Source organism: Eptatretus burgeri, chromosome 14 (assembly GCF_056783735.1).
Source record: "Eptatretus burgeri isolate ZD-2024b chromosome 14, Ebu_testis_v1, whole genome shotgun sequence".
Lineage (NCBI taxonomy): Eukaryota > Metazoa > Chordata > Myxini > Myxiniformes > Myxinidae > Eptatretus > Eptatretus burgeri.
In genome coordinates this window covers 24,128,632-24,416,989 of record NC_140974.1, presented here as the reverse complement: position 1 = coordinate 24,416,989, position 288,358 = coordinate 24,128,632, and the positions used below count along the sequence as shown (strand labels likewise).

Sequence of the window (288,358 nt, the reverse complement as noted above, 5' to 3'; positions counted from 1 at the left end):
ACCTCCCCCCCCCCTTTCGTTTGGCCATCCACACGTAAGGTATCATGCAAAGTAGTGTAACCATGCCAGATTGGCAGTACCATTTGGCACTCAGTTGCTTAGCAACCTGCCAGAGCACAAAGTTATTCGTGCCTGGTGGCCTCAGGACTGGGTGGTCGAGAGGAACTCGAGCGCTTCCCCTCGTGGCGAAACTCGAACCCCGGATCCGTAATAATATCGATCTGAAGTATTACGACACAGCAGCTTCAGTACACTTGGAAGTCGATGCATCACAGAAAGGGCTAAGGGCAGCATTACGACAGCAACATCACTCTGTTGCATTTGTCCCCAAGACACTGACTGACTGCCAAGTGTCACAGAGTAATGTATGGTACATGGTGGCCAACAGTATCACACCTATCTCTGTATGGCAGACCATTTACCGTGGTCACCAACCACAAACCATCAGTGAGAATCTGCTTTAAAAAATCTGCACACTGCTCCACCAAGACATCAGCGCATGTTGCGGAAGATCCAGGGCTTTCAGTATCCAATGCAGTACCACCCTGGAGAAATGATGGTCTTGGCAGACACTCTTAGCAGACTACCAAACCCTGAGAACAACACAGAAGTTGACATGGGTGTCCCAGATGATGGGTTGGCACACAAGGAAGAGGATCCAGGACATGAAACCATAGCCATTGTCAAATTTCCGGTTGATAACAGCAACAGCTGAGACATGAAACCGAGAGGCCCTATCTTAAATACTCAAATAAATAATTCACCAGGGATGCCTGGAAAGCATCAAACCCATGAACTGATACGACATGATACTGACACCCCATGAACTGCTACTATATGACACTGATACCCTATGAACTGATACTGTGTGATACTGATACCCCATGAACCAATACTGTATGACACTGATACCGCATGAACTGCTACTGTGTAAAATTGATACCCCATGAACCGATACTGTACAATACTGATACCCCGTGAACTGGTAGTTTATGGAACTGATACCATATTGGTCATTTTGAGATGAGGTAGCCTTAGAGGCCAGTGTCTGCTTCAGTGGTTGTCAAGGACTAATGCCACAGTCCATGCAGAAGAACATTCTTAGGGAGCTATATGACTGCCATAAAGGGACAGAGAAGACTCACAGCCTGGCGGGCGAATGTGTCTACTGGGTGAACACGGATAAGGCCATATAGCACATTTGCAAAGTCTGTGATGTGTACCAGCAATACCAAGAGGCAAACAAAAGGGAAACCTTTTTGCCACATCATATTCTGGCAAGGCTGTGACAACACACATGACATTTTCCAAATAGATAACCACTAATACCTTCTCATCATAAACAGGTTTAGCAAATTTCCACTGATAAAGGAGATGCAACAATCTGTTACCAGTCAGGTGGTAGCTGAATAGATGAAGAGGTATTGCAGACTCTTCGGTTACCCACGTAAAATACTCACTGACATAGGAGTCGAAAACCAGGGGAGGCCTTTCAGAGAATTCTAGACTCCTGGGGGTATCAAACACATCACAGGTTCTCCACACTATGCTAGGAGCAATGGTTTTGCTGAAAAATATGTGCAAGTGTTGAAGGCAGTGTTGACAAGAGCTGTAACAAATGGGGAAGATGTACAACCAGCACTCCACATCATGCATTCAACACCTGTGGAGTCAAAACCTCCATCTCCAGGTGAGTTGCTACTAGTGAGTTGGATCATGATGCTCATCCCACAAGGTGGTGAGCCCAGGCCATCAGACCAGTGGGATTGCAGAAGGAATGCAAGGTCAAGATGAAGCTCCTTCATGACCAATCCAAGAGCAAAGACCTCCCACTGTTACAGGGACCAGAACGTTTGCATTATTGATTGAGCTAACAAGATCTGCTGCCCTGGCACTATGATTGAGAAGTACTCTGAGCCAGGAAGCTATATCGTTGACACCAAATGGCAGCAAAATAATATGAAACTGGAGCCACCTGTACAACCTGGTTGGCCAACCAAGAGATAAAGTTATGGGGTTCGCTGATGAGGATCATAGTCATCCAAAATGGCCGACTGAAGCACCTTTCGACCAGCTATTACCTGACTGGCCATATGAACCTCCAAGAGGAAAGGAAACAGAACGGAACACCAACCCGGGACTGCAGCACCTCAGACTAAAGGAGCGATCTGCACTAGATCAGGATGTCTTGTGAAGTGTCCAGTATAGTACGAGTGAACATCTCTCCAGTCACACCATTTCACAGCACATGTGCAGAATAAACTCTCGAGTGGAAGGGCAGTCAACACCAATGATCGCTCTATCGTTTCATTGCAGTGTGATGGACAAACGTCTTGTTGTGAAATCGGAGGTATTCAATACTTTGCTTCACATGACTAGGCCATATAGCACTGCCTGTCCAAAGCCACGTTGTTGCTAACCAGGAAAGGACCATGTCATTAAGAGGAGTGTCTGTATAACAAAGAAGTAAGCATGTTCAAGGCTAACCAATCGAGCAATCATGCCCCAATCCTCCCTCTAGGAAAGTTTCCAAAGGTCACGCAAGGGTCTAGATAGAGAATCCCATCGTGGAAATGCAAATTGCAGGTAGAGATGGATGTTTACAAAAACGCAAAAGCAATTTGTGCTGCTGGCTAAATCGTTTAAAGATGAACAACTCGAAAATCCCAGTTTAATTTTTCGGCCTGGTCGGGGCACAGTATGGAAACAATTCTGTAAAAACTTTCCTTAAATGGACCGCATCGGACTGCGCGGGACCTCGACCTTTTCGAGATCGGGGTCCACGGCATGAACTCTTGTCCTGATGTTATCATCGTTTGGTCTTAAGAGCTGAAGATGGCTGTTTACACGTGGCGTGTGAACACCTGGGACCTGCTGCTCATCTGCGATGGTAGATTGGTAGGTATTACCTGTGTCATGGAGCATGCCTGATAAGTAAGACTTGTATAGTACTTGCTGTTTTAGGCAGGAATTAGTAATTTATTCAGGGTGCCTCTTTTTAAAAGACCGAAGTCTTTAACGTTAACCACCAACAACCAATGCCAGCAGTAAGGACATCCAGCTGAGCATCAATTCGAGGGACGGCACACCATGTGATGCAGCGGAAGCCTGCAACGCACTAATCCTATAAGTTTGTTGTCGGGTTGGGAATCGAACCTCGACTTGACCGCTCAAAGGTAAGTATATGATCTCGTCTGAGTTTGGACCGTCTCTTCCAATATTTTTTTGAGGAAGAGTTCACTCAATGGCACCACCTATGTGTGCACTGTCACCTGTCCTTGTCAGGTTGTCCCGATATTAGTGGGCTGTAGGAGTGTTGTTGGCAGCAATGCATGGCTTGGTATCGAACTCCATATTCACCTGTAAACTGCACTGCTTGGTATCGAGCTCCATATCCACCTGTAAGCTACACGGCTTGGTATCGAGCTCCGTATCCACCTGTAAGCGGTATCAAGTTCCGTCTACACCTTTAAGCTGCACGGCTTGGTATCGAGCTCCGTATCTACCTGTAAGCAGTATCAAGTTCCGTCTCCACCTTTAAGCTGCACGGCTTGGTATCGAGCTCCGTATCCACCTGGAAGCTGCATGGCTTGGTATCGAGCTCCGTCCCCAGCTGTAAACTGCAAGGCTTGGTATCAAGTTCCGTATCCACCTGAAAGCGGTATTGAGCTTCGTCTCCACCTGGAAGCTGCATGGCTTGGTATCGAGCTCCATATTCACCTGGAAGCTGCACGGCTTGGTATCGAGCTCCGTCTCCACCTGGAAGCTGCACGGCTTGTTATCGAGCTCCGTATCCAACTGGAAGCTACACAGCTTGGTATCAAGCTCCGTCTCCAGCTGTAAACTGCATGGCTTGGTATCGAGCTCCATATCCACCTGTAAGCTATTTGAATTTGAGCTCCATATCCACCTGTAAGTGGTATTGAGCTCCATATCCACCTGTAAGTGGTACTGAGCTCCGTCTCCACCTGTAAGTGGAATTGAGTTCTGTATCCACCTGAAGTGATAATGAGCTCTGTATCCACCTGTAAGTGGTATTGAGCTCCATATCCACCGGTAAGTGGTATTGAGCTCCGTCTCCACCTGTAAGTGGTATTGAGCTCCGTATCCACCTGTAAGCTACACGGCTTGATATCGAGATCCGTATCCACCTGTGAGCTGCACAGCTTGGTATTGAGCTCCGTATCCACCTATAAGTGGAATTGTGCTCAGTCTTCACCTGTAAGTGAGCTCCGTCTCCACCTGTAAGTGGTATTGAGCTCCGTATCCACCTGTAAATGGTATTGAGCTCCATCTCCACCTGTAAGCGACATGGCTTGATATTGAGATCCGTATCCACCTGTGAGCTGCACAGCTTGGTATTGAGCTCCGTATCCACCTATAAGTGGAATTGTGCTCCGTCTTCACCTGTAAGTGAGCTCCGTATCCACCTATAAGTGGAATTGTGCTCCGTCTTCACCTGTAAGTGAGCTCCGTCTCCACCTGTAAGTGGTATTGAGCTCCGTATCCACCTGTAAATGGTATTGAGCTCCGTCTCCACCTGTAAGTGACATGGCTTGATATTGAGATCCGTCTCCACCTGTAATTTGCACGGTTTGGAATCGAGATCCGTATCCACCTGTGAGCTGCACAGCTTGTTATTGATCTCCGTATCCACCTGTAAACTGCACGGCTTGGGATCAAGCTCCGTATCCACCTGTAAGCTACACGGCTTGGTATGAAGTTCCGTATCCACCTGTAAGCGGTATCAAGTTCCGTCTCCACCTTTAAGCTGCACGGCTTGGTATCGCGCTCCATATCCACCTGGAAGCTGCATGGCTTGGTTTCGAGCTCCGTATCCACCTGTAAGCTACACGCCTTGATATTGAGCTCCGTCTCCAGCTGCAAACTGCAAGGCTTGGTATCAAGTTCCGTATCCACCTGTAAGCGGTATCGAGCTCTCTCTCCACCTGGAAGCTGCATGGCTTGGTATCGAGCTCCATATTAGTAGGGTGAATATACTGATTCTGGCTCACTTTTCCCCATGTAAGTGAATGGGGGATTTTCATTGATTCATATTTTTTTTCCCTATAAAGTAAACCCCCTTTTTATCCCAAGGTATATTTATTTGTCTCCCCTTTTAACCTAGGGGCATTCTTTTCAAATAACCAATGCAATAAGATAAAGATTTGTTCAAGGTGATTCTAAAGAAATATCTGAAACATGTAAGCCGAGGGACACTCCTTTTCAAATAACCAATGCATATTGTTTAGCTCACTCATTCAACCTATAAAGATTTGTTCATTCTCAAATTCCTTCAATAGTTTAATTTTCTTTGCACAATAATCCCCATCTAAAATATTTAAAAATAAAACATTTGAATCTTTATATTTTTTAAGATACCCCTTTTGTGCCATTACGAAATGATAAACTTCTCTTCATGCTCTTGTTTGACCACCTCCTGAGCCACATATCATTTTGAGATTAAAGTAAATTGTTTTTCCATTGTTCAATTGATAACCATCAAAGTTTTCAGTCCATTCAAGGATATTTTTTTCTTTACATCCTCTAACTTACTAGTTTTTAAATTGATTCGCTTATTTGTTTTATTTACCTTTGTTTTAGTTATTTTTCAATAAGACTTATTTGATATTTTTCACATTCATTATGTTTTCCATTTATATACCAAGACTGAGATTTGCTCCACTCTTTAGTTTGATTAATACTTGGTTTGACCATTTATATATTGTGAAAAAACGTGGCGGTAGCCCTTAAAAACCCTAACCCATTTTCCCATCGTTAAAACACAATCTATTCTGTATCGTACAATATCCTTATGGAACACAATCTATTCCATTATCTAAAATAAATCTCTTATCATCAAAGACTCCTAATGCCTTTTTATTTGCTTCTTCACTATATATCTTATGTTTATAACTTCTTATTGTATTCATTTTCCTATATTCTTCTTTCTTATTCATCAAACAATTATAATAATTGATAAAAGTTCTTGATTTCCTTATTACATATTTCTTTATTCCCTTTAACCTCTTATCAATCTGATCACATACTTACAAGCATATGCCTTTGCTCTCAATCCAATAAACTCACTCATTACTTTTCCACCCAACTCATCCTTAAACTTACCAATAACCTTTTCATTCTTTTTGGAAAATAACTCACTCTTCTTACTAAAATTACTTGTATCATATACTCCAATATTTTTCTTCATATCTTTCTAAACATCATCAGTTTTTATATCTAGGATAAAACTATCAGTGTCCATATACAACAATGAAACATTTTCACCATACTCTTTCTTTAAGCCATTATACAAATAATCAAACATCAATATCTTTGATAAATCAAGAACTGCTGTTCCAATATAAATTGGTTTATCCATTGCAATACTTTCCTTTTCCAAATGAATAGCAGAAAAGTTCTCTGAAAAAACCTCTTCTCTCTTAAAACTTGGTTTATTTATCAATCTAGAAGCTTCTTTCCAAGATGTTGCAAATCTAATGTTTTGCCTGTTTCTAACATTCTCCATTGTCTTTCCAAAGACAGCATTATTCATCAATTTATAGAATTCCCCTTCAAATTTTACTTTTGTATTTGTTCTCATATCTGTATTGAATTTAATATACTTTTTCATCCAAGGACTTTGTTTAAATTTTAAAACTCTATGCATTTTAGGTACTCTCAATCCTCTCAAAAACTGATTCAAGCTTCTCTGATGCAAAACATATCCCTCTTTATCATAGAATCTTGTTTATAACTTTTCTGTTGATTTGCCTTTAATATTAAAACTTTTATCATAATCACTTAACCATTCTTTCTTTGGGGTTTCTTTCTCACATGCAAAAGGAAGGTCTTTATGCTTATTATGAAGATCACTCAGGTACCTCAAATCAACTTCAAAATAATAACCTTCTTCTCCCTCATTCAATTTCTCTTGAGAACAAATAACAATATTCATCAAAGCCTTTTCATAATCCTTTTCTTCCACCCACTCTAATTTTCCAAAAGGCAGAGATTGAGACATTGCCCATCCATACAAATTATTAGCATCAAAATACATCAAATAATTACTGTCTTTTTCACGATCATAATTTGGAAGATATTTATTATTTGCTTTAGCATATCTTTTTGAACATACTTGTGATATTCCACCTCTCTTAGACTTCTCAATCATCAAATGCATATCTACATCACTGCTAAAATCTATATCTTGTTTTGTCATTTTCAAGATTGCACTCCAAGCTAAACCAGGAGCTGTGAAATAGTGGGCAGGATCGAATCCATAACAATTTTTATTATGACAGAGTGATCTAAAAGCTTCAAACACATCAGCTAACAATAAAACATCTGTTTTTAGATACAAATCATGATATTCTCCAAGGTTCTTTATCTTAAATATTTTCCAAATTTCTTGTGCATGTTTATATTCCTTATCATTTATCTCTTCTTCATAAATGTTATAATAGAAACTTTCTTTTGAAGCAAGTTTTGTTTCTTTAAATATCATAAATGAATCCATATAATCATAAGGATAAATTCCCTCACTTGTAAGAATTTTCTCTTTACTTTGAATTTCATTCCTTGTTTGAATTTCCTCTCTCGTTAGAATTCCCTCTTTAATCAGAATTTCATCTTTAATCAGAATTTCCTCTTTAGAAAGAATTTCATTCATTGTTTGAATTTTCTTTATAATTAGAATTTCATCTTCAGTTAGAATTTCTTCATTAATTTCCTCATTAATTAGAATTTCCTCTTTACTTTGAATTCTCTCTTTAATCTGAATTTCCTCTTTAGTTAGAATTTCCTCTTTTGGAAAGAATGAATTAAGATTTGGAAAAGACCCCATGGAGCTTAGATTTGATGCTAGGTAGGCTAGTGGTGTTCCCATAAACTTGTAAGAATACAGAAACCTAATACGAGTTCAAGGTTTTGTGAATATCATTTTTGTAAATGAAATTTACTTTTGACTTGTATTTGTTGTGGCAGAAATATTCCCTGGTGTTTTTGAAAGTTCATTTATAAATAGATGTGTATCATAGTTGGCGCTGTTGTGAAGAAAGACTGGAATAAAAGAAGGCAATTTATAATTAAGATTACAACAGGAATGAGCGGGACCTCTATATTTACCAGTAAGATGACAATGATCCCTAACTTTAGATTCCTCAATTTCCTCCTCACAAATATGACAGATATTGTTCTTTCTAAATTCTAATTTTTCTTCTTCGGTTAATTTCATCGGTTCATTTGTTTCTTTCATTAATTTAGTTAGTCTTATACAATCCTTTTCTAATCATTTTACAAACTCTTGTGAATCTTTTTTCCACTATAATGTTCAAGTTTATTATACTTTTCTCCAACAGATCATTTGATATAATAACAGAAACCACAAGGAATATGTTTTTGATATTTATTTGTATGTGATTCTTTTGGATTAGGAGAAGCAGTATTTATCTTTTTTAGGATACATTCAAAATCAGCGTATATCATAAATGGGTGCATGATAGATTTATTATAATCTTCAAAAGAAATCTTTTCATCAGGTTTAGGCATTGTAATTACAGCTGATTTATGATTACCACAATATTTTGAATGTTGTTCTAATCGTTTTTTGTATGAAATGAATTAAGACATCGCTTACAAGGATATATTTTGTTTGCTGTTCTGAATACCTGAGAAGAGATTAATCTTGATAAATTATTGATGTATGTATAATGTGAATTCTTTCCAACACTAAAATATAAAAAAAAATTATATTTGAACTTTGTTTGTATCAGTTAATCCATATACATTAATAGAAAAATTATTCTTTTTCTCAAATTTAGGAATATCTGTTAGTGGCATTGGAAATTTAAAATCTTTAATGTACAAGGTATTCTCATATTTAATATATTGTTTTACTCTTTCTGAATTACAATTTGGTGGATGTAAGTGAGCAAGAACAGACCAGAGAAAACATTTATTATCATTGTTCTTAATATTAACAACTGCCTTCTTTAGTTTTATTTCTTTTGGTAATGCAATATAAGAAGAAGCTTTAAGAGGGTTTGATTTTAGAATGTGTATATCTAAAAAGATGATTTTTAAAATATTAAATCCACTTCCTACCACTGTATTATCATCATCCTCCTCTTGTCTTGATAGTTCTTCATAAACCCCACTATTCAAAAAAATCTTGAAATGATGTTATAAAATGAAGATCTGTTCTCATATAAGGAGTTTGTTCTTCATTTTGTCTTTTCATATTCATTTTCACTCCCATATAAAACTTTAAAGTTTTCATTTCTTTTAATGTCTTTTTAATAACTTTTTCAACATCAGGTTTCACTATTTCAATTGATTCAGCTATTGATGATGGACCGGGTTCTCCAAATTGAAAAATCCTTATTTTTATATGCCCTTTAAATGCCCCATCAGTGTTTTCAATATAATAGTCTCCCTTTACTTTAAACTCATTTTTCTTGTGTTTTTGTGATTGAAGATGTCTATTATAACTTCTCTTCAAAACATCCTTTGAGCAGATATCACAATGTTTTCTTTCCAACTCAAGAGGAGATATTTGATGAAATAGATTAAATGTATGTTTGTTGGTTTGAAGGTGTTTTTTTTATTATATTTAGATTCATGATTACAAACATCGCAGTACGTTGTATTCACCATATTTATATAATAAAACTTTGCTTACCCAGTTGCATGCCAATAGAGCCGGGAGAAGAAGACGTGAACGGAGGAGAAGGAACTGGGTCAGACCATGGATCGGGAGGCGACGCCATTTCGGCATATATGACCAGCTCATGGTGGAACTCCGGAACGAGGACCATGCATCCTTCATCAACTTCCTGCGAATGCCCCCAGCGATGTTCGATGAGCTGCTAGCCAGAGTGGGTCCAAGGATAACCAAGCAGTACACCTTCGACAGGGATCCGCCTGAGCCTGGCATGAGGCTGGCACTGAGCCTGCTGCTGTTGTTGCCGTGACTGCAGTGCTGTGGAAGCGATTTAACTTGTTCAATGAAAACGATTTCAATTGCCGAGCACCATCGTCCAAAAACAATAGGCGAGTGACAGCCATTTATTTAAATCGTTCAGTGTAAATCATTTCAATAGTCGAGTGGAAGCGATTTAACTCGTTCAATGGAAACGATTTCAATTGCCGAGCACCAGCGTCCAAAAACAATAGGCGAGTGACAGGCATTTATTAAAAGTGAAGTTGCAGCCTATGAATAGAAAGCCTCACGTAATCGTCGACGATACGCTGCAACGCTATGCATACGTTAGACTATCGATGGGCAGAGGTTGTGGACGCCTAAAACACGCTAATCAATCGTTGGTATAACTTATCTATAAGTTATCGAAGCGTTCTGTGTTCATCACTAGTACATTATGCATTTGTCCAAGTCGTTTTGAATACTTTAAAAACTGAAACAAAAAAAAGTTCATCGTGGGAATGAGAAAAAAAAAATAGCTGAAAAGAACATCGAACAATGGTGTAAAGTAGTCTCCTATTCGTGGACGCAACGAGGATCCATCATCACCCACACCCTCCCTATCACGCTCACCCACTACTACTGACATGGACCTACTCCTACTACTACTACTACTGACATGCTCACCAAATACTACTACTACTGATACTACTGACATTGACATCTACTAAACATGGAGTCTGGAACACTGACGGGTTCCTCTTGTGAAGCCCATTTGTATATACCAATTACCCTAAACGCTGCCAAATCGCCATTATACAGTAGATGTAAGTTAGAAACACGTTCTCTAAGTTCTGTGGTCATCCGGAAGACGTCAATCAAATTCTACTACATACGACAATGTGCGTTTGAGATACGTTACACATAGGTTCAAAGCACGCGACTTATAGGTTCAAAGCACGTTACTCATAGGTCAAAAATTAAGTTTCGGGTATGCTAAACATTACCTCGACATGTTTCGACTTATGAGTAACTTACAAGTGACGTGTGTCCGACATGTGTCAACGATCGCGGAGCGTGCCGAGAACTTATGCCAGCGTATGCGGAACTTGTGAGCCATACGTCGAGTACGTCGTAAAATTTTCAGCATGCTTGAAATTTCACGACGTACTAGACGTACCACGGAATATGACAGCGTACTTCATTGTTTTTCAGCGTGCTCCTAACGTATACACAACTTACCCATACCGTATTCGACGTGTGCCAGCGTTTTAGACACATTTTTCATAGGTCGGCATATGCTGGCTAAATCGTCAAGGTGTGACTGCGATGTTGACACTTCCAATTTTCAGGCGGTTATGATTTAAATCGGCGTGCGGCAGCTTTTTAACAGAGAACGCCACGAGTTTGTCGGCGATACGTGCAGCGCGCTATGCCTAAGTTAAACTATCGTTGGGCATAGGTTGTGAACGCCAACAAAAGGCTAAGCATTCGTTGGTATAAGTTATCTATAAGACAACGAAACGTTCTGTGCCCGTCACTAATATGTTATGCATAGGACCAACACGTTATGAGTATGACTAAAACTTAAAAAAAAAACTCAAAACTTCAGTGTACGCCAACGTTTTACATACATTTTTATACGTTGCCATTGCTGGCTAAAACGTCAAGGTGTGACAGCGCCTTTACAAGGGAAGAAACTGAACGTATTAGAGAAATGTTCAAAGGATTGTTGTTTTTATTATTCTTGGATGTGATTTTCAGGAAAATATCAACACAAGATATTGTATAAATAAAATAATGGATTATCTTGAAATTAAACCCGAACTTAGGATAAAATATCGAGTTTCTAAAAAAGCCAATAATAAATTAAATAACCTGTTTTCCAAATATATAAATGAATGATTTTTTACCCATTTGGGAAAATAAGATAAAATTTAACAATCATAAAAATCTTCCAAATTCATTAAGATGTCTCATAGTTGGTTCAAGCGGATGTGGAAAAACCTGCTTACTTTTGAAGATGCTCCTGATAGTCCGGGAGCCAACCTGTGTACGAGGCTGTTTTAGGGTTGGACCTTACAGCCTCTGCTATAAAATTTTACACCCCCAGGATGTTTAGATATATGTTTGCAGTTCATGAAAACCAATGTTGGCAATTCATAAGCTCTTGCGAAAAATTTTGGCGGCCGTTTTTGTTTGAGGAAGATTTGAAAAATTTGATAAAACAGCAATTGTCAATAAAATTTCTAAAAAAATTAAAAAATCACATTCATGAAAAATAAATGTGAACTAAATGTAAGAATTCAATCAGTGCATTGTAAAATGACAAAAAAAAATTGCCTTTGTGAAAGTAAACCTCGTAAAAGTACATAATTTTGTGAAAAATGCCTTAAAAATAACGTTTTTTGAAGATGGCCTTTAGAACTTTTCTTATCATAGGCAGATGCTGCATTAGAATACTAATTTCTCTTAATGTGATATGAACATGGCATCCATGGCTAATTAAAACAGCAAATTTGATTGAGTTCTATCAATTTTTAAAGAGAAAATTAACATTTTTGTCAACCAAAGTTACCCCTACCCCCAAAATCCTCTTACTCTATTGAACACAGTTCGGTTAAGGTTTGCTGGATCCAGGTTGGGTACTTCACAGTTCACTCTTCCAAAGGAAAATTCAATGGTGTTTGGAGTGACATGGCCCTGGAGCAGACATACAACAATGAAGGGAAGACATCTCTGTTCAAACGCATATCTCAGGCACCAGCTGCTCGAGATAAATATGTGAAAACAGCACCATTTCTCACAGCTGTATCAGAGAACATAAAGTCTATGGCTAATCTAGGCCAACAGGAATCTACTCATCATGGAGAAACACAGAAGCAGGCAACAGAAGAACATATGCATGTTGAGGAGATCAAGAAAGTGATATGCCAGCAGATGATAAACCCATTCCAGTGTAACAACCAAGTGGTTCTGCTCAATAGAGCAACTAGTGAGAAGGCTACCACAAAAGTTTTGGTCCATGCTCAAGCTAAGGGCATGGAAGCCATTATGAAAGCAGAAGAGGTGGTCTCTATTAAGATTGAACCACTGAAGCTGGTAACTTTCTCCTCACAGAAGAAATCAAAACCATCAAGGAAACAGAGTTTAATCAGGATCTATCAAGATGAGACTGCAACTACACGTGTGCTGTGTTTCTATCGAGATGCCGACCCAGTCACAAGACAGATTGCATTTTCCCATGAGTGGACAGACTATCCATCATCCCTGTTTGAGGTTGATCCACGCTTAGCACAGGGGGTTGTAATGCGCAAAGGCAACGAGTCTGATTTCGTGGCAGTGCTAATTGCTGAAGCTGAGCAGGATGTTGTTTTACAGCTGCCATCATTACCACAGAGTGACCTATACACAGTTTATCTGGTAGACACAATGGCATTTGTAAATAAATACCAAAAAATGGGTGCGAAAACATTTGGTGAACTTCCCCAGCTGTATCTTCGCAAGCAGGTGTATCCTGCAGTTGAAACCTGAAATGTGCAACTGTGTCAACATCATTGGTGATCAGTATGATTTTGATGATAGCCATACTTTGAAGGGTGATGAGCAGCAGAGGAGAAACCAGACAGACCAGGCAAGACAATTCTCACCATCCAAGAGTCTAGAAATTCCGGACTGGAATTTATTCATGAAGAATCCAAGAAATAAAGGAAATCTTCAGAACTTCATTGGCACTTCCCTTTGTGAGAGTCATGAAGCTATTCCGGATGGAGTGACCATCATTCTTGGTAGTATGATGGAAAACAAAGGTCACACTCTTTCCATCACATCAGCATCAAGTTCAGTTCTGGACTTACCTTGTGAAGAACATGAAGAGGCAGACACAAGGATTATTGCTCATCTTGCGTATTGTGTGGAATATCTTGATCACCATCGAGCTGTTGTGCATGCAACAGATACAGACATAATTATGCTGTGTATATATCACTTCTGCTGCTTGAACACATTGCAAGAACTCTGGATACAACGGCAGAATCAATACCTACCTATTCATGAGCTGGTAGAAGTGTTGAGCAAGAAGTACCAGAAAATCCTCTTGATGTCGCAGCTACACTTCTGTGCACATATGTGTTGTGTGGATGTGACACAGTGAGCTACCCATTCAGAAGGGGAAAAGAAGAGGTCAGGTCAGGTATGGGAGCATGTGCCAGAACAGCGCGTCGCTGCGTCCACTTTCCGCCGGTACTCCAGGGGCCTCCGTCTGGCCATCCCCCAGGCAGATGCCAGGCCCATCCCCATCTCCTTGAGATGATGGTCAACCTGCTGCAACCATGAGGCACGTGGTCGGCCCACTGGCCTCCCACTCATGAGACTCCCTCGCTGAGAGAATCTGGTGAGCAGGATCAGCGTCAGGAAAACGAGCCACATGTCCATACAGCCGCAGCTGACGCTCACGGACTATGCAAGTAACAAATCTCATCCGAGTCTCTCTCAGCAACCGCTCGTTGGACACAAAATCCGACCAGCGATAGCCAAGGATTCTCCGAAGAGACCTGGTACCAAAGGAATTAAGTCTCCGTCTCAGATCCTTGGTCAAAGTCCAAGTCTCGCACCCATAGAGCAAGACTGGAAGTACCAAGGACCTGAAGACTCAGACTTTCGTCCTCCCGCACAGGTACCGGCAGCGCCACACCCCATGATCCAGTGAATCCATGACTCCCCAGGCCCGACCCAGACGTCTATTGACCTCCGGCTCACAACCTGCGGAGACATGAATATCACTGCCAAGGTAAGTGAATCTCTCCACGACCTCAACATCCTCACCACAAACAGACACAGACAGGACAGCAGCATCCAAGATGTCACCGAAAGCCTGGATCTTAGTTTTGACCCAAGAAATCCGTAATCCCAACGGCTCCGACTCCTCATTCAGCACCTCGAGGGCCCCCAAGAGGATGTCTAAAGTCTCCGCAAAGATGACTGCATCATCTGCAAAATCAAGGTCTGAGATCTTGACATTGCCAAACGATGCACCGCAACTTGATCTCTCCGACATCCTCCCTAGAATCCAGTCCATACAAGTGCTGAAAAGTGTGGGGGCAAGTACACATCCCTGACGAACTCCAGTAACAACTGGAAATAAGTCAGAGATGGTACCACCACACTTCACAGCACTCTCAGTACCAGAGTAGAGTTCAGACATCAGATCGATCAGTTTCGGTGGCACCCCACGAAGACCAAGAATCCTCCAGAGGACATCCCGATTCACTGAATCGAACGCTTTACAGAGATCAACATAGGCTGCAAGCAGCCCCTGCCGAAACTCTCGTCTGTGTTCGGTGAGGACACGAAGTGCAAGGATACGGTCAATCGTTGACCTCTTTGGTGTAAAGCCTGACTGCTCTGGACGCTGGTGCTCAAGCAGATGGTGGCAAACCCTATCAAGAATTATCCGAGCAAAGACCTTGCCCGGCACTGAGAGCAGCGTCACCCCTCGGTAGTTTTTGCAGTCTTGGCGATCACCCTTCCCTTTCCAGAGAGGGACAACAAGGCCCCTCTTCCAGTCAGTTGGGATGATGCCTGTGTTCCTGTGAAAAGAAGAGCGGCACAGGTTTCTCTGGGACTGATAGGAAACCTTCCCCACCTTGTTGATTTTGGAAGAGATAGTGAAATGGCAGCAACAGAATGTGTCATTGATGAGGCCAGAGTATACTGGACTGCTCTGCATGGCCAAAAAGGGTTCAGCTGTTTGGATACCCTCAGGCAGCATATGTTTGTCTCTTCAAAATTAGACCTTAGGTCACTGCCAGCAACAGAAGATGCGTTTTACTTCCTTGTTTTAAGAGCATTGTATCAATTGCTTCTGTATAGACGTGCACATCTCAGTGACCGAGCACTTCCCCCAGCCACAACATTTGGCAGAACCCTTATCAATGGAAAACTGGTCCCAATTCTCATGTCTAAGCCAGCCAAGCCAAACATAGACAAAACGGTGTCTTGCATGTGCAAATTATCCAAATGTCTGAAACGATGTTCATGCAAAAAGGCTGCTGTGCCTTGCTGAGTGACATGCATATGCCTTGGTCAGAGAGGTTCATGTGGTGGAGTTGTTTCAGAGAGTGACTCTTCCTCTGAAGAGGATGTTTCATGTCACAATATTGTGTTAATCCATTTCTAATTTTATCTTCCTTAAAACCATGGCATGTAAAAGTATGTTCTTGTTCCTGACCCCATTGATAGTCAAGCATTTCTGAGTTACATAAATCTTTTGTTGTTTGACATATAACCTTGTCAATTGAAGGTAGGTTAAATCTACACCAATTGTGATATAGGAAATGAACTCCTCTTTAATATGAGGGGTCATTTGTGTATATAGGTTTAGTGGTTATGATTTTAGGACAATATGAATTACCCCTACCCCCATCCTACATCTTCGCTTTTGCCAACATTTTGTTATCAGAGGGGGCTCGCAAAAGTGTTGACTGTGTTGTTGCGCAAGAGTTTCACCATTGCCAACATTGGTTTTCATATACTCAAAGGGTGTCTCTTTATGAAAATCAACACAAAAATTTTATAGCAGACCGGGCAATTTTTTTTTAATTTTGATCGGTTGGCTCCCGGACTATGACTCCCAACTTTTTAGATGATGATAATTTAATAATTTTCACAAAGTCGAGTTTTCAACCAGAGTATCAACTTCTCTCACAAGGTTTTAATGCTGGTCTTCAAAAAGAAGATATAATCGGTTTATTTAAACTTAAAAAAAACCTTAATGATTATAACATTGAAGATATAATACAACTATTTTGTGATACACAGAGATGTGAAAAGAAATCAAAACCGATAACTTGTATTCTTAGTGATAATACGGATGATATACCGTCTCCCTAAGATTTGGATAAATCAAAAAAGAACATCTTTATCTTTGATGATTGTGTTAATGAGAGAAACCAAACGGTAATAGACAGCTACTACACAAGAGGGAGACATTCTTCTTGGAATTGTATTTATCATAGTCAATCGTACTTTCAACTTCCTCGTCGTTCCATAAGAAACAATGCTAATACTTTTATTTTATTCAAGTTAGATTCAATAGATATAAATAATTTTTGGAGAGATAATTGTTCTACATTATGCAGTGAAAAAGAATTTGCAGATTACATGAAGCACACGACTGAAAAATATAAATATGTTGTTGTGAAACAAGATGACAGATTAAATGATATTTTCCAATAAATAAATGGATGCGAACGAAAGAGCAAGAAGATTTAAAGAACATCAAGAGTTGGTTTCAAAAGTTGTAAAACAACAGGAAGACATAAAGAAGAAACGCAGACAGAAACTAACGGGTGAAGAAGCATTTGAAAGAAAACAAGAGAAAATTTTCAAACCACTTTTAAAAACTTCCAAAGAAAAAAATTATAGATGTTTCCACAGTTCCCACAATAGAATGTACTCCTAAAAATTTTCAAATGATAAAAGATTTCAGTCAAATGACGGAGGAAGAATTAGAGCATTTAGGAGAATTAGAATATGATGATGAAGGATTATTTCAACAACTGGAAGAGATTAATCACCCCCCTGCTTATATTGTGAATGCTCTTCAAAACAATGAATATTCAGCGGAATCAAAAACCAAAGCAGGACTCATTCCAACAGAACAACCAGCAATATTTCATCTTGTTCAAGAAAAGGTATTGATATTTCATGATGAATTAAAGTTCTTGGGGTCTGCTCAACCCCCTGTTAAACTAACCCCCAGATTAATGTTTCTTCTCACAAAAGATGGAAGACAAGCTTCAACTGTGAGGAATGAATCAAAGTATTTTGATAAACCATTGGATAAGGAAAATAATGATGATAGAGTATATATTGCTCTGCTGAACTCTGTTGATTAAAGGGTTAGTCTTTCTGGTAAACGTAGCAATAATGAGAAGGAGAAACACATTATTCAGGCTTTAAGTATCCTTGGTTCAGGTATTAGTTTTCTTCCAAATGACCCATCACAATTAGTTAATAGACTGTTATTGTTGTGAGGTAGTAAGAAGGCTGGAAATAACAATTGTTTTAATGAAGCATCAGCCATTTTAGACCAGTTGATGAACATGAAAAGAATTAATAAATCTCAATATAAAGACATTTTATCTCATATTAAATAAGATGAGAAGCACAATCCTGAGTTTTAATTTCACAACAAGCGACCACACATCGTCATTCCCATACCCACTACAACTTGACCCAACAAAAGAATATGAGGCATCTTTATTGTCCATGGAAACTTATAATACCTTATTTAATATAACTGAGAAAAATGACAAGTTTAGTTATAATCCAGGAAGTGGATACAAAACGATAAGTCTCACCCGGAGCATATGAGATTTCTCAAATATCTTCCGAAATTGCTCGTCTTATGAAAGAACAGGGTGATGAATCAAAAAATATTGTTATAGACATTCAAAAACATACTTCAAAATCAACGATTAAACTTAAAAATAACTACAAGGTTGATTTCACAATAGATAATTCATTTAGAGAGTTATTGGGTTTCTCAAAAAAGATTGAAATTAAGGGGACGTTTTACAGTGATAATATCATTCAAATATCCTCAGGAATAAATTCGGTATTAATTCACTGTGATTTGATTGATGGTGCTTATAATGATGGAATAAAAACAAATACAATATTTTCATTCAGCGCAGACTCAACCCCAATTGGTTATAAATTCAATATGGAACCCAAAAATCTGGTTTATCTCCCTGTGTCAGGAAAAACCATACACAGAGTAAATTTTAGGATAACCGACCAAGATAATCGTATGATTTCTTTTAATGGAGAAGTTATATCCATCAGAATTCACCTACGTGAAGTTTTCCAAAAAATAAATATGATGGTTATTGTGAGGAAACACGAGTTGGGAAAATATAAAATAATTACGGGGATGGGATGTTCCTTTCCCCATATTACAAGGGTGAAGGTATGTATCTTGGTAGAGGATACTATAAACCTAAGAGAAAAAGGGGTGTCGGACATCAATTTAGAAGAGATGGGATAATTGATACTCTAATGGGTATCGGCTCAACTATTCTTAAACATCAAGACCTAATTGGTTCAACTGCCTCTGCTGTGGGAAATGTAGCAGGTGCTGTAAAGAGCATAAAAGATGCTCAAAAGGAATCTCATAAATTACAAGCAATTAAAGAAATTAAGAAAGGCAAAACTCAGTTGTTCCCTCAAGAACGACAGAAAATAATTCAAATACTTGGGTCAGGGTTTCAAAAGTTTTAACATCTTTTTTCCTAAATAAATACATGTATGGAAGCAATTGATAGTATCTATGATTTGGATGATACTATTATCATCTCAAACTCCACTAAAAAAGAAGATTACTTCAAGGTAAATGCAATAACTGGAACAGACTGGAATGCAAATAGTACAAAAAGTTTTGAAATAAATAATCAACAAACTTATTTGAATCCATCCAAAAGTTTCTTGTTGTGTAAATTTACATTCACTAAGGCTGGGAATAACACAAACGCTACACTTGTAAATGATTTTTTCTGGAAAATGTTTGATAGTGTTCGTTTTTTAAGGCCCGGTCACACCTTGACGTTTTAGCCAACGTATGCCGATTTTTGAATTTTTTTTCTAAAACGCTGGCACACGTTGAATACGTTATGGGTAAGTTTTGATAACATTGAGAGCATGCTGAAAGACACTGCCATACGTCGTTGTACGCTGGCTTTAAACGTTGTACTTTTTGGTTGTCCTCAAAATTTTTCATGCTTGAAATTTCACGACGTATGCCGGCGTATGACTCACACGTTCCGCTACGCTGGCCACAAGTTGTATGCACGGTCTGCGATCGTTGACAGACGTCAACACATGCTACTTGTAAGTTAATCATAAGTTGAGACATGCCGAGGTAATGTTTAGCGTACCCGAAACTTATTTCTAACCTATGATTAACGTGTTGTTGGCATGTTACGCGATCGTTGCCACACATCGACAGACGTTACTTTTAAGTTACTCATAGGCTGAAAAACGTCGGTATAATGGATCGTCCTTGCGTCAGCGTCCACGGCCACGGCCAGGACACTTATTTGCAGCATTCTTCAAACTTTTCTTCGGCATGACGAGGATGTTCACACTTCGATGTCTAGCTTGGCTATGATTCCAATTGTCCATCGGCAGCGTCTATTTAAAATAGTCGAGTTTAAGCGTTTTAACACGTTCAGAAGAAACGCTTCAAATTTCCAAACCCCAGCGTCAAAAAACAAAGGCGAGTGACAGCAATTTAAATCGTTCATTGTAAACAATGAAAATAGCTGAGTGGTACCGTTTAAAAGTCGTTGAGTGTAAAAAAAAATCCAATTGTTGAGCGCAAGCGTCTACTTTCAATAGTGGAGATGCAGCCATTTAAATCGTTGAGTGGCAGCCTATGAATAGCAAACCCTACGTCACCGGCAAAGATAAACTGCCGCACGATATTGATAAGTTAGGCTATCGTTGGGCATAGTTTGTGAACGCCGGCTTCACGATAATTATTCGTTGGTATATCGTATCTATAAGTAATCAAAGCGCTCTATGCACATTATTAGTTCATTTGTGCATTTGTCCAACCCGTTATGAATAGACCTAAATCGTAAAAACAAGCTATAGCTCATTGTTGAAAAGGCCCCATAAAAAATTAGCCGCGAAGAACTTCGAACAATGGTGAAAAGATGTCTCCTACCCGTGGACACGCGGACGCAAGGAGGATCCATCATAACCCACACCCTCCCCCTCACACTCGCCTACTACTGCCAACATGAACAAACTACTACTAATACTAATACTGATACTGTTACTGCTGACATGGACATCGACTCAAAAAGGACTCAAACACTGTTGGGTTCCCCTTTTATGAGCAGCATTTTTATATACAAATTCCCAAAACCGCTGGGAACACGTCTTTATATGGCAGTTGTAAGCTAGAAACACGTTCATTTATTTTTTTTTGTCGACCGGAAGACGTCATTGGAATACGTCTACATACGTCGATGTGTGTTGGGACTACGTAAAGAATTGGTTCAAAGCACGTCAAACATAAGTTTGAAATAAGTTTTGCGTAAAAAAGACATTACGGCGACGTGTTTCGACTTATGAGTGGCTTATAAGTAGCGTTTGTGGACGTGTGTAAGCGTCCACATATCGTGTGTAAAACTTATCCCCATCGCATGCAGAACGTGTGTCATACGCCGAGTACGTCCAAAAATTTTGAACATGTTTAAAATTTCTTGACGTACTCTACTTACTATGACGTATGATAGCGTACTTTAGCATTCTACTCACGTATACCAAACTTACCCATACCGTATTTGACGTGCCCCAACGTTTTAGACACATTTTTCTTAAGGCCCGGTCACACCTTGACGTTTTAGCCAACGTATGCCGATTTTTAATTTTTTTTTTCTAAAACGCTGGCACACGTTGAATACGTTATGGGTAAGTTTTGATAACATTGAGAGCACGCTGAAAAACACTGCCATACGTCGTTGTACGTTGGCTTTAAACGTTGTACTTTTTGGTTGTCCTCAAATTTTTTCATGCTTGAAATTTCACGACGTATGCTGGCGTATGACTCACACATTCCGCTACACTGGCCACAAGTTGTATGCACGGTCTGCGATCGTTGACAGACGTCAACACATGCTACTTGTAAGTTAATCATAAGTTGAGACACGCCGAGGTAATGTTTAGCGTACCCGAAACTTATTTCTAACCTATGATTAATGTGTTGTTGGCACGTTACGCGATCGTTGCCACACGTCGACAGACGTTACTTTTAAGTTACCCATAGGCTGAAAGACGTCGGTATAATGGATCGTCCTTGCGTCAGCATCCACGGCCACGGCCAGGACACTTATTTGCAGCATTCTTCAAACTTTTCTTCGGCATGACGAGGATGTTCACACTTCGATGTCTGGCTTGGCCATGATTCCAATTGTCCATCGGCAGCGTCTATTTAAAATAGTCGAGTTTGAGCGTTTTAACACGTTCAGAAGAAACGCTTCAAATTTCCAAACCCCAGTGTCAAAAAACAAAGGCGAGTGACAGCAATTTAAATCGTTCATTGTAAACAATGAAAATAGTTGAGTGGTACCGTTTAAAAGTCTTTGAGTGTAAAAAAAATCCAATTGTTGAGCGCAAGCGTCTACTTTCAATAGTGGAGTTTGAGCAATTTAGCACGTTCAATAGAAACGATTAAAATTTCTGAACGCCAGCGTCAAAAAACAAAGGCGAGTGACAGCAATTTAAATCGTTCATTGTAAACAATGAAAATAGCTGAGTGGTACCGTTTAAAAGTCGTTGAGTGTAAAAAAAATCCAATTGTTGAGCACAAGCGTCTACTTTGAATAGTGGAGATGCAGCCATTTAAATCTTTGAGTGGCAGCCTATGATTAGCAAACCCCACGTCACCGGCAAAGATAAACTGCCGCACGATATGGATAAGTTAGGCTATCGTTGGGCATAGTTTGTGAACACCGGCTTCACAATAATTATTCGTTGGTATATCGTGTCTATAAGTAATCAAAGCGCTCTATGCACATTATTAGTTCATTTTGCATTTGTCCAACCCGTTATGAATAGACCTAAATCGTAAAAACAAGCTATAGCTCATTGTTGAAAAAGCCCCATAAAAAATTAGCCGCGAAGAACTTCGAACAATGGTGAAAAGATGTCTCCTACCCGTGGACACGCGGACGCAAGGACGATCCATCATAACCCACACCCTCCCCCTCACACTCACCTACTACTGCCAACATGAACAAACTACTACTAATACTAATACTAATACTAATACTGATACTGATACTGATACTGTTACTGCTGACATGGACATCGACTCAAAAAGGACTCGAAAACACTGTTGGGTTCCCCTTTTATGAGCAGCATTTTTATATACCAATTCCCAAAACCGCTGGGAACACGTCTTTATATGGCAGTTGTAAGCTAGAAACACGTTAATTTTTTTTTTTGTCGACCGGAAGACGTCATTGGAATACGTCTACATACGTCGATGTGTGTTGGGACTACGTACAGAATTGGTTCAAAGCATGTCAAACATAAGTTAGAAATAAGTTTCGCGTAAAAAAGACATTACCGCGACGTGTTTTGACTTATGAGTAACTTATAAGTAGCCTTTGTGGACGTGTGTAAGCATCCACATAACGTGTGTAAAACTTATCCCCATCGCATGCGGAACGTGTGTCATACGCCGAGTACGTCGTAAAATTTTGAACATGTTTAAAATTTCTTGACGTACTCTACTTACTACGACGTATGATAGCGTACTTTAGCGTTCTACTCACGTATACCAAACTTACTCATACCGTATTTGACGTGCCCCAACGTTTTAGACACATTTTTCTTAGGTCGGCATACGCTGGCAAGATCGCCAAGGTGTGACCGCGATGTTGACACTTCCATTTCTACGGCAGTTATGATTCGAATCGTTGTGCATCAGCCTTTTAATAGGCTACATCACGACATTGTCGGCGATGCGTGCAACGCGCTATGCCTAAGTTAGACTATCGTTGGGCATCGGTTGTGTAGGCCGACAACAGGTTCAGCATTCGTTGGTATAAGTTATCTATAACACAACGAAACGTTCTGTGTCCGTTACCAATGTGTTATACATAAGACCAAGTCGCTATGAATACGTCCGAATCTTTAAAAAAAAAACATCAAAAGTTCAACGTAAGCCAGCGTTTTACATACATTTTAATACGTTGCCATCGCTGGCTAAAACGTCAAGGTGTGACCGGGCCTTTAGGTCGGCATACGCTGGCAAGATCGCCAAGGTGTGACTGCGATGTTGTCACTTCCATTTCTACGGCAGTTATGATTCGAATCGTTGTGCGTCAGCCTTTTAATATGCTACGTCACGACATCGTCGGCGATGCGTGCAATGCGCTATGCCTAAGTTAGACTATTGTTGGGCATCGGTTGTGTAGGCTGACAACAGGTTCAGCATTCGTTGGTATAAGTTATCTATAACACAACGAAACGTTCTGTGTCCGTTACCAATGCGTTATACATAAGACCAAGTCGCTATGAATACATCCGAATCTTTAAAAAAAAACATCAAAAGTTCAACGTAAGCCAGCGTTTTACATAAATTTTAATGCGTTGCCATCGCTGGCTAAAACGTCAAGGTGTGACCGGGCCTTTACATTGGAACACAGAAGTTAAAGCGGTTGATTATGTCTCTGCTGTATCTGAAATGATGAAATTTACACTGTATACATTCAGTGATAGAATGGGAAAGGGGGCTGTCGAAGGATTTATTTCTGATATGTCAACGGCAACAACCACAGACCCTGGATATACTCAAAGGAAAGGAACGCATACTGATGATACAAAAGCAGTCAACAGTTCTACTGTGGCAGTTCCTCTTAAGGGTATATTTGGATTTTGTGATCATGATAAAGTTCTGTATGGCCTTAAAATTAGATTTCAACTACAAAGGAATGATAAGGAAAATAGATTACTTTTTGGTGTTGCTTGTGCTTTTGGTGATCAGAATAAATTTGTAATTGATGAAATGAGTTTATTGGTATATTAGTGAATATACTCCTAATCTTAAAACAGAAGAGATGTTGAATAGAAGGCTTCACTCAAAGAAACCACTCAGTGTATCATACCTCAAAAGAAGATGTCAACACGTTAAACTTAACCAAACCACTTACACATGGAATTTGGGTGTTCTGGAAGGAAAGCCACAATATCTGTGGATCATTTTTAAAAAAAACTAGATGGCGATACTGCTACTGATAAGAATAATGCATTGAGTGATAATGCTCCGGTGAAACAACTTCGCGTTTCTCCAGATGGAACATTTTATCCACGAAATAGATTGGAAATTAATTGGGAAAAAATGATTTTGCTGAAGCATACAAGTCTTACCAAAAGGTGTGTGAAAGTAATGGAAATAAAGAACCTATTTTGGATATGACAGCATTTAAATGTTTGTATACAATCGATGCGTTTTAGTCCGGTAAAGCAACGACTTTTTTTGGCAAAGATTGGAAAAAAATAGGGGAGTGATGAAACTTGGTGGGAATCTTCTTTGGACCTTATAGAATGACATACTAACAGTCCCCGCATGTCACATGTGAGCTAACGTCACTATACCGGAAATGACGTCATTACTGTAAAATGCACTTTGAGAGACTTTTTCATACTTAATCTAATTGTTCTCGGTCACAAACACTTGCAGTAAATCTCACAGGATCAACAAAGGTATCAGTTTTCGGCAGAAGGCATCACTGCTTATTGTTTACATGCTTAGTTTTCTCTTTCGCTCCGCCTTGGTCGACGTTGAGGCTGTAGGTTCATCCGAATAAACATCCGAACGAGCAAGATCGTCCTCTTGTAGACCTGTGTCATCTTCATCATATTCATCGTCAGAACTATTGTCAGACTGCACAAGCTCACTGGATTCTTCACATTGGACCTCACGGCTTGGCTCATCGTCTACTTCTTCATCATTGTTTGGTTTTTCAGAATTGCTGCAACCACCACCGCGACACTGACCACATAGCGGTGAACACTGAATGCCAGCTTTCCTGCATCCGCATCGTTGCTCACATTCAGTCTTGCAGTTGCATGAAATCAAATTTTAAAGAGTGTCGGGCTGGACGCTTGCGCGTAACAGTTGGATACAGCTGTCCATCGACTAAATCCCAACCCCATTCTGTCGGTGGTATATCACAACCTAACCATTGTTGTACCTGATGATAAACATGCATGGAATGTTATTTTGCTGCTGCAGACGTAGGTGGTAGGGACGCGAGCTGGAGTTTGTTATGAATTGGACACTTTGCAACTGCTTTCATAAAACAGTGATATCTGTGCTTGTTCAGGGAAGATGTTGTCCTCGGAGCTCCATAAAGCGCTAGTAGGAACTCTTCTCCAGCAGATGTAACGGAGCATTCTGATGATGAGGGGTTATTGAAGACTTCCACGCACGTATTTAGATCTGGACGCTTCAGTAGTAGCTTGAATGCTTTCTTATTCCCTTGTCTATAGAGAGCCGAATTGGTATCGCAACCAGTCATTGCATGCAGAAAAAACAGATTGTGGGAGAATCCCTCTGGTAGATGACGATGGACACGTCTGATATTAAATACCTTGTTAGGGATTGTTCCGCTCCCGGGTTTAAAGAAGCAGATGCAATTGTCTGGTTGAGAAAGTTGAGTCAGCAAAATTAGTAAATCGCTATCTGTGCCTACAACTACTACGTCCTTATCATGTGACAGTTCTATTGCAGTGCGAACAATCATCGTATCGGCATCTGCCTCCGCATTTGTTACTCGTATCCCCGCTTGTTCCAGCTGTACTTTCAAACCCTCAATTAGCCTGGTCTTGTTCCTTCCATTTGTCAAGAATCGATCTTGTCGAATGGTAATAGGCATGTCATCAGTGAACAATATCTCTGCGGATTCGACCCTTTTATCTCTTCAATTGTGTTCAACGGTCTTTGTGCTACATACATCACCGGAGCCGTCAAATATGACATAACTGGTTGTACCATAGTGTCTTTGTACATAGGATACGTATGTGCTGTACACGTCACTGTATGTCCCAAGTTGTGGCCATACCACCCATCGCAGTAGATAACCTCCGTCTACAATGCACATGCTATCCTTGGGATAAGTTTGTTCACTTGCAGCGTATGATTCTATCACACGGTATAGGACGGCCTTCTCTGTCTTTCTCATGGATATGTCATCGAACAATGACAAGGAGCGAGGGGCTAACTCATATTCTAGGCATGAAGCGAAGTCCTCATCTGATTTTATCACGCAGATAATCCTGTTGAACAGTTGCATGGTATTCACGGGTATGATTTCGTCGCGCACTTTCACAGAGTTGCCGACAGTTGCCAATGGAAGGACCCTATCTTTCCGATGTAACTGAACATCACCGAAAGTCTTGCCCATTAATTTCTTAATTGCTTCTGTACCAATCTCTACTGCGGAATCACAGTTGATGCTATCGTTGCCGACAACACCGGAACCTATTTACATCAATTCATGACTTTGTGGCAAAGGTGAATGGACTGTTAGCCACGCAAAGATTTTTTCTACATCCTGGTTATCCCGAAATTGGTGAGATTTGAATGTTCCTCAGAAGTAGTGAAACTGACACCACAGAACTCTTCAAAACGATGATTTAGTTCTGTACAGCCAGGCATACCGAGCACCCACCGGTTCAAAACACTGTCAGTCATGCCTCGGCCACGTGTCAGGCCTCCAGACGTTTTTATTGCGCGCATCAAAACTTGTTCTATTGTCATGTCAGTCCAGACTCCCGCCCACATTTTATCACTATGTCGGATTGTGAAGTTACCCATGGACGAAAACTTCTGGAACTCTGCTGGTGTCATCTTGGCATCCAACTTGGACATTTGCTGAAGATACAAGTAAGCATATTTTGCATAAGCCAAGTGTCCGGCTGCATGGAAATGTGGAATCATTCCGCGAATCGTTTCGAGATGCAATTGCCAATCACCACATCGCTCGGCACGTACAAATTCGCGCATCAGTGTTACCTGATTGAAATACTGAACCCAAAGTTTGGCTGTTCGGCTAGTATTCGCGGCCTGGAGTTTGACAGCCTCCAGCTTTTCAATGACCATGTTCAAAACAGTACTGTTGGTGATATCTTCCATAAGTTGGTATTCATTTGTGACAGTTTAATTAAGGGAACCAAGTTGTGCACAAGAGTCCTCGTCGATTTCAATTTCACTCAAGAAAAAGACCGCTAATGCTGCCTGGGTGAGGTAATGCGTGCACAATGCCCGAGAATATGCATGACCTGTCAACATCTTATCAACTGAGTCAGTTGCGTAAATAAGCGACCACAACTCTTTGAGTCCACTTTCACTCATTATGTATCCAACAGTGCCCATGAATGAGATGAGTAGATGGAATCCACCTCGTCTTACCACAGGTATTAAGTGGTTTTATTATGGTATGACGTCACTTTTGTGTAGCAACGTTAGCTCACACGTGACACTCGGGGACTTTTAGTATGTTGTTTCTGATAATCACATGAAGGTACCTGCCAAGTTTCATTTCTCCCCTATTTTTTCCAATCAAAAGTCGTTGGTTTACTGGACTATTTGACCTGAGTGCTCAAAAGGAAACTATAAAGTCTAATCGAGTGGATGCTTCCCTCTGCATTGAAAGAGGAGAGAGTGAAGAAGTTGATACATATTGTTTGCTTTTGGAAGAAACAGAATTGCAGATTAATACAGATAATGGTGTTATGATTAGTCTCACATAATTTTTTGTTAAAAAATGAGTGGCAAAGTACTAGTATATGTTAATCAAATCAATCTTCATAAACTATCATCTTGTGTTCAAAATTAAAAGCCTTGTACAATTAACATTAATACAATTCAGAGAAAAGGAGCAGTAAGAATTGATGTTTTGCTCACAAGAGAACAGGTTAAAATCTTGAACGATACTGGCTTACTTAAAATTAAAATGACAAAACCAATGTTGGAAAAATATTCAATAAGAGAGATGAGTGGAGGATTTCTCCCATTTCTAATTCCTTTATTTGCTGGTTTAAGTGCGGTTGGAGCATTGACGGGTGGTATTTCAACAGCGGTGAAAACTGCTAACGAAAGGAAGGCTCAACTTCGGGCTCAAAAAGAATTGGAAAGACATAACAAAGAGTTGGAGAAACAAATTAGTGGAAGTGGTGTAATTGTAGATTTTTCTGAAAAACTTGAAGGTCTGCCTGATAAAGCGAGATTGTTTGTTGGAGATATGCTTTCTTCTATCGCACAAGCAGGTGTAAAATTAACTAAAACAGGTGATGGATTATATCTTTCTAATAAATAAATGAGCATTGATGAGTGGTTTAAAGAATTTGGAAAGAATACAACTTCAAATTTACAAGTTGTTAAATATTGTAAGAAATTAAAAATTCATAATGTGGTTATTTGTATGAGAGATGAATTAACAAACGTGCCTAAACATACAAAGAATATTATTATGAACTTAGAAGATAATAATGGGAACGGTTCTCATTGGGTTTGTATTTTTAATAGTCAAGACAAATATTATTTTGATAGTTTTGGTCTTCCACCACCGTCCTGTTGAAGTCATAAAATTCTTACAGAATGGTGTTTATCAAACATTTCAAGTCCAAGAATTAAATTCCAAGTGTTGTGGTCAATTATGTCCATATGTGTTATTTCAACTCGACAAAAATAAAAATTTTTACGACATTATTTTTAATCTAATATAAATGACTTATGTTGGTAAAGATGGTTCTATCTTTGGTGTATCCCGAGAACTGGATATTGATTTATCAAATTATTACACAAGGGCACAGGCTGAACGACATAAATATAGTATAACAAAAAATATTAATATGAAAAATGCTTATAAATTAAAAAATTATCCAAGCCCGACTGACACGAATGACTTGGTGAGATTAAGCGATTTATCACAATATATATCCTTAAATAAAACGGCCGTGTATTCCAAAGATACAGAAGTGTTGATTTTATCTCCAGGTCATACATAATTCACAGTTCGAATTAAAATAAATTTTTATAAAGAAGGGCGTATCGTTTTTTATGAGAATAGAACAATGTATGAGAATAGAACAACTCCTAAAAAATTGTGGACTGATGAGGGTGGAGAGTTTTGGTTTGTATGATATGAATGATTTAGAGGATAATTGGTCATTTAAAATTGACCTAGAAGACCTGGAACAATTAAATCAGTCTCGTAAGGAAGAATATTATCCACTTGGTATAGAGAATGAGTTTTGTGGGAGCACGATTCGTAAACAACAAATAAAAGAATTTAATAAGGGTAAATATAACAATGGTTTTGCCCTAGTTTATATCATGAAAACAGAAAATAAACAGGATTATATATAATAAGTTAGGAAATACAAAATGATTTAACTATGGGAAGATGGGCAGGTGTTTCGTGTCATGATATTATTCTAACATATATTTCGAATACATAAATGACAGCAAGAAGACTTCAAGAAAATTATCATTTCTGTGTCCAAGCATACCTTCAAGAAAAGGGTATTCGGTATTTTAATAAATATGTTCTACAAAATAAGAATGAGGTATTTTCAATAAAAGATTGGCATATGCTGATGTTGATAAACCAACAACTTTGGATTTAATTAGAATGTTAAATAATTAAAAAATTATAAAGTTAAGAAAACATAAGGCTCTTTTAGAAATTCAAAAAAAAAAATTTTTGCTTTCCTGTTGTAAAAAAAAATTATTTTGGATACAGGAATAACAAGAAATCCTGATGAATATATGTATGATATTCTATGGGGTGTAAGTGATTCAAGGATTGTAAGGGATGAGGAAGACAAGGAGGAGAGAGAAGGAGGAAAAAGAGAAGAGAGAGAAGAAGGAGAGGGAGGAAAGAGAGAGAAGGAGAGAGAGAAGGAGGAGAGAGAGAAGAGAGAGAAGGAGGAGAGGGAGGAGAGGGAGGAAAGAGCGAGAATGAATAAATATCAAAATATGGAAACCGGTGAGATTAAAAAAAGATTGGAGGTATTACAGAAAATAACTCAACCCACCGAGGAGGAAAACAAAGAATTGACAAGTCTATTTGCAATATTTTCAATAAGACTATTGTCATCGGCAAGATATTGCTTTTAATTCAAGTTTTTCCTTTTTTTCGTAAATAAATGGAGGAGAGAGTGAAGGCATTTCGAAGGATTCTTTATGTTTTAAAAATTAAGATTCAAATGTGCATCTTGGAAACTAAAAAGGTTTTCGCACTCTGTAGGAATTTTTCTCATAAATGTAAAAAGAAAACTAATACTAAATAAAATTCATATTTTAAAAGTAAAAATAACAGCATGATACAAAAAGATATATGTTCGGTGTGTGGTTCAAAAAAAAATCAATTTATCTCCAAACACAAACTCGGAGGAGATATACAAAAGTTTTTATCAGGAAGTAAATTTACAACTACTGGAATACCAGGGGAATTACATCTACCAGGGTATTCTTTCTGTGGTCCAGGCACAAACTTGGATAAAAGATTAGATGAGGCAGACAATCCTAAATCATGGAGTAAGCCCATCAATAGGGTTGATGAAGTGTGCATGAGGCACGATATTGATTATGGGAATATCACAACTTTGGAAGAAAAACATGAAGCCGATAAAGAAATGTTATATAATTTGTCTCGGATAAAAATCCAACCTTGAGAGAAAAAGTTGATAGGTTCATCGTGAAGAAGATGATCAGTGCTAAATTGAAACTTGGACTTGGAAATTCAAAAAATCTATAGGCTCTAATGATGCCATTAAGACTGAAGAGCAATTAGCTGATGAATTACATAAACCAAAGTTTCGTAGAAGGAAGGTTTATTCCAAGGAAGTTGATTATATCTGGTCTGCTGATTTGATTGAACTCAATAATGATAAGGGGTACAAGTATGCTTTAACCGTTATTGATTTGAGGAGTAGATACGCATGGGTTGTCCCTTTAAAAAACAAAACAGGTAATACTCTTATGATAGCCTTTCAACAGATATTTAATAAAAGTAAGAGAAAACCTAAAACATTGTGGACTGATGAGGGTGGAGAGATTCATAACAAGACATTTTCTAAATTTATGAATTTTCTAAAATTTTCTAAATTTATGAATTTTCTAAAAAATATCAGTATTACATTATACAGCACCTTTAATGAAGGAAAGGCCGTTGTTGTTGAATGTTTTAATCGTACCTTAAAAGAGAGACTATATAAAAATTCACACAACTCTGTTCACAACAATGGTCATCTTTTATTCAGGATATTGTGGATAAGTATAATGACACGATTCACATGTCAACGAATAGGAAACCATCAGAAACATTTACAAAATTAAAATATGAAAAAGAGATTAATGTCAGAAAACCTAAGTTCAAAGTTGGTGATATCGTAAGAATATATAGGTGGAAATCTCATTTTGAAAAAGGTTATATTAAACGATGGATGAACGAAGTTTTTAAAGTTGTTGATGTAATAGATACGGTTCCTTGGACTTATAAGATATATGATTTAGAAGGGGAAGAGATTTTATGTGCATTTTATTCACAGGAATTACAAAAGACAAAACTAAGCAGATAATACCCATGGGATCAATGGGTTGGCCCTTCACTCCCTCCTACTATACACCTTTGTGGACACTTGAGGGCCATGACCGAGGTATATTACAGTATATAATGTGTGTCAAAGGGGGACTTTCACAGAATCCTCAACTGAATAGTCAAGGCTTAAGTTATGTTTGTTGATGTGTGTGTGTGTGCGCAATGGGCAATGTGTGCGCAATGGGAGCAATGGGTTGGCGCTTCACTCCCTCCTACTATATACCGTTGTGTACACACGAGGGCCAAGTCCGAGGTGTATAACAGTATATAATGTGTGTGCAATGGGAGCAATGGGTTGGCCCTTCACTCCCTCCTTCTATACACCATTGTGGACACTTGAGGGCCAAGTCCGAGGTGTATTGCAGTATATAATGTGTGTCAAGGGGGGACGTTCTTAGATCTGTGAACCCAAAACACAGAATCCTCAACTGAATAGTCAAGGCTTAACTTTTGTTTGTTGATGTGTGTGTGTGTGTTTGTGTGTGTGTGTGTGTGTGTGTGTGTGTGTGTGTGTGTGTGTGTGTGTGTGTGTGTGTGTGTGTGTGTGTGTGTGTGTGTGTGTGTGTGTGTGTGTGTGTCCCAACCCTCACATTCAAAATCTCAACCCCAACCCTCACATTCAAAATCTCAACTCCAACCCTCACATTCAAAATCTCAACCCCCCACCCCAACCCTCGCCCAACACAATGTCTTTTTCAAAATGAGATTTCCACCTATATATATTTTTAACATTTTTTTTTCTCTTCTTCCAATTCTGTCTTTTAAGGCTTTCAGGTTTGATGACGTAGAAAGGGGTAGTAAGCCTGCACTTTCTTCCCAGAACTAACAATATATATTTTTTATGTTTTTTTTCTCTTCCAATTCTGTCTTTTAAGGCTTTCAGGTTTGATGAAGTAGAAAGGGGGAGTAAGCCTGCACTTTCTTCCCAGAACTTTCTTGATCTTGCTCCCATCAAGCACCATCCAACAAAGAACTACATCGATAGGTTTAGATCCCAAAGAGTGACAGCATTTCAAGTCTCCAAAATAAACCCAACTTTCCAAGTCTTCAAGGTATAACCACATTCCTGTTGAGTTGCCAAGATATGTATCACATTGTGAGTTATCAAGCCAGAACCCACATTTCAAGTCTCCAAAATAAAACCAACTTACAAAGTCTCCAAGGGATAACTCATTTCGTGATTTTTTTCAAAATTTGTGAGTCTCCAAGGTAGGCTCCATATTTGGAACCATCTTGGCAGAACCCTTTTCCCGAGTCTCCAAGGTAGTTATTTAAACCATCAAGGCAGAACTCATTTTCTGATTTTTTTCAAAATTTGTGAGTCTCCAAGGTAAAACTTGTATTCTGGCTCATCAAGGTCGAGCTCGTTCTGTGGGTCTTGGTCGCTCAGAAGGTCTTCAACCAAGCCAACAATTTCGCCCCAAGTTGTAGCAAAAGCAGTATTTTCATTTCGTATTTCAGATACAATTTCCTGTGAGAGAAAATAATAATGTATTAATTAAGTTATTTAATTATTAAATGAGTCTATGCTTAAATCAAACTGAAAATAGGAAAATAAAATCTTACCTCAACAGATAAGAGGTTTGAATCCAGTTCATCAACTTGAAGGTTTAGTTCCATACAAGTAGTAAAACTCCAAGGAACGCCAAAATCGTCCCACTCAAGCTCGTTCTGTGGGTCTTGGTCGCTCACAAGGTCTTCAACCAAGCCAACAATTTCACCCCAAGTTGTGGCAAAATCGGTATTTTCAGATACAATTTCCTGTGAGAGAAAATAATAATGTATTAATTAAGTGATTTAATTGCTAAATGAGTCTATGCTTCAATCAAACTTTGAAAATAGGAAAATAAAATCTTACCTCAACAGATAAGAGGTTTGAATCCAGTTCATCAACTTGAAGGTTTAGTTCCATCCAAGGAGTAGAGCTCCAAGCAAATACACAGCACACCATTGCCAGCAAAAAAAAATGTTTAAAATGGAGCCTGGGCTTGAGGCTTTTATCGAGCCTTTATCTTTATAACAAGAGCATTAAGAGAGACTGGTGGGTGTGGTTTCCTTTGGAAATTCCCTGGGCAAGCCCAGGCAAGCCTTCGTTGGGAAATTTTTCAAAACTATAACATTCTAGAATTTTCAAGTGATTTCTTTGTGAGTCAGAGATGAACTGGAAATGATGTAAGAGTAGGCAGGGCTTAGCAAAAGTGGGCGGGGCTTAGGAAAAGTGGCCATGGCTTATGGAAATACTTCATGAAAAGTGGGCGGGGCTGAGGGAAAGTGGGCGTGGCTTATGAAAATACCTCATGAAAAGTGAGCGGGGCTTATGAAAAAGTGGGCGGGGCTTACGAAAGTGGGCGTGGCTTAGCAAAAAATAATCTGAGGTTCAGGAGGTGGTCAAACAAGAGCATTAAGAGAAGTTTATCATTTCATAATGGCACAAAAGGGGTATCTTTAAAAATATAAAGATTCAAAAGATTATTTTAAAATATTTTAGATGGGGATTATTGTGCAAAGTAAATTAAACAATTGAAGGAATTTGAGAATGAACAAATCTTTATAGGTTCAATGAGTGAGCTAAACAATATGCATTGGTTATTTGAAAAAGAGTGTCCCTAGGCTTGCATGTTTCAGATATTTCTTTTGAATCACCTTTAACAAATCACATTACTACTTTACTAATTGAACAAATCTTTATCTTATTGCATTGGTTATTTGAAAAGAGTGTCCCGAGGTTAAAAGGGGAGACAAATAAATATACCTTGGGATAAAAAGGGGGTTTACTTTTTAGGGGAAAAAAAATGAATCGCTGAAAATCCCCCATTCACTTACATGGAGAAAAGTGAGCCAGAATCAGTATATTCACCCTACTCATATTCACCTGTAAGCTGCACGGCTTGGTATCGAGCTCCGTCTCCACCTGGAAGCTGCATGGCTTGGTATTGAGCTCCGTATCCACCTGTAAGCTACACGGCTTGATATCGAGCTCCGTCTCCACCTGTAATCTGCACAGCTTAGGATCAAGCTCCTTATTCACCTGTAAGCTGCACAGCTTGGTATCGAGCTCCGTATTCACCTGTAAGTGGTATTGAGCTCCATATACACCTGTAAGTGATATTGAGCTCCGTATCCACCTGTAAGTGGTATTGAGTTCCGTATCCACCTGTAAGTGGTACTGAGCTCCGTCTCCACCTGTAAGCGGTCTTGAGTTCTGTATCCACCTGAAGTGACAATGAGCTCTGTATCCACCTGTAAGTGGTATTGAGCTCCGTATCCACCGGTAAGTGGTATTGAGCTCCGTATCCACCTGTAAGCTACACGTCTTGATATTGAGATCCGTATCCAGCTGTGAGCTGCACAGCTTGGTATTGAGCTCCATCTCCACTTGTAATCTGCATGGTTTGGAATCGAGATCCGCATCCATCTGTGAGCTGCACAGCTTGGTATTGAGCTCCGTATCCACCTGTAAACTGCACGGCTTGGTATCAAGTTCCATATCCACCTTGTAAGCGGTTTCAAGTTCCGTCTCCACCTTTAAGTGGTATTGAGCTCCGTATCCACCTGTAAGTGGTATCGAGCTCTGTGTCCACCTGTAAGTGGTATTGAGCTCTGTGTCCACCTGTAAGTGGTATTGAGCTCCGTCTCCACCTGTAAGTGGTATTGAGCTCCGTCTCCACCTGTAAGCTGCACTGCTTGGAATCGAGCTCCCTCTCCACCTGTAAGCTGCAAGGCTTGGTATCGAGCTCCGTCTCCACCTGTAAGTGGTATTGAGCTCCGTCTCCACCTGTAAGCTGCACTGCTTGGAATCGAGCTCCCTCTCCACCTGTAAGCTGCAAGGCTTGGTATTGAGCTCCGTCTCCACCTGTAAGCTGCACTGCTTGGAATCGAGCTCCCTCTCCACCTGTAAGCTGCAAGGCTTGGTATCGAGCTCCGTCTCCACCTGTAAGCTGCACGGCTTGGTATCGAGCTCCCTCTCCACCTCTAAGCTGTACGGCTCGGTATCGAGCTCCGTATTCACCTGTAACCTACACGGTTTAGCATCGTGCTCTGTCTCCACCTGTAAGCTTAACGGCTTGGTGTCGAGTTCCGTCTCCACATGTAAGCCACGCCGTAAGCTCTCGGGTTTGTTCAGGATGCGATGGCATCCACTGAGTGCTCTTTGGAGAACTTCAACTTGAACCATTCAATATGTTCTCCGGTGACGTGACGGCGTCATCACGTACGTCAGTGCAATAAACCCAACAGTGGACGCGCAGTTTGGAATTCCGTGATGACGTTATGTTTTTAACGAAAACGAACAAGCCAGTGCATACGGGCAGCATATTCCGCCTCTGCACAGTGCTGAGTTTTCCATCATGGCAGAACTCAACCATGGAGAGTAACCAAAACACATCTGTGGTTTCGCACAGTTGAAGAACCAGGAGCTGTCCGAGGTCCTGAACGCCACACCACATCGAGGAAACGGTTTTCAAAAAGAACGTCATCACTGAAACACTATTCCACTGGTAAATCCATATTCGAGCCGAGCACCCCGATGACCAGACTGAGGCTTGCACAGCACCATAAGAAGCCAAACAAGCCGGAAGGCGACATGGGTGGTCGCTACATAATTGCATTCGAGTCATACAGTTTTTGACGGATCGGGCTGAAATTTTTTGACAAACAGGTTGATTATAGTGCGCATAAAAGCGCGGAAGCCGATTTTTGATTTTCGAAAAAAAAGACCGTATATAAAAATATTTTTCGGAATTTTTCAAAAATTTCAAAGTCCCGTTGCTTGGCAACGGTGGCGTCCACAGCAACGGTGCTCAAAAGCATACAACTAGATCCTGGTATGAACCTACCAGTCAAGTTTCATCAAAATCGGTTGACTCCTCTGGCCTCCAGAGCTGTCCATTACATACATACAGACAGACGGAAAACCTGAGAATAACGGTCGTCTAGCGACCACCCAATAGCTGAATCCTCCAAAATGCGCATATGGAAGTGCTCTCACACGGTAAGAACGTTACAGTGAAAGCGGCGGTGAAACATGAGCGGTGTACTCATCAAATGAACTGACGTCATCCGAGATAATTCATCACCATGATGACGAGTCATGGTTAAGACAATGGAGGAGTCGTTTAGTAAAAGGAAATGACCATTTAAAAGATGGACCAACTCGTTTTTCCGATCATGTTTTTTCACGGCGTCGCCTCAAACAGAAATTGACGGTGAATGATAACACGAGGGCTGTTGATGAATTCATAATCAAAGTCGTTACGTCATAAACGGGTAAGGGAAGGGTCATCGGGAGTGTGTTCCATGACCAATAATCTTGCTATCGCTTGCCAAACCACCGTTCCTTATCAACTGTGTCGATGGAGTGCTTTCTTGAGTGCTTGAGCCACTTGATGAGCACTCTAAATGCTTACACTAACAACCTCTACCACTGAATGTTTTCACCCCTCTTTGTCTCTGTCTGTCTGTCTGTCTGTCTGAACAGGATATCTTAAAAAGTTATGGACTGATTCGGACAAAATTCGGTGGACAGGATGGGTGCGTCACATGTGACCATTAATGTAATGTATAGAGGGTTTTCAGAGCTATCCAATAATGCAGTGCCGTGCCACCGTGTTGGTTGTACTGTATTCGCTTCCCAGGTAACGATAGCATCAGTAGCTCTTCCACGATAGCATCTCTACAACGTTCATCTCGTTATTCTGACACTGCAATGGAAGGTTTCGCGAATGATTTGGCCTTGTTAGGTCTTGTTTACCTTTTCTCACCTGTTTGCCTTGCCAACCAATATGGCGCCCGAGCACTGCATCATGGATACTGAAACCCCTTCATTAAATACTTGTGTCATTAAATAAAGGGTGCATTAAAGAAAGTAGTCATTGATTGATGCGTTATGTGTCAGCACCGCAACTCTACCCCAACTCCCTGTAACATTCCATAAGGTTTGGACATACACCCTCTAAGTCTAAGCATTACATCATCTTTGAATGGCTCTTGGGGACCTAAAACACTTCTCTACATCCACGAAGGAATGGGGTCGGGGATCATTAATATCACCTTTCACATAGCCATGAAGGTTTAGGCACTTTTTGCGCGATTAAAATAAATAAATAAATAAATAAAATCCAAAAACATCCAACTTTCTTTTCGGAAATTTTCATAAAACTTTTTTTTGCCTAAAACACTCCCCAGGACTCAATGATGAACCTCTGAAAGTTTGGCGAGGATCTGTTCGGCCATATCTGAGAAAAATGGCGACGCACACATCTCTGTAATATAGTTATTGATGGAATGTTGTATGCTGACGTAGATATGGCGTCATAAGCAAGGACGGAACTCTTCGCTCATCTAGCGCCTCCTTCTGGTTATTCAGAACCATTGTCACGTATTTCAAACTTGTATCCGGAAAGCCCCCCCCCCTTACCCAACTCCCACTTACTCTGACACCCCAATCCCCTGTTAACTCGTCCTCATGATGTCGCATCATTCCCACGATCTATCCCGCTGAGCTAACCCAGCACCCTGTGCTGTGCTCTGGTAATGGATGGGTCCAAACCGTGGGTTCACCGAACACCCAGGTGAGTACGCGTTGAATCATCGTGAAATTGAGTAATGGCCATGGAATCCCGAAGTGGTTCTCTTTTAGGCTACATGTGAGTGCCGTGACTGTTTTCTTCGCTCAACTTGTCTCCAACCTTCTGGATCCAGTAATGTTTTGGTTCTGAGACGTGCGATTGCAACTGCTGCCGGGGCCGTGTGTCTCCAAAGTGCAGTACTCGGATGGAACAAAAGCCAGATGGAGTGAGTGGCAATGGGATTGAGAGTGGGAGTGGGAGTGGGAATGTGAAAGTGGGTGTTGAAAGCCTGGCAGAGGGATAAGGAATGCTGAACGCCACAGAGACACAGGAGGTGGGTGGACATGGACCCTTGTGGGTATAAGACGTCCTGGAAAGAAATAATGAAACAAAACAGAGGGATCCCAAAAGACCGAAACGAAATCCTCGTCTAAACTGCTGACATGTGAATACAATGCCGTTGATTTGGAATAAATTAGTTTCCCCTTTCCCCGTGGGTTGTATACGCATTGCACGAAAGGCCAAAAGCTTCAGCAAACTTCGTATTGGCTTCAATCTTCAACATCGGCAAAAGATCGACGCGACAACCGCGTTTGGTATCGAGGACGCTGGTTTAGGGTTAGATCGCGGGTAGATGTAATTATAAACTGGGTGGGAGCCATGAAGGGGTTCAAAAGTTCACAAACCTTAAGTCGAACTGCTTACTTTTCAGTCGATTGACTCTGCAAATGTGGCAAGCTGCCCGACTCGGCACCCAATTTTAGCAAAACACGGTTGTATCGCAGGATTTTCCAACATTAGCCCCCTTCCTCTTCAAGCCGAAGAAAGCTGCATAAAGCAGCCAAGAAAAGCTGTACAAGGTAAGCTGCTTGGTGCTTTAAACCCTACCTGGGCTCCTCTACAGTTGATGCAGACAATCACAAGTCGTGAATCCCAAAGTTACACGCCTCCTCAGCTGCTGGACCGGTTTCAATGATTATTGGCTTGTCATCAGCGACAGCATGGACAGAAACGCGCACCACTGAGGTTCCCAAACATGTACCATGTGCAATGCAGACAGCAGTTAACGTACAAATATGAAGAGCTTGGTGGTTCTGTTTCTGCCTACGTGTTGTTTAACATGCATGGTGAGGCATTAATGTGTGTGCCATACATCGGAAGGACGTTCAGCCGGAAAACCCATCTGCCAGCACTGGTCATTGGGTGGACATTAAATATCGCACAGAGTTGGCGACTTGGCAAGGGTGGACATTAAATATCGCACAGAGACTTCCCGACGAGTTGGCTGTTATCCCTGGCATCCTGAACAAATTAAAATTCCGACCCAAATCACCTTTTGTCAAAAGTCAGGCTTGGCCAGCCGGTTCATGAAAGACGCCCTTGGTTTTATTACAAATTACGGGGTCCCTAGATTGTACAGAATGTGATGCATGCGTAATGGGACAATTGTCCTTTTTGTATTTCTGTAAAATGTGAAGCATCTGCCTTCGTGTTTAGACCACATCCAACGATATGCATCAGATGCACCAACTCACTGTGACAACTTCTCCCTGAATGACTCCAAAGATCGTTTCTGACTTTCATGGTGCCTCCATGATGAAGTCCTGTTAATAGAGATGGCGTGGATACATTGCCTACAAGGCCCAACTGCTAAAGAAAGCACTCCTGCAGCTCTTTTCATTGCTGCAAAACGAGTGTTTTGGTTTTGGTTCTGGACAATGTGACTCCCTCCCTCCCTGGACTGACTTGGACCATGGCCACTATGGGAGACATAAGAAACATCTGGTGTCCAGAGCTGTGTGGAGCGTCCAGGGCTCCATAAGCACGCTGTTTGCTTATTTCTACAACAGTGGAAAGAAAAGAAAGTTTGCTCCACAATGCAACCACACCGCAGATCAAACATGATGCAACCCGCTCGGGGTGCTGGGAGAAGAGGGAAGGGGGAGGCGAGGTGAGGTTAGAGGAGAGAGGGTAAGAGTGTATGGATAACACATCGTGGTTGCATACTTGCATATATGGTATCCAAGTAACAAGAAACTCCTATATAACTTTCATTGAGGACACTGGCTGAATCTCATATCACATCGATATCGTCTCGAAACATCAAGTCAGGCGTAGGGTTCATTCAGGACCCTCTCGGACTCCTATATCACATCCACATATCCAGGCCAGCACATCTATCTTTACTGATGTAGAATGAAGAACTAGTCTTGCCAGTGAAAGCCAGTGTCGATATGCGTCGGCGGACAGGTAGAACAATGGATGGCATCAACAGGATGTTGATTGAAGTACACTGACCACGGTGGGATGCAAGAAGCTCTTCTTTTTCTCCGACAAAGGGTTAATGCCTGAAACGTCAGCACCACTTGGGACAAAGGGAATCTCCCAAGTGAGCACCATGACCAAACACTAGTTTTACCGAGGTTAGAAATCAACTTGACTTCCGGTTCTGAGTTTGGAGCGTTGGCAGGTCTCCTTTGGGGCTCCCTGCTGACAATCTCAAAGTTAAGTTTCTGGTCGTTATCTGTCCCGTTTTAACTGTTTATTTTCTCACCTACATGTTACTCTGTGTTCCTAGTTCGGTTTTGTTTCAAAATCGTGCTATTTTGTGAGATTTCGTATAACTTGTCTTACTGGGTGTTTGAGACCTATCCTTGAGGCTTGAGGCCTAACCTTTGTTCCCCTCGGTACGATCGTATTTATTTGTTTTTTTCCCCATTATCTTCAATTTCTATCTTTCCCACTTTCTTAACGTCCTTTAATAAATAAAAAATAAAAAACCGTGACCTTTCTCCGATTCTTCTTCTTCTTCGTTTTCTTCATCCCCTCTTCTTCTTCTTCTTCTTCTTCTTCTTCTTCTTCTTCTTCTTCTTCTTCTTCTTCTTCTTCTTCTTCTTCTTCCTCTTCTTCTTCTTCTCCATCCCCTCTTCTTCTTCCTCTATTTTTTCTACAACACTTACATGACCTAATCTGTTGAAAACTCTCTCAAACATTAATTATAATAACAAAAACTATCTCTTATAATGCTTCATCTTCCTCTTTCACACATGTGGTTCTCAATATTGTATCATAATGCACTACTCTTCTGCTATTTAAACAGACTGCTCTCAATTCGACCTTTCCTTCATACCTTGCCTAAAAAATCCAACTGTTACAGCGTTTCTTCTCTCCATTCTCTGAATTCACCTTTATTGCATCCCTCAAGAAATGTGTTTAATCACATAACTGACCTAAAACTTAAAAAAACCCCAGTTTGCTATGAATGTTCGCTTTCCATCAACCATTCTTTTTTTTCCAACTTCAGTGCCAACTCACCCCTCTCACCCCTCACTCTCAAAGCAACCACCCCACTCTTCTCCCTCCAAGCCTCCCTCTCACCTCTCTCAAAACTCCCCCCTCACCTTTCTCCCACAATTCATCCCCCTCACTCATCCTTCCCAAAGTTGCCCCCTCCCATCCACAAAGCTGCCTCCTTCCACTGCCCTCTCACCTCCATCTCTTCACTCCACCTCTTCAAATCCTCAACTGCCTTCTTCTCCCTCTCTTGTCCCCCCTCTCCCCCGGCAACACAGAGCCTTTTCTCCTCCTCATTCGGCCCCCTCCCCTAGCTATTCAGCAATCCCCCACACTCTTTCAACAACCATCCTTACCTTCCCCCCTCATCCCTTGTCCTCCCCTCCCACCCCCCAACCCCTGCACCCAAAGCCTCCTCCCCTACCTCTTCATTAAAAGTATGGATCTCAAATATCCGGGGCCTTCGCTCAAACCTTTCAGATCTTTCCATACAGGTTGCCACTGACAAACCAGACATAATCTGCCGAACAGAAACTTTCCTCCCCCAAGACATGTCTGACTCCGAAATATCTCTCCCTGGTTACTCCCTCCTCCGGTTTTACAGACCTGAGCCTCGCCCTGGTGGAGGAGTTGCTCTCTTCATCAAAGACTTTATTCCTCACTCTCCATGCACTGCCCTCACTCCACCACACCCCCAGGAATAACTCTGGCTACGGCTTCCCTCCACTCCCACCTCATGTTTTATGTGTACTGCACCGTCCATTGAGGCTCCATGTGTCCATATGACAACAGTGATGACTCCATCTACACCTCACGATCTAAAAACATGGACCAACTTCTATCTTCTCATCCAAACTCTCTCTTCCTCATATGTGGCGACTTCAATTGTCATCATGCCAGTTGGCTAGGTGTGGGTACCTCTCTCACCTGTCATGGCACCTCAGCAAAAGCTTTCTGCGACTCATTGGGACTGACTCAATCGGTCAAATTCCCGACCCGGATCTCAACCAAAGGTACTCCTCCTCTTCTGGATCTGATTTTGACAAATTTCCCTGACAATATCTGCTGTTCTTTCTCCGCTCCAATCGGTTCTTCTGACCACGTCCTTGTCAAAGTGGACATCTCTCTGGCTATTATCAGAGAACCACCTCACCGCCGTCGAGTCTGGCATTTCACTCAAGCCGACTGGCAGGGTCTCCAAGCAGCCCTCAAACTTATAGACTGGTCTCCTATCGCAACTTTCTCCAACCTCAACTCATCCTGGGAATTCTTTCAAAGAAACTTGCTCTCCCTCATGCACAGATTTATCCCCTCTCGTCTTCAGTTGTCCTACTATTCCTCCCGCCCTTGGTTCACTGAAGCTTACAGTGAGGCAGTTGTCCTGAAACAACTTGCCTTTGCCTCATGGAAAGCAAACCCAACTGAGGGCAATCTCAGTTCCTTCCACAAAGCTCGGAACAAGTGTGTATCTACCCTCAGGAGAGCCAGAAAACAACATCTTTCTCATGACAAGTCTTATCTCTCAAACCTCTCTCCCTCCTCAAAATCCTGGTGGCATCTAATCAAATTTGTTTCTGGTGTATGTTCCCCCTCCATCCCCTCCCTGACCTCAAATGGCCGCACTGCTGATATCGCACATGAAAAAGCTGAATGCCTAAACTTGGTGTTTACAGCTAAATCTTGTGTCCAAAACCCATCACCTTCTCGACCCACCTTAGCCAGTCACACCCAACTGTCCCTGGACTCTGTGTCCTTTTCTCCTGACAAGGTGGAGAGCTTGCTATCAAACCTCGACTCAGATTCTGCAACCGGTCCAGACGGCATCAGCCCACGTTTCCTCAAAGCCTGCTCTTCTGCTCTTGCTCACCCTCTCTCTGTTCTATTCACCCTCTCATTTGCTCAAGTTCATCTGCCATCTGCTTGGAAATCAGCAAACATCACTGCCCTGCACAAAAAGGTGCAAAAACAGATCCCTGCAACTACAGACCAATCAGCCTTCTCCCAATCATCAGCAAGGTGATGGAATCCATCATCGCTTCAGACATCAAATCCTTCCTCTTCTCCAATGGCTTGATTTCTGATCATCAATTTGGTTTCAGACCAGGTCACTCTACCCTGGATATGCTGCTTCTGCTCTCCCAACAATGGATGGAAGCCCTCAATTCCAGACAGGCAATCCGAGCCGTATCCCTGGACATATCACGTGCTTTTGACACAGTCTGGCACCCTGCCCTGCTCACCAAACTCTCTTCCTGTCGTATCCAAGGCCATCTCCACTCATGGCTCACAGACTTCCTCTCCTGTTGCAGTCACCGTGTGGCCCTAATTGGAGTTCTTTCATTCCCCCCCTTCCTGTCCAGGCTGGAGTTCCTCAAGGTAGCGTTCTGGGCCCTGTTTTTTTTCTGGTTTTCATCACTGATCTCTCGGACTCTCTGGAAAATCCTCTATATCTCTTTGCTGATGACTCCACCCTCTGCCGTGCCATCGGTCATCCCTCAGACCGGCAAGCAGCAGCTTCTTGCTCACTGCTGATCTGGATAAAATCACAAACTGGTCCAACACGTGGAACATGTCTTTCAATCCAGACAAATCTCACACTCTCACTATGTCTCTTCGACAGTACCGTTTAGAAAACACCCCCAGGCTGACATCCACTTTCTCAACAATCCTCTGGAGGAAGTCCTTTCTTTCAAGCTTCTGGGTCTCACTATCTGCCATGACCTTTCCTGGGAAAGCCACCTTTCAAACCTCACCTCCAAAGCCAGTCACCGACTGGGAATCCTCCGTCGTGCAAAGTCCTTCCTCTGCCCACCTGAGCTCCTGACCACTTACAAAGCTTTTGTCCGCAGCCTGATGGAGTACTGCTCTCCCCTCTGGGCTGATGCTCCTGCCTCCCACCTTTCTCAGTTTCATGCTGTAGAAACCAAGGCATTTCGGATCATTGGCATCTCCCGCAAAGTGGCTGAGTCTTTGGGCCTCTCACTCAATCACCGCAGGTTGGTCGGTGGTCTTTCTGTCTTCTACCGTCTCCTCTCCAGCCTCACCCCCCCTGCTCTCTCTGCAATTTGTCCCCACCACATTTCTGCAGGGCACTCAAGGTCCGCCAACAACCCCCTTCTGGTAAAACTACCAAAATCACGAATCACTGCTCACCTTCACTCTTTCATTCCTCTTTTTTCCCGCCTTTGGAATAAACTCCCTCACTATATTCATTCCCATTCTTCCCTCCAGGCCTTCAAAACAGCTGTTCACCACCACCGTTTATCATCCCCCATCCAAATCCTCGACCTTTTATACCCCCGATAATCCACCCAAGCCCACTTCCTTCAAATTCCCTGCTTTCCTTTCTGAAAGTCCCTGTAATGTCCATCTTCTCTTCCTCATGTTCCCCGTCCCATCCCTCTCCCTTCCACAGATCTCCTAATGTCTCTGTTCCCCTCTGTTTTGTCCTTCCCACTCCCTCCCCTCTTGTCTCATGCCCCCCTTGATGTGCGTTGTGTGTTAGCTCTCATACGAGCCTCGACAAGGTATACAAAAAAAAAACAAAAAAAAAACTTTATTCACACCAAGAACAATTAACCGTGCCGAATGAGGACAAACCATGCCCGTTCCTGCTCGATAACCCCATGCTCACTCCGACCCAAGGGTCTACAACACAGGGTGGTGCAGCTTCTCCGGGCTTCCCATGGCTCAATTAATGTCCTGTTGATTTCTTTCATTAATTGCCTTCGCCGACGAGGACGGAGGTTATGTCTTCAACCCTGTCTGTTTGTATGTCTGTGAGCAGGATATCTCAACACATTATATACGATTCGGTCAAAATTTGGTGGAAAAGATGCAGAATGTGTGACAAGGATTTTGGTGAAGATTCGGATCCAGATACGAGAAGTTTTTAATTTTTCGAAGTGATTCTTCACCATTGAGAGATGGGTGCCAAAAACGATATACAGCACCTGTGGACGAGTTTTGACAAAACTTGGTGTATGAGTTAGGTCGGTGACAAGAACAAGCCGATTGGACTTTGGTTCAGGTCTGGATGCAGATTTGGCCCATCAGTGGGATACAAAACGTAAACTGTTCAGCCTGGCGGAGGTGTGTGCTCTACCGAGTACCATTCGAGTTACTTTTATTATTTGAAGCAGCCTTGGAAAAAAATGCCATGAAAACATGCAATGATGCTCAAGCTGCTATCGATACACTTTAACATGGCGTTTTCCCAAGTAAAGGTGGAAAAAAGCAACAAAACATGAGAATTCCTCTGGAACTTTTGCAGTCAAGTCTAAAGAAACATAGGCTAAACAAGTACAAAAATAAGGTGAAGGCCTCTTACTCATAATACACTTAAGTCCTGTGAAGCATTGCTCATTAATATTACCTTCTCCCACCACTACTGGGAGTGGCGCTACATGGTACACGTTTAGTTAGAGAATTTGTTTTGGCCTCACCTTTGAAACCCACCTGAGGGGAGGGGGCAAAACAAGTAGTCTCCACCTTTGTCATATGGCCTTTAGGCCCCCTGGCAAGCTTGGTTGATATCGGATAAGTAACGACCGAATGCATTGGCCACAGACAGACAGGCAGACACCAAAACTGCGTGTTTTAGTATGAGCGATGTCTAACAAGCCTCGGAGTGCAGCCATTTAATGCTGTCGAGCCTCTTGTGTTCCAATCAAAGCCTGGACTCTGATTCTACAGTAACAGTTGCTGATCAGTCGGAAGTAGGATTCTCCATCATTCTTTAAAATATTGCATCGCCTGGTTGTGTCAGATTTGATAGTCATTTTCGTCAAACCCGCATTTGACATTTGAACATCCAACAGATCCTGCCATCAGACTTGAACAATGTGTACCTCGACTCTTCCCTCTGCAAAACGGATTTAGAAATAAATAAAGGCCCAAAGACTACTTGTACTTTATACCATACCATAAAACACCAGGCATTGATGCACTGATGAAAGGTTTGTGTGCAACTTCCGTTTTATACCAGGGAATTGAAGGGTTGACGAGCTGTACTGGTCCTTCCTTCCCTGACAATCCATCATTTCCTGAAGTCTCCACATCATGGACGTTTGACTTGACGAGTCATGTCCGTTTCGTCGAACAATCCATCACACGATTGTCCATCCCCTTTAGGCGATTTTACGATACTTTGTCAAATTGAAGGTCAGGATTGGGCGATCTGTGATCTTCCACTTCACAGGTTCATTTGTTTTCCACGGTTGATTTGGGGGATTGCTAGGACCAGGTACACCGGAGTGGTAGAAGAGGAATGAGGGCAGAATTTGTTTGAGGGTAAAAAACCCCCCACCATATCCTTCCCTTTATTCATTTATGGGAGAAGAAAATATCGGTAGATAAACAGCAAGTTGCAAATTGAATAAGAAACCGAGGCCTCAAATCAAACTAAAAAGCGGTGCAGGAATTACACCTCGATCATGATGCTCACAATCAAAATGGAAGTGTACCAGTCAGCTGTTGCACACCAAATGGTCCTAACAAGTGGAAGCTCCCAGGTGTGTTAAGATTATTTCAATTAATCCTGATAATGAGAATGATCAACCATATCAATTAGTGGCAGTGATACCACACTATTAGTGGTATCATTTCATGATACACAAAGCATCATCGATGTCAGCTGTGGGCTTATCAGGTCGCATCATTCACTGCCAAGAAAGTGTTACAAATTTGGAAGCTTTCTGCACAAAACAGCCAGAGTCCTGATAGCTCAGTTATATCGGTAAGTGTGTGTTTCTAGTTAGGGTCCCGTCCCTAGTCTAATGGGAATTAAATGTACGTGCGCTGCGGAGTTATTTTGATAGATAGGATTTTTACATTTTTCATCACCTACAACAATAACACTCTGCTCGGCGGCATTCTCCGCACGCTCGCTGGCATGCGGGCTTGTCTGGAATTCCATGCCTCAGGCGGTGTGCGTTTCGGTGTGGATTTTGCACCATATATGGTCACAAAGCGTTTCGCTTCAGCTGTGCGCCAAATAAGGGTATGCATCGTTTTCCGCCCAATGGGCGACGAGCAGACCAGAGTCGGGGCGGTCCTTGGCAAGAAGGTGGAGCCATGACATGCCGTCCACCCAATGGGAGCAGGCGACGGGAGCGGACGGGCCCCAAAAGAAAAGTGACAAAGAAGAAGCAACTAATGATTGCGTCCAGTCTGCTCGAGTGCACGTCTCTGTCCGGGTCTGCGGCTGACTGCATCGCGCGGATCCGAGGCGTCTCGTCTGGCGCATTGCTGCGGGTGGTCAACCATCTCCACTCGGGAGATCATCTCGTGTCGCCTGCCCGTGAGCCGGAGGAGCGTGCCAACACCCGATGCTACCCTCCGTACCTGGTGCTTGGAGCGGCCTCGTGTTGCGGGTTCGAGTCCCATTACCCCAAGATCGTCGAGAACCACACGAGGTGGACAGGTCCAAGCTAGCTTCTCTTCCCTCAGCCCGTCTTCCCTCCGAGCTGACGAGGTCCATCTCTTTCTGGGCATTTGTGTGTGCGTGTGTGTGTTCTTGGGCCCCGTTTCTAAGTAACAACTGTGTAAGTGCTTTATTTGCTCATTGTACATTGCATTTCTTATAGTCGTGATAACTCTGCTCTTTGTGTGCTTCCCCTCCCCAATTATAATCACGCACTCGATTCCCTGGTATAAAATTCCCTGGTATAAAACGGAAGTTAAAAAAAAAATGAACAAATAATTATTGTAAAATAAATACCCCTATTGTTGAATGTACCAGCTCGTTTCTGTGCTTCTTTCATTGGCTTAGCACGGAGCGTGTTGGGAAATTGGGAGATCGTAAATTGTGTATTTGGACCGACAGGTCTTGGTAACCATCCGCTCGGGTTACGCACGGTTCGAGCATGGAAATGGGTTGTTCCGCTCGAGGCCTGCCGAGGGTGTGGTTCCCCGGTGGTTGGACTGCGTGGGTATTTAGGTATATTGAAGTTTGGCAATTAACCTTATCCCATGCGGTCAAATTATTGGCGATTCACGGTCCTGTAAGGGACCCGTGCCTTTTCGGAGTTCTCCGAGAAGCACGATATAGATTCCGGGTGTTCGTTGGAGCCAACTCCACTGCTCCACCTAGCGGTCGTGCTCGCTGCCGACACCCGACCCCACAACAATACGTCGGTGTCTTATCACAGTGAAAATTGACTAAATACAGGACAAACTGGAATCGGCAAATCCTTTTGAGGAAATTTTGAGGTCTGCCTCCTGAAGGCTCCAAAAGACTTGCGAGGACAAAATTAATGCCGTTCAAAGGATACGATCCACTTTAGAAACCTATTACACTCTGCTCCTTCAGCAATGTAGTCAGACTTTTTCAGGTCAGGTCAGGTATGGGAGCAATGTGCCAGAGCAGCACATCGCTGCGTCCACTTTCTGCCAGTACTCCAGGGGCCTCCGTTTGGCCATCCCCCAGGCAGATGCCTGGCCCATCCCCATCTCCTTGAGATGCTGATCAACCTGCTGCAACCACGAGGCATGTGGTCGGCCCAATGGCCTCCTCCACTCATGAGACTCCCTCGCTGAGAGAATCTGGTGAGCAGGATCAGCATCGGGAAAATGAGCCACATGTCCATGTAGCCGCAGCTGACGCTCACGGACCATGCAGGTAATAAATCTCAGTTGAGTCTCTCTCAGCAACCGCTTGTTGGACACAAAGTCTGACCAGCAATAGCCAAGGATTCTCCGAAGAGACCTGGTACCAAAGGAATTAAGTCTCCATCTCAGATCCCTGGTCAGAGTCCAAGTTTCACATCCATAGAGCAAGACTGGAAGCACCAAGGACCTGAATACTCGGACTTTCGTCCTCCCGCACAGGTACCGGCAGCCCTACACCCCATGATCCAGTGAATCCATGACTCCCCAGGCCTGATCGAGACATCTATTGACCTCTGGCTCACAAGTAGCAGAGACCTGAATATCAATGCCAAGGTAAGTTAATCTCTCCACGACCTCAACATCCTCACCACAAACAGGTACAGACAGGATAGCAGCATCCAAGATGTCATTGAAAGCCTGGATCTTAGTTTTGGCCTGAGAAACCCATAATCCCAGCGGCTCCGACTCCTCTTTCAGCACCTCGAGTTCACCCAAAGGATATCTTGAGACTCCGCAAAGATGACTGCATCATCTGCGAAATCAAGCCATGATGTTGACATTCCAAAACGATGCACTGCAGATTGATCTCTCTGACATCCTCCGTAGAATCCAATCCATACAAGTGCTGAGAAGTGTGGGGGCCAGTACACCCCCCTGACGAACTCCAGCAACAACTGGAATAAGTCAGAGATGGTACCACCACATCTCACAGCACCCTCAGTACCAAAGTATAGTTCAGACATCAGGTTGATCAATTTTGGTGGCACCCCACGAAGACCAAGAATCCTCCAGAGGGCATCCCCATTCACTGAATCAAACGCTTTACAGAGATCAACATAGGCTGAAAGCAGCCCCTGCCGAAATTCTCGGCTGCGTTTGGTGAGGACATGAAGAGCAAGGATACGGTCAATCGTTGACCCCTTTGGTGTAAAGCCTGATTGCTCTGGACGCTGGTGCTCAAGCAGATCGTGGTGAACCCTATCAAGAATTATCCGAGCAAAGACCTTGCCCGGCACTGAGAGCAGCGTCACCCCTCGGTAGTTGTTGCAGTCTTGGCGCCCACTCTTCCCTTTCCAAAGAGGGACAACAATGCCCCTCTTCCAGTCAGTTGGGATGATGCCTGTGTTCCAGGCAGAGCACAGAACTGCATGCAACAACACGAGTGCAGCATTTCCACCAGCCTTGAGAAGTTCAGCATGGATGCCACAGATCCCAGGAGCTTCACCACATTTCAACCGGTTCACAGTAGCCTGTATTTCCACAAACAAAGGTGGATCACAGTTGATTGAAGGGTCAGCAACAGGGATTGTAACACCCTTGATGTCCAAGTAGACAGCTGGTGGATCAGCCTGGTACAACTGCTCAAAGTAACCGGCACAGTGAGCCTTCAGTTTGGACTCCTCTGTCAAGAGCCCACCACCCTCTGCTCTACCTGTAGTACACCGACGGATGGGCTTGGAGGAACGCAATGCGTGAATTCCCCTGTAAGCAGGATGAGAATCACTTTACTACAGATGATGCTCTACCCCCTCACAGATTCCTCGCACATCGGCCTCCTTGTCCACCCTCAGTGCACGTACAGTTTTATGCCTCAACTCCCTGAACAGCTCTGCTCTGCCATTCAGCCTGGCCCTGCGACTCTGGTGAATGGTATCCAGTGTCCCTTAAGAGACAAAATTCTTCTTTGCCCTGCGGTGAGTTCCAAGACATCCACCAGCAACATCAATGACGGTGGTCTTGAAGGCACTCCACAACTCTTCATGATCTCCCAAAGCACCCAGACACCCCAAATCTCCACTCAGCCTGTTCGCAAACTCCTCAGATACCCTGTCATCCTTGAGCTGGCCAACATCCAGTCGAGGCTGGGATGGTACTATTCTCCTGGATTTAAGGTGCAACTTAACAGGTGCTACAACAAGCCGGTTGTCAGTATTGAGGAACTGAGCACTCCGGTCGACCCTGCAGTTCTGGATCATCCTACAGTGACCATCAAAGAGCACATGGTCAATCTCCTTTGCCACACCGCTAGCGTTGGAATACCAAGTCCAGCCATGAGCTTTTGGGTGCTGAAACCATGAACCAGCCACCCTAAATCCATGACTTCTTGCAAAGTCAAGGAACTTAGTGCTATTCAGGTTCACAGTTCCAGACCCATGGTGACCAAGACACATCTCATAACCATCCCTATCAGTTCCAGTCGATGCATTGAAATCCCCCAAGACTAGAAGTGTATCTCACCTGGGGCACTGATCACCAGACTCGAGCATGGCATCAAATCCGTTCTTCACGGTGAGATCACTCGCCTCAGTCGGAGCATAAACAGAGACCAGGGAAATGACACCTAAGGAGTGACAAATCCTTAGTCTCATAATACGCTCGTTGACCGGTGTTACCTCAATTACACTGAACAACAAAAATTTTTTACTGGAGATGTGTAAAGTGATTTAGACTAATTTGGGTACGCTGATTTCAAAAATCATAACCGTTTTGCTGTATCACGTCAGGATTTTCAGTAACAGAAATATTCCCATTGCCTAGAAGTCAGGATTTCAATGAAATTTACAAAAATTCATTTATTCATTTATTTCATCATGAATGCTTCAAAATTATAGAAATTACAGAAAAACTCCACTAGAATGTAATTAAAAATGCTTTAGGCATTTGGCTTTGCGTTTGTGCTGCTCTGTGTCAGTTTCACGATGCAGGAACCAGCAGAAATCGCCCATCATGTTCGGGTTGTGCCGCCCTTGGTAACGCGTCTCCATGAGTGAAATCTCTTGGTGGAATCGCTCGCCGTGCTCGTCCGAGACTGCTCCCACGTTGCCAGGCAAGAAGTTCAGGTGCTGGTGTAGGAAATGGATTTTCAGGGACATCCTGGAGCCAAGTTTCCTGAAGGACTCCAGCAGCTGCTGCACTATTTCTTCATAGTTGTCCGCGCGCTCGTTCCCCAAGAAGTTGTCCGTCACAGCTTTGAAGCTCCTCCATGCTGCCAGCTCTTTGGGGTTTAGAGTTGTCGGAAAAGTTTCGTCCTTCATAATCTGTCGGATTTGCGGTCCAACAAAGACACCAGCCTTGATCTTGGCCTCCGACAAGGTGTTGCCAAACTTTTCCTTGAGGTCCTTCCTCAAAAACCCACGCCCATTCAGATCCATTGCCCGTACAAAACTTTTCATCAAGCCGAGCTTTATGTGGAGTGGTGGAAGGAAAACCTTGGCTGGGTCGACAAGGGCGACATGCTTCACGTTGTGTCGACCAGGTATATGCTCTTTTCGCTCTTCCCAATCTTTCTTCGTCCAGTGATTCTTGTTGTCTCTGCTATCCCAGAGACAAAGGAAGCACATGTATTTCGTGTAGCCTGACTGCAGCCCTAACAACAGCGCCACCACTTTCAAGTCTCCGCAGATGTGCCAGTTGAAGTCATTGTACTTGATGGAATCAAGCAGCTGCCGCATAGTCTCATAGGTCTCTGTCATGCCGAACGCGTGAGACAGTGGGACTGATGGTTTCTCGTTGCCATTGTGGAGCAAAACAGCCTTCAAGCTGTTCTTCCCCAAGTCGATGAAGAGGTGCCAGTCTGCAGGATCGTGATCACACCCAAGTTCTTTCAACAGACCGTTGATGTCACTGCAGAATGTCATCGTGTCTTCCATCTCAAAGAACTCAGCCATGTCTCTGTGACGTGCTCTGAACAAGGATATCTTGGTGTTAGGTTCAAGTAGATTCCACTGCTGTAGCCTTGATCCAAGCAGCTCTGCCTTCGCCTTTGACAGCGAGAGATCTCTTACAAGATCATTTAAGTCTCCCTGGTTCAGAAGGTGTGATTCTTGAGTGTCGGGTTCAAAAGGTTCATCATCACCATCCTCTTCACCACTGCTTACAGCTATGTTCTGATCAGCTGGAGGTGTTGGAACGGGGTTCTCGTCATCATGAGGCACAGGTTTACGAGCAGAGACGCAGTCAGCGTACTTGATGTGACCTTTATTCTTCTTGTTGAAGCCGGCGATGCTTGTGCAGCAGAAATAACAATCATCATGATGATTCTGCGGCTCACGCCATATCATGGGCACCGCAAATGGCATGCTCGCGCGCTTGCCCACCAACCACTGAGTCAAGGTTGTGTGACAGCTTGTGCAGCAGATGTGGTGCCCAGCTCTGTTCTTGGTCCCCACCTTACACCCGAAGTAGTGAAAGTAGGCGGCCTTCATTTTCACTGCTGTAGATATACTTCGCTGTTGATCTTTTTTGGTATACCGACCACAGACATAACAGAAGTTGTCAGGATGATTGGTACAGGAACGCCTACTCATCTTTATCTGAAAGAAAGAAATATAACACAAGTTAACAACAATTGTACGAAATAGACATGTTAAAGACATATGCAAATTTCATTGAAATCCTGACTTCTAGGCAATGGGAATATTTCTGTTCCTGAAAATCCTGACGTGATACAGCAAAACGGTTATGATTTTTGAAATCAGCGTACCCAAATTAGTCTTAATCACTTTACACATCTCCAGTAAAAAAAAAATTTTGAAATTTGTTGTTCAGTGTTAATCATTGGAATCAGATTATTGGACACAGCTACAGCAACTCCTTGGACATGGTAACCACCAGAGCGACCAGACCAATAGTAGGTGTATCCACCCACCATGATCTCGCCGCAATCCAGTCTCCGAACCTCAGAGAGTGCTGCAATACCGATGTCCAAACGCTTGAGCTCAGATTATAACATTGACTGGTGATCATCCTCTCTTAGGGAGAGGACATTCAAGGCACCCACCCGAAGGGACCACCTCAGGTTAACCCAAGGAGACCGCCGGCTGGTGGACGACACCTCAGCACCACTCCGACACACTCTCCCGCAATCTGACCCAGGAATGTTACCCCATGGTTTCCCTCTGATCATCAAAGATTGGGGGTTCCGAAGGCTTTGCCCCAATCCTGTCATCTGTTGAGCTACCCTTCGAAGGGAATCTGCACAGGAGGTACTCCCACGGAGTTGGTTTTCAGATTTTTTTTGTGCTTCTGGAATGTTTTGCGGAATGAAGGGTTTTAAAGTGGCCGAAGTGCAAATCCTGCCACCAACCTCCTAATAATAAGTAACCCAACTGCAGGGGACGTCCACAGACTAAGTTGGGAACAGATATGGATGGCCATTGGCTCACAAGGAGCTCCTCCGCTCTTTGACAGGTTTTGTTTTTAATCCTGCTATCGAAAGCGTGGCCGTACATGCATCACTCTTGGTGATGTCCATATCTAAACACCCTCCTCACCCGAAAACCTGGTGGGGGAGACGGTTTAGTTGCCAAAAACCCGACGATGGTAAAGGTTAGTACAGGTTTACATGATACCTGAAGCAAGTCACAGATCTGATCTGGCCTGACCTGACAATTTTCAGGTGACCATGTGATAAGGCACTTTCTGCCCCACCCTCCCCCATCCCTCCTGGCAAAAGGCAGGGGGCAAGTGCCCCCCCCCCAGTGTCTGTGCACTCCAGCATCTCAAGCTAGGACCACTGGCACTGTCTTATCCTCATAGAGGTGCCCACTCCAACAACCGATTGTCATTCCTCGTTGGAACCCCATCAACACAATCCTCCTGGACATGATACACAGTTGCCACACTCTTGGTGATAATAATCACGCATATTAGACCCCAGTTCGCTCAGGCAATTCTCATAACAAGAAAGTGGTGTCCCATCACTTTTCACAATCTCCTGTCCATGTACCTAACATTGATCACCTTAGAACCTCCGACCTTCGTTTGTTCTTCAGCTGTAAAGTGAGCACTGAAAAGTCACTGATTCAGTAACTGCAGGGGCACTTGGTAGAGCACATACCTCTTCCACGGAATGCCTGAGCCACGACAACATATCGGGCCCAATACATTTATGAAATATCATGCTATACAGGACTATGTCGTTTTCGGCTCCGCCTCTCAATGGTGAAGAATCACTTTTAAAATTAAATAATTCTCATATCCAGATCCGGATCTTCACCAAAATTGAATCATTTCTTCCTTGTCACACACACAACCTGTCTACCAAATTTCATTCGGATCCGTCCACAACTTTTTGAAATATCCTGCATACAGATAGACAAATAGACAGAAAGGGGTGAAAACATTACCTCCTTCACTTTTGGTGGCCGAGGTAAATAATTGTTCAAGGCAATCACTCTTTTCCCTTTCACTTGGGACCACATACTATACTATGATGGTGACAATGAACTGCACGTTGTAATTATATCCAAATGTCTTCACTCAAATTTGTGATATGTGAGACTTTGATATTTTTTACAAAGTACAGTGAAGTATGATGTCACTGTCACACTCCCCTATAAAGATTATTTTGGTGTCAAGTTGGTCAGCTCTCTCTGTTATTTGTCAGCTTGTATGTTCACACCCCCCAATACCCATGATAATTAACCAATGCATCATTTGGCAAAAGGTGCTTTGTAAATTCTATTATTGTTATTATTATTATTATTATTATTATTATTATTATTATTATTATTAATTGATCTGTCACTTGCACGTGCAGGTGATTGGATGTGGATTGCTTGATATTCCTCAACAAACCTTTACCTCTGAACCATCAGGTCTTCAAAGCCAAAGTTTCATTTTTTGGGAACGACATATGCTGATTGTCTTCAACTTATCCGTGTTGATGCACCCAAATTCATCAGATCATGGAAAATAAGAAAATTCCAGTACAACAAGTGCTTGGATATGAGACCTTCATGGGAGGTTGGGAGAGCTCGGTTGGTTACACGCTCACCTCTGAGCCTTCTGTTCTCTCTTAAAGGAAAATAAATGTAACGAAAAAAAAAAAAACTACCGGTATTATGGACCACACGGCCTCCTCCAGTGTCTTTGTGTGTTGGTATATATTTAATAAATACACCCACTCTCACCCAATGGACCAACTCGTGACCTCTCGCCCCAAGACGCGATTAGTTATATTGTGTTGGTGACTCACTACAGCAACAGTGGGCTGACAGCATATCTCCGAGGTAGTGTACTTGCCTTTGAGCTGTCTAATCTGGGTTAGATTTCTAAGTCGACTGTGAACTGTCATTCTGGTGCTTCGCAGGCAAGGATTTGCATCAATGAGTGTGCCATCTGTCAGATGGGATGTAAAGCTTGAGACCCATCTGCCAGCATTTGCTGCTTGCTGGTCGTTTATCGCAAAGTGTAGGCCATTGTGTCCCGACATCCGAACCAAATTACTGCCATAATCACCCCTTGGAACGTAATAGCAAACTATCCAATGCAATCCTTGCTGTGAGACTGCTTCGGCAACAATAACCCAGAAACCCACTCTTGGGTGGACCACAGAAGAGAGAGACTTGCAACCACTGATGGTTCACGATGCCTGTTGAAGATGCCATATCGGGTTATATTTGGACACGGTTTGGAATCTGTGCTTCAACTGCACTTTTATTGTACAAAAGCTACAAAGAGCTCACGGCATGCAGTTTCTACGGTCGAAGCTGCTGTTGCATCATTTGCAAAGTAAAAATTTTTAGTGGGATAAGAGAGAGCGGGCGAAGGATGGACGAACGGCTTGCTTAGAGATCATTCAAACTGAAACAGCATTACATTTGATTGCTTCCACGACATCACTTTTTTTAATATTTCATTAATTTATTAGATTTATTAGATGATGGACAACACACCTTCATGACTCAACTCTGCTCTGCTCTGCTCTGCTCTCAACCACCACCCCCACCTTATCTCAAACCCTCCAAACTCCCCAAATTCCTGAAGGTCTTCCTTCTATTATTCTTAAAACTAGTCGCCCATTTCTGCAGCACAAGTTGCGTAGCTGTGTAGACTTCAGTAGCATCCATGGTTACTCCGCGAAAGTTCATGTAGAGCATTGTGCAACGTGACATGGATGTAGATTGGAGTACAGAGGGTGCTCATCAGAATTGAACAGCTGTGTTCATGACGACGCAAGAACCCGGCAGGTATGGAGTTGCATTTCAGTGGAATAGCGAGTGCATTTGCCACAAAATGCGATATCTGGATAACTAAACATGCAGAACATGAGAGTCTAACTGGGTCCGGCTTCAATACAGCTTGATGAGCAAACTCTTCCTGTGCTTGGCTGGATGCATAAAATGGGAGAAAGTGGTGTCATACAAGCAAAGTGCGCAGCGTGCGATTCAGTCTGTCCTTGCCATGAGAAGTGTTTGACATCAGCCCGACGTGCTTTGCATGTAGAGGCGCTGTTGTAAGATGTAGTCGATCACCGGTTGGGGAAGCAGCCGAGGAACACTGGCATCGCCACATTGCACCGCACGCCTGCTGGGCAACACATTCAGAGAAGTGTGTCATATATCGGTTTCAATGGCAGATATGGTGCATTGCATGAGCCTAGTTTGAAATAATACTGATTGATGAGGTCTAGGGTGAAGTTAACTTTAATTTAGGCCAGTAGGATAAACACAAGTTTAAGGACTAGGTGTCCCTCCCTATTTGGGGCATGATAACGTACTTTGGGAAAGAATATATCACCAATTATATTCGTGTTTAATCTTGTACATCATAGCATTTGTATATAAGCAACACACACATGAAGACACACAAACATCACAAGGAAACCTGCATCTCAAGTTGTGATCTTCTGCACAGGAGAACCAGCAGACGCAAAGCTTCTTGTGAGTTTGAATGTTTTTCTAATCGAACTTCGCCAACGCCTTCCTCTGTGGAGACGTTGTAATGGTTGCTCATGGATATTAATTGTCCGACGGTCTCTTAACAGTAGGTCATGAGTCGTGTAGCATTTTGGGAGAATTTCAATTCCCATCCCCTCTCCTAATCCTCCCACCCACCATCCCCAAGAGTGGTCATTCCAGATGTGATGCAGGTGGGAAGCAACCCATGATTCTCAGTTGCTGGAATCGTAAAGTAGGCCAGACTTTACATGGGCTAAGGTAATGTGATACTGGCAGTACAGTAAATGAGCAAATGAGGAAAAATGTTCTTTGTGTGACTCGAATGTGAGAACAAACCATCGTAGCTTTGATTTTCCAAGTATGAAAGAGAACCCCGCATCCGCCCCCCCCCAACCCTAAATATATAAATACAATAAAAACTTTGTGCATTATTCCTGATTTTATCCCGGTCTACATGTAAAGAAAACATTAATCTTTCGTGTAAGTATTAACAAGCTGTTTTAAGGCATTTTTGACAGATAGTTTAACTACTTGGTTCCATGAATGGAAATGCCTGGACGTTTTCCAGGCCGCAAGAGTCCAGCTCAGAGGCAAGCAGCTTTGTGCAATATTTTTTGCACAACTTGTGCTCGAACAAAACTTTCACATCAGATCTAAGCCTGGTGTTGGCTTAGTGGTTCAGGTGGCTGGCTTGGGATCTTAGGGTCCTGAGTTTGAACCCCATTGGCTGCTGAATTAACACCAGGTGGGGTTCACTCAGCCTGTAATCCTTCTGAGGTCAGCGAAATGAGTACCAGTGTGCTGGTATAGGGGCACTGCATCAGCGGCACGGTCGTGCCCCCAACAAAATGATAGCTATCCGGCAGCCAAGCTTCCGTACTCCAGAACAAGAAGACAGATCTGACGTTTCAAATGCTCAATGCATATTTATTTTAAAATCTCATTTATAATAAAGATATGTGCCTGGTGTTGGCTTAATATTTAGAGTGGTGGGCTTGGGATCCTCGGGTCCTGAGTTCAAATCCCACTCGGCTGTTGAATTAATACCAGGTGGGGTTGACTCTGCCTGTCATCCTTCCGAGGTCGGCAGAATGAGTGCCAGCTTGCTGGTATCCTATGTCGAAGTGGCGACCCCTCCAGGATTGTGCCCAATAGCCAAGGAGACTGCTTAGGCAGCACCAACGCTCTGCAGAGAGTAGAGTATGGTCCCGATGGATGGATGGATGAAATAAAGATATGAAGTGCCACACACCAATGCTGGAGATAGCAACCAGGCTGAGGTAAGGGTATAATTGAACCACCTTGAAGTTAGCTGGGAGGATGGTGGGAGGGGTGCATGTGGTGAGTGAGCATGTAGAGTGTGGGGCTGTTGGAGCGGGAAGGGTAGGGTGTTGGGTAGGGAAAGTGGGCAAGGGGAATAGTGGAAACAAATGTTCCAGAAGGCACTTAAATAAGTTTGTGAGAGAGTGAGTTAAATAATTGATTTTAAACTGGAAACATGTTCAAGGAAGAAAGGTAAATAAAGCAAATGGGAATAAATAAGCCTGCCCCAGTACTGAAGCAAGCAGGTGAAAGAGTGGATTAAATTGATTAATGATAAGGGGGTTTATGCTTGCGTCAAATTGCCTTTCCTGTGCTCAATTTTCCCTACAATTCCCAGGCATGAGCCGACATTACAAAATCATTAAAATGATTACATACAGCCGTGGCCAAATACTTCTGCCGCCCACACTTGCACAACACCGTCAACCATCATGGCACGTTTCTCCAATAAAATTGATGGTCTTGTGTCAAGACACCCACACTGGTCCAAAGAAGATCCTGTCTAGTCCCTTGCAGAAGCATGGAGTGGTGAAACAAACATTTAGTTATAAATTTAATCCACGAGTTTTAATAGCAAACGATGTTAATTTTCTTTTGACTTCATCAGACGAATGATTTACAAGCAGTTGTGCTCAAACGATAAGCAATTCTATTTGCAGATCTTGGACATTATGTTACATTAATCAGGCTGTGCAGTGGAAAGTGCAGCATCATGTGCAGATGTTATAAACTCTACAACCTGGCCATGTCTTCCTCACGGGAGACGTTTACTTTGAACTAGTTGACCCAAACGATTCGAGTTACTGGGAGCCCCAGGAAGGAGAACCGAATGAACACGGTAGCCTGTCAGTCCCCATCGGTTTTGGAAGGATAGGGCAGCAGGTGGAGTGTAACGGTAGTTGTGAAGAGGGCGAGTAGGGAAGGGGTGAAGCTGCTTAATAGGCGAGCCATGAGGCCCATGAGCCACTGGAACAAAGCCAGGGTCTTTTGTCGGAGGCTGATCTGGGTGAGCCTTCTGGGGTTCTTGACAGCTTGAAACCATAAGTAAGGTGAGCCGGTTAGTTAAACAGGAAACAAAGGTTGCTCTGTGACGTCTCACCGAGCTGGAGCTACAAGGCACTTAGAGGTGTGAGCTTAAGATGAGGATCCAAGGAAACAAGCAAGTTCACTGGAAACAGAAAACGGTTTGCCCAGGTGTCACCATGGGTTGAGAGGATGGCCTAGAGGTATGTACACTTGCCTTGAAGCTGTTTAGCCTGGGTTTGAATCCCGACCCAGCAACAAACTGTCATCCTGGTGTTTCACAGGCAGGGTGATCGATCAATGTGTGTGCCCTCCCTCGGATTGACATTAAACGGGTGGTCGCGTCTGCCAGCATTTGTTGGTGGATGTTAAAGATTCCATGAAGTCCTTCATGAAGAGTAGATGAGCTATTGCTGGCACCACGGTGTTTTAATGGTGCGCCATCAGCCAATGATGCTACCCCACAGCCTTGTGCTGCATATTCATGAAGAAGAACAATATGAAGAAGCTGTAAAATATTTTCACATCTTTCTTTTCAATCCTGTACTTCTATTGAAGTGAGACATCTGTGGTCAAGATCCTCTGTGAGGTGGCCAACTCCACAAACACCCTTACTTTCAACAGTGAAAATAGAATGAATAAGAGCAAAAGTTAATTATTATTGTTATTATTATTATTATTGGTGTGTTCCATTATATTTACCTGTTTACATTCTCTCACAAGTCTTGCACAATGAATGAAAAATACTTCTCTGGATTTTATCCATAACTGCACTTCATCTTATACAACCATCTATCTCTTGCTCTCATCTGCTTGCTTCAGCATGGCAACAGTCTTGATAATTTACACTAGAACCTTTGGTGCAGGAGGAGGCCATTTGGCCCATCGTGCCTGTGCTGCACCAACCCCAGGATCATCACCCATTCACACACAAGCCACCGACAAGTCCTGCCGATATCCTCATAACTGCTCTATCTCCAATGCATCCAGGGAGCTATCTAATTCTCATTGAAACGTATCCACCCCTCCATTGCCACTACCTTTCCGGGGAGATAATTCCATGCATTAACCACTCTCCGAATGAAAAAAGCCCTGCCTTAAAACTGTCCTAACCCTCATCTCTCAGCTATGGTTCCTTGTCCGAACATTGTCCATTCAGCTGAGGTCCACTTCGTTTGTTTTATTCACCTTACTTCCTTGAACATGTTTGTTTCATTTTAAAATCAACTCAACACACTTTCACAATCTCGTTTGGCAGTTTCTATTCCTTTCAGTTCCTTCCAGAACATGTGTTAACACGACTTCCCTCACTGGAATTGGAGAGGGAAGCGAGGAGGGGTGAGGAAGAAGGGAGCTAGGAAGGGGGGGGGGAAAGTAAGGAAGGGGGGGGATGGGGAGAGTGATGCCTCATCAAATGTCACTATACACTTCAGGAAAGGGGGGTGAGAGTGAGGAAGAGGGGGAAGGAAGGGGGAGGTAGAGGGGGTTTGGCAAGATATAAGCATGAGAAGAGGGGGTTCTGGACTTGCGTTAGTAGTGGGACTTGTGGAGAAAGGGGAGGGGGTCGTACAGTATTGAGAGAGAGAGAGAGAGAGAGAGAGAGAGAGAGAGAGAGAGAGAGAGAGAGAGAGAGAGAGAGAGAGAGAGAGAGAGAGAGAGAGAGAGAGAGAGAGAGAGGCAGAGAGAGAGAGAGAGAGAGAGAGAGAGAGAGAGAGAGAGAGAGAGAGAGAGAGAGAGAGAGAGAGAGAGAGAGAGAGAGAGAGAGAGAGAGAGAGAGAGAGAGAGAGAGAGAGAGAGAGAGAGAGAGAGAGAGAGAGAGAGAGAGAGAGAGAGAGAGAGAGAGAGAGAGAGAGAGAGAGAGAGAGAGAGAGAGAGGCAGAGAGAGAGAGAGAGAGAGAGAGAGAGAGAGAGAGGCAGAGAGAGAGAGAGGCAGAGAGAGAGAGAGAGAGGCAGAGAGAGAGAGAGAGAGAGAGAGAGAGAGAGGCAGAGAGAGAGAGAGGCAGAGAGAGAGAGAGAGAGGCAGAGAGAGAGAGGAGAGAGAGAGAGAGAGAGAGGCAGAGAGAGAGAGAGAGAGAGAGAGAGAGAGAGAGAGAGAGAGAGAGAGAGAGAGAGAGAGAGAGAGAGAGAGAGAGAGAGAGAGAGAGAGAGAGAGAGAGAGAGAGAGAGAGAGAGAGAGAGAGAGAGAGAGAGAGAGAGAGAGAGAGAGAGAGAGAGAGAGAGAGAGAGAGAGAGAGAGAGAGAGAGAGAGAGAGAGAGAGAGAGAGAGAGAGAGTGAGAGAGAGAGAGAGAGAGAGAGAGAGAGAGAGAGAGAGAGAGAGAGAGAGAGAGAGAGATGTGGGAGAGAGGTGACTGTTCAAGTCTATCGATATATTCAGTGACAGAGAGTGAATACTTTTGCCGTGTCTGGCTATGGCTTGGGAAGGAACAACCAAGCTTGCCATGTGGCTTAAGCACGCTAGCAAGGACTCCAACAAAATGTTTGATAAGGAATTGCTGTCCTGGCAAGCAATGAGTGATCACCGATCCGTCATAGTAAACCGGAGACGCCCAAAATGACAAATATGTCCGAATTGGACGAATGAACACTTTTTCTAAACAGTCCGAACTGCCGCTAAGTTCCATTCTGGAGTTTAAATTTTGTAATTCGGCTTAGTTTAAGAGGTTCTCAAGTTTATGTCATGTGCAGAAATGAAAAAAAGCCATGAACACTGGTGTCTCTGGACGATTATAAGCATTGCAACGTATGCAGCGATTTGTAGGTATGACGATCAAGCATTCGATAGTATGAGTGAGGAAAGTGAAGAAAAAAAACTTTATCATTAAGAAACCATTGCAATCTGTTCCAGGTCAAGGTATTATTGAGCTGGCCAAAAATAAATGGCGAATTAAGACTCCCCCCCCCCCCCCAGCGAGGGACAGCGAGGTGACCAAGGATAAGCTTTGATAAAGGATAATTAAATAAGGCCATTAATTATCTTCAAAAAAGGGTGTTTAAATTAGCCCAAACACCCAATTTTCACTCATGCACTTCCTTGAAGGAGGAGAGGAGGAGATTGGGACCATACTCTGTGCAGAGTGTTGGTGCTGCTTAAGCAGTCTCCTTGGCTATTGGGCACAATCTTTGACGGGTCGCTACTCCGACACAGTATACCAGCATGCTGGCACTGATTTTGCCAACATTGGAAGGATGACAGGCAGAATCAACCCCACCTGGTATTAATTCAACAGCTGAGCGGAATTTGAACTCAGGACCCGAGGATCCAAAGCCCACTACCATAACCATTAAGCCAACACCAGGCATACTTCCTTGAAGTTTGCTTAGTATGCATGCAAAGTTTGGGGCCACTAGGTTTCATGAGTTTGGAGTTATGGAGGAGATGGTCAGATGGATACACACTGATATTTATTAGTGTGAATATATGTGTGTGTGTATATATATATATATATATATATATATATATATATATATATATATATATATATATATATATATATATATATATATATATATATATATATATATATATATATATATATATATATATATATATATATATATATATATATATATATATATATATATATATATATATATATATATACATATATATATATATATATATATATATATATATATACATATATATATATATATATATATAGAGCCTGGTGTTGGCGCAGTGGTTAGGGCAGCGGCTTGGGATCCAAAAGGTCCTGAGTTCAAGCCCCGTTGGGCCACTGAATTAATACACCAGGGGGTTGACTCAGCCTGTCATCCTTCCGAGGTCGGCGAAATGAGTACCAGTATACTGGGCCGGTGTATACCCCGGTTAAAATAGGTGTACCATATCCCTGTGTCGTAAGAGGCGACCAGGATTGCGTCAGGAAGGGCATCCGGCGTAAAACATGTGCCAAATCACTATGCGGATCATGCGCATGATCCGCTGTGGCGACCCCTAACGGGAGCAGCCGAAAGAATAAGAAGAAGAAATATATATATATATATATATATATATATATATATATATATATATATATATATATATATATATATATATATATATATATATATATATATATATATATATATATATATATATATATATATATATATATATATATATATATATATATATATATATATATATATATATATATATATATATATATATATATATATATATATATATATATATATATATATATATATATATATATACACGTTAGATACACAACCGGTCGTAGTGGCGTGCGCCTGTAATCCGGCTACTCGGAGGCTTGGGTTAGGGGATCGCTTGAGGATGGGAGCTCTGCACTGGGCCGCGCTATGAGAGGGTGTAGGGCAGCCTGGAATCATGGCGAAACCCAATCCTTATCCCTGTTTCGTCAGAGGCGACCAGGGTTGTGTCAGGAAGGGCATCCGGTGCAAAACCTATGCCAAATCAGTATGTGGATCATAACGGATGATCCGCTGTGGCGACCCCTAACGGGAGCAGCCAAAAGACAAACAACAACATATGTTAGATACACACACACACACACACATGCACATGGTGTGTCAATAAAGAGGTTAACCACTTCAAATGACATTTGTACTTTTAGTCATTACCTTAATTTTTTTTGTTGTTTTGCAAGAGTGGTCAATGATCTTTGGAGAAGTCATTCAAGCATAAACAAAGTATTTTACGGAAAAAAAAATGACGTTTTCTACAGAGCAAAGAGGAAACATTGTCAAGTGGTATTTTGAGACCAAATCAATCGATTCCATCCAGATGAGGTTCTGTACTGAGTATGGAGAGCATCCCAGAAACAAGCCAAGCAAGCCAGCCATTTGGAAACTTGTGAAATAGTTCAAAAGTGAAGGGACGATTCTCAAAATTAACAAGGGAAGGTCCAGTCACCTCAGAAGTGTACGGTGTGAATGAAACATGGAATGAGTTTGTGAGTCAGTCATGTAAAGTCCGAAGAAATCGTATCGACAAAGATCGGCTGAACTGGGACTCACTCCCAGCAGTATCAGGAGAATAAAGAAACAAAATTTAAACCTCTTTCCTAACCACATCACAACTTCCCATAAACTTCCCAACTTCCGAATCACTATGTGCGAGATGCTGCAGCAGAAGATGGAGACAAACCCAAACTGGATTCACGTCAATGATGCTGTCAATTCAAACAACAACATTTTCTGGGGAATTCCACACCCAGATGAGGTTGACGAGAAGTCGCTTAAGGGTCAGAAAGTCACCACTTTTGTGGCTATCAGCGAGAGGTGTGTTTAGGCCGTATTGGTTTGAAGAAAAAAACACAAGAATGGTTACCATCAATCAAGAATGATACCGGTGGATTGTCAATGCATTTTACGAAGACTTGAAGCAATCGATGAGCACTGCAGCCCTCCGGCGACAGTGGTTCATGCAAGATGATGCTACCCCGCATACAGCCAACCAAACAATTTCCTTTCTGCATCAAAAATTCTGATGTGCTCACATCAAACACCTCAACCAGAAACGCATTAACACATCATGAGTTTCATTTCTCCATGATTTGGTTTTCATTTTCCGAGTTAATTTTTTGCTTTATTACTCAGTGTTAGGGTTAGTGTTTTTACTTCATTACTTTATTACTCAGTGTTTATCAAGTTTTGAAGTGGTTAACCTTTTATTGACCACCCTGTATGTATGTATATGTGTGTGTATATATATATATATATATATATATATATATATATATATATATATATATATATATATATATATATATATATATATATATATATATATATATATATATACATATATACACATATATATATATATATATATATATATATATATATATATACATATATATATATATATATATATATATATATACATATATATATATATATATATATATATATATATATATATATATACATATATATATATATATATATATATATATATATATATATATATATATATATATATACATACACATACGAGCAAATACAACCCGCCACTTCGCTGACAGGGGGTATTAAGGTGATGGAGTGGGGGGGGGGTTGAGAGAGGAGGGAGGGGAGGGAGAGAGGAAGAGAGGAGAGAGAGGAGGCAGGAAGGAGGGGAAGTGAGGAAGGGGGAAGAGCAAGGAAGGGGGGGTGGGGAGAACTATGCCTCACCAATCATTGCTGTACTGTGGGAGGGAGGGGTATGAGAGAGAGAGAGAGAGAGAGAGAGAGAGAGAGAGAGAGAGAGAGAGAGAGAGAGAGAGAGAGAGAGAGAGAGAGAGAGAGAGAGAGAGAGAGAGAGAGAGAGAGAGAGAGAGAGAGAATAAAAAAAGAGAAAGGTGAGGAGTGGAGGTGTGGTTAGTAAAGACAATGATATGTTTTGTTTCATGACCAAACACACATACAGATGAAAAAACTCATTTCAAAACAGCTATACACACAATGACACAACAGAGTGTTAAGTAATCTGCTGGCACATCGGCAAAAACTTTGATATCCCAGTTCCAGAATATTTGTGGGAACATGAACCAAAAGTAATCTGTGAAAACATGGAAGTACCTACCGCTCACATACGAACTAATGATACCATCAAGCGTGAACATCGAATACAAAGCGTTGTGAGCAGATATCTTACTTAGGTACAAAAAATAGAGAAGAAAGCATTGCTTATTGAGGTGTTAATTGCAGTGATTTTAGATGAAACGATGCAGAAATCAAGAAAATGACCAAACACCAAGACCTCAAGAATGAAGTGAAAAGATCCTGGAAGCTGAAGAATGCCAAAGTTGTACCAGTGATAGTTGGACCTACAGGAATGATGACAAAGAGCCTCACAGAGATATTAAACATGGGGGCAATACTCCTGGGCGCTCACCTGGTAGCGGCTGGATAAGATAACCAGGGAAGCACTAGTTGGCATGGATGACCCACAAAATATATAATGGAGAAGAAAGTAAATACCTATGGATTTTTTTATGTCATGAACAAACCTTGGTACATCACGGGTGGTAAATGTTGTGGTCGTTTCATCGAAATTGTGTGTGTGGCTTTAGACTAGAAAGGAAATATATATTTTGGGGGGCAACCCCTCTCACTTCCTTAGAACCCCTTAGACCCATTTTTTTAAAATGTCGTGAATAAACTTTGTTACATCATGGGTGGTGAAGATGGTGGTCAAGTTTCATCGGTATTGCATGTGGTTTCTGAGAAGAAAGCAAATGCATATTTTAGGGGGCAAACCCCCTCTCCCCAGAGACCTTCCTCGATGCCAATTTTTTTTAATGTCATGAACAAACTTTAGTACATCATGGGTGATGAAGGTTGTGGTCAAATTTCATTGAAATCGTATGTGTAGTTTCTGAGAAGACATTGCAATTATTTGTGTATCGACGGACGGACGACTGCCATCCCATCATAAGCTCCCCGGAACTACTTTACAGGTGAGCTAAAAACCATCCCTGGGAATATTATAACAAACTATCTACAGTTGGAAGCTGTCCAGAGCTCAACGACGATTGTGAAGAGAACCCACGGCACAAAACTTTGAGAACAGAAAACTTCACAGCTTGGTCCATGAATCATGACCCCTTACCAAAATGAAGGAGGATACTTTGAACCCACACTGGGAGGACTCCATTCCACATTCTCAAACCTGCATATGTAGACACCAATCAATAACACGCACACACAGCCTTTAATATATATACACACACACACACACACACACACACACACACACACACACACACACACACACACACACACACACACACACACACACACACACACACACACACACACACACACACACACACACACACACACACACACACACACACACACACACACACACACACACACACACACACACACACACACACACACACACACACACACACACACATAACAAGCCTGGTGTTGGCGCAGTGGTTAGGGCAGCGGCTTGGGATCCAAAAGGTCCTGAGTTCAAGCCCCGTTGGGCCACTGAATTAATACACCAGGGGGTTGACTCAGCCTGTCATCCTTCCGATAGTCAGGAGGCCCAATGCAGAATAGTGTACGACCCTGCTGATTCCGTGTTAGAATAGTGCAACAGGTGTAAATTGACTGTCCAGACACACAGAAACGTGAATCAACTTGTTGCCAACTCTGGATATGGATAGTATGGCCGCCATGACAGTTTACAAAATGGTCGCCATTAAATACACTTTTCGTCATATTTCAGCCGCAAATTGACATGAAATTACAAAATTAGGGTCGATTTCCATGTTTTTGAGCATGCCTGAGCTGATGGGAGTATAGAAAAAAACATTGCTCCATCCATTTTCTAAAAATAATATGACTTGTTTTTCACTATATTATTTTTAAAGAAATGTTCAGGCTCGAATTAGAATGTCTGATTATACAAACCACAATCAATGAATTTTACAACTTTGCTATAAAATGAACCTAAACTACATAACTGTGTGTTTTTCTGTTACCCAGGACTAACTGAAAAATGAAAGCCGCAAGATTTCTCACAGGGGGTTCAAGGGATCGAGAAGAAGAAGAGCATGTAGACTGGAATAAATGCTTTATTTGCCAGGACAGTTCAAAAACTAGCAAGTCAACGCCACTTCGAAAGACTACAATCGTTGGTGTGAAAACTGTAGCTGAATGTTGCAAAGAAAGAGAGAAATATAATGACGCTGAATATGTTGACTCATTCTCAAGAATCAGAAAATATTCTGTACCGGAGCACGTCGAAAAGATTCAATGGCACAAATTCTGCTATAGTGACTTTACTCACGCACAAAAAATAGACAGACTGAAGTCAAGGATTCAGCCACAATCTGTGACTTACGCAGAAGAGATACCCACAACATCAGGTTCCTCAGAGAAATACCATGTCCCAAAGTCACTAAGATCCGCGCACAGTGCTATGGATTGGTCAAAATGCGCTTTCTGCCAGACTGACATTCCTGGAAAAGCTGGTGTCCTGACAAATGTTGAATTTGATCACACATCATCCAGGATGCTTAGTTTGGCCCAATTTGACCCCACCATGCGTCACAGGTTTGCAGGTGTTTCAGACTTAATGGCAGCTGAAGGTAAATATCACCTCAAGTGTTATGTTTCTTTTCGCAGAAAGTATAAAAAGGAGAGTGGAGAGAAAAACCAGTCTCCTGAAAGCATCTGTTTCAGAAATGTGATGAACCAGCTTGAGAAAGAGCTGCAGAAGGGACATGTGTTTACCCTGAAAAACATCTGGGAACACTACAGCATGCTGTTATTGAATGATTTTGGAATTGAGGCTGGAGCCTACAAAAGCTACAATTTCAAGCAGAAAGTGGAGGTTCACTTTGGTAGTGACAAGGTGACATTCGTGCAGCCATTGGATGTCACAAAACTCCCCATAGTTGCGTCCTCAACTGTGACAAAGTTTGCCATGAGAACCGCCGTGAATGATTTATCTGAAGAAGGTGAAAGTTCTGAAGAAGATTAATTGGCCCAGTGCAGTCTGCCTCATCATGAGAACGAAATCCTTAGCTGGATCTTCAGAGTGGGCATAAAGATTTACAGTGACATAAAACACTCTCCAGGGCATAGCATTATCGGTGGACTGAACACAGAAAATGCAGAGCGAATTGTACCTGAAACCCTGTACATGCTTGTAAAGCTTCTTTGTGGTGGTGACAGCACTGACAAGATGGACAATGAAGAAGCGGATGAGACAGATACCAAGAACAAAGTTCTGAGCATCTGCCAAGACATTATTCATGTGGCTTCAGGAGGCAAAAAACTGACCCCCAAACACCTGGGCTGTTTCTGATGTTATCTGTTTCTCAGTCTGACCAAAGCTATTGAGAATCTGCCTCCAACTCGCGATGCTCTGATTCTACACATCAAGCGAGCGCACTACCAGACATATGTGTGGAGAAGAGCCTTGGAATCTGAACCACATCTACCTGCACCTGAGAACTGTGGGTGGGAACAGGTCGTCAAAGATGGCAACGAGACATTTCAGCCGCGACTTATGACTGCACAGCCTATTAATGCTTACTGTGTAGAACTGACGACATGCAAATGCCGTGGGTCATGCTCAACTCGACGGTGCAAATGTACACGGAATGGACTGCCTTCCACGAAAGCATGTGGATGCAAAGCCCTTTGTAGGAACCCGTTCAGTGTACAAGCCGATCAATAGCTCTGAAAATTGTACTTGGGTGTTCTCACAACACTTTTCTCTTCTGCAAAGCAACGTAATTTTGTGTTAGAAAGAATCTGACAGCTGTTGAAATAACCTTTGACTGACTGTAAACCCATCTCCATCAATAGTGCTAAACATTTTCTTTTTCACATTTGTTGCTCGTATGTGCATTTTCAATTTCGTCTTTAAGTTGTCAATTATGTGAAAAGTTGTGATCCAGTACAAAAATAAAGCACAAAATAGTGTTCCTCGTGTCAGATTACATAGTATTTCACAATCATGACAAATTTCTGGCTAGTACAATTTGCAGTAAGAAAAAGACTAAATCTGATGGCGGCCATTTTGATTACTGTCATGGCGGCCATAATATTCAGATGCAGACTTGGCAACAAGTGGAACTACACTTGGTCATGCCTAGACTCTTCAAAAACACAAGTTGCACCATTCTAACATGAAATCAGCAGCGAACCTATTTTCTAGGCTAGCTACAGATTTTGGCTTCTAGACTATGAGGTCGGCGAAATGAGTACCAGTATACTGGGCCGGTGTATACCCCGGTTAAAATAGGTGTACCATATCCCTGTGTCGTAAGAGGCGACGAGGGTTGCGTCAGGAAGGGCATCCGGCGTAAAACATGTGCCAAATCACGATGCTGATCATACGGATGATCCGCTGTGGCGACCCCTAACGGGAGCAGCCGAAAGAAGAAGAAGAAGAAGATATATGTGCAGACCGTACACGGGGAATGACAAAAATACGCATTGTGCAAAATGCAAGTGGTACTATGGAACGCCAAGACTTCCCAAACATTGTCGGCATGTCCGCTAAGTGCCACAGCAATTTCATAGGGATCGTGTGATGGCGAGCCGAGTTTTTAGTGTGCAAGCTTGGTATTATATATATGTATGTTTATATATATATATATATATATATATATATATATATATATATATATATATATATATATATATATATATATTTGAAAGTGTATCTGTCTGTGTGTCTGTGTGTGTGTGTTTCTCTGTGACCTATGCACGCGAAAAGTACTGGACTGATCCTCACCAAACTTCACATGCTGACAGAACATGTACCCGGAGTGTCCCGATGTAAAAGAATTGTACTTCCGACTTCCGGTTTCCGAATTATGACGTCATCACTTGATTTCGTAACGTTAATTTTTCAAGTTCAGCCGATTGACATGGGGCCAATGCCATATACAATATATCTAACATATGATTTTAAGTTTTTGTTTGTCTGTTTGTTTGTTTGTCTGCACGCGCTAATCTCCTGAAAGGTGAAAGATAGGAGCTAACCACTGAAACAAAAAATGTCGGGATGGGCCCCGGGAAGGTTATAGGCTATGTGGCAAGGCCCCTCGGCCGGGGGGGGGGGAAAGGGGGTGTGTTTCCCCCTCACCAACCCCCTTAGCCTATGACTGCCATGGCCCAATAGGGAACTGATACTGTGCTCGCGTCAGACATATGTATAGAAGATTAAATTCATTCAAAAAGAACCCGGGCAGCGCCGGGTGCATTCACCTAAAAAAAAAAATATATATATATATATATATATATATATATATATATATATATATATATATATAAACAAATATATATAAAAACATATATATATATATATATATATATATATATATATATATTATCCCTGTGTCGTAAGAGGCGACCAGGGTTGCGTCAGGAAGGGCATCCGGCGTAAAACATGTGCCAAATCACTATGCGGATCATATGGATGATCCACTGTGACGACCCCTAACAGGAGCTGCCGAAAGAAGAAGATATATATATATATATATATATATATATATATATATATATATATATATATGTATATATATATATATATATATATATATATATATATATATATATATATATATATAAAAACATATATATATGTATATATATATATATATATATATATATATATATATATATATATATATATATATATATATATATATATATATATATATTATCCCTGTGTCGTAAGAGGCGACCAGGGTTGTGTCAGGAAGGGCATCCGGCGTAAAACATGTGCCAAATCACTATGCGGATCATATGGATGATCCGCTGTGGCGACCCCTAACAGGATCAGCCGAAAGAAGAAGAAGAAATATATATATATATATATATATATATATATATATATATATATATATATATATATATATATATATATATATATACATAAACATATATATATATATATAAACATATATATAAACATATATATATATATATATATATATAAACATATATATATATATATATATATATATATATATATATATATATATATATATATATATATATATATATATATATATATATATATATATATATACCGGTCCGGTAGCTGAGGGGCAATATAGCATTGGGATTCTCATGTGTGGACTAATATGTGAACGTCTTTGTAGTTGTTGAGGAACTCTGGGAAGGGTTTGAAACAGCGTTAACACTTACATTGTGTAAGTCTTCTTGGGTTGCTTTATGCAGCGACTTGGGCTGGAGGAGTGTGGGAGGAGTCAATCATTTCTATAATCGTAGCCACCTTGGTGTAGTCAATTAGGTAAGAGCTGATTGGCTATTCCCTCCATTCACAGGTGAGAGATGTGGGTGGATCTGTCTTTATTTATATCTTGACTGCTTTTGATGTTTGCACGTGGTACGTGCTTGAGAGTCTCTTTGGTATGTATTGCTGTCTACGCTATCGCTGATGATTCGCCAACAAGTGATGAAACCGGTCCAGTAGCTGAGGGGGTGTTTAGCGTTGAGATTCTCCTGTATGTACTATGTGTGAATGTCTTTATAGTTGTTGAGAAACTCTGGGAAGGGTTCGAAACAGCGTTAGCACTTACCTTGTGTAAGTCTTCTTCAGTTGGTTTATGTATGTATATATATATATATATATATATATATATATATATATATATATATATATATATATATATATATATATATATCCTTGATTAGATGACCCTTTCTACACAATGATAATGATCCAGATGGTGATTGAAGCAGTCACTCAGCAAGGTGAAGGAATTTTTCATATCTATTTACGATGTGTTCATGCCATCACTGTACACTTTTGTTCTTTGCTAAGAGGGAGACCTGTGCTATGTCGATATTATCGATTTTCTGCGCATCAAGGTTCTCTCCGAATGATCATTGCAAAACTGGGAAACCATACAAACCAGAGTTAGGATGCAGTCATTGCAACACAACAGACTTTACGAAAACATCGAATTACACTTTATGAAAAAGGATGGGCATGGGCAGATTTGTTCAAAATATCATAATCTATAAAAGTGCAGAACATTATTATATTAGGAGGCAGGCAATGACTGATTCGTATTACACAACTGCTGTTGCAGCTCGTGTTGGTTGTTGAGGCATGTTATATGGTGGTCGAAATGGTGGTGTTTGCCGTGTTGGTGGAAATAAGGGAGATAATCACAAAGGTCTTGATATAACTAAAAAATGCTCATAAAAATTGGAACAATCTAATTCTTGTACTGCAGATACTGAAGGAAGAGCAACGGGAAGAAAATTGGTGTGCATTCAGATTTCGCCAAATGTCATGCCGCCCCACCATACCTGCTCTTTGTTGAGCTCACGAAGGATGTTTCCAGGTCTGAATCCATCCTAACAACGATGATATTATGCTGAAAAAAAAACAGCAGTGTGTGCAGGTCATTGAAATGTATCTAAACCTCTTTACGACGAACACCTGCGCAAAAGCAAAGCTTAACAAAATCAATATACTTTGCAGCGTTTTGTTGCTGTGAGCAAAGCTCAAGGAGCTTCTACATCACATGCATGTGAAGGACAGGGACATCAGGACACGATGGATAAAATGAATGTAGTGTGTGGGATTTGAACCTTTTTCCTGTATCACAAGGCACATGCTCAAACACCAGGCACTTCCACCGAGAATAGATTTTCAACTGGGTCTTATCTCCTAATGGGCAACTGCAGCACATTTACAAAAGAATTATCTTGCCGAGTAAAAGCCAAAACGATTGACCTTAAGTGAATTTATGAAGCGGAGCTACATGCAGGTAGCTGGAGATCTCGGGTCAGGCTATCGTACTCTCTCTGGGATAATTTGGATTTGTCAGGCTTCCCACACCAGTCATTTTGCACAAGAACCGGGAAGGTTTTTAAAGGTTTGAGATGAAGAACGGGATTTTTGAGAGCTCTGCCCAATGGGACGATGCAGAAATGCCTTCCTAACAATCCGTGATGTGTCCATCCATCAGGAACCGGGAGACCCGCCTCATCTGGAACACATTTGCCAATCGTGGCCTGCCCGGCGCCGGCTGGGCCTCTGCACTGTAAAACAGTGACGAGAAAACGGGTCTGGAAATTATAAAATCTGTTGTAAAAATCACAACTACGTCACACAGGCAGTTATTGCTGAAACATCCAACCAAAATGGGACAATTGGCAGACAACGACAAAATATGCTTGAAGAAAACTTTAACAATCCCTGTGACCTGACATATTTCAACAAACTTCCACCAATCGAGAGATATCCAATGCTCAATTATCTGATTGAGATCCTGATGCACCGACCTTGCCCACACCCACCTTAGTTATTTGGCTTAGGGATTGGGCATGTGATACTGGGTATTCAAACTACAATAGCAGGCAACATTGGATGATGGAAAAGCTGTAAATCAAAGTTGATGTAATCCAAACACTAGCCCAGAAATCAAAGCAGAATAGAAATACAAAGTGGTAAATAAGGAAATATAAGTTGGACAGTGTTACATATGATGCATCAATGTTACTTGTACAGATAAGGTAAATCAGTGGGATGAAAGAAAAGATGAAGGAAAGAGGTACCTAACATACGTGGGAAGGGGCTACCCTGTGCAAGTGGGAAGGAGGTAGTACCCGGTGCAAGTGGGAAGGAGGGGGGTACCTGGTGCAAGTGGGGTGTGTTGAGTGCCCGGTGCAAATAGAAAGGAAGTATCTAGTGCAAGTGGGAAAGGGGTATGTAGTGCAAGTGGGAATGGGGGTATCTCGTGCCAGTGGGAAGGGGGTATCAAGTGCAAGTGGGAAGGGGGTATCTTGTACAAGTGGGAATGGGAGTATCTTGTGCAAGTGGGAATGGGGGTATCTAGTGCAAGTGGGGAGTTGGTATCGAGTGCAAGAGGCAAGTGGGTATATAGTGCAAGTTGGAAGGGGGTATCCAGCATGGGTGTGAATGGACTATCCGGTGTGCTCTGGAATGGGGGAAGGGGGGGGTGAACCTGATATGGGATAAGCGGGTACACCATGCGAAGGAAGGATGTAAATGGGGCAAAATCACAATGCAAATGAGGACCCTGTATGACAAGCAATCACCACTTGTACCTTGTATTTCAAAAGAAGTGGAGATGCATTGATAATGCAGTTTGGATCTCGGCCTTCACGAGGCACACAAACCACACCAAAATCACCCAGAATGACTTTCAACTGCAACATTAGATAAAAAAAAACAAGAAAAAAATCAGGAACCTAAGCCAAGGTAATAATTGGATTTAGAAATGGTTATTCTTAAATACACAATTTGATTTCAGGTTTCTGTTGAGATAGGAGTTGGCATGAGGATTACACCATTTGCTCAAACAATAAATACTTGCCTTTGTTTAACATCACAAATATCCATTGTTCAAGAGGTCAGCGTGTTGTTTCCTCTCATTCCACATCGTCCACAAATTGATGTCGTTTGTTCCTGGTTTTTAAAAATATTTTTTTACTCAGTAATATAAGGCTCATGGAGGAGCTTGCACATACACAAGACAAAGACATGAGTATAGATCAGTATATTTTTGGATGAATTACAAGGACATTAGTACAATGGACAAACACATATGGGACATGGGATTTAATCTTGAATTCCCCGCATCAAGTGCCAGGGGATCAGATGGGAACACTAATAAACCAACTGTTTCTACAGTCTTTGCAAACAGGCTTTGTTACAAGTTACTTCCTTCAGACTTCTTTTAGATTTTGTTTTTCATTCGGTAATTAAGAAAATATATTAAAAGTAATAGTTACCTGCTGAGTATACTGTTGTTTTTGCGATTTATCGTGACCATATTTCAGGCTTTCTTTGGATCATTGCTCCTTGATGGGCGATGGGGATGCGCAGGGACACTACAAAGTAGTTGGAGTTCATAGAGCTACCTTGGGCAGAAGTTTATGCAGGATGCTGATTATTCACCTATTCTTCATCATAAGTCACCGTGGGATCTTTAACGTCCACCCGCTAATGCTAGAAAGATGGAACAAACCGGCTAAATGTTCATACGAAGGATGATCCAATTATGAATGCAACACCCTGCCTGAGATTATAAAGTACCAATCTGACAGTTTGTGCAGTACCCCTGCACTATCTTGTGAGACACGTCTATAACTTTACTCATAGCTCAGGTGGAATCCTTTAAAATCACAAAGGAAAAAAGAAAACGGTCAAGGAGATTACCCTGCTGACCACATCTTCACTCATTCGTCATCTATTAATTATATATGCAAATTTGGCAGAACCTCTGACCTGGAAGAATTTCAAACATGTATTTTATGGACTCTGGAGAAACTCGCACTTTTTCTTGCTTTAATTAGTCACACAGAAGAAGTGAGAATACATTTTCAAACCGCTGTTATCACAACCTCACAGAGCAGAGTTTGAACGCCTGCGAGAAAACTCCTTTTTGGTCTGCTTATTGTTTCCACAATCAGGACGTCGTCCGCAAGGACTAAGAATCCTTTGCACAGATTTTTCTGGCAGAAAAAACCCGCCAAAACACTTCTCAAAATTTTAGCCTCTGATGCTGCATCTCTGTGTTTGATGTCTTTAATTGTCTGGGAATCGTTAGACCTTACATAACAAGTATCAACCACTAACTCTCAAGCACATGCCGAGGGATTTTTCTTTTGCACAATGACTTACACAAACATATTATCAACATTTTGACTTTCCCCAGTGACCCAGAGAACAATGTTATAATGATTCAAAGATTTGTATAGTCCTCATTTTTGGGGTAACATGATATGGGTAGCCAGAACTGTTGATCAAAAGGCCGCTGCAACTTCGCAGCCAACTGAAGTTGGAGGAGGTGAGGGAAAAAAAGATTGTGTTGACGAGTGTGCAATTTGGATCCAGAAGGAAGCGGTGAAGAATACGCTCAAACAAAATGGAACGAGTGAGCACAAATGTGTTATCACCGGAAATGCAGCTGTTATGATTGAAGAAAAATAAATAAACATTCAATCGTGACTTCTTTAAACACAAAATTTCGACTTAGGAAGAGTGTGAAGGCAGAACTCCTTTTTGAACCAATGGGAAGAATTCATGAAAACAAATACGTTTTTTTTTTGGTTCTATTTGCACACAGCAGTTGGCTCGAAATCCAGAAGAAAATGAAACACCTGTTTCTTTCAAACTCAACCCCTCGCCCCTACAGCACCCCACCCCATTGAAGATATTTCACTTCATTCAAACTTCTTCATGTTTCATTGTTGAACTTGACTTTCATCCAGTGATACAGGGTGTTGTGGGTATGGTGGGGAGGAGGAAAAGGAGGGGTTCACAGCTCACATAATGTCATGTAAGTAATGGAGGGGTCCTTTGGCCAAGCAATATGGGGCGTTGCGGGAAGGGGAAGTGGGGGACGGGAATGGTGGGGATGGGATATTTAGAATTGATGAAAAATGCATTACGTAATATCTGGATGACCCCTTATAAGAACCACCAAAGATAAAAATGATTACAGTTCATTCTCCACAAGCCTCAACTTTCTATACAAATAAAGTAGTTAATTGAGGTACCAGATGAAATTGAGTGAAAACTTTACTATTCGAGATAAATATGCCACAAGACTATCAATATGTGGTGTATAAACACAAATAAATAAATAAAAACTAGAAAGCATCTGAAAATGCAAAGCCCGCTTTGTATTCAGACTTCTTCTGTATGCTAAATGGTACCTTTGACCTTTTGACCAAATTATTAATTTTCTTCTCCATATTCTCATAATAAAACTTTGTTGAAAATTTGATAACAAAAGCTCAAATGGTAAAAAGAAAAGAAAAAAGTGATGGCCTGGACAGACACACGCACAGACAAAAGTGATTGCAAAACCCCGTCTCCCACTGCACTGGGGATGGGCTAATAACACCAATAACACTAATCAAAACCAACATTAAAGGGAATTTAAACTCCGCGGCAACGGACCAAATAATCTGACTTACATCTGGTGCTGCCCAAAGACCCGGGATACAGAACGAGAGTAGTGTGTCACTACCACACAGCAACATCACTCGTATATCTGTCAGAGAAATGTGAGGAATTAAAGAAGGGAGGAGTTGAGGGATCGGGGGGGGGGGGAATAAAAGCATTCAAAATAAAGTAAAACTCTATCAGTTTAAGTAACAATCGCAACACCGTCATGCCAAGACGCCAAAAAGATGTAAAAGGGTGGATTGGAGATGTCACTGTCATGAAACACTAATTGATGACTCAACCCTCAGACAAAAAGAAACACGAAGATTTGTTTGAATTTAACACCAAAAGATGAGAGTAAATTCCAGCCTCAGTTACAGCCCTGCAAGCATGCAACGTAACCGTTAGTCGATAATACAAAAGCTGTTGCTGAGATATTAAAGATATGGATACAAAGAGGTGCTGGAAGGCAAGTCAAGATAAGGCGTAGAAGAAAAACAAAGACATAGGAATGCAAAGAAAGACAGATGTGTAAAGCCATAAGCAGCTCTTCCACTGACATTGATCCCCTCGACTTGACTGCAATGAAAGCTCCATTGTAAAAGCGTACTAGAGCCCTTTGCAAGCTCGAGTCGAGAATAGCACTGAGCAAAGGAAGCCACAAGCATGCAGCCCTTAAAGAATGCCAAATAACGGCTTGTTTTGTTTAAGACACATCATTTGTCTTTTGAAAATACAGACAGTGGAGTATAATGTTAGTGTACAAACTGAAGTTTAAGTGATTTTGGCTCGTGTGCTTGCAATAAGGCGGCCTAGACTCAGGGCAACAGAAAAGCGAATTCGTTTTTCAGGCCCGAGCTCTAATCGTATCTCAAACTGCAGTGTGGTTTCCACATTAAAAGCAAAGTTACTCTGGAAGGGTAGGGGGAAAGAAAAGGCATCTTAATTCCAGATGTTCTGTCCAGAGAATTGCAAGGCCTGGTGCTTGACAGAGACATCTGTGGTTGGAGTTATTATCAGAGAGTTCCTTTGTGCATGGTGCATATGCGCAGATGTTACCGCAACATTCAGGGAAGCCACCTGTAAGTCTTACCTAGTTCCTCATAACGAAAAACCGTTCCCATGTTTGCATTCTCATCTGCAAGGCAGACATCACTGGATCAGAGCCGAGAGCGGACCGCGCCAGGCCACTTGAGGCCTTGCATCGTGGGCGGACAGCCCACACCCCTCTTTGCCTCATTCTTCTGTGCTAGTCCTTTTACAATATATTTTGCTCTCCATTCCCTCTGTGTATCTCATACATCCTATTTTGCTCACAATAAATGGTCTCTTCCTCCCTGGGAAATACTTTACTGCCATACTTATGAGATAATCTTTTATAAAGAGGTTCAAACAAAACTCTGCTCGGCCTACCCTCATGTTGCACTAGAATAAGGTCATACGAGCAATATCATGGTAAGTCTCAAGAAAGAAACACTTATAAGCTATTGAGGCATATGCAGATGCACAATTTAATTTAGGATGTGACACCAAGTTGTCAGCCGAGCAATAACATTTTAACTTGTTCTTGGTCATTCTTGAAGAACACAATCAAAGCAGCCACATGCACACAGCGACTAGCTGAGAAAAGATGATCTCGACCCATCTGGCAATGCCTACAGTGTTTTTGGCACCTCACATGGAATGTTAGACATCACTGTGCCGATGTTGGGATAGGAACAGAGATGTTGTAGCAATAACACAATGAGGATGATTGCAGTCAAGAAGCTCCAGACCATTGCATGTGTGTTGGTCGTTCAGGGTACCTGCAGGCCTAGGTTTGATGTTATGCACCGAATGAGAGGGAAACATTATCACAAAAATGTGTCCAACATTTTCAGTCCCAAGTAGAGAGAAATTGTACACCTATCAATGGATTTTCTCTTTGGGGATGTTATCTAATCTAATCATACAGAGACTTCTTTCATTGAATGGATCGTTTGTCCTCTATGATGTCGGGAATGAATGTTTAGGCTGCAAGAATCAAAGCAATGTTTTATATGCTGTGCGATAACCAATGAAATGTAGATATCATATTGCATGTGGTTATCAGATGGCATGGACATCAAGCCACTGGGAAATGTCATTTGAAGAACTCGACTTGCTCGTGAAGATTCATGTCGATCTGCGTTGGTGGACAGGAGGAACAAGGGATGAAATCAAAAGGATGTCTGGGAAGTGCCCTTGTTTTTTTTTTTCTTCTTTCTTTCTTTCTTTAAGCATTTTTAAAGGACATGTTGTCAAGCTTTGCTTTCTTTGCAATTCCAAAAGCATTTTGCGCACTGCACCATTTTGGTGGTGGCTCATGGCAATTGTGTCTGTAAATACAGGACCTTTTGAGATGCTCACGCAAGCTTTCCATCGGCATTGTTGCAGTATTGTTTAATGGGTAGCAGCTACTGTGATCCAAATTTTCAGACCGGCTAACTACTTTGTTCATACTTCAGCTGGTCTTACCTGGAAACGTCATGTGAACCAATTGTTAGCTCATGGGTCTTATCATTCACATGCTGCTGATTCCATTCCACCGTCTGATGGGTCCTAATCCATCAAGGTGTCCATGACCATGTTCTGACCACCTGTCCCTCTATCTGTGGACCCAGATGTTCAGGGCAGTGACAGTAGCAGCATGTTTCTTCGGTATCGATTGCACCCGTTTTGGTATCTAGTGAGGAACTGTCACCTGTTTCCAATGTCCTGCCAGCGCTGGTCATGTTTGCAGATCAATGTCCACGTGTTTCTTCCAGAAGTGTTGTACGACCTGGATATTTGGGTGACTATGTGACGTAAGAGGGGAGGAGTGTAGTATCGTGTACGGCTGAGTGGGGCTGTTGTTGGCTCGGCAAAGTGAGGCCTACTTTGATGGAATAAATGGTGTTTGATCCTCTCCGTATGTCCTCATCACTGTGCTAAAGACACCAGAAATGTTACATCAGAGGACACACCATCCTGATGGAAAAGAAGGAAACCAGCTTTCACGCACAAGGATAGAAAAATACTCCATGGTATACATTAAAAAGCGTCGACCATTGTGTGTTGGTACCATGACCAAATTTGAAATTCACATTTCTTAGTAATAAAGATACGAGTGATGCTGAAAGAGTGGTTCCTAAGCAGGCATTCATCGGATCACTGAAAGTTCTTCATGTTGAGGTTGAGTGTCCTCTTTGTGGAAAAGTGTTCAGTAATCGTTTCAATGGAGCACCAATGATAACCTCGGTCTGAGTACTAAGCCCATGGATGTCAGCTTCTTCAAGATGCATGTGGTAGCCCAAAAACTTGTCCTCCCAGGAAATAATGAACGACCTTATAAATGGTGGAGACTCTCGAGTCGAAACGCATTTGACAGAGAGTAATTTTCTTCATCAAAACTGCTTGGAAACAAAGCTCTTTCATCTGTATTGACAAAACAAAATATTCTACATCTTGAAAGAACAAAGCAGCTTACATAACTAATTAGTCGACTTACAGGAATATCAGACACTCATATGGAGGCAATCTCTAGCTATCATGGGATGAGCAATAATAACAGTAAGCAGATAATCAGGTCAGAGGGTATGTATAAACAAATATTTTCATAAATTTGCTTCAAGCCACTTTGATTGATTTTAGCTGAAACCCATCAATGAGTGGAGAGAGCATTTGGAGTTATCTGCTGACCACAGATGAGAAGCTAAAATAAAAGGAATTAAACACATGACATGTTGTTCACAAGCTGATTGTCCATATTTTTTTATATATAGGCTCTACGGCTTGTGGAGGAGATGCGACACAAATCAGACACACAAGCAGACTGCTATACAGGGTGTTCCAAAAAGACCTGTACATCTTTGGTTGTTAATATGTTTAGAACCACAAATGATCTGATACCCTTTGTTTTATATGATACAGAAACTCAGAGTTTTCTATTTTTTCAGGTCTGGTGGTTTAATGTAAAAGAAAATGTCTCCTCCACAGGAGAAAGCTCAGTGCATCAAATGATTCAATGAGACAAGATCCTACATGCAAGTTCAGCGTAATTTCTGTACAAGGTATGGAAGGAATCCACCATTGTAGACCAGTATCAGAGAGTGGTACAAGTGGTTTAATGAGACTGCAGGTTGTCAGAAACAGAAAAGTACCATCGACCAAGCACAAGTGCAGCAGACGTTGAATGAGTGCTTGAATCATTTCAACAAAGTCCCAGAAAATCAATTTGATGTGCATCCAGAGAACTGGGACCACCAACCACCGCTGTATACAGGATTTTGCGTAAAAATACTGAAGCTTTATGCCGACAAGGTGCAGATTCTGCAGGAACTCAAACCAAATGACGGACACAAACACAAGGCGTTTCCCTTGGAAATGCTCCGTCACATCGAGGATGATGATTATAATTCATCGAGGATGATGATGAATAGGTAATTACCTGAAATAGGTCATGTCCACAGATGATTTCGTGTATCGGGGAAGGTCAACCGGCACAATGTAAGGATCTGGGGCTCAGAAAACCCCCACGTGACCATTGAACACATACGCGATAGTCCAAAGGTCAAAGTGTGCTGTGACCTTCATGACCGCTTGGTGGGTCCGTTTTTCTTTGCGGAGGATACAGTGACCTCAACAAGTTACATGAACATCTTGGAAGGATTCACCTTCCCACAGATTGAACACCTGTAACCCGACATCATTTTCCGACAGGATGGCGCTCCCCCTCATTGGGCCTTAGTCGTTCGAGCCGTCCTGAATGAAAAAAATTTCAGGTCACTGGATTGGCCGAGATGGAGCAACTGCCTGCCTGGCACCCACAATCACCAGACATCACCCATCTTGATTGTTTTCTGTGGGCGTTTGTCAAAGATGTTGTTGACAACACCGAGTTGGAAAACCTGCAGGATCTTCGTTCTCGGATCACAGCTACATGTGCACTGATGGACGCAAACATGCCGAGTCAAACATGGCAAGAACTCGTGTACCGCCTTGATATCCAGCACGTGAAAAACGGAGCTCACATTGAAGTGTCATGATGGTTTGCTCAAAACTTTATACGTTTCTGTATCATATAAAACAAAGGGTATCGGATCATTTGTGGTTCTAAATATATTAACAAACCAAAGTTGTCCGGAACGTTTTGGAACACCCTGTACGACACAACACCAGACTTTACTTTCACACAAACATAACCGCTGAATTTTTGGAAGTGATGTCACTTTCCAGAGCACTTTGGGTCCCAGCGATGTCATCTTCATGACTGCTTTTTTCTCTGCACTCAGCGGGGCAATCAAGGAGAAATTTCCTCCTCCCCATGGATGCCAACTTATGGGGATAGTCGATACTCGATCCACTTTAATGCTGAGCATCAAGCAAGAAATCAGCACGTACCATTTTAAAAGCCTTTGGCATAACTCTGCCGAGGTTCGAACCACCGACCTCCCAGATTCAGAGCAGACCCCAAAAAATACCCAAGCAACTGATGATCTTGTTACCTACGAAGGTGAATGGTTGCATCCGCGTACGATAGCAGCATATGTGTCCAATATCATCACCAATTTTACTCATTATTTTTCCTGGGGAGGAGGAGGGTGAGTAAAAATTGGAGGAAAAAGAAGGGGGAAGAATGTACCTGCATTAGAGTGGAAGTACAAAAAAAATTTTTGTTAATATGTTTATTATATTAATATTCAAATTCATTTTCTTCGCTTAATGTGATTAGCACAACATCAAATGTCAATCCTATGGTATATTAAACCTGGATGTACATGAACGTTTTTGGGTTAACTAGGAAAGTGAATTGTGTGTCGGTGACCCTTTGGCATTCCCATTTGAGCGCATTGCTTGTGATGCTGGGATCCCATTTTCAAATCCCATAAATCATGTTGATTGGTCTATTAATATCTTGACCTAGGAGCCATCTATTTATAACAGATGTAAATATGATGGAATTTTACCCCCACCCCAGAAGTTATATACCTCTTACCTTTCCCCTCCTTACTGCTACCTCTTCCCCCCCACTTCACTACCATTCTTTCCTTTTTTAACACCCTCCCTTCTATTTTTTCCTCAAATTTAACTTTGTCAAATTATAGCCCTCCACCCCCATTACAAAAATGTAAATAAATAATTATATACTGGCAGTATAGCTTCGGCCTTACACTTAGAGGTATCCAGTTAACGCACATTCCCCTCTCAACTGGCTAGCCTTCATTTGAATCCTGACCCAACTATAAACTGCCATCCTAGTATTTCTCACGCAGGGCGAGGTGTCAATGTGTGTGCAGTCCATCAATAGAACATTAAGCTGGAGGACTCTGTCAGCAATGGTCGTTGATCATTGGTCAAGGACGTTTTCCACGGTGTCTTTTCAAATAGCAGGCAAGTTATCGCCACCTCGTGAACACCTGAACAAATTATAACTTCCAGTAGTAGTAGTAGTAGTAGTCCATTTTCTCTCTCAGACATTGTCGGAAAAAAAAATACACCTACAGTGGCAAATCCAGGGGGGTTTCCTGGTTGCCCGGAACCCCCCCCCCCCCAACAAAAAAATATTTACCATTACAGTGGCAAACCCAGGGGTTCCCTGATCACCCAGAACTCCTTCTAGTATGTCATATAGGCACTACCATCACTCAGGTAGGTCTCACTAGTCATGATATTTAAGATTGAAACTTGAAGTTTATTGAATTCAAGCTATTTTATTTTTAGTTATGCATTTAAATATTAAATTAATGAACTTTTATATCTTTTTGCACAATACATGCATATCAAAGAATATGTGAATGTGCATTTATTTGAAAGCTGCAATAAAGTTTTCATAACGTTCATATGACTTAGATTTTCTGTTATTTGGAAATCCCCCCCCCCTACCCAATTGCTGGATTTGCCCCTGACCTAGCCTGCTTATTTCACAATAATTATCCTCAAATAAAAATCAATAACTATCGGTATCAATAAATATTTTACCGATAACTGTGTCGCTCAGCATGACACTGTGTGCAGAATCGATCAGGAGAGAATTTACTCTTCAGGTTGGCAAGCTGCAGCATTAGCTCCAGTTAATAATCATCACAGGGCTTGTACAAGACAAGACAAAAAGGCAGAACACTTATTATATCCAGAAAATTACACGCTTGATCATGTCTCTTGCCAACAATCACAGCGTAAGACACCACGACACCTCCATATTGTCCAACAATTAGCAGAAGAGCAAACAGAGAAGTCCTTTGCCTTTAACAACCACGTTCTGGGATACCGAGCCCTCGGTTAGTCGTGAAACACCCAATGGAGCTCACTTAGCTCTTCCCAATTCCAGTTGATGATGCAGATGCTGACCACCCTTGTGAACCCGATTTGCAGAATGTGCAGAATAAAGAGTGTAACAAACCAATTTTCAAACTAGCAAACCCAAACTCATCATTATGCTACTCAGACTGCCATCTACCGTCGACTTTTCAAATAAGCTAAAAAATAAAAGTCAGAATGCAATCAAATGTAGTATAATCTATCTACCTGTGTCTGACACGATGGTGCAGGGATAGTACACTGCACTAAACTTTGGGTTGTCTAGCCTGAGTTCGATTTCCGACCTGATTATAAACGGTGAGATTGGTGCTTTGAAGGTATGGCGTATCCCTGAAGTGGAACATGTACTATGTTTTTCTACTCCATCGCAAATGTTTATTGTCTGGCATATGGATGCATTGGTTTGTAAGGATAAACAAGAGTATCAGTGTGCAATGGATTGTGGGAAGGGATTATGGCACAGCCGTGATGGATGACATGGCTGTTTATTTTCGCCCAGCTCATTCTGTTTCTAGGCCAACACTGCTGGTAACTTCGCCGTTTCCTGTGTAACCCATTTTAAAGTGCAAAACTTGCCTATTTTCAGTGACTCTGACTCTGACAGCCTCCGGTCCGGCTTTGCCATTTTTCCAAATTACCAGGTGTTGGCTTGCTGGGAGGCAGGCTGTGCTGAATGGGTAGGGATGGCTGTCGGATAATGCCAGGCTGATAATCAGTCGGAGTTCCTACATCAGAGAAGATGCAACCACTCATTTGCTGGAGAAGAGAGAGAGAGAGAGAGAGAGAGAGAGAGAGAGAGAGAGAGAGAGAGAGAGAGAGAGAGAGAGAGAGAGAGAGAGAGAGAGAGAGAGAGAGAGAGAGAGAGAGAGAGAGAGAGAGAGAGAGAGAGAGAGAGAGAGAGAGAGAGAGAGAGAGAGAGAGAGAGAGAGAGAGAGAGAGAGAGAGAGACAGAAAGGGGGTGGGTGGGGGGCACTTGTGTTGTTATTTAATGCTCATCCACATCTTAATCTCCAAAAAAAACCATAAAATAATCACAATAATTGAAATGCCAACAAGCGGGAAGAACTAAGTTACTGAATTCCAAAGTATTCTTGTTCTTGTTTGTCTGTTTTACCTTAAGCAGAGTGCGATGGTGTTCCAAAACTGCACGGGGGCTCTGGCTGTTTTGTTGCAGACAAGCCCATGGGTCCACTCTGTGAACGTGCACAACGCATGGGTACATAAGCAATGCATATGATCACATGAACGTGATTTTCAAGAGATGATGTGGATTTTCGTGTGATTTTCAAGAGACAAATGGGTTTGACGCTTCGAAAAATTATGCAAGTGCATGGACCTCCAAGGTGCCTTGTTTCGAAGCTATGGAATTTCAAGGGATGCATTAGAGGAGGTTTGCCAATTGCGCTGGGAGGATAGCTCAGAGGTAGTGTACTCACCTTTGACTTGTCTAGGCTGGGCTCGATTCTAACCCGACTTTAAACTGCCAACCTGACTTTTCATAGGCAGGGTGTTTCAACGAGTGCACCATCCTTCAGCTGGACGATAAGGTGGGTATCCCATTAGCTAGCTTTATCTGAAGAACATTAAAGTTCCCACAGTGTCTTTATATAAAGAGCAGGCAGGGCAGTTGTCACCCATACTCTGAAACAATTACAAGCTCTTGCCCCGACGACACATCGGGTCGAGCAATCCAGTCCCCTTCATGAGGTACTTGGTCGACCCAGTGTGTGAACAGGAAAGAAAAGTGGGTGCTTTGTCTGGATAATTGGCTGCCAGTCTGATGATGGACAGAGAGATAGAGAAGGAGTGAGAAGATAGATAGATAGGGAAGGAGAGAGATCAGGAGTGGAAAAGGGAGAGGGGGAGAGGGATAAGCAGGGCGAGGGCAATCGGGATAGAGAGCAATAGGGATGGAGGGTAATAGGGAGAGAGAGAGCGAGGGAGAGAAAGAGAGCATACCCCACTTATAATGTCGATTTGTCCATTGTAACTTTGCTGTCCAATATACAGCAAAGATAGATGAGTAAGATAATGGCCTATCATCAAGGAAGAAATTAAAAGATGTGTATGTTTTGTATCTTCACACATCTCCCTTCCATAATTCGATGCGATTGGTGTAGAGTTCAGCAAGGCTGCATGTTTCAGGCAGGAGTCCACAGGGGAGAATGTGTGTACTTGCCACAGTACCATGTTTACCAGCACTGTCATTGAAGCTCCATTTCTGCATCAGCACCTTGCAGCGGCCACTACCATTTCTCACATGGCTTGTCAGCTTTTTTGTTTGAATTAAAAAGGTAAACATTGTTCAGAAAGAAAAGTTCAGTCACAATGATGAAAATGTTTTTCACTCATTAATTATATCCATGTCAGGATAATCGATAAAAAGTATCTTAATGTATTTCACCGATTTGCCTTTGAGAAGTGGAAACGAAAATGTATGTATGCTCAATAAGTGTAGACACAAAATAAAGAAGTATATAAAGGGGTACATTAAGATTATAAGCAAAGTCGGTTTTGCTGAACATTAATAGAATCCTTGCACAAAATGGCAATTTGAAGGAAAGAAAAAAACAGTTCTTATGAGATGGTGAGAACATGTGACCTTGAAATCTAGCATTTTCATCTTGGCTCAGGTTGTTACTGCGGCATTTGGCGAGCCCACAGAGGGCAGGCATTGAGCCCAAGAAGCAATCCAAAAATTGTGGAATCAAAAGCCATTAATAGAGGTCACCTTTAGAGCAGTGATAGGCTTGTCGGGAAATGGATTGCCATGACCATCATGTCACAGTACTGTGACCATGGATCACAATTTGACATATCCATGGAGACAGGATGCTTCCCTTCGAAGGATAATCCAACTGATTTGATTGGCCACAACGGTTTTTACAATCGTAGATTATTTCGGATAAAAATCGAAGTAGATCATTTCATATTAGATCATTTCAGGTGTACTGCTTTCAAGCATATCTCAACTTCATCAAAAAACTCCTTGACTTATTTTCTCACATCTGAGGAATTTATTTTTTTACCTCTGATGCCGAAGATGGACGGTGGTTATGTTTTCACCCCTGTCTGTTTGTTTGTCTGTAAGCAGGATATCTGAAAAAGTTATGGACGGATTCGGACGAACTTTGGTGGACAGGTTGGGTGTGCGGTAAGGACGAATTCGTTTGATTTTTCTGAAGATCCGGATCCGGATACGAGAATTTTTTAAAGCGGTTCTTCACCATTGAGAGATAGGACCAAAAACAATATGTAGCACGATATCTAGCACAACCACACATATACTATAGGTCAGTTGGAGAGATGACAAGGTTGTTAGTAACTCAAAAGCTTTGACCATCATCGATTCATCCTCATGCATTGCTGGTTGTGGATGGCAACTTGGATATTTGTGTGAATGTCATTGTAGTAAGTTTTTCTGTTTTATAATAGTATTATGGTGCAATGGGTGGAAATCTAGAGAAGACAGAGTGATGGCAGGAAAACGAAAGGGATCAATACTGCATGGAGTACCAACTGGATGTACAGTTTGGCATCATGTGTTGAACACAGTGGAGGTTTAATATCTCTCTCTCTCTCTCTCTCTCTCTCTCTCTCTCTCTCTCTCTCTCTCTCTCTCTCTCTCTCTCTCTCTCTCTCTCTCTCTCTCTCTCTCTCTCTCTCTCTCTCTCTCTCTCTCTCTCTCTCTCTCGTCCTCTCCATTGTGATATCTGAGGGCAGTTTCAAAGCTGCCAAAGCAGTGTCCTGGCATGAATTACACTGGGTGGTTCGCTTTTGCCTTTCCAGCAGTAGTCAGGGCAACAATTCAGGGAAAAGTTCAGGGTGCCGCCGTGCCGGCAATAACTCACATACTCTTTGTGAAAGACACCACGGGATCTTTAATGTCCATCAACTAATGCTAGCAGACTGAACATCCAGCTTCACATCCACCTGAAGGAAGGTACACTTTATGATGCAACTTCCTTCTTGTGAAACATCAATCCAATAATTTATAGTCGGGTCGGGCATCAACCCCAGACTCGATGGCTCAAAGGTAAATACCCCACCTCTGCACCGTCCTGTCGAATCACCTCTTAACTTGTTATCCTTTAAATTGAAAACCTCCTAAAGATGGTTCACCATCAAAAACTTCTGAATCTGACCCAATGATCCCTCGAGAGATTTTTCGCTAATAAGTAGACAGAACTTCACCTCATAATTCACCTTAAATGGTTAATCAAAAGCTGGGGCCCCGAGCAGGAGAATTGTGATATTTGCATTTAGTTGATGGCAGGTCAGTGTTGGAAATGCTCACTTTGGCTAGTCTGTGACACACATCCCTGCAATCATATCGACCTCAACCATCAGAATCTGTGTCACACCCTAGATCAGGCTGACAAACACCATTTCAGTGGAGGCAGGGAGAGCTGATGTCACATTCCATGTTTTTCTTTTTTTCTCCTCAATCCTCGTGGAGAATAAAGATCCTTAAGTGGCTACATTTGACCTGAAGCCAATCGATAAGAATCACATTATGTGATGCAGCGACCTCTAACGCTGAGCAAGATGCTCAAGGATGTGCTATGTACAGTGCTTACTATACGAAACATCTAAAAGCTATTCCACATGAGCAGGACCAAATAACAAATATTTACCATCATGCTAGGAGAACTAGAGGTTGCACAGGATTTTGGGTCCATCGACATATTGCGTATGCAAAATGGCGATGTCCCCCTTCCACACATATCTCGACAATCAACCACCGTGGAACATATACAAACCTTCTGGACATTTCTCATAAACATAATGCGATTTGGTTTGCATGTACATGCATGAGGGACATACCTGATCCACTTGGATGTTCTCACGGCCAAGTGACACATCGTTAGCCTATGATGACTGGACAGAAGAGTCTGTGGTGGGAAAACGTGCAATGTTGGGAGGGGAAAAAAAGGTTCATGAACTTCATTTCACAGTATTCAAATTATACAGTTGGCATTCTTGTTGGAAAATGATGACTTTTTGAGTTTTCCCACTGGAGATTTCAAAAAAAAAAAAAAACCTTCACTACAGAGATGAAATCTTAAGTACGGATATACTTTGACAGAGGATATTTTCCTATTTACCTCCTCCTCTTCCTCTAACACACATCTCCTCCAGTCCACTTTCAACCCCCGGCCCTCCTCCTCCACAATGCAGCTCCACCCCACTGTGACTCAGTTCCACATTGTCCTTCTTTCCCTGACGTTATGTAAGACCTCATTGTTTGCACAAGATTTGTTGAAAGCAAGAATAGATTGACACATGAAAGAAATGACACATTCATATGGTTCAAATGCATTGTGTATTAAAAATGCAGAAAAGATGCTGGAGCACCTCAATGTGTGATTGAAAGACCAACCCAGAGACCTTTCGGTCTTCAATAACATATTGCTATTCGGTTGGCCTTGACCTTCATTGAAAAGCTGTTTTCACATTTGATGATCAGTTTAAAGATCAATTAAGTGGTCAAAGAGGATATTATTCATTGACTCATGACCTTAGAATCTCAGATTTTGGTGCATCTTAGATGCACAGTGTGAACTTCAAAATGAATTTTCTTCAAATAATTAACACCACTTTCAAAGGAATGTGGAATTTCTCATGAGTTGCAACACAAGTCGAATGAGAATTTCATGGAAATTATTTGTAAGGGATGACTTCCAGTCCTAGTGCGAAATTAAAAAAGGTGATCAGCCCAAGGTAACTCAAGGATGATGGCAAGGCCAAGGAGCTCTAAAGGCTTTGATAGAGATTGATCACCAGAAACAAACTGGAGGATTGATCAACTGGCTTGTGGATAAGGAATGAGAGTTTGGGACTCGTCAGTCTGTCTAATCCAGGAAGTTAAGAAGCAAAGACGGCATCAGCTCACGTGTCCTAACAACCTGCTCTGCTGCTCTTGCACATCCTCTCGCTGTCGTTATCATCCTGTCATTTGTGCTAGGTCATCTTCCATCTGCTTGGAAATCAGACATCATCACCACACTGCATAAAAAGGTGCAAAAACTGATACATACATTCATACATACACACATACATACATACATACATACATACATACACATACACACACATTCATACATCCATACATCCATACATACACACATACACACATTCATCCATACACATACATTCTGACATATATACACACATCTATACACACATACATACATACATCCATACATATACACACATGCATTCATACATCCATACACACATACATACATACACACATTCTGACATACATACACACACATTCATACACACATACACACACATATATCGATACACACATACATATATACACACATCCATACATACATAAACATGCATTCCGACATACATACATACACACATCTATACACACATACATACATACACACATACTGACATGCATACACACACACATATATACACACATCCATTCATACATCCATCCGCATCTACATACATACACACATAAATACATCCATACACACATGCATATATACACACAAATACATCCATACACACATACATATATACACACATCCATTCATACATCCATCCGCATCTACATACATACACACATAAATACATCCATACACACATACATAGTACACACATACATATATACACACATACATACATACATACACACATTCTGACAAACATACACACATCTATACACACATACATACACACATACATATATACACACATACATATATACACACATACATTCACACATCTATACACACATACATACATACATACACATACATTCCGACATACATACATACACACATACCTACACACATTCCAACATGCATACACACACACACACATACATACATACATACACACATACATACATACACACATACATCTATACACACATACATACATAAAAAATATACATATATACACACATACATTCACACATCCATACATACACACATACACATACATTCCGACATACATACATACACACATCTATTCACACATACATACACACATACATATATACACACATCCATTCATACATCCATCCGCATCTACATACATACACACATACATCCATACATCCATACACAGTACATACATACATACATACATACATACACAGTACATATATACACAGTACATATATACACAGTACATACATACACAGTACACACATACATACATCCATACACACATACATATAGACACACACATACACACATACATACAGACACACACATACACACATACATCCATACACACATACATATAGACACACACACACACACACACACATACACACATACATCCATACACACATATACACACATACATACATACATACATACATACATACACACATACATATAGACACACACATACACACATACACACACACACACATACACACATACATACACACATACACACACACATACACACATACATCCATACACACATACATATAGACACACACATACACACATACACACATACACACACACACATACACACATACATCCATACACACATACACACATACATACACACATACACACATACACACATACATATAGACACACACATACACACATACACACATACACACACATACACACATACATCCATACACACATACACACATACATACATACATACATACATACATCCGCATATACATACTGTTACGGTTGTGGAAATTCACAGAACACCAGTCAGGTTCCCCAGAGGTCAATTATTTTCGTAAGTGTGTGCTCTCGGTTAGAATTCCCCACCGATGTGTAAAGGGAATTTATTCGTATGCCAGGCTGTGCATCTTTGAGTTAGCCGTTATTCTTTCTCCATCTTTCATTTTAACAACAACAATAACAACAACGACGACGACAACCACGTCCGCATGAAGCCGGTGATTTCCACCACGTCTGCGTGCAAGCATAACTTGCAAAACGGATCAAAAAGGCCTTACCCCCTGAAGAAGCTAGCCAATCGGAAGTGAAAGGAGTGGATCCAGCCTGGGTGAAGGTTCAAAAGTGAAAAGGGGGAGGGCGCTGATTTCGGGTGGTGAAGCCCAGAGCAGCCCCTCCCCTTGGGGCGATAAAAAGCCACGTTCACTCGCCGGCAAGGGCTTGAGTTTGTGGTGTGTGCGGTTGAGCGGTAGTGAGCGGTTGAGCGGCGCTTGCTTGGGTTGAGCGGTGCTGGTGGTAGAGCGGAGTTCGTGGTGTTGGCTGGGTTGGAGACTGGCAGGAGTTGAGCCATTGGAGTTCGGAGTGGAATCGTTGCCAGTAGGAAGCCGGGGTCGAGACCCGTTCGCTCCTCCAGCGCGTCGTCGGCTAGGCCAGGCCGCGGTGAAGGCCGGACGACCGAGGAGAACCGTACAAGCTGCTCATCAAGCCGCCCAAGCGACTGGCGTGTTCGCGACGCACCGGGCTGAACGGAGACACCAGGGGTTGCCGTATAAAGGACCCATCGAGTCACCACGAGGGTGGCCAGGTAGCCCGCTTGGTCTCTCAGGGCCTATTCCGGTCATCCCGGCCCTGAGTACATTCAAGGCTCACGAGCCAATTCTTTCTTTCTTGGGTTTTTGCATGAACGTCTGTGGCGCCTTGTCTTGTAGTAAGGCCTTGGTCACATTTGCCACGGCGGCCGTGGGGTCTCCAAAATCTTTGGCCACAAGCAATTATACGGCAGCCGCTGTATTTCCACGGTCACACAATGTAGCAGTCACATATGTTTTTTTATTATCTTGCCAAAACGAAGTTTTTGCAAGATATGTTAGTCAGCTTGTATGTTTTTTTTTTTTTTTTTTTCTTTTTTTGTTGTCTGTAATCACATATAAAAAAAATTTGCAGAGCACAGCTATCATTGGAAATTTTTGTAACTTCGCATATCAGAGGCCTATAGAGGTCCCTTTCAGTGCACAAAATTTTGAAGGTCAAGGTCAAAGGTCAAGGTCACTGTCGCAAATCAGGGGAGTCGCCGAAACCCTTATTTTTTGAATAATTTTGATCGGATCATCTTCAAACTTCATGGCAATATAGTTCATGGTCTGGCGCTCAGCTGATTAATTTTTGGTGGCGATTGGCCTTGACCTTCATGGTTAGCGCCGAAGGTCAATCATATTTGACCCCAAGGTCAAATTTTCAAGTTTTAAGAACCATATCGTGTAGTACGTCAAATTGAACACCTCGTTGAGTGCTTTCTAGATATGTCAAGCTTGAGACATTATGACGTCATTTGGTGACGTTATGAGGCAAAAGCATCTTTTTCATGGATACTCTGTAGAACGATTCTCATCGGAATCTCTCGTAGGCAGATATTCCTCAAGGAGTCGCTCCTGGTGGATAGCAGCTCTGTTCACCTCAGTGTGACCTTAAAGAAGTCACACGTGGTCACCTTTTGGCAAGATACGGGTCTTTTTCGGGTAGCCGCACGGCGTATTCATAAATTGTGAAGACCGAAAACGTGGGGTTGCCGTACGGTCTTTGACTTGATGTCGCACGGTGACCTTAGGACGTTCCTGCGGCAGCCATAGAATTTTCAAGGTGGCCTCAAGGTGCCCGCAAGGCGACCGCAGGGGGCCAAAGGCGAATGTGCGGCCAGACGGATGGTAACGAATGGGTTAATTGTTTTTTTTTTTTAACCAGTTTTTTTTTTTTTTTGGCTTGTCTAATTGCGACGGCGAATGTAGAAATGAAAAAAGTTATAACTCCATGCTATAATTCCACGGCGACCTTACGACTTGGACTTGTAAAAGATAGCCAAACGGCGTAGGGCCACCCTGAGGCCACCGCAGAAAGTCTGCGGCCGCCGCACGTTTCTGTCAATTCAGAGAGCGTACGGCCGCCGTATCCTCGCCGTAGAGCAAATGTGACTTGGGCCTAAGTAACAAACTGTTAAGTGCCTGTACATTACGTAATATAACTCAGCTGTAGGCTTTTGCTCGTATCCTGTCACATATCCCCATTCATTCATTGCTTGCATGCCTGTGTTCTAATAAATGTTCCCCATTGTTGAATGTCACCTGCTTGTTGTGTCCCTTCCTCCATTGACTGCCATGATGCGTTTGGGGAATTAACTGGCTAATTAAAGCCAAAAAACATAATAATTTCGTCCGATGGGACTTGGCGAAAAATAACTGCTCAGCATTCACATATGGAACGAGCCGCTTAAGCGGCTTGTTTTCGTGCAGGTCCCGTCGAGGTATAAACTCCCGGTATCTCTGTCCACACAAATAATTAGGTACATCGACAATTCGGCGATCGACCCTGTAGTGCGTGGACAGAGGGATTGGCTGGTTTATGGTGTGTTTAAAACACCCGTAGCTGGGTTTCGGCGTTGATCCGGAAGCTACGTCTAGATTGTCGCGCTCGGTGGACGCGTGGCCTGGATTGGGCTGAAAAGGTCGTACGCACTAAACTTGCAACATACATACACATATACATACATACTTCTGCATATACATACATACATATACACATATCTATACACACATACATACATACATACATACATACATTCTGGCATACATACATACACCTTGCATATTTTAGTATGATGCTGGATTATATAAAGAACAATCTTTTGAAAACGGCTATCCTGCTTAGTTGTATGAATAAACCAGGAATTCTAAATATTTAGAAGTACCAAAGACTTTTGAAATATTAATCTTATAAATATGTTGAAGTATCATCCTGTAACCTGTTTCATTTCATTACCTACTAAAACTATTAGTTTAATCCGGACACAAATATTGCAGCATTTTGGTTCAACCCATTCCTGTGTTTGGAAAAAAAATAGATGGACACCTACCACCTCTGTCACCAATACATGATAACGGTTGTCTAAGATCATGTTTGAGCATGTTGCATGACTAGCAAATGCAACCGGTCGCTTCGCTGATGAGAATATTTAATAAAACTCCATTAGATTTCTTGCATTCAAGAATCTTCAATGAAAAATGACAAAAATGTTCTCCATTATTACAAACTATTTAATTCTGTACGACATTACGTAACTCGTGTGTGTATACCATGCAGTACAGTGCACATGTACAATTGAGTTGGCCAACCTAACCTGCACACACTCTACTTACTTTGCAATCAACGATATGGAATTATGTTTTGTAATCAAACACCTGACATTACACCAAAGTCCCTAAAGAATAACCTTTGCTCATGCAACAATGATCTCACTCCTTGTATATGACTACCACATCGCCATGAATACCTTGTGCAAAGCTTCAGCCGATTGGACTTACGGTATCCAAGGCTCCAGCAGGAGCTTGCACATAATATACTGTACAACATGTATGATGGGGAGACAGAAATCAGTGTAATCCATACCTTGATATGAATCACAAGGACATTAGTATAGACAGTGGTGAAATCATCACCGTCGATGGCATTAAAATCTGGAATCTCAGCATGAGGACCTCTGTGCTCAGATGGGAACATCAAACAGGGCAGCACTCACCTGCTTCATGGGCTCGTTTTGCCATCCACCATTTTACTCATTTTTCATGCAGAATGGCCATCCTCCCATTTCACTCTCCAATCGATTAATCTGTGCTCTTGCCACACTCAGCTCCATTATTCAAAATTTACTTCCTCTGCCCACATATTGCTGAACACGCCGTTGCTATCAATCCTGAGATCTCCCTCCATCTCCATTCCTTTGTGTACATCATGGTACCTTGACCTCACATCAGAGAACATCTTATCCCTGCTGAAGATTCCATCGACTCTACTTTGATGCCAGACAAAACGTGTTTGAGTGAAGCAACTCTCCTTACAATGACCTTTTAAAAAAAATATGTTGACAATTTGCTTTATCTCCCAAATATTCCAGGGCCAAAAAGTATTGTTCCACTATAAACTCTTCTGAGCATTTACAAACTTTTATGATTCCCGACCCGACCATAAGATGTCGAATTGGTGATTCACAGGCAGTGTGTTTGGCATCACAGACTGTGCCATTCCTCGGATGGACATTAAACCATCTGTTGTCATTAGTTGGTGGATTTTAAAGATCCCAAAGGTGTAATTGCTGGAAACCTGAACAACTTACAAATTCCTGCCAAAATCACTTTCAGTCAAATATTAGGCCGAGTCATCCTTCAATGTGGATTGATTTTTGTTTTTGGAGGGTTCGGTTGTGAGAGGATTCGTTGAGCCCCCACTTCCCTCCCCCTCTCCTCCGGATACGTGCATACGTAATACATCAATGTCCTCAAAAGTCTAACCCCTTCCTGTTATTTTGTGGAAGATTTTACCCACCATGTTACCCAAAATGTTTTAGTAATACAATGGCTTTAAACTTGCAAACCTGGTGTTGGCTTAATGGTCAAGGTTGCTGGCTTAAGATCGCTGAGACTTGAGACTGAGCCCCTGTCTGCCATTTAATTAACACCAGGTGGAGTTGACTCAGCTCATCATCCTTCTGAGGTTGGTGAAATGAATGCCAGTGGACTGGTACTAGAGGGCACTGCCGGTGGACTGGTACCACTGATGCACACTGTGCATCAGTGGCACAGCTGTGCCCCCAGAAAATGATGCAACCAGCAGCCACAAACTTCACATGATCGGTAGCTACTAAACTTGCAACTTCATCATTCACTTGATCAGGAACAACTGCATGAATGAATATATCTTTAAAAGTACAATCTATCTATAATTCCAACAATGCGTCTGTCTGTGTCTGTCTGTGTCTGTGTCTGTCTTTGTGTCTGTGTCTCTGTGTCTTACTGTCTGTGTGTGTCTGTCTGTGTGTTTCTGTGTGTCTCTGTGTGTCTGTGACCGCTGTTTCTCGACAACCACTGGTCCGATCTAATTTAAACTTGCCAAGTATATTGCTGGGGACCTGAGGATGTGCCTTTTCAAGGTTTGATATTAATCGGACAAGTGGTTCCCAAGTTATGGCCATTTATTTACCAAACCAATGACAGGGCACGGTGCTATGACGTCACAATTCTTCTTCTTTTTTATTTTATTTTTATTTTTATATGTACGGGCACACACTAGTTTATATTAAATTGAGGAAAAGGTAACACCACCTGTATCGATATCTATCTATAATTCCAGGTGTGTGTGTGTGTGACCGCTGTTTCTCAACAACCACTGGTCCGATCTAATTGAAACTTGCCAGATATATTGCTGGGGACCTGAGGATGTGCCTTTTCAAAGTTTGATATGAATCAGACAAGTGCTTCCAAGTTATGGCCATTTATTTCCCAAACCAATGACAGGACACGGTGCTATGACGTCACAATTGACGTCGCAATTCTTTTTTTTTTGCTCGTACGGGCACGCACGTACGGACACGCACGTACGGGCCCGCACTAATCTATCTATAATTCCAGCTGTGTGTGTGTGTGTGTGTGTGTGTGTGTGTGTGTGTGTGTGTGTGTGTGTGTGTGTGTGTGTGTGTGTGTGTGTGTGTGTGTGTGTGTGTGTGTGTGTGTGTCTGCGACCGCCGTTTCTCGACGACCGCCGGTCCTATCTGATGGAAACTTGCCAGGAATATTGCCGGGAACCCGCTGATGTGCCTTTTCAAGGTTTGATATCAATCGGTTCCCAAGTTACGGCCATTTATCCGTCGACTGATGACAAGACACGGTGCTATGACGTCACAATTAATGTTTTTATTTATTTATTTATTTATTTATTATTTTATTTGCACGATTGACGGTCCGATCTGATTGAAACTTGCCAGGAATATTGCTGGGGACCCGCTGATGTGCCTTTTCAAGGTTTAATATTAATCGGACAAGCGGTTCCCAAGTTACGGCCATTTATCTGTCGACCAATGACAAGACACGGTGCTATGACGTCACGAATGACGTCACAATTAATGTTTGTTTATTTATTTATTATTTTTTATTTATTTTGCACGATTGATGGTCCGATCTGATTGAAACTTGCCAGGAATATTGCTGGGGACCCGCGGATGTGCCTTTTTGAGGTTTGATATTAATCGGACGAGCAGTTCCCAAGTTACGGCCATTTATCTGTCGACCAATATCTGTGAGAGAGGAAGGGCGAGACTAGGGGTGAGAGAGGGGGGGAGAGAGAGGGGTGAGACTAGGGTGAGAGAGGGGGAGAGAGAGAGGGGTGAGACTAGGGGGGGAGAGAGGGGAGAGAGAGGGGGCGTCAATTCGAGAGAGTGGGGGTGAGAGAAAGTGGCGAGAGAGGGGGGGCGAGAGAGAGGGGGCGTCACAATTCTGCTTCATTTGATATGATGTCACAATTGACGCTGGGACCTGAATATGTTTCCCAGGTGTTTCCCAAGTTATGACCATTTATGATACGGTTGGTCCGATCTAATTGAAATAATGCCCCAATCCAGTCATCGTTTACGCACATACGGGCCCGTACTAGTCTATCTATAATTCCAGCAACCTCTGCGTGTCTGTCTGTCTGTATGTGTGTCTGTCTGCGACCGCCGTTTCTCGCCGACCACCGGTCTGATCTGATTGAAACTTACTATGAATATTGCCGGGGCCCTGCGGATGTGCCTTTTCAATGTCTGATGTAAATCGGATGAGCGGTTCCCAAGTTACGGCCATTTATCTGTCGACCTATGACGTCACGAATGACGTCACAATTAATGTTTTTATTTTTTTTATTTTTTGCACGATTGACGTCACAATTCTTCTTCTTCTTCGTTTGGTATGACATCACAATCGACGCTGGGGACCTGAGTATGTGCCTTTTCAAGGTTTGATATTAATCGGACAAGCCGTTCCCAAGTTACGGCCATTTATCTGTCAACCAATGACAGGACACGGTGCTATGACATCATGAATGATGTCATAATTAATGTTTATTTATTTATTTATTTTTGCACGATTGACGTCACAATTCTTCTTCTTCGTTTGGTATGATGACACAATCGACGCAGTGGACCTAAGTATGTGCCTTTTCAAGGTTTGATATCGTTCTTCATCCGTTTCAGCTGTTTCCCAAGGTTTGAATTAATTGTTGAAATTATTAATTAATCCCAAGGTTTGAATTAATTGTTGAAATTATTAATTAATCCCAAGGTTTGAATTTTCCCAAGGGGAAGAGCTGTTTCCCAAGGGTTTGAATTAATTGTTGTGCTTGGTAGACATTTGTGAATGCATTTGGGGAGAGAGGGGGGGTGAGAGAGAGGGGCGTCACAATTCAAGAGAGGGGGGCGAGAGTAGGGGCGAGAGAGAGGGGCGTCACAATTCTTCTTCGTCTTCGTTTGATATGACCACAATTGACGCTGGGGACCTGAGTGTGTTTCCCAGGTGTTTGCCAAGTTATGGCCATTTTTAATACGGTTGGTCCGATCTAATTGAAACAATCCCCCAATCCAGTCGTCGTTTACGAGAGCGAAGGAACGAAGTTGCACATACTGGCACGCACCTACGGGCACGCACGTATGGGCCCGCACTAGTTTATATTAAATTGAGGAAAAGGTAACACCACCTGTATCGATATGTTTGAAATGCTCCCACATTTGTACATTGAAAGTTCATCGAACACGTTTTTGTTCCAACATGAACTTTCCTTCAACAAAGGAGTTTGCGAAATGATCATCCCCGAGAGGATTGCTTTGTTCCAGCCATTACGTGCAGAGTACAGGTAGAATAGATAGATGAGAGATATCGCAGCACCAATAAAACGAAGTGCAAGATGGGATTGGTGCAGGAACAGCAGGCACGTGATGTACACATGTTCTTGTGTGGTTTGTCTTGGAGAATGCGGGCATTACTCTGTGAGCTTAGTGTAATCCCCACTCTACGTGCCTTGGCGAAGCTGCCTTGTGCTACCAATAAGTACAGCTACCGTGCTGTGCTGTTTGTCTTTCGTACAGAAATATTCTCGCACCGAGGCAATTTGATTTTTGAGTTTCATTTCGCTGTGCCAAATACACAAGTGGTTCACAATATAACCAGTTCAATCATGGTCTCTGTCATCAGGAAATCTGTTTTGTGTTTCAATATATTATTACTCGCAGTCTTCTTTTCTTGGTAAGACTGCTTTTAAAACGGGCATCTTTGTCATCAAACGTTGTTGACTCAGCCTGCCATCCTTCCGAGGTCGGCGAACTGAGTACCAGTTGTACTGGGCCCGGTGTATGCCCCGGTTAGAATAGGTGTACCATATACCTGTGTGTCGTAAGAGGCGACCAGGGTTGCGTCAGGAAGGGCATCCGGCGTAAAAACCTATGCCAAATCATTATGCGGAAGGATCGACTCTGAGCCCTTTCCTGTTTGCAATGGTGATGGACAGGTTGACGGACGAGATCAGACTGGAGTCTCCATGGACCATGATGTTCGTGGATGACATCATGATCTGTAATGAGAGTAGGGAGCAGGCTGAGGCGAGCCTTGAGAGGTGGAGGAACGCACTGGAGAGAAGGGGAATGATAGTCAGTAGGAGTAAGACGGAGTACATGTGTGTAAATGAGAGGGAGGGTGGTGGTATGGTGCGGTTGCAAGGAGTTGAGGTGGGGAAGGTGGATGGGTTTAAATACTTGGGATCAACTGTCCAAAGTAATGAAGAGTGTGGGAGAGAAGTGAAAAAGAGAGTGCAGGCAGGATGGAGTGGGTGGAGAAGAGTTGCAGGAGTGATTTGTGACAGAAGGGTAGCTGCAAGAGTGAAGGGGAAAGTATACAAGACGGTAGTGAGACCAGCTATGTTGTATGGTTTGGAGGCGGTGGCGCTAACAAAAAGACAGGAAGCGGAGTTGGAGGTGGCAGAGTTAAAGATGCTGCGATTCTCGTTGGGAGTGACGAGGATGGACAGGATAAGAAATGAGTATATGAGAGGGACAGCGCAGGTAGGACGGTTTGGAGACAAAGTGAGAGAGGCGAGTTTGAGATGGTTTGGACATGTGCACAGGAGGGAAGCGGAGTATATCGGGAGAAGGATGTTGAAGATGGAGCCGCCAGGCAGGAGGAGAAGAGGAAGGCCAAAGAAGAGGTTCATGGATATGATGAGGGCGGACTTGCGGGTGGTTGGAGTGTCAATGGAAGATGTGGAGGATGGAGCGAAATGGAGACGGTTGATCCGCTGTGGCGACCCCTAACGGGAGCCTGCCGAAAGAAGAAGAGGAAGATCTTTGTCATCAAACGGACAAATTTTTGTTCCAGGTTAATAGATTATTCGTTTTCCAATGGTGCCATACATTGTATATGACACAAGGAACCCTGCTCTGTTAATGCTGTCACAGATCTATAACTTTTTTTTTTGTTTTTTAGATCCTCGTGGAGGATCTCAAAGTCTGACTCGCATTGTTGTTCTTCATCTTCTTCTTGTGGACTTTTTTGTTTCACAGCCTACAGTTTTCATCGAAACTTCCTGAAACTTGGCATATATATGTAAAAATACCCTGCGCAGACAGTAACCATCTCCGATTTTGAAAATTCCTCCAAGAAAAAAAATTTATGACGTCAAAATATCTCCGCTAATGGCAATCGCCTAAAAATTATTTCCGAAACTAGGCAAGCTTTTTGAATTCTGTTTGCGGGAATCGAACAGGGCATTAGCAGAGATGAATTACCGCACACATGATACATCACTATGACGTCATGTCAATTTTTATGACGTCATTCCTATTTTTTGACATTTTTTGTTTCACAACCCAGAGTTTTCATCGGATCTTCGTGAAACTTGCCATGTATATACAGAAAGCCCACGCGCAGGCAGTAACTATCTCCGATTTTGGAAATTCTTCCGAGAAAAAAAGTTGACGTCATAATATCGCCGCTAATGGAAATGGTCTATACCATTATCTCCGAAACTCGGCAAGCTGTTTGAATTTTGTTTGCGGGAATCAAGCCGGGCATTAGCACAGATAATTTATCGCAAACCTGATACATCACAATGACGTCATATTCGTTTTTATGACGTCATCGTCAAGAGGACGAGGATCTTAGCTCATTTGAGCTTGTTTATTATAATATGACAGTAGGAACACTTTGAATTGAAGCGTGATGGGTGCACACACGGATAGACGCTTCTCCACTTAGTTGCTCTAAGGCTCGTGGAGGAGCTGCAACACAGATCTCACTTTCACACTCGCACTCACACTCACACTCACACACACTCACACACGACAAGCCAGGACTTCAGACATAACTTCCCAGAGCACTCTGGGTACCAACCCATCTTTCTGACGTCACTTTTCTCTCCACGGTCAGTTCTTTGGTATGACTCAGCTGGAGTTCGAAACCACCGACCTCCCAGACTCGGAGCAGGTCCACCCTCACCATCTAATTATTTATTTATCCATTCATTAATATGCAGCCTGGGGCTGCTCGGCTGCATCATTTTCTGGGGGCGCTGCTGCGCAGTTGATGCAATGCCCCTGTTACCAGTTAGCTGGTACTCATTTCACCAACCTCGGAAGGATGACACGCTGAGTCAACCCACACGGTGTTAATTCAACAACATGACAGGAGCTTGAACTCATGACCTTGAGATTTTAAGCCAAGCACCCTGACCGTTAAGCCAACACCAGGGTAACCATATAATGGTACATTGCAACCTAACTGGAATTGTGTTTTTACTTTTCCCGTGATTTGCACAAAAGCTCCCAACTTGATGTTTGTTGTCTTATTACGGACCAGCCCAGCACAACCCCTACCCATAATTCACATCTCTCTTCATCCTCCCCAATGCTTCCTTCTATTTATTCAAATTTAACCCCCTCACCTTCCCCCCTTCCACCATTTTCCATTGCTTTTCCCCTTTACCACCATTATAAAATACACATTTGTTGCGTCATGCTAAGAACAATATAACATGATGATCACTCTGTCTTAATAACCAACAAGTAGTTAACTTCTTGAAAACGTCGTCATCACATCACGTGACGTGACGTACAACGCTCACCAATAATTTCCAACGGACTCGTTTAACATCTTCCGATATTAAATATACAACGACAACAAAATCGCACAGGGTCGTGACATTGCTGAGTACAACATTCAAACGATGCCTTTGCAAACCTATATATACACACTTTCATTACCCACAATGCAGTTCGTTAGAGAGCAGTTGATCGATCAGTTTCGATCGAAAGACCCGAGACTCACTCTCTGTCCGGTGGAATCATGCGACGGTGCGATGAGTCCTCCGATGACGTGGAAGGAGCCCGTGGAGTTCAGGTGAGCACTGGCGCGCTCTGCAGGTAAGTTCGTGTGCAGGTGAACACTCGAACAGAGGAAATGCGCGAAAAATTCATGCAACGTTTCCAATTTATTAAAGGATACAAGTTGTATGACGTCATGAGCATCCTCGGCTCGGCGCTACCTGCTCTCCTTCGCAACGGATCGAACAAATGGCCAAAGAAATGGGTCCGATTCATGCTTAAGCCTGGCACGTATCATCCGACAGAGAAGATCGCCATGCTCTCATCATGGACCCCACTACCATCCACATCCCCCAAGCACGCACTATTAATGAGCACGCACTGTATATCCCAAATCCAACATCCCAGCGCCGACCGTCGCGTCCGAAACAGAATAAAACCGACGTCGATCACAAAATCAGACGCAGGTCCATCTAGATCACCCATCGCCACGACGTGACGTTGGCACCTGAGGTGTGCGCAGTCGTTGAGCACCTGTACGTTCACCTGCAATGAGCGTCTCGTCGTCCGAGGAGCGGCAAAGCCTGCCCAACAACCTCGACTCACCGACTCACCGAACATGGCCAGGTGACCTTTGGTTACCGGGTTGAAGGTGCCGCACGCCAGGAGGATTATCCGCGTGTTTTGGGGCTCGCCCATGGCGGCCGGAACGTTGCGCTGCAGTCGATTTCTCTGGCACCGAAGCGTTCAAGCGGGAGAGGGAGGTGTATCCAGGGCACAATGCGGGAGGGAGTGGAGAGTGGGGGGTTCGCTTGCTCTGGGTGCGAAAGAACCCGTAAGGAAGGGCGTTGGCGACACGGTTGGCGAATAGAAACAGAAGTGGATTCGATTTTTCACTGCAAGAGGTGAAGCCATAATACGAGATGGATCGATCCAGGCAGGAGATGGAGAGAAACAAAATGCCAGAAAGTTGGTCCGGCTGGAGAGGATACCTCAAAGGTCGAGTGTCAAAGAAGTACAGAGAATAGGAAACGTGTAAACAGCACAAACTCTCTCTCTCTCTCTGAAATCCGTGGAGATGTATCCCAGCACGGCCAGGATCTCAGTGCCCCCTTCTCGGATCATTCAGAATTTAGATCAAAGCTGCAGGTTCAATACAGGACGCACGATACATGGCCATGCAAGAACAGTGTCAGGGTGCCTTAGGTCCATTTACATGATGGATCTTTTCATTCACGAGAAGTGTAGAGTTAGGATACAGAAGAACAAGCCACTACGCACCACTGATACGATTTCTGTCTGAGAACAACATGACCCAGCTATGAACCGGCATCCCAGTGTTTCACAGGATGGGTGATTCATCAATAATATGTCCTTCAGATGGACTTGAAACTGGGCATCCCGTCTGCTGGCATTAGTTGGTGGACGTAAAAGATCCCACAGTGTTCTTCATGAAGAGTAAGTGAGCTATTGCCAGTCAGGTCAGGTGAGATATGGGAGCATGCGCTGGAGCGGCGCATCGCTGTGTCCACTTTCCGCCGCTCCAGGGGCCTCCATCTGGACATCCCCCCCAGAATATGCCCGGCCCATCCCCATCTCCTTGAGATGCTTATCAACCTGCTGCAAACATGAGGCACGTGGTTGGCCCATTGGCCTCCTCCACTCACGAGACTCCCGAGCTGAGAGAATCTGGTGAGCAGGATCAGCGTCAGGAAAAAGAGCCACGTCGTGTCCATACAGCCGCAGCTGACGCTCACAGACGATGAAGGTAACAAATCTCATTTGAGTCTCTCTCAGCAACCGCTTGTTGGACACAAAGTCCGATCAGTGATAGCCAATGATTCTCCGAAGAGACCTGGTACCAAAGGAATTAAGTGTCTGTCTCAGATCCCTGGTCAGAGTCCAAGTCTCACATCCAGAGATCAAGACTGGAAGCACCAACAACCTGAAGACTCGGACTTTCATCCTCCCGCACAGGTACCGGCAGCGCCACACCCCATGATCCAGTGAATCCATGACTCCCCAGGCCAGACGCAGACGTCTGTTGACCTCTGGCTCACGGCCAGCAGAGACATGAATATCACTGCCAAGGTAAGTGAATCTCTCCGTGACCTCAACATCCTCGCCACAAGCAGGTACAGACAGGACAGCAGCATCCAAGATGTCATTGAAAGCCTGGATCTCAGTTTTGACCCAGGAAATCCGTAATCCCAGTGGCTCTGACTCCTCATTCAGCACCTCAAGGGTTCCCATAAGGGTATCCAGCATCTCCGCAAAGATGACTGCATTGTCTGTGAAATCAAGGTCAGAGAACTCGACATTCCCAAACGATGCACCGCAGCTAGATCTCTCCGAAATCCTCCACAGAATCCAGTCCATACATGTGCTGAAAAGTGTGTGGGCCAGTATACACCCCTGATGAACTCCAGTAACAACTGGAAATAAGTCGGAGATGGTGTCACCACATCTCACAGCACTCTCAGTACCAGTGTATAGTTCAGACATCAGATTCATCAGCTTTGGTGGCACCAAACAAAGACCAAGAATCCTCCAGAGGGCATCCCGATTCACTGAAACTAATACTTTGCGGAGATCAACATTGGAGGAGAGCATAGCCGAACGAGGCGGGGGGTCAGGTTGAAGGGGGTGAGAGGAAATGCCCCCCCTCCCACCCCAATAAAAAGCCAGCATTATCGTGAAATGGCCGATGTGTCCCGATTCTTGAATAAGAATGTTCCAGGCACTTTAACCAACACTTACAGAGGTCTAAATCACTTTTACTTAATTTAAAACACTTCAAGTGTGTTGGTAAAATCTGTGCCTTTTCCAGGAACGCCCTGCCAGACAGGGCAACGCCGGTCTCCCCACTTGTGGCAGAGATGATGCCACCCACATGGATAGAGCATAAATATGCATGAGGCAAAACATGGGCAGAGCATAAATATACATTTTATATTCAAATATTGCAAGATCGCACTTCTTGCCTGGTTTTTTATATAAACCACTCCAGCAATTGATTGAGCTAAGAGAATTATGCGAACACGAGAACGGGGGCGGGGGTGACCATATTGGCTCGAAATATTGTCATATTGTTATTGAACAATTGTCAAAAAATGAAGTAAACTAACGACAGAGTACATCATTCACAATCACTAAATTTATGGACCAGAATCTTTCTTCAAGGCGATTCCAGACCTGCTCCAAACCGAAACCAGGGCTCATAATGCAGACTCGGTTAAGACGCTCTACAAGTGACTTTGGATTCTGAACCATCAGCCATACGTTGAGTCACGAGTTTTTTTTTGTTTTTTTTGTATACATTGTTGAGGCTTGTATGAGAGCTAACACAACGCACATCAATGGGGGCTTGAGACAGGAGGGGAGGAAGTGGGAAGGACAAAATAGTGGGGAACAGACACAGGAGATCTGTGGAAGGGAGAGGGATGGGGTGGGGAACATAGGACTACAAGATGGACTTTACAGGGACTTTCAGGAAGGAAAGCAGGGAATTTGAAGGAGGTGGGCTTGGGGTGGATTTACGGGGGTGGAAAAGATCGAGGATTTGGATGGGGATGATAGGTGGTGGTGACAGCTGTTTTGAAGGCATGGAGGGAAGAATGGAAATGAATAGAGTGAGGGAGTTTATTCCAAAGGTGGGAAAAAGGAAGAATGAAAGAGTGAAGGTGAGCAGTGATTCATGATTTTGGTAGTTTTACCAGAAGGGGGTTGTTGGCGGACCTTGAGCGCCCTGCAGAAATGTGGTGGGGACAAATCGCAGAGAGAACAAGGGGGCGAGGCTGGAGAGGAGACAGTAGGAGACAGTCGAAGACAGAAAGACCACCGACCAACCTGCGGTGATTGAGTGAGAGGCCCAAAGACTCAGCATCATCGCAGGAGATGCCAATGATCCGAAATGCCTTGGTTTCTACAGCGTGAATCCGAGAAAGGTGGGAGGCAGGAGCACCAGCCCAGAGGGGAGAGCATACTCCATCAGGCTGTGGACAAAAGCTTTGTAAGTGGTCAGGAGCTCAGGTGGGCTGAGGAAGGACCTTGCACGACGGAGGATTCCAAGTCAGCGACTGGCTTTGGAGGCGAGGTTTGAAATATGGCTTTCCCAGGAAAGGTCATGGCAGATAGTGAGACCCAGAAGCTTGAAAGAAAGGACTTCTTCCAGAGGATTGTTGAGAAAGTGGATGGGGGGGGGGGGTTCTAAACGGTCCTTTCGAAGAGACAGAGTGAGAGTGTGAGATTTGTCTGGATTGAAAGACATGTTCCACGTGTTGGACCAGTTTATGATTTTATCCAGATCGGCAGTGAGCGAAGAAGCTGCTGCTTGCTGGTCTGAGGGATGACTGATGGGACGGCAGAGGGTGGAGTCATCAGCAAAGAGATATATTGGATTTTCCAGAGAGTCGGAGAGATCATTGATGAAAACCAGAAAAAGAACAGGGACCAGACCGCTACCTTGAGGAGCTCCAGCCTGGACAGGAAGGGGGGGGGGGATGAAAGAACTCTATTTTGGGTCACACGTTGACTGCGACAGGAGAGGAAGTCTGCGAGCCATGAGTGGAGATGGCCTTGGATACCATAGGAAGAGAGTTTGGTGAGCAGGGCAGGGTGCCAGACTGTGTCAAAAGCACATGATATTTCCAGGGATACGGCTCGGATTTCCTGTCTGTCATTGAGCACTTCCATCCATTGTTGGGAGAGCAGAAGCAGCATATCCATGGTAGAGTGACCTGGTCTGAAACCAAATTGATGATCAGAAATCAAGCCATTGGAGAAGAGGAAGGATTTCATGTCTGAAGCGATGATGGATTCCAGAACCTTGCTGATGATTGGGAGAAGGGTGCTTGGTCTGTATTTGTAGGGATCTGTTTTTGCACCTTTTGTGCAGGGCAGTGATGTTTTCTGATTTCCAAGCAGATGGCAGATGGCCTTCAGCAAATGAGAGGGTAAATAGAACAGAGAGAGGGTGAGCAAGAGCAGAAGAGTAGGCTTTGAGGACACGTGGGCTGATGCAGTCTGGACCGGTTGCAGAATCTGAGTTGACGTTTGACAGCAAGCTCTCCACCTTGTCAGGAGAAAAGGAAACAGAGTCCAGGGACAGTTGGGTGTGACTGAGTAAGGTGGGTACAGAAAGCGATGGGTTTTGGACACAAGATTTAGCTGCAAACACCGAGTTTAGGCATTCAGCTTTTTCACATGCGGTATCAGCAGTGCGGCCATTTGAGGTAAGGGAGGGGATGGAGGGGGAACATACACCAGAAACAGATTTGATTAAACGCCACCAGGATTTTGAGGAGGGAGAGAGGTTTGAGAGTTCAGACTTGAGATGAGAAAGATGTTGTTTTCTGGCTCTCCTGAGGGTAGATACACACTTGTTCCGAGCTTCATGGAAGGAACTGAGATTGCCCTCGGTTGGGTTTGCTTTCCATGAGGCAAAGGCAAGTTGTTTCAGGACAACTGCCTCACCACAAGCTTCAGTGAACCAAAGGCGGGAGGAAGGGTAGGACAACTGAAGACGAGAGGGGATAAATCTGTGCATGAGGGAGAGCAAGTTTCTTTGAAAGAATTCCCAGGAAGAGTTGATGTTGGAGAAAGTAGAGATAGGAGACCTGTCTATAAGTTTGAGGGCCGCTTGGAGACCCTGCCAGTCGGCTTGAGTGAAATGCCAGACTCGACGGCGGTGAGGTGATTCTCTGATAATAGCCAGAGATATGTCCACTTTGACAAGGACGTGGTCAGAACAACCGATTGGAGCGGAGGAAGAGCAGCAGATATTGTCAGGAAAATGTGTCAAAATCAAATCCAGACGAGATGGAGTACCATTGGTTGAGATCCGGGTGGGTAAGTTGACCGATTGAGTCACAGAAAGCTTTTGCTGAGGTGCCATGACAGGTGAGAGAGGTATCCACACCGAGCCAACTGGCATGATGACAATTGAGGTCACCACATATGAGGAAGAGAGAGTTTGGATGAGAAGATAGAAGTTGGTCCATGCTTTCTGATAGTGAGGTGTAGATGGAGTCATCACTGTTAGGTGGACGGTACAGTACACAGTTGAGGGGAAGCCGTGCCAGAGGTATTCCTGGGGGTGTGAGGGAGTGAGGGCAGTGCATGGAGAGTGAGGAATAGAGTCTTTGATGAAGAGAGCAACTCCTCTAGTGGGGCGAGGCTCAGTTCTGTCAAACCGGTGGAGGGAGTAACCAGGGAGAGATACTTGGGAGTCAGACATGTCTTGGGGGAGGAAAGTTTCTGTTCCGCAGATTATGTCTGGTTTGTCAGTGGCAACCTGTATGGAAAGATCTGAAAGGTTTGAGCGAAGGCCCCAGATATTTGAGGTCCATACTTTTAATGAAGAGGTAGGGGAGGAGGCTTTGGGTGCGGGGGGTGGGGGAGGGTAGGACGAGGGGGGGAGGTAAGGAGTGTTGTTGAAAGAGTGGGGGATTTCAGAATAGCTCGGGAGGGGGCCAAATGAGGAGGAGAAAAGGCTCTGTGGTGCTGGGGGAGAGGGGGGACAAGAGAGAGGGAAAGAAGGCAGTTGAGGATTTGATGAGGTGGAGTGAAGAGATGGACGTGGGAGCGAGTGGAAGTAGGCAGCTTTGTGGATGGAAGGGGGGCAACTTTGGGAAGGATGAGTGAGGGGATGAATGGTGGGAGAAAGGTGAGGGGGGGAGTTTTTGAGAGAGGTGTGAGGGAGGCTTGGAGGTAGAAGAGTGGGATGGTTGCTTTGAGAGTGAGGGGTGAGAGGAGTGAGTTGGCACTGAAGTTGGAAAAAAAGAATGGTTGATATGGAAAGGGAACATTCTTAGCAAACTGGGGTTTTTAAAAAAGTTTTAGGTCAGTTATGTGATTAAACACATTTCTTGAGGGATACAATAAAGGCGAATTCAGAGAATGGAGAGAAGAAACGCTGTAACAGTTGGATTTTTTTTCGGCAAGGTATGAAGGAGAGGTCGAATTGAGATCGGTCTGTTTAAATAGCAGAAAAGTAGTGCATTATGATTTCAGAAAAGAGTAGCACACGTGTGAAGGAGGAAGATGAAACATTTTAAGAGATCATTTTTGTTATTATTAATGTTTGAGAGAGTTTTCAACAGATTAGGTCATGGAAGTGTTGTAGAAAAAATCGAGGAAGAAGAAGAGAAGATGAAGAAGAAGAAGAAGAAGAAGAAGAAGAAGAAGAAGAAGAAGAAGAAGAAGAAGAAGAAGAAGAAGAAGAAGAAGAAGAAGAAGAAGAAGAAGAAGAAGAAGAAGAAGAAGAAGAAGAAGAAGAAGAAGAAGAAGAAGAAGAAGAAGAAGAAGAAGAAGAAGAAGAAGAAGAAGAAGAAGAAGAAGAAGAAGAAGAAGAAGAAGAAGAAGAGAAGATGAAGAAGAAGAAGAAGAAGAAGAAGAAGAAGAAGAAGAAGAAGAAGAAGAAGAATCGGAGAAAGGTAGCGTTTTTTTTTTTTAAGATAAGAAATTAGTTGGGTGGGAGGAATGGGGAACGTTAAGAAAGTGGGAAAGATAGAAAGTGAAGATAATGGGGAGAAAAAACATAAACACGATCGTACACCGAGGGGAACAAAGGGTAGGCCTCAAGGATAGGCCTCAAGCACCCAGTAAGACAAGTTCGTTGAAATCTCACAAAATAGCACGATTTTTGAAGCAAAACCGAACTAGGAACACACAGTATCATGTAGGTGAGAAAATAAAGAGTTAAAATGGGACAGATAACGACCGGAAACTTAACTTTGAGATCGTTAGCAGGGAAACCCCAAGGAGACCTGCCAATGCTCCAAACCCAGAACCGGAAGCTGTTCATCGGATGCTAGCATACTCTTTTTGTGTGAGCAGGTAGGTTAGGTATGTTCAGTGTGAGCAGATATGTTATCATCGGAAGGAATATATCAAATTTATTATACATTCTTTGATCATGTTCTTGAAGGCCCCACACCATGTCCTGAATTTCTCAGGCTTATCGTCAAACACAGAAATCCTATTTGAAACCAAATGTTGACGAGACAATCATTTTACACAGTCCTGCATGTCAGGCATCACTGTTGTCATGATTGACAGCTTGACCAATAGTGAATGACTAGACACTGGATATGTTGTTGCCAGATGTGTGTTGTAAGTCCTCGCAGCATATCCGGGTACAGGAAGGGTGTTCATAGCAATTGGTGAGAAACAACCAGATTGGTTGTCGGTTGTAATCCCACTGGACGGTGACATAAGGTCAGTATACACGGTGGGATACTGAGCAGTTGTAACCGGAGCTGTGACCCACGAGCTATTTTTTTTTCTTTGTATATCTTGTCGAGACTCGTATGAGAGCAAACACACAACACACAGCAAGGGGGGGGGGGCATGAGCCAAGAGGGGTGGGAGTGGGAAGGACAAAACAGAGGGGAACAGAGACATTGGGAAATCTGTGAAAGGGAGAGGGATGGGGTGGGGAACATGGGGAATACAAGATGGACTTTACAGGGACTTTCAGGACGGAAAGCAGGGAATTTGAAGGAGGTGGGCTTGGGGTGGATTTATGGGGGTAGAAAAGATTGAGGATTTGGATGGGGATGATAGGTGGTGATGATCAGCTGTTTTGAAGGCCTGGAGGGAAGAATGGGAATGAATAGAGTGAGGGAGTTTGTTCCAAAGGCGGGAAAAAAGAAGAATGAAAGATTGAAGGTGAGCAGTGATTCGTGATTTTGGTAGTTTTACCAGAAGGGAGTTGTTGGTGGACCTTGAGCGCCCTACTGAAATATGGTGGGGAAAAATCGCATACAGAGCAGGGGGGGGGAGGGGGGCGAGACGGGAGACGAGATGGTAGAAGACAGACCACCGACCTTCCTGTGGTGAGAGAGTGAGTGGCCCAAACACTCAGCCTCATCATGGGAGATGCCAATGATCCGAAATGCCTCGTGGTTTCCACAGCATGAAGCTGAGAAAGGTGAGAGGCAGGAGCACAAGCCCAGAGGGGAGAGCAGTACTCAATCAGGCTGCAGGCGAAAGCTTTGTATGTGGTCAGGAGCTCAGGTGGGCCGAGGAAGGACTTTGCACGATGGAGGATTCCCAGTCGGCGACTGGCTTTGGAGGCTAGGTAACGGGCCATTGACACAATTGGGGTCAATGTGCGACTGTGACACATAGCATTGGAGAAGATGACAACACGAAGGTTGTGTGTAAGGCATTAATTGGTGTCTCATGAGTTGCATACAACAGACCAGGAGCTGGCATCGTATTATACTGAGCAGACAGAATTTGCCTGTTGGATAGGTTTGATGTCGATGTGTTCTCCATGGATGCTGGAGCTGTCGTCTTGATGGCTGGTGAAAGGGGCCATCAAGTACCCAGGTATCCGATGGAATACCTTCAGTATTGTCTTCAGACGGAATGGATGGCGGCAAAGACGTGGCATTCCTGGGCAACAGCATTCCCACCTCCATATATGTAGGTCATCCAGCTGCCGAAAGGTTGTCAAATTCTTCCCAACACAGAGCATCAGTAATCACCTCCAAGCAAACCTGAGTTCCAGCAGTTTCTTCCTCCCGCTTCAGCTGTTCGAGATGCATCTGTTGCTGTGCAGCCAACAATCGTTGCTGCATCTGTTGCTCCATTGGTTGCTGCTTAGATGCATCTGTTGCAGTTCGAATAGCAATCAAGCTTCATCCGATTTACATTTCATGGCAACTCTGACAGAGGCCTCAGCTGCTTCTGCTTTGGCTATCACCAAGACTGAAGCTCTGGAAGAGTTGGACAAAACCCAGGAGCCAGCAACAGCCTGCGTATGAAGCGAGCTCAACATTGCAGCTCCTCTTCCTCCCGGCAGCGAGACAAAGCGTGGAGTCAGATTTTTCTGTCCTGGCACGGTCCACATGTCCCGATTCTTGAATAAGAATGCTCCATGCAGTGTAACCAACATTTGAAGAGGTTTAAATCACTTTTTCTTAATTTAAAACACTTCCAGTGTGTCAGTACAAACCGTGCCTTTTCCAGATACATGCACACGTCATGTCAGACATGGGGCAACACTGAAGCCCGCTTTCAGTGGACAGTGGACAGTGGAGATGACACGACACATGGGCTGAGCATAAATACACATGAGGAAAAACATGGGTGGAACATGAATATTCATTTTGCATTCAAACTTGGTTGCATCACAAGTGTAGCTTTAATAATTCAGGCATAAAAAATATCAGGATGATAAAATATCGTGAGATGACAGAATGATGACCGCCTGTGATGTAAAAACTCGCGTGAATTGTCATATATCTGACTATTATTGAAATTATCAATCATCATCCTTTTGGGATTAAAATAATAGTGAAAATACGATAAATATCACATTTATTATACATCTGACAAGTTGCAGCTTTGTCTGACTCCCGAGGCTTTGCCCACCTTCAAGCACTTTTGAAACTATGTATTTCCATCCTTGAATGCATGTTAGGCAATCATGCATTTGCAGAAACAAAATTGACAATGTAGGGAAATCAACAACACGTTATGGGAGGGCAAAGAAGCCCAACAGGGCCCTGGGTCCTCTCAAGATCTGATGAGAAGGATACTCAATGACTTGCTAATTGGCTGTTCTTGTTGCCAGATTATGTTCTTGCTGGTACATTTACTGTGGATCGTTGGTGATGGAACCAGCATAGCTCACAGCACGCTCAGTACCAGAGAATAGTTCAGGAATCAGATCGATCAGTTTTGGTGGCACCAAATGAAGACCAAGAATCCTCCAGAGAGCATCCCGATTCACTGAATCAAACGCTTTACAGAGATCAACATAGGCTGCAAGCAGCTCCTGCCGAAACTCTCATCTGCGTTTAGTGAGGACTCGAAGAGCAACGATACAGTCAATCGTTGACCTCTTTGGTGTAAAGCCTGACTGCTCTGGACTCTGGTGCTCAAGCAGATGGTGGTGAACCCTATCAAGAATTATCTGAGCAAAGACCTTGCCCGGCACTGAGAGCAGCGTCACCCCTCGGTAGTTGTTGCAGTCTTAGCGATCATGCTTCCCTTTCCAGAGGGTGACAACAAGGTCCCTCTTCCAGTCAGTTGGGATGATGCCTGTGTTCCAGGCAGAGCACAGAACTGCGTGCAATGACACGAGTATAGCATTTCCACCAGCCTTGAGAAGTTCAGCATGGATGCCACAAATCCTAGGAGCTTTACCCCATTTCAACCGGTTCACCGCAGTCTGTTTCCACAAACGAAGGTGGACCGCAGTTAATTGGAGAGTCAGCAATAAAGATTGTAACACCCCTGACGTCCAACTCGACAGCTGGTGGATCAGCCTGGTACAGCCACTCAAAGTAACTGGCCCAGCACCGGGCCTTCACTTCGGATTCCTCTATTAAGAGCCCTCCATCCTCTGCTGAAACTGCAGTACACCGAGGGACGGGCTTGGAGGAACGCAATGCGCGAATTCCCCTGCAAGCAGGACGAGAATCACGTGACCACAGGTGATGCTCTACCCCCTCACACATAGGCCTCCTTGTCCACCCTTAGCGCACATGCAGTTTTATGCCTCAGCTCCCTGAATAGCTCAGCTCTGCCATTCAGCCTGGCCCTGCGATGCTATCCAGTGTTCCTTGAGAGACAAAATTCGTCTTCGCCCTTCGGTGAGTTCCAAGACATCCACCGGCAACATCAAAGGTGGTCTTGAAGACACTCCACAACTCTTCAGGAACTCCCAGATCACCCAGACCCCCAAATCTCCACTCAGCCTGTTCGCAAACTCCTCAGCTACCCTCTCATCCTTGAGCTTGCCAACATCCAGCCTAGGCCTGGATGGTACCATTCTCCTGGATTTAAGCTGAAACTTCAGAGACATCACAACAAGCCTGTGGTCAGTATTGAGGAAATGAGCACTCTGGTAGACCCTGCACTTCTGGATCATCCTCGAGTGACCATCAACTAGCACATGGTCAATCTCATTTGTCACACCACCAGCATTGGAATGCCAAGTCCAGCGATGAGCCTGTGGGTGCTGAAACCATGAACCAGCCACCCTAAGTCCATGACTTCTTGCAAAGTCAAGGAACTTAGTGCTATTCTGGTTCACAGTTCCAGACCCATGAGGACCAAGACATGTCTTATAACCATTCCTATCAGTTCCAATTGATGCAATGAAATCTCCCAAGACTATATGAGTATCTCGCCTGGGGCACTGATCAATCACAGACTTGAGCGTGGCATAGAATGCATCCTTCACGGTGAGATCACTTGCCTCAGTCGGAGCATATTCAGAGACCAGGGAAATGACACCCAAAGAGTGACGAATCCTTTATCTCATAATACGCTTGTTGACGGTGTTACCTCAACTATCATTGGAATCAGATTACTGGACACAGCTACAGCAACTCCTTGGGAATGGTAACCATCAGAGCGACCAGAACAATAGTAGGTGTAACCCACCTACCACGATCTCACCGCACTCCGGTCTCTGAACCTCAAAGAGTGCTGCAATACCGATGTCCAAATGCTTGAGCTCAGATGATAACAGACAGATGATTATCCTCTCTTGGGATAGGACATTCTAGGCACCAACCAGAAGGGACCACCTCAGGTTAACCCATGAAGACCGCCGTCTGGTGGACAACACCTCAGCACCACTCCAACACAAACGACCACAATCTGACCCTGGAAGGTTACCCCGTGGTTTCTCTCCTGTCATCAAAGATCCTGGGGGTCCTGAAGGCTTAACCCCAATCCCGCCATCCAGTGAGCTGCCCTGCGAAGGGCAGCTGCACAGGAGGTACTCTCACGGAGTGGGTTTTCAGGTTTCGTTTTGCTTTTGGTATGTCTTACGGTGGCCAGAGTACAAATCCTGCCACCAACCTTCAAATAAAAAGTCACCCAAGTGCAGGAGAACATCCACAGACACAGTTGGGCACCAGATATTGATGGTCATTGGCTCACAAGGAACTGCTCCTCCCTTTGACAGGTTTTGTTTTTAATCCTGCTGGGTGTCCATATCATACACCCTCCTCACCAAGAAACTTGGTGGGGGAGACGGTTTAGTCACAGCAACCCGACCATGAGACAGGTTAGTACAGGTTTACATGGTACCTGGAGCAAGTCACAGATTTAATCTGACCTGACCTGACAACCTTCTCAAAGGATGGGGTCACATCCTCGTATTTAGCGATAGCCTCCCTATGTTGGGTGATGCCACAAACACCCGTCAGGAGATTATCTTCAAAGAAGGCAGTCAACCACTGTCACAGCTCTTCCGGGCATTCATCTGGCTCAAGTCTGATGTTGGCCAGGTCCAAAAAATGAACACCTGCTGACTGAAAACCAAAATGTTGTCTTTTCTTCTGCCAGATGTCTGCTACGGATGTCGATGAATTGATGATGGAGTGGCGTGAGATTATTGGGCAGAAATTATCAATCTGCCTGAGCTTGAGGTCGAGGTGCACATTCTTCTGAATGGTGATGCGGCGCTGATCCACAGGACTTCAGCCGGGACCCTTGTGAAACCCCCGTTTGGCTTTGCAGCAGTCTTCTCAAGCCAAGTAACGTCGTCGCTCAGAAAGGGGGCAAAGTTCGAATCAAGCGATATCATACACTTCAGATTTTTGTCACCAAGTCTTAAAGGTAGTAATGGTCTCATTTCTGGATCATTTGTCATTGTTTCGGGGCATAATGGAGAGCAGGAATGGTGGTATTCTGATTACACAACTACCACACTAAGCCTGGTAGTTTTTCAAATGTGTGGTAGTTGTGCGGTAGTTGGTACCGATGTTCAAACGCTGGAGCTCAGATGATAGCAGAGACAGGTGATCATCCTCTCTTGGAATAAGGACATTCCAGGCACCCACTCAGAGGTTAACCCAGGTTAACCCATGAGGCATTAGAAAACCACAAGATAGGATAGTTTATTCTATGTATCAAGTGTGTCTACATTTTATTGAGACACCCTGTAATGTTAAGCTTGCTTCAAACTCAAACCACCGTCCACCATCAACACAAACACGCCGAAGGTAGTAGTTTACGGAGTTAACATCAACCGAATAGGTGGAGAGAAACATTGATTGAAAATGAAAAAACTTAATTGGAAAAACAAACCCCTAAACGGCTGTTGATTCAAAAGAGCAGTGATCGAAAGTTGGAGGCGCGAAGCATGCTGGGAAATGCTGCAGCCAAACCTCCTCTCCCATTGTGTGCTTTTTGATTCACTCAAAAACGATGACTCACAAGATGTAAACGTCTGCATGCTTAAAAGTTAAGGAGTCCTATGTTATAAAAACCCAATATTAAATTGGGAATGCGTGGTTCGAGGAGGTTCAAGGTATTAAAATGCTTGTCTGTGCTTGGGAAGCATCCTTTTACAAGCTGTTGAGACTGTTTAAAGGAAATTGAAGTGATGACTTTGTTCAAAGATTTCCCGTCATGGGCATCATCAGCAAATCCCGCAATTCAGTGAACTCGCTTAAGCTCGACCGGACGAGAAACGGCTGGAATGAATGTTATAAAGTGAGATCCGGCGAGTGGGATCCGGAACAGGTGTTCCCAACGACGTCCTCGTTTCCTCCATTTTAAGGAACCAAAACGGCCGCGTCATTGCACCGGGAAAGTGACGGTGCCAGCTATCTTGTGCTTATTACTGGAATCCGTTTACAGATGGACTGTGCGGTAATTTATCTCAGGTCCATTCGTTCCTTTTCCCCCAAAAAACTACAAGATAATTATTTGCTACACACAGACAGCGAACAGTCCCGCCTTCTTATCTTAGTTGCTGAAACCCCCCACCCCTTTCAAACCCCTCTTCCCATCATTTGTTATCTGTGTGCTAAGTTTGAACAAGGTCGGTAAATGCATGTCCGAGAAATGGTTGAGGACGTGTTCAACATCAGGTTTTTTTAGCCCCCGCTGGACGTAATCCGAAATGGGAGCTCATGGATTTGGTCTCGATTTTCGTGTCCGTGTGTGCGTGTGTGTGACCACAACCATATCTTGGACCTGTCTGGACCGATTTTATTCACACATGGCACAAAGACATGATGGTATACATATGCACGTCATTGAACTTCCACTTTGAGAAACGTTGTGTTCCCAATGAACATTCATGCTTGGTAGCTAATACAGCGATGGAACAAAACTCTGGATCGTTAATCAACCCTCAGCAGGCAAGATGGGTTTAATAGGTAGTTAGGAATCCCAGACACATCTTGGCTCAGCCAGCTATATTGACTTCATCGGCCATCCGCTTTTACAGAACTAGTGCGGGCCCGTACGTGCGTGCCCGTACGTGCGTGGCCAAACGTGCAAAAATAAAAAGAAGAAGAATTGTGACGTCAATCGTGATGTCATAGCACTTTGTCCTGTCATTGGTTGGCAAATAAATGGCCGTAACTTGGGAACCGCTTGTCTGATTAATATCAAACCTTGAAAAGGCACGTCGACAGGTCCCCAGCAATATTTCTGGCAAGTTTCAATTAGATCGGACAAGTGGTTGTCGAGAAACAGCGGTCACACACACACACACACACACACACACACACACACACACACACACACACACACACACACACACACACACACACACACACACACACACACACACACACACACACACCTCGGTTGGTCGGGTTAATGTGGAATTACAGATGGACTAGTGCGTGCCCGTAGGTGCGTGCCAGTATGTGCAGCTTCGTTCCTTCGCTCTCGTAAACGACGACTGGATTGGGGAATTGTTTCAATTAGATCGGACCAACCGTATCATAAATGCCCATAACTTGGGAAACACTTGGGAAACATACTCAGGTCCCCAGCGTCAATTGTGACGTCATATCAAACGAAGAAGAAGAATAATTTTGACGCCCCCTCTCTCTCGCCCCCTCTCTCCCTCCTCGTCTCGCCCCTCCTCTGTCCCCCCTCCTCTCTCGCCTCCTCCTCTCTCCCCCTCTCTTGAATTGTGACGCCTCCTCTCTCTCACCCCCTCTCTCCCTCCCCTTTCTCGCCCCCCTCTCCCGCCTACAGACACACAGACATTAATATCTTTGCCTCCATCCCCTTGGAATCCCCTCTGTTGTCATAACACAGGTGAATTGTTTATTCAAAACCTGAACCCCATATTCACCGAGGCAGGTTCACACTTCCACTGGGATCGCATCAGGTCCCACTGCTTTGCCATCATCATTCCTCTTTAGCCGGCTGTCTTGTCTAACGGAACTTTTCTGCATAAATGAAAGATTCCAGGAGTAATTTTTAAAATCCCGTGTTTAATCTTCCTTGTGTGTCCTTTAAATTATTGTGATCCCTGTTTGCCGTGAGCATGTGATGAGGAATATAAAGTTAGTTTAGTTTAATTTAAAATGAAATAAACATTTATTGTGACGTCATTCGTGATGTCATAGCACCATGTCTTGTCATTGGTTTGGTAAATAAATGGCCGTAACTTGGGAACCGCTTGTCCGATTAATATCAAACCTCGAAAAGGCACATCCGTGGGTCCCCAGCAATATTCCTGGCAAGTTTCAATCAGATCGGACCGTCAATCGTGCAAAAAATAAATAAATAAATAAATAAATAAATAAACATCAATTGTGACGTCATTAGTGACGTCATAGCACCGTGTCTTGTCATTGGTCGACAGATAAATGGCCGTAACTTGGGAACCGCTCGTCCGATGAATATCAAACCTCGAAAAGGCACATCCGCGAGTCCCCAGCAATATTCCTGGCAAGTTTCAATCAGATCGGACCGTCAATCGTGCAAAAAAAAAAACACAAAAAAATAAACATTAATTGTGACGTCATTCGTGTCGTTATCGCTCCGTGTCTTGTCATTGGTCGACAGATAAATAGCCGTAACTTGGGAACCGCTCGTCCGATTGACATCAAACCTCGAAGGCACATCTGTGGGGCCCCGGCAATATTGCTGGCAAGTTTCAATCAGATCGGACCGGCGGTCATCAAGAAACGGCGGTCACACACACACACACACACACACACACACACACACACACACACACACACACACACACACACACACACACACACACACACACACACACACACACACACACACACACACACACTGCTGGAATTATAGATAGATGAGTGGCGAGGTTGGTCGGGTTCATGACAGTTGCCACATATTTTCATTGAGAAGGTGATTTATTTTTATGAGTCCTTTGAACACGGTTGATGACAAATATATAGAACCGCTGACATACATTGTTTGTTTATCTGAGCACCCCTTAACTGTCAATGTAGAAAGTGATGGAGGTGAGTTATATTTCGAGCTCATCAGTGATTACGTCGACCAATTCGACAGCCAGAACAGCGGCACAGAGTTCTAAACGTGGAATACTTGTTGTCTGCAACAGTGCCAGCTTTGCTTTTCCTGCAACAAAACTGACAATGACTTCACCATTGCCGTTGACAATCGGCAAATAACTGCAAACACAAATTTCCTCAATTGATGCATCTGCGAATACGTGTAATACACGGCATGTGTTTATAGACATTGGATTGGGACAATAAGTACGTGGAATGCTCACGTTGATGAGTGCATTGAGAGAGGCACACCAGTTGTCCCAATGTTTCTTGAAATGTTTAGGGAGTGGTTCATCCCATTCAAGCACAGCTCCAGTATTTTTGGGTAAGGTCATCTGATGCAGCAACATCTTTCCCTTAACGACAGGTGCTGAGAAACTGAACGGATCGAAAATGCTGTTGACTGTCGAAAGAACTCCACGCACCGTGGAGGACTTGTCCATGTCAGGAACAGTGAAGATGATGGTATCTGTTTCAAAATCCCATGACACTCAAAGTGACTGCTGAACAGGTAGCGCATCGGCATCAAGATCAAGGTCACATAAATCCTTTGCATGCTCGCTGTCTGGAAATGAGCCGTTACTTCCGTGCTGTTAGAAGCAATTTTTTGCAGACGTAGATTCGCAGAGACAACATCACCTTGGTACGAGTCAGAAGGTCTCTGGCTTTAACAGGGTAAGCTCACAAAGCCATCCTCGACATAGAAGTTCCTTTCCACATTATATCTTGCATCACATCCGTAATTTTCTTCATCATTCGACGCAGTTTTACGTAGTCCATAGGCAGCAATGGCGGGACTAGGACTGTTACCAAATACATGCACCTTCATGTGAAATTTGGAGATGTCCGCTTTGGGGTCATTGTTCTTAAACCAAAGGAATCGCAGAAAGTCTTGGTGATCTTCACGCACAAAGAAACATTGGAACATTTGCTCTACATCAGCTATGATCGCGATGGGTTCCTGTCTGAAGCATTCTAATACCCCAAGGAGACTGTTGATGAGGTCTGTACCAGGAAGTAGTACCTTATTTAGTGAGACATCACAATAGGTAGCACTGCCGTCAAACACCACATGAATATTTTCAGGTCTGTGTGGATGGAATACAGCAAAATGAGGAAGATACCATGGTGGTCATTTTGCCTCTGTTCCTGGGTCAAAAGGCTCAGCATGTCCTTTGGAAAAGACTTTTGTCATGCAGTCCACATACTACTGTTTCAGGGCTGGTTTCTTATCCAGAAGCCTGCAAATGGACTTTAAGTGGTTGATTGCAAGGGGTCGATTTTCTCGAAATTTCAGATAATCTCTGAAGGGTAACAAAGCCACCCAATTGCCATTGTCATTCCTGATGAATCCATCCTCCATGATCGTGAGAAAACGAGTGCCTCCTTTGGAGCGACCAGGATTGTCATCATTCCTAGTTCGCTGAGCGAAATCATTTCCGGCCCCGTCATCATAGGCTCAATGGTTGCCAAATCTCCCGAAGAGCTGACCTGAAGGTACGTGACGATGTGGGAGGATGACGTAAGTGACACAATTATGGCATGGCGAGCAGACTGATGGTCTTCCATTTTCGAGAATGTGGGTACAATAAGCCTCCACTCGCTTAGGGCTATGCATGCTGCCCAGACATACATCGCCAATTATTATCACCCATCCAAGGTCCATACATTGTATCCACAGAACGTTAGGTGGTCCATTCCGAGATTCTCTGATGTTGAGCAACTGAGGTGCATCTCATCCAATTAACAGTAAGATGGTCGTTCTGGGTCAGGTTCGGGAAACATTTCAGCGAGAGAACGTATGTGTGAGATTATTTTACTATTAGCCAATTGATTAAGAAATTAATTATTTTACTCTTGCTATTTATTAATTTTAATTTCACAATCAATCAATCCATTATTGTACACCACTCCCTCCCAATTCCGTCTCCATGTGCTGCTGAAGACACCCCGAGCAATGTCACGTGCTGGAGGATTTGTTATTTATTTATTTGACATGAGGGCAGTGTACTTTGAGTGTAGCTCTACTTGTTGTGTACCACTCCTTCCCAATGCCATTTCTCGGCGATGCATGACGTCATTGCCAGGTGACAAAGGAAGGGAGTACTCAGTTTTTACTCCATTTATTTGTTTTCTTGTTATTGATGACTTCCGTCCTCTGTTTGTGTGTGTTTGTGTGTTTGTTTGTCGGCACAATAACTCGAGAACGGAAGAAGCTACCAATGTCAAATTACACCACGTGATTCAGGCGTGTGATGTCTCGCGCTGATTAGATTTTGGTCAAAATCGGTCAAAGGTCAAGGTCACAGTGAGGTCAAATATTCGATTTTTGATGGTTTGGTACAGAATCATCGTAGAAACTTCTGGTTTGCGTCGCTACCTTCTCGAGAGACACCTTTTATTAGACAAGGTCAGAGGTCAAGTTGACGATTTCGTAAGTACCAGTCTATGACTGCTTGTTTGTTTGTTTGCTTGTCCAGACGATATCTCAGCCATCCTTTGATCTAGGAAGCTGAAATTTGGGGGCAAAAGTGAAGATTATATTTTGGCAAAAACCATATTTTTTATTGTTTCATTAATCAGTTAATTGATTAATTACTTAATTGTTATCGATTTATTAATTGATTATTTATTTTATTTCTCATCCTGGCAATATCTCAGGCACCTTTTGAGCCAGGAAGCTGATATTTGGCCACGACAGTGACCAAGTGATTTGGCCATAAAGAGTATTTTTCATTTAATTGATTAATCAATCAATCGATTAATTATTTTCTTTTCTGTTTATCCGAGCGATATCTCAGCCAACCTTTCAGCTTGGAAGCTGAAATTTGGGAACAGAAGTGAAGATGCAGTTTGGTGAAAAAGGTGTTTTTAATATTTTGAATAATCAATTAATTGATTAATTACTTGATTATCATCGATTTATTAATTGATTATTTATTTTATTTCTCATCCTGGCAATACCTCAGGCACCTTTTGAGCTAGGAAGCTGATATTTGACCATGACAGTGACCAAGTGATTTGGCCATATAGAGTATTTTTCATTTAATTGATTAATCAATTAATCGATTAATTATTTTCTTTTTTGTTTATCCAAGCGATATCTCAGCCAACCTTTCAGCTTGGAAGCTGAAATTTGGTGACAGAAGTGAAGATGTGGTTTGGTAAAAAAAGGTATTTTTAATATTCCGATTAATTGATTAATTACTTAATTATTATCGATTTATTAATTACTTATTTCTTTTATTTCACTTCGAGGCAATATCTCAGGCAACTTTTGAGCTCGGAAGCTGATATTTGGACACGACTGTGAGCACGTGATTTGGCTATAAAGGGTATTTTTGATTTTTTGATTAATCTATTAATTATTCATTTTTCGATGAATGACGTGATTTTCAAAGAGTTACAGATTCAGATGAAACAGAGGTGGTTTCGGTATGCCTTTGAGCAATAGATTGAGAAATCAATTATTTTACTACTATTATTTAATCTCAGCCATCCTTTGAGCGAGGAAGCTGAAATTCGGGGACAAAAAGTAAAGATGTGCTTTAGCAAAAATGATGTCAATTTTTTTATGAATCAATTAATTGATTAATTATTTAATTGTTATCGATTTATTGATTATTTATTTATTTCCTTTCTCATCTGGGCAATATCTTATATTAGACCCTAATCTGTTGATACTCTTGTTTGATACGATTTGCACATTGTACATTGATACACCGCTCCCTCGCAGTACTGTTTCCATGCGCTGCACGGCAGCATCGCCAGGCGCTGAAGGGTATGTTGTTCATTTATTTAACATAGGGGTGGTGTACTTTGTACCTGCGCTTGTTTATTTGTTTGAATTACTCCAAGTGTTGCAGTAACCACTTACGATTAGTTAACAACATGTCATGTTCCATGACATGGTTAATGAGATATTTAATGGGAATAGAAAAGAATGAAGGATCATTACATGCACTGTATGCATGTTTTCAGCACATGTGAAGGATTACATATGGACATACGTGCATGTTTTCAATGGACAGTACTTATGTTAAAATAAATGAAGAGTTGGAAAAAAAATAACTCCTTCACTTATGGCTCATCTCTATTTGAATGCAGCCCTCATTTATTCCTTCTTTGTCCTTTCTAAATTTCTTCTGTCCTGTTCCGCTTGGTTACTAATAAATGTGTGTGTGTGTGTGTGTGTGTTTGTGTGTCAGTGTGTGTCTCCTCCATAACTCCAAAAACCATGAATCCGAGCATCCTGAAACTCTGCATGCACAGTAAGGGAACTCCAAGGAAGTGCAAGAGTGAAAATTGGGTGTTTGGGTTAATTAAAACACACTTTTTGAAGAAAATTAATGGCCTTATTTAATCATATCCTTTATCAGGTGCATCCTCTGTCACCTCACTCTCTGGGGTCTTTGGGAATATCCTGGATTACCTCACTGGGGTCTGAAGCCGCCATATTTTTTGGTCTGCCAAACCATGCCTTGACTTTGAACAGGCCACAACGATTTCTTAACGATAGCTTTTTTTCCACTTTCCTCACTCATATTATCGAATACCTTCGACATAGATTTGCACGCTCATTTGGGTCCCCACATGACCCCTCTTTGCACCCCCAACTTTGCTCCAATGTTTGTGGGGAACACCGTGCAAATTTTCCTGCCTGCCCCCTCACTTTCTGATGGGCTCTTGGGGGGATATGTCCCCTCCCCCAATTTGCCTTACCGATCCATCCTTCTCTATTTTAGGCTGTCTGGAGTAACGAAACACACTGAAGCGGCTGCATCTGTCTTTTTTACCTGTGACATGCTGCAGGTCTACCAGAGCTCTGCAATGCTGCTGCTGTTGCTTGGTTCTTGTTGGGAGTTGATTTTTGAAATGTGCACCAATTGGTCAGACAGCTGCCAGACCGCACCTGCATTGGTCACTTGACTCCACCCACCGTGGCACCGAGACAAAATGATACATGTCCACCATATTTGTATTCTGGTGGGTCGAACGCATTAGGCCTGTAGGCCTCTGCTGATTATACACTGTCCAGGTTTGTTGCGTCAGATTTCCTTGGCTTTGTTTGGGTCGAGTGTTAATCACGATGAGGGACCCCGGAAAATGTAATATTATGTGGAATAAAATTTAGCAAGAGTTAATCAAGCCCCTAAAAAATGGCGTTACATAAATTTTGGACGGCCCCATATTGGGGTTAAATATCCATGGCCGTGTGATGAATCGGCTCATTCTGATATAACTGTGGCAGACGCTGACATGGATGAGAGGTGTCGAGTTAATCTTTTAAAAGTGCTGTAAATGAGTGTTTCCCAATCGGCCTGTAACCGGATTTTTAAAGCCAATTAACTCGCGCTTAATGGCGAAGCAGGAGGGAGGAAGAGAGTGTGAGGAAGAGAGGGGTAAATCCCCTGTTCAGAATCACGAGGAATCTTATCTATATAATGTTATTCATTCACATGGGAACATGGGATAGACATGGCTCTATCTAATCTGATTCATTCACATTGGAATATGGGACAGATACGGCACAAGGTAAATGAGACAGATTGGAGAATGTAAGCTGAGCCATTCAACAGCAAGAATTAGGGAGTTGAGTGGACAGAGGAGGTGAAAAATATTTTGTGTCGCAGGTTGTGACCACAGTGTGGTCATTCTTGTTAATCATCCGGATCCCCCATGAAATCCAGAGGAAGCATGTAAAATGAAGTCTAACTATACTATGGGGGGTCCTTGCACACACATGCTCCACTGTATAGAAACCCTTTTTCATCCATCGGCTCACCTGAGCTGGAACTGTGCTCACCACTCCCTGTGGAACCCACTCTAATGCTGCCGCTACACAGCCTGCCTCTCATGTTGGCTCCTCCAGAAACGTTCTGCCTTCCTCAACGTCCGTACGATGCACCATGCACAAAGGCACCCCGCTCACCCAAGGTGTACATGTGCACCCGCTTGTGTGCTCACCCTCCTCCATACCGAGATGTGAGGTTTCGTCATCACGGCTCAGTCACTCACTGTGCGCCGAGGTGCATGGTTCTCAAACCTGCCGGCCTACATCTGCCATGACTTTGGGCATGGGTTCGGACGGCCTCCACATGGGGCTCATACAATGCACACACACATAGGGTCGTACACCTCACTCAGGAGAGATCCTACCCAAACCTCAGTTACTTGTGCTCCCAACTCCCAGTTCACACCAATGTCTTGGTTGTCCATGTACCCGCTCATTGTGGCTTCAATGGCTGGCTATGCCTTGTGATCATATTGCTCTGCCAGCTCTCCCATCACAGCTCTCTACACCTTTGGGGTCGTGCGCGCCTCGCACAAATCTGCCGCAGCACGTCCTTCAACCTCCTTTCTAAGATCTTTATTTTCTCTGGCGCCGCTTTGAATCACATCTCTATCACTTCCTTTCTTCCCGATTCCATTTTATATTCCTTTTCCTTAATTTTAGCTTTTACCCCCGTACTGGTGCTATTTCTGTTATCACTACTTCAAGTGATGTCCCTCCTTGCTGCTTCCCTGGCGACCTTTGCTGTGCCCCAAACCATCACCTGATTGCAGATTCCTTGACCGCATTCCTCCTTCCTTCTCTATCACGTCCATATATACATGCCAAACACGACTCCAGACTTATCCCAGTCGCCTGGTTCGAATCTGGCGGGTCACTTCAAAGCAACCAAAACGGTCGACCATTTTGAAGACCCCCGCCCCACGTTGGATCTAACATCTAAATGGCACGTTACCGTACAGATTGGGAGCCAAAAAGCAGCCCAGCATCATACCAATAGGTGTCACATGTCTCGATCCAATTAGGCTGAACAACCTAAGACATGTGATGTGGTCTTCTGTGTGGTATGGAGACTGCAACCAATTAGTACATTAATGAACCTTCCTTAACCACCAAACGAAACAATCACCACATGCAGAATTCACTCCCAAGACCAGGTATATTTATTAAACAAGAGGGGACAATGGCTTGGCAGAAGGAAACAAATGAAACAATGTAGAACAAACTGGAGCAGCACTCCGTAAAGCACATACTTACACCAGGCTGAACAGTTTACGTTTTGTATCCCACTCGTAGGCCAGATCTACATCCGGACTTCAACCAAAATATAATCGGCTTGCTTTTGTCACCTACCCAACTCGTCCACCAAGTTTTGTTTAAACCCATCCATGATGTTTTTAAAAATATCATGCCATAAATCATTTTTGGCTCCATCTCTCAATTGTAAAGAATCTCTAAAAAAAGAAAAAATCTCATATCCGGATCCGAATCTTCACCAATATTGAATTGATTCATCTTTGTCGCACACACAAACCGTCCACCAAGTGTTGACTGAGTCCGTCCATAACTGTTTGAAATATCATGATATACTGGATAATGTTTTTCGCCCTATCTCTCAACAGTGAAGAATCAATTTGAAAATTCTAGTATCCGGATCCGGATCTTCACCAAAATGTAATCAGCTTGTCCTTGGCACACACAGAACCTGTCCATCAAGTTTCATTCGACTCAGTCCATAAATATTTGAGTTATCCTGATCACAGACAGACAAACAAACTGCCAGACAGACAGACAGAGAGCCAGGGATGAAAATATAACCTCCGCCCACCTTTGGCAGCGCAGGCAGCTACACTGATAGGTCGATTTGAAACCTAGAGGAAAGCTATGCAGGAGTCTGGAGGCAGAGTTATCAAGAGCTCTCTGGCCCAATCCAGCGTAACCGTCGCGCCCCTCAAAGCTCTCGTTGCTTTTGGGGAATAAATACTCACAGCTTTGGCACACTCCATTCTGCACACTCATTGACACCTCCTGCTGATCTCCGGTTCTCTCCTCCAGCATTATTGTCTTCACTCGGCTTTTATGTCTTTCTCAAAAGCAGCTGCAATGGCCAATCTGTCTCTCTGCGTAAGCTGCGCTGCCAACTGTGCCTCTCTGTATCAACTGCGTCGCTAACTGTGTTTCTGTGCATCAGCTGCGTCACCAACTGTGCCTCTCTGCATCAGCTGCATCGACAACAGTAAAGCACAAGTGCGATAACTGCCGATCTGGCCTCTTGCCGGGCCGCGTGAGCTGCTGTGGTTCGGCTAACTGCAGACTTCTTCAATGCAGATCTTTCCCGTCTATCAGTTCCTGTGGCGAGGGAGTGCGGCAGATAACAGCAATTTTTGAGAGGAATCGTGCAAATGATGATACAAGCATCAAATTTGGCACATTTGTTCTCCAGGGCATTCTAATCAAATCTGTCTGATTGGCCATTTGAAAATCCAAATTTTGAAAAATTTGAAGAAAAAAAAAACACTTCAAAAAAGTCAAGATCACGAATCAATGTTGGATGCTGGCTGAGATTGGTGAATGTTTCAGAACCATCATCAAAGACGTTCCAAGTCTGCCATGCAGTTTTCTTCCCTTTACCGCGGAAGGCAGACACGACGTCACATCCAGTGAACGTATGGAAGTATGGGATCCCTCGAGCTTTCTCAGGCCCTATTACAGAAACTACCTCATGGACTGGAATCCATCACGCCTTGGCTCCTTGGCCAAAGGTAATCCACATGTTCTCAAGACCTCGTTCCTGTAAGGATGGCAGTACAGATATTGCTATGACTAGTATGTCTGTGTCGTTTGCCTTAATGATAATGGACTTGCTACCATCCGTCGTTGCATCCCTGGCGTGTACAAATATTCGAGTGTCAGCTTCTTCATGACAACATGGAGACACAGCATCCAGTGACTTTCTTGCGTTGCTAATGGCATCTTCTCCTTTTGTGACAATGACTGTGCTTGTCGTCTGTGCTTCACACATCTTTTCCGCAAGGAAGTGAAACAGCTCAGTCTTGTTGCTGTCATCTCGAAGAAAGCTTCTCCAGTTACTTGGGGTCTTACTGGTTCCTGTCACTCTTCTTCTGATTCCTTGCCCCCTTTTCGACCTTGCCTCGGACTTCAGACTTGACTTCTTGTACACATCAAACACTACGTCCACCCTCTCGTACCTGGCACCATAGGATTCCACCTTTGGGATGATGTTTTCTTTAGCATCGTCATCAAATATCTTTGAAGTGCGTGGAGGTAGGGCATTGATACGTGGTGAGCCATCAATGATGACTGCATCTCCCCTTGTTTCTCTGTCTGGGATGTTCACTTGCGCTTCAAGAATTTAAGCTAGCTGTGACTTCAAATTTTTTTGAAGTTTTTTTTTTTCTTTTTCAGATTTTTCAAAATTTTAGATTTTCAAATGGCCAATTAGGCAGATATGATCAGAAAGCCCTGCAGAACAGAAATGCCGAATTTGATGCTTGTATCATAAATTTCACGATTTTGCTACTCTCTACTACAATAATGCTAATTCCTGGGTATTTCAACATTGATTCACCATACCTGCACATTTTCATGGCTTGAACTGCTTTGCAAAGTGAGGTGGTTGAAATGTTCGCTTTGTAAAGACACGTAAACAGGGGGTTTGAATAGGGGAGGACAAAACAGTGGGGTAGGGAAAACAAACATCTCACTCTACATAAGCAACGCATATCCATTGCACAAATTGTACATCACGCTTATCGAAACAAATGCCAAGAAATAACTATCGTTATACTAAACAGTTTTATTAACCCTTAAAACCATTCTCATGACACTATTCCTGGTGTTGGCTTAATGGTTAGGGTGGTGGGCTTGGGATCCTTGGGTCCTGAGTTCAAATCCTGCCCAGCTGTTGAATTAATTCCAGGTGGGGTTAACTTGGCCTGTCATCCTTCCGAGGTCGGTAAAATGAGTGCCAGCATGCTGGTATACTGCGTCGGAGTGGCGACCTGTTGAGGATTTTGCCCAATAGCCAAGGAGACTGCTTGAGCAGCACCAATGCTCTGCACAGAGTATGGTCCCATTTTCCTCCTCCTCCACAACACCACATTATTTTTGTAGCATCTGCTTTCTTTTACAGTTTTTCTCAATCACTGAAAGACATTTCCTGAAACAATATCCTACGTTACCAAAACAGTTAACACACCAATCAAAACGGTCTTGTGGTTTGCAAAACTTCAAAGATCCTTTGCAAAATGCAATAATGCTATGAAATCTCAAAATCCCTCCATCCATTGGGACCATACTCTTTACAGAGCGTCGGTGCTGCCGAAGCAGTTTCCTTGGCTATTGGGCACAATCCTGGACGGGTCGCCACTCCGACACAGTATACTCAAATGACTCGGTCATCCCAGCAAGCTGGTACTCATTTTGCCGACCTCGGAAGGATGGCAGGCTGAGTCAACCCCCTGGTGAAGTAATTCAGCGGGCAACGAGGCTTGAACTCAGGACCACTCAGGACCCTTGGATCCCAAGCCACCACCCGAACCACTGAGCCAACAACAATCTCAAAATACTTGTCTCAGAGTCAAATAATTGAATCAAAATAATACACTCGTCATCAAATGAAAAGTTCACATCATTTCACAAAGGTGCAGTAAATTCAAAATGTAAACGTCAAAATGTTTAACCCTTTTCGTTCATTTTTTTTCTTCACAACATTTCTACCTGTTTACTCTTCTTACTTTATAGTTGACTAGCCGGGGTACCCAGCGTTGCCCAGTCTACTTTTTGTGGGATCCTAAAACACTTCCCGACACCCATGAAGGAATGGGGTCAGCGATCCTTTAATATAACTTTTAACAGAGCTACAAAGACTTCGGCACGATAGAGAGATTTTAAAATGGCCCATCATGGTCACCTATCCAACTCACAATCCCGTGAGATTTGCGGAAAACCCCTTGGAATTGCAATGGTCAAGTGACACTGACGTGAAACTAAGACATCCCAAAATCAACTTCACACATCGAGGAATGTACTGTACTGTACAGGGTGGTTACAAAGCTCCGTTACCACCAACACCACCACCACCATCATCATCACCACCACCATCACCATCACCATCACCCCTGGTACATTTCGTGTATATATGTTCATGCTAATGTTATTGCGTTGGTGTTTATGACAAAATTATTGTGTATTTATAGTTTACATTTATACCTCTTGTGTGTTCATTATATTCATTTTTCAGGTTCTGCGGAGGGGTAACAGGACTTTGTAAACATCCAGTAGCTTAAATTGGCTAAGATACATTGTAAAAGTGTTACCTTGGGAGTAGAATTGGATGTTATTCATCGAATGGATGTTCGTGAATGTACTTTGATGTTTCTAGGTTAAGTTTGCCCCCGATCTATTCCAGTTTTTCTCGATTGCTAAAAATCAATGTTAATGAAACTGGTCATCAAGACATCAATACCAAAACCCATGCAACCAGAACTACATGACTTTTTTTTACATAACTGCAAGTCATTTGTGGGTTTTTTTCACACAAAATTAAAATCATAAGCATATTTTTGCAAAACACGGAATACAAATCTCATCGTTTGACATAAAATTCAATTGAATGAGTTTGTTCATCAAAATCAAAGCGTTTGTTTGCAGCAGAAAGCAATCCATTGCAATTGCATTCATGAATACCTCACATGTGCAAATGCAAATTGTTCAATTGTTCAATCATCCATCAGACCTTAATCATGAATTAAAGAGACCAAAGGTGAATTCACAGTTGTTGGTGAGAAATGGAGCAGGTCAGAGAGGGAGGACGTGAAAGACAAGGACGACAACCTGGAGCCCTAAGAAGAATGCGTGTCCATATGCATGGCGGTAGGATTCGGAACCAAAGGGGAAGGCGCACTTGCAATCTCGCAAATGAGATACAGGAAACAATAGTTGACCATGTGATAAATCATGGACTTATGATGAGAGAAGCTTGGCAGAGGATACAGCCTAATCTTTGCAGATCCACAGTGGCATCAATCATTCAAATCTTCAGGAATGAGAAAAGGTAAGTGACTGTACCTCTAATTTCTGTATTCTATGACAGTAAATTTCGAAGTGCTGTTTTGCTGTCATTCAATTTCTGCATTATTATCTGTCAACATTCAATTAATTTACAGATTTGAAAAAAAGCCCTTCTGGTGGCCTCACATGTTCACATGGTAAAAAAAAACAAACAAAAAAAAAAATCATCAAGAAACCCTCACATGAAAGTTGTGCTCAATGTAGAGATTTGTGTCAAGTGTTTTGCAAAACCATGGTTTAGTTTTGCCATCTTTGTGAAAACAAGTATAAAAACACGAATGGTTTAGCAAAGGAGGCTGTTGCTTTTGGTAATGCAACTTTTGGTGTTGGTGTTTTTGACCTTTGACAGTTTCAGTCATATTGATTTAGTAATCAAGAAAAACTGCAACACTGAACTCTCATTTTTATTTCATTGTGAAGGAAGTTTGTATTGTTGTTCTGCTGCAATAACGTCACTGTGGCAATAGAGGGCAGTCTTGAAGAGGAAAGGTAAGGGGAGAGTTTTGCAGCTTGTCAGCAGAGGAAGTATTGACCCCCATTGCATACCATTGCTTTATCAATGTGACTTCCGACACAACAATCCACTTCTGGTTTGGCATCGTGATATCTTTTGACGTTGTTCAATCACAATACCACAAGAAAAGTGAAATGTCAAAAGATGTCGTGATGCTAAACCAGAAGAGGATTGTGGTGTTGTATTATGGCGTCATAATGTGGTGTCATGCCTACCTTGTTTGTTGTTTTTTTGAAGATTTCATCCCTCTGTTTTTACATTTAAAAAAACATGTTTTTTCGTGTTTGTGTGTGTGTGTGTGTGTGTGTGTGTGTGTGTGTGTGTGTGTGTGTGTGTGTGTGTGTGTGTATACAGTATACACACATATATGTATGTATATATATATATATATATATATATATATATATATATATACACATACATACACATACATTGTCGCAAGGGTGGCCAGCCGAGGTAACCCCCCACCCGACCCAAATTGTGGTAATGGGCAGTGAACACCGCCAACACCTGGGACGGCCGAGTGGTACCTCATAAATAGGAGGTGGACGTGTTGATCCTCAGAGATTATCACACGTGCTCGAAAGGCATGGGGCGCAATGGCGGACAGACAGAGGAGCATGGGGAATGAAACAGATGCACAAGGGGTTGATCCTCGAACCCACTACAAATACACAAATACAGTTTCTTAAAATGAACACATTTAATGACCATAAAACAAATATTTACAAAGGACAATATTTCAAAAGGTAATGACAATAATAAAAAGTAAATAAATCCGACAGTTGAGGCGCTGCTCACACAGACCCAAATACAGACAAAGGAACACAAAATTTAAAAAAACCCCACCCTTCGAATATTCTGTACTTAGCTTGGCCAAGCGCTGGTCCCTGTGGAACTTGGAATCAAGGCGTTTTCACTGGCACGTGCATACACGCGCTAAAATGGCACTTCTCTCTTGGCAGGACAAACATACACCAGGCAATCCGCGAGCAGCACTCAACACCAAGGCTCAAAGCCCCAGTGAAGCTGCTTATCACATACACGAGGCTCGGGGTCTGTTTCTCAGAACTCAACAAAGAGCCAAAGGTCAGTGAAATGTCTTGCTTCGTGCGTGTGCTCACCCTGTACTCTCCTCCTCCTCCTCCGCTCATGTGTGCTCTCTCCCTCTCACCTCTCAAAACGCTCCTCTTGCCTCTGCTCTGATCACGGCTCCAAAAATGCACAAGCCCTTAACTCCTGCCTCTGATTGTCTTTCAAATCAACTCTACCTCGTGCATTCCTCAAACTCACCTTGTGTGTGCGTTCTGCTGATCTCTCGTCCAATCTAGTCAGAAGGCTCCCACAATGCACAACCAACCTTCCTCTCAATCACGGCTCTCCAAAAGTGTGCAAGCCAATCTTGAATTCCACTCTCCTCGGTCCTATTTATGCTCTGCCTCAGGGGTGTGGTCTGATCGCACGAAACCCGGGAAGGCGGGGCATCTGCCTGCTCAGCTAGCTTCTGACGTCACACCCATCAATCGTCCCTCAAGGGTGTGACTTAGCTTGTTGTCAACGTTTGAAGGTGGGGCTTTCTATCCATTTGTTATGGTTTTTATTGACGTGTTACCCACCTTCATTGCTGATCTTGAAATAAATATATATATATATATATATATATATATATATATATATATATATATATATATATATATATATATATATATATATATATATGTTTCTGGGTTAAGTTTGGAGCCGATCCGATATAAATAAATATATATATATATATATATATATATATATATATATATATATATATATATATTGTTACGGTTCTAGGAACCGTATGCATACGAACATACAGGTGCCCCGAAGTTAGTTATGCCGTTTAAGTATATGTGTAGATAGAATCCCTCCTTGTGTTTAGTGGGAAATCAAAGGGGTGCATTGCTATGTGTTCTCAGTTAGATTAATAAATCATTATATCCCATCCACGACGACCCACGGTACCCTCTGCCTGCTCGCACCTTCACCTCACTTGCTGCTCTCGCATGGGCAGAACAAGCGCATGTTCACCTACTCGCCTAACTGGCAACTCGCTTTCCGAAGCAGAATCTCTGCAGTTGTTCCTTTTTGGCGAGTCCGAACACACGATGAGTGGGCGGGCTTCCTGGTTTGGCTGAAATCCCGCCAAGAAAGGGGCGGCCCCATGGAAGCCCCATCCAATCAGGGCGAACAGGGACGTTGGCTTCAACAAGGCCCCTCCCTGCTGAGGGAGATCTATAAATTATGACACCATCCTCAGGGTAGAGTGCTGAGAGAGTGAGCTGGAAAGTGAGTCGTCTTGAGGATGAGCCGGAAAGTGAGTGGTCTTGAGGGTGAGCCGGAAAATGAGTCGTCTTGAGAGTGAGCTGGAAACCCTGATCCCCACCTCGGACTCCGCTCGACCTGACCCGGGCTCTTTCGCAGACACGGTCTCCACGCGTGCAGCCATGGACCGAGCCGCACGACCATTAACGGGTGCCGCACCACGGAGCATCCCTTCCCACCAACGTTCAGGTACCCGAAGGAACTGCGCCCTCAGCTCACCTCCCTCTCTGGCTGCAGGGGTCCTTCGCAAATATCTAGGTTTCTTTTCATTTTCTGAAATTTTCATTTCATTTTCATTTTCTTTTTCATCCTGAGGTTTCAGGTTTCAGAGTGTGTGGTGCCGTCTTTAAGTAGAACTGCACAAGTGTTTTTAGTTGATCATTGTAAATCTTGCCTGTTGTATTCCCGCATAAGTCTGCTCTGTGTCTTTCTTTTGTAAGTGTGTGTGTAAATAAATTATTGTAGAAATGTTCCCAGTTCGTTTCTGTCCTTTCCTCCATTGGTCCAGCATGGTTCAGATCTGAGTTTTAGCGGGGTCTTTATTCCCGATATTCTGCTCATTCTTGCTGGTACGTCTTTGGTAGTTCTGTTCGGCGACACCCGATCCGGAAAGGTAGTTGGTAGTTGGTAGTTGGTTCCCCAGTAGACGACACTGCGTGGTTAATTAGGTAAATTTGTTGTCGACAAAAAGACCCTATGCTACGCGGTAGAGGTATTGGCGTCCACGGTTGGTTAAGCAACCCGCTACCTCACGGAATTATCCATGAGCGACGGCCTGCAATTCTGGGAGTCTGGTGGGAGGCGACGTAACTTCCCCCACCTCGTGGTCGTTCTCGCTACCGGAACCTGGCCCGCAACAATATGTATATGTATTCGTATATATATATATATATATATATATATATATATATATATATATCTATATATATTTATGTATTGATATATTTATATATTGATATATATATATATATATATTTATGTATTGATATATATATATATATATATATATATATATATATATATATATATATATATATATATATATATATATATATATATATATATATATATATATATATATATATATATATATGTACATTATGTATGTATGTATATATATATATATGTATACGTATGTATGTATGTATATATATATATATATATATATATATATATATATATATATATATATATATATATATATATATATATATATATATATATATATATATATATATATGTATACGTATGTATGTATATATATATATATATATATATATATGTATATATATATATATATATATATACGTATGTATATATATATATGTATATATATATATATATATGTATATATCACGGAATTATATATACATATATATATATATATATATATATATATATATATATATATATATATATATATATATATATATATATATATATATATATATGTCTGACTGATATTAAAGATCGATGCCTTCTGGGTGACATAGGAAGCTGAAATTTTGTGTGACGGTGGACATCGAAGCCAGTACACCGGAAACAAGCTCGAATGAGCTAAGATCCTCGTCCTCTTAATGACGTCATAAAAACGAATTTGACGTCATTGTGATGTATCAGGTTTGTGTTAAATTATCTGTGCTAATGCCTGGCTTGATTCCCGCAAACAAAATTCAAACAGCTTGCCGAGTTTCGGAGATAATGGTATAGGCGATTTCCATTAGCAGCGATATTATGACATCAACTTTTTTCTAGGAAGAATTTCCAAAATTGGAGATGGTTACTGCCTGCGCGTGGCCTTTATGCATATACACGGCAAGTTTCACAAAGATCCGATGAAAACTCTGGGTTGTGAAACAAAAAATAGGAATGACGTCATAGTGATGTATCATATGTGCGGAAATTCATCTCTGCTAATGCTATGTTCGAATCCCACAAACAGAATTCAAAAAGCTTCCCTAGTTTCGGAGATAATTTTTTAGGCGATTTACATTAGCGGAGATATTTTGACGTAACTTTTTTTTCTAGGAGGAATTTTCAAAATCGGAGATCGTTACTGTCTGCGCAGGGTATTTTTACATATATACACCAAGTTTCAGGAAGTTTCGATGAAAACTGTAGGCTGTGAAACAAAAAAGTCCACAAGAACAACAACGTAAGTAAGACTTAGAGATCCTCCACAAGTATCTAATAATCGCAGAATCTTCAGACAACATGCAGCTGAGCAAACCAAGAAAATGGGGAAGCTTGGTAATTTTTTGTGCCAATGGACATCGAAGCAGATACACCAGGAAAAAATCACAGAACCGTCTGAAAGCATCCGTAAGGAACTTACAAGGAACGGTGACGCATCAGGAGCCCTTTCTGGACCCATTAATGCCTGCACTATTATTTCCAACCTATGATTGATTGTCCATGCTGTATCCTTTTTAAATGCTGAAAGTCAAGCAAGGAAGAAGCACGTACCATTTTAATGTCTTTAGTATGATGCAGCCAGGGTTTGGAATTCAAACCACTGACCTCCCAGACTCAAAGCAGACGTTCTTACCATTACCATACCAAGACTATACTTTGTCTTCTCTCCACACTCCTCTACCCTTATTTATTTCCAATCTTCCTACTTTCTTTTCCTTTTCTCAATTTTACATCTTTACCTCTGCCATCGAAGGTGAATGAGGTGAGGTTTTCACCCCTTTCTGTCTCCTACTTGTAAAATTGAAGATTTTTCAAGTATATTGGTCAGTTGATTTTGTTATTCTGTTTGTGAGTTTGCCTCCCTGTTTATTGCCGACAGGTTACAATTTTAAACCAATTTTCACGAAACTTCATCACATGGTAGAGTTTGTCATAAGGAAGAACTTTTGTTTTTGAGGTCAAAATATCAAAAGGTCAACATCGGCCAAAGGTCAACAACTCAGGTGGTATTTCTAAAATTGTCAATTTTCATCCGATTGACTGGAAATTTGAAGAGCATTTATATTTCAGGTCACTGAATTCAACTAGCCAATTGTTTTTGAGGTCAACATCTATCTATAATTCCAGCAATCTCTGTGTGTGTCTGTCTGTCTCTCTGTCTGTCTGTCTGTATGTATGTATGTTTGTCTGCGACCGCCGTTACTCGACGACCGCCAGTCCGATCTGATTGAAACTTGCCAGGAATATTGCCGGGGCCCTGCAGATGTGCCTTTTCGAGGTTTGATATTGTTGCGAATTCGCGCCCGCCGGCGTGCGAGCGGCCACGTAACTCGAATCGCGGCACGTCGCCCACCGGACGGACAATTCCGTCGTGACCCTCTCGGACTAACGCCGGGAACTAGTCACGGATGGGCCTTTCGGCCTCACCACGATCGTGCCAATCGGCCCCCCGCGTGGGATAGGGTTGTTCGCCAAATTCGACCTACCTAAGTACCCACACGGAGGGTAGACCGGGCGATTGCACCTCGCCGCAGGTCGACTTCGGACACGGGCCACTTTAAGCGACCCGTTCCATACTATCGGGATAACCGAGCGGTGTTATCGTCAACCTCGACGGTTCCGATTAATTATCGGGCGTATTTAGCCCACGACCAACCCTTTACGTGAAGCAAGATGGAGATTCAATTAAAGAAAAGACGAAGCGAAACGGGAAAGACAGTTCAACATAAGGCACATTTATTCCGCGGCAAACGGAAAGCACACATATACAATTACAACAATTATGCACCAAAAGCAAATGTAAAAGTAACACAACAATTCTGCACAAAAAGCAAATGCAACAAAAGAGACACAATGCAGATCTACTACCGACTATGCGAGCACACGGCAACACTTACACAGTTTTACTTCACAGACGGCGCCGACAACACATATACTCCAAAGCAAAAGAAAAAGGGGCCACCCTCAACGACAAGGGGGCAGACGGGCCTGGGGCCGAGACCGCGTCGAGCCTTCCCGTCTGGTGATGAGCCGCAAAATGGCGGCGGCGCCCCGACTCCGCGGGCCTCGCTGGCACTGCCTGAAAATGGGCTGGGAACGGGGCCCCCTTCTCGCACTATCTCAGCGCGGGGGGAAACAGGGGGTTTGTTGATGCTCTGGGGAAAGAGGATATCTGGCTTGCTTGGGTCCCGCGACGAGTGACTCCACTGCGACCTCGACCGCGTTCCCGGCCTCCCCTCTCCGCAGCTCCCCGACAGACTCCGAACCACGTCTTGGCTGCTGCGCTGCTGCTGCCACGCTTCGCCGCCGCCACAACGCGCCCGAGCCCGAAACAGAAACTCTTCTCTCTGTCGCTGCCACACCTCTCCAACTCCCCCGAGCCCGAAACAGAAACTCTCAACTCGACCCAATTCGCTCCGCGCTCGGCGCTTTATAGTGCGACAGGAGAAACCATATGCAGATTCCTGGATCAGGATTGGCTCGGGGGCGGAGCCACGCTCCCCCATTGGACGGAGGAAAAGTGGGCGTGAATCATTCCCGATCCGCCTTCCCCGGAAAGGCCGCTCCCTGCACCCGCCGCTCGGCGCGCGCCCCGCACGAGTCCAGGATCGGTGCCCACAAGTGGCGCGGGAATGGCGGCAGAAGGAGGAGAGGTGAAGGCGGTGGAGGGTCCATTGTGGCGGTCCCTGGCCACGGCGACGCCCGGCATGGCGGTGATGCGATGATTGCGAGAGCGAATTGTGACGGTAAAGGTCGTGGCTGTTGGCGTTGTTGTTGTTGTGAAGCGGCGTTGCGGTTGGTGGTTGTTGTGTGATGGCGGTTGGGACGTGGTTGGTTCAAAATAAAGATAGAACAGAAAAACGGCTATCTTAAAGGGTCGCAGCCCGAATGAATGACATTTATTCCCTCTAAACAACGGGTTTGGGGATAACTACACATATACTTACAGTGATATCTCACCTATGGGACCTGAATGGTGGTTTGCGAATTTCCTCAACCACAACAATATCAATCAGACGAGCGGCTCCCAAGTTATGGCCATTTATCTGTCAACCAATGACAAGACACGGTGCTATGACGTCACGAATGACGTCACAAATAATATTTATTTATTTATTTATCATTTTTTTTTGTTTGCACGATTGACGGTCCGATCTGATTGAAACTTGCCAGGAATATTGCCGGGGCCCCGCAGATGTGCCTTTTCGAGGTTTGATATCAATCAGACGAGCGGTTCCCAAGTTACGGCCATTTATCTGTCGACCAATATCTGCGAGAGAGGGGGACGGGAGAAGGAGGATAAGAGTGGGGGCGAGAGAGAGGGTGAGAGAGGAGGGGGGACAGAGGAAGGGCGAGACTAGGGGGGAGAGAGGGGGTGAGAGAGAGGGGGCAAGACAGAGGGGAGGGAGAGAGGAGGGTGAGAGAGAGGGGGCATCACAATTCAAGAGAGGGGGAGAGAGAGGGGCGTCACAATTTGAGAGAGGAGGGGCGAGAGAGGAGGGGCGAGAGAGGAGGGGCGAGAGAGGAGAGGCAAGACTAGGGGGGAGCGAGGGGGGCGAGAGAGAGGGGCGTCACAATTCTTCTTCGTTTGATATGATGTCACAATTGACGCTGGGGACCTGAGTATGTTTCCCAGGTGTTTCCCAAGTTATGGCCATTTATGATACGGTTGTTCCGATCTAATTGAAAAAATGCCCCAATCCAGTCGTCGTTTACGAGAGTGAAGGAACGAAGCTGCACATACTGGCACGCCTCACACACGAGAGAGGGTACTGGAATGAAAGAGGGGAGAGAGGAGGGGGCGAGAGATGGGGGGGGGTGAGAGGGCGGTGAAAAAATGCCCCAATCCAGTCGTCGTTTACGCACCTAGTGGCCCGTACAAGTCGATCAAAATGTCAACATAGACCCAAGGTCAACAACGAAGGCGATATTTCTAAAATTGTCAATTTTCATCCGATTCACTTGAAATTTGAAGAGGAGTTGCATATTTGATCATTGAATTTTACCACCAATTATTTTTCAGTTCGAATTTGTTTTATGGATTTTGCAAATATCGTGCTCTAAATGACATATTTTTCTTGTTTGTTTGTTGGGTCACCGAAATAGGTGACCCTTATTGTCAGTAATTCTGTCTGTTTGTTTGTTTGTCATCAGCATAATTGATAGTAAACGTGGGCCGATTTTGACCAAACTCGGGTGGGAGGTACACCTTATGATCTAGTGCTTTGGAAATTCTGATGGTTGCTAGCGATGATTTGGTTCCCTCGCAACAACCGAAAAACCTTCAAAATCGGTACCGTTCACGCGAAATCAATTCCGAAAGCCATTATACCACGTTGGGTTATGAAATTTGGCACGAATGATCTACAGGTGATGCTCTATCAAATAAATTCCTGTTTTTGTGATATATGGAATATTTACCCACAGCGCCCCCTTCAATTAGGGTATGCGCGAAAATTGGCGAAAATTGAAGGCCCCCAAGCGACCAGGTGAGTGCATCGATACGAATGAAACTTTGCAGGTTCATGGTACTCAATGAGTACTACAACTTTGCCTCAGGACATATTGACAGATTTCGCTTGGGTCAGGGGTCAAAGGTCAATTAGTGCAAAAATTGATAATATGCGAGAGCTGGAGGTGCCTTCGCGCCAAATGCTACTCCTCTTAGGGTTATGGTCGGATGGTCATGAAAATTCACACTAATTGTCTGGAATAAATTGTGCACAAACGATCGAGCCGGATTTTCGATTTAGATCTTTGTTCACCCACAGCACCCCCTCGAACTTTGGGGATTTCAGATTTCAAACCACATTTTCGGTACTTTTCATTCAAATGGATACCGAGCAGTTATCAGTAGATGGAACTGGATGAGATTTGATATGCATAATCTTAAGGTGATTCCCTATCCGCTATATGACATCCATTTTGCTCTATATCTTATAGTTTCCATGCTCGATGACCCATCACCGCCTATTGGCTTGTCTATCTGTTTGTCTGTCTGTCTGTGTGCAGGATATCTCAAAAAGTTGTGGACGGATCCAGATGAAATTTGGTGAGACAGTTGAGTGTGTGACAGGGACGAAGTGATTAGATTTTGGTAAAGATCCGAAACAGGATCCGACTACTAGAATTTTTAAAGTGATTCTTCACCATTGCGAGATTGGGCCAAAATGATATATAGCACGATATCTCAAAAAGTTGTTGACAGATTTGGACGAAAGTTGGTGGACACATTGGGTGGGATAAGGAATAATTGGTTCAACTTTGGTGAAGATCCGAATCTGGATTGGGATCCGAGAATTTTTTAAGTGATTGTTCACCATTGAGACATAGGGCTAAACTAAAATATAGCATAGTATTTCAAAAATTTGTTGTGGATTCGGATGAAACTTGGTGGACAGGTTGGGTGTGTGACCAAGGCATATTGATTCGATTTTGGTGAAGATCCGAATCCAGATCTGGATTTGTGAATTATTAAATTTTTAAAGTGATTCTTCACCATTGAGAGATAAGCGCCAAAAATAATATATACTGTATATAGTACGATATTTCAAATATATAATTGGCCCGAAATGTTGTCGTGGATCAGGGATTATGTGGCGGAGGTATGCGCTCTACCGAATGCCCTTCTAGTTAACTTTGTATCCCCTCCACACCACGTTGACAGATACGTAACAAGTAGATTAGTAGTCCAATACCTGCAACATTTAAAATCGAGAAAATGGAAGGACTCTGTTGTCTTTTATGTGTTTATTGACTCTTAGCAATCATTTTTCAGCATTCCTATATTTGAACAATTATTCCCATCTGAACCCCAAACTCATAATGTAGGGAGGTCAGTTTCAAGTGCCACATACACTACATGGTTGTATATTGTCTACTAATGTCCTTGTACTTCATCTGATGTACATAGTGCACTGATGTTTACCTCCACCACCGAAGGGGTATGGAGGTTATGTTTTCACCCCTGTCAGTTTGTTTGTGTGCAGGACATTTCTAAAAGTTGTGAATGTGAATGGATTGTGAATGTAATGTCTTTTTTGAAAAAGGATGAGGCCAATACCCTCAAATTACAAATTCCTGTCCAAATCACTTTCAGTCCAGTTTCATATGTGGAGTATCAAACCTGCCCAGCCAGTTCATGAAAGATTCAGAAGAAAAACTTTCCCCAGCCAAGTCTGCAAGAAGGTGAGAATAATCAAGGCCATTAAAGTTGTAAAGATACCCACTTGTCCATTGTTTACTAATGCTTGTAATTAGTGAAAAAGTACACTGTTGTGTCTATACTAATTTATTTGTACTGCATGCAATCATTTCCAACGGAGAAGCTCCTCCATGAGCCTGAGCTCGTTGTATAAAATGAAACAAAATGCTTTCCCACTAACTTACCGAACCCTTAACATTCCATGTTTTGGAGTGCCATGGCAACCAAACTTATTTTTTGCCAGGCCTTGCATATTAATCACAAAAAAGCAAATACCCTGCATTTCCACTCAATTATACTTCGCACGGAACTGCACTGCAAAGCAAGATTTGAAAAAGTCAACTTCATTTTGTTGGTAAGAGGTCTTTTATCAAAACACACTGGAGGAACTCCAAATACAACAGATAACAGGGAAAAAAATACTATGATGAAGCCAACAACACAATAAATCAAAATCAAAAGTTTGAAAACAACTCGAAAAAGTTCTACCGAGAGTTTGGGAAACAGAAACAAAATGTGACAACTCCCCATTAAAAGAGGACCGAGGAAAAATTTTGGAAAGGTCGATTTGAATACGAAAAAGAACACAACAAGGAAGCAGATTGGACACGACACTTGGAAAGGAAAAGAAAAAAGCAACAGCTGCAGGAAATGCACCAACTGACTATTGATAAAGAGAAAATTAGAAAACATTTCGCAAAAGCACCGAACTTCAAATGCCCAGTCCCGAATGGGATTCTAAACTTCTGGCGAAAGCAATTACATGCTCTCCATCCTCACCACGCTCGAGCATTTAACGAACTCATCCAAGGGGACACAGTCAAGAGACGAATGGCTCACAAGAAGGCAACACTCCCTTAATCCCAAAATCTGAAGAAACCCATCTACCCAACAAATATAGACAAATAACATGCAACAGCAGCAACATACAAACTTTTAACAGGTATAATCACGAATGCAATTTACAACCAGCTCACTCAACAAGGAGCTTAAGAGGCAGAGCAGAAAGGATGTAAAAGGGGATGTCATGGACCAATAGACCATTTATTGTTCAACAAAACCATACTCGAAAACTACAAGCTCCACCAAACCAACTTATCCACAGCCTGGAGAGATTTTCTGTCAGGTCAGGTTCGATCTGTGACCTGCTACAGGTACCATGTAAACCTGTACTAACCTGTTCCATGGTCGGGTTGTCGGCAACTAAACCGTCTCCCCCACCAGGTTTTCTGGTGAGGAGGGTGTTTGGATATGGACACCCAGCAGGATTAAAAACAAAACCTGTCAAAGGGCGGAGGAGCTCCTTGTGAGCCAACGGCCATCCATATCTAGTGCCCAACTGTGTCTGCGGACGTCCTCCTGCAGTTGGGTCACTTCTTATTAGGAGGTTGGTGGCAGGATTTGCACTCCGGCCACCGTAAAACCCTTCATTCCGCAAAACGCAAAAACGCAAAAAAATCTGAAAACCCACTCCGTGGGAGTACCTCCTGTGTAGCTTCCCTTCGCAAGGCAGCTCACCGGATGATGGGATTGGGGCAAAGCCTTCGGGACCCCCAATCTTTGATAGGTGGGAAACCACGGGGTATCATCCCTGGGTCAGATTGCGGGAGAGTGTGTCGGAGTGGTGCTGAGGTGTCGTCCACCAGACGGCGGTCTCCTTGGGTTAACCTGAGGCGGTCCCTTCGGGTGGGTGCCTGGAATGTCCTATCCCTAAGAGAGGATGATCACCTGTCTCTGTTATCATCTGAGCTCAAGCGTTTGGACATCGGGATTGCAGCTCTCTCTGAGGTTCGGAGACCGGATTGCGGCGAGATAATGGTGGGTGGTTACACCTACTATTGGTCTGGTCGCTCTGATGGTTACCATACCCAAGGAGTTGCTGTAGCTGTGTCCAATAAGCTGACCCCAATGATAATTGAGGTAACACCGGTCAACGAGCGTATTATGAGATTAAGGATTCGTCACTCCTTAGGTGTCATTTCCCTGGTCTCTGTTTATGCTCCGACTGAGGCGAGTGATCTCACCGTGAAGGATGCATTCTACGCCACACTCGAGTCTGTGGTTGATCAGTGCCCCAGACGAGATACACTTCTAGTCTTGGGGGATTTCAATGCATCGACTGCAACTGATAGGGACGGTTATGAGGTGTGTGTTGGTCCCCATGGGTCAGGAACTATGAACCAGAATGGCACTAAGTTCCTTGACTTTGCAAGAAGTCATGGACTTAGGGTGGCTGGTTCATGGTTTCAGCGCCCACAAGCTCATCGCTGGACTTGGTATTCCAACGCTGGCGGTGTGGCAAAGGAGATTGACCATGTCCTCATTGACGGTCGTTGGAGGATGATCCAGAACTGCAGGGTCGACCGGAGTGCTCAGTTCCTCAATACTGACCACAGGCTTGTTGTAGCAACTCTAAAGCTGCACCTTAAATCCTGGAGAATGGTACCATCCCAGCCGAGGCTGGATGTTGCCAAGCTCAGGGATGAGAGAGTAGCTGAGGAGTTTGCGAACAGGCTGAGTGGACACTTGGGGGTCTGGGTGCTTTGGGGGGTCCTGAAGAGTTGTGGAGCGCCTTCAAGACCACCGTCCTTGATGTTGCTGGTGGATGCCTTGGAGCTCACCGCAGGGCAAAGAAGAATTTTGTCTCTCAAGGGACACTGGATACCATTGACCAGAGTCGCAGGGCCAGGCTGAATGGCAGAGCTGAGCTGTTCAGGGAGCTGAGGCGTAAAACTGTATGTGCACTGAGGGTGGACAAGGAGGCCTATGTGCGAGGAATCTGTGAGGGGGTAGAGCATCACCTGTGGACAGGTGATTCTCGTCCCGCTTACAGGGGAATTCGCGCATTACGTTCATCCAAGCCCATCCCTCGGAGCACTACAGTTCGAGCAGAGAGTGGTAGGCTCTTGACAGAGGAGTCTGAAGTGAAGGCCCGCTCGGCCGGTTACTTTGAGCGGTTGTACCAGGCTGATCCCCCAACTGTCGAGTTAGACGTCAAGGGTGTTACAATCCCTGTTGCTGACCCTCAAATCAACTGTGGTCCACCTACGCTTGTGGAAACACGGGCTGCGGTGAACCACTTGAAACGGGGCAAAGCTCCAGGGATCTGTGGCATCCATGCTGAACTTCTCAAGGCTGGTGGAAATGCTGCACTCGTGTCGTTGCATGCAGTTTTGTGCTCTGCCTGGAACACAGGCATCATCCCAACTGACTGGAAGAGGGGCCTTGTTGTCCCTCTCTGGAAAGGGAAGGGTGATCGCCAAGACTGCAACAACTACCGAGGGGTGACGCTGCTCTCAGTGCCAGGCAAGGTCTTTGCTCGGATAATTCTCGATAGGGTTCGCCACCATCTGCTTGAGCACCAGCGTCCAGAGCAGTCAGGCTTTACACCAAAGAGGTCAACGATTGACCGTATCCTTGCACTTCGTGTCCTCACCGAACGCAGATGAGAGTTTCGGCAGGGGCTGCTTGCAGCCTATGTTGATCTCTGTAAAGCGTTCGATTCAGTGAATCGGGATGTCCTCTGGAGGATTCTTGGTCTTCGTGGGGTGCCACCAAAACTGATCGATCTGATGTCTGAACTCTACTCTGGTACTGAGAGTGCTGTGAAGTGTGGTGGTACCATCTCTGACTTATTTCCAGTTGTTACTGGAGTTCGTCAGGGATGTGTACTTGCCCCCACACTTTTCAGCACTTGTATGGACTGGATTTTAGGGAGGATGTCGGAGAGATCAAGTTGCGGTGCGTCATTTGGGAATGTCAATATCTCGGACCTTGACTTTGCAGATGATGCAGTCATCTTTGCGGAGACTTTAGACATCCTCTTGGGGGCCCTCGAGGTGCTGAATGAGGAGTCGGAGCCGTTGGGATTACGGGTTTCTTGGGTCAAAACTAAGATCCAGGCTTTCGGTGACATCTTGGATGCTGCTGTCTGTGTCTGTTTGTGGTGAGGATGTTGAGGTCGTGGAGAGATTCACTTACCTTGGCAGTGATATTCATGTCTCTGCTAGCTGCGAGTCAGAGGTCAATAGACATCTGGGTCGGGCCTGGGGAGTCATGGATTCACTGGATCATGGGGTGTGGCGCTGCCGGTACCTGTGCGGGAGGACGAAAGTCCGAGTCTTCAGGTCCTTGGTACTTCCAGTCTTGCTCTATGGGTGCGAGACTTGGACTCTGACCAATGATCTGAGACGGAGACTTAATTCCTTTGGTACCAGGTCTCTTCGGAGAATCCTTGGCTATCGCTGGTCGGATTTTGTGTCCAACGAGCGGTTGCTGAGAGAGACTCGGATGAGATTTGTTACCTGCATAGTCCGTGAGCGTCAGTTGCGGCTGTATGGACATGTGGCTCGTTTTCCTGACTCTGATCCTGCTCACCAGATTCTCTCAGCGAGGGAGTCTCATGAGTGGAGGAGGCCAGTGGGTCGACCACGTGCCTCATGGTTGCAACAGGTTGACCATCATCTCAAGGAGATGGGGATGGGCCTGGCATCTGCCTGGGGGATGGCCAGACGGAGGCCCCTGGAGTACCGGCAGAAAGTGGACGCAGCGACGTGCTGTTCTGGCACATGCTCCCATACCTGACCTGACCTGGAGAGATTACAAAAAAGGTCTTTGATATGTCCAACATTCATGGATTATAAAATGCATGCAAGTATACAAAATTGATCTCCAAATAGTCACACTGATTGAGGAAGCAATCTGTTCTTGTATCTGACAGCTTGGCTGCGAGGTAGCTATCTTCTTGGAAGCACAGCTGTGCCACTGATGCCGTGCCCCAATTACCAGTAGACTGGTACTCATTTCACTGACCTTGGAAGGATAACAGGCTGAGTTAACCCCAAGTGGGATTAATTCAGCAGCCAATGTGGCTCAAACTCAGGATTCTAGGATCCTAAGCCAGCCACCAGAGCCACTAAGCTAACACCACACTTGAGAAAGCAATCATGTTCTGGCCAACAACACTGATACTACCTTATGTGGAAGGAAAGATTGAAATCATAGGACTAAAGATACGACGTGGTATTTTACAAGGTAACAGTCTTTTCCTCCTCCTGTTTTGTCTGGCTCTTTACCCACTGAGTAAGCTCATCAACGAACAAGGACATGGATACAATCTGATATGCAACAGAACAAGCTCAAATGAGCTCAGATCCTCGTCCTCTTAATGATGACGTCATAAAAACGAATATAACGTCATTGTGATGGATCAGGTTTGCGATCAATTATCTGTGCTAATGCCCGGCTTGATTCCCGCAAACAAAATTCAAACAGCTTGCCTAGTTTCGGAGATAATGGTATAGGCGATTTCCATTAGCGGCGATATTATGACGTCAACTTTTTTTCTCGGAAGAATTCCCAAAATCGGAGATGGTTACGGCCTGCGTGTGGGCTTTCTGCATATACATGGCAAGTTTCACGAAGATCCGATGAAAACTCTGGGTTGTGAAACAAAAAAATGTCAAATAGGAATGACGTCATAAAAATTGATATGATGTCATAGTGATGTATCATATGTGTGGTAATTCATCTCTGCTGATGCCCTGTTCGATTCCCGCAAAAAGAATTCAAAAAGCTTGCCTAGTTTCGGAGATAATTTTTTAGGCGATTTCCATTAGCGGAGATATTTTGACGTCATAACTTTATTTCTCGGAAGAATTTTCAAAATCGGAGATGGTTACTGTCTGCGCAGGGAATTTTTACATATATATGCCAAGTTTCAGGAAGTTTCGATGAAAACTGTCGGCTGTGAAACAAAAAAGTCCACAAGAAGAAGATTAAGAATAACAATGTGAGTAAGACTTAGAGATCCTCCACGAGGATCTAAAAATCAGCAAGTATACTCTGGCAAATGTGAGAATGACAAAAGAGCAGAAAGATTTAAAAAAAGAGCCCGACAAGGCAGGAGTTGACAAGGAATGGTCTTTGGAATGGTGAAGAAGAGGTCAAATTAATTGGGATGGAGAAAGAGTCATCATCAATGCCCAAGGCCACGGACATTACACAAATGCCTTTCAGAAAATGGCAGGATTGAGTCAATCAGACAAATGCAGGTTTTGTGGGGAAGAAAGAAAGTACCAACTACCTCCTCTCGGGATGTCAAAAAACTCATGTCAGAACACCTGTACACAGAAACACATGACAGCGTCTGTGGAGTAATCCACTGGCACATCTATAAACATTTCCACATTCCGGTCCCAGAACAACCATGGAAACACAAACCAAGTCTGATCCTTGAAAATGAACATATAACGCTCATGTGTGACAAGACGATCCCATCAAGTGTGGACATCACAAACAAAGCATTGCGTCTGGACATGGAACAAAACACAAACAAACACACAAACATCAAAACACAAAAATATAACACAAAAAGATCATCAAACACAAAAAGGAAAAGTCACCATTGTTGATCGAGGTTTCAGTTCCCAATGACTTTGGACTAAATGTTACAAACATTAGGAAAATGACCAAATACCAGAATCTGAAAAATGAGGTCGAGGACTTGGAAATTGAAGAAAGCTGAAATTGTACCAGTGATAGTCGGAGCTGCAGGAATGATAAAAGTAAACCCTTACTGAGGATTTAAATATTATTCCGGGGAAATATCACTACAAACGAGCTCCAAGTGGAGGCTGTCAGAGGTTCAGTGAAGATTCCGAAAGAGCCCTTGAAACGAGGCTATGAGAACGAAGTTTCACAGTTTGATTCATGCATCGTGATCCTTTACCAAAAATAGGAGGTGGACATTTTGAGTTCCCACCTCCTGAAACCCAAATGGAGGGAACAACCAACGAGGAACTTTACTGTATTTATCCCTCGCCCTGTAAAAGACGTCATCACGCATTTACGTGGACGATGTAACCATAAAATTTTGTAACCGTTGAACCAGTGGAGCTTGTTGAAGTAAGTTTATGAGATAGTCCCTCTGTTTGGTGAAAGCAAGGCTTCAAAAAGGACAACCATGATCAGGGCATGGATTAAAAAATAAATAAATAAAATAAACAGGAATTAATTAAAATATAACTGCCAGCATTTACTACTGAAGGTTGGTGCGGGAATGATGGATGGCACGTTGTTAATGTGATTGATGGTATTGCCATGACAACAAGACAATCGTCGCATGGGTTTTGGTCACTTGGCAACGGGTTGCTGAGGCTTACCATTTGAAAACGGTCCAAACACACACGGGCAAATTGACGCCACGGAAAGGCCCTTTTAATCGGCGAAAGTGGACCGCAGACAGCTGTTTAGCTTGCGGGATCAGAGCAGGATTAAGATGAGGATGTTTCAAATCCTTCTTGAAAGCATGTCAGAGTGATTGTCTGACTCACCACCCGCAGATCCTGAGATTCATTAACTCAGAAAGGTGAGATGATTGAGGCGTTAAGCCGGCTTCGAAGTCACATTATTTGTGCTCAGTCTGTCCAGAACTCTGATGGTTATTAAATAGCGAGACGTTCTCAAAATGTGATCCCAAAGACCCCACCGAGGGTTAGTGTGGCAACCTGTTCAGAGACACCTATTTCGACCGCGACTGAGGACTCGGTTACTATACAGTCGCTCACTGACTCCCCGTTAAGCTCTTGGGGTCTTGGGGTCTGCTCATGGTACAGAGATGGTAGGATAGCCTCGAGGCTAGAGCTATGCGCACTCACCTTTGAGTTGTCCAGCCTGAGTTTGAATGTCTTCTTAGATATAAACTGCCATTTCTGGCGTTTTGCAGTCAGGGCGACCCTCGGATGGACGTTAAACTGGGTGTGCCGTCGGCCAGAATCAATTGATGGACGTGAAAGATCCCGTGGTGTCCTTCACGAAAGGTCAGTGAACTAGTGCCGGCATCTTGGAAGTATTCCAAATTCGTTCAAATCGAACGTCAGGCTTTGCCAGCCGCTTCATGAGAGACTTGGCCTAGGACCATTCCCCTCGGCCGACCCCACAAGAAGACGGGAATAATTAGGGATCGCTGAAGAAGAGAAGATGCTTGCTCAGGGTACACGACCCGCGATGTTCTGGCGCCTCGGTAAACGGAGACCTGCGTCACGCAACATGCCGTTGCATGTTTCAAGCTTAATGGATGATGGAGTATGATGGTATGGCTTCCCTTATAATATATGGTTTGCGTCGCAAGGTGCACGATATACAACCTACGTATCAGGACTTCTCATCCATCGATGTTCGTGTCCTTCCCTGAAACAATAACGCCAAACGAGCGAAGTGATTCATTGCTTTGTACTTTTGAAGGAAGAACAATGTTCGAGCTTTGTGTCACTGTTCTCCCACTCTGGATGGCAGTCCCAACTCCGAACTCGTCATAATGCCTTTAAAACATTTCTCAGAAAGGTCGTTTATGGAGTTTATGGAGTTACGCTTTCAGGGGTTTGGAACGTTCGGTCGCTTTCTGAAACTTATTTACGCTTTTGATGAAAGTGTTGTTTAAAAGTTGCGAAAGGGAGTTCGCATCATGTACTGCGCTGCCTCGATGTTGGGATTTGGTGTACTTGTGACGTCACGTCTCCACGGCAACCACGCTGTAACTGACACTCAAAATGAGTTCAAGGAATTCCTTTGGTGGAAGAATTTTTGCTGAAAATCATTAAACTTGCACAACTACATTACACGTTACACTATGTTCTTTGACTAAAAAAAAAAAAAAAATATATATATATATATATATATATATATATATATATATATATATATATATATATATCACTTTAATGTGTGAAGTTCAACAACGGACATTTTCAAGTCTGATGGACAAGGGACACATTGATGTGATAGCTCACCCTGCGTGTGATACACCAGGGTGACAGTTTATAGTTGGGTCGACATTCGAACCGAGGCTGGAAAGCTCAAACACGAGTGAGTGTTTCTATGAGCTATCCTGCCTAATAATAATCCATCTATAATTGCAGCAATCTCTGTGTGTTTGTCTGTCTGTCTGTTGGGTCGCCGGAATAGGTGACCCTTATTGTCAGTTATTCTGTCTGTTTGTTTGGATGTTTGTTCGTTTGTCATCAGCATAATTGGTAGTAAACATGGGCGGATTTTGACCAAACTCTGGTGGTAGGTACATCTTATGACCTCGTGCTTTGGAAATTGTGATGGTTGCTTGGGAAGGTTTGGTTCCCCAGCAATAACCGAAAAACCTTCAAAATCGGTACCGTTCACGCGAAATCAATTCCGAAAGCCATTATCCCACGTAGGGTTATGAAATTTGGTACGAATGATCTACAGGTGATGCTCTATCAAATATATTCCGGTTTTTGTGATACATGGAATACTTTGCCCACAGCGCCCCCTACAATTAGGGTATGCGCAAAAATTGGCGAAAATTGAAGGCCCCCCTAGCGACCAGGTGAGTGCATCGATATGATTGAAACTTTGCAGGTTCATGGTACTCAATGAGTACTACAACTTTGCCTCAGGACATATTGACCAATTTCGCTTAGGTCAGGGGTCAAAGGTCAATTAGTGCAAAAATCGAGAATATGCGAGAGCTGGAGGTGCCTTCGCGCCAAATGCTACTCCTCCTCGGATAATGGTCGGATGGTCATGAAAATTCACACTAATCGTCTGGAATATATTGTGCACAAACGATCGAGCCGGATTTTCGATTTAGATGTTTGTTCACCCACATCACCCCCTCGAACTTTGGGGATTTCCGATTTCAAACCACATTTTCGATACTTTTCATTCAAATGGATACCGAGTAGTTATCAGTAGATGGAACTGGATGAGATTTGATATGCATAATCTTAAGGTGATTCCCTTTCCGCTATATGACATCCATTTTGCTCTATATCTTATAGTTTCCATGCTCGGCGACCCATCGCCACCTACCGGCTTGTCTGTCTGTATGTCTGTCTGCGACCGATGTTTCTCGACAACCACTGGTCTGATGTAATTGAAACTTGCCAGGTATATTGCTGGGGACCTGAGGATGTGCCTTTTCAAGGTTTGATATTCATCGGACAAGTGCTTCCCAAGTTATGGCCATTTATTTACCAACCAATGACAGGACACGGTGCTATGACATCACAATTGACGTCACAATTCTTTTTTTTAATTATTATTATTATTTTGCACGTACGGGCCCGCACTGGTAATAATAATACGAATAATTAATAATATTAAATATTTAATTTTGGACCTGCAGGATGATGCTCACCTGGTTGACCAATGGATGGACGGTGATTTCCCAATCAGATCAGGTTATTTTGATGCTGAATGAATCGATGAGAAAATCCTTCAGATGATTGGACCTTCGAGTTTATTAACGTGTGGAAACAGCTTTGTGAGCATCAGACTGATTCGGGCCATTTACGTATTACGTCTGCGAGTTCGCTGAAAGTCCCCACCCTCGTTTCTTCTCTCTCTCCTCCCCTTATCCATCTCTCGCACACCTTTCACACGTCACACACCCGACCCCTTCTCCTCCTCCCGTCTCTCAATTGGTCTCAATTTTATTCCTTTTAATGTCTCCTTGTTTTTTCACGTCTTCGAGAAACTTTTGTTTCAAATATTCTTCCCTGAGTAAAGTAAACACCGCTCATGGCACGTTTTCTTATTAAGGGGACATCTTGAACCGAACCGTGAGCTCTCAGCACCAGTTTTAAACCACGTTTCGGCTTTTCCATGATTCCATGAATCCAAAGGTCCACGAGTCCATGGCCGCTCCAGAGGAAAAATGTTGTCGGTGTCCTTTGAATAACGATTCGATTCACACTAATAATTAATCAGCTCAACCATCGAGGGAGAGACACGTTGAGGATTTTATAAACATAACACGGTCAGGTAAGGTTGGTGACGACGCAGCTGCGCGGGTCCAAACGTCCCATTGAGTCGTGCGATTCGGAACGCGCGAAACGCCCGCGGGGCAGCAGCAAGTGGGCCGGAGGGCGTCAACCGGCCTTGAATTCTGATCGAGATCCGAGCGACGCGAAGTCCGCTCCATGGATGATGCCACACGAAGTCCGCTCCATGGATGATGCCACACTCGCAGCTTTGCTGTTCTGTCCCGAGGACGACTGTGAGATTAAGAGAGTTTCCCCCGAGAAGTCACTGGACCACGTGTTCTACCTTCGCACCTTCGGTAAGCACGTCGGGACCTTCTCCTCGCTCTCACCTGCGCGCACACCTGTAGTGAAATACGATCACGAACCCCGTGACATTTCGCTCGATCCACCGAGGGTTTTGTTTCGAAACTCTTCCTCACTTTTGTCCCACTCGTTCGGTTCCTCGCTATGGCAACGGTAACCGGCGCAGAGAAACACAGGAATGGTGTCTCGAGTTTCTCCGGTTAAATCGTCACGACGATCAATTATTGAGTGTCCGACTGTGGGAACCTGTCCAGGTGGGCTCGGACATATGTGGTTCATATTCACCTGTCATTCAACTTTCTTTTTTTACCCTTTGAACCCTGAACTCCTTGGACTTATACCTGAGTGACCTGTTTACCGGCCGCTGTTTAAACCTCCATATACCCGAGTGACCTGTTTACCGGCCGCTGTTTAAACCTCCATATACCTGAATGGCCGGTTTACTGGCCACTGTTTAAACCTCCATATACCTGAGTGACTGGTTTACCAGCCGCTGTTTAAACCTCCATACACCCGAATGGCCGGTTTACCATCCGCTGTTTAAACCTCCATATACCTGAGTGACCGGTTTACCAGCCGCTGTTTAAACCTCCATATACCCGAGTGACCGGTTTACCGGCCGCTGTTAAAACCTCCATACATCTGAATGGCCGGTTTACCAGCCGCTGTTTAAACCTCCATATACCTGAGTGACCTGTTTATCGGCTGCTGTTTAAACCTGCATACACCTGAATGGCCGGTTTACCAGCCACTGTTTAAACCTCCATATACCTGAGTGACCGGTTTACTGGCCGCTGTTTAAACCTCCATACACCTGAATGGCCGGTTTACTGGCCACTGTTTAAACCTCCATACACCTGAATGGCCGGTTTACCAGCCACTGTTTAAACCTCCATATACCTGAGTGACCGGTTTACTGGCCGCTGTTTAAACCTCCATACACCTGAATGGCCGGTTTACTGGCCACTGTTTAAACCTCCATATACCCGAGTGAACGGTTTACCGGCCGCTGTTAAAACCTCCATACATCTGAATGGCCAGTTTACCGGCCGCTGTTTAAACCTCCATATACCTGAGTGACTGGTTTACCAGCCGCTGTTTAAACCTCCATACACCTGAATGGCCGGTTTACTGGCCGCTGTTTAAACCTCCATACACCCGAATAGCCAGTTTACCGGCCGCTGTTCAAACCTCCATACACCCGAATGGCCGGTTTACTGGTCGCTGTTTACACCTCCATACACCCAAATGGCCGGTTTACTGGCCGCTGTTCAAACCTCCAAACACCCGAGTGACCGGTTTACTGGCCGCTGTTTAAACCTCCATACACCCGAGTGACCGGTTTACTGGCCCCTGTTTAAACCTCCATACACCTGAATGGCTGGTTTACTGGCCGCTGTTTAAACCTCCATACACCTGAATGGCCGGTTTACCTGCCACTGTTTAAACCTCCATATACCTGAGTGACCGGTTTACTGGCAGCTGTTTAAACCTCCATACACCTGAATGGCCGGTTTACTGGCCACTGTTTAAACCTCCATACACCCGAATGGCCGGTTTACCAGCCACTGTTTAAACCTCCATATACCTGAGTGACCGGTTTACTGGCAGCTGTTTAAACCTCCATACACCTGAATGGCCAGTTTACTGGCCACTGTTTAAACCTCCATACACCCGAATGGCCGGTTTACCGGCCGCTGTTCAAACCTCCATACACCTGAATGGCCGGTTTACTGGCCGCTGTTTAAACCTCCATACACCTGAGTGATCGGTTTACCGGCCGCTGTTTAAACCTCCATACACCTGAGTGACCGGTTTACCGGCCGCTGTTTAAACCTCCATACACCTGAATGGCCGGTTTACTGGCCGCTGTTTAAACCTCCATACACCCGAATGGCCGGTTTACCGGCCGCTGTTCAAACCTACATACACCTGAATGGCCGGTTTACTGGCCGCTGTTTAAACCTCCATACACCCGAATGGCCAGTTTACCAGCCGCTGTTCAAACCTCCATACACTTGAATGGCCGGTTTACTGGCCGCTGTTTAAACCTCCATACACCCGAATAGCCAGTTTACCGGCCGCTGTTCAAACCTCCATACACCCGAATGGCCGGTTTACTGGTCGCTGTTTACACCTCCATACACCCGAATGGCCAGTTTACCAGCCGCTGTTCAAACCTCCATACACCTGAATGGCCGGTTTACTGGCCGCTGTTTAAACCTCCATACACCCGAATAGCCAGTTTACCGGCCGCTGTTCAAACCTCCATACACCCGAATGGCCGGTTTACTGGTCGCTGTTTACACCTCCATACACCCAAATGGCCGGTTTACTGGCCGCTGTTCAAACCTCCAAACACCCGAGTTACCGGTTTACTGGCCGCTGTTTAAACCTCCATACACCTGAATGGCTGGTTTACTGGCTGCTGTTTAAATCTCCATACACCCGAATGGCCGGTTTACTGGCCGCTGTTCAAACCTCCATACACCCGAGTGACCGGTTTACTGGCCCCTGTTTAAACCTCCATACACCTGAATGGCTGGTTTACTGGCCGCTGTTTAAACCTCCATACACCTGAATGACCTGCTTACCGGCCGCTGTTTAAACCTCCATACACCCGAATGGCCGGTTTACTGGCCGCTGTTCAAACCTCCATATACCCGAATGGCCGGTTTACTGGCCACTGTTTAAACCTCCATATACCCGAATAGCCGGTTTACCGGCCGCTGTTTAAACCTCCATACACCCGAATAGCCGGTTTACCGGCCGCTGTTCAAACCTCCATACACCCGAATGGCCGGTTTACTGGCCGCTGTTTAAACCTCCATACACCCGAATGGCCGGTTTACTGGCCGCTGTTTAAACCTCCATATACCCCAATGGTCGGTTTACCAGCCGCTGTTCAAACCTCCATATACCCGAATGGCCGGTTTACCGGCCGCTGTTAAAACCTCCATATATCCGAGTGGCCGGTTTACCGGCCGCTGTTTAAACCTCCATACATCTGAATGGCCGGTTTACTGACCGCTGTTTAAACCTCCATATACCCAAATGGTCGGTTTACCGGCCACTGTTCAAACCTCCATATATCCGAGTGGCCGGTTTACCAGCCGCTGTTTAAACCTCCACATACCCAAATGGTCGGTTTACCGGCCGCTGTTCACACCTCCATATACCCGAATGGCCGGTTTACCGGCCGCTGTTCACACCTCCATATACCCGAATGGCCGGTTTACCTGCCGCTGTTCAAACCTCCATATATCCGAGTGGCCGGTTTACCGGCCACTGTTCAAACCTCCATCTATCCGAGTGGCAGCATTTTTCTTCAGGGAACCCAGGGTCGGGTCCAGGTATAATTTGGCCACTTGGGTACACGGAGGTTTAAACAGCGGCTGGTAAACCGGCCACTCAGGTGTATGGAGGTTTGAACAGCGGCCGGTAAACCGGCTATTCAGGTGTATGGAGGTTTAAACAGCGGCCGGTAAACCGATCATTCAGGTGTATGGAGGTTTGAACAGCGCCGGTAAACCAGTCACTCAGGTATATGGAGGTTTAAACAGCGGCCAGTAAACCAACCATTCAGGTGTATGGAGGTTTGAACAGCGCCGGTAAACCAGTCACTCAGGTATATGGAGGTTTAAACAGCGGCAAGTAAACCAACCATTCGGATGTATGGAGGTTTGAATGGCGGGCGGTAAACTGGCCATTCAGGTGTATGGAGGTTTGAACAGTGGCCGGTAAACCGGCCATTTGGGTGTATGGAGGTTTGAGTAGTGGCCGGTAAACTGGCCTTTCAGGTAAATGTAAGTTTGAACAGCGGTTGGTAAACCAGTCACTCAGGTATATGTCGGTTTGAACAGCGGCCGGTAAACCAGCCATTTGGGTGTATGGAGGTTTTTTACAGCGGCCGGTAAACCGGCTATTCGGGTATATGGAGGTTTAAACAGCGGCCGGTAAACCGGCCATTTGGGTGTATGGAGGTTTGAGTAGTGGCCGGTAAAGCAGCCATTCGGGTGTATGGAGGTTTGAACAGCGGCCGGTAAACCGGCCATTTGGGTGTATGGAGGTTTGAGTAGCGGCCGGTAAACCAGCCATTCGGGTGTATGGAGGTTTGAACAGCGGCCGGTAAACCGGCCATTTGGGTGTATGGAGGTTTGAGTAGTGGCCGGTAAACCGGTCACTCGGGGATGTGGAGGTTTGAATAACGGCCGGTAAACCAGTCACTCAGGGATGTGGAGGTTTGAATAGCGGCCGGTTTACCGGCCACTCAGGTAAATGGAGGTTTGAATAGTGGTTGCTAAAATGGCTGCTGGCGTTCAAAGGGTTAATTATGCATATTACAGAGTTTTCTTCAAAGGTCTTGTCTGTAGGTTTCTCGCCCGCATGTTCGAAACGGACTGTTCTTGTAATGCACTTCAAATAATCTCTGCTTGTAACCCGTTTAGTTAAAATGTTTAGTCTGCAAGTTACAAAAGCTCTTGTTGACTCGATGCTACAAAATCTCCTGTCTGTACGTCCCAACATTTTTTTTGTCGCAGATATTCTAATTCTATAAAATGGGATTTTCAAAATGATCTTATCCGCCCCAGAATGCTCGACGTACATGTGCAGAAACCTTTAGAAATAGCGATCTTCAGGGCATGTGAATTGCCATCACACGTGCACGGTAAGGATTGTTACGGAAAATGGTTCACAATGCCTATAAATGAAGCTGAAAATATTTGGAAAGGTACTTGCGAGAATGCTGGGTTGTGCCTTCACAAAACAAAAGAGTTGTGTGGCGACATCTTATCTGGTTTGGATGCTTCTGAATACCGAAGGGAAGGACATATCTGGGTCTTATGAATGCATAGGGTAAGTTTAAAATGGTGACAAGTCTGAAGACAACGATGGTTCACGAGCGGTATTTGACGATGGAGATTGTTTCAGAAGTCAAGGATGAGACAATGTGATAATTTTTGACCAAGTTATAAAAATGATCAACATGATGTGGTACGAGTAACAGGTTATTAGCTGCAAAATGTCGAAAATCCGGTTTCGTTCAACAACTTAAAGAATTTGACCTTTGCATAACCTTTAAAGGTCACAAAACAATGTTGTGGACATTAAAATAAGGAAACAGGATACATGCTATAGCTTATTGGAGTTAGTTCGTCGAAGAAGGTCGAAAACCCGGTTCGAGTCCCACAACTTTGAAAATTTGCCCTTTGTGAACTTTAAAGGTCAAAGGTCAAGGATTATGACCTTTGGTGCAAAACCTCCTATATATAGGAGGTATATAGGCTATATGGCATTTCGCACTCCTCGGATTAACCAGACTTTGATGAAATCAGCGTAAAAACAAACTTGAAGGGGGCGCCACGGGCAAGGTGTTCGAGATAGAGCAAAATGGTTTCAAGACTTTAGGTGGGGAATGACCTCAAGATTATGCATAACAAGGACAAATGTGTCCAAGAGCCACATCCTAAAGGCAATAACAACAACAACTTCCGATATTTTGTCACGTGCCTTGATGGAGCCAATAGCGAGAGCCGTCATGGAGGCTCCTGTTCATGACGAGAAAATCGTGTATTTACGAAATTACAACACATTAAATGGAATAATCTTTAAATAGTAACGTGAACTTTACGAAACTTTTAAGCAAATGTCCGAATATATTTAAAAGTTGATGATAGACACTCTCAAAAGGCACCCTGAATGCGAGGATGTGTACAGGTGTTTAGTATTTAAGGAGATCCGGATCCTGTATACAAAAGAGCCGAGTCCTAAAGGTTTTGTCTTCACCAGAAGAAAAAGAAGAACAAGAAGAAGAAGAAGAAGAAAAAACAACACGGAGCCCTCTTAGAGCCAGCGTTTGCTATGCGAGACACGGCTTAAAAATATTGTCATCCTAGCTCTCAAAGTATGATTTTTATGTCAAAATTCGCAATTTTCTAAGTTCGTGACCTTGTGACCTTGACCTTGGGACGAAAATGAAAAATTGAGCTCTGTGCGGCTATGCAGGTGCCATTGGGCTAACGAAATACCGAAATCCCTGCCAGATTCGCCAAACCCCTCGGAAAAGATGGATTTTCATGTCAAAATTCACAATTTTCTAAGTTTGTGACCTTGTGACCTTGACCTTGGGACGAAAATGAAAAATCGAGCTCTGTGCGGCTATGCAGGTGCCATTGCGCTAACCAAATACCGAAACTCCTGCCAGATTCGACAAACCCCCTCGGAGAAGATGGATTTTACATCAAAATTCGCCATTTTTTAAGTTCGCGACCTTGACCTTGGGACGAAAATGAAAAATCGAGCTCCGTGGGGCTATGCAGGTGCCATTGGGCTCACCAAATACTGAAACCCCTGTCAGATTTGACAAACCCCCTATGAGAAGATGCAAATTGAAATCGGATAGCCCCTAAAAACACATGTTTTTTGGGCGTGGCTCTGCCCAAAATGGGCGCACCATGCCCATTCTCAGGAAAATACAACTAGATCATGATATAAACCTCCCACCAAAATTTTATCAGGATCGGATCAAAACCCACAGAGCTATGCTCGGGACAGACAGACAGATAACTCGGTAGGCGGACATGGGTAGTCGCCTACCCAATATAACCTGATGCGATGGGCCCGTTCGATGGGGAATGACCTGAGGATTAAGTACAAGAAAATTCATGATTCAAGGGTTCATGCTGCAGATTGTTTTTTCGTTAAAATACCCCCACATTTATAGGTTTTTCGGCTGTTGCTAGGCAACAGAGGGGTCCATAGCAACGGTTCTTTCTCACACATAACTAGGACATACCATGAACCTACCATACCAGTTTCATGTATATCTGACTCATAGTCTCTGAGATATAACGAACTTCGTTTTTTTATTGTTTTCGACCAGGGTTCATTCAAAGTCTATCTTCTCCGACAGTTTTCATAGGATCCGGCTGGAAATTTTTGACAATATGGCTGAATGTACTACCCACAGTTGCTCGTGGCCCGATTTTTGATTTTCGAAAAAATAATTTTTTTAGGATTATTCAGAAATTTCAAAGTCCCGTTGCTAGGCAACGGTGGTGTCCATAGCAACGGTTCTCATTTGCACACAACTAGGTCATGGTATGAACCTACCAACCAAGTTTCATCGAAATTGCCATTGTATTAACTGAAATCGCCATTTTAAATTCTATTAATAAGGGGAGAACAAATCTCAAAAAAAAAAATTTTTCAAATAAAATTTTTTTTTCTACGAGATCGACTACCCAACAAACATATCGATGGAAAAACTGATAATAAGGGAAGGACAAATTTAAAAAAAAATTTTTTTGAAAAATGTTTTTTTTCGACTGGATCGACTACCCAACAGACAGATAGACACACACCAATAACGAATATAGTGGTCACTTATTTTTTCGTGAACCAATATTTACTATTAATCATGTTGGTGGGAAGTGGGGGAGGGGGTAAGGGGCTATGAGGGCTGTTACAAATATACTAACAGCAGTGATGTAGTGCCAAATTGTGAGGTCCCGAAGTCCTGCAAAAATGTCTGCTGTTTTGTCATCGCCAGAGCTATCATCACATCACCGTTTAACGTGACACTAACCGTGTGAGTCCCTGAAATGAGTGATAAATGAAATACACAGTTTTACACACAAGCTTAACAGTTTCACACACACACACACACACACACACACACACACACACACACACACACACACACACACACACACACACACACACACACACACACACACACACACACACACGCAATCTCATGATTCAGAATCCCCTTTTAAGAAGTCAGATCAGTCAGTCTCAACAATCTAACCACCGGTGTTCAACAAACAATATAACTTAAGAAATAAAGAGAAGTTTAAATTTGGCTTCCCAGGAATTAGAATTCCAGATAAGGTATTATAAATATATGAAGGAAAAACTTACAGGCCCAGACCAGAAATCAAACCCAGGTCCTTGGGTAAACTGTACCACTACTCTGCTATGTGGGTGACTCACTGGTTGAAGAATGCAATTCCTCCAAGAATGCAAGAAATGTCACTCTCTTTCCACCGCTGCTTCCGGGGAACTCACTGCCAACCAAAGGAGCAGCAAGGGCCTAATCTTGGAGTCATTACATTGGAGTCTCTGTCTCAGATCCCTGGTCAGAGTCCAAGTCTCACATCCGTAGAGCAAGACTGGAAGCACCAAGGACTCAAAGACTCGGACTTTCATCCTGCACAGGTACTGACAGCATCAGACCTCATGATCCAGTGAATCCATGACTCCCAAGGCACGACCCAGATATCTATTGACTTCTGGCTCAGAGCCAGCAGAGACACGACTATCACTGCCAAGGAAAGTGAATCTCTCCATGAGTTCAACATCCTCACCACAAACAGATACAGACAGGATAGCAGCATCCAAGATGTCATTGAAAGCCTGGTTCTTAGTTTTGACCCAGGAAACCCGTAATCCCAGCGGCCTCGACTCCTCATTCAGCACCTCGAGGGCCCCCAAAAGGATATCTAGTCTCCACAAAGATAACTACATCATCTGCGAAATCAAGGTCAGATATCTTGACATTCCCAAACGATGCACCACAGCTTGATCTCTCCAACATCCTCCCCAGAATCTAGTCCATACAAGTGCTGAAAAGTGTGGGGGGGGGGGCAAAACACACCTCTGACGAACTCCAGTAACGCTCAGTACCAGAGTATAGTTCAGACATCAGATTGAGAAGTTTTGGTGGCACCCCACGAAGACCAAGAAATCCTCCAGAGGGAATCCCCAATTCACTGTGTTGAATGCTTTGCAGAGATCAACATCGGCTGCAAGCACCCCCTGCCACAACTCTCATCTGCAGTCAGTGAGGACCCGAAGGGCAAGGATACGGTCAGTCATTGACCTCTTTTGTGTAAAGCCTGACTGCTCTGGGCACTGGTGTTCAAGCAGATGGTGGTGGATGCTGTCAAGAATTAACAGAGCAAAGATCTTGTCCGGCACTGAGAACAGCGTCACTCCTCAGTAGTTATTGCTGTCCTGGTGATCACACTTCTCTTTCCAGAGAGAGACAACAAGGCCACTCTTCCAGTAAGTTGGGATGATGCCTGCATTCCAGGCAAAGCACATACCTACATGCAATGACATGAGTACAGCATTTCCACCAGCCTTGAGAAGTTCAGCATGGATGCCACAGATCACAGGAGGTTGACCCCATTTCAACGGGTTCACTGCAGCCTGTGTTCCACAACTGAAGGTGGATCACAGTTGATTGGAGGGTCAGCAATAGGGATTGCAACACCCCTGGCATCCAATTCAACAGCTGGTGGATCAGTCTGGAACAGCCACTCAAAGTAAACAGCCTAACAGGCCTTCATTTTGGACTCCTCTGTCAAGAGTCCACCACCCTCCACTCTAACTGCAGTACACCGAGGGATGGGCTTGGAGGAAGACAATGCGTGAATTCTCCTGAAAGCAGGATGATAATCACTTGACTACAGGTGATGCTCTATCCCCTCACAGATTCCTCACACATAGGCCTCCTTGTCCACCATCAGTGCACGTACAGTTTTACGCCTCAACTCCCTGAACGGATCGGCACTGCCATTATGACTGGCCCTGTGACTTTGGTCAATGGTATCCAGTATCCCTTAAGAGTCAAAATTCTTCTTCGCCTTATGGTGAGTTTCAAGAATCTACTGGCAACATCAAGGATGGTTGTCTTGAAGGCACTCCACAACTCTTCAGGATTCCCCAAAGCAACCAGATCCCCCAAATCCCCACAGCCTTTTCGCAAACTTCTCAACTGCCCTTTCATCCTGGAGCTTCCCAACATCCAGCCTAGGCTGGGATGGTACCATTTTTCCAGATTTAAGATGCAACTTCAGAGTTCCTACCACAAGCCTGTGGTCGGTATCGAGGAACTGAACACTCCGGTGGACCCTGCAGTTCTGGATCATCCTCCAGCGACCATCAACAAGTACCTGGTAAATCTCCTTTGCCACACCACCAACGTTGGAATACCAAGTCCAACGATGAGCCTGTGGGCGATGAAATCATGAACCAGCCACTGTAATTCCACGACTTCCTGCAAAGTCAACGAACTTCGTGCTATTCAGGCTCACAGTTCCAGATCCAAGGGGACAAACACATGTCTCGTAACCATCTCTATCAGTTCCAGTTGATGCATTGAAATCCGCAAGACTAGAAGAGTATCTCAACTGGGGCACTGATCAACCACAGACTCGAGCGTGGCATAGAATGCATCCTTCACTGTGAGATCACTCGCCTCAGTCGGAGCATAGACAGAGATCAGGGAAATGACACCTAAGGAGTGACGAATCCTCAGTCTCATTCGCTTGTTGAACGGTGTTCCCTCAATTATCATTGGAGTCAGCTTTTTGCAACAGCTACAGCAATTCCTTAGGTATGGTAACCATAAGAGCAACCAAACCAATAGTAGGTGTAACTTCCCACCATGATCTCGCTACTATCCAGTCTCCAAACCTTGGAGAGTGCTGCAATACTGATGTCCAAACGCTTGAGCTCAGATCATAACAGAGACAGGTGATCATCCTCTCTTTGGGATAGAACATTCCAGGCACCCACCCAAAGGGACCACCTCAGGTTAACCCAAGGAGACCGTCATCTGGTGGACAACACATCAGCACCACCCTGACACACAACCACAATCTGACCTGGGAAGGTTACCCTGTGGGTTTCCTTCTACCATCAAAGAGTGGGGGTCCCGAAGGCTTTGCCCCAATCCCGTTATCTGGTGATCTGTTCTGTGAAGAGCGGCTGCACAGGAGGTGTCGAGATCAGGTTTTCACGGCTGATTTAAATCAAGCAATGACTACACCAATCGTCGTAGAGAAGAGCTTTAATACGCACCAAAAGTGTATACATGAGAGTAGAAAAGCACAGAATACCTTCAGTATACCAGCTCAGTTAAACTCTCGCCCGCAAGCAGTTTGGTTTACTTTATATATACTTTTTCCTGTTCATCTGTTTTCATGATTTCCCCAACTTCCATCAGGTTTATATTTCCTTTCTTAGATATCGTATTCTTTGAAAGTAACAACACCCCAGCATTGGTTCTCTCCTGGCCTGGCAAAGCATTGATCTTTTCACTAGCAAGAAGATCTGTTATTGGCCAGGCAGATCCTTATCACAATATATATTATCTTCTCATTCTACTGCAAGATGTTTCATTTTGAACTATACCAAACAGTGCTGATTTATGATCGGGCTTCTCCGAGCTCAAGGCTCAAAGAATGTTGTTACAAGGCCAGCGAGAAAGCCAGATGTTCAGCTGCGCGACAGAGAGAGAGAGAGAGAGAGAGAGAGAGAGAGAGAGAGAGAGAGAGAGAGAGAGAGAGAGAGAGGGAGGGAGAGAGAGGGAGGGAGGGAGAGAGAGAGAGAGAGAGAGAGAGAGAGAGAGAGAGAGAGAGAGAGAGAGAGAGAGAGAGAGAGAGAGAGAGAGAGAGAGAGAGAGAGAGAGAGAGAGAGAGAGAGAGAGAGAGAGAGAGAGAGAGAGAGAGAGAGAGAGAGAGAGAGAGATAACCTACACTGAGAGCATTTTAAATGCTTTGGCTTCCTCAATTAAATGCTACATTCAATTAAGAAAAGGTAATCCTACTAAAAATGGCTGCTCTCATCTTGGGAGATGTTCAACAGCTCCACAGAGGTACTTCCATGGAGTATTTTGTTTACTTTGCATTTTTCTTGTTTCTGGAGTGAAGGGTTTTACGGTGGCTGGAGTGCAAATCCTGCCACCATCCTCCTCAAAAAAGTAACCCAACTGCAGGAGGACGTCCGCAAACACAGTTGGGCACTCAATATGGATGGCCATTGGCTCATGGAGCTCCTCCGCCCTTTGACAGGTTTTGTTTTTAATCCTGCTGGGTGTCCATATCCATACACCCTCCTCACCAGAAAACGTGGTGGGTGATACGGTTTAGTTGCCGACAACCTGACCATGAATCAGGTTCGTACAGGTTTACATGGTTCCTGTAGCAAGTCACAGATCTTATCTGGTCATCTCGGTGTGTCATATGTCAATCACTTGACCAGAAGTGTGTGAAAATGGCCGACTTAGTCAATTTTTGGGAAAATCGTATAAATTCCTTCAAAATCATCTTCTCCAGACCCACCAGTCAGAATGCTACCAATTTTGGGTTACAACATAAGGACAGGATCCTGAAATTGTGAAGGCCATGCTGATGAAGTGACCGGAAGTGTGTCAAAATGACGGTGATGCAGATTCCTTCCAAAATCTTCTTCTCCAGACCCACCAGTCAGAATGCTATCAAATTTGTGTTACAACATGTGGCCAGGATGGTGATGTTAAATTGCGGAAGTCATGCCGGTTTCTTGTGATATGCTGAGTTCTCTGCTGTCTGTTAGGGATGCCTAATGTAGTATATCCACGTCTGTAATGAAAAGAGACGAATCTTCTCAAATGCTTTCTAAGGGAGTTCCTTAATTCAGATCCATACAGCAGCACAGAGAGCATGGTGCATCATATATTTTACATTTGGTCTCGACATTCAGTTTGTTATCATACCAGGCTTAGTGGTGTGCACCTGTAATCCGGCTACTCGGAGGCTTGGGTTGGAGGATCGCTTGAGGACGGGTGCTCTGTGCTGTGCCGCGCTACGAGAGGGTGTAGGGAAGCCCGAAATCATGGCGAAACCCAATCCTTATCCCTGTGTCGTAAGAGGCGACCAGGGTTGCGTCAGGAAGGGCATCCGACGTAAAACCTGTACCAAATCAGTATGCGGATCATAACGGATGATCCGCTGTGGCGACCCCTAACGGGAGCAGCCGAAAGAAGAACAACAACACATTCAGCTTGTTATTGATGAACCTTGTAAGTGCTAAATGCCTGTGCAATTCATTGATCTGCGTCGGAGTGGCGACCCATCCAGGATTGTGAACAATAGCCCAGGAGACTGCTTCAGCAGCACCTGCAATGCTCTGTACAGAGTGTGGTCCCAATGGATGGAATTCATTGATCAACAAACTTGATCTCCCCTTCTTTTTACAGGAATAGGTGTATTGTCCACTTTAGTTGCTTCTGTTCCAGTTGCCGTAAATTCAGTTTTGAGGATGCTGACTGACCTCCCAAAGACTCAATGAACTGATACTCTTGCATGGGCCTCCAAAGCACCAGGCCTGGTTGTGGCATGATGTGTTACCTTGCCAGTAAATAGATATTCAGTCAACTGTGTCTAATCAGAATTGCATTTGAACAGCATCTGTCTTGCGCACACTTCAGATCGATTCCCACTCCTATTTCACCAACTTCTGCATTCCAGCATTCCTTCACAAGGCAAGCGCAGAGGTTGAAGAGGATTATGCTGTGCAGCATACTTGTGACTTCTCATATGCCATTGTTCATATCAATATTTTCAAAGAGGATACCATTCAATCAAATATAGACCTGCAGGATATGGTGAAAGAATCCACAAGCTCAATTGTTTGATCAGGTCCTCTTGGTTTTCTTAGTGCTGTCCAAATTGCAAAGCATGACAGAGAGTTGTCGGCCTTTTTGAGGTCAATGAAGAGTAAATACGATTTTGTTCTGCACTCCTAAGACTTTATAGTATCAGTAACCCACACAAAATATTACATCTGAACAGTTTTGTCCTTTTAAAAACCCACATTGAGACTCATACAATCATTCTTCAGCCAACTCTTGTAACCACCCATGTAATGTACTTTCCCTCCTACATCCAACAGAGCATTGCCCTACCAGTTGTCACATCTGTTGAGATCTCCTTTCTTTGGGATGAGTAGTTGCATAGCATCCACTCCACCACTTGGGAACCCTATTTTCCTTCCACATTGTGTGAACTATAGGTGTACCTCATAGTAGAGGTCAAGGAAGTCATCTTCACAGCATGCTACCTTAACCATCTCAGGTAGGATAGCAGAGGTGTCCTCAGACGTTCCATTCCTCAGCTTCCCTCCAATCTCTTGCCATTATTCTTTTGATGGCAATCGAGCCATGTGTGATCATCGTAGTTACTGTCTAACTTTCTCTATTTCTGCTGCGTCATATTGCCTTTGAATGTTTAGATCCTTGCGAAGTGTCTTGTCCACCACTGCTACTTTATACTTTGGGTGTGGCGAAGGCATTTCCATATTTCTTCTTGAATTATAGCTGTTTTCACTGGTTCAAGTCTTCTTTGTTTGTGCTGCATATTCCTGATGTTCTGCCAAGCATTTTTTCCTCCAAACCTGTTCTGCTGGACTTCATAAGTTTTGGCCAGAAACCTGGCATTTTTGGCTTCCCATGTCGCTTTGTGAGCATCTCTGCATGGCCAAGGAAACGTTTGCTGATCAAACTTGCATCCAGTGCTGTCATTTGCTGCACAGTCAATTTATTGGTTTGGAAAGGAGTTCAAGTGTTTCTGTACTCTCTCTCTCTTTCTCTCTCTCTCTCTCTCTCTCTCTCTCTCTCTCTCTCTCTCTCTCTCTCTCTCTCTCTCTCTCTCTCTCTCTCTCTCTCTCTCTCTCTCTCTCACTCTCCCTCTTTCTGAATGAGGATGTTCTCACTGCTTAGTGCTGCGCACAGACTGTACTATTTCAGCTGATGCAGATGGAATGACTGACCACTTCTCCTTTGCTATACCATGTGCTAGTCTGGCTCTGGTGCATCCTTATTACTGAAAGAAGCTCCCAGTGTTGTTCGCACATTATCTACATTTCCTTCGCATCGCTGTAATCTATCAATCGTTTCCCCAGTTTCCACCCTAACGGTGTACAACAGCTTTTCTTTCATGTCATCCTCACTTTAATTTGAAGCAGTTGGTGAGTAATGTGACACTCGGTTCCTCACTTTACAGCTGCATCCAAGCATCTTCTGCAGCCCTGCCTGATAATTGCAAAGCCAATGAACCAGTGACGTACCACTTCTTTGATTTGAGATGTTGCCTGGTTTGCTTGTTAATGTCATTATTAATTATAGATCCTGATTTGGCACACAGTCAGATCATTCAGAGGGAGGAAGACTAGTCGTTCATTCCAAGCATGGTTGACTTTTCCCAATCTTCAGTATGTGGGCTACCAACACGCTCCAATTGATTATCTTTACCCTTTCTGGATGCAAAACAGGCATTGAGGCTCCTAGTATCACTGATGGCTCATTTGATGGTATCTCATCAATGAGCTTGTTCTTTTCTGCCCATGCAGGTTGCATATTTTTCCGTGGAAGTGGGGAGGGATCCAAAGCTAGACTGTGGTAAGTGTACTATGGTCCGTGTGTTTCAAGTAGGTGAGATTGCCATGTAACAGGGATCTGTCAGAGTAAGTCATGGCGCTGAGGAGGCAGCATATGTAATTTATGGACAGGGTAGACAGATTAATTAAGTATGTGTATGCAAAACCTCTTGTTTGTGGGTGGGGCTATGTCAGGACTTCCCATCACAGAGGCACACGTCACGTGTGAAAAAAGGCCAATTATGATCTCTTTGGCCAGTGTGTTCCAGCCATGGCGGCACAGTGTGCTGTGGAGCCTGGAGGAAAAGATGTACGTTTACTTTTATAGGGGCCACTCCCGTGGGCAGCACCCAAGAGAGAGACTTTGACCAGAGAGTCCGTGAGTCCACGAGACAGTCCATGACCACAAGAGAGGACAAGGCGAAGCTTGTGAGAAAACTCGATCCACAAAAAGGACTGGAGTTGACCCACAGAGTCCACCAAAGAGTCCACCAGGGTCCACGAGTGGAGGAATAGGAGATACTCATGCATGAGAGAACTGAGTCACCTAGGAGAGAACAGAGAGGCTCATGTACTGGAAAGGAGGATTAAGGCCTTGCTTGGAGAAGAAGCCCAATGTGGAATCGACCCAAGCTGGGATCACCCTGTGTTTTTGGAGAGTTTGGAGGAAGAATACGCAGGCCTCACTCTAAAAAGGACAAAGGGGACCACGTGGCCTGGTTGAAGGCCTACTCATCCTTGGCCCTGCTCCTGGCCATTTTACTTTGTTTTGGCACCATCGTTACTGACTCTCATTGTACATCTGTTGTCTAAAACTGTCTGCATTGTGTTGAACTGCATCCACTCTGTGCATCAGAGAAAAGGAAGGCCCATCTGCATTATTGGCGTGTTGTGAAAGTTTGGCACCTAACGGGTTATGCTTTGAGCTTTTATTTCTCCACAATTGTTTATAAGTTCACGTATTCCCATTCCCCTCCTTGTGTCTTTTGACTCGCTTGGTTTGTTCCGTTTCTCACAGCGTCTTATCAACCCTTTTATCTGTGCTTTTCATTAAAAAAAATCATTTAAAAGGTAAGCGTGTTTCAGCCATCTGCTTTCCGTGTGTGTTTACCATCATTTCAGCTCATTTGTTAGCGACCTTGAGGAACGGTAAGTTGAGTGATATTGAATGCGGTGCCAGAAGACCGTTTTGACCATCTCTCAGGCTGAAAGGTCCCGGCTCTGAGGAATTCCATAAAAACGGATATCGGATGTGACAATATGTTGGTGCATGTCAAGATAATACATGGACTTGATTTGAACTTCTTCCTCTCTTGAGTGTAACTCTGACCAGTTTTGAGGTCCAGGGTTTCCAATGCTCTCCTACTGCCTTTCATTCTGCTTTGGTGGGACGAGCAAATACTATATTGTCGGATCGACTGGTCACCCATCGCATCAAGAGCTTTTGCTACTCCTGAAGATCGTTGACCCCTTCCACATAACACTTTATGGTAACTCCCTTTCCTCTGTCTTTCTTAGAAGGGAAGCTGGTGGAGGTTGTCCACTAGCTGTCAGCACTACACTCCATCCTATTTGGTAATTAGCATTTCCAAACCACTTTATTTCTTGCAGATCTATTACTTTACTGAGAGCTTGGTATCTGCCCAGATTTCTTACTACTTGGTTTATTCGGCAGTCTTCAGCTTGTCTTCTTTGCCTTGCCATCTAGCCAAGGCCTTCAACGTTTATTAAATATCTCATGCTACATGAACCCATGAATCATACTGCAAATCTTCCCATTGTTTTGTGTGCAAATTATGATCATGCCGAGGAGATCTGCAAGCTCTTGGTGTGCGAGCATGTAAGGGATGAGCCAAGTGGAACGATTATATCACCATGTACCAGGCCTCTGGATGTGTGGACACACACACACACACACACACACACACACACACACACACACACACACACACACACACACACACACACACACACACACACACACACACACACTGCTTGCACTTCAATTTCCAACATTTTGATTCAAGACGTTCAGCAGTGCTTGCTGGCAGGAAGTCACACTGCAAAGTGAAGTCAGTTTGTCTGAGAGATAATGCCAAACCACACTGTCTCGTTTGATGGAAATCCAGGAATTGAACAGTTCACAAGGAATCAGACGGATCTTCAATGCAGGAGCAGATGCAGATGCAGATGCAGATCCTCATACCATGAGGCCCATCAAACCTGCACAATCTTACCAATAATCATGTATCCCTCAATCTGAAATGCCTCTCGATATGTACCTATCCATTTGTACTTTAAACCTATCTCCTGTGTCTGGTGCTACCACATTTCCAGGGAGACTCTTCCAGACATTCAGTACTCTCTAAGCGAAAGACCCCTGCCTGACTACCATCCGAACTCTTCCTAACCCTCAAGCTGTGGCCCTTGGATCCTTATATCACTGTCAATGTGCAGAAAAAAAAAACTTCTCCACTTATTCCTTCTTGAGCCTACCATGAATATCTCATGCATTCCTGTCATATCCCCTCGTAATCACCACCTTTGTATTGCATCTCGGTTTGCGTGGTTGCCTTTGCTTGCACGAGGCGGAAATGTACAACTCCACCTCACTATTTGCATCAGTTATGACTTGTTTTACTTCGTTTCCCTCAGGCATCTATTGTTACTGCAACTGTTGTTACAGCAATTTATAAGGTTGTTTTTTTCTCTCTTTAAATGTTGTAATGACATTTGAGCTTGTAAAAACAGTGGGCCAGTTCGGTTCAGCTCCAAACCACCAAGTTCCTGCCAGAGTTGAGCATTGGCTCATTGACTAAAAGCCACCATACAGGCCTGAGATTGAGCAAGGGCCAGCCTGTGCTCCTTGGGTGAGACAAGCTATCAGCTAACGTGCTTGCAAAGCCAGCATGGGGCTCCGAAGGTGTTACACAAACATTTGCTTCCACACCTTCTGCTGAGAAGCCAGCAGGGTTCCCGGTTGAACCGGTTGAGTATTTATCCCTTTTGCCATCTACCGATTCATAGTGATGATACGGGTGTCATTGTCGAAGTGGTGTGTCAGCTGTTTACATCCGCTCGGCAAGCTGAAGCCACGTACAAAATGGTTGACTGTGATTTTAAGGTCCTTCTGTCCTTTGAGTGATGCACGGTCCAACACCTATTGATGTCAACTTTCCTCTCAATAGTTCACTTGGCTTTACTACTGAGAAATGATTTTTCTTGCAGACCAATGTCAAGCCCACGTGGTTCCTTTGGCATGTTTACATCAGGTAAGGCACTCAGGAATTTTTCTTCCTCGTTTAAGGAAGAAATCTCGAGCAGCTGCCAAGCAGAGGGTGAAACCTCCCGTATCGTTGCCGTTTGTGCCAGGTGGTTGCTTAACGCAGGTCGGGCCATGTCACAGAGTATCCATCGATCAATCGATTACTCATTTGTACTTACCGGTCTTTCGATGAACGGTGCACACATTGATGTCTTGCATGTGAAACACCAGGATGACAGTTTATATCTGGGTAAAGATTCAAACCCTGGCTCGACAGCTCAGAGGCGATTATGCGTACGTCTCGGCTATCCAGCCAGCCCACGTGCCCACGTGATCTATGCTTTATCCTTTTATTTTGTATTTTAAAATTTTCCTCAAATACCTGCCATTCCATCGTCTCATTCCAACTGATCGACCTGATGTAGCTTTGCTGTTCATGCGTACATACCCTAGTTTGGTATGTACGTGTTAAAACCAACAGCCTGATGGTCCAACTGACCACATGGGATATTGCGAAGTGGCATGGAGCAAGAACACCATCGAATACTAGAATGTGTGAAACTCAAAAGCCAACATAATAATGTATGTGGCACTTGGTCTGATAAGTTATTTTATGCCTGAACACAGAGGATAGAGGAAAGGAATAAGGGACAAAAATCAGGTGAGGGTATCCATACATACTTGCATTTGTTTTACTTTCTCTATTTCCCTCCTCTCTTTGTCTTTCTCCCTGTCTCAACCTCTGTAGGTCAGCTGAAATTATCTGTGGAGATGGGAGAGGCAGAAATCTGTGCACATGGTAGGTTATATTTGTAACAAAATTATCCATTGCCACGTTGTTGTGATGGCGTCTTTGTTTTGACATGATTATACAATGTCCATCTCGTGGCCGATTGTATGTTATTAAAGTCTCAATTTTGAATGGTCTCCCAATTCGAGCCTTGGGCAACTGTCTTGTGAACCAAAGAAATAATTGCATTTCCTTCGAAGCTCCTCAAACTAGAACAGTGACATGTTCAACCAGGACAATTACTGCCTGTCTCTTTACTACCAAACGTGTGTGTGTTTTCTGACCTGCTGTCCTACAGTTATGGAAGCAAAGAAGCTGACAAGGAGACAATACCAGGCTTGTGATTCTTATGTCAAGGTGAAAGTCTTCTATGGTTATGGTGTTGGTCGTGAATATAATTGTAGCGGGGGCAACTTCGCAACTTCCCACCCGCTTCTGCCATCCCATTTTAACCTCCTCAGTCCTGGCTATATGTTTATATCAGGAACGTCTGCACCAGAAGGGCCTCTGGGTCAAGGTGGAGCAGGCAATTTAAAAAATAAAAAAAATACAAAAATTCAGTCCAAATGCTGAACAAAAGGAGCAAGGACGATGTACGAGGTGTTTGTTGTACAGAACATCTTGCTCCATCGAACTCGATTATGATTATTATTCTTTTTTTATGCTTGCAAACCAGTATGGCTTAGGAAAAAAAAGGATTGTTCTTGCTGGGGTTTCTATTATTGTTATTTCGCTGTTTTTTATTAAACTTTTTCTCGAAAATCGCGACATCAATAAACTTAAAACTTCACAGGGTTGTTACAACTCATCTGATTGAGAGCAGATCCTCCAGTGAAGCTGCTTGATCCAAAGCTTTTAACATTTTTTTTTTTTATCTCCGATGGTCTTGGGTCAAGCCTGGTGTTGGCGCAGTGGTAAGGGCAGTGGCTTGGGACCCAAGAGGTCCTGAGTTCAAGCCCCGTTGGGACACTGAATTAATATATGTATGTATATGTATATATTTAATGTGTATATATTGTGACGGATTCGCGCCCGCCGGCGTGCTGACGGCCACGTAACTCGAATCGCGGCACGTCGCCCACCGGACGGACAATCCAGTCGTGACCCTCTCGGACTAACGCCGGGAACCAGTCACGGGTGGACCTTTCGGTCTCACCGCGATCGAGCCAATCGGCCCCCGCGTGGGATAGGGTTGCTCGCCAAATTCGACCTACCTAAGTACCCACACGGAGGGTAGACCGGGCGATCGCACCTCGCCGCAGGTCGACTTCGGACACGGGCCACTTAAGCGACCCGTTCCGTACTATCGGGATAACCGAGCGGTGTTATTCGTCGACCTCGACGGTTCGATTAATTATCGGGCGTCTTAGTCCACTACCAACCCTTTACGTGAAGCAAGATGAGGATTCAATGAGAGAAATGACGAAGCGAAGCGGGAAACAGTTCAACATAAAGCACATTTATTCGCGATGAACGGAAAGCACACATATACAATTCCACCAAAAGCACATAGAAAAGAAGAAGAACACAATACAAATGCGACAATGCAGATCTAATACCGATTACGCGAGCACACGGCAACACTTATACAATTTTACTTCACAGACGGCGCCGACAACACATATTCCCAAAGCAAGGAAAAGAACACCCTCAAGGATGAGGCGGGCCTGAGGCCGAGACCGGGTCGGGCCTACCCGTCTGGTGATGAGACGCGGAGCGGCGATGGTGCCTCAACTCCGCGGGCCTCGCGGACAGTGTCTGGTAGGGGGTGGGAAGGGGGCCCCCTTGGTCGCACTATCTCAGCACGGGGGGGGGGGGGAAACAGGAGGGGGTTGCTGATGCTCGGGGAAAGGAGGATTTTTACTCTGTCTCGAGTCCCGCGACGAGCGTCTCCACCTCCACCAGGTCGCGCCGTCGGCCTCCCTGGTGTGCAGCTCCCGGCACGACGCGAGCACCCCCTCGTCTGCCTTCGCCGCCTCTCCACAGCTCCGTCCTCTTCGCTCCGACTCCAACGCACACGACGACGACCAACTCTTATTTTCACTTGACTGACGAACGCGGTCGCTTATATAAGCCCCGTGGCTTCGCTCTCTCATCTTTGACCCCCTGCCTTCGACCTTTCACCTCGCTCCCCATTAGCCCGAGAAAAAGTGGGCGTGAATGCATTTTGATCCATGAATTTGCATATAGCGACCGCCCTCCACCGCCCTGGAGGCGGGGCCAAATCGCCCCTCGCTCACTGATTGGACGGCACAAAAGTGGGCGTGTGTCGTTTTTGATCCGTTTTTGGAGCGGAAAATCCGTGGTTTTGTACACGCTGTTCGGCGCGCGCCCTGCACGAGTCCAATACCGGTACCCACAAGCGGCGCAAGAACGGTGGCGATGCGACGGTTGCGAGGTGTGACGGGAAAGGTCGTGGCTGTTGTGGTGAAGCGGCGTTGTGGTGGGTGGTTGTTGTTGTGACGACTGTTGAGACGCGGTTGGCGGTGGTAACAATGGCGGTTGGTCCAAAATAAAGATAGCAAAAGAAAAACGGCTATCCTGAAGAGTCGCAGCACGCATGAATGACATGTATTCCCACTAGACAACGGGTTTGGGCCTAACTACACATATACTTACTGAGATATCTCACCTAAGGGACCTGAATGGTGGTTTGCGAATTTGGTAACCACAACACTACCCCCTCCCCTTTTTACAGACTCGTCCCGAGTCGTCAAATTTTCGTGTGCCATCATGTGTAGTTTTCCCCTAGTACATTTTACCTACGGATCCCTGAGTGCGACATTCATGGTATTCGTGTCCCCAAAATAAATAACCTGAGGGCTGCGTAACTACCTAAACAAACTCACTCACACGGACGACTTAAATAAAATTGCCGGCGCTAGGACAGACATGCCGGGGGCGCACTCATATTTACAGTACATCTTAACCTTAACTTACAAATTTTACACTAAACCATGGCCCAGGATCAATGAACTCTGCAAAAGAAAGCAGTTAGCAGGGAGCCAGGCTGCTCGCATGCAGTCTCTGGCTCAAAACAATGCAGGTGACAGGGAACGTGGCTGGCTGCTCACACGCAGTCCAAGGCCTTCCCTTTTGAACTGAACGCAGTGAACCACAACGGTGCATGGGCTGCACAACGCAGTCTCCGTGCCAGCTCAAGTGGCACACGCAATGAACACAACGAATGGATGGATGAACACAAACACGGTGCACGGGCCGCCACTGCAGGCCCGTGTTGTAGCTGCCAACAGGGCAGTTCTCGCAGCTTGCAAACTGTTGCATTGCGGATCCTGGCGCACATGGAAATGAACAGGGGGGGGGGGGGCAAAGCAAAATTGAACGGGGCTGGTGAACGTGGGCAGTGGGCATGGCATGGCAAAGGCAGCAGGCAAACACAGCCCGCAGAAGAAGGCCGCTGCAGGCAAACACAGCCGGCAGATGAACTGGCCGGCACAGGCCTTGCAGAAAAACAGCCAGCAGATGAACTGGCCGGCACAGGCCTTGCAGCAACACAACAGCTGCCGATGAAGTGGGCCGGCACAGGCCTTGAAGAAAAAACAGCCAGCCGGCAGATGAAGTGGGCCGGCACAGGCCTTGCAGCACAGCAGCTGCAGATGAAGTTGGCCAGCCTTTGCCGTTCCGTGGAGGTTGGTGGAGGGAGTGCGGTGGTGCTGGCCACTTGGAAGGCGGGCTCGGACCTACCTACCTGTCTCCCTCCCACCTATCGCCTTTGCCTGTCACTGTACATACCCACTCCCTTAATTTGTCAAACCCCAATTTAGCCCCAACTTAATTTTTTTTTTAACTCCCCCACTATAAATCGTCCCCAAACCCCCTTTATCGTCCTTGTTCGGCTAACCTATCCTGTCACTAGCCTACTCCCAACCCCTACGTTCCCTTCCCGGAGGGGAATAAGGGAGAGCTAACGTCTTGTGCCGAGGCCCAACGAAGCCTCAGGATGGCCTCCCCAGAGTTCGGCGATCTAACCCAAAGTGGGTCCAGCGGCCCACAACGAGAGCGAGGGGATGGATGGTGCGGAGGGGTACATCTCCTAATCTACCCTAACCATTTAACTGTTAAACTACCCCAGGGCTTTCAACAAGCACCTCTCGCTTAAACTATTGGTTCTAACAACCCAGATTCCCGTCGCCTGTGTTGGTGTCCTCACAATTTCGGGCCTCGCCCCCCAATTTTCTCTCCGTGCCCTCACACGGTCTCATGGCTGGGACACGTGGCTCCCTTTGGCAGGCACGACCCTCTGCCGATTCTCCCGCTATGGCACCCCCGGGCACTACACTGCCTCCGAGCCTACCAGCTCCCTAACACCGGAGAGTGCCCCCCATGGCACCTACCCTGAAACGCACACGTGGCAGGCTGGCTCCCCGGGCCCCTTTCCGAGGGTCACCCGTGCCCACAACACTGCCCACGCGGCTAATGGCGCCCCGGGCCCCCGCACCAAGCAGGTGCACCCGTGCCCACTACTCTATCCCGGCCCCCCATGGGCCCATGGCCTACCGCGGCCGACTAGCCTGGTGCCCGGGGTACCCACTCAGCGATACTCACCTTTCGCAGCCACGCTCCCAAGCCCGTCAACAGGGCTCCTGCACCCCTCCAAATGGGTATCGAGCCTACACACCCACCAACAACAAAACGACTTCCATTTTTCAATTTGACTAACCCCCTAACTCAATCCACACTGACCCCGGGGTCCCTTGGGCGGGAGTCACCCCTCCCCCCAATCACTCATCGCACCATGCATTCCCCATTCGCTCCACTCACACAGACCCGCTGGCCTCACTCATTCACCAAGCACATGTACTCACCTCACAACCCACAACTCTTCAACACACACACCGCTGAACTCTGCCATCCTCCTAACTACCTCCCCTAACTAACTCGTGCTCCCACGTCGTCCCTTACACTATAGCACGTTCCTTTTAACACTACGTAGCTAAGCTACGTCAACTCTACACATCCAAAGTCTGTCACTGTCTCAAATCATCAAAAATCATTTCCCATTTCCCAACCTAAAGCTCACTAAATCCCTCTACCTAATCCATTCCATGGACTCTATGAGGACTGACCCCTGCCCCATGAAGTCGGTCTAACTAAGCTAACCCTTCCCCCTCACTAGTTTCCATCCTGTGCCCAGGTCAAGGGGGTCTTCCACCCCTTGCCCAGGAATCCTGTGCACCCGAAAGTGAGGCTTGTTGTTTGTTCTTGTTTTTTTTTTTTTGTTTTTTTTCATGCGCAGCACCAGCGCGGCAACTCGGAGCTCGCGCACTTTGCACCTGGCCGTGACGTCATGCAGCTGCACGTGTTCCTCGTCCCTCCTTGGACGGTACCATCAGGCAGGGATACCCCTCCTGCCGGATTCCAACCCCATGTGCAGCCATGACGTCACCGTGCGCATAAAAAAAAAAACACAAGCCCCACGTCTCGAGGGGTTCCCCACGCGAACACGTGTGCTTTGCCCGTTGGAGCTTAACACACACGATCGCGTGGAGAACCCGTCCGGTCCAAATCCGAAATCCTGCCTAAACTTTGTCCGTCCGCGGGATCGGCAAATCCACCGCGTGCGTTTCCGGACCGGGACTTCACTCTCGCAAGCGAGCACGTGGCGGCCTCGTGCGTTGCACAGCACGGACCGCGTGCTCACTGCTGGGTGAACCCGGCACGGTCCCCGAAACAACTACAGCCGCTACTCGGCTTTCTTTACTCGCATGTCGCCGTCGTCGTCTCCATTCCACACACGCACTCCCGCGTGTTACGACGCTCACACTCCATTCCATTAAATTCACACCGGGAGACGCGGCTGCGTGCTCCCGCATGCCAACCGACATCTCCCTCACATACCGCTCTCTCACACACACGGTCTCCCTTGCACAAACCATACCACTCACACGTGGTGCTCCATTCACTCGCGCAGGGGCACTCACCCGCGGTGCCTCACTCACACACGCGGGGGAACTCACCCGCGCTGCTTCACCCACACACCGTGCCTCACTCATACACGCGGGGGAACTCACCCGCGGTGCCTCATCCACACACCGTGCCTCACTCAAACACGCGGGGGCACTCACCCGCGGTGCCTCACCCACACTGGCCGTTTCACTCACACACACAGCCTCATCCACACACGGCGTGCTGGGAAGCACGTACTCTGGCACCATCGCCACCACACCACTCACACACGGGGTCGCTTCCACACACGGGGACGCACTCACACCTTGCACCACACACACAGGGACAACCACACTGGGGATTTGCGTCCCCACAAGGGTCTCCGGGGCCTCTATACCCCCCAAGCTCTCCGTGCACCTGTCCACAGCACTCCTCCCCTCGACCTCGCAAAGCACGACCGAACTCACCTGGTCGTGACTCGCCTCAAGGGGGCATACTCCCTCCCCTCTTTCCTGGAGGAGGCCATCCAGGTGCTCGCACTGGGTCCCTACACGCTCCGCGAGCTCACCCCCATTATCCTCCACTACCTCCGTGTGTGTGTGTGTGCGTCACTTACCCCGTCATCATCGTGCAGTCTCTCCTCTATTTTTTCTGTCTCCCGTGTCTCTATACATTTATAAGTTTCTGTTGTCGTCACCTCGTGTCTCGTCTCACACGTTTTAGTCTCCCCATTTAATTTTTCCCTTTTGGTCACCGTCGATTCTTCTGTCACGACCCACGCCCAACACGTCCCCCGAATTATTTTTTTACCCGCCTCCACCGCGGGCCTGTCAGCCGTTGCACCCCCTTCCAGCTCGTTTGCTCCCACACGTGGAGTCGCCATTCCCAGCTCCCTGGTCACGGCCTTCATGCCCGCCTGCAGGCATCGGCCCATGTTCTGCGTCTCACCCCGCAGCTCTTTCATTTCTTCCCTCATTTGCTTGTTCATTTTGTTTGTGTTTGTATCCATCTTTTCGTTTATTTGTTGTGTATTCGCATCCATCTTTTCGTTCATGTTCGCATTTATCTTTTCGTTCATGCCTTTCATTTCGTTTTTCATTTCATTTGTCATTGCCGCCAGCATGGCGCATAGCTGGGCCATGTCGGGTGCGCTTGGGTGAGCCGTTTCGGCAAGGGTCGGGGGGTTTTGGTGGAGAGGGGGAAGGGAGGTGTCATACACCGCGGCCGCTGCCGCACCCATTTCGGGCTCTGGGTTCAGTTGGGCGAGTTCGTTTTCCTGTACAACCAACATTTCCTGCACGGGGATTCATCCTGAGCCATGGATTCTACACATTCTACATCCAATTCTAATACCCCCGGCTCCCGCTCGCCTTGAGACGCCATCTTGCTTCTCGTGAAGGGTTAATTTCGCTCGCTCGTAATTTGGAGGGAATCGGGGGTCGCTTCTCTCACCCCTGGACCGATTCCCGTGAATTTAGCTGGAGACAGGAGAGCCCGTTTTCCTGTTCTCCGTTACCAGTGCCGCGAGGAGGGCGATGGATTTGTATCGCACGACCTGACACCAGTGTTACGGATTTGCGCCCGCCGGCGTGCTGACGGCCACGTAACTCGAATCGCGGCACGTCGTCCACCGGACGGACAATCCAGTCGTGACCCTCTCGGACTAACGCCGGGAACCAGTCACGGGTGGACCTTTCGGTCTCACTGCGATCGAGCCAATCGGCCCCCGCGTGGGATAGGGTTGCTCGCCAAATTCGACCTACCTAAGTACCCACACGGAGGGTAGACCGGGCGATCGCACCTCGCCGCAGGTCGACTTCGGACACGGGCCACTTAAGCGACCCGTTCCGTACTATCGGGATAACCGAGCGGTGTTATTCGTCGACCTCGACGGTTCGATTAATTATCGGGCGTCTTAGCCCACTACCAACCCTTTACGTGAAGCAAGATGAGGATTCAATGAGAGAAATGACGAAGCGAAGCGGGAAACAGTTCAACATAAAGCACATTTATTCGCGATGAACGGAAAGCACACATATACAATTCCACCAAAAGCACATAGAAAAGAAGAAGAACACAATGCAAATGCGACAATGCAGATCTAATACCGATTACGCGAGCACACGGCAACACTTATACAATTTTACTTCACAGACGGCGCCGACAACACATATTCCCAAAGCAAGGAAAATAACACCCTCAAGGATGAGGCGGGCCTGAGGCCGAGACCGGGTCGGGCCTACCCGTCTGGTGATGAGACGCGGAGCGGCGATGGTGCCTCAACTCCGCGGGCCTCGCGGACAGTGTCTGGTAGGGGGTGGGAAGGGGGCCCCCTTGGTCGCACTATCTCAGCGCGGGGGGGGGGGGGGGAAACAGGAGGGGGTTGCTGATGCTCGGGGAAAGGAGGATTTTTACTCTGTCTCGAGTCCCGCGACGAGCGTCTCCACCTCCACCAGGTCGCGCCGTCGGCCTCCCTGGTGTGCAGCTCCCGGCACGACGTGAGCACCCCCTCGTCTGCCTTCGCCGCCTCTCCACAGCTCCGTCCTCTTCGCTCCGACTCCAACGCACACGACGACGACCAACTCTTATTTTCACTTGACTGACGAACGCGGTCGCTTATATAAGCCCCGTGGCTTCGCTCTCTCATCTTTGACCCCCTGCCTTCGACCTTTCACCTCGCTCCCCATTGGCCCGAGAAAAAGTGGGCGTGAATGCATTTTGATCCATGAATTTGCATATAGCGACCGCCCTCCAACGCCCTGGAGGCGGGGCCAAATCGCCCCTCGCTCACCGATTGGACGGCACAAAAGTGGGCGTGTGTCGTTTTTGATCCGTTTTTGGAGCGGAAAATCTGTGGTTTTGTACACGCTGTTTGGCGCGCGCCCTGCACGAGTCCAATACCGGTACCCACAAGCGGCGCAAGAACGGTGGCGATGCGACGGTTGCGAGGTGTGACGGGAAAGGTCGTGGCTGTTGTGGTGAAGCGGCGTTGTGGTGGGTGGTTGTTGTTGTGACGACTGTTGAGACGCGGTTGGCGGTGGTAACAATGGCGGTTGGTCCAAAATAAAGATAGCAAAAGAAAAACGGCTATCCTGAAGAGTCGCAGCACGCATGAATGACATGTATTCCCACTAGACAACGGGTTTGGGCCTAACTACACATATACTTACCGAGATATCTCACCTAAGGGACCTGAATGGTGGTTTGCGAATTTGGTAACCACAACAATATATACATATATACGTATATATAATGTGTATATATAATGTGTATATATAATGTGTATATATAATGTGTATATATAATGTGTATATATATATATATATATATATATATATATATATATATATATATATATATATATATATATATATATATATATATATATATATATATATATACCAAGTCGAAAACACCAGGGGGTTGACTCAGCCTGTCATCCTTCCGAGGTCGGCGAAATGAGCACCAGTTGTACTGGGCCCGGTGTATGCCCCGGTTAGAATAGGTGTACCATATCCCTGTGTGTCGTAAGAGGCGACCAGGGTTGCGTCAGGAAGGGCATCCGGCGTAAAAACCTATGCCAAATCATTATGCGGACAACAAAACGAATTTCCATACCGGATCGGTCGAGGCCCGGGTTACCAACGACCGCCACCGGTACTGGTGGTCAGCAGGGTACCAGTGGAAATTGTGCTACTGCTGGGCGAAGGAGGAGAATGAGACGGGGAAGGCGAGTCCGGAGGTAGTGGGAGAGGGGGAAGGGTAGAATTGTGGAGGTGAGAGTTGGAACTCTGAATGTTGGGACGATGACTGGCAAAGGGCGAGAGTTGGCTGATATGATGGAGAGAAGAAAGGTGGACATACTGTGTGTACAAGAGACCAAGTGGATGGGGAGTAAGGCGAGGAGCATTGGAGGTGGTTTCAAACTGTTCTACCATGGTGTGGATGGGAGGAGAAATGGTGTCGGGACGGTCTCAACAAGAGAAATGTGGAAGGGCAAATGGTGGTAGAGTTTGCAAAAAGAATGGAAATGGCAGTGGTAAAAGAAGAAGGAGGAACACAGGGTGACATACAAGAGTGGAGGAAAGTGCACACAGGTGGATTACATCTTCGGGAGAAGGATGTTGAACCGCCAGGCAGGAGGAGAAGAGGAAGGCCAAAGAAGAGGTTCATGGATGCGGTGAGGGTGGACATGCGGGTGGTTGGAGTGTCAATGGAAGATGTGGAGGATAGAGCGAAATGGAGACGGTTGGCCGCTGTGGCGACCCCTCACGGGAGCAAGCCGAAAGAGGAAGAAGAAGAAGAGGTCTTGGGTCAACCATAAAGGAGACTATTGCAATATGTTATCGGCTCAACTGGTACACAGTATATTGGTTATAGGCTAAACTGGTGTATATGTTGGTTATGAATGATTGTAGGCTGGCAGGATAGCCGAGACTCTTGAGAGATACGGAGAGATTCCCGACCCAGCTATAAACTGTCAATCCGGTGTTTCACAGGCAGAGCGATTCATCAATGTGTGTGCCGTCCCTCGGATGGACATTAAACGTCCTGTCCCTCGTACCACCCTCGTTTGGTATGTACCCTAGTTTAACATCCACCAACCATTAGTTGGTGGATGTCAAATATCCCAATGTGTCCATCGCGAAAAGTATGGAAGAATCACCAACGCTGAACAAAGTACAATTTTCTGCTCTAACCTACAGGGGGCGCTGCATCAGCAGCACAGCTGTGCCCCAGCGAATGATTCCCCCCAGCCAAGTGCTGCTTACGAAAGAAGAATTGGTTATTACGATTATGATTTGAACACTTGTGACCATCTCCCATAAATTCCTTTTCTTAACAATCAAGATGACGTCTGTAGCAACTGAACGATTCATGCCAATTTCGACACCAAAGACCGCTGTTTGTAAGTTTGTAAATTTGTTGGTGTTTCATGGTTTCTTCTTATAACTTGAATCGTTACAAATTACCAATTTATCATCATTGCCACAGGAATTGGGCGATCTACATGCAGCACTGTAATACTTTTCCTGGAGTGCAGTAAATTAAGGAAAGTAAAATTGAGAAAATTGAGCAGAATTAAGAGAATTCTGAAGCAGATGGGACAATAGGGGGTCTGGATGAACTTGAAGGAAGGGAGATCTCGCCATGGATCACCAATGCGTAATATGTAGATGGAAGCAGTCTCTCACTTTATTGTATGACAAAGACAACATTCACAATTGTACTTTCTGTCACTTCAGCTTGCCATGGTACCTGATGGAGACCAAGAGAGGAGGCAGAAAACGAGAACCGTGTGTGATTGCCGGAGCCCTGTCTTCCAAGAATTTTTCATTTTGTAAGTTGTGCTCGATAGAGAGTCGGAAATGATCTTCTGTTGTGTCTAATGCTTATCAAAACACACAAGGATACAATTAGTACATGGGTTGTTCTATTGAAAGTTACACTTTTACACATGTCTGGAAAGGCTGATTCGGGTGGAGTGTTACCTCCGCAATTCCAATGCTTACAGACAGTTTTATTTATTCATTTCTTACCAAAATGTCTCACTCGTATGAAATAATCCTCCATAATGAACAAGTATTCACTCTACCATTGCTTGAGGGTGTGACCTCCGACCGGTCCTGGCAATCGGCTTTCTTCTGTCACAATCTGCTCAAAACATCTCAACAGGTGTGGCAGGTTTTGCTGCAAGTCAGTGAAGAATTTAATGAATTTTAACAGCCCTCCCCCTTTGTCCTAAAATAAAATTTTTCCTTGCCTCACTCGAGCACTTCCATAACTGGCTGCCATATTTTTTTAATGTCCTTCGACAGAACTTGAGGCAATGCTGCATGACAGCCATCCAGAAAAAGGCTTGGTGTTGGCTTAGCAGTTAAGGTGCTTGGCTTAAAATCCGAAGGTCTTGAGTTCAAGTTCCTGTTGGGACACCGAATTAACATCAGGTAGGGTTGACTCAGCCTGTCATCCTTCCAAGGTTGTCAAAATGAGAACAAGTGTGCTGGTAACAGGGGCATTGCATCAGCAACACTGCCGTGCTGCCAGGAAATGATTAAGCCAAGCAGCCACAAGCTGCATACAAATAAGTAAGTAAAGCCATCCATAAGATTTGACCTTTTATTTGCAAAGTTTGGAGGTTACACAAAAATCCACAGCTTTAATAAAAGTGCAACTTTCACTAGAACTGCTGTAACAACATAGTAGGAGGGTCGAGAGGATGAAAATCTGCATCGTCAGTGTCAGGTTGGTAAGAGTTCAGATGGTGATGCCAACTGGGTCACTGATGTTAAGGATAAAATGAAATGAAATTACAAAATACAAAACACCTCACCGTGTTTAGATCTTGGCAATAGTTTGTGATTTGAGAAAGAAAAGTCTTGTTTAGAAATCGAAAATAAAATGGATGCACGAACGGTTGCAGAGGGCAGAAAAACGGGGTGGCACTCCGGTCGATTGGGAATTTCTCTTTGTTGCCACCTTTTCTTTCCATGAATCCCACAGCCCATTGGTTCCAGCTGATGTTCAAAAGCGCTTGCTGTTTACTGTATGGAACAGAAATGGACGGGAAAGGTATGATGGCAACACGTCCTTCTTCTTCCAGGTTTCTCGCACATCAAATAGGTGTTAAGTGTGTTCGTGTCAATCTAGATGTTCAACCATCTGCGTGCACTTCCCATCTTACTACAGTGCTATGTTTAGGTTTTATTTTAGAGTGTATAGGGCAAATGGAGTACCTTGTACATGCACCACTGGCAGAACAGGGACATAAGGAGACATTATTGTACTTTCACGTGAATTACAAAGACATTAGTAGAGAATTTGAATGTCGGAACCTTTACAAAAACCTGTTATGGTTACTCATGGGGAATGATAAAGTCTGCTGAGCTTTCCATCTGAAATATCATCAGAAGTCTTTTAAAGGGATCCCAGAATATTGTGGGCTAAGTGCTCAGTTGGGAAGGTCAAACAGGCCAACCCATTTTGATGGATTCTCAGCTCTCTTTAGCCGAATGCACCGTGCTTTAGTAATTGTCTTCACATTTCCATCACCCGTGGACTGATGCAAATACATTTTAGAAAAACTACCCCCATCTCTGGACCTTATTTTAATGAGGCAATTAAGAAGGCTTTTTGGAAATCACTTCTGGTTTGAAATGCACAATTGTCACTTAAATAACTTCAAATTGGGTAAATGAACCAAGTCCTAACACTGGTGATGAACAATATGCTGTGAACAAATTGATATAGTTTTCCCATCTGAGTACTGAGCTCATGCTGCAGGTAAACCCAGGATCAAATCCCAGACACAGTATTGATTTGTCCATTGTCTCCTAATGTCAGTATAATTTAAAGGTACACTGATGCTTCTTCACATCCTTATCTTGCATGCCATATATGTGTAAGCTGGTCGGCTGCTTGCAGGCTCCTGGGGTGGAACCACCACCTGACTCTTGGGAGCCTTTAGAGGAACATTGGTTCTGTTGCAAGTTCTTGGGGCAGGCTGCCGGTGAGGTGTTGTTGGGGTTTTGAGAGTACTTTCTGCCTTTCTGTTTGCATGCCTCATTCTGCAGTGCCTGCTAGAGGGTACAGTTAGAGTCGGTGTTCCCACAGGCTTGCCACCAGAAAGCTTGAGGCCCGAACCGGGGCGCAGTGCCCTGGGAAGCTGCCTCATAATCTGGCGCGTAATCTCGGGTCCCCTTCTCTGCCAGTTTGAGACTGGAGGCACACTGACCATGGGATTCTGTGAGGCTTTTCAGAGGACACTACTTTGCACAGTTTGTGCCATCTGAAATGCACCTTGTTTGCCTGCAAGGTTCCTCAAAGCTCCTCACCCCTATTTTCAGTTTATTCTCTCATGATGAATAACAACAAAAACTTGAAAGGTACTCGGTAGAGCGCATTCCTCTTCCAGGCTGAACATGTTACCTTGGCCGGATCTGCATCCGGATCTTAGCCAAAATCTTATTAGGTTGTTCTTGTCACCGACAACTCATCCATAATTCGTCCACAACAATTTGAAATATCATGATATATATATATATATATATATATATATATATATATATATATATATATATATATATATATATATATATATTATTGTTATGGATCTGGAAACCATTTGCATTCAACATACAGATGTCCCAAAAGTCAGTAATGTTGTGAAGTATGTGTGTAGTCAGATCTCCTTCCTTTTGTCTAGTGGGAGAATAAAAGGCGTGTGTTGAGATTTATTTTAGTTCGGTTATTACATCTAACAAGCCATCTGACAACCATCCCATCTGCATGACCCCTCGGCCCATCACGATCCACCACCAACCAGCTGCCTTCTCGCACCCTGACTTGCCAAGGCAAGATCTCGCGGTTCCGGTTTCTCAGCTCCCACAAACGTTGTAACTCTTTCACGACGACCTTTGCAACATTGATACTGTTGCTCGTCAAGTATGAACCCGCGTGGAAGAGTGGCTGGGGTTTCCTGGCAGGGCCGTTGCAGCGTTGATACTGTTACTCGTCAAGTATGAACCCGCGTGGAAGTGACTGGGATTTCCCGGCAGGGGCCAAGGCCCCGCCCCGGAAGAGTGGGCCGTAGGACCCTGTCCAATCAAAGGCAGACAGCAAGGTGTGTTTCACCAAGGGCCCCTCCCCATTGAAGGAGGTTAAAAAAGATCCCCGAGCACTCTCTGAGAGCAGAGTTTTGGTGGGCTTTTGCGGTCATGAAAGGGGTTTTTGCTATTATGAAGGGGTGGTAACAGTGGTTGTTATGAGGGCTGTCACGAGGGTTGAGCAGAAGGTCGTCAAGGCGGCGTACGTGTCTCTGCTGGCCCTCTACAAGGAAGGAAAGAGCGACCCCGACCCCCCTCCGTGGACCCCGGCCATTCACCACCCGAGCTCCGCCATGAACCTAGAGTCCCACACGTGCGACTGGGGACCAGACCAGCGACCATTGTCAGGTGCCACATCGTGGAGCACACCCTTCCTCCGATGGTCAGATACCCATCCGAACTCTGACCCCCAGCTTGTCTCTCTCCACGGCTGCAAGCATCCAATAAAACACTCTGGGTTTCTTTTCATTTGTGTGTGTGTGTCTGCGTGTGGGCCCGTCTTTAAGTAGAACTGAATAAGTCTTTTTGGGCCATTGTAAATATTCCTTGCTTGCATATTCGTGTTAAGTCTTGCTTTGTGTCTTCATTTACTGTAAATAAATCATCACAGAAATGTTCCCAGTCCATTTCCGTCCCTTCTTGCATTGGTCCAGCATGGTTCGGATCTGAGTTTAGTCGGGTTTTTATCCCCGGTAATCGGACAATTGTATCCGGCACGTCCTGGGCAGGCCCGCTCGACTGCATCCGAGCCGGAAAGGTGGGTGGCAGAGTGGTAGTCGGTAGGTGTAATTTTACCGCTGCCGGTAGAGTGAATCCGGTTCGGACAGGCGTTCCGAGGGCGTGGATCCCCGGTAGCCGAGACCGCGTGGTTACTTAGGTACATTGGATCGAGACAAAATAACCCGACGCCATGTGGTCGAGATATTGGCGTTCCACGGTCGGTTAAATGACCTGCCAGCTTGCGGAGTTATCCGAGCGATGGCCTACAATTCCGGGGAGTCTGGTGGAGATGACGTAACCTCCCCCACCTCGTGGTCGTTCTCGCCACCGACCCCCCCCCCGGCCCACAACAATATATATATATATATATATATATATATATATATATATATATATATATATATATATATATATATATGTTTTTGTCCAATTTTTCAATGGTGAAGAATCACTTTAAAAAAATTTAAATTCTTGTATCCAGATTTTGATCTTAAGCAAAATTGATTATATTTGGCTTTGACACACACCCAACCCGTCCAACATTTTGTCCAAATATCATTACCTTTTTGAGATATCCTGCTATGCTGTATGTAGTTTTTAGCCATATCTCCAAAAGGTGAAGAATCACTTTTTTGAGATATCATGGAAACTTTGCCTTTGCCTTCCCTGTCCCAAAGAAGGGTGACATGTCCGATTCCTCCAATTACCATCCAATTGCCTTAACCTCCAATGTCACCTGAGTCATAGAGTCTCTCACCAATAAACAACTTTTAACCAACCTCAAATCCTGCTCTTATCTCAATGACCACCAATAATGCTTCAGTAAAGCCATATCCACTGGTGACCTCCTGGCCTATGTTGCCAACAAATGGTCTTCAACTCTCAAACACTTCGGAGAAAATCGAGTTGATGGTGGACATCTTTTGGTTTTCCAGCTTCCTCGCTGGATTATCTATGTCTGCCTGCATTGCTGGTGCCCTCTCTGACCACGACCACATTAATTCTGGTGTTCCTGAAGGTTCTGCCATCTTGCACTTCCTCTTTATTCTTTTCATCAATGACCTCATCACAGCTGATACTAACCCTGTCCATACCTTTGCTGATGACTCCACCCTCCACTCATCTCCCAGTTATAAATCCCAACACACCTCCTCCCGGTACCTTGCCACTGATTGCTTCTCAACTGTTAAATCTATCAATCATGACCTCAATGTCATCTTCCAATGGGGCTCTGACAACCTTGTATCTTTCAATCACTCCAAGACTCAAACTTTCCTTATATGCAGCAAGAGCAACACAGTTACCCCTCCTCTTTTCATGTCCAGCTCTCAACTCCAGCAGTCCTCTTCTATCAATATGCTTGGTGTCGCCATCTCCAGAAATCTCTCCTGACAGCCTCACATACTCAATATCATACATCTCCCTCCAAGAAACTTGGCTTCCTCGTCAGAGCTCGCAAGTACTTCAACTCCATCAACTGCAACTCCCATGTCAGATTATTGGTGCAATACTGCTCCCATGTCTGGGGCGGCACTCCTCCATCGGTCATCGGTATTCTAGATCATGTCCAAGCCAAGGCTCTCCGATTGATTACTATGCTACATTGTCGAGCCATCTCCAATCTTTGGCCCACTATCGAGTAGTCTCTTCCCTGTGCCTCTTCTCCCACCACTACCCCAGTCAGTGCTCTGTCAAACACTGTTTTTGTCCCTCATTAATTTCACTCTATTTGTAACACCATCCACCTTGTACTTGTCACCCTTTCTGCATTACCCCCACCCCCTTCCCTCCATACAAAACACCGTGCCTCTTCCTTCATCTCCTGCACTGACTTTCTTTAGAACAGCCTCGCCTGCAGGGTGTTCTCAACTTCTATCAACTTGCAACAATTCAAGTCAAGAGTCAGTCGTATAGATCTCGTTTAATTATCGCATTTTCCCATCTTCTTTCATTGCTTTTTAACCCAGGGTACCTCTCGGTTTCGGGCCTCATTCTTCCCCTGTGTTATTAATTTATTTATGAATAGCTTACTCCATGAGCCGAAGATGATTGTTTACAACGCATATTACATATTTAACCTTCAAAGCTCCATGACAAGTCAAATATAAGGCTATGCTAGTACAGTCATGTTGCCAAGGCCAAGCATGTTTTTTTTAAAAAAGGAGAAAAAAAAAGGTTTGAATTGCATTCAATACATTCCTCTCTACACAGTTATGGGGGATAACGTAATGCGGAAGAACTTTTATGCTTAAACTCCACTGGATGAACAACGATGGTTGTTTCTAACTTGCCCTTGCCGTATCTTTGTGCATTGCAGGCAAAGGGAATTACTTGGCTGCATGAGTTTTGGGATTAAATCTTTGTTGGATTCAGATAAGGTAGGTATTTTGAAATCAATTAGATTCCAAGTGCATTCCTTCATATTAATTTGTTCATTCATTCATTTAATCATTCATTCAGAATAATTTGGGCGTTCATTCATATTTATTTGTTCATTTACTTTAATTGGAAAGTTTTGGGAGTAGTTTTTTTTTAATACAGAGGTCAAGGTTTATATAATGGTCAAAAGGGTAGTGTTCTCATGCCCACAACACTGCAGTTGGCTCCAGCCAGCTCACTAATTGGCCCGTCCCCCTACACAGTGGGAGACGGGGTTTTGGAATTGTGTGTGTGTGTGTGTGTGTGTGTGTGTGTGTGTGTGTGTGTGTGTGTGTGTGTGTGTGTGTGTGTGTGTGTGTGTGTGTGTGTGGTGTGTGTAGGCTATAACGTTTTTTTTAACCTTTTAAACGTTTGGCATCAAATTTTCAACAAACTTTTATTGGGAGACTATGGAGAAAACAATTAAAAATTGGGTCAAAATGTGAAAGGGTAGAGTCATAGTCACTATAAATAGCCCTTATTAACCCCTCCACAGCACGTCAAGTGCGAGAAGCCCCCCGTTTTTGTTTTTTTAATCCGTTCCATGTTTCTTTATTTATCTATCACTGAGCCTCTGTGTGTCCGTCCAGGCCGATAACATTTTTACCAATTGAGCTTTGTCATCAAATCTTCAACAAACCTTTATCATGAGAAGATGGAGATTAATAAAACGTACAATTGTTTTTTTAACTGTCATTTTGATCAAGTTTAGTTTGAGTACAAAGCAGATGTGAACGGGCTTTGCATTTTGAGATGCTTTCCAGTTACTATTGCAATATGACCCTGAAGCATTCAAAAATCCCACTTGCTCAAAAATCCAAGCTATTCTGTATAACTTGAGAAGTCTAGAGACAGATGAGTATTAAAAATACACCTGTGCGGGAGTGACGGTCATCTCTGCGAGAAACAAGGTAAAACCAAAACTAGCCTTCTCGCTGTTAAAATAAAAAATTGTTGCGGTGTTCCGAACGAGAGCCGAATAGGGTCTATTTCCTGACTTACCACACAGCTGTAGCTGTCGACTGGGCACCAATAACCAAATTTATATACTATACTCTCCTCTGCACTAATGCCAACGAGTCCGTCAAATAATGTCCAGTAGGTAGATGGCCAAGAGTCCGTAGAAGTAGGCGGTATAATCACTATCACTCTATGTAGTAGAGTAGGTAGGTACAGTAGCAAATGGCAGACAGACAACTTCGAGACAAACCAGTCAGTTAGTGGATTTGATGGGTAGATACGTAGGCCTAGCCTTTGTTTTCCAATCTCTTATAAAAAGTGCAACAACAACACTGACGACACCACACTACTCGCTCTTACTATCCACAGTTCTGTTCGTTCAGTTCAGAATATTCCAGTAGACTCCATGGACCAACCGATGACTAAGACAACCGATGACTGTGCACTATATGCAGGAATAATGTTTATATGTGTACGACACAAGATAAACAAGGAAGGAAACCGGAAATATCGCAATCGCACATGGCGATTATTTGACGAAGCAGTGCTAAACACCGGAAATATCAAAAACACAACAACACCGTAAAAACTTCATATGACTGGACACCTGTCCCGTCGTGTCGGCTGCCGATCAATATTCGTGTCAAAAGAAGGATGGCGTATATCAAAGTGCTGGAAAACAATGGAGATCTCTCTATTGTTTTCCAGCACTTTGACGTATATTAAACACATAACGATATGCCATCCGATATTTTTCGATTCTGATAGCTTCTATGACCTAGGCCTATGGCGATTTGCCGATTTCGTGGGGACATTCGGCTATTAGTGGGGGTACCTAAAAAGCTATGCTATGGGCAGGCAGGTGGGCCGTGGGCGGACAGGCAGGCAGATTGTATAATAGGAGTCACAAACCGAGAGTTAACGAATACCAAGCACGAGAACGACCTTTACAAGCATGAGTTCCTGTTACTAGGGTGTAGTGTTCTCAGGTCAGGAGGGATTTTTGGCTAACTTTGAAGTCACGTGACGCGAAAATGAAAGCGAATATCGAAAATCCAGCCGAACCAAATCTAGATATTGTCCCATAGATTCATTTGCCACAATCAAATTCAAGATCGCTTGAGAAATGTAGGAGGAGATAGATTTTGAAAATCGTCATTTTGCAACTACATGAAGCAGTTTTCGCAAAATTCAAAGTCACGCGACGTGTACGTATTCGAAGATATCGGTATTCTTTCGAATGGACATGAAAGACAAGGTCAGCTGCTATGCAATGACACCATTCACTAACTTTTACCATGCCCAGTAGAGAATATATAGCCTCCTGAACGTAGGGCAGATTTTGCAAACTTTGAAGTCACGTGACGCGAAAACGAAAGCGAAATTCGAAAATCCGGCCCGACCAAATTTAGATATTGTCCCATAGATTCATATGCCACAATCAAATTCAAGATCGCTTGAGAAATGTAGGAGGAGATAGATTTTGAAAATCGTCATTTTCCCATTTTTTGCTAACTTTGAAGTCACGTGATACGAAAACGAAAGCGAATATCGAAAATCCGGCCCAACCAAATTTAGATATTGCCCCATAGATTCATATGCTACAATCAAATTCAAGATCACTTGAGAAATGGCGGAGGAGATATAATTTGAAAATCGTCATTTTCGCAACTTCAAAGGCCTCGTGACCTTGACCTTGACCTTCGGTGACCTTGAAAGTCATACCATCGTGTACGTCTCATCGACCTCTATCAGGATCACTAATGACCAGATCTCCCGCTTCAACTTCATTGTGGACGGACGGACGGACGGATCGAAGGACATCGACACCCATATTATTCCGTCATGCTCGAAGAGATGACCTAAAAATGGTAATTCTCATGGAGAATGTTCCGGAATAATGACATCACAAACTTGTGTTTAAAATGCCACACCTACCGACTACCTACCGACAAGTCAGCTAAAGTAACAAATCGGCAAAACGCGACAAGTTGTTTCTTTAAAAATAATAACATAATTTGTGATTTATCACTGAATATCATCCTTTGTGACATTATTCTTGCAATTTGCCTTGGAAAAAAAGTTTACATCCTTTAGGATATGCTGATGAACTGCATTAAGATCATGTGCAGCCTTTTTTGGCTGCTGGTTGCATCATTGGTTAGGAGCACAGCGATGCCACTGATGCAGTGCCCCTATTGCCAGTACACTGGTGCTCATTTCACTGACCTTGGAAGGATGACAGGCTGAATCAACGCCCTGGTGTTAATTATGACAGGCTGAATCAACCCCCCGGTGTTAATTCAGTGGCTAACAGAGATCAAACTCAGGACCTGAGGATCCCAAGCCACCACCCTAACTGCGAAGCCAACACCAGGCTTACCACATTAAGATAAGCAGAGATATTATTTAAAAGGCGAAATAAATGTCTTTTTCAAGGTACGGTGTATTGGTTGTGTGTGCAGGTGGTGAGAGGCTGGTACTACCTGCTCTCTGCTGAGCTGGGCCGCACTAAGCACCTAAAGGTGGCATCACAATGCGTGAAACGGGGCAGAGGTACGTGTGTGTGCTTTTTAAAACGTGGCGGAGGTATTTGACTTTGTTTGACCACTTGGCCTGCTGTGTAAATGCATAAACAGAGAATAATTGGAATATTGTTTTGAATAATGGTTGATAGTGTGTCTGAAGTCCACCACCATGAGCTGATGTTTGCTGACGCAACGCAACAACATTGTCGGCAATGAATCTGGTATAGTCTTGTTTTGTCGGAGACTGGCACACACTTGACTCACACTGTGCGATTGTCGATGACACTATTTTCAGTAAACAAAATGGCAATGAATAATAAATACAGGGAGAGGATGAGAAGGGTAGAAGCTCTGAACACTGCTGCTTTGGCACACATCCATGTACATCGGCAACAGCATGCCAGGAGAAATAAGCGGCTGTAGGGAAAGCCCTGGGTGGGGAGAAGGTTGGCTCCAGGAGCATTCAATGAACTTGCTTGTGGAACTTGCTATAGAAGATAAGGGAACTCGTATTTATATTTACTAGAAGCACCCACTCCCTTTGGGAGCAGAGGTAAGTCGTCTCTCCCCCTCCCCCTTCCTCAAGAAGGGAGAGGGAGTTTTTAAAAAAAAAAACAATCTAACACATATGCAAAAAAATTGGGAGAGGACCAACACATGAAAAATTTAGTGGAGATCGGGCAAAAATCGTAAGTTCCTTGCCCCTCCCCCCTTTGGGGTGGGGGTCCTTGTATATATGACCTGACCCTGGGTACGACCAACGCATATGAAAAATTTAGTGGAGATCAGGCCAGCCCTGTTTTTTTCCATGATTTTCAGATGTACATACATGCACATGCAGATAATTGCTTTATTTAATATAGTAGGACGTGTAAATTCCCTTTCCCTCTGGGAATCTGCTGCTGCATTCAACTCACATTTCTTCTTATTCTTCCGCTTCTTCCTCTACCTCTTCCTCTTCCTCTTCCTCACACAAACCTGTGCTTTTAAAACAGACATCTTCATGTTGAGACAGGCATGATTTTTGTTCTAAGTAAATGGATTATAAGATTAATCGCTTTCAAACGGAACCATTTTTATTTGAGGGAGTCACAATAACTACATTTTTTGGCCACAGGTATTTCAGTACTGCACTGCAATTTAAAGATACATCAACTACACACACACACACACACACACACACACACACACACACACACACACACACACACACACACCCACACACACACACACACACACACACACACACACACACACACACACACACACACACACACACACACACACACACACACCTGGTAGGTATATGTCAATGTAATTCAAAGACTAAAACTTTGTCATTAAAAGTTTTCATACCACGACGTACCAAAAGTAGCATTATTTTATTGTTTCTGAAGGTTTGTTAAATACAATAAACAAAGGGCACGTTCAGTTCAGGCTACTATATAAAAATTTAATAACAACTTTTTGGGCTTCAGTTATCACAAAATCCACAATTAATTTAAAAAAATGCTGTAGATGAAATGATGCTATGGCCGGAAGCTGCTGAAAGCTGAAGTTTAATTGTTCAATATGTTTTCGCCACTTTGGCGTATTGTCAGAGACTGCGGCATGATTGTCGCAGATAGCTCGTCATAAAAGTTGAACATGCTCAACTTTCCCAATCTCTCCGATGGACCTGAAAAACGATTTGACGAGGCTCCTCACCCGCCACACATTACACGAATGTTAAAAAAACTGTCGGTGACTAACCTTTCGCCGACAATCTTGTTGCATTGCGTCGGCTAGTGTCCGGCGGGATTAAGGTATAAACAAAAATGATGTTTACTGGTTTGTTCACGTAGGAAGGAAGTACATTTTAATTTGATCGTTGCATAAAGCAGAAAGTTGTCATTATATGTCGTGACAGTCGATTAGATTTCCATTATAATTGTGCAAAGGCCTGTTGAATTTTTCTTTTGGAATTACGGTACAATCATTCTGTATTAAATGACTTTATGTGTAATGTAAGAAATTTTTGAAATATTTAGGACGTGTTTATTCATCTGTCTCTCTTGTTTTTGTTTTTTTTTGTAAATTCAGGAACATCAGAGCCACGTCGTGTTTTGCTGCCATCAGTCTTCAATGCTGGCAACGTACTTGGGCCTACGGTATGTTCAGCGGGAAAAAAAATCCCCAAAATAAACCTTTCCTTCCTTTTTATATACATGGTGGAGGCTCATGGAAGATATAGTGCAGAATGGAATGGACAACATGAAAAGAGGAAAAAAAAACACCAACAGCAGAGTAGCGGTGAGAGTGAGAGTGAGAGTGAGAGTGAGCTCAATGGGTGTGGGAAGGACATGTGAGGTGAACAAGCCAAAACACAGCATAGATATTCAGCTCATATTTGATGTCTTTTAAACTTGTCTGATGAAAACCTTCCATTTACCTGAAAGTATAATTCCCTATTCCTCGGGAGATATAATAATGGAAAGCACCTTCGTGGAGTTTGCTGTCATTGCAGTGCTGCCAGCAAGGCCTGAGGCCTTCATTGTTGTTAAGTTACAGGCTTGCTCTACTTTTGGCTGATTTGCTAACTTGTTCGTTTTGCCGTCATAACTACTGTGACATTAAATACTTGCTGCTGACGTTTTGATGTGTCAAGATTCTCTTCTGTTTTCTATTTTTACTTGAGTTCTCAAGTTAGGAATGTTCACAGGATTCAGCTTGTTTGTCCAATCAAAATCTTAATCAGCCAGTAATTATGGAACAACAGCTCCTGTGGACCTATCCTGGCAGATGCTGCAATGATTGGATTGTGACAGATAAATCTCCAGAATATTTCATCATTGCAAGCTCTCAATAATTTTAATTAGACCAAAAGTCGAGGTTTGATATGCAGCCCGTGAATGCCTCCATATTACTTAAGGGGGTGCGAGTAAAGTTGAGGCAAAGAGAAAAAGGGAAGTGTGGGTAGATGGAAGAGAAGGCAAGGTTTGGAGGGGAAAGTGTTAAGGGGAGGAGTTCACGTTGTCTACACAATTCTAATATATTTTCACATGCTATATGAAGATGGCCTTTTACCTTAAAGGACACTTGTATTGCTTTGACGTATCTTATTTAAGCTCATGAATCTGTGGGCAACCCAGATGGGAACAGGTTTCAATCACCGAAGGCAGGCTTCTTCTTTTTCTACACCACTCCTTCCCAATTCCATATCCAGGCAATGCATGACGTCATCGCTGGGCACCGAAGGAAGGGAGTACTCAGTTTTTACTCCGTTTGTTTTCTTGTCCGTTTGTTCATTTGTTTTCTTTCTTTCTTTCTTTCTTTCTTTCTTTCTTTCTTGTTAGTCCGGGCGATATCTCAGCCATCCTTTGAACGAGGAAGCTAAATTTTGGGACAAAAGTGAAGATGTGCTTTGGCAACAGCAGTATTTTATTTTTTGATTAATTAATTAAATAATTGTTTACTTGATTATTACTAATTTATTAATTACTTATTTATTTTCTTTCTCATCCGGGAAATATCTCAGGCACCTTTTGAACGAGGAAGCTGATATTTGGACATGACGGTGAACAAGTGATTTGTCTATTAAGGGTTTTTTATTTATTTATTCATTTATCGATTAATTATTTGATTTTTTGATTAATTACTTAATTTTTCAAAAACTTACAGATTCGGATGAAACAGTGGTGGTTTTGGTATGCTATTGGCCAATTGATTAGGAAATTGATTACTTTATGATTATTTATTTATTTTAATTATGCAATTCATCAATTGACCAATCAATTATTGTACACCGCTCCCTCCAAATTCTTTTTCCATGTGCTGCATGGCAGTTTTACCGGGCGCCGAAGGCACCCCGGTAATGTCGTGTGCTGGAGGATTTGTTGTTTATTTATTTATTTGGCATGGGGGCAGTGTACTTTGAATGTAGCTCTACTTGTTTGTCTTCTTCTTATTCTTCTTCTGCTTCTTATTCTTCATCTATCAAAAGCATCACATGGATGTGGGTAACATAATTTGCTGGGGGTGCGGCTGTGCCACTGATATTCCAGGCTATAGCAAGTCCAGTATGGAAGAAAAATGAGAAATATGCTGGAGCAATTAGTCAATGGTCATTTGATGACCACTAAAATAACTACTCTATTTTACCATTGTATATTGGTTCTGCATTGTGTCATGACGTCAGTGTGGGAAAATGAAATATTTATGCCACATATTAGTGATAAATTTAATATGGCCATGCACACTGTTTGAGCAGTGCTCTCCCAATTGTAGATGCTGAATTCTAAGATTGCTTGGTGGAAGGAGTGGGATTATTTTGGACCCTTCAAATGTGTTTCCATCCTGTATCTCCACATCAGAATGATATTCTATTGTGCTTAGCTTTTGTTGTTTGAAAAACATTGCTTTTTCAATTACATATTGTGACGTGGAAAGTTAGATTGTGTTAAGAATAGCATGGACCGTGTGATCGTGCTGCATAGATTCCTGTTGTCATAGCTATTTGTCTTGAGGTAAATTTTATTGTAAGACGTGATTGTTAATTTTAAGATTGTATAGAATAAGTTTATTGAGGAAAAATTCCTGTTTTCGAGTGAGGCTGGATGTGGACTTGGACAGGAAGGCATTTAAAAGCACGACATGCTTTTAAAGGAAACATTACGGACTGCTTGGCTGGCGCAGAGCCCTGGCTTAGGGCTGAACACTTTTTCTATGGCCAACTTGAAAGGACAGGATTGCCCGAAGGAAGGCATCACCCACACTAGTGGGTGAACAATGAGAGGGACTCACCATGTATACAGGGCCGCACTACGCATGGCATTTGGAGCTGGGTCTCCATCGAGGCAGCATCCGCCTCCTCATTGCCTTTCCTCTTTGCTTCATCGTCGTGCAGTGGAGAAGGACTGCACTGGAAATGGGGACATCACCTCCCAATTCCTCACACCCATCTCAATGACCCGATCACCATCCCCACACCCTGTGCAACACCAGCCCAGCTGCCGGGGCCACATCTGACCCAAAACCAGCATACTTTGCTCAAGTATGTTCCTCACTCGTTCCCCATTGTTGTACAAGTCCCAGTATTTTTTTTTTTGGCACCATAGTGGGTTATTTCTCTGCTTGTGCATAACTTTGCATGCTCCTTCATCCCTTGTGTTTGTCGACCACATGGTTCATCCGTTTTATTGATAGCGTCTTGTCTATCCATATCTTCGTATATATTTTTGCAGAAAACCCCATTTTCATATTATGAGACATTTTCCTGCCTTTCTTCTCACACATGGTTCAGCTGTCATTTGGGTAATTCTTGAGCGATAGGAGGTGTACGATTGAACCCAGTGAACTAAAACACCATTTCATAATCATTCATAATCCATGGGGGTCTTATGCCTCTGGCTCAAAGCGGCCTGTGTTAACGGATGCCTGTGATGCGATAATACGTTCTTCGATGTTGTCTCTTTCAAACATAAGATTCCCACCAAACATACCTCATCACAGCAACTTGCCTTCCAGAGGACATCTGCAACTATGGGCACAAAACCAGGTGAGTCTGGCATATACTGCATATACTTCAGCATGACACTTTGATTATACTGTAAAGTAAGCACCATAAAATTTAAGGAAAAGTACTGGCAGGGAGGTTGGTAGTATTTTGCTGTAAATTGGCTGGGAAATCCAGAAATGAGGGCAGGCATGGCCAGCCCATGGGGCAATGAAGGACTTTCAAAACCAAGTGTGTGTGCAATATTCAAGCTGTCTCAAGGCAATCTGTGTTCTTCCAAACCTTGTTAATACTATGAAAATTTTTTTTTTACAGTGTGGAGAAGCAGATATAGCATAACATGTTTCAATTGCGAGCAGAACAAATGTGGTTATTATTCGAGTTCAATTACAAGTTGGAAATTATTTTAGTGAATAATCTCAAAATATCACTTTCTACAGTAAGACCTAAAATTTTGATTGCATTTGTTTATTCTCTCTATCCTTTTCTCATGCAAAAAAAAAATCTGGCTCACGTTTTCCATCATATTCTATTCCTCCTTCTGCATTTGATAAAGGCAACCAACTAGCTTGGAATACCAGAAATACTCATCAAAACTAAGGTCAGTGGAGAAGTCAAGACCAAGAAGATGAAGTTGAGATGATTCTGGGAAGGTTGAAGACCGACTACGCACAGAAAAGAAATACCTGTTTCTAGAACGAGACATGGAGAATAATTTTGTTTTCTTTGTATCGAAGAATACCAACCACTCATGCCACCACTTCAACACGTTCTCTAAATCATTGTCCAGTGAAACGCCAACCTCATTATGAGTAGAGTTGAGTGAATCAGCAGATGTACAGTACAATGAGGAGTCATCAGCATACATTGTTAGCTGAGACAGAACATTATCAGGAAGATCATTGATATGACCAAGGACAGAGCCCTTTGGAATACTAGAGTGGATGGAGTGAGTAGGAGAGGATAGTAATTTTCTTCAGTCCGTCTGTTAGTCTGGCAGTCAACCAAAATTTTAAATCATTCAAAACAGGAAACTTACTGTTTTTAGGGATGCAATAAAGGAGACAAACAACTTGCATGGATAACTAACTTAACGTGTTAAATAAGGTGGTGCAAAAGACAGTGCATCAATGGTGTTAAAATTCCCCAAAAGTTATTTTTTCTACAGCCTTTGAAACTTGTATTTTAGTTCAATTTCATTATATACTTGAACAGTGTAGAACACAAATCGCCTTGTATACACTTCCACAAACCTTAACCTTTTGAACCCTGAGCTCCTTGGACTTTTGGATTCCCCACCCTGGGCTTGCTGGAGAAGAATCGGGCCGCTCAGGTATATGGAGGTTTGAATAGCGGCTGGGAAAACGGCTGCTATGGTTCAAAACCGCTCTCCCTCCGACAAATCTTGGTGGCATCTCATCAAATTTATTTCTGGTGTATGTTCCCCCTCCATCCCTCCCTTACCTCAAATGGCCACACTGCTGACACCGCACGTGAAAAGGCTGAATGCATAAACTCGGTGTTTGCATCTAAATCTTGTGTCTGAAACCCATCGCTTTCTGTACCCACCTTACCCAGTCACACCCATCTGTTCCTGGACTCTGTGTCCTTTTCTCCTGACAAGGTGGAGAGCTTGCTGTCAAACCTCGACTCAGATTCTTCAACCGGTCCAGACGGCATCAGCCCAAATGTTCTAAAAACCTGCTCCTCTGCTCTTGCTTATCCTCTCTCTGTTCTATTCACCCTCTCAATTACTCAAGGTCATCTGCCATCTTCTTGGAAATCAGCAAACATTACCGCTCTGCATAAAACGGTGCAAAAAAGAATTCCTGCAACTTCAGACCAATCAGCCTTCTCCCAATCATCAGAAAAGTTATAGAATCCATCATTGCTTCAGACATTAAATCCTACCTCCAATGGCTTGATTTCCAATCATTAATTTGATTTCAGACCAGGTCGCTCTACCCTGGATATGCTGCTTCTGCTCTTCCAACAATGGATGGAGGTCCTCAATGCCAGACATTAAATCTCCCGAGACATATCATGTGCTTTTGACATGGTCTGGCACCCTGCCCTGCTCACCAAGCTCTCTTCCTATGGCATCCAAAGCCATCTCCACTCATGGCTCGCAGACTTCCAATCCTGTCACAGCCAACTTGTGGCTCGAAATGGAGTTCTTTCATCCCCTCTTCCTGTCCAGGCTGGAGTTCCTCAAGGTAGCGTTCTGGGCCCTGTTCTTTTTCTGGTTTTCATCAATGATCTCTCTGACTCTCTGGAAAATCCTCTTTATCTCTTTACTGGTGACTCCACCCTCTGCCGTACCATCTGTCATCGCTCAGACCGGCAAGCAGCAGCTTCTTCGCTCACTGCAGATCTGGATAAAATCACAAACTGGTCCAACACGTGGAACATGTCTTTCAATCCAGACAAATCTCACACTCTAACTATGTCTCTTCAAAAGGACCATTTAGAAAATCCCCCCATCCACTTTCTCAACAATCCTCTGGAAGAAGTCCTTTTATTCAAGCTTCTGGGTCTCACTATCTGCCATGATCTTTCCTGGGAAAGCGACATTTCCAACCTGGCCTCCAAAGCCAGTCACCGACTTGGCATCCTTCGTCGTGCAAAGTCCTTACTTGGTCCACTTGAGCTCCTGACCACATACAAAGTTTTTGTCCGCAACCTGATGGAATAGTCCTCTCTCCTCTGGGCTGGTGCTCCTGCCTCTCACATTTATCGGCTTCTCGCTGTGGAAACCAAGGCATTTAGGATCATTGGTATCTCCTGCGGTGAGGCTGAGTCTTTGGGCCTCTCACTTTCTTTCCGCAGGCAGGTCGGTGGTCTTTCTGTATCCTACCATCTCCCCCCTGGTCTCCCCCCCCTGCTCTGTCTGTGATATGTTCACCCCCTCATATTTCTGCAGGGTGCTCAAGCTCCACCAGCAACCCCCTTTTCGTAAAATTACCAAAATCATGAATCACTGCTCACCTTCACTCTTTCATTCCTCTTTTTCCCCGACTTTGGAATAAACTCCCACACTCTCTTCGTCCAAAAGATCTGTTTGGTTAGTGCATGTTTTTCTCAAAGTTCGTTCAAAAATCATCAGTTTCTTCGAGAAGAGTTGGCAGAAGTTTCAGCTCTGGACTGTTCAATTTGACCCATCGGCTTCACATGGTTACCAGCGCACCTGTTATTCAAAGTTCACGAACAAAGGTAATATCGACAGTGTTCAGAAACACAAAGCAAGAGTTGAAAAGAAGGGAAGAACACTTCCCATATTCTTTTTCTCAAGACTGCCTGGGGTAAGGTGTTCTACCAACTCTAGTTTTATCAAGAACAAGAGAACTCAAAACAGCAAGAATGGCAACAAGTATGAAAAAGACCTTTCAGTTTGGTATGAATGAAGAACTCGCCTTTTTGGTGAAAGCTAGTGTCGATCTGCATCGGAAGACGATTAGAACAATCGGTGAAATCAACAAGACGTTTTTTGAAGTATGCTAACTGCTTTGGAAAGCAAGGAGAAGCTGATGTTTCAGATGTTACCCCTTCGTCGGAGCAAAAAATGTTTGGTCTATTTGGAGTTCCTACCTGAGTACGTAGCTCATGATGCTGAGATTTCATGTTCAAATCCCATAAATACTATGTGTTGATTTGTCTATTATGTACTATAATGCCATTGTAATTTATCTCCTGATGTCTCCCAATGCCCTTGTCCTGTATGTGATAGACGTACAAGCCTTTGTGTGCACTTAAGGTAATTTAAACACTGTACGCTAACTGGTGGATATTTGCATGCATTTACATCACTCCACATTATGTCTTCGGACAGGAATTGTGATAGTTATGAATGATCGAACCCTTAATTGGGTCTCTGTCAGGAGGGATTTCCTTGCATGCCGCGTCATTGTCATTTAATGAAACATGGCTCCACAACTTGCGTGTCCATCATAAAGGGATGGAGTCATCACTTACAGTATCTTCCAGGGAAAGACTTTAATAACTCGGGGTTTAACAGCAGTCCAAACCATCTTCTTGAACTTAGGATATATACTGTATGTATATATATATATATATATATATATATATATATATATATATATATATATATATATATATATATATATATATATATATATATATGATGGATTTTCTGAAACAGGTGCACAAGATCATTCCAGTTATTGTATTAGCAACTAGAATGGCACTCGGTGGAGTGCATATCTCCGCCAGGCTGAACAGTTTATGTGCTGTATGCCACTTATAGGCCGGATCTGGATCAGGACCTTAACCGTTCACAACATTTTGAAGTATCGCGCGACATATTGTTTATCGTTTTTGGCCCAATCTCTCAAGGGTGAATAATTACATAGCGAATTAAAATATATATTGTGTCCGGATCTGGATTTTCACCAAAATCTAATCGATTCATCCACGTCACACACACACACAACCTGTCCACCAAGTTTTGTTCGAATCAGTCCATAACTTTTTGAGTTATCTTGTTCATAGTCAAACAGGGTGAATAGATAACATCTTTCCACCTTCGGTGGACGAGGTAATGTGTTTTTACCACCTCTCATCTGGCCCAGCTCTCTCTCTTTCATTTATCCTACCCTGTCCAGCTCCTCCAGGATGCACGTGTTCTCCATGCAGTATCTCCCCCACCCAAGGTTAAAAAAAACCCAGAACCAGACTGACAGCACATCTCAACTCTTTTTATTCCTCTTTTCTCTGGTTTGTGGCTTTAACAAAGCAGCTTATCGTGCTATTCTACTTGAGCAGCAGTCCGCTGTGGATTCAAAACGTGATCCCACTCATTAATTTACCTGATTCTATACCTGTTACAAAAGACGACAATGATGCGCATGATTTGAGTCTGAAAATTTAAACTGTTCCACAAAGATAGATGGGAAGGTAGACATGACAGCATTAATACTGAAAGTTTTCTTTTCAATCAAAATACCATTTGAAGAAGGAACAAGTTAACATGAGACTGGACTTGTTCAAATGTAACCACCAAGACAAAACGGCTCAAACGTGCTCAACAGATACGGTATATCCTGTGGACTGGCCCGACTATCAATAGTCATTACACTTGATGCCTCCAAATCAAAATTCCTTACCTCCCACCACCCACAAATATAAATAAAAAGCATTCAAGGCATGCAAGCTGGACCTACTTAGTGACATTTCTCAAAAAATTAATATGAAAATTACACATTTCCTCGTCTATTATTCAACCTGCAGATCTCGTTTGGCTACAATCGCGCTTCACGAAGTTACCACCGGCCAACTTCACTTCATTAAGTGCAATGGCTCAACGGATTTTGATTTGTTTAAAATAAATAATAAAATTCCACATTTCACGGTTCATTATATTGATTTGAAAGTCGTTAATTTAAAAATGGGATTGATCGCCAAAAGTGTTTTGTGTTATAATGGAATTCGTTATCTTCAGCACCTCTTTCTGAATGTGACAAATTTTGTTGTAATGAGTGTTCCCTTTAATGGGACTGCTTTATTATTGAAAAATAAGTTATATTTTGTCTAAAGGGGAAATGTCAGCTATTTTGTCTCTATTGGAAATAGGGAATTTTTTTTCTTCTTTTCTCGATGCCTTCACGTGATGTACAATTCATTTGAAAATGAGAACGGCACTCAGTGGAGCGCATATCTCCGCCGGGCTGAACAGTTTACGTTTTGTATCCACTGATAGACCGGATCTGCATCTGGACCTGAACCAAAATCGAATCGGATAGTTCTTGTCACCAAATAAACTCTTCCACCAAGTTTCGTCATAAGTCCACAACTTTTTGAGACATCAAGCTACATATCGTTTTTGACCGTATCTCTCAATGGTGAAGAATCACTTAATTATCGTACCCGGATCCGGGTTCTGATCTTCACCAAAATCGAACCAAATCGTCCTTGTCACATATCCAACTTGTCCACCAAGTTTCATACAAATCCGTACATAACTTTTTGAGATATCCTGCTCACAGACAAACGGGGATTAGAACATAACCTTCGCCCACATTCGGTGTTGGAGGTAATTAAAGGTTGGAACATCAGTCATTTTACCTCTGAACCAAGAGTTAAACGAATGGTTTGGAGACAATTACAATAAAGGGGAAGTAAACGGTTTACTTGCATTTCCAAGTCCCTCATTGTACAGCCAATAATAATGAAAGTGATCACAATGTTTAATCATAAAGACCTGCACGTAGCAAAGTCACTTGTTCAGCATTGCATTAGAGCTGATTAGGGTTCTTGCCATCAAGTCAGGGGATAGTGGGTATGCTTTCTTCTTCGCTGATCTGCCAGGGAGACAGTTTACCATTTTCCATGCTCTCTGGCTGGACTCGATCTGCAGACCTCAACTAGTCTCTACTTCAGTTCAGCAGCAGCAGCACTGGCCTACTCTTTGCTAGTGGCAGTCTTGACTATGTTGTGCAAGTGCTCACATTCAGGATCCCATCCAGGAATGTATACTTTCCGATGGCCACGAGGGATACACCTCTTGGAAATTGCCATGATAGATCACGTCAATCGGAGGAGACAATAATTAGGGAGAGACACTCAGGAGTCAGGGATGTCCTGTGAGAGGAAGGATTCTTTTAAACAGATGATGTCCACTTTATGAGCAGCGGCCTGGATTGAGAAATTTCCAGTTGGAGTGGAGACCTTGTTTGCTTTAGGTCAACACAGTTAGAGTATAGGGGTTTGGGAGGAAGCATTGGGAGGGTGCACGATGGGCAGGAAGTATTGAGTGTGTGGCATGCAGGGGGAAGGACTGTTTGTGTGGGTGTGGGGTGCAGGAGAAGGAAGGATTGTGTGTGTGAGGTATGGGGGAAGGATTGAGTGGGTGTGGGGTGCAGGATTGTGCGGGTTTTGAGGGAAGGATTGAGTGTGTGGGGGAAGGATTGTGTGGGTTGTGGGGGAAGGATTGAGTGTGTTAGTTGCGGAAGAAGGATTGAGTGTGTTTGTTGTGCGGGAAGCATTAAGTGTGTGGGTTGTGGGGGAAGGATTGAGTGTGTGGGCTGTGGGGGAAGGATTATGTGTGTGAGTTGTGGGAGAAGGATTAAGTGTGTGGGTTGTGTGGGAAGGATTAAGTGTGTGGGTTGTGGGGGAAGGATTGAGTGTGTGGGTTGTGGGGGAAGGATTAAGTGTGTGGGTTGTGGGGGAAGGACTGAGTGTGAGGGTTGTACGCGACGTATTATGTTTGTGGGTTGTGGCGGATGGATTGACGGTGTGGGGGGTGGGGGAAGGATTAAGTGTGTGGTTTACGGGGGAAGGATTGAGTGTGTGGGTTGCGGGGAAGGATTATGTGTGTGAGTTGTGGGAAAAGGATTAAGTGTGTGGGTTGTGGGTGAAGGATTAAGTGTGTGGGTTGTGGGGGAAGGATTATCTTTGTGAGTTGTGGTGGAAGGATTGAGTGTGTGGGTTGTGGGAGAAGGATTAAGGGTGTGGGTTGTGGGGGAAGTATTGAGTGTGTGGGTTGGGGGGAACAATTAAGTGTGTGGGTTGTGGGGGAAGGTTTAAGTGTGTGGGTTGTCGGGGAAGGATTGAGTGTGTGGGTTGTCGGGGAACAATTAAGTGTGTGGGTTGTGGGGGAAGGTTTAAGGGTGTGGAGGGCAGGGGAAAGGATTAAGGGTGTGGGTTGTGGGGGAAGTATTGAGTGTGTGGGTTGCGGGGAACAATTAAGTGTGTGGGTTGTCGGGGAAGGTTTAAGTGTGTGGGTTGTCGGGGAAGGATTGAGTGTGTGGGTTGTCGGGGAAGGATTGAGTGTGTGGGGGCATGGGGAAAGGATTGAGTGTGTGGGGGCATGAGGAAAGGATTGAGTGTGTGGGGGCATGGGGAAAGGATTGAGTGTGTGGAGTGCAGGGGAAAGGATTGAGTGTGTGGGTTGTCGGGGAAGGATTGAGTGTGTGGGGGCATGGGGAAAGGATTAAGTGTGTGGAGTGCAGGGGAAAGGATTGAGTGTGTGGGTTGTCGGGAAGGATTGAGTGTGTGGGGGCATGGGGAAAGGATTGAGTGTGTGGGGTGCGGGGGAAGGAGTATGTGTGTGAGTTGCGGGCGAAGGATTGGGTGTGGGGTGTCGGGAAAGGATTGAGAGTGTGGGGGCATGGGGAAAGGATTGAGTGTGTGGGGGCATGGGGAAAGGATTGAGTGTGTGGGGGCATGGGGAAAGGATTTAGTGTGTGGGGGCATGGGGAAATGATTGAGTGTTTGGGGTGCGGGGAAGGATTGAGTGTGTGGAGTGCAGGGGAAAGGATTGAGTGTGTGGGGTGCAGGGGAAGGATTGGGTGTGGGGTGTCGGGAAAGGATTGGGTGTGGGGGTGTCGGGAAAGGATTGGGTGTGGGGGTGTCGGGAAAGGATTGGGTGTGGGGTGTGCGGCATAAGGTTTGAAAGGTTGGGTGAGGGGGGAGGTATTTATGGGGTGGTGTAAGGCAGAAGCATTGAGAGGATGGGGTGAGGTGGAATGCAGAAAGGGGGGACATGAAGATTTGAGGTTGGGGGGTGGATGCTTATTCTGATGATTCCAAATTCCTAACAATGACAAATGGAGATAAAGATCATGGGAAGGGAGATGAGATGTTTTGTTGAAAGCATGGAGATATATTTGCATGAGGATGTTTTTTGAACTTGGTGGACCAAGCGCTTAGCTGACAGCTTTGGAAAAAATTTAAAGAAGAAGTTAAATAGAATGTTTTGAAGAAGAAGAAGAAGAAGAAGAAGTTAAATAGAATGTTTTGAAGAAGTAGTTAAATAGAATGTTTTGAAGAAGAAGTTAAATAAATGTTTTGAAGAAGAAGAAGAAGTTAAATAGAATGTTTTGATTAAGAAGAAGAAGAAGAAGTTAATAGAATATTTTGAAGAAGAAGAAGAAGTTAAATAGAATGTTTTGAAGAAGAAGTTAAATAGAATGTTTTGAAAAAGAAGAAGTTAAATAGAATGTTTTGAAAAAGAAGAAGTTAAATAGAATGTTTTGAAAAAGAAGAAGTTAAATAGAACGTTTTGAAGAAGAAGAAGAAGTTAAATAGAATGTTTTGAAGAAGAAGAAGTTAAATATATTTTTGCCCCACCTCCCTCAACACCCACAATACCCATGGAGTGGGTGTTTCTCGCAATGAAAATTCCACAAAAGCTTCTGCATTTCTTGCACTCTTTTGGATTTCACTGACGGGTTATTTACTGACTTTTACAAGAAATGTCTGAAAAAGTTGCCAAGAACATCACAAACTTGTTTTCAAGTTCACGTGTCAATTGCCACTCGGACATCTCAGGATGCCTTTCTCACCAATTTTGATGGAGTTCCGGTGAACACGTCTTGCACAACCTGCACATTTTCTGGCGAACCTCATGTTGATGGTCTCCCAGATCGTTTTGTATCCTTAACCAAGCCAGTAGTCATTAACTTAATGCGACAGTTTCTGATGGTCGTCGGGTTGAGGTCATTTCTGCAATGCTCATTTATCCACCATCTTCTGAACTCAGACAACTGACTGCCATACCTTGTAGCTGATGAAATGTATGAATAAAAGAGAGAGAAGAGGGAAGGAAATGGTAACCTGCAAATAAGTGTTGGGTTAGGGAGGGTTAATGGGGAGAGAAAAATATTGTGAGTATGGATGGGGATTGATGTCAGATTAGGGTTCACTGCTTACTTGAAGCCCTGCCGGGAAGAACGGGGTTGAACCGACCCAGTAAGGCAGTTCCACAAACTGGAGAAAAGAGGAACAAAAACAGTGGTGGTGGTTGGAAACGGAAAGACTGGATTTTGGGGAGTTTCGCCAGGAAGGGTTACTGGAGGAAAATATGCCATCTTGGAGTTGCTTCCAGATCGGAGCAGGGCTTGCAAAAAACAACAGAGGCCATCAACCTGTCTGATGTGAAAGCAGAGATGTTGTACTTCAGTGTTCAGAGTAGGAAGCAATGTTGCGTGAAAGGTCAAGTTGTAAATCTGACTTGGCCCACTTCATGAAGGTGATGAATCAGTCCTTGACCTTAATAGTGCCTGACAATTGCCACAAGTCCATTTGCAGCAGTTTTATTCTTTCACTGAACAATTTTTTCTTATTTAATATCCACTTTTATGTGCAGTCACAGACTTGCTGTGAATCACTCGAAGATAGCGAAATTTGTCGAGGGAAACAAAATAAATTTTCTGCAATGAGAGCCATTGTGTAGTTTGTATAAATCAGAGAAGATCGTCACCTGTAGATTATTTTGGCCTGAATAATGTTTTTTTGATGATCTATTATAGTGTATTTTGATATAGTCTTGTGTTGGTAAGCTTTTCTCTTTGTTTTTGTATCTCTTGCTCTCTCGCTTTTTCTCTTTCTCCATCTCCAAAGCAAGACAGACTGCAAACATTAATTACATGGCGCAGATTTGTATTGGTAAGCCTGGCATTGGCTTTGTGGTTAGGGTGGCTGGCTTGGGATATTAGGGTCCTGAGTTTGAGTCCTGTTCACTACCGAATTAACACTAGGTGGGGTTGACTCAGACTGCCATCCTTCCGAGGTCAGCAAAATGAGCACCAGTGTACTGGTAATAGAGGCACTGTTTCAGCGGCATAGTCACGTCCCGAACCAATGATGCAACCAGCAGCCTCAAGACTGCACACAAGAGTATGTGGGTTTGTGTTGATAAGGTACCAAGATTGTTCTTTAAAATTATCCTGGTGTTTATCTTTATGGGCACTTCTGTTGTCACAAACAACTACTACTATAACTACTTTGACAGCCCCAATTATTGCCACCTTCTTGTGGGGTCAGCTGGGGAACGTTTTGGTTCACGTTCAACTGAAGACGATTTGGCCAGGAATTTTTAATTTGTTCAGGGTGCCGGTGATAACTTGCCCATAAACATGAAATTCACTGTCGGATCTTTAATGTCCTCCAAGTTATGCTCGCAGGTGGGACACCTGGCTGATCGTACTTCCAAGCGATAGCACACTTTGTGACTCAATGTCATGTCTGCGAAGCACTAATCCAAGAGTTTTATATTTGGGTCGGAAATCGAACCGAGACAACACAGCTCAAACGTAACTCTACTACCTCTGTGCCATCCTGTCGTACTCTGCTATAAAAATGAATGACACTAAATTTCTGCTAATCGCACATCTTCAGGAGGAAATGGATAAAACTTATGTAATAAGCATGAGGTTATATAATAAATTTCTGATCAGGAAGTACAGAAAAATCTAAGTGTGTGTATGTCGTTAAAGTGGGGATGGGAGGGGATGCGGATTTTGGGGCAGGCCGAGACAATTGACAAGGAAAAGTAAACTTTAATGTACGATTAAGTAATGTACAAAATTCAGTGGAAATTTATGGTGACAAAATGGCTGTTAGTCTGGAGTTCAGAGTCAGAAAACTTGACTGCAAGAAAGGTGAGATCAAGCCATGCACGGCGTACATCCGCGACAAAAACAGCTTTGGGCCTCTATCAGCCTTTACCTGAAAGAAAATGGTAGAAGTTTGACTCCACTGCTTTCCTTCTTCCCTCCCTTCCCTTTCTCCATACATCCACGACCCTGCAGTGTGACCACTCCTTGGCTTTTTAGATCCTCGTGGAGGATCTCGAAGTCTTACTCACGTTGTTGTTCTTCTGCTTCTTCTTGTGGACTTTTTTGTTTCACAGCCGACAGTTTTCATCGAAACTTCCTGAAACTTGGCATCTATATGTAAAAATTCCCTGCGCAGACAGTGACTATCTCCGATTTTGAAAATTCCTCCTAGAAAAAAGTTATGACGTCAAAATATCTCCGCTAATGGAAATCGCCGAAAAAATTATCTCCGAAACTAGGCAAGCTTTTTGAATTCTGTTTGCGGGAATCGAACAGGGCATTTGCAGAGATGAATTACCGCACATATGATACATCACTATGACGTCATATCAATTTTTATGACGTCATTCCTATTTTTTGACATTTTTTGTTTCACAATCCAGAGTTTTCATTGGATCTTCGTGAAACTTGCCATGTATATGCAGAAAGCCCACGCGCAGGCAGTAACCATCTCCGATTTTGGAAATTCTTCCGAAAAAAAAGTTGACGTCATAATATCGCCGCTAAAGGAAATCGCCAATACCATTATCTCCGAAACTAGGCAAGCTGTTTGAATTTTGTTTCAGGGAATCAAGCCGTGCATTAGCACAGATAATTTATTGCAAACCTGATACATCACAGTGACGTCATATTCGTTTTTATGATGTCATCATTAAGAGGATGAGGATCTTAGCTCATTTGAGCTTGTTTCACAAGATCCTGGCTATTCGTTGTTCACCTTGGCATCTTGGTTTTCTTTAGGTTTTCTTGGCGTATAGGTTTTCTATTATCATCGCTTTTCCGAAGCCTTGTGAATTATTGTCTTTTTTCATTGGCTCACCTTGGCATTTATGAAAATGAGGAGTGGTCACACTGCTACCCTGCATTACAAATCTCCTCTATCCCCAAATTCCCCATCTTTGTTCAATCCCACCTCCACCATTTTTTTGACCTTCCCCCATTGCATACGTATTATGTAGATATCCTCTTCAACCAATTCCCTGCATCAAACTTCTCTGCAACTCATTTCAAGGTCAAAACACCACCCAGTTGAGTTGGTCGACTTGTTGGTGTTATGACTATATTGCATGCAACAAAGTTCCATAACATGTCGTGTAGACAGGACGGAAAAAGCAAACACAAAGGAGGAAGTAAGGTTTGGAATCACCGATTCTGAGAAAGAGAAAATCATTTCCTTTGCGATATCGGTGGTAGAAACAGAATCAATCAGGTTCGTCGGGATTTGATTATTCTTTGTGACATATATATATATATATATAAAATTATATATATGTATTTTAAATTGTCATGACGTACGCAGAACACTAGTATGTATTGTGTCCTGCAAACAATTCTTGCTTCTTATAAAACTTTCTGACGCACTTGCTGGTGACAACAAATTTGTTCACAATAAGCTTTTAAAATACTTTTGTCATACTCTCAAAATGTGGGGGGGGGGGGGGTTTCTTTTACGCATGTGATTTATCCTTTGTTTATTGATGGAGCCAATCCACGTGGCTTAGTCCACATCGTGGCAGCAGTTTCTCCAAGTTTCATGCCCCGGGCTAGTCCAGGCAAGTGCTGTTGAGATTGTTTTCTCTTTCTTTGTTCAGAATCGAGGCTTGTGGAAGAGCTATAACACAGAACTAACCATGGCAGAACAGAATGAAAAGAACAGTAGAAATGGGGGGTAGGGTGGGGGCGGGGGGAGAACATACAAACAGCAGGGAAGAGGGACAAATAGGAGACCTGGAGGAAGAAATGACGAGGCAAGAGCGAGACCAAAGGGAAGGGGTGGAAGACACAGGGTTGCATACAGGCAGGGTGCGATTTGATTGGGGGGGATTTCTCTGGCTCATGTGTTTTTTTAATCCCTGGCACTGCACTTGAAATTGGCATCCCTGGGGGGTGGGGATATATTTATCCCCCAACCCCCACACCCCACCCCCATCAAAAGATTTTGTATTGATGGTGATTGAATGAGGGAAATTTTAACATCTGACATTTAAAACATGTTAAACGTATGCTGCATCCTTTTTTGAGCATGAATTGATTTAAAAAGCTTGTTGTAACTCCACAAACAGAGTAAGATCAGCAGGACATCATGGTAAACGGGATTTTAGAAATTCAATGGGGTTTGGTTTCACTAGATCCGGATCATGTTGATTGGTCGGGTGTATAAAGTGGATCAGGTGGGTTTCCACTTATCCCTTATTATCATCTCTCAAAACCACACGTGACGAAGCACAGCAAATTAACCAATGAAAAACGATTATGTCATCATCGTTACATTGCTGTATTTTGATCCGACATTAAATAAAATAGGGGTAATACCTCCAGGCGCTCACCTGGTAGCGGCTGGATAAACAAACCAGGGAATCACTCGTAGGTGTGGATGACCCATCAAATATGTAATGGAGAAGAAAGTAAATACTTATGGATTTTTTTTTTTTAATGGCGTGAACAAACTTTGATGTTGATGGATATCATCAAAATTGTGGGTGTAGTTTCTGAGAGGAGAGCAAATACCTATTTTGGGGGGCAACCCTCCCCTGTAGAACACCTTTGACCCTACTTTTTCTAATGCTATGAACCAACTTTGGTACATCATGGGTGATGAAGGTTGTGGTCAAGTTTCATCAAAATCGTGTGTCGTTTCTGGGAAAAAAGCAGATCCCTATTTTGGAGGGCAACCCCCTCTCCTCCCCCCCATCCCCCGTAGACCCTCCCTGACCACTATTTTTTTTTAAATGTCGAACAAACTTTTGTACATCATGGTTGATGAAGGTTGTGGTCAAGTTTCATCAGAATTGTTTGTGTAGTTTCTGAGAAGAAAGCAAATACCTATTTTGGGGGGGAAACCCTCGTAGACCCCCTTCGGGCCCAATATTTTTTTTAATGGTGTGAACAAACTTTGGTGCATGCACGGTTATGAAGGTTGTGGTCAAGTTTCATCAGAATTGTTTGTGTAGTTTCAGAAAAGAAAGCAAATACCTGTTTTGGGGGGCAATTCCCCATAGACTCCTTTAGGGTATGCCTCATGGTGGCTTAATGGTTCGGGTGGCGGGCTTTGGATCCTAGGGTCCTGAGTTCAAATCCTGCTCAGCTGTTGAATTAATACCAGGTGGGGTTAACTCGGCCTGTCATCCTTCCGAGGTCGGCAAACTGAGTGCCGGAATGCTGGTATCCTGTGTCAGAGTGGCGACCCGTCCAGGATTGTGCCCAATAGCCAACGAGACTGCTTCAGCAGCACCAACGCTCTGCAAAGAGTATGGTCCTAATCTCCTCTCCTCCTCCTCTTTTAGGGTTCGATTTTTTAAAAATGTTTTTTATTTTTTTGAATGCCATGAACAAACTTTGGTACACACTGGGTGATGAAGGTTGTGGTCAAGTTGATTTGAAATCGGGTGTGGTTTCAGAGAAGAAATTGCAACTGTTTGTGGATGGACGGATGGACTCACGAATGGATGGATGACGCGCCATCCCATAAGCTCCCTGGAACTGTGTTCTAAGTGAGTTAAAAAAAATATATAGGCCTATATTTACATTATTATCCTGTCAAACTTTTATTCAAGTGGTATTCGATGCAGAATCAAGTTTTGAATCTGTACATGTGGAGCTTAAATGGTTCCAAGATTATTTTTTCATTACTTTTTTTTTCAGTGTTAGAAATGCATTAGCGATACCAATCCAATCTTTGCTGCGATGGCTCATCTATGGGGCAAGAACAAATAAAGATTCCTGGGAGATCCTGCCCTCCGTGCAGTTGGCGTTTGTGCCGCAAGTTTGTGTTTGCAGTTTCTCCAGACGGTGTTTGTCTTCAGACGTGTCCGGGTGGTGTTTATCTCTGGGTGGCATTTATAGTATGACCGGTAGAAAATGGATTTCAGACATTACTTTGTTTCAATCTTCATTGTTATTCTATGCAGAATCATTTTGATGAGACGGTATGAATTGTAATTGATGCTCCACCGCACGTCTGCCTTCCCTCTTCTCCTCACCTCATCCTTGCCTCCTCCTAAACCCCTCCCCCTAAACCCCTCCCCCCTACATCCCCATAAAAATACAACTCTCTGGACGTTTACAAGCATTACAGTTGAAATCTGATAAGCTCAAGAATCTCTGAACCTGAATCAAATTTCAAAATTTAAAATGCGGAATTGAACTCGGCAGCAGTTCTGACTGAAAATAAATGTTCATTTATCCAATTCGCAAATTGTATGATACTCCGGACGTCTCCGGTCATCTCCGGACAGTGTTGTAGTTTGACCCAGCCAGCCATTCCTTCTCAAGCATTTTGTTGGAGTGCTTGCTTGAACGCTTAATAGTGGTGGATGGAATAGATTCCAAAGTACTCAATTCCAATGATGAAATCAAAAGGAATATAGTGAATCAGAATCGACGTCAATTCCAAATAATTCCTACTTCAAAGAAAGAAGCGTTTTTATTTTCAGGGAAATTTTTTTCATCGCTGTTGGGCATGCTCTAGTTGTAACACATGGCCGAGTAATGTATTCATTGAAAAGAAACTTGCCCCTGGGGCATCCCATTTGCAATATAGCAGCAAAAACAAGTCACTTGCCAACTAAACATGCCCCAAGGGCATGTTCCCTTTAAATGAATAGCAAGCTATTTGGAGTTGGCCGGTAAAACGTGCTGATTGCTTTGGCCACTGATGGATGGGGAGGCAATACATTTGCAAATAAAGTTTCCCAAAAGATCCAGAAGTACAGTTTGAAACTATTTCGGGAAGGTTAAAGAAGACAGTCTGAAAGTTGCATGCTCACTTTGTTCAATAGACCTTGCTCATCACTGTAATACATGGAATTTGCTAAAACATTTGAAAACCAATCACCAGTGAGAGTACCAATTAGTGACGGCTAACAATGCAGATTCAAAGAAACCAAAGTCTGCAACAGCAACAAGTTCAATTTTGCAATCGATGATTGAAAACACATTCGCCCTGGTAACACCCCCGTACGCTGCCTTCCCTTCCCCTCACGCTGCCCTCCCTTACCCTCATGCTGCCTTCCCTTCCCCTCATGCTGCCTCCCCTTTCTCTCATGCTGCCTTCCCTTTCCCTCATGCTGCCTTCCCTTTCCCTCATGCTGCCTTCCCTTTCCCTCACAATGCCTTCCATTCCCTCACACTGCCTTCCCTTCCCCTCACGCTGCCTTCCCTTCCCCCCACTCCTCCTCGCTCCACCATCCTCATTCTCTCACCACTCCTCATTCCCCCACACCTCCTCACTCTCCCCCTCCTTGCTCCTTCTCCCTCCTCTCTCTTTCTCCTCCCCTCCTCACCCCCCGCTTCCTCGCTCCATCTCCCTCCTCTCTCTTTCTCCTCCCCCTCCTCACTCTCCCCGCTTCCTCGCTTCTTCTCCCTCCTCTCTCTTTCTCTTCCCCTCCTCACTCTCCCCTTCATCCTCCACCCATCCTCGCTTCCCTTCCTCACTCTCCCCTCTCCCCGCCTCCTCTCCACTCTCCTCTCTCTCCCTCCTTAAATATATAATATATCCAATGATCAGCAGTATGTTGTCCTGATGATCCCACAACAAGGGCGAAATCCAGATCGACATCTCTGCTTTCCTACATTCATGACCAGCGGCTTTAAATCTCAGTCTGCAGACTTGATTGCCATGGAATGCATCCTAGTTTGGAGGTGATGTGTTGGCATAATTTATGTACATGACATCAGCGGCATGTCATCGGGTCAATGTGCTTCTTTGGCTGAAACGAATATTCCTGGCTGCGAACCTCCTAACTGGTGATGAGCAGGGCAGAGACACTGTGTTCGCGTGGCAGGCGACACTTGCTGCAGGCAGGTCATGCAGCAAGCATTGTGATGGCACTCGATCTGCGCCCTGCTGCCTCTTCAAGTTAGAGGGTTCGACATTTTATATATATATATATATATATATATATATATATATATATATATATATATATATATATATATATATATATATATATATAGTGCAACATATCCCATCAGTTGTGCCTTTGTAGCCTGCTTTCTCAGCCTGCGCAGAATCTAGATCTGATGGTGATGCTGCAAACTGGAGTATAGTTTAATCGTTCTTCTCCCATTTTGTGAGACACAGAAGTCCATTGCATTCATTGAAGGGCGACATCTACATATAGCAATTTCTCCTTCTCCCACATTCGATATCACAGCTCAAAGTTGCTGACACGTGTTCAACAATGGCTGATTCATAATATCATAAAATTTATTGTTGTTTTCCAGCAATGCAAGACACCTTGGAAGGTTGGAAAGAACCTAATGATTTATATGTCTCTCTCCTCTCTCTCTCTCTCTGTGTGTCTCTCTCTCTCTCTCTCTCTCTCTCTCTCTCTCTCTCTCTCTCTCTCTCTCTTTCTCTCTTTCTCTCTTTCTCTCTTTCTCTCTTTCTCTCTTTCTCTCTTTCTCTCTTTCTCTCTTTCTCTCTTTCTCTCTTTCTCTCTTTCTCTCTTTCTCTCTTTCTCTCTTTCTCTCTTTCTCTCTTTCTCTCTTTCTCTCTTTCTCTCTTTCTCTCTTTCTCTCTTTCTCTCTTTCTCTCTTTCTCTCTTTCTCTCTTTCTCTCTTTCTCTCTCGTTTGAACCCAAATGGTTGTGATTTTAGAGTAAACTGCTGGTCCACGTGATCCCAGTGCTGGTTTTTGTTTTTAAACATTCACTTATAAGCTCTTCTCCTCCACCACTCCCACTTCCTCCCCCCCCCTCCAACCCTCGCTTATACGAAAATAGCAATGGCAGTAAACACCTGTTGGAGCCAGGGATGTGTATTACAAATGAAGCTAGAAATCATTGCCCACACAAGATGTTTCTTCCAAAAAACCGTTTCAGGTCTCATCCATCATCTTGTTTGAAGCTTCCTTGCACTCAAGGAGTGTTCTTTTGCCAAGGCCAATGGAAGAAAGGTTGTTGCTTTCAGTGAAATGGACTGCCTGATTGCATCTGGCCTTTCATGTGAAGCTGTTTTGCTTAAGAACCAAAGTTACCTTATTTAGGTAGGGGGACCTGGACTCACTTCTTTGTTTGACTGAACCCTTATGAGGGGAAAACCCTTGTGTTGTTTGTAATGCCCCTTCTGGGGAGCCATGGTTTCCCTGTCCCAACCTGTCTCCAGTGTCCTTTTAACCTTCTGGAAGGTGATTCTGGATGTCCCTTTCAAATTTTGGCACTTTTCTCAATCAGAATAAATATTAATTATGCTCATCAAGCTTGTCCACAACTCGGTCACCAGTCACCCTGGACCTCGATTTCTTTGATGGCTGTACTACATCAGCCTCCAAACCATGCTTATTGCTTTAACTCGTCTGGAATTTAGGAACGTGCCTGTCACATAGGCTTCTGGCTAGCATGCGTGCGAAGGCACACCCAGAGAGACACTACCAAAAAAGACACTTTTGCTTTTGCTCAGAATCTCTTCCCTGTTCCAAAACACTTGCGGAGATGCTCTGTGCTTGCTTCCCTAAAGCGTGTGCACCAACTACACACCCACTTAGTCACACCATTGTATTGATCATCCTGGTCGGGTTAATTTGTTGTGCCTGCAAAGTAGTCTCCATTCTTGTTACGAGTAGTTAACGTATTTAGAACCTGATCAATGCAGGACTCATCCATCACCAGGTTATGTAGCACCGTATTGACGCAGGTCACGTGTTTATTAGATGGTACTTGTGGAATCCTTGAAATTTCGTTCGTGCTTAAGCTTGAAGGAATGAAGCAAATTATATTAGGGTCAGAGTTATAGATGATGCTGTTCTTGTAAACAAACAAACAAACAAATGAACAATAACTTCCTTTTTAAAAGTACAAATTGTTAACTTGTTCTTTTTGTTGTTGTTGTTGTTTTCTAGGATCAACAACTCACAGCTGAAGTTGCCAGTTGTCTCAATCATCGACCATCTGCGATAATGGAGTTTGCACTCGGCTCGGAGGAGGCCAGCAGCAAGTCGAGCAGCGATGGAGAGAAAATGAGGAGTGAGCCACAGAGTGAAAATCTGAAAGAACAAGAATACAGTGTGGCGCAAGGAGTGACTGTTGTGGAGGAGGAAGAGAGTAGAAGTGTTGCAGCAGAAAGGGGGAGAGTTGGACGTCCACTCCACAGAGCCAAGGGCCAAATGAGGTAAAGAGGCAGTTCTCTTTTCTCTCTTTGTTGATTCTTTATATATTTCATTTTCTTCCAAGCACTGAACAAGGGGGTGTCAGAGTCCTATTCTGAGTCTCAGAGTCGGAACGTAAACAGCTATCGCTTGGTTGATGTAAATAATGCAATGATGTAAACCATTCGTGCCCGTCACACTTCACATCATCTACTATCCCAAAATGGCAATGGCATATTATTGGACAGATAGTTTCTTCTTGATGTCTGCCTTTTCAATTCTTCATACTGATTACACTTGAATAATGGTAATTCGTATTTGTATTCGGGTGTTCTGCCAGGAGGCAGGTTCAGTACTTGCCAAGTCAGTTTCTTGGCAAAGTTTAGACTGGGTGGTTTTGCCATTGCCTCCCCAGCAGTAGTTTGGGCAGAAATTTAGGAATTTGGCAAGGGCGCCGGGCTGTGAGCTCGCCTACTCTTCACGAAGGACACCGTGGGATATATATTGTCCACCAACTGATGCCGGAAGACAAGATACCCTGTTGAACGTCCATCCGAGGGATGGTGAATTGATGAATCACCCTGCCTGTGAAAAACCGGGATGACATTTTATAGCTAGGTCAGGATTTAAACCCAGGCGAGATTGCTTCGAGGGAAGTGTGCATATGTCTCGGGCCATCCGACAAATGGGAGAGTAAAACTGTTCAAGGGGAAGTCAAGTGATTGCAGAAAACAAGGAAACTGAAAGTCAAGAGAAACAGATGACAATGTCAGAGCCATTGCTCAATGACGTGTCCCGGCAAGAAAAGGGCTTTTATTCATTGCAAGGTATAAGATCAAAATATGGAGTTGATACCTGAAAGTGAGTGTGTCACTGAAAGATGGATGAAATATCCAGTGGAAAAAGCATTGTGAATGCTTGCATTAGTGTGTGTGTGTGTGTGTGTGTGTGTGTGTGTGTGTGTATGAGTGTATATGTGTTTGTATGTATGAGGATTTGTATGTATGAGTGGATGTGTGTTTGCTTTTTGTTTTGGTGTGTGTGTGTGTGTGTGTGTGTGTGTGTGTATGAGTGTATATGTGTTTGTATGTATGAGGATTTGTATGTATGAGTGGATGTGTGTTTGCTTTTTGTTTTGGTGTGTGTGTGTGTGTGTGTGTGTGTGTGTGTGTGTGTGTGTGTGTGTGTGATTGTTTGTGTGTGTATGTGATTGTTTGTGTGTATGAGTGTATATGTGTTTGTTTGTATGTATGAAGGTTTGTATGTATGAGTGGATGTGTGTTTGTTTTTTGTTTTGGTGTGTGTGTTTCTGTGAGTGGATGTGTGTTTGTTTTTTTATATTCATTTATTTATTAATTTTATTTTATTGTGTGTGTGTGTGTGTTTGTTTTTGTGTGCATGATATAATTGTTAGAAACAGTTGTGGGTGATAATACGATGTGTTTGTGTGTTTGTGTGTGTGTGTGTGTGTGTGTGTGTTTTGCTTGTTATCTCCAAATGTGGGTTTCAGAAGGTGGAAGAGAGTCCTCCCAAGTCTCAAAGTATCCACCTCCATTTCGATAAGGGATCTCGATTCATGGACGAAGCTGTGGGTTTTCTTGTTCTCAATGTTTTATTTAAAGGGCTCTTTTCAGGATCTTCACCGAACTTACGGAGATCTCCAACCTCCTTATGGACAGCCTCCAACTGCAGTTTGTTTGTCATAATATTCCCAGAGATGGATTCTACGATCTCCATAAGGTTCTTTTTTATCATTCTCATTGCTTCAGTTCTCACTGGGACAATTTCAACATTCATCAGCTTCCAATATCTTTTGACTTCAGTTTTGAGATCTTGGTCATTTTTCTTGATTTCTACGTTGTTTAGGCTTAAATCGCTGGGTAATTACACCTTAATTAGTAATGCCATATTGTATTTTGTTGTACCAAGTACGATATCCGGTCACAATGCTTTGTTTTCTATGTTCACGCTCGATATAATCATCAGGTCCTATGTAAGTGTTATGTCCTGGTTTTAAATGATTGTTTTTGGTTCATATTTCCATGAGTTTTCTGGAACTGGTGAATTGAAGATTTTGCACATGTGTCAGTGGATGACCATATTGCTCTACATACCTTGTTGTGCCTTTGCATGTACAGCTGTTCTGACATGACTTTTCTACATCCCATTTGTAGGTGGCTCATGCTTTCTATTTATACCTTTTAGAATCCACACTTGGCCGATTTCAGAGGGGTTTAATGACCAGTGGGGAGGCTTGAAAGGAAAAGTATTCACAAAATTTGGAAGACTGGTCCCTAAAATTCTTTCAGCAATCCCAACATTTTATGATCTGCATTCCCTACAGGATAAAAGCTAAACTGAAACTCGTCACTTACCCCTTGTCTGTCAACTTTCCAAAAGTCAGTTCAGAGCTCGTGCTTTTTTTTTTTCTCAAATGCTCTGTGTTAGCTCTTATACGAGCCTCGACGTTTTATGCAAATAAAAATTATTATAAAAATATAAAGCTCTATTCATTTACGAGTTTAACAAGGTTGCACGATGGTTGCATCCAATTTGAGCTCAGGGTCATTTTTCTGGCCAAGGCAACTTTCTCACTTTGGGTTGAGCTTTGCCAGTTCACAGGTCAAAGGGAAATACAATTTAAAATCAGAAGGGCACTCGGTAGAGCGCATAGCTCTGCCAAGCAATGCCTGATTCACGAGAACATATCGGACCCATTACATTTTTGAAATATCATGCTGTATATCGTTTTTGGCCCGATCTCTCAATGGTGAAGAATCACTGTAAAATTAAATAAACCTCGTATCCAGATCCGGATTTGGATCTTCACCAAAATTGAATCACTTCTTTCTTGTCACACACTCAATATGTTCACCAAGGTTGATCCAAATCCGTCCACAACTTTTTGAGATATCATGATACATATAATTTTTGGTCCCATCTCTCAATGGTGAAGAATCACTTAAAAATTACAGTGGTCAGATCCGCATCCGGATCCAGATCTTCACCAAAATCTAATCAGTTTGTCCTCGTCACACACTCAACCTGCCCACCAAATTTCATCCAGATCCGTCAATAACTTTTTGACATATCCTGTACATAAACAAACAAGAAGAAGACGTCATGCAGAACACGATACTTGCAAAGTCCAAAAAACAAATTTGACCTCAAAAATAATTGGTGGTTGAATTCAATGATCAAATATGCAACTCTCTTCAAATTCCAAGTGAATCGGATAAAAATTGACAATTTTAGAAATTCGGCCTATGTTAACCTTTTGGCCAAGGTGGACCTCCAAAATAATTGGTGGTTGAATTGAGTGACCTGAAGTATATATCCTGTTCAAATTTCAAGTCAATCGGATGAAAATTGAGGATTTCAGAAATACCACCAAAGTTTGTCTTTCAAGGGACACTGGGATACCATTGCCCAGAGTTGCAGGGCCAGGCTGAATTGCAGAGCTGAGCTGTTCAGTAAAACTGTACATGCACGAAGGGTGGACAATGAGTCTTATGTGTGAAGAATCTGTGAGGGGGTAGAGCATCACCTGTGGACAGGTGATTCTTGTCCTGCTTACAGGGGAATTCGTACATTGCGTTCCTCCAAGCCCATCGCTCGGTGTACTGCAGTTAGAGCAGAGGATGGTAGGCTCTTGACAGAGGAGTCCGAAGTGAAGGCCCGCTGGGCCGGTTACGTTGAGAGGCTGTTCCAGGCTGCAGCATCCATGTTGTTCTTCTCAAGGCTGGTGGAAATGCTGCACTCGTGTCATTGCATGCAGTTCAGTGCTCTACCTGGAACACAGGCATCATTCCAACTGGCTGGAAGAGGGGCCTTGTTGTACCTCTCTGGAAAGGGAAGGGTGATCGTCAAGACTGCAACATGTTCCGGGGGCGGGGGGGGGGGGTGACGCTGCTCTCTGTGCTGGGCAAGGTTTTGCTCAGATAATTATTGATAGGGTTCGCCACCATCTGCTTGAGCATCAGCGTCCAGAGCAGTCAGGCTTTACACCAAAGAGGTCAACGATTGACCGTATCCTTGCTCTTCGTGTCCTCACCGAACGCAGATGAGAGTTTCGGCAGGGGCTGCTTTCAGCCTATGTTGACCTCTGTAAAGCATTTGATTCAGTAAATTGGGATGCCCTCTGGAGGATTCTTGGTCTTGGTGGGGTGCCACCAAAACTGATCAATGTGATGTTTGAACTCTACTCTCGCACAGAGAGTGCTGTGAGATGTGGTGGTACCATCCCTTGCTTATTTCCAGTTGTGACTGGAGTTCATCAGGGGTGTGTGCTGGCCCCCATACTTTTCAGCACTTGTATGAACTGGATTCTGGGGAGGATGACAGAGATATCAAGCTGCCGTGCATTGTTTGGGAATATCAAGATCCCTGACCTTGATTTCACAGATGATGCAGTCTTCTTTGCGGAGACTTTAGATATCCTTTTGGAGCCCTCAAGGTGCTGAATGAGGAGTCAGAGCCACTGGGATTACTGGTTTCCTCGGTCAAAACTAAGATTCAGGCTATCAATGACATCTTGGATGCTGCTCTCTTCTCCGTACCTATTTGTAGTGAGGATGTTGAGGTCATGGAGAGACTGATTCACTTACCTTGACAGTGATATTCATGTCTCTGCTGGCTGTGAGCCAAGAGGTCAACAGACGTCTGGGTTGGGCCTGGGGATTCATGGATTCACTGGATTATGGGGTGTGGCACTGCCGGTACCTGTGTGGGAGGATGAAAGTCTGAGTCGTCAGGTCCTTGGTGCTTCCAGTCTTGCTCTATGGATGTGAGACTTGCACTCTGACCAGGGATCTGAAATGGTGACTTAATTCCTTCGCTACCAGGTCTCATTGGAGAATCCTTGGCTATCGCTGGTTGGACTTTGTGTCCAAGGAGCGGTTGCTGAGAGAGACTCAAATGAGATTTGTTACCTGCATCGTCCATGAGCGTCAGCCGCGCTGTACGGACATGTGGCTCATTTTCCTGACGCTGATCCTGCTCACCAGATTCTCTCAGTGAGGGAGCCTTGTGAGTGGAGGAGGCCAATGGGCCGACCACGTGCCTCATTGTTGCAGCAGGTTGATCAGCATCTCAAGGAGATGGGGATGGGCCAGGCATCTGTCTGGGGGATGGCCAGATGGAAGCCCCTTGGAGTACCCGCGGAAAGTCCGCTGCTCCGGTGCGTGCTCCCATACCTGACCTGACCTGACCAAAGTTGTTGACCTTTGGCCTATGTTGACCTTTTGACCTCAATAATAATAGGCTTCTTCCTTTGGACAAACTCTACCATGTGGTGAAGTTTCGTGACGATCGGTTTAAAATTGTGACCTCAGGTCAGAAAGTGACAGACAAACAGACAGATAGAATAACAAAATTGACTGACCAATATACTTGAAAAATCTTCATTTTTCCAAGTAACAAACACAGAAAGGGGTGAAAACATAACCCCCTTCCCCTTCAGTGGCGGAAGTAAAAAAAAAAAAGAATGACTCGGCATTTTTTTTAACGAAACATGACTGAAACTCCCCCAGGTGATTTTGTTCTCGCGAAATTTGAAAGGGTTATGCAACAAAATGCACCTTTTCTGGTCGAGTTGGTGTGCAATGACCAATATGCATATTGGTGTTTTTATTTGTGTGTGTGTGTGTGTGTGTGTGTGTGTGTGTGTGTGTGTGTGTGTGTGTGTGTGTGTGTGTTTATATGATCAGTTTGTAAGTTTGTGTTGGTTTTTTTTCCATAAGAAATGAAATGCTGCATTTGCTTTTATTCTATTTTTCTTCTATTTGAAAATATATAAATGGAAACATTTTTTTTTGTTAACCATCCCAACCATGTGTGTATTTTATCTATTGCAAAACAACAAAACTGTTCACTGAATTTTTTGCACGGCCTTTTTTTATTAGGATACTCAATTTAATGGGTTGAAACTGATATTGAGCCCATGGTCATTTTTCTGGCCAAGGCCATTTTTTCACATTAGGTTGAGCTAAAGCAGCTGGCCCAATCAATATTCATATTAAGGACATTCAAAACTAGAGGGGGAGCACTCGGTAGAGTGCAAAACCTCCGCCGCCAATACTGCTGGGTCACTTAAGTGAACCTGATATCCCATTCATTGTAGGTCAAAACGGATCAGGCTCTACTGACCCACAATTGAATAAACTAAACTAGATCGACGCGCATGTATAAATACCAAAAAAAAAAAATCGAAATTTTTTTGAAAAAAAAGTTGCAAAATTTGTTTGTTTTTTCTCTAACAATTTTTTTTTGGGGGGGGGGGTTGGAAATCACTTAAAACATGTAGAAATGCAAAAAAAAAAAATTCAAATATTTTTAAAATAAAATTGAAATTTTTTTGAAAAAAAGTTGCAAAATTTTATGTTTTTTTTAATCTAACAAATTTTTTTTTTTGGTTGGAAATCACTTAAAACATGTAGAATTCAAAAACAAAAATTCAAATATTTTTTCAAAATGGCCGCCATAGCGGCCATATTGGACTTTGGACCAAGTCCAAAATTTAATGGCATGATCTTTGGACCATACCTAATTCCCCCACCAAGTTTCATCGAAATCCGTCCAGGAGATTTTCCGTAATACTGTTCACAAACAAACAAACACATAAGCAGTCATAGACTGGTACTTACGAAAACGTCAACTTGACCTCTGACCTTGTCGAATAAAAGCTGTCTCTTGAGAAGGTAGCGATGCAAACCAGAAGTTTCTATGATGATTCTGTACCAAACCATCAAAAATCGAATGTTTTGGATGTTTGACCTCACTGTGACCTTGACCTTTGACCGATTTTGACCAAAATCTAATCAGCACTAGCCATCACCCTCGTGAATCACGTGGTGTAATTTGACATTGGTAGCTTCTTCTGTTCTCGAGTTATCTGTACCAAACCATCAAAAATCGAATGTTTGACCTCACTGAGACCTTGACCTTTGACCGATTTTGAGCAAAATCTAATCAGCACTAGCCATCACCCTCCTGAATCACGTGGTGAAATTTGACATTGATAGCTTCTTCCGTTCTCGAGTTATCGTGCCTACAAACAAACAAACAAACAAACAAGCAGTCATAGACAGGTACTTTTGAAATCGTCAACTTGACCTCTGACTGTCTAATAAAAGCTGTCTCTAGAGAAGGTAGCGATGCAAACCAGAAGTTTCTATGATGATTCTGTTCCAAACCATCAAAAATCGAATGTTTGACCTCACTGTGACCTTGACCGTTGACCGATTTTGACCAAAATCTAATCAGCACTAACCATCACCCTCCTGAATCACGTGGTGTAATTTGACATTGGTAGCTTCTTCCGTTCTCGAGTTATTGTGCCTACAAACAAACAAACAAACAAACAAACAGAAATGGAAATCATCAATATACTTACGAAATCTTTAGATTTCATAAGTAACAAGCAGTCATAGACTGGTACTTACGAAATCATCAACTTGACCTCTGACCTTGTCGAATAAAAGCTGTCTCAAGAGAAGGTAGCGACGCAAACCAGAAGTTTCTACGATGATTCTGTACCAAACCATCAAAAATCGAATGTTTTGGATGTTTGACCTCACTGTGACCTTGACCTTTGACCGATTGTGACCAAAATCTAATCAGCACTAGCCATCACCCTCCTGAATCACGTGGTGTAATCTGACATTGGTAGCTTCTTCCGTTCTCGAGTTATCTGTACCAAACCATGAAAAATCGAATATTTGACCTCACTGTGACCTTTACCTTTGACCGATTTTGAGCAAAATCTAATCAGCACTAGCCATCACCCTCCTGAATCACGTGGTGTAATTTGACATTGGTAGCTTCTTCCGTTCTCGAGTTATCGTGCCTACAAACAAACAAACAAGCAGTCATAGACTGGTACTTCCAAAATCGTCAACTTGACCTCTGACCTTGTCGAATAAAAGCTGTTTCTTGAGAAGGTAGCGACACAAACCAGAAGTTTCTACGATGATTCTGTACCAAACCATCAAAAATCGAATGTTTTGGATGTTTGACCTCACTGTGACCTTGACCTTTGACCTATTTTGACCAAAATCTAATCAGCACTAGCCATCACCGTCCTGAATCACGTGGTGTAATTTGACATTGGTAGCTTCTTCCGTTCTCGAGTTATCGTACCTACAAACAAACAAACAAACAAACAAACTAACAAGCAGGTATAGATTGGTACTTACGAAATCGTCAACTTGACCTCTGACCTTTTTATTTTTTTTAATTTTTTTTGTATACCTTGGTCGATGCTCGTATGAGAGCTAACACACAACTCCCAGCAAGGAGGCATGAGACAAGAGGGGCGGGAGTGGAAGGGACAAAACAGTGGGGAACAGACACATTAGGTGAACTGTGTAATGGGGATGGGACGGGGAACATGGCGAAGAGAAGATGGACATTACAAGGATTTTCAGGAAGGAAAGCAGGGGAATTGAAGGAAGTGGGCTTGGGTGGATTATCGGGGGTAGAAAAGATCGAGGATTTGTATGAGGGATGATAAGAGGTGGTGGTGAACAGCTGTTTTGAAAGCCTGGAGGGAAGAATGGGAAAGAATAGAGTGAGGAAGTTTATTCCAAAGGCGGGAAAAAAGAGGAATGAAAGAGTGAAGATGAGCAGTGATTCGTGAGTTTGGTAGTTTTACCAGAAGGGGGTTGTTGGCGGACCTTGAGCGCCCTGTGGAAATGTGGTGGGGACAAATCGCAGAGAGAGCAGGGGGGGCAAGGCTGGAGAGGGTCGGTAGAAGACAGAAAGACCACCGACCAACCTGCGGTGATTGAGTGAGAGGCCCAAAGACTCAGTTTCATTGCGGGAGATGCCGATGATCTTAAATGCCCTGGTTTCGACAGCGTGAAGCCGAGAAAGGTGGGAGGCAGGAGCACCAGCCCAGAGGGGAGAGCAGTACTCCATCAGGCTACGGACAAAAGCTTTGTAAGTGGTCAGGAGCTCAAGAGGGCCGAGGAAGGACTTTGCACGACGGAGGATTCCCAGTCGGCGACTGGCTTTTGAGGCGAGGTTGGAAATGTGACTTTCCCAGGAAAGGTCATGGCAGATAGTGAGACCTAGAAGCTTGAAAGAAAAGACTTCTTCCAGAGGATTGTTGAGAAAGTGGATGGGGGGGTTTTCTAAACGGTCCTTTCGAAGAGACATAGTGAGAGTGTGAGATTTGTCTTGATTGAAAGACATGTTCCACGTGTTGGACCAGTTTGTGATTTTATCCAGATCTGCAGTGAGCGAAGAAGCTGCTGCTTGCCGGTCTGGGGGATGACAGATGGTACGGCAGAGGGTGGAGTCGTCGGCAAAGAGAAATAGAGGATTATCCTGAGAGTCCAAGAGATCATTGATGAAAACCAGAAAAACAACAGGGCCCAGAACACTACCTTGAGGAACTCCAGCCTGCACAGGAAGAGGGGATGAAAGAACTCCATTTAGGGCCACACGTTGACTGCGACAGGAGAGGAAGTCTGCGAGCCATGAGTGGAGATGACCTTGAATACCATGGGAAGAGAGTTTGGTGAGTAGTGCAGGGTGCCAGACTGTGTCAAAAGCACGTGATATGTCCAGGGATACGGCTCGGATTTCCTGTCTGGCATTGAGGACCTCCATCCATTGATGGGAGAGAAGAAGCAGCATATCCAGGGTAGAGTGACCTGGTCTGAAACCAAATTGATGATTGGAAATCAAGCCATTGGAGAAGAGGAAGGATTTCATGTCTGAAGTGATAATGGATTCCATAACCTTGCTGATGATTGGGAGAAGGCTGATTGGTCTGTAGTTACAGGGATCTGTTTTTGCACCTTTTTTATGCAGGGCAGTGATGTTTGCAGATTTCCAAGCAGATGGCAGATGACCTTGGGCAAATGAGAGGGTGAATAGAACAGAGAGAGGGTGAGCAAGAGCAGAAGAGCAGGCTTTGAGGACACGTGGGCTGATGCCGTCTGGACCGGTTGCAGAATCTGACTCGAGGTTTGAAAGCAAGCTCTCCACCTTGTCAGGAGAAAAGGATACAGAGTCCAGGGACAGTTGGGTCCGACTGGGTAAAGTGGGTAGAGATAGTGATGGGTTTAGGACACAAGATTTAGCTGCAAACACCGAGTTTAGACATTCAGCTTTATCACGTGTGGAATCAGCAGTGCGGCCATTTGAGGTAAGGGAGGGGATGGAGGGGGAACATACACCAGAAACAGATTTGATTAAACGCCACCAGGATTTTGAGGAGGGAGAGAGGTTTGAGAGTTCAGACTTGAGATGAGAAAGATGTTGTTTTCTGGCCTCATGAGGGTAGATACACACTTGTTCCGAGCTTTGTGGAAAGAACTGAGATTACCCCCAGTTGGGTTTGCTTTCCATGAGGCAAAGGCAAGTTGTTTCACGACAACTGCCTCGCCACAAGCTTCAGTAAACCAAGTGCGGGAGGAAGGGTAAGACAACTGAACACGAGAGGGGATAAATCTGTGCATGAGGGAGAGCAAGTTTCTTTGAAAGAATTCCCAGGATGAGTTGATGTTTGAGAAAGTAGTGATAGGAGACCAGTCTGTAAGTTTGATGGCTGCTCGGAGACCCTGCCAGTCGGCTTGAGTGAAATGCCAGACTCGACGGCGGTGAGGTTGTTCTCTGATAACAGCCAGAGAGATGTCCACTTTGACAAGGACGTGGTCAGAAGAACCGATTGGAGCAGTGGAAGAGCAGCAGATATTGTCAGGGAAATTTGTCAAAATCAGATCCAGAAGAGATGGAGTACCATTGGTTGAGATCCGGGTCAGGAAGTTGACCAATGACTCAGTCCCAATGAGTCGCAGAAAGCTTTTGCTGAGGTGCCATGACATGTGAGAGAGGTACCCACACCTAGCCAACTGGCGTGATGACAATTGAAGTCACCACATAAGAGCAAGAGAGAGTTTGGATGAGAAGATAGAAGATGGTCCAAGTTTTCGGATAGTGAGGTGTAGATGGAGTCATCACTGTTTGGTGGACGGTACAGTACACATATAAACATGAGGTGGGAGTGGAGGGGAAGCCGAAGCCAGAGGTATTCCTGGAGGTGTGGGGGAGTGAGAGCAGTGCATGGAGAGTGAGGAATAGAGTCTTTGATGAAGAGAGCAACACCTCCACCAGGACGAGGCTCAGGTCTGTCATACCGTAAGAGGGAGTAACCAGGGAGAGATACTTGGGAGTCAGACACGTCTTGGGAGAGGAAAGTTTATGTTAGGCAGATAATGTCTGGTTTGTCAGTGGCAACCTGTATGGAAAGAACTGAAAGGTTTGAGCGAAGGCCCCGGATATTTGAGGTCCACACTTTTAATGAAGAGGTAGGGGAGGAGGCTTTGGGTGCAGGAGGTGGAGGGGGAGGGGGAGGGTAGGACAAGGGACGAGGGGGGGAGGTAAGGAGGGTTGTTGAAAGAGTGTGGGGTATTGCAGAATAGCGAGGGGAGGGGGCCGAATGAGGAGGAGAAAAGGTTCTGTGGTTCTGGGGGAGAGGGGGGACAAGAGACAAGGAAGAAGGCAGTTGAGGATTTGAGGAGGTGGAGTGAAGTGATGGAGCTGAGAGAGCAGTGGCGCGAGGCACCTCGGTGGACGAGAGAGGGGGGCAACTTTGAGAAGGATGAGTGAGGGCGATCAAAGGTGGGAGAAAGGTGAGGGTGGAATTTTTGAGAGAGGTGAGAGGGAGGCTTGGAGGGAGAAGAGTGGGATGGTTGCTTTGAGAGTGAGAGTGAGGGGTGAGGGGGGTGAGTTGGCACTGAAGTTGGAAAAAAAGGATGGTTGATGGAAAGCGAACATCCATGGCAAACTGTGGTTTTTAAAAGTTTTAGGTCAGAGATGCGATTTAACACAATTCTTGATGGATGCAATGAAGGCGAATTCAGAGAATGGAGAGAAGAAGCGCTGTAATAGTTGGATTTTATAGGCAAGGAATGAAGGAGAGGTCGAAATGAGAGTAGTCTGTTAAAATAGCAGAAGAGTAGTGCATTGTGAAACAGTAAAGAGTACCACATGTGTGAGAGAGGAAGATGAAGCATTATAAGATCATTTTTGTTGTTAATATTAATGTATGAGAGAGTTCAACAGATTAGGTCATGGAAGTGTAGAAAAAAATCGAGGAAGAAGACGAGGAGGAAGTTAAGAGGAAGAAGAAGAAGCAGAATCGGGAGAAGGTGAGCGTGTTGTTGTTGTTGTTGGGTATATATATTTTTTATTATTATTTTTTTTTTTGAGATAAGAAAGAGATTAGTTGGGAGAATGGGGGATGTTTGGAAAGTGGGGACGATGAAAATTGAAGATAATGGGGAGAAAAAACAAACAAACAAACAAAAAAAACGATCGAACACCGAGTGGAACCGGTAGGCCTCAAGCCTAGGCCTAGGCCTCAAACACCAGGTAAGAACGTCGAAAAAATACTCGCAAAATAGCACGATTTTTGAAACAAAACCGAACTAGGAACACACAGTAACATGTAGGTGAGAAAATTAAACAGTTATATCGGGACAAATAACAACCGCAAACTTAACTTTGAGAACGTCAGCAGGGAGCCCCGAAGGAGACCTCTCGCCGCTCCAAAACCCAATAAGACCTTGTCTAATAAAAGCTGTCTCTTGAGAAGGTCGCGACACAAACGAGAAGTTTCTACGATGATTCTGTACCAAACCATCAAAAATCGAATGTTTTGGATCCGGACCTCACTGTGACCTTGATCTTTGACCGATTTTGACCAAAATCTAATCAGCGCTAACCATCACCCTCCTGAATCATGTGGTGTAATTTGACATTGGTAGCTTCTTCCATTCTCGAGTTATCATTTTTTGGATGTTTGACCTCACTGTGACCTTGACCTTTGACCGATTTTGACCAAAATCTAATCAGCACTAGCCATCACCCTCCTGAATCACGTGGTGTATTTTGACGTTGGTAGCTTCTTCTGTTCTCGAGTTATCATTTTTTGGATGTTTGACCTCACTGTGACCTTGACCTTTGACCGATTTTGACCAAAATCTAATCAGCACTAGCCATCACCCTCCTGAATCACGTGGTGTATTTTGACGTTGGTAGCTTCTTCTGTTCTCGAGTTATCATTTTTTGGATGTTTGACCTCACTGTGACCTTGACCTTTGACCGATTTTGACCAAAATCTAATCAGCACTAGCCATCACCCTCCTGAATCACGTGGTGTATTTTGACGTTGGTAGCTTCTTCTGTTCTCGAGTTATCATTTTTTGGATGTTTGACCTCACTGTGACCTTGACCTTTGACCGATTTTGACCAAAATCTAATCAGCACTAGCCATCACCCTCCTGAATCACGTGGTGTATTTTGACGTTGGTAGCTTCTTCTGTTCTCGAGTTATTGTGCCTACAAACAAACAAACAAACTAACAAACTAACAAACTAACAAACAAACAAACAAACAAACAGAAACGGAAGCCATCAATATACTTACGAAATCTTTCGATTTCGTAAGTAACAAACAGACAGGGGTGAAAACAGTAACCTCCGTCCATATTCGATGGCGGAGGTTAAAGATCTACAAACGGCAAACTCGCAATAGTCCAAGAAATGCCAACCCTTTTTTCCCCCAATATTTAAGTATTATAATTGGAAACTTCTTCTTCTTCTTCTTCTTCTTCTTCTTCTTCTTCTTCTTCTTCTTCTTCTTCTTCTTCTTCTTCTTCTTCTTCTTCTTCTTCTTCTTCTTCTTCTTCTTTTTCTTTTTCTTTTTCTTTTTCTTTTTCTTTTTCTTTTTCTTTTTCTTTTTCTTTTTCTTTTTCTTTTTCTTTTTCTTTTTCTTTTTCTTTTTCTTTTTCTTTTTCTTTTTCTTCTTCAGCGACCATAATTATTCCCACACTCTTGTGGGGTTGTCCAGGGAAAACTTGGCCTGAGTATATAAGAATTGGGAACAAAATATAGATAAATATTGAAAATTTAAAAGCTTTTTTGTTTTGGATTCCGAGTCCAGGCTCGTAGAAGAGCGAGAACACAGAACGGATCAGGAGGCAACATAACAAAAGGAACAGCTGAAAGAGAAGGGGGAACTGCCAACAGCAGGACCAACTGAGAAAACAAACGGAAATGGACAAACAAGTGATGGGGGGTAACGATGACAGGTTGGGGAGAATGCAAAGGGTGGACAAGATGGATACAGAAACAAAATGTGGGTATGGCGGAGCAGTGGGTAAGGGTGATTTAACGGATGTAGAAAATATCATGGTTTTGGATTGGGGATGACCTGAGATGGCGGTGAACAGCTGTCTTGAAGATGTAGAGGGAAGGGGGGGGGGAGGAAGAAATGAGCGGAGGTGAACAGTGATTCTGTATTTTGGGAGCTTTACTGGAAGGGGGTTGCTAGTGGACCACATGCTCCCAATGTAGATAATTGGGGGGGACAGAGCATGGAGAGGAAAGAGGGTGCAGGATCAGAAAGGAGACCGATGAAGACAAAGAGAACACCGACCTGTTGGCGATGGAGAAGTGATAGGCCCATAATAAGTTGGCATTTCTTGGATTATTGTGACTATTATGAATTTGAACACCCGAGGTATCATCGACAGACAGCCACAGTATTGCGAGTAAAAAGTGTGAAATGTTACTTCTGTAAGTGATCAATACACTTCGTGGTAATTTGAGGCATTTTGGAGTGTTTATTGCAGGAGCCAAATATAATTTTGATAAATGCTAAAGCAATTTGTCACAAATAAAACGACAGTTTAACACTGGTCAACTCATTTCATTGAAGCTCGGTCATCTCTGCGATGTGTCGTTATTTGTTTCAGATGGAAAATTATTCTCCATTAGTTCGGAGGAGGTCCTTGGCATTGTCAAGGTTTGTCTTCAAAGAGCAACTGGTGTTGGACAGATATGTTTGGACAGATAACAGATCGTAATGGACATATACTATTGTACAATACTATTGTTGTGTGTTTTCTTAGTAAAAAGGCACCAAGGGACATCCCGTCTCTGGCTATGAGGCCACTGCTTCGCAGGAGAACGCGCAGTGAAAGTAGCATGTCAAGGAACATTGGTGAAAACACACCGAACAGAGTGTCACCTGACCAAAATCTTCATCCAGGAGCATCAAACAAGGCCACAGGCTCAGACTGGGAACTCCTACAGCCAGATGGATCAGCAGGATACTGGACCTCGGCCATGGTATATGCTTCTTTTGTGAACTTACCTCAGGTGTGTGTGTGTGTGTGTGTGTGTGTGTGTGTGTGTGTGTATATGTATATGTATGTATATGTATATATATATATATATATATATATATATATATATATATATATATATATATATATATATATATATATATATATGCACATACATTAAATTGATGCAGTTGGGACAATAGATCAGTTCAGCTCCACAGCACAGCCAACCAATCGATCCAACAAAGTCAAAGTAAACTCTACTCCCCATTTTTTTTTTCAAAAACAGGAGAGTCCTCCTCAGGTGACATTTTGCTTGTAATCCGCAAACCTTGTTAAGCCAAGAGTCCGCAAGCCTTCTGAAGCCAACTCTTGCCTTGAGAAGGCTCGGGGACTGTAAGCGAAACGTCGCCTGAGAAGGACTCTCTTTCCTGTTTGTTAAAATTTTGAGGAGTAGAGTTCATTCAGACTTTGTTCGATCAATTGGTTGGCTGTGCTGTGAAGCTGAACGATATATTTATATTAAAAAAACAAACAAACAAACAAATATAAATAAATAAATACATCCATCCATTGGGACCATACTCTGTGCAGAGCATTGGTGCTGCCTAAGCAGTCTCCTTGGCTCTTGGGCACAATGCTGGATGGGTCGCCACTCCGACACAGTATACCAGCATGCCGGCACTGATTTTGCCAACATTGGAAGGATGACAGGCAGAGTCAACCCCACCTGGTATTAATTCAACAGCCGAGTGGGATTTGAACTTGAGATCCGAGAATCCCATGCCCACCACCCTAATCATTAAGCCAACACCAGGCACACACATAAATACATTTCCTCTCAAAATTCTACACCCCCTTTCACATTTTTCACCTTTTGTTGCCTTATTATAGCCTGTAATTGAATTGCATTGAATCGCACTTTTTCCAACTTTATTAACACATCATAACCCACAATTTCCAAGTGAAAAACAAATTCCACAAATTTCAGAAAATTAATTAAAAATACAAACCAAGAACATCTTAGTTGGATGAGTGTTCACCCCCATGAGTTAATACTTGGTTGAAGCACCTTTGACAGAAATTATAGCTGTGAGTCTGTTGGGATGGGTCTCTACCAACTTTGCACACCTTGATTGGGCAATATTTGCCCATTCTTCTCTACAAAACTGTTGAAGCTCAGTGAAGTTGCGTGGCGAGCGTTGATGGATAGCAATCTTCAAGTCATGCCACAGATTTTCGATTGGATTTAATTTAAGTCGGTGTTCTAACTGGGCCACTCAAGGGCATTTATCTTTTTGTTCTTTAGCCACTCCAGTGTAGCTTTGACTGTGTGCTTCAAGTCATTGTCATGCTGAAAGGTGAACTTCCGTCCCAATTTCAGCCTTCTTGCAGATGGCAGCAGGTTTTCCTCCAGGATTTTTCTGTATTTTGCTCCATCCATTTTCCTTCTATCCTGACAAGTGCCCCAGTCCCTGCTTATGACAAACATCCCCATAACATAATGCTGCCATCACCATGCTTCACAGTAGGGATGGTGTTCTTTGGGTGACATGCTGCATTGGGTTTGCGCCAAACGTAACATTTTGCATTTCGGCCAAAAAGTTCCATCTTGGTTTTGTCAGACCACAAAACTTTTTGCCACATGTCTTCAAAATATCTGAAGTGGTTTTATGCATACCTCAAATGGGACTCACGGTGAGCTTTTTGAGTAATGGCTCCCTTGCCTCTTTACTGTGCAGGCCAGACTTGTGGAGTGCTTGGGATGTTCTTGTCACATGCACACAGTGACCAGTGTTTGCCATAAAGACCTGTAGCTCTTTCCATGGGCCTCTTGGTGGCCTTACTGATCAGTCTCCTCCTCGCTTGGTCATCTAGTTTGGAGGGACGGCCTGATCTTGGCAGGGTCTTGGTGGTACCATACATCTTCCACTTCTTCGTGATTGTCTTGACTGTGCTTCAAGATATATTGAAGGGATATAAAATATTTTTTGTACCCATCCCATAATCTGTGCCTTTCCACAACTTTATCCCTGAGGTCTTTTGAAAACTCCTTGGTGCTCATGGTTGAGTCTTTGCTGTGAAATGCACTACCCAGGAGACGAAACAGGAACAGCTGATTTTTGTTCTGAAATAATCATAATAATTACAATTTAACACAGGTGGAGGCCAATTAACTTGGTGTGTCATTTTGAAGGTGATTGGTTGCATCTGAGCTGATTGACAATTCTAAAGGGGGTGGACACTCATCCAACAAAGATATCCCAGTGTTGTATTTTTGATTAATTTTCTGAAGTTTGTGGAATTTGTTTTTCACTTGGAAATTGTGGGTTATGATGTGTAAATAAAGGTGGGAAAAGTGTGATTCAATGCAATTTAATTAAAGGCTATAATAAGGCAACAAAAGGTGAAAAATGTGAAAGGGGGTGTAGACTTTTTATAGGCACTGTATATATATATGTATATCAGCTTGGTGCAGCAGGTGCAGGCAGTGGCGGAGGTGCAGGCAGTGGTGGAGGTGAAGGCAGTGGTGGATGTGCAGCGGGTGCAGGCAGTGGTGGAGGTGCAGCGGGTGCATGCAGTGGTGGAGGTGCAATGGGTGCAGACAGTGGTGTAGGTGCCAAAATAGAAATTGCTAGACATGATGTATTGGAGACAGTTTTTGTGGTTGATGAGACAATTAAATATGTAGATTGTTCATTCTGCAGGAAGGATCGTAGACATAGAATTGTGCGTAGTTTTGAAGGAGTAGGAGTTCGGGACATTGAAGGAAGGGTAAACGATATTGTATCGGGTCACGGCAGGAAGAAGGTGGTTGTGGTACACCGAGGTGCGAATGATGTAGGGAAAGTTCACTCAGATGTTTTGAAAAATAGATACAGGATATTGGGTAAGTGGCTGAAAGCAAAGGGTTGTGATGTCATGTTTTCTGTGATTCTTCTAAGATTAGGAAACGATATAGAAATTATGAGCAGCGCAATAGACGTCAACCAATGGCTGGAAGAATGGTGTAGGGAGGAAGGTTTTACATTGAAGAAGCAGTGGGAATCATTTTGGGGACAAAGGGAGTGTTTCTGGAATGATGGCCGTATGTTAAATAGAAAGGGGGCAGCAAGGTTTGCAGTGGGAATTGAGGAAGGAATTCAGGCTTTTTCGGTTAGCAGAGGGTGGGGAAGGAAGGAACGGATGATGTAATTGGGATGAGTAAGGCCAGGCAGGAAAATAGAATTTCAGGAAGGGAAAAGTTAAATATATTCCTTACCAATGCCAGAAGTTTAATTAATAAGATGGAAGAGCTTGAAGCCAAAGTAGATAGTGAGGAGTACGGTATAGGTGCAGTGAGTGAAACATGGTGTAAGGACGAGAGTAACTGGAGGACAGGATTAGAATGCTACAAGGTGTATCGGTGTGATCGGAAGAAGAGAAAAGGAGGAGGAGTATCAATCTGGGTAAAGGACAGCATTGCATCAAGAGAAAGGGGTGACATTAAGGAAGGAATACATGTTGAGGATTCTGTGTGGGTAGAGATTAGAGATACAGATTGTAAAAACAGTAAGATACTGGTAGGATGCTTTTATGGGGCTCCTGATGGGAAGGAAGAGGAGGAAGGAGGAGTACATGAAGAATTCAAAGGGCATGTGGTGAGGGAAGAGTATTGATTGTGGGGGATTTTGACTTGCCAGGGATAGATTTGGTCCAGGAACAGGGAAAAGGCAGAGCAGATGAGGATTTCCTAGTTTTAGTCCAGTATTGTTTTTTTAACCCAGTTTGTAGATAAGCCCATGAGGGGGAGTGCAGTGTTTGACCTCCTTTTAAGTAACGATCCTAATGTGGTGGAGGAGGTGGAGGTCAGGGAGCATTAAGGAGCAAGTGACCATAACATTGTGTGTGCAAAGATTCTGTTAAGGGTTAGAGTTCAGGATAGTAGGGTAAGGCTACTTGATTTCAGGAAGGCAAACTTTGAGGGTATGAGGAGAGAATTGGGTGATGTAGATTGAGAGACTCTAACAACAGGACAATCAGCATCAGAAAAATGGGAAACCTTTAAGGACCAAATGTGTAGAGTGCAGAGTAAGTACATTCCAATGAGGTGTTAAACCAGAAACAGAAAGAGACTAGGGTGGTTGAGCAGTGGGATAAAGAATGCTATTACGGTGAAGCGGAAGGCATTTATGAGGTATAAAACAACAGGACTGGGGTTAGATTTATGTCACTATCGGAGTAAACAGAGGCAAGTTAAGAAATTAACTCGACAAGCCAAAAGAGAGTATGAGACGGACATGGCTAAGAATATTAAATATAATAGCAAGGCTTTCTTTAAGTATATCAGGGGAAAAGAACAGGTTCGGATCAGTGTGGGCCCATTGAGGAATAGCACTGGGAGAGTGGTTAGTGATGAAAGTGAGATGGCAGGCTTATTAAACAGGTATTTTTCTTCAACTTTTGCACAAGAACAGTCAGGAGAATTTCCAACACCTGAGAGTATCGATCGAGGAGGTGAGGCAGGGCTTTTACAGAAGATCCAGGTTGGAGTGGAGGAAGTAAAGGAACAGCTCGGTAATCTAAGAGTAGATAAGGCTCCAGCGCAGATAATATGCAACCGAGAGTATTGATGGAGGTGGCTGAGCAGGTAAGTGAGATGGTAACGGATGGTTTCAAAAGTTCCTTGGAGTCAGGACAGGTTCCGGAGGATTGGAGAGCAGCAAATGTAACACCATTATTAAAGAAAGGATCCAGAGAAGAATTGAGAAACTACAGACCTGTTAGTTTTTCAGTTGTGGGGAAGATTTTGGAGACATTAATTAAGGACCAGATGCGGAACCATTTAAACAAATACAAACTAATTAAAGGTAGTCAGCATGGGTTTACCAAAGGTCGTTCCTGTTTAACAAATCTTTTAGAGTTCGATGAAGCAGTGTCTGATTGGGTGGATGAGGGAAAGGCAGTGGACATAGTATCTTGAGACGTTAAGAAGGCATTTGATAAGGTACCACATCGGAGGTTGTTGGCCAAAGTGAAGGCTTGTGGAGTGGCTGTGAGTGGGAGGATGTCTTGCTGGGAGGATGTAAGTCACGGGTACCTCTGGGATCAGTACTGATCAGCAGACCATTACTATTCACTATTTACATCAACGATTTGGATAATGGGGTAAAGAGTAAACTTTCCAAATTTGCAGATGACACAAAGCTTGGAGGTAAGGTGAATAGCAGAGGGGGTGGTGATCAGATACAGGAAAGTATTGATACTTGTATAGATTGGGCAAAAGATTGGCAGATGGAGTTTAACCTGAGCAAGTGTAAGGTGTTGGGGATGGGAAAGAACAATGAAAATAGAGATGACAGGATGCAAGGGGTCATTTTGGAGCATGTCACACAGAAGAAGGATCTGGGGGTGGTAATAGATACGGGAGGTAAACAGGCAGCACAGTGCCAGGCAGTTATAGGTAAAGCAAAGAAGGTTTTAGGTTGTATTCGGAGGGGGGTCAATTATAGATCAAAAGAGGTGATGTTATCATTGTACAGGAATTTAGTGAAGGCCACATTTAGAATATTGTGTACAGTTCTGGTCACCACAGTTCCGGAAGGACATAGATTCCAGAGAGGGTTCAGCGCAGGGCTTCTAGATTGATTTCGGGCCTATCTCGACTCAGCTATGAGGAGTGGCTGAAGGAGACGTGACTTTAATTACTAGAAAGGAGGTGGTTACAAGGAGATATGATACAGATGTTTAAGATAATGAAAGGTGTAGATAAAATAAGTGCAGAGGAATTATTCAACACAGTAGACAGTGATAGGACCAGGGGCCATGCTTGAGTGTAGAGAAGAGGAGAGTTAAGACGATAGCAAGGCAGGGGACTTTCACTCAGAGAGTAGTTAATGCATGGAATGGTCTTTCTGGAAAGGTAGTAGCAGCAGAAAAAGTAGATCAGTTTAAATTGGAATGAAACAGGTAGCTGGAAGTTATGGAGATAGAGAAGTATGGGGATTTTGATTGGACTTTTAGGTAGTTTGAGCATTGATGGGTGATTTTGTGCATGTGTACGGAGTGCTGTTGCTGGGGGTCTTGTCAAGGGGGGTTGTGTGGTTGATGTTGTGTGTTTTAACCAAGCCCATGCCCCCTCCCCTGAGGGGAAGAAAAGAAAAAATAAATAAATAAACAAGCTCAAATGAGCTAAGATCCTCATCCTCTTAATGATGACGTCATAAAAACGAATATGACGTCATTGTGATGTATCAGGTTTGCGATAAATTATCTGTAATAATGCTCGTGTAGCTCGATTCCCACAAACAAAATTCAAACAGCTTGCTCATTTTCGGAGATAATGGTAAAGGCGATTTCCATTAGCAGCGATATTATGACGTCAACTTTTTTTCTCAGAAGAATTTCCAAAATCAGAGATGGTTACTGCCTGCGTGTGGGCTTTCTGCATTTACATGGCAAGTTTCACGAAGATCCAATGAAAACTCTGGGTTGTGAAACAAAAAAATGTCAAAAAATAGGAATGACGTCATAAAAATTGATATGACATCATAGTGATGTATCATACGTGCGGTAATTCATCTCCACTAATGCCCTGTTCAATTCCCGCAAACAGAATTCAAAAAGCTTGTCTAGTTTCGGAGATAATTTTTTGGCGATTTCCATTAGCGGAGATATTTTGACGTCATAACTTTTTTTCTCGGAGGAATTTTCAAAATCGGAGATCGTTATTGTCTGCGCAGGGTATTTTTACATATATATGCCAAGTTTCAGGAAGTTTTGATGAAAACTGTAGGCTGTGAAACAAAAAAGTCCACAAGAAGAAGAAGATGAAGAACAACAACGTGAGTAAGACTTAGAGATCCTCCACGAGGATCTAAAATACAAAAACTACAAACCCCCCCCTACCAAAAAACAAACAGAAAAATTGATTTCAATCATTTTTCAAAAAAACACTATTTTGCATTTTCTTCCTTGGATCTTGTGTGGATGGATTTGTGTGGTGTTCACGTCAGCATGATGGGCTGAATGGCCTCCACCTGTGTTGGATTTCCTTCCTTGTTTCCTTGTGTGTGTGTGTATGTGTAAATATGTATATATACTATATATATATATATATATATATATATATATATATATATATATATATATATATATATATATATATATATATATGCATGTAGTGTTTGTTTGAATGTATGGTTCCATGTACGTTGTTGCATCAGTAATATTTCAAGTGAAGTAACAGGATGATTTTCATTCAAATGTCATGTTTCTTGCGGTATTCGACATCCTGTCTATATTTCGTTGCACGTGTTGACGTGGGTTCAAGCATCAAGGCATGACCAAGCCTGAATTGCTTTCTTTTTATGAAATATCACAGCCTCTTATGCTTGATATTCCCCTGGAAAGGAATGGGATAACTTTGGAAATACGATTCCTTGTGACTTCATCTTTATTTCCACAATTACTGGCAAAGTAAGTATTGATTTGTATTTTTGTCTTATTCTTTATTTTTTAAAAACATTCTTGATAAAGTATTTTTCCTTCCCATTAACTTTTCTTCCATTCAACCATCTCCATTTTGAATGGCCCCAACCATATTCTCAGGTTATTTTTGCTCTGAAATGTCTCTGGCCCTGAGCCAGGTTACTCTCTTCTTGGTTAAGTCACACCGGTCTGGGCCTCATGGAAAAGTAGTTCTATTAGATGCAAGAAGCAAACAAAGCACAGAAACGATCTTCTATCTATATTCAATAAAGTTTTGAAATTGCACAAAACATACAAGTGAGATAAAATATAACTCATTGTAATATGGATGTGGTCTGCAAACCTTCATTTAGAAATATAGTACTTTACTAATTTAAATTATTGCCCTTCATGTATAAAAATACAATATTCAAGTTTTAAGGAGATAATGGAATTTCACACCGAGGAAATATGCCAAATGAGCTTCACACAAACACGGCAGAAATTCCATTTGGCCTGAAGGTTGAACAATAGCCCTAGGGGTAGATTCTTTGAGTAACCATCCTGACACACACCATATCGTGATAATCAGCATTGGGTGAGGGGCCCGAGGTCCACTTCTATGGATCACATATCTTTTCCACGTTTTATGGATTTTTCTCCACAAATATAGGCCGAGCCAAAAGCCTTGCTTTTTAAAGCTTTCTTGTCTACCTGATTATGTTATTAAGGCAGAAAACATACATGTCCAAAACTCAACATTCAACGACACTTCTGTAATAATTATTTTCATTGTATTATCATTAAAGAAGTAAAAAATTCCAATTATAAATGATGTAAAAAATATTTCCAAATCAACTTTTTTTATTAATCATGGAAGAGATCAAATGAAACACTAGTTGAAGGAGGTTGCATGTCAGGAATATCTGCAAAAGCCTGCACAAATCAAAATTCACTGGTTGCAAAATATTCAGCCCCTTTTAGTTCAGTACTTGGTGGAAGCACCTTTTGCAGCAATGACTGCAAGGAGTTTTTTGGGTTGGGACTGTGTGGGACTCACCTGCTTTGCACACAAGACCCCATCTCAGATGACGTTTCACCCACTTCACAGTAGGCTTCCTCAGGTCAATAGACCCCAAGCCTCAGCACGTGACCTCTCGCAGACAACTGTGTGGCTCGCAATGGAACCATTTAATCTCCTCTTCCTGCCAAGGCTGGAGGACCCCAAGGCTGTATTCTTGGCCCCATCCTATTCCTCATCTTCATTAGTGATCTCACTGACTCTCTGGAAAATCTTCTTTATCTTTTTGCTGATGATTCCACTCTCTGCCTTGACATCTCTCATCCTGACAGACAGGCAGTAGCCTCTTCCCTCTCATCAGACATTGACAAAGTCACAGACTGGTCAAACATAATTTTACAAATGCATCCACATCGTCCACCCTTTGTGTTCTCCCTTATCCCTCATTGTTACCTGTATCCCTTCTTTGTCCATCTTCATCTGCACATGTGCAGGACTCACGTCCGTTGTAGATCAGGTCAGAGTGTTTCATCATGCTCCACACATTTTGATTTACATCTCCACCCGATGGCACTTGCCTTCTGTTTTTTTGGTTTGCATTGGCAATCGTCGAAGTGGCAGACAGGCTTTTGGTCTTTGCAGATGATGCAGTTTTACTGTGTGATACATAATCTGTGCCTGATGCTGTCCGTGACAGCCAGAGGGTGCGAGTGGCATTTAAATGATGACTGTGGTCATCATTGGTTAGATATTTATTTGGTGTGCCATCCTAATGAGGGCAAATATGCCAGAAATCCAGACAGGTGGTTCCATTTGATGTTTAACCAATGATGACCTTAAATTTCTCTTTTGACATGAGTGGCCTGTATGCTTTGTTCTGCACACATACGGGACTCACGTCTGTTGGAGATCAGGTAGGAGTTCTTCATCACACTCCATACATTTTGATATACTGTATATAATATGATATTAAGGGATTTAATGACATGACTCATCAATGCCATGGTGTCTTGTTCTCATTGCAACCGAGCAACATATTTCACAATGACTGCAGGCTAGCAGTTCAAATGGTGGGTGTTATCATCCATCCTGTGGCTGAAAAGGTTAAACTACCAACTGGTTTCGGAATGGTTGGGCCTCATCAGGGTAGCTTATCACATTCCCAACCACTTAAGGTGACCGTTCATAGTTATATGCTTGCCAATGACACACCATCGATAGTGAGTGGTCAGGTGCGAAATGAACCTGAGGCAGCACAAACTGTCTGCTGCTTGAGCACATTATCTTTCCTCACCAGCCTCCATCATGGAGTGTTGGACTCAAATATTTATGATGTTAAGACTATTTAATGGCATTGAATGACTCGTCAATGCCATGGCATCGTTCTTTCGTAGCAAACTTTTATTCATTGTTAATTTATGATTTCTAAATTAACAAGTTTGTTTTCTTCTTTCCAAACTAAGCTGTATAAATAACAGAATGTTATTATAATGGGATAAAACACTTGCCTGAATTGTTGATGCTCATAACATCTATATATTGTAACTCCTAAATTTGTTGCAGACTTTTGCACAGTTGTGAATACAAGTATACATATATGTATATACACACACGCATACACACACTTGTATAAAAGCCCATCAAAAATGATGGATTTCTCTAGAATTATGGATTGTCAAAAATGATGGAATTATTTTATTTGAAATATTCAGACACTGGAAGATGTTGTTTTGTAGCAAGAAAAAGCATGATTTTAAAACACTACATGTACAAATGTTACCCTATTTTATTTATCTTCTGGGACCTTTCATTTCGAGGGAACAGCCTCGTGAGCGTGCCAAAGCCTGAAGCCTCGGCCGAGCGTCGGGTGTGCTGATATCTTCTTTATCTCGTTTTACTATGTGCGCGTTACACATAACATGCAGTGAATTTCCCCTCCCTGTGCCTTGCATTTATTGTTATTTAAAAAAAATGCTTTTGTACACCACCATTGTGGCCGGGTTGCAAGTCACTGTCTACATTTTGAAATTGGTCTGGTCCAAAAGAAGAGACGTAATTACTCTTTAATGGAAAATGTTTTTTGAGTTTATTTATCCTGAAAACATAGACCGTAGTGAACATGGAGTCATGTTAAAGGATTGTCCTTTAAAACCCTTCTTAAATCATCCTTTTGAAGGGGGACAGACATCACACAAACAAATACACAAACACACATTGTGTTTTACATGGTAAGATACATATGAATAAATTATTGCGTGGGGCGAGGGTGAAAAAAATTCTGACTCAACCTGGGACTCAAACTCAAGGACCTCACGACTTACGTGTTGACAGCCCACTGAGCTCATAATTCTTCAGTATATGCTCAAAATTTCTCACACTAACACTGCAAGCTTTATAGTGGCTGACGTATTATGTTCCTGCGAGGCAGAACCCATGAACGTGTGTGTGTGTCGGTGTATTGGAGACAAACCTCATGGATAAATTTATAAAACAGGAATAAATTCCTGCACGGGGCTTGTGTGGAAAAAATTCTGACTGAACCCAGGACTCAAACCCAACCCAAGGACCTCATCATTTACATGGTGACAGCCCACTGAGCTATTGAGTCTTCAGGATATCTCAGAAATTTCTCTTTATTTCATTGCAAACTTTAAGTCAATGTGAATTTAAGATTGCTAAATGACAACTTTGTTTTCTTCTCTCCAAACTTAGCTGTATAAATAAAAGAACGTTATTATAATAGGAGAAAACACTTAGACGAAACTGTTGATGCTCAGAACAACTGAAAACATATTACATTGGTGGTGTGGGTGTATGAACTTGGGCTCAGCTTAAACAGGACCAAAGGGTATACATATGAGAGGGGAGACACGTTGGGTGTGTGATATCCTTGGAGTCTCCATCACCTCATTTGTTTTCATTCCTCTCGGCAAACCGCACCTTTTATGGACAACGCAAGCTGGAAGCATGTCCCACCGATTCCCTGCAATTCTTTACCCACCATTCATACCACATTGTCTTTGTATTGTGTGTTTATACAATAAAAGGAGCAGGTAACTCATTCCGACAATCCACAAACCCATCAAGAGTTATCCGCCCCAAGTTGGCTTCCTATTGCCTCCGAATAACTGAGGCAGATGCTACATAAAGGGATTTGAAGCTACAATCACCAAAACCTGCAATCTTGTTGACAGTGGTGGGTTATTGGTGAATCAAGGCACACTGACTGCACTGGCTTACTTGAGGTTGATGATTCAAACCCACTAGAAGACAGCAGTTTTAAGGATTTGGTTTCTAAGCTTCAGGAAGTCATTAGTTTTATGAGAACTGCCATGTCACTATTGCATGGTCGATAAAACCCAGCTGACTCATTCACAATCTTCTGGGTGGGATGTTTTGCCTGTCCCACCTGGTCTGGTCCACATATGATGCTACTCCACTCATTGTGGTTGACCCTCATTCCCTTCCTTTTTTACCGGAGGTCATACCGAATAACTTTTGGCCTTCATTTTCTCCTGTACTTACAATGTATAGAAAATACTTCAATACAGAAACGTGTACAGTTGAGCCAGCCTCAAACTCCATCAGTCCCCTTTTAAACATGGAATTAAAGCACAATCGTTAATCAATAACTCAGGAAACTTTCACAAAATATATTGTTTCAATCTACAGTCATAACCATAGTGAAAACATGAGATTGCGTTGATGAGCAGAAGAATGAAAAGCTCAACATGCTCAAGAAAGCTGCAATGTACTGTATCTGACGGGTAGAATGATGCATGGAACCAACAGATAGAGGGTTAATGTCCATAACCTCAGATTGTCCTTGTTTTCGACAATGGTTCGCATTCTTTGATCGATGTTCTGTTGATTCCATCCACTGTGTTGATGAACAGGCTTTTCTGGAATCGATCTCCATGAGTGTGGATGGAGATGTAGAATATGTTGTCGTTTGCTTATTGTAAAGTGAAATCACGACCGAGCACCTGTTGTCCTCCAATTTCGATTCGAACCACTAATGATGAGAGTGCAATATTACCTTTTCCCAGCAAGGTATCTGTGTGATGTGCGGCCAGTATTGCATGAGGCTTTGATGACATCATGTTTTTTTTTGTCGAGTCAAGGAGTTTGTGAGCCTGTGATGTGATATGGAAAGCCCACATTGCTCAAGTGATAATAACAATTCATGAAGCCATTCTTCACAAACACCTCCAAAATCACATGGGAATCAATATATTTGAAATAGGTTACACTCATTAAAAGAGTTGTGACTGTAAAATAATGAGGTTTTCTGGAGCTTGAACGTCCTTTCGGATTTATACATGGTAAATTGATTTTTCATCGTCATTATTTCCAAACCGCGAAGCTCTCCTCCTGGCTGTGCTGTAGTAAGGCCATCAATGATGCATGTGTGTGGCAGATGATGCCTGTTGTTCAGAAATGATGCAGCAATGGCTGCAATGGGACATGATTTGTTTTGTCCTTACCAGCCACAGTTGGGGGGGGGGGGGTATTACCACCAATAAGTCTGAAAGGACGTTCAGACCAGAGCTGGAGATTTGAGGCATTATGCTGGACTGATGGGCTCTAGAAAGGGTGAAACATGTTTGCAGCTCTGCTGTTATATCTCTGCTTGTTGCATTTTGAACCCTTCAACTAAAGTCTCGAATTATGCTGCATGATGCCCTTTGGGGTGATTATGAACGCTCCTGTGCATGTGATATGTATATGTCATCTCTGACCTTGAATGCATCATGATGCTGAAGTCCTCCACATAAGTAAACCAACACAACGCCTCCAATGTAGGATGCTCTCAATGAGGTACTCAGGTCTTTAAAGATCGAGATCTATGGTCACAAATACTGTACATGAATGCAGAGCCACCAATCTGGATTTTGCCCTTCTTATGGGTATGACGTCAGCTTTATTATGAGCATTACTTATGTGCATGACATCAGTGTCATGTCACCTTCAGGGTCAGAGATGTGCTTTTTGTTTGATTTATCCTTTCTGACTGCAACCACACCTCCTAACTGATAATTAGCGAGGCAGAGACAATGTGTTCGTGTGGCAGACGATGCTTGTCGCTAATAGGTTGTGCAGCATTTCCTGTTATGAGAATCGACCTGTGCTTTGCGACCTCATCAAGTTCGGGGGTCGATTTTTATTTAACCTACTTAACACGGTCACAAATGAACGACTTTGCAGGATGCTGTCCTGATGAGCCCATGATAAGGGTGAAATTCCAGATCGGCAGCTCTGCATTCATTCATTTGTTTGTGTCAGTAAATCTTGGTCTTTAAAGACTTGAGTACCATATGGATGCCTTCCTACTTTGGAGGCATTGTGTTGGTTTACTTATGTGCATGACGTCAGCGTAATGTCACATTCAGGGTCAGAGATTTGCTTTTTGTTTAATGTATCTATATTATTACAGATTTGGTCTTGGGGGGTTAAGTGAGGGGTATATTAGAATAGTTATTTCAGAGTAGGAATTAGTGTAAGTGTTTTGTGATTTCCATAATGATAAAATGTGTTGAGTACATGTTTCGAAATATCTAGTCCCTCTGCCCAAGTGTCTGTATTTAAGACCTGCCTTTCCCCACTCCCTACGTTCTTCAATCTCCCCTGTTGTCTATCTGTCGTTTTAAGGAATATCCTTCCTGTAATAACCATTGAGCTTGACCCAAGCTGTGATCGCTGAGTCAGCACAAGGCCATCAGATGGGCAAAGTACGTGCCCTTATATGGATATCTGTCGAGTGGCATTGTTCAATTGGCATGCCCCACACGTGATTTGATTCAATAAACTCGATGGGACTTAAATAGTACACATCATGTGCAAGAACATGGCAGCGGGAGAGGCTCGACGGAGGTTCGGTTTGTGTTGTCGGGTTTGTGGTCCTGCTGCAGGCTGCTGCTGGCTATTGCAAGAGGCCCTAAAGGGAGACAACTGAGGTGCAGTGTGGCCAGGGCCACGCAGAACTGCTACATGCCCACCCAGGAGACAAGACCCCAGCAGCCAACTGGGTCGAGAAGCGAGAACGTGAACGAAGGACTTATGGCGCATGCGCGAGCGGAGCTGCGCAGGCCAGGTTTCTTTGTCTCGTCATTCCCCTGCTAAGTCTGTGCTTGCCGCAAATTAAAGAGATAAGGTATTCATAAATGCTCAGGCCATTGTGGTTTTGGGGTGTGTTGTATATAATTATTTTATTTCATCATGATTACCGCTGAGCTTTACTTTCTTCCCTTCCCCCCCCCCCCCCATTTTCTCTATCAATAAATTCCTGTGTTTGATGAAAACTTGTGCAGCCATTGGGAAAGAGACTCATAGCCTTTTGTTATTGGCTTATTGACCCAGGACATGGGCAGATTGTGTCTGTGCTTATGCTCCTCAATGTACAATATCAATGAGCTCCACTCAGCTATTCATGTTGGCGATTCCGGAGACATGTTCGTGGATGCTGATTTGCCCCAAATTCACCCAACGGACGTGGAGACCTTTTCATCCCATATTAGCCATGTGTCGTGACGGTCGTTGAAGACTGCAACGATCTGTGAGCAGTAATGTCTGTCTGCCATACGGGCACATTACCGCTGCCTTACTGCTCCACCAACCAGGAGGTGGGGTTGCAGTCGGGTGTAGCAATAAACTTAGAGAAGGCCCTTACGACCTGTTAAATCCATCACGACATTAAACATCATGAGTGCATGTGTACTGCTTCACTTCCTACCCGGATAGCTCCAGTAGTGCACACTCAAGTCTGTTTTAAAGACTGAAGATTCAAAGGCCATAAGTGAAGTACAGTGGGGTCTCTGATCATGGTTTTGCCCTTGTTATGAGCTCGTCAGGACGACCAAACACATAATCGTTCACGTGTGACCGTGTAACCTAGTCGGCTTAATACGGTGTTAAACCTCCAAGCTTGATGAAGCAGTAGGGCACAGTTCACATCCTGTAGCAGCCAAAGCTGAAAAATCTCACAAACTCTAACTGAGTTCCTCTGCAATTGCATACATGATTGAATGTCTGCAGCTGAAGAGGAACTCGGGTAGAGTTTGAAACAGCAAAGGGTTTACCTTGGTTGATTTATACATTTGGTTGATTTATGCAGCTTTCTTTGGCTGGAAGAGCGTGGGAGTTAATTTATTCGAAAATCCTAGCCATATATAAATCGAACCCTTGAACTTGATGAGGCAGCAGGACATAGGTCAAATCCCATCATAGCACTTGCTGCATGACCTGTTAGTAACAAGTGTCATCTGCCACATGAACACATTGTCTCTGCCCTGCTGATCACCAGTTCAGAGGTTTGCGATCAAGAATAATAAATTGAATGAAAGGAACACACTGACCCTAGATCTGACATGACACGGATGTAATGCACATCAATTATGCTGACATCACATCCAAACTAGGATGGCGTCTGTGTGGCACTCGGGTATTTGAAGACAGATCTATGCCTTTATGGTCACGAATAAATGAAAGCAGAGTTGCTGATCCAGATTTCGCCCTTGTTACGGCTCGTCAGGATGACATATAATGCCAAATTGTTGAATCATTTTCAAGTCCAATGTCATGATACTCAAGTATTCATGGTCAAGTCTGATGTCATGATACAGGGGATGACCTGGGGTAGTGGTGAACAGTTGTCTTGAAGACCTGGATGGAGAAATGGGACTGAGCAGACTGGAGAAGTTGGTTCCCCAAGTGGGGGAAAAAGACAAATGAATGAGTGGATATGAGTATTGAGTCTGGATCCCAGGAGTTTCACCAGAAGTGGGTTGTCAGAAGACCACATGTGCTGAGATGGGTGCAGGAGACGGAACACAAAAGGGCAGAGGGTGCAAGACCAGAAACTTGGCTGTAAAAGACAGGGGGACCACTGACCTGTCTGGATGTGAAAGTCATAGGCCCATGGACTCGGTTTCGTTGTGGGAGATAGCAATGATTTTGAAAGCTTTGGTTTCCATGGCATCAAGCTGAGCAAGGTGTGAGGCATTGGCACCAGCTCAAAGGGGAGAGCAGCATTCCATAAAGCTTTGGAAGAAGTCATTCATTGTAAGTGTATAAAAGTCAGAAAGAGAGTCAGAAAGATCGTTGATGAAGATTAGGAGTAGGACTCGGCCAAAAGGTACTGCCTTTGGGCACTCCAGCTTTGAGAGCGAGAGGAGATGAGAGGATCCCATTGAGAGCCATGAGTTAGCGATGTGAGCAGAGGAAGTCAATCAGCCAGGTGTGTAGCTGCCCTTGAATGCAATAGGCAGAGAGGTTGAAGAGCAAGGCTGACCTTGAATGCATCATGATGAAATCTTTCTAAAGTATCAGGTCTGCATGGCCCTGGCCACACTGCACCTCAGTTGTCTCCCTCTAGGACCTCTTGCACTAGCCAGCAGCAGCCTGCAGCAGGACCACAAACCCGACAGCACAAACCGAACCTCCGTCGAGCCTCTCCCACTGCCATGTTCTTGCACATGATGTGTACTATTTAATGCCAGACTGTATTGAAAGCTCGATATATATCCAGAGAGATGGCCTGATCTCATGTCTGACATTGAGGCCTCCATACATTGCTTGGAGAACCAAAGCAGCATGTCGAGGGTCGAGTCATCGGCTCTGTGTATGAACTCACGATCTGAGATGAAGCTATTGGAGAACAGGAGGAATTGATTGATATCAACTGTGATGATGGATTCCATCACATTTCTGATGATTTTAAGTGAGCTGATAGGTCAGTATTTAAGGGGATCACTTTTTGTGCCATGCTTATGTAATGCAGTGATGTTGGCAGATTTCCAACACATGGAAGATGACCTTGGGCAAATCAGAGGGTGAAAAGGGCAGAGAGAGGATGCTCAAGAGCAGCAGAGCAGGTTTTAGGATGTGTGCGCTGATGCTGTCCAGGCCAGTTGCAGAATCAGAGACGAGGATTGCCAGAAACTTCTCCACCATGTCAGGAAGAAAAGACACAGAGTGCAGGAGCAGTTGGGCACGACTGGGCATTGTAGGTATGGAGATTGAGGGGTTGTGGGCATAAGATTTGAAAGCAAACTGAGAATTGAGCAACTACAAAGGGCAAACCATGCTGATGAGGATTATGATTAGTTACAAAAGAAACTACATTGTAATATATCCTTGCTATTTTAATAATAAAGTAAAGTTTAATGTTCATATATTTTGTTTCTTTGTAGACCTCGTCTCTTTGTGACCTTTGTTGTGCGTTTGGATCGATGCCCTCACGTGAAATGATTGCTTTGGTCAGAGTGTCACCGAAAACACAAATTTCACCATCGACCAACATTTCAGCCAAGTCACTAATGATAAATGGATTTTTTTCTTTTTTTAATGTGGTCTTACAAATATTTTCCTTGGAATTTTATTGCTCATCAAATCTTTTGATCTTCCTCAATGTTTGTCTCCTTTCCTTCCCTTCTTTTCCTGCATTTTTTCTTCTTATTCTTTTCTTTTGACTCTTAATTTATGCAAGGACACATCCATCCAGGGTTCAGCAGCTGCGATCCATCTGTGCCAGCAGATCGGGCCCAAATCCAGCCACCGCCCACTGACCAATCAGATGCCTCGCTATTAACCGCTCCCACCCAGGCACTAAAAGGGGCGGTGATAGTTAGCCAATCAAAATCATCGGTTGGTGGTGTGGAGAGACAAAGCACATTGAACTGGAGGATGGAATGGGTTGTATTTATTTGGTTTGAGATTTTGAATCCTCAGTGAGAGGAGTTAGGGAGAACAAAAAGGTGGTTGGACTTGACTAAAGTTTGGTTTTATTTTGTTATTGGCCTTGTGAGCACCTGCATTTTGGACTAAGAGTGTGAGTGTAGCTTTGCTAACTCCACCGCACCTGTTGCAACTGTGTGACAGTGTTCTAAGTAGTAACAAAGAGTTTGTGGTGTTGAGGAGAGAGAGAGACAGCAATGCTCGTTGTGTTTGCACAGGACGACGATGGAAACGAGGCGAACCAGAAGCCAAAGACCACGAATCTGTACGTTTTTCGTTTTTCATTTATCTGTTTAATGTGAAACTTTCCTCAGCCATTGGTCTTGTTTTTCAACAACTGACAGTTTATCAAGTTTGTCTGCCCACTGTGGCATCATTTATTAAATCAGTATGTGAAGTAATCATATATATATATATATATATATATATATATATATATATATATATATATATATATATATATATATATATATATATATATATATATATATATATATATATTGCTGATTTAGCTATTTTAAGAGTTTCTAAAGTACTTCACCATAAATGTAGGGTCACTCTTCGGTAGTGTTCTCAATTCTGAGCAGTTTTCAGTCTGAGTTCAACTCCTGGTGAGGTTGAACCACTACAAACTGCCAATCTGGTGTGATGCCAGCAGGCGGTGCTCCATTGCGAAGCACTTCGACCTTGCGAGGGGATGTATAATGTTGGTTGTTCTATCTGCCACTATACATTGTGGGCCTAAAATTTCCTGACTGGGTGAGACAAATTCTGTTTTCCCAATATAAGTCAGATTGAGCAGATGAGGATACAACAGAAGCTTGATGTAAGATTAAGCTTCATATACTCGATAGATTATATATATATATATATATATATATATATATATATATATATATATATATATATATATATATATATATATATATATATATATGTAGATGTATATGGATGAAATCGTTATTTTACCGTACTCACAATTGTACTTCAATGAACGTTAATTTTCTGAATTGGTGGCGGTCGGTGGTTGCGATTCCTGGCGACATTCCATTGTCTTGCCCCACCGCAGGGCAAAGGATGTGAAGAGCCGCCTGAGGTTCTTGAAGAGGACTCCATTGTACCCGCCTGGCATTTTGGACAAACTCAACAACATGTTTGTCAGGTATGAAAATGGCTGATGAGTGAGAGTGATGGTACTATCACTGCACATTCTTTTTCCTTCGAGTCTTAATGTATGCAAGGACACGTCCGTCCAGGGTGCAGCAGCTGCTATCCATCTGTGCTGGCAAATCATGCCTCTATTTGAGAGGAGAATAGAGTTGATACAAGTGCAGCTTTTGAAACGACAGGGATTTGCTCCGTATCACGCCTCCTGTTTCAAAACGTCTGCTGGCCTGTTTTTATCAACATGATCAAGATTGGCCTGTTTGGCGATTCCATCCGATCGTTTATGCCGTGACCACAGCTTCCAATTCCATACAATGTATGGATTTGACTCTTGTCTGCACTGAGATCCTCGCAAATCATGTCAAAGAACACTGGTGTCATTAAATGTCCTTTTCCTTCATGCTGTATGGACAAGCTCTTCCGTGTGCAAGCTTTGAGTGCAGTGGTGGCTTGTTGGTGAAGACACTGAACTTGCCTCCGAGATGTTATTGGATCAAATCCAGGTGAAGGTGGCAGTATTGGTCTAGTTTCAGGAGAACTATCATGTTACTTTTGGATTTTCAGGAAAAACCCAGCTGGCTCATTAACGATCAACCTTGAGGGTGAGGACAGTTTCAATGTTCCACCGGATTTTGTCTCCATGCGATGCTCGGCCACTCCTTGCAGTTGACTCTTATTCCCTTCCCTTGTTACTGGAGATCATTGTGAATGACCCTCGATCTGACCATTCTTCTTTACTTGCAACTTGTAAAAGTCACTCGAGGGAGGACCGGGGAGAGGGACAGGGGGATGCTTGCAATATTTGCCTTACTTGATTTAATGAGGAGTTTGATCATGAAGTTAATCTATTTCCAGCATGGCAGAAATCAATTATTGGAAGATATTTTCATTATTAATTATTATTTGTTTTCATTAATCCAATGTCTTGTCAACTGGAGATACATACTTTGAACACTTTTTGGTAATTATCCGCATCTCTGCTTCTCTTACTTGCTCTTCCCCTTTCACCCTCTTTCGTTATCTGAATGGCAGGCCGAGCGTCGAGGAAGTTCGCAAGTGGTCACAATCTTTGGAAAAGCTGCTCACCCACAAATGTGAGCACATAAAGTACAAGCAAATGCATACACACATCAAAGGAAAGTAAATCAATCAAGTTGGAATCCAAATGACGAGTGCCACACTGGTTTAACCAATACGTTTTGCTCGTATTGCTTCCCCAATCTCGCGAAAAATACACCAGTTACTCATGGTCAACGTTGCTTGCTTCGGTTTACCATTTTAACAACGTATTTCATTTGCATCGCGACTTTCACTCGATACCAGCAGCGGTGATCAGGTGGGAAAGAACTTTTTACCATCCATGACTGCCAGCAGCCATTTCCTCTTTCACATTACGTGATCGTGTGCCATTCAAACTTGCATTTAAGTTACAGAAGCTGTAAGAAGCTTTGCTTATGGCACGTATTAACTTGGCTCATTGTTGGAGCTAAAATTGCCGTTCCTTCACCCCTTACGTGCTTGGAATGTGATACTTTGGGCCAGCCATCTGCTTTTCATTGTCTTTCCGAATTGTTGCTATAGCGTCTTCCCATGGGGACTGTGCGTTTCTGAACTTGCTTCCAAATTTTTGAAAAAGTAACCCTTGAAATACCTTCATTCCTGTGATTTGCTGCAAGGCAAATGATGCGTCGTATTCGTACCAAACCCTTTGTCTTGAGCACCATTATAATGGTGGAATGATTTGATTCCACTAAAGCTTGCGTGAAATTTGCATCGGAGTTATGGAGTGTACGAGAAGGAGAAAGTGGATGGTAAACCCAATAAGAATTGGGTGAGCCTTTAAAAAAAAAATTGGCCTACCAAATCTAGGAACATGGAGGAGCTGTTTGTGTTCCCATTTGAACTGATGGCTCATGATGTGGGTATCCTGGGTCCAACTCCCACGTATCACGTCTGTTTGTCCATCGTCTCCTCATATCCTTGTAATTCAGGTAAAAGTATACTTCTCTCACACACCTGTCTTCATCGTGCGCGCGATTTGTGGATGAGCTCCTCCACGAGCCCCAGATCACTATAAAATGTCTTTGTGTTGCTTCTCTGCACTGTGGGACGGATTGATTCAGTATGTGGTTCTTTTTCAGCTTTGTTATTCAAATACAGGATTTCCTCTCCTTTTTATTTAAAATTCAGCATTTCCCCACATCTATTTCGAAAGTTCCTGATCATTCTTGAGGGTAATTTTCATGTTTATTTATTTTTAATTTCACATTTAATGGGAGGGGGGTTTACTGTGTTTCTTGTAGATGGTCATGCCGCATTTCTCCATTTTTTAAAAAGTGAGTTTTCTCAAGAGAACCTGGAATTTTGGGTTGCTTGTGAGGAATACAAGAGGCTCAAGTCACCTGCAAAGCTGTCTGTTCGTGCCCAAAGGATCTATGATGAATTTGTCACAACTCAGGCCCCGAAAGAGGTAGGCCTAGGCCTTGTCTATTACAGCTTTGACTTTGCTGCCATTATTTTCAACACACTTGCAAAGATCATTAGAGAGTCTGAAATGTTCCACATTGTGCTTTGACATTTGCTGTACTTACTCCCAAGGTAAACCTGAACTCTCATGCGAGGGAGTGTACAATGGCTGCTCTGTGCCATCCAGGGCCTGAGGCCTTTGACCTGGCACAGCGCTGCATTTACGGCCTTATGGAACAGGATTCATATCCACGTTTCCTACGCTCACAGCTTTATCTCGACCTCCTCACGCCCTCCTCTCCTGTCCGGGCCAGTTTTCTCAGCAGTCCCAGCTATTCAAGCACAAAGCCCAGATGATAAGGAAGTGCAAAACGAGAACAATGAACTTACCAATATGAAGAAGATTATCAGGGAGATGAGGCTGTTTGGCCAGGACTGCTTATGTGGTTTTGTTTTGAGATTTTCATCCTTGACCTTTTTATATTCTCATTAACAGCCACCCAACCCCCTAATACAATCGGCTTACATTCAGGCTATCATGTTCTACCTCTCCTCTCTCTCCCTGTTCATTCATTCTCTTGCTTAGTGTCCAATTATTGCTTGCCTGCATCAATGTCAGTAAATAGCCCTTTACCCTCCATAACCTTGCTCTTCCATGACCCTGGATTTGTACCCAAATCCATCTCCGACTTATTAAATTTCTTTCCATTTTCCAAGGGGTTGAGTGAAAAAAATAATGTTTCTCTTGTCTTTCCTTGTCATTGGATTAGATTGCTCATATCTTTTTATTATTATGAATGATCAAAATGCTTTGAGGTCGGTGGAAATCAAACTTAAGCTCAACTGCTTGGCCATTTTATAGCTTTCACACATCTCCCTTGTTACCTCCGCCATCGAAGGTGGATGTAGGTTATGTTTTCACCCCTGTTTGTGTGTTTGTTTGTCTGTGTGCAGGATATCTCAAAAAGTTATCGAAGGATTCAGACGAAACTTGGTGGACAGGGTTGGGTATGTGACAAGGATGAATTGATTTGATTTTGGTGAAGTTCTGGATGCGGGTCCGGAGACTATAATTATTTCAGTGTTTCTTCACCATTGAGAGATCAGGCCAAAAATGATATTCAGTACAGTGTTACACGATATCTCAAAAAGTTGTGTATGGGTTGTGATAAAACTTGGTGGATGAGTTGGGTAGGTGACAAGAACAAGCCGATTAGATTATGCTTGAGATCCGGATCCTGATGCGGCCAATCAGTGGGATACAAAACGTAAACTGTTCAGCCTGGCGGAGGTGTGTGCTCTACCGAGTGCCGTTTTAGTTGTTGATGTTTTGTTCACCGTGAACACAGATCTCAAAAGTTTGTTGCCATGGTTCTATTTTGACATCCATAGTGCCATTACCTTCTGGATCATATAAATTGCTGCATATGATAATAGGATCGAGTCAAAAATGGTCTACTGTTGCAAATGACTTTTATAATTTTGTTTAATCTTCAACATTAACAGAATTTAAAGAAAACTCATATTTCTTCAGTAGAAATGGTGTACTTCGTTTGAATTGCTGCACCTCCACGTGCACAAAATCAGATTTAAAACGAATCTTCATGCATGTGCACTGATGGAACTATGATGTCATATTATTTGTTTTTCAATTGTTTTACCTCTGTCATGGTTACATTGTCTACGCAAACTTAACTACTCAAGTTATGCAAAAGGAGTGTTACCTGAACAATATTAACACAACCTGAGATCTTGCTTTTTGGTATGAATTAAAAAACAGAAAGGGAAGTAATTGAACAAACGGACTTGCACATTTCCCTGATACAAAAGGTTCATCGATCAGCATACGATAATCATAGATTTGAGACATATGATGGTTAATTATCATGTATGCATGTTTTAATCCAACGCATTGATTTCCCATTAATTTTTTTTTTTAAACCAGCTCCTGCATATTCTTTTCAAAGAGATCTTGGCCTGTTATAGTGTTATTATTAACAGAATTAAGCATGATTATCACTTTCGAATAAGAAGAGCGTTCTAGGCCGAGTTGATAAATGCTTACACAAAGTGTGGATTCCAGAAAAGCAAAAATAAATAAATAAATAAAAATCCAATACTACCTCTTCACTGAAATTGTGACAACCTTTGGGCCACACCAGGACTTGCTGTAAGGGCCCTGACTAAAAGGAGGTGCATCCTACTGGTCAGGACCCCTGCAGCAAGGGTTGGTGTAGTACATGGGTTCATGGTCACCATTTCAGCGAGGCACTCTTGGATATAATCCCTCATGAGACAGATTATTAGATCAAATCTTGGAGGGAATCCACACCATGCTGATGAAGGTCAGTGGGCCCCAATTTGAAAATGTTATTGTGTGACCATGCATTTTGGCCTTGATGGCAAGGACATATGTATTTATTGCATGAACTCGAGCGAAGGTGAATGCATATTAGTTTGATTGTGGATTTTGGTTTTGGGACCAAAGTACACGTGCTTAGCTTTATGTTTATGTTTGCATTTTTAAACGTTTTCTATTGAAAAAAAAGCCATCTCTCAATCTCGATGAAGGCCAGTGAGCCAGACATGTATCTGTGGATTGATTGCCTTCCCAAGTGCTGGGCTGCCATTACCAAAAACGGCTTCTGAAGCTTACGTAGGCTGACTGATATTGGGGGTAGCAGCTGACATTGGGGGTACTGGGGTATTTTGGGGGTACATTGGGGGAACTATTGGGGGTACTGACACTGCTTTCACAGAGTGCAAGTAAATCCAGAAGTTCCATTTCAACTTATGTACATGTACAAGTGATCCGAAAGTACAAATAAATTTGATGTATTTTTTTTTTCATAAGCACTTTACGATGGGACATCCTTTATAAGATCATATTTTAACGTCAGAGTTGTTATGGGTTTACGAATATTTTTCAACCCGAGTTGTGGTGAACACTTTTTGGCTGTGAGTCACATCATTAGCTGAGTGGGTGCAGCTGTGCCACAAATGCAGTGCCCCCTGTATCCATCCATTGGGAACATACTCTGTGCAGAGCATTGGTGCTGCTGAAGCAGTCTCCTAGGCTATTGGGCACAAACCCGGACAGGTCGCCACTCCAACACAGGATACCAGTAAGCTGGCACTCATTTTGCCAACCTCAGAAGGATGACAGGCCGAGTCAACCACACCTGGTATTAATTCAACAGCCAAGCAGCATTTGTACTCAGGATCCTAGGATCCCAAGCCCACCAACCTAACAATTAAACCAATATCAGGCATGTGAACCAATTTAGTTTAAAAAAGCAAATTCTTTAAATCCTCACCCCCCCCCCCCCGTATGTGAGAGCAGGCATTTATAATTTGGCCAGGGTGCTGGCGATAACTCGCCTGCTCTTCACCAAGGACCGTGGGATCTTTAAGGTGGGCAGTGGCAGATGGGGCAACCCGTTTAACGTCTGTCCGAGGAATAACACACACATTGACGAATCACCCTGCCTGTGAAACACCTGGATGAGTTTATAGCTGGGTTGGGATTCCTGCCCAGGCTCGGCAGCTCGTTGGTGAGTGTGCAAACCTCTTATCTCGGCTATTCTGCCAGCCCAGGATGAACACCTTGCTCGAGGTGAACGCCTTAAATTGCTCACTATAAGTTGTGTTGAGCACCACCAGGTGGTAAAAATACAAAGTTCACAAGTTCTTTATGCTTCTTCAAAACAATGAGCAACACGAGAAGGATGGCAGTTAAGCTCGGCACTAAGGGATGCTAACCCTTCCAGTGCCAGCAGTAAATCAGATTCAACTTCATTTGGACTCATTTCAGATGGATATTTATTTCCATATGTGAATATCATGTAATGGAATTCAGAAACATTTTGAAATTGGAATATAGGTTCAAGTATATTTCGATAGTGGGAAATGTTGGCTGATAATCCTGTCGCTGGTGGTTTGGCTAGGGTTAAGTGGTCCTGTTCCTGCATACATATATCCACTCTCATGTTACTGATGGAAACAAGACTGTGATAACCAGGGAAGAGTCAAGCTGAAAACTTGAAGGAAGGAATTTGTTATTCGACCAACGGGGTTTTCTCTCTTTTCACTATGTTGTTCTCGTTTTGTTATGCTCTGCATTCTAACTCTTCCATGAGCCTTGACTGTATCCACAAAAATACATGTTTAAACAATAACTAAAACTCATTCGTAATCCACGGCTTGTACAGTTTAATCCGCACCTGTTTTAAAGGAGCAACACGATCCAAAACGACAAAATTTTTTACTTTTACAATTACTCCAAACATCATCAATATCTACATTTTCTATTTTCATCTACAGACCGACTGATATGAAATTTTCCACCTCCATTACAAAGACATCTTCATAGTAAGTTTTGAAAGATCTTCATTTTACCGTATTGTAATTAAAAACCAGCCGTCAAATAACTCCCCTTATGCAATAAATCAAACTGATCACGAATGCCAAGATTAATTACTCCAGACTTGTACATTTCTTCAGGATTTGAGACTAAATTGAGGTCTAAAATTGAAAAGCATGAATATGTTATCCTCGTGGCTTCACAACTTATCCTTCATGATGATTTCTACCTGTGTGCCTGATACCTGTGACGTGAAATGCAAAACAGATTCTTCACTAGGTTGTGGATGTTAAATACCCTACATCTATTTCGAAAAGAATATGCCATTGTGTGCAAGTAACCTTGTCTAACAGTGGGGTAGAGAGGCACAACAGAGGGACCCTTGGAGGCTGAACGGCCGTGCGGAAGAATACGATCAAAGGGAGGGCGAGGAAACAAATAAGGTATTCGGATGTTTTAAAAAAGTGGGAATAAAGATGAACATAGTGAGTATTTTAAGCTGAGAAAGGCAATTCATTTAGAGGAATGTGAAAGAGTTGAAAAGGTTATTGTAAATTCATATAAAATGGAGGAATGTCAATGTGATAGTAAGAAAATGTGGAAAGTATTCAAATCCACGGGTTATTTTGACAGAGATAAAAACAAAAGGTAGAGTATTGAATTTGAAGGTTAATCATTTAAATATTACAGATAAACTTTGTGTTGCTGATACTTTTAATGATAACCATATAAATGTTACTTCCAATTTGGAGTCAGACTTACCACTTATTCCTGATAATTGTACACACGAATATGTGTTTCATTGAACAGTACTTTCAAATGAGCTTTCAAATTTGTCCCCCTCCTCTAAAACCTGGTGTCGTCTTGTTATGTCTGTATGCGGAGAATGCTCCTTCCATCCCTTCCCTCTCTTCAAATGGCACCACAGCCGACTCTGCGTGTGAGAAGGCTGAATGCCTCAGTTCTGTGTTTGCTTCCAAATATTGTGTCCGCAAGCACTCACTCTCAGTACCCATCCTTTCCTGCCGTAAGGAACTCCTCCTGGACTCCATATCTTTTGCACTTGAGAAGGTGGAGAAGGTTCTTTCACCCCTCAACTCTGATTCTGCAACTGGACAGGATGATATCAACTCACATGTCCAAAAAAAACCTGCTCTGCTGCTCTTGCACTTCCTCTCTCTACCCGTTTCACCCTGTCATTTGTGCGGGGTCATCTTCCATCTGCTTAGAAATCCACCAAAATCACTGCACTACATACAAAGGTGCAAAAACTGATCCCCTCATCTGCAGATCTATGAGCTTACTTCCCATTCTCAGTAAGGTCATGAAATCCGTCATTGCAGTTGATATGAAATCCTTCCTTTTATGCAACAACCTCATCCCAGATCACCAATTTAGTTGCAGACCAGGTAACTCTACATTGGACATGCTGCTTCCACTCATCCAACAATGGATGGAGGCTCTCAACATCAGACATGATATCAGGGCCGTCTATCTGGATATGTCTCATACTTTTGATACAGTCTGGCATCCTGCCTCATTCTCCAAACTCTCTGCCTATCCAAGGCCAACTCCACGCATGGCTCACTGACTTCTACTCTCCGAGCCAACGTGTGACTCTCAATGGAATCCTTTAATCCCCTTTCCCTGGCAAAGCTAGAGTGCCACAAGGCAGTGTTCTGGGCCCAGTACCATTCCTGATCCTGATCTTCATCAATGATATATCTGACTCTGGAAAATCCTCTTTATCTATTTTCTGATTACTTCACCCTCTGCTGTGCCATGTCTCCTCTTTCAGACCAGTAGGGTGTGACCTCTTCCATCTCTCCAGACCTTGAAAAAAAAATCAAAAACTGGTCAAACACTTGGAATATGTATTTCAATCCTGAAAAAATCTCACACTCTCACTATCCCTCTCCAAAAGGACCATCTGGCAACCTCCCCCCCCCCATCCACTTTCTTAACAATACTCTTGAGGTGGTTCAGTCATGCAAACTCCTGAGTCTCACTATCAGCCATGATCTTTCTTGGGCAAACAGCATTTCAAAGTTGGCCTACAAAGCCAGCTGCCGACTGGGTATCCTTCGTCTTTCAAAATCCTTCCTTGGAACACCTGAATTCCTATCCACCGACAAGGCCTTCATCCACAGCTTGATGAAGCACTGCTGTCCCTTCTGGGCTGACTCCCCTGCCTCACACCTTGCTCAGCTTAATGCCGTGGAAACCAAGGCCTTCAAGATTATTGGAATCTCCCGTGATGAAGTCGAGTCTATAGGCCTATCACATCGCCATCGCAGACAGGTCAGTGATCTCTCTGTCTTCTACCGCCTCTTTTCTAGTCTTGCACCCTTTGCTTTTTCCATGCTTTGTCCCCGAAGTTTTCTTCAGGGCTCACACGGTCCACCGTTAACCCCTTCTGGTGAAACTAGCTCAATCCAGGATCACTACTCACCTCCACTCATTTGTTCCTCTTTTTCCCACCTGTGGAATCAACTTCCACATCCACTTCAATCACAGTATTCCCTCCAGGTGTTCAAGACGGCTGTTCACCGCCATCTCAGATCGTCCCCAATTCAAAACCATGATCTTTTCTACCCACGTTAACTCCACCCAAATCCCTACTAATATTCCGGTTTTTCCTCCTTGGAGTTTCCTTCTCCACGCATGCGTGGTTTGCATTCTATTTTTGTCTGTTACATCCTGATCCATTAAGTGTGGTCGCTCTTCCACGAGCCTCACCTATGTATACAAAAAAAAGTAGTCGGTAAAAAAACAAAGTAGTCAGTAAAGGTATGGAAATTACAAAGTCTCTCATTCCAACCTGTATTAATCAATTCTGTCAAAAAGTTGTCACTCAGGCCCAAGTCACATTTGGCACGGCGGCCGTAGGGTCTACAAAATCTACTGCCACTAGCAATTATAGGGCAGCCGCAGTATTTCCATGGTCACACAATGTAGCAGTCGCATATGTTTTTATTTTTTAGGGAGCCGCACGGCGTATTTAGAAATTGTGGAGACCGAAAACGTGGGGGTGCCATAAGGTCTTTGATTTGATGTCGCACGGTGACCTTAGGGCGTCCCTAAGGATTTTCGGCCATAGAATTTTCAAGGCAGACGCAAGGGGCCCGCAAGGCGACCACAGGGGGGCCCTAAGGCGAACGTGCGGCCAGACGGACGGTAACGAGTGGGTATATATACCAGTTCTTTTTTACGGCTTGTCGAATTGCTACGGCCAACGTAGAAATGAAAAAAGTTATAACTCCGCGCTATAATTCCACGGCGACCCCTACGGCCTGTAAAAGATAGCCATATGGCGTAGGGCCACCCTGAGGCCACCTCAGAAACTCTGCGGCCGCCGCACGTTTCTGTCAATTCATGGGGGGTACAGCTGCCATATCCTAGCCATAGAGCAAATGTGACTTAGGCCTTAATCTATGATATAGTAATTGTGGACCAGATACCACACCAGTTACTTGTTTTAAAGGATAGTGTTGATGCTGGTGCTAAACCTCTTACTATTTTAATGAATGTTTCGATTTCTTCTGCTTGCGTTCCACAGTAAGTTAAAAATGCAATTGCTGTTCCTGTACATAAGAAAACTAGTTTTCATTGTGTTGATAATTATAAAATTATTTCTATTTTTAGTTCCTTTTCAAAAATCCTCGAGAGAAAAATCCTATGACCAACATTGGACCAAGAGAATAATCCTAAACCTAACCCTAACAGCTCAGGTATTTGGTGTCAAGTAATTGTTTTTAGCTGAATTCCAGTCTGGTTTTAGAATGAATCTTCTCAACAGTCACCTCTCTTTTTCACAACTGATTATGTTAATCAGAATATGGACCATGGATTTATATACTGGGATGGTTTTATTAATCTCAAATAAGCTTTCGACTCTGTAAATATATCTTGTATTACGTGAAAACATATCAGGCCTTCGTCTTTAAAGATTTATCTAAAGCGGTTTCATTCATGTCTACAACGGCGCCTGGGAGAGCGCATACCTCCACCAGGCTGAACAGTTTACTCTATTTATCTCACTGATAGGCCGGTCATTATAATCCGTTTGACTGTTGTTTTTGTCAGTCCATAACTTTGCATCACGTGTTATGACTTTGTCACGTACTCAACTACTTTAAAAAGTCAAGTGTGAATCCATTGATTACTTTTTGAGACATTGTGCTATATATTGTTTTTGGCCCTAATCTCTCAGTGGTGAAGAAACACTTAAAAAAATTATAGAATGGCGAAACAGTTCAATTTTTTAGGAAAAAACACTTTAAAAAATCACCTTCGGTGGTGGAGGTAACTATCACACTGATCTGAGAGAGTCGAGATCATTGGTGTTCTTTTTTTTTTCGCATGAAACAAACATTTTAAGAGGACTCCCTCTGGGATCAAATTTAGGCCCTCTTTTGATCTTCAGAAAATGTATTGGAAAAAAAAAAGTTTGTAGTCAGTTGTTATTGTACGTGGATGATGCCTCTCATACTTTTGATGAGAAAGAATAATAAAATAAATTCCAGGAAAGTTCCAGGAAAGAATAATAAAATAAATTAAATGCAAGCATTCCAGTGATTTTGGCTTGAAGACACCAAATTATTTCTTATATTTGGTAAAACCTAGTGTATTTAACAAGATACACGATGAGCTGGCCTATATACAAGGGTGACTTAAATCATGCCACTTTGCTCTCCACAGTGCTTTATGGAGCCCCCATAGAGATTCATAGGGGCTAGCAGGATGGCTTAGAGGTACACACTCACAACTGAGCCTTCCAGCCTGGATTTGAATCTCGGCCAGGTTATAACTTGTCATCCAGGTGTTTCGTGGGCACGGCAATTGGTCAATGTTTGTGCTATCCCTCGGATGGATGTTAAACTGGGTTTGCCATCTGCCAGCATTAGTTGGTCAGCATTAAATATCCCACAGTGTCCTTCATGAAGAGTGGGTGAGCTATTGCCGGAATTTACGAATTCCTGCTCTAACTTGCAGGAGGCATTGGATGAATGGCATAGCTTCGCACCCAGCCGTGTGCTGCAATGATGGAAGAATCTATATAAGAGGAGCCGACTGTCTTTGTATATAACGGTTTATTCAAGAGTTTCTGTTATCGTTGAGTAATAGAAATGGTACCATTGGGAAGCTAATAACCAATTTATTTGGAGTAAAAATTTGTTCGTTTAATCACATATGCGACTGTTTTAAAAGCCCGTGTTTCTGGGATTGAGGCAGAAGACGCGGGACCTCGAGCTTCAATGCAGCAGTTCCAACAGTAACATTTACTATGTTACGATAGTATGATCCCTTTACAAAGACATGGGAGGAGCACACAAAAGGAAACATAATAATACTTCACAAAGAAATAAATAAATGTACAAGGAAGGAGCACACAAACAATAACCACAACCACGACAACAACAACTACATGTTATAAAATACATTTTTTCATGTGATTTACTTCGTTTAACATCCTCATTGAGATTCACAGATGGATATGTAATCTGTTTGTGAAGTACAACATTCTGTGTTTTGATGAATCCCATCAGTGAAGCGATGGGAGGCATGGGCCGCGGAATAATAATAACAATGGCAATAAGAAGAATGAGGAGAAGAAGACATACATGCTGCTGCTCATTTTTCAACATAATCCCCAAGGATCTAGATGCTTTTGTCTCATCTCAATGTCATCTTCCTGATTCCTGCAGCATCGAACCCTTCACTAATGGTGTGTAGGCCACACAGTGTAGCCAAACTATTGTAGCCTTCTCGACATCCTCGGGCCGCCGAAGTGTTATTTGTCATGCAACACCTCCTTCAGGGGGCCAAACAGGTGGTGGTCGGATGGGCCACTGTCAAGGCTTCTCGGCTGGTGTGTAACAATTAACCACCCACTTAAGTTTGGTGATGTTGCCGCTGTCTTACGGGTGCAGTGAGGTCTGGTATTGTCCTGAGTTATAAATATATTTGCAGACGATATTTATTCACTGGTGTAAGCACAATAGTTAGTTATTATTATTGATAAGAAAAATGCACCTAACTAGCAGTTATTTGAATATAAGGATTTTCTTTGAGTCACTTCAGTTTTTGGTTCTGGGCAGACAGAGGAGGTGGAAGAGCGGCCATTGTGATTCTTTGTTGGTACTGTGCCCGCTTGGGTGCTGTTTGGCTAACGGGGGTGTAAAAGCTTGATTGCGGTGCATAGTTTTGTCGGGAGAAATAATAACTGCCCTTGAAAGAAATCCGTCTCTTTGTTCTCTGTTTATTGTTGAAAAGAAAGGAAGTTATAAGAAATATGATGTCAGGGGAAAACTCATACACAACACAAACCAATATAAAATTGGTGTTAAACTGGTGAGATCAGATGGGATCAGATGTGGCAAGGAACAATTATTTCCACATTCTCAAGAAATACTGCAGAAACATCACTTATAAGTGCAGTTTATGTCGTATTCCAGAATTTTTAGTGTATTTTAGAGTAAAATAATACTGAAACTAAACACATGGAGGCCCTCAATATCAGACATGAGACCAGGGCCATCTCTATGGACATATCTGTTGCTTTTGATACCGTCCAGCATCCTGCCTCACTCTCTAAATTCTGCCCATGGCATCCAAGGCCAACTCTACACATTTCCTCGACTTTGACTTCCTCTACTCTGTCTGCCTATGTCTACCTTAACTTTCAACTCTGCTGTTGGTGTTCGTTCTCTCTCTCTCTCTCTCTCTCTCTCTCTCTCTCTCTCTCTCTCTCTCTCTCTCTCTCTCTCTCTCTCTCTCTCTCTCTCTCTCTCGCTCTCTCGCTCTCTCGCTCTCTCGCTCTCTCGCTCTCTCGCTCTCTCGCTCTCTCGCTCTCTCTCGCTCTCTCGCTCTCTCGCTCTCTCGCTCTCTCGCTCTCTCTCCCTTGTTCCTTTTGTCCTGTTACGTTCTGATTATGGACTTCCTCCACTCTTATAGTCATTGTGTGGCTCTCAATGGAATCCTTTCATCAACTCTTCCTTTCAAGGCTGGAGTGCCCCAAGGCAGTGTTGGAGGAAGCTGGATAGGATTTGGGTTTCAGTTGCTCCTCCTCTACCCTCAAACCAATCTGGGCACAGACAAGTGAGCCTTACAGAAACTACTTGCCAGGTTCACCCCTCCATAGACAAAGAAAAAGAAAAGAGAGATGGAGGACAAAAAGAAACCGTGCACACCAACACAAAAAGCACGCAAATGCACACACCACCAGAAAGCACACACATCACACAAAAACAGAAAGCACACACACACTATACACCAACAGAAAGCACACACACTATACACCAACAGAAAGCACACACACACTATACACCAACAGAAAGCACACACATACGACACCAACAGAAAGCACACACACACTATACACCAACAGAAAGCACACACACTATACACCAACAGAAAGCACACACATACGACACCAACAGAAAGCACACACACCACACACACACTACACCAACAGAAAGCACACGCACCACACACACACACAACATTAACAGATAACACACACACTACACACCAACAGAAAGAACACACACACTACACACCAACAGAAAGCACACACACACTACACCAACAGAAAGCACACACATACGACACCAACAGAAAGCACACACATACGACACCAACAGAAAGCACACACACTATACACCAACAGAAAGCACACACATACGACACCAACAGAAAGCACACACACCACACACACACTACACCAACAGAAAGCACACACACCACACACACACTACACCAACAGAAAGCACACACACCACACACACACACTACACCAACAGAAAGCACACACACTACACACCAACAGAAAGCACACACACACTACACACCAACAGAAAGCACACACACACTACACACCAACAGAAAGCACACACACATACTACACCAACAGAAAGCACACACACATACTACACCAACAGAAAGCACACACACTACACACCAACAGAAAGCACACACACATACTACACCAACAGAAAGCACACACACATACTACACCAACAGAAAGCACACACACACACTACACACCAACAGAAAGCACACACACTACACACCAACAGAAAGCACACACACTATACACCAACAGAAAGCACAAGCACACCCCCACACACACCAGAAATACCTTGCCACTTCTTACCTTATCACCACATAATGTACACAGGTTCATCCACAGGGACAAAAATCAATCTTCATCAATGATCTCTCAGACTCTGAAAAACCCTCTTTATTTACTTACTGATGACTCCACCCTGTGCAATGACATACCTCATCCTTCAGACAGGCAGGCTGCATCCTCTTCCCTCTCTTGAAACCATGACAAAATCCCAAGCTGATCAAACACTTGGAATATGTCTTTCAGTCCTGATAAATCTCACACTCCCACTATCTCTCTCTCTCTCTCTCCAAAAGGAACGTCTGGCAAACCTTTCGATATACTTTATTAACAATCTTCTTGAAGACCCAGGCAAAAATGACATTCCTTTCCTGTAGTAATTCTCTACAGACTACTGTAATACATGAGAGTACAACTCTCATATACTACAGTTCTAACTGCAACATTTTTGCTTGGGGAAGTTGAGTCACTAAAACTCCTGGGTCTCACTATCAGCCATGATCTTTCTTTGCCAAACAACATTTCAAAGTTGGCCTCCAAAGCCAGTCACCGACTGGGCATCCCCCGTCATACAAAGTCCTCCCTTGATGCACCTGAGCTCGTATCCATCAATCACAGCTTGATGGAGTACTGCTCTCTCCTCTGGGCTGGCAGCCCTACCTCACATCTTGTTCAGCTTGATGCCGTGGAAACCAAGATCTTCAAGATCATTGGAATCTCCTATGACGAAGCTGAGTCTATGGGTCGATCACTTCGCCAGGTCAGTGGTCTTTGTCTGTCTTCTACCCCCTCCTTTCTGGTCTTACACCCTCTGCTCTTTCCATGTTTTGTCCCCCCAGGTTTCTGCAGGGTTCACATGGTCCACCATCAACCCCCTTCTGGTGAAACTACCGAAGTCGAGGATCACTGCTCACCTCCACTCATTCAAACCAACTTCCACATCCTCTTCGATCTCATTCTTTCCTCCAGGTCTTCAAGACAGCTGTTCATCACCATCTCAGATCATCTCCAATCCAAAACCATGATCTTTTCTACCATCATTAACCCCCCTCCACCCCAATCCCTCCTTAAAAATTTCAGTTTTTCCTCCTGAGAGTTTCCTTATGTATCCATCTTCTCCACCCCATGCATCTTTTTCCTGCTCCCCATTCCTCCCCACACCTATTGTTTGTCTGCCTACGTCTACCTTAGCCTTCAACTCTGCTGTTGGTGTCCCCCCTCTCTTTCTTTACTGTTCCTTTTGTCCCATTACGGCCTGATCCATTCAGTGTAGTAGTACTAGCTCTTCCATGAGCCTCGACTATGTATACAAAAAAGCTTCCTTTGCCCTTTACGGGAGATGGCACAGAGTCATTGCATTCACGGATAATGCATTTTGAATTTGCTCTCAACGCTTCTTCATTCCATTTTGACAAGGTAAAACCTTTACTTGTAAGACCATCAGGTATAGTGTTTTCTTATTGGCAGAGCCTCGATCGCCTTCAACAAGCCTGGTGTTGGCTTGGCGGTTAGGGTGGCTGGCTTGGGATCTTAGGGTCCTGAGTTTGAACCCCGTTTTCTGCTGAATTAACACCAGGTGGGGTTGATTCAGCCTGTCATCCTTCCGAGGTTGGTGAAATGAGTTCCAGTGAACAGGCATAGGGGCACAGCATCATTGGCACAGCTGTGCCCCAACAAAATGATTGCTACCTGGAAGCCAAGTTACCATATTGAAGATGAAGATGAAGATCCCCTTAAATGAATAATTCACGGACTGGTGTTTGTGTGTGTGTTTGTTTGTCACGCTGCTCCTAAAGTTCTGGGCCATTTACATCCAGACGCTATATAGGATCAGCGTGACCCCAATGAAGGTGTAGACGTGCTTTCATCTTCGCCGGTGGTCTTGGTGGGGGGGGGGGGATTATAAGCAGAAGGCATGTTTATGCTTCATACACGTAACCCGGTTATTTGTTTTTGCGTATGCAGAACTGTCCCTTGCCTATACACCGCCCAAATAATGGTATGCGTCAGGAGAACGTGTTGCATGTTTAGAACAAGATCGCCGTCGGGTTGGAACTCAGCTAATGATTATTATAAATACGAGTACGTGCGCGTACGTGTGTGGCCGTACGTGCAAAAAAAAGAAAATTCAAACCGCGTGCCAGAAACAACCACACAGGCCGTTCCTTCACTCTCGCGTGCCCGTACGTGCGTGGCTGTACGTGCAAACCAAAAAACAAACAAATAAAAAAACTCAAACAACAACACAGGCCATTCCTTCACTCTCGCGTGCCCGTACGTGCGTTGCCGAACGTGCAAACCAAAAAACAAACAAATAAAAAAACTCAAACAACCACACAGGCCGTTCCTTCACTCTCGCGTGCCCGTACGTGCGTGGCTGTACGTGCGTAGCTGAACGGGCAAACCAAAAAATTAAACAAATAAAAAAACTCAAACAACCACACAGGCCGTTCCTTCACTCTCGCGTGCCCATACGTGCGTGGCTGTACGTGCGTTGCCGAACGGGCAAACCAAAAAACAAACAAATAAAAAAAACTCAAACAACCACACAGGCCGTTCCTTCACTCTCGCGTGCCCGTATGTGCATGGCTGTATGTGCGTAGGCGAACGTGCAAACCAAAAAACAAACAAATAAAAAAACTCAAACAACCACACAGGCCGTTCCTTCACTCTCGCGTGCCCGTACGTGCGTGGCTGTACGTGCGTTGCTGAACATGCAAACCAAAAAACAAACAAATAAAATAACTCAAACAACCACACAGGCCGTTCTTTCACTCTCGCGTGCCCGTACGTGCGTGGCTGTACGTGCGTTGCTGAACGTGCAAACCAAAAAACAAACATATAAAATAACTCAAACAACCACACAGGCCGTTCCTTCACTCTCGCGTGCCCGTACGTGCGTGGCTGTACGTGCGTAGCTGAACGGGCAAACCAAAAAATAAACAAATAAAAAAACTCAAACAACCACACAGGCCGTTCCTTCACTCTCGCGTGCCCGTACGTGCGTGGCTGTACGTGCGTTGCCGAACGGGCAAACCAAAAAACAAACAAATAAAAAAACTCAAACAACCACACAGGCCGTTCCTTCACTCTCGCGTGCCCGTATGTGCATGGCTGTACGTGCGTAGGCGAACGTGCAAACCAAAAAACAAACAAATAAAAAAACTCAAACAAATACACAGGCCGTTCCTTCACTCTCGCGTGCCCGTATGTGCATGGCTGTACGTGCGTAGGCGAACGTGCAAACCAAAAAACAAACAAATAAAAAAACTCAAACAACCACACAGGCCGTTCCTTCACTCTCGCGTGCCCGTACGTGCGTGGCTGTACGTGCGTAGCCGAACGGGCAAACCAAAAAATAAACAAATAAAATAACTCAAACAACCACACAGGCCGTTCCTTCACTCTCGCGTGCCCGTACGTGCGTGGCTGTACGTGCGTAGCCGAACGGGCAAACCAAAAAATAAACAAATAAAAAAAACTCAAACAACCACACAGGCCGTTCCTTCACTCTCGCGTGCCCGTACGTGCGTGGCTGTACGTGCGTAGCCGAACGGGCAAACCAAAAAATAAACAAATAAAAAAAACTCAAACAACCACACAGGCCGTTCCTTCACTCTCGCGTGCCCGTACGTGCGTGGCTGTACGTGCGTTGCTGAACGTGCAAACCAAAAAACAAACAAATAAAGTAACTCAAACAACCACACAAGCCGTTCCTTTGCTCTTGTAAACGACGACTGGGTTGTGGCATTGTGTTTATCGATAAATGCACATAAGAAATTGAGAAATTATTAGAATACAGTAAGTCATCACTATCCGGAAGTAGTGCGTGCCCTTACCAAATGTTCACATCATTCCACGAATTATCGCTTGCATTGAAGTAACAACTGCTGTGATACTTCCACACACAGAGTTAATTAAAATCCAAATTAAAATCAAGTTTACGTCCCTGTCTTTGCGAGCCATGACATTCGCTGCCATTGTCCATTGCTACTCCTACGCCACGGGAACTAAATGGCGCCCTTTCCCCATCGGCCACGCCAACGCAGCAACGTGTCCTGTCATTGGTTGGTAAATAAATGGCCATAACTTGGGAACCTCTTGTCCGATTAATATCAAACCTTGAAAAGGCAGATACTGAGGTCCCCAGCAATATACCTGGCAAGTTTCAATTACATCGGACCAGTGGTTGTCGAGAAACAGCGGGCACATGCGCGCGCACGCGCGCACGCACGCACGCACGCACGCACGCACGCACGCACGCACACACACACACACACACACACACACACACACACACACACACACACACACACACACACACACAAACACACAAACACACAAACACACACACACACACACACACACCTGGAATTATAGATCGATACGAACAGACGAGGAATCGTCTAAGTACCGTTTTGGGACGCATGTTCAGTACTGTACACCACAACTTGGAAACATTCCAAACGTAGGACCTCGATGCTCGTCTTCGCAATCAAACGATTACTGCTCTGGAGCTTGTGAGCCTCGTAAATAATGAGACCTTTCCAACATGTGGCCCTGAAGATCACAAACAATGTGAATTGTGTTTGGGAGATTTATGACCATGGTCATGGAGAAACAACAGGAGGCTAACAAGCTGTTTTGAAGATTGCTGCACAATGTGCGTATGCACTTACTTCCTTTGAAGCCATCCCACCTGCCCACTCACTCTGGTGTTGGCTCCTCCAGCCACCACAGCGGATTCACATCCTTCTCTCCCCCCCCCTCCTCCAGCCACCACAGCGGATTCACATCCTTCCCCTTGCTCCCTCCTCCAGCCACCACAGCGGATTCACATCCTTCCCCTTGCTCCCTCCTCCACCCACCACAGCGGATTCACATCCTTCACCCCGCCCCTCCTCCACCCACCACAGCGGATTCCCATCCTTCCCCCCCCTCCAGCCACCACAGCGGATTCACATCCTTCACCCCCTCCTCCAGCCACCACAGCGGATTCACATCCTTCACCCCCTCCTCCAGCCACCACAGCGGATTCACATCCTTCCCCCCTCCTCCTCCACTCCACCACAGCGGATTCACATCCTTCACCCCCTCCTCCACCCACCACAGCGGATTCACATCCTTCACCCCCTCCTCCACCCACCACAGCGGATTCACATCCTTCACCCCCCTCCTCCACTCCACCACAGCGGATTCCCATCCTTCCCCCCGTCCTCCTCCACCCACCACAGCGGATTCACATCCTTCACCCCGCCCCTCCTCCACCCACCACAGCGGATTCCCATCCTTCCCCCTCCTCCTCCACCCACCACAGCGGATTCACATCCTTCACCCACCCTCCTCCAGCCACCACAGCGGATTCACATCCTTCACCCCCTCCTCCAGCCACCACAGCGGATTCACATTCTTCACCCCCTCCTCCAGCCACCACAGCGGATTCACATCCTCCCCCTCCTCCAGCCACCACAGCCGATTCACATCCTTCCCCTTGCTCCCTCCTCCAGCCACCACAGCGGATTCACATCCTTCCCCTTGCTCCCTCCTCCAGCCACCACAGCCGATTCACATCCTTCTCCCCCTCCTCCAGCCACCACAGCGGATTCACATCCTTCTCCCCCTCCTCCAGCCACCACAGCCGATTCACATCCTTCTCCTTGCTCCCTCCTCCAGCCACCACAGCGGATTCACATCCTTCCCCTTGCTCCCTCCTCCAGCCACCACAGCGGATTCACATCCTTCTCCCCCTCCTCCAGCCACAACAGCGGATTCACGTCCTTCACCCCGCCCCTCCTCCACCCACCACAGCGGATTCCCATCCTTCCCCCCCTCCAGCCACCACAGCGGATTCACGTCCTTCTCCCCCTCCTCCAGCCACCACAGCGGATTCACGTCCTTCTCCCCCTCCTCCAGCCACCACAGCCGATTCACATCCTTCTCCCCCTCCTCCAACCACAACAGCGGATTCACGTCCTTCTCCCCCTCCTCCACCCACCACAGCCGATTCACATCCTTCTCCCCCTCCTCCACCCACCACAGCGGATTCACATCCTTCACCCCCTCCTCCACCCACCACAGCGGATTCCCATCCTTCCCCCCCGTCCTCCTCCACCCACCACAGCGGATTCACATCCTTCACCCCGCCCCTCCTCCACCCACCACAGCGGATTCCCATCCTTCCCCCTCCTCCTCCACCCACCACAGCGGATTCACATCCTTCACCCACCCTCCTCCAGCCACCACAGCGGATTCACATCCTTCACCCCCCTCCTCCAGCCACCACAGCGGATTCACATTCTTCACCCCCCTCCTCCAGCCACCACAGCCGATTCACATCCTCCCCCTCCTCCAGCCACCACAGCCGATTCACATCCTTCCCCTTGCTCCCTCCTCCAGCCACCACAGCGGATTCACATCCTTCCCCTTGCTCCCTCCTCCAGCCACCACAGCCGATTCACATCCTCCCCCTCCTCCAGCCACCACAGCGGATTCACATCCTTCTCCCCCCTCCTCCAGCCACCACAGCCGATTCACATCCTTCTCCCCCCTCCTCCAGCCACCACAGCGGATTCACATCCTTCCCCTTGCTCCCTCCTCCAACCACCACAGCGGATTCACGTCCTTCTCCCCCCCTCCTCCAGCCACCACAGCCGATTCACATCCTTCTCCCCCCCCTCCTCCAACCACAACAGCGGATTCACGTCCTTCTCCCCCCTCCTCCAGCCACCACAGCGGATTCACGTCCTTCTCCCCCCTCCTCCAGCCACCACAGCCGATTCACATCCTTCTCCCCCTCCTCCAACCACAACAGCGGATTCACGTCCTTCTCCCCCCCTCCTCCAGCCACCACAGCGGATTCACATCCTTCTCCCCCCTCCTCCAGCCACCACAGCCGATTCACATCCTTCTCCCCCCTCCTCCAGCCACCACAGCGGATTCACATCCTTCCCCTTGCTCCCTCCTCCAACCACCACAGCGGATTCACGTCCTTCTCTCTCCCCTCCCTCCTTCTCCAGTATAAATTGCTGAATTATCTTCTGCCGTTTGAGAAATCAATCTGAATTGCGGGACGTTAAACGATATCAAATCAAGGATATCAAACTACAGGCAAAAATGGATCTCCTGAGGTGGTCAGTTTGGTCACGTGATCCCGAGCCCACAACGATCCCGTCGTCTGTTTGGTCACGTGATCCCGAGCCCACAACGATCCCGACTCATGATGTTGTTGAAATGAATAATTATATTCGCGTCCTGATAACGGGGGAAATCCACGACCGATTAAAGGTGTAAAAATCATTCAAAAAACGATGTTTCAAAAAAAAGTATTGATCAAGCATGTATTTATGGAACGTTCTGCTCCACATATTTGGGCGGTGTATAGGTACACACACTCTCTCGGGTTTTCAGATTTCATGTCTGGCCAAACATTTAAATTTTCCCAGAGATTCGCGTCCCCCCCCCCCAAAATACGACGAATTGTTAAAAAGTTTATTCATACTTCGTTTTCAAAATCAATTTTATTTGTTTGTCACCAGTCACGACGAGGAGCCTGCACGAGGGGGGCGTGGCCTGCGTACAGGTGAGCTTGGCCACGCCCTCCTCGTGCAGCAAGGAAAAGTCATCAGACTGGACAAACGGCATAATTTCCGTACAAGCGGTGAGTTCCTCGTCCAAGTGGTGCACAGCGATCCTTTGTGTTCCACCTCACTCGTCCTTGTGGGTTGTTGTTGTTGTTGTCGTCCGATTACAAGTAGTTTTCGGTGCTCATTATAATCAATGGACTTCGGAGCAGGTCGCAGCTCGTGAAGAAGGTGGTGACCGATGCTGAAGTGGGCTGAATGGGCGAGGTGTTAATTTGCGGTGGAGGTGAGTGAGCTTCATTTACACCTTTTTTTTTTTTGTGTGAATTTTATTTTCATCTCCACCGAAGACTCATTTAATTCACCTGTTTTTAATTGCAACATTAACTTCCGGAGACTGCAGGGTTTTTTTTATTTATTTTAAAGACATTGAATAAGATACCATGTCGAGAAAGGTAAACCGTGAAATGTTTCGGAAGATCGATGTTTGTGTCGTGGATGGTCATTGTGACGTCATTTTGTGCCACGGTTGTAAAATGCAGCAACGGAAGCTTCTGTGTGTTGCTTTAAGTGATTTGTTATGTGTAAGGATCAATAAGGTGATTGATTATCTTCTATCGATAATTCCAGCAATCTCTGTCTGTGTGTCTGTGACCGCTGTTTCTCGACAACCACTGGTCCGATGTAATTTAAACTTGCCAGGTATATTGCTGGGGACCTCAGTGTGTGCCTTTTCAAGGTTTCATATTAATCGGACAAGCGGTTCCCAAGTTATGCTCATTTATTTACCAAACCAATGACAGGTATGGTGCTATGACGTCACAATTCTTCTTTGTTTGATATGACGTCACAATTGATGCTGGGGACCTGAGTATGTGCCTTTTCAAGATTTGATATCGTTCTTCATCCGTTTCAGCTGTTTCCCAAGTGTTTCCCAAGTGTTTCCCAAGTGTTTCCCAAGTTATGGCCATTTATTTACCAAACAAATGACAGGACACGTTGCTGCGTAGGCATGGCTGTTGGGGAAGAGATACTCAGCCGCGCTCCCCATTACGGGTCACAACGTACGGACTTCCAGATAGTGATGATTTGCTGTATTGTAATAATTTCTCAATTATAAACACAATGCCCCAATACAGTCATTGTTTATGAGAGCGAAGGAACGGCCTGTGTTTGTTTTTTTTTTTTTTTTTTTTTTTTTTTTTTTTTTTTTTGCACATACGGCTACGCACGTACGGCCACTCGAGAGCGAAGGAACGGCCTGTGTGTTTGTTTGAAAGTTTTTTTTTTTTTTTTTTTTTTTTTTGCACATACGGGCACGCACTAGTTCATGCAACTGATGGTTTGTAAGGTTTTATGAATTCCTTTGATATAATATAATGGGCTCTGTTACTCTGTAAAAGAGACATGAGTTGGTGGATAAGGTACAAGAAGATGGATGGTTTAATTGTGTGCTGGTGAACTTTGAAGCAGAACATGGACTAGGTGGTCAGGTAGAGGATCGATTTATGGTGTGGAGATGGGTCGAATGACCCAAAACCGTTCCACCTCATGTTCTGCCATCGTTTCCCAATTCCCTTGTTTTTCTTTGAATCCATATTGTGCGAGATCCTTGAGCTTCAGACGCCACCAAGTTGTGTTGATACCTTTTGATTTTGATGAACGGATTGCTTGATGTTATAAAAGTACAGAAAACTGACAACAATCCCACCTGCATTGATTGAGTGCATCACTTTACTCCAAGAGAGTAGGGAGTGGGTCAGGTGGGGGTGAAGACCTTGACCCACAATGAAGGCATAATGCGTGCCATCTTGTATTCTGAGATATCAAGAAAGGTGTTTGCTTTTGTTCATTATTCGTGATCTCTGGTTATATTGTGCACGACTTTTCCGGTAGGGAGGCTGAATATTTGAGTTCAACGTGATATTGACGAAGGTTAAAGGTTTTGCCAGGTTTCCATTTTACTCTGTAAAGTAATGATTAGATGTCTTGCAAGTTCCTCTATCCAAAGTACTGGTGACCGATTATTATTTAAAAGACTGTTAGATATTGTCGGTTAATCAGCAAAGTTGGGGGTTGGTATACTTTTAGAAGTATTGGCTCGATCTTTTTTTTTTATTTTTATTTTTTTCCGCGACATAAACTACGCTTTTAGATGCGTGAGATGAAGGGATGTTAAACAGCAGGGCAGTGGGGAACAGGCAAACAAACACAGATGGCAGATAAAAGGGTGAGTGAGGGAGATGAACAGGGTGTAGTAGTCATAGTCTTAGCGGCAGGGGGAGGAGAGGGGAGGGGAGGTGGATGAAAGTCCCGCATCGTTCACTCGTTCTTTTGGAAGCTCGCTCTCTCTATCAAGTGCAGCCTGGGGATGCTGGTTGCATCATTGGTTGGGACGCGGCTGTGCAGCTGATGCAGTGTCCCCCTTACCAGTACACTGGTACTCACTTTGCCGACCTCAGAAGGATGACAGGCTGAGTCAACCCCCTGGTGTGTTAATTCAGCGGCCAACGGGGCTTGAACTCAGGACCCTAGGATCCCAAGCCGCCACCCTAACCACTAAGCCAACACCAGGCTTCTTTGGAAGCTAATGAGGGCAGAATCCTGAAGTGGGGTTGGAGGTTCATGGTTCGGGTGAGATCATTTCAATGAAAAGCTTCAGGGTTTTATGCAAAAACGATGACTTGAGGAAAGATCCCAAAAATGAGAAGTGACACGTTTGTGCTCATGTTCTTGCAGGTGAACCTTGACAGAAGAGGAAGTAGATGACAAATTGACAGGCAGGGGAAGGGGTGTGGAGAAAGGAGGGTAGTCTTGCATCACTGAGTAATGGAAGAAAAATAAGTGGTTTAATTGTAAAGTTATTTGTATACATTTTGAAGGAGCCAGACTTGAGGGTGTAAACTTAGCAAATGGAGTGTCATAGATACCAGGCTGATGAACTTGTGGAAGCTGCATGTAGCCAAGGGGACAGCATTTGAAAGGGGGGGGGGTGGAGTTAATTGATCTGTTGAGATTTTAAACTTTAATATGAAGGGTGTAGTTGGACCAACTTGTGGATTCTAAATGGTAAGGGGGTGGGGGGGGGATGTGAATGGCAAAGGGATGGAAGTGGGTAGATGGCTTGAGGCATTAGTTACTGGATTAATAAATGCATTCAGATAGAGATGCAATTGCAGAAATGTAACCATGAAATTGTGGGGGGAATGTTTTTTTTATTTTTATTTAATTTTTTAATTTTTTAATTTTTTTAATATCACAAGGGAAAAAATACACAACCAACGAGTAATGCAGGCCTTGAATCTGAGAAAAGTATCAAGGATGATGGCAACCCAAAGAAGTCTGTTGAAAATCTGAGTATGCCAACAGTAGCTCACACAGACCCTTGGAGCACACTTCAACTACAATCTATCCAGACGAGACTGGACTCGGTTTCCCTCGTGGGTGATGTGAGTGTCAGAGACTAACTCCCAATATGCTGAGCGGAGGTGTCCAATTAGATTTGCTGCGCGGCGAGTTCCACACACCCGCTCGGTTTTGTTAGGTGAGTTTGGTTACCCCATCGGGCAATCCTGCGCCTTACAATCACAACAAACTTTCTTTTAAACACCAGTTTAATGAATAAAATCTCGGATGGGGAGCAAACAGGAGTTCAGGTATGCCAAGGAAAGGCTTTGTATGATGGAGGATGCCGAGGCAGTGAATGGCTTTGGAGGCCAACTTTGAAATGTGGTTTGCCCAAGAAAGATCATGGCTGAAAGTGAGACCCCAGCATTTCAGTGACTCTTCCTCTTTGGGAGGGTTTGCAATACACTCCTTTTGGATAGACAGACACATTTCTCAGGGTAAAAAGACATATTCCAAGTGTTTGACTTTTGTCAAGGTCTTTGGAGAAAAGAGGCTGCTGCCTATCAGGATGTGGGATGTCATGGTGGAGGATGGAGTCATTAGCCAAGATATAAAGAGGATTTCCCAGAGAGTGTTGATAAAGATTAGGAATAGGATGGGGCCTGGAACACTGCCTTGGGGCACTCCAGCTTTGATGGGGGAGGGAAGATTAAAGGATTCCTTTGAGAGCCACATGTTGGTTGACCACCTAGCCCATGTTAGCTATGAGAGTGGAGGAAGTCAGTAACCCAAGAGTGGAGTTAGCCTTGGATGTCATGGGCAAGGAGTTTGGAGAGTGAGGTGGATTGACTCTTAAACTTGAGGTATGTCTGGCCTCTCCTAGCCCTCGCTATGGTGTAGACTCTCTCCAATTTCAAGGATGAGGAGAGGAGATTGGGATCATACTCTGTGCAGAGCCTTGGTGCTGCTTTAGCAGTCTCCTTGGCTATTGGGCACAATCCTGGACGTGTCACCACTCTGACACAGTATACCAGCATGCTGGTACTCATTTTGCCGACCTCGGAAGGATGACAGGCCGAGTTTGCCCCACCTGGTATCAATTCAACAGCTGAGCCAGATTTGAACTCGGGACCCTCGGATCCAAAACAACTGCAAGGCATTGATGAAATGCCCAACCCCCCCCCCCCGTGGTGCTGACTGTGTGGCTGCCTTGTATAGCCACTGCCATTTCTCCCCCCCCCCCCACTGTGGGACTCCCTCCAGCCACCCTGGTCCACAAAGGTCATGTATTGATCCTGTGGTGGAGTCGTTCAAATGTCAATGCAGCATGTCCAAAGTTGCTCACGTGGAAATGCTATGTCTATGGAACATGTGTGGCTCATGCAGGTGCACACCCTATTTTGATGGTCGAGTGGGGTTGCCACATGTGCGGAGGTGAGTAATTGCAACGGGGAAGGATTAATACTTTTAATTACAAAGGGGAGAAAGAGAGACACAGATAGAGGCTCGGGTAACTCGGAGCTTCCTTATACACCTGATTGTGGTTTTCTAACTGCGGTTACAAACACTTATTATAACATCAATTATTAAATAAATGGCAGTTTCTGCTTTGAAAACAATTCATCAAGTTCTTCAAGGAATCTGCCCATTTGGCCTTAACCTCCTTGAAACAGAAAGATAAGAGAAGTGAAACGGCAAGTTCTGCTTTTAATGTGAGTTTGCGTTGAGGCCTCGGTAATGAAACTCGTGCGTTTGAAGCAAAGATTACTTTCCATGGCTTCATGAATTGGTTTGTTAATCATACACGAACAGTTCAAACAGTCTAAAAACTGCACTTTGGTTGTTGTCCATCATCGATTGTAATGCATGTTTTACGTAAGTTATCATTGAAGTTTGTTTTGCTTGCACTGCATGTGATGATTTGACATTTACAGCCTGAATCATTATTTGTAATAGATGCCTGAACCTTCCTCCTCAAATTACAACCGATGCTGGAGGTGTGTATGAATCGAGACTCGATTGGGGGAGCTCACTCCAAGCCGGTTACTCACTCCAACTCGTTTGACTTGTTTCGCTTGATTGTGGAACCACATAGTCCGGTGGGAATGTGAAAAAGCATGTTGTGGCGTTATTATGAAGTTTTATTTTTATTTTTATTTTTTGGTTGATTCATCATCTCTGAGCTATCCTGAATCAGAATCAGCCAGGTGCCAGACTCGCACCCTTGAGGAATATTTTTTTTAAGAAGTGAAAAACAAAATGGCCACCACCGACTTTCGATAAATTCTGTTTTGGGCGATATCTTCACTTCTAATGCACTTACACACACAATTTTAGTGTCTACTAATATGTTTTTATGGTCAAGGAATCCGATAATGATAAAATTGAAGGTGTGTGTGTGTGTGTGTATATATGTGTGTATATGTGTGTATATGTGTATATATATATATATATAAGATCTGTCTCGTATTTTCAATATGGCCACCATTTTAATATGAAAAATGGCTATTTTGCAGTTCCACTGATCACTTCGAGTAACAAATTGAATTTGATGAACCCTCAAATATTAATACTACGTACAATAATAGTCAATGACGGCTGAAGTAACTTACTTGCAATGATCAATGAATTGATGATTACTAGTGCGGGCCCGTAGGTGTGTGCCCATAGGTGTGTGCCAGTATGTGCAGCTTCGTTCCTTCGCTCTCGTAAACCACGACTGGATTGGGGCATTGTTTCAATTAGATCGAACCAACCATATCATAAATGGCCATAACTTGGGAAACACCTGGGAAACATACTCAGGTCCCCAGCGTCAAGTGTGACGTCATATCAAACGAAGAAGAAGAAGAATTGTGACGCCCCCCCTCTAGTCTCGCCCCTCCTCTCTCCCCCCTCTCTTGCCCCCACTCTCACCGCCCCTCTCCCGTCCCCTCTCTCGCCCCTCCTCTCTCCCCCCTCTCTCGCCCCCACTCTCACCCCCTCTCCCGTCCCCTCTCTTGACACCTCCTCTCTCCCCCTCTCTTGAATTGTGACTCCCCTCCTCTCTCTCACCCCCCTCTCTTGCCCCCTCTCTCTGTAAATGTATTCACAAATGTCTACCAAGCACAACAATTAATTCAAACCCTTGGGAAACAGCTCTTCCCCTTGGGAAAATTTAAACCTTGGGATTAATTAATAATTTGAACAATTAATTCAAATCTTGGGGAAAAAACAGCTTTCAAACCTTGGGAAACAGCTGAAACGGATGAAGAACGATATCAAACCTTGAAAAGGCACATACTCAGGTCCCCAGCGTCAATTGTGATGTCATACCAAACGAAGAAGAAGAAGAATTGACGTCAATCGTGCAAAACAAAAAATAAATAAACATTAATTGTGACGTCATTCGTGATGTCATAGCACCGTGTCTTGTCATTGGTTGACAGATAAATGGCCGTAACTTTGGAACCGCTCGTCCGATTAATATCAAACCTTAAAAAGGCACATCCCTGGGGCCCCAGCAATATTCCTGGCAAGTTTCAATCAGATCGGACTGGTGGTCATCGAGAAACGGCGGTCACAGACAGACACACACACAGATTTCCAGAATTATAGATAGATACTAGCAAAGTACCCGCCCACGGGCAGGTACAGTTATCTGTTGAATGGCGTTGGTCCCGTCTCGATCGGGAGAAATTGACGTAATCCGGTGACCTTTGACCTTGACCTTGATCCCCTTATGTCCGTTCCCAAGGATCACATATGCCAAGTTTAATCTCATTCTATCCAACAGTTTGGCCGTTAAGAAAGGACAAACAAACATTAAAAATTGACGTTTTATTCAATTTATGACGTCTTAAGTCGGAAGTGAATGTCGTCAATCAACTGTCATTTAATTTTAATTATCTGTCGAATGGCGTTGGTCCCGTCTCGATTGGATGAAATTGAAGTTAACCGGTGACCTTTGACCTTGAACTTGACCCCCCCATGTCCCAAGGATCACTCATGCCAAGTTTCATCTCATTCCATCCAACGGTTCAGCCGCGTATCAAGGAAGAACAAACAAAAAACCAATGTCACCCTCAGGGTGACCCGTATCTTGCCAAAAGGTGACCACGTGTGACTTCTTTAAGGTCACACTGAGGTGAACAGAGCTGCTATCCACCAGCAGCGACTCCTTGAGGAATATCTGCCTACGAGAGATTCCGATGAGAATCGTCCTACAGAGTAACAAGCAGTCATAGACAAGATAACAAGCAGTCATAGACTGGTACTTACGAAATTGTCAACTTGACCTCTGACCTTGTCTAATAAAAGCTGTCTCTGGAGAAGGTAGCGACGCAAACCATAAGTTTCTGCGATGATTCTGTACCAAACCATCAAAAATCGAATGTTTGACCTCACTATGACCTTGACCTTTGACTGATTTTGACCAAAATCTAATCAGCACTAGCCATCACCCTTCTGAATCACGTGGTGTAATTTGACATTGGTAACTTTTTCCATTCTCGAGTTATCGTGCCTACAAACAAACAAACAAAAAGAATGTCACCCGCAGGGTGACCCGTATCTTGCCAAAAGGTGACCTCGTGTGACTTCTTTAAAGTCGCACTGAGGTGAACAGAGCTGCTATCCACCAGGAGTGACTCCTTGAGGAATATCTGCCTACGAGAGATTCCGATGAGAATCGTTCTACAGAGTACCCATGAAAAATATGCTTTTGCCTCATAACGTCACCAAATGACGTCATAATGTCTCAAGATTGACATATCTAGAAAGCACTCATCGAGGTTTTCTATTTGAGGTACTACACGATATGGTTCCTAAAACTTGAAAATTTGACCTTGGGGTCAAATATGTTTGACCTTAGGCGCTAAGCATGACTGTCAAGGCCAATCGCCACCAAAAATTAATCAGCTGAGCGCCAGACCATGAACTATATTCCCATGAAGTTTGAAGACGATCCAATCAAAATTACTCAAAAAAATAAGAGTTTCGTCGACTCCCCTGATTTGCGCCAAAGTGACCTTGACCTTTGACCTTGACCTTCAAAATTCTGTGCACTGAAAGGGACCTCTATAGGCCTCTGATATGCGAAGTTACAAAAATTTCCGATGATAACTGTGCTCTGCAGAATTTTTTATACGTGATTACAGACAAACAAAAAAACAAAAAATAAAAATAAAAAAAAACATACAAGCTGACTAACATATCTTGCAAAACTTCGTTTTGGCAAGATAACAAACAAACACACAAACAAACACACAAACAGAAACGGAAGTCATCAATATACTTACGAAATCTTAGATTTCGTAAGTAACAAACAAACATTCTATTTTTTTTGGTATAGTAGAAGATTAGAATACGATTTTTACACAAATATATCCGGATACATGTGGATAGTTGACTATGACTTTCGGTTATGTCTTTAATTAAGTATGAACATGTCTATGATTTTGGGTTATGTCTTAAAGTAAGTATGTATATGATTTTGGGTTATGTTTTTTTTAATTAAGAATGGACATGTATATGATTTTGGGTTATGTTTTTAATTAAGAATGGACATGTATATGATTTTGGGTTATGTTTTTAATTATGAATGGACATGTATATGATTTTGGGTTATGTTTTTAATTAAGAATGGACATGTATATGATTTTGGGTTATGTTTTTAATTAAGAATGGACATGTATATGATTTTGGGTTATGTTTTTAATTAAGAATGGACATGT

At 43.7% G+C, this 288,358-nt stretch overlaps 3 protein-coding genes across 12 annotated transcripts in view; 2 read left to right on the top strand and 1 right to left on the bottom strand.

Annotated features, from left to right (window-relative positions):
• Positions 1 to 56,996: 56,996 nt before the first annotated feature.
• On the bottom strand, positions 56,997 to 131,895 carry LOC147012796 (nicotinamide/nicotinic acid mononucleotide adenylyltransferase 2-like). 3 transcript variants are annotated; one of them, XM_085853995.1, is made up of 11 exons: positions 106,035 to 106,218; positions 105,425 to 105,513; positions 91,174 to 91,241; positions 87,461 to 87,539; positions 86,985 to 87,102; positions 84,534 to 84,614; positions 80,123 to 80,167; positions 79,059 to 79,135; positions 76,179 to 76,280; positions 74,412 to 74,479; positions 56,997 to 57,893 (listed from the first exon to the last, which is right to left on the bottom strand). In XM_085853995.1, exons 1-11 carry the CDS (start codon positions 106,117 to 106,119, stop codon positions 57,788 to 57,790), a joined length of 918 nt encoding a protein of 305 aa, XP_085710121.1. In that variant the 5' UTR covers positions 106,120 to 106,218; the 3' UTR covers positions 56,997 to 57,787. The 3 variants fall into 3 exon arrangements, with proteins under 3 accessions (XP_085710121.1, XP_085710122.1, XP_085710123.1); XM_085853996.1 differs by lacking the exon at positions 106,035 to 106,218 and adding an exon at positions 105,642 to 105,957; XM_085853997.1 differs by lacking the exons at positions 105,425 to 105,513; positions 106,035 to 106,218 and adding an exon at positions 130,482 to 131,895.
• A 24,489-nt stretch (positions 131,896 to 156,384) lies between these two features.
• LOC147012795 (uncharacterized) lies at positions 156,385 to 261,153 on the top strand. Of its 8 annotated transcripts, none has more exons than XM_085853987.1 (15): positions 156,518 to 156,672; positions 175,903 to 175,953; positions 176,243 to 176,301; positions 187,098 to 187,192; positions 188,356 to 188,424; positions 193,495 to 193,555; positions 197,021 to 197,111; positions 199,166 to 199,233; positions 221,994 to 222,262; positions 237,166 to 237,415; positions 255,805 to 255,851; positions 256,656 to 256,748; positions 257,786 to 257,847; positions 259,057 to 259,223; positions 259,352 to 261,153. In XM_085853987.1, the coding sequence occupies exons 1-15, from the start codon at positions 156,537 to 156,539 to the stop codon at positions 259,574 to 259,576; spliced, it is 1,743 nt and encodes a 580-aa protein (XP_085710113.1). In that variant the 5' UTR covers positions 156,518 to 156,536; the 3' UTR covers positions 259,577 to 261,153. The 8 variants fall into 8 exon arrangements, with proteins under 8 accessions (XP_085710117.1, XP_085710118.1, XP_085710113.1 ...); XM_085853988.1 differs by having other exon boundaries at positions 156,519 to 156,672; positions 237,166 to 237,385; XM_085853989.1 differs by lacking the exon at positions 156,518 to 156,672 and adding an exon at positions 174,938 to 175,161.
• An 18,120-nt stretch (positions 261,154 to 279,273) lies between these two features.
• LOC147012794 (uncharacterized) overlaps positions 279,274 to 288,358 on the top strand; it is a 16,620-nt gene continuing 7,535 nt past the window's right edge. Inside the window, exons 1-2 of the mRNA XM_085853986.1 lie at positions 279,274 to 279,373; positions 279,509 to 279,582. The gene's annotated coding sequence lies outside the window, so the exon portion shown is untranslated. The remainder of the gene's footprint in view (positions 279,374 to 279,508; positions 279,583 to 288,358) is intronic.

Bases quoted from the DNA above. Each gene is read 5' to 3' on its own strand.
- LOC147012796 (XM_085853995.1), bottom strand. From the start codon at position 106,119: ATGGGCGAGCCCCAAAACACGCGGATAATCCTCCTGGCGTGCGGCACC. The intron at 91,242-105,424 runs GTGAGTCTCGGG...TTCCCACCACAG, and splicing joins ATGATTCCACCGGACAGAGA to ACTCTTCTGTCCAGTCATCA. The intron at 87,103-87,460 runs GTAAAACAGACA...TCTCTTCTCCAG, and splicing joins ACCATCGCACTCTGCTTAAG to CAAATGAGTGGTTGCATCTT.
- LOC147012795 (XM_085853987.1), top strand. From the start codon at position 156,537: ATGATGCCACACGAAGTCCGCTCCATGGATGATGCCACACTCGCAGCT. The intron at 175,954-176,242 runs GTAGGTTATATT...GCTGTCCTACAG, and splicing joins GGCAGAAATCTGTGCACATG to TTATGGAAGCAAAGAAGCTG. The intron at 187,193-188,355 runs GTAAGTTGTGCT...TGAATCCCACAG, and splicing joins TTCCAAGAATTTTTCATTTT to CCCATTGGTTCCAGCTGATG.